The sequence below is a fragment of the Rhinatrema bivittatum genome, chromosome 7 (genome assembly GCF_901001135.1).
Source record: "Rhinatrema bivittatum chromosome 7, aRhiBiv1.1, whole genome shotgun sequence".
NCBI lineage: Eukaryota > Metazoa > Chordata > Amphibia > Gymnophiona > Rhinatrematidae > Rhinatrema > Rhinatrema bivittatum.
In genome coordinates this window covers 308,589,563-308,877,920 of record NC_042621.1, presented here as the reverse complement: position 1 = coordinate 308,877,920, position 288,358 = coordinate 308,589,563, and the positions used below count along the sequence as shown (strand labels likewise).

The 288,358-nt window shown below is 48.3% G+C and overlaps 3 protein-coding genes across 7 annotated transcripts in view; all 3 read right to left on the bottom strand.

Annotated features, from left to right (window-relative positions):
• Positions 1-84,216, bottom strand: part of HTRA1 (HtrA serine peptidase 1) — a 110,190-nt gene extending 25,974 nt beyond the window's left edge. Inside the window, exons 1-5 of the mRNA XM_029610570.1 lie at positions 83,747-84,216; positions 70,127-70,226; positions 66,945-67,149; positions 15,949-16,143; positions 15,818-15,850 (exon numbers count right to left, since the gene is read on the bottom strand). Of these exons, the coding sequence (XP_029466430.1) occupies positions 15,818-15,850; positions 15,949-16,143; positions 66,945-67,149; positions 70,127-70,226; positions 83,747-84,158 (945 nt within the window). The 5' untranslated portion in view covers positions 84,159-84,216. The remainder of the gene's footprint in view (positions 1-15,817; positions 15,851-15,948; positions 16,144-66,944; positions 67,150-70,126; positions 70,227-83,746) is intronic.
• Positions 84,217-117,231: 33,015 nt separating this feature from the next.
• On the bottom strand, positions 117,232-245,736 carry PLEKHA1 (pleckstrin homology domain containing A1). 5 transcript variants are annotated; one of them, XM_029610566.1, is made up of 13 exons: positions 245,487-245,728; positions 242,319-242,479; positions 234,008-234,064; positions 233,305-233,350; positions 204,714-204,811; positions 204,292-204,423; positions 192,943-193,083; positions 178,308-178,376; positions 154,057-154,121; positions 148,520-148,583; positions 148,232-148,321; positions 138,340-138,410; positions 117,232-117,866 (listed from the first exon to the last, which is right to left on the bottom strand). In XM_029610566.1, the coding sequence occupies exons 2-13, from the start codon at positions 242,457-242,459 to the stop codon at positions 117,677-117,679; spliced, it is 1,164 nt and encodes a 387-aa protein (XP_029466426.1). In that variant the 5' UTR covers positions 242,460-242,479; positions 245,487-245,728; the 3' UTR covers positions 117,232-117,676. The 5 variants fall into 5 exon arrangements, with proteins under 5 accessions (XP_029466426.1, XP_029466425.1, XP_029466427.1 ...); XM_029610568.1 differs by having other exon boundaries at positions 117,724-117,944; positions 245,487-245,724; XM_029610565.1 differs by lacking the exon at positions 138,340-138,410 and having other exon boundaries at positions 245,487-245,724.
• Positions 245,737-269,600: 23,864 nt separating this feature from the next.
• The window catches only part of LOC115096048 (BTB/POZ domain-containing protein 16-like), a 68,319-nt gene continuing 49,561 nt past the window's right edge, over positions 269,601-288,358 (bottom strand). Inside the window, exons 5-6 of the mRNA XM_029610564.1 lie at positions 280,264-280,452; positions 269,601-270,384 (exon numbers count right to left, since the gene is read on the bottom strand). Coding sequence (XP_029466424.1) covers positions 270,316-270,384; positions 280,264-280,452 — 258 coding nt within the window. The 3' untranslated portion in view covers positions 269,601-270,315. The remainder of the gene's footprint in view (positions 270,385-280,263; positions 280,453-288,358) is intronic.

Genomic DNA, 288,358 nt, shown 5'->3' with positions numbered 1-288,358 from the left:
GCACACATGCTCTCTCACTCTCCCATACACACATACATGCTCTCTCACTCTCCCATACACACATACATGCTCTCTCACTCTTCCACACACAAGCACACAAGCTTTCTCACTCTCCCACAAACAAGCACACATGCTAACTTTCACTCTCCCACACACAAGCACACATGCTCTCTCACTCTCCCACACACACACACGCTCTCTCACTCTCCCACAAACAAGCACACATGCTCTCTCACTCTCCCACATACACATACACACACACATGATATCTCACTTTCCCTCACACAAGCACACATGCTAACTTTCACTCTCCCACACACAAGCACACATTCTCTCACTCTCCCACACGCACGCATAAATGCTGTCTCACTTTCCCACACACAAGAATAAATGCTCTCTCTCACTCCCACTTTCCCACACACAAGCACATATGCTCTCTCAGTCTTCCACACACAAGCACACATGCTCTCTCACTCTCCCACATACGCACACACATGCTCTCTCACTTTCCCCACACACAAGCACATGCTCTCACTCACTTCCTCCTTTACTTAGCAGGCAGCAGTAGTCTCCTCCTTCAGTTCTGTGGTCAAGGGAACAACTTCCGGCCACAGGGCATCAGACTACGTCTGGTAGAGCACGCTCCTCTTCCTCCTCCTCAGCAGTGCGGCCCCGCCGAAATCGACGGCATCATAAGTTTTGCCTTAGTAAGTGGAAAAGCAGAGCAGCCCAACCAGAATCAGCAGTGTAGCCTGCGGGGTCACGCTGCTTTTCCACTTAGTAAAGCCGCATTGACCATACCATCAATTTTGATGGGGTTGCACTGCTTTTTCTTTTGCTGTGTACGCCCTGTCTGCACTGCTCTCCTCAGCACATGGCAGCAGTAGCGGTGCCTTACATTACCAATAAGAATCAGCCATAATAGGCCACTAGCAGAAGGCTCAGTTCAGTGGATGTATAGGGAGATAACTGAAGTTCTAGCCACTCAGCAAAACTATTTTTTAGATCATTTGACAGCATTGCATCAACAGTTTTAGAAAATGGATACAAGGTCTTATTCAAATGATATTCAACTACTCATAGATTACAAAAAATATACTCACAGGTGTCATAACTGTTGTAGATAAATACAGAAAAAAGAGACCATAAAGCATAAACAGAAACGATCAGACAAAAACTGAACTGGAAATCTCAACAAGCCAGACGCTGTATGCAGTGCAACATTACCATTCCTCAGAAAACATGAAAGAATAAATTAAAGAAATATAAATCATGAATCATGATAGAAAAACCATACTGATAAAAAGAATAAATATGAAAGTAATGTGTCTAGTGGAGAGATCCAAGATGGCGCCTTAATTTACTTTCCAAAATCCCCCATACAAGGCGCAAACGGAGGGCTAAACAGAGGATTCATCTTGCTGCCTCAATGGACACCTCTGGTTTTGGTCCAATGGATGCCCACATTGTCCACAGAATATTGTCGGATGAGCAACCTTTGGAGGAGGAGGCTGAAGAGGATGTGCTTGACTCACCCCTAGGTTTCTCCATTTTTTATCCCTGATAACAAGGATTCCAGTGGCGAACCTGGCTGTCTCCAGGGACCCGGCTGTGTGAGTGGGAGAGATGCAAACAATATTATGCTCAGGCTTGTGAACCCTTGGGCCGACGGGAGGATGGAATACCTTAGGAGGAAGATCCATAGGTTCTCCCATTGGGTGGCGAGGCAGGAACAGAAGACGTGACCAGCTGACCCTCGGCACTGGAGACAGAGGCGACTGTGGAGGCAGACGAAGAGTCGTGACGTCGAAGAAAGGAAGTGTGTCTTCGCCACTGGAAGTCCGCGGCCCCCCAGGAGGAGCCCGTAGGGACCCGGACCGCTGGGACTTAGGTGGACCTTTGAGAGGTCAAGAAGTTCGGTGCAAGGGCTGACTGGAGCTTCACCCCTGGAAGCCCGCGGTCCCCCCGGGAGGAGCCCTTAGGGACCCAGGCCACTGGGACTTAGGTGGGCCCTTGGAGACGATGGTCAAGAAGAAGTCTGGGGTCAAGTGCCAGAGGGTCGTCGCTTACCAGTCCAAGGTCATACACCGAGGGATCACCACTTGCCAGTCCAAAGTCACACACCAGAGAATCACCGCTTGCCAGTCCGAAGTCACACACCAGAGAATCACCGCTTGCCAATTCGAAGTCACACACCAGAGAATCACCGTAGCCAAGCCGAAGTCAGGAACCAGGAATCACCATAGCCAAGCCGAAGTCAGGAACCAGGAACACAAAGACGAACCAGAAACAAGGATTCAAGACACTAGAAGACTCACCGAAGCAAGCAGACTTAGTTGCCAAGTCAAGGAATGAGCAGAGGAAGCCTCCTTTTATCCTTCCTCTGCTCTGGCTCATAAGGAACAGCTGTGGATAGTTAAAGGGATCAGGTCCCTTTAAATCCATTGAGGGAGCGCGGCCTCGCACCTATGGCGGCCATCTTGGATCCAGTCCACGGAGGAAGTCATCCCGACTCTGCGAGGGGAGAACAAAGTGCTGCCCCTGCCAACAGCCACCATGGAGGCCCGCGCTGGCTCGATGACTAGCTGGCCCCGACTCTCTCGGCCTCTTCGATGCCACCAGTGGTGACCCGCCACCGCGGGTGAGTTAGGGGGCATGGCCGCAGTCGTCTGCGGCCGTGGGACACAACAAACAGAAGAAGCTGCTGCCCCGCGAATCCGAGCAGGGCCATTGCTGTCCGAGAGTAAAGGAGCAGAAACTGGAGAAGACTCCAAGACTGAGTTTGGGTATGCTGGCTCGCCGACATTGGGGATTTTCCATTGCGGGGGTTGAGGCATTTTCCACTCCTATTGTACAGCCTCAATAGTTTGCCTTTCGACCCTTCCTGGTAAGACCAAGGCATTTCACATTGCAAACTATATGGGAGGCTATTGAAACTCTCAGGATTTCATTTTCATCACAGTTAAATCCCCTAGTACTGAAAGTAAATGTAAATTTTTTACATTTTTTACATAAAGTTTTACGTTCTTTGTAACCGGTTTGATTTGTATCTAATGCAGGAAGATCGGTATATAAAAACAAAAAAATAAATAAATAAATAAATAAATAAATAAATGGGGAAAGAATATCAAATTTGGAAGCCACCAATGTTTCTTTTGAGCAAAAGAATGAAGAAGCTAAACTGGAAATTCAGGGACTCGTGAACTTTTAATGAAAGAGAACCAACTCTTGAAAAATAAAGTAGAAAATCTGGAAAATATCACTTCGCTTCATAAATGTTCCTAAATTACCACACGTTTCAACTAAAGATGCCTTCAGGAAATATCTTGTGGATATACTCGGATACCCCCGTATCTAAATCCTTTTATTTACCTTCATTCCGAAGGGGAAATGAAGTTGAAGAAATGGACCCTTTAGTAGCTAGAAACACGAATGCCTGGAAACCTCAGACCGCGCTCTGACGGAGGCCGCCACTATCGTCTGTCTCAGCCTGGCCGAGACCGCTCGGAATCTCTTCTCCAGTTCAACGTCATCACATATCCTGATGTGTCCAGAGAAACTCAGAAGTTTCTCTTAATGAGACCCAGAGTGCTCTAAACTGCAGCTTATTCCTTCTTAAAATTCCTCCGCAAATCTCCAGGGCAATTGTCTTCACTTCACCAAGCAGATGGGGCTCCCCTTAGCGGACAAGTGTGCTTAATAATTGTAAATGCCACTATTTCCACTGCTATTTCTTTTATTATTTTACCTGAGTAATTTTCCTGGAATTATGTGACGGGATCTCTCTTTCTGGACTTTAAGATATCTCATTATTTCCTTTTTTCAAACAAGTTTTTCTTCTTGTAATTCAATTAAATCTACATAAATAAAATATTCAAATCATCCGATAAATAAAAAATGTTATAAATTTCCAGAAATACCAAAAAATATTTCAAAACAGTAGAAATGTCAAATAACCTTTAAGAATTAAAACTAATAAAGATTTAAAAATCTCCCGCTCTCCATTCCTGAGATCGTTTGATTTCCAGTTATCTGAGATTATCGTGAAATGGAGGAGGTGGGGACTCCCTCAATGGATTTATCTTCTCTCTCTCACACACACACACTTATATGTTCATTCTCTCGCACACTCCCTATTGCGAGCCCCATCCGCGTCCGGCCCACGCACAGGCCTGCTCACCTCGCTAGCTCCTCTGCAAGTCATGGGTCGGCCTCCCCAGTGGCAGCCGCGAGCTCCTCCAGGCCTCGGCGTCCCGCGGCGGTGGTAGCCGGGCCTTCCACTGCGCACCAGACCTCACGCCAGAGTTCAGCATTTCCAGTGGCGTTGGTCACGCCCCTACAAGCGCACGGACCGCCAGGTCTCTTGTAGGGCCAGGGGCGGGTCCTAGCCCCATGGCACGCCCTGATTGAAGGAATGATATAAGGAAGTCCCTGCCTGCACTTCCTTGCCTTGACAATTGGGTCGGCATTTTATTGTCTGCTAGATTGTCTCTGCGTTCTCAGCCTTGTTCCAGTCTTGTTCCAGTTTGTTCCAGGATCCTACTGTTCCAGCGTCCTACTGTTCCAGCGTCTGTCTGTTCGTCCTCCCAGGTAGTACCCTCAGACTGTCTCTCTGGTATTGACCTCGGCTTGTTCCTTGACCTTCCTGTCTGCTGCCTGCATCCTGACCTCTGCCTGCCTTGTGACCTCGTTTGACCTCTGGAACCTGACCTCTGCCTTGTTGACTACTCCTTGGACTGACCCTTGGATTCTGACCTCAGCTTCCATTGACCACGTCTCCTGATTCTGGCTCTGTCCCTTGCCTTGTCGTCATCTCCGCTGTTTGGGTCTTCCTTGCCTCTCCAGATCAACAGCGCGAAGCCCGACCACGCTCCCTTGCTGATTGTGTGCATGCCTCTCTACTACCTCTCCGGGAGACCCTGCGAGGCCCACCTGTCCCAGCGGCCCGGGTCCCTACGGGCTCCATCTGGGGGGGACCTCGGGCTTCCAGTGGTGAAGCTCATCCTAGGCTCTGTCTCCTCCTGTGCTCCACCTCCTGGGGGCAGGTGCTTCCTGGTTCCTACCAGGGAGCCATTCTCCACTGCTCCAGGACAAGGGTCCACTTCCAAGCACAATACTCCCTCTCTCATACGCATGCCTGTACTCTCACATACACTCCCTCTCTCATATATAAGCAGGTTCTCTTACTCTCATATACACAGGCTTTCACACACACACACACACATCAGTCATAATAGTAAAACTATACTAATAGAAAAAATAAATCTTTCAAAACAGCTGACAAACAGGACGTCATTCAATAATTAAACAAAAAATTATTTAAAAAGTTCTCAAAACCCAATAAAATATTTCAAAATAGACAAATCAAATAACACCCAACAGTTAAATCTAATAAGAAAAAAATCTTCTACTCTCCATAACTAGGATCTTTTAATTTCCAGCCAAAATCCTGAGATTGTCATGGATTGGGGGAAGGGGCTGTACATACTTTATCCTCTCTCTCGCACATATATATACTTACACACTCCGTCTAACATACATATAGCCATGTCCTCATATACACAGGCTCTCTCTCCCTCACACACACACACATACATAGGCTGTCACACTCATCACACACATGCTCTCTCACAGCCACCATAAGTACAGGCTCTTGCTCTCTCACACAAACACACACACATGCACACACATGCATTCAGCCTCTCTGATAAATCCACACACTCACATGCATTTAGGCTCTTTTTTTCTCACGCACACACATAGGATGTGTCAGAAACATACATACAGGTTCTCTCATGCACTCACACAGTTACACATGTATTCAAGCTCTCTCAAGCATCCACAAACTCGTATATGCTCTCTTTTTCTCTCTCACTCACACACACATATGCTGTGTTACATACCATACACACACATGCATACAGACTCTCTCTTCCTCTCTCATACATACACACATAGGCTGTTTCATACACACACATACATGCATACAGGCTCTCACTCTCACACACATACACTTAGGCTCTCTCACCCACCGACACATGTATGCAGGTTCTCACTCTCACACAAATACACATGCATACAGGCTCTCACTCACACAGACATACACACTGCTCTCTCACACACTCACACATACACACAGGCTCTCTCTCCCACCGACACATGTATGCAGGTTCTCACTCTCACACAAGCAAACATGCATACAGGCTCTCACTCACACAGACATACACACTGCTCTCTCACACACTCACACATACATACAGGCTCTCACATTCTCTCACACACATGCACAAATACAGAGGCTCTTTCTCAGGCACATATACCATAAATACATTCTCAGGGCCTCCCCCTTCCTGGCCTTCTCTTTCTTCAGGCCATAATGGAATGGGCTCGGTTGTGGCTCCTCTTGCTTTGGGCCGTGGGCTTGCCAGGTTTCTTATTTCTTCAGGCTGCAGGGAGATGGACTACACTGCGGCCCCACCACCCTCCTCTTTCCTTGGACCCTGGTGAGATGTGCTAAACTCTGGTCCTGCTGGGCCTGCTGTTTCTTCAGGCTGTGGCGAGATGGGCCTCCTCTTTCCTTGGACCCTGGTGAGATGTGCTAAACTCTGGTCCTGCTGGGCCTGCTGAGATGGGCCTCCTCTTTCTTTGAGCCTCAGCGAGATGAGCTGTGCAGCAGCCCTGTGGGCTGCCAGGTTCGTGATGGAGAGGGGGCAGCATCACATGGCACCTCCACGGGGCCCCCTCACTCTATGCGCCCCACGCGATAGCACAAGAAGAACACCCCAAAAGCTGGAGGGCGGGGTGGGAAGAGGTCACGGAAAACGGGGGACCTGTGACTGAGAGTGGTAGGGGGATGGAAATCGATTCTGTAGGGGGATGTCTGTTTGATGTGAGTTTTAACTCTTTGCTGTTCACTGCCTTGAGCGAGTTTTTGTTAACTGATAAAGCAGCATAGAAGAAATGAAATGAAATAAGCCAATAACTGCCCCAGGATCAGAAATCAGACTTAGGAGCAGCTGGGGGAGGTCCGGGGAAACAGAATCAAGTTCCTGAGAACTTGTGCATGGATAGTTAGCAACACTACTGCCTTTTAGTGAAGATGATTTCCTTTAGAGAGACTAAACGCATATTCAGAGAAGCCGGGGCAAAACCCACAGTGCACGCCGGCCCAGACTGCAGCGTAGACGAGATCTAAGGAAACTGGAAGATTGGTCGAAGATATGGCAGCTGAGATTCAATGCCAAGAAGTGCAAAGTCATGCATATGGGGAGTGGAAATCCGAATGAACTGTACTCGATGGGGGGGGAAAGGCTGATGTGCACGGAGCAGGAGAGGGACCTTGGGGTGATAGTATCTAATGATGTGAAGACAGCGAAACAATGCGACAAGGCGATAGCAAAAGCCAGAAGAATGCTGGGCTGCATAGAGAGAGGAATATCGAGTAAGAAAAGGGAAGTGATTATTCCCTTGTACAGGTCCTTGGTGAGGCCTCACCTGGAGTACTGTGTTCAGTTCTGGAGACCGTATCTTCAAAAAGACAAAGACAAGAAGGAGGCGGTACAGAGAAGGGCGACCAAAAAGGTGGAGGATCTTCATCGGATGACGTACGAGGAGAGATTGAAGAATCTAAATATGTACACCCTGGAGGAAAGGAGGAGCAGAGGTGATATGATACAGACTTTCAGATACTTGAAAGGTGTTAATGATCAAAAGACAATGACAAACCTTTTCCGTTGCAAAAAAATCAGCAGAACCAGGGGTCACGATTTGAAGCTCCAGGGTGGAAGATTCAGAACCAATGTCAGGAAGTATTTCTTCACGGAGAGGGTGGTGGATGCCTGGAATGCCCTTCCTGAGGATGTGGTGAAGACCAGAACTGTGAAGGACTTCAAAGGGGCGTGGGATAAACACTGTGGATCCATAAAGTCAAGAGGCCGCCAATGAAGAGTGGGTGACTCGCCAGAATGAGGGCTACTGCCTGGAGTCAATACCCTTATTAAATAAACATACACATGGTTACTGTGACTCCAACATCGCTCTAAGCTTCAACAGCAAGAGGAAATGTGGAAAAAAGGATTCGCACTCGCAAAGAGGGGAGTAGCTGGCTTGTTACGGCGGTTACTACCCCAAATCAAATAAGTCTGATACTTCACTTTCAATGCATATACAGCATAGCTCTCTGCTTCAATGACAGGGGAGAAGAATAACTGATACTTCACACATCCAGCAGAGCTCTCTGCTTCAACGGCAGGGGAGAAGAAAAACTGATACTTCACACATCCAGCAGAGCTCTCTGCTTCAACGGCAGGGGAGAAGAAAAACTGATACTTCACACATCCAGCAGAGCTCTCTGCTTCAACGGCAGGGGAGAAAATGAGGGTTCGCACTCACAAAACGGGGAGTAGCTGGCTTGTTACGGCGGTTACTACCCCAAACCAAATGTGCCTGATACTTCACTTTCGATGCACATCCAGCATGGCTCTCTGCTTCAACAGCATGGGAGAAGACTGATACTTCACGTGTATCCAGCATAGCTCCCTGCTTCAACGGCAGGGGAGAAGAAAAACAACCAATAAGGGCTGTATAACATAGGCTGGGTAAAACAAATAAGCATGGGTGTAGCTTGCTTATTGCGGCGGCTACTACCCCGAACTAATCAAGCTAGACATTTCACTTGGATGCAGCTCCATCACTGCTCTCTACATTAAAACTGGGGGTGGAAGGGAAATAGAACCAAGAGCTAAGAGAAACAGATAAGTATGAGAGAAAAAATGTGTGAAGCTTGCTGGGCAGACTGGATGGGCCATTTGGTCTTCTTCTGCCGTCATTTCTATGTTTCTATGTTTCTATGTTTCTATGTTGTCACTGTTTGTGTTCGCCTGGCAGCGATCCTGTACCCTCCCAGGAGCGAGCAGGGAGTCGCCCTCACTGACACCCAGTTTCCTTGGCTGGGCTGCTGTAAAAGCTTTGTGCCACCTGCCAGAATTAGCAAACCGTCCGAGGCAGCACTTCCTGGATACACTGATCTGACAGTGGGTGGTGTCAGAGGTTAGGAAGTGTCCTGGGCAGCTCGGAGGCTGTAGCCAGGAGCTGTGGTGGGTGTGCAAGCAGAAGTATCTTCCCTTCTGCTGGGTGCCAGTACGCATGCCCGGGGTTGCCGACTCCTGCTCTAGGCCACTGGGTTCTCAGCCCTGTTCCGGAGGCACATGTAACCACTGGGTTATCAGCAGAGCCACAATGAATATGCATGAGATAGATCTACATATACTGACTCTCCAACGACTGGAGAACACGCTGATTGGATTCACCAAGAATCAATTCAATGTGAACATAAACCATTCAGTCATTGAGCTGGACAGTCTGAAGTGCTGAATAACTTTACTGCAGCAGAGAAGAGATCTGGGAAGACTGCTCTCCTCTTTGCACAATAACATATAAAGACTGCAGATTTCCTCTTAGCATCTAACGTCTTCCGATACTGCTTGAGAATCCACGTACAAGTCTGAAGTATTTTCTCCTACGTACGCAATACGTAGGAGAAATGTAAGCCTTCTGCCAGGATGGCTGTGATCCGGTGCCACATTTCTAACGTAAGCCACCAGCATTGCTAAGCATTGTCTGGTACCCAACACTTGCAGCATTGCTCTTATATACGCTACATACCTGGGAACCGTCGATTTACAGGTGCCCTGAGATTCCCATGGATTAGCAGCTGGGGGGGCAACGACGCACAGGTCAGGCCAGTATGCGCACAAGCTTTCTCCTCTTTCATGCACACACACACTAACACACTCAGTAACACACTCTCTATCACACATATGTGCTCATTTTCACATGCATGCTCACTCACTTCTCATTCTTGCATACACTCCTTTCTCCCACACGTCTCCTCACATATACTCCCTCCCCCCCACTAATGCCCTCTCACGTATACACATGAATTCTCACATATACTCCCTCTTCCCTCACACATATTCTTTCCACCCACACATGCCCTCTCACATACACTCCCTCCCTCACACATGCCTGCTCACATACACTCATGAACTCTCATATATACTCCCTCCTCCCTCACAAGCATTCCTTCCTCAAACATATGTGCCCTATCACATACATTCCCTCCCTCCTCACATACATTCCCTTTCCCCATCACATGCCCTCTCACATACAAACCCTCCCCCTCACATACATTCTCTGCCCCACACATACCCTCTCACATACATACATGAACTCTCACATACACTCCCTCCCCCTCACATACATTCTCTGCCCCACACATACCCTCTCACACTCCCTCCCCCTCACATATACTCCGTCCCCCACACATGCCCTCTGACATACATTCCCTCCCCCAACACATGCCCTCTCACATAAACTCCCTCCTTGCTCCCAGACATTCCCTCCCTTCACACGCCCTCTCACATACACTCCCTCCCCCTCATATACACTCTCTCCCCTACATATGCCCTCTCACATACACTCCCTCCCCCAACATACACTCTTCTCCCCCCTACACACATGACTCCCTCACATACACTCTCTCCCTCCTCATATACACTCCCTTCCCCCACACTCCCTTACTATATCTCCCTACGTCAATCCCACCAATAGCAGCAACCTCCAACTTAGGGCCTTCATGGCCGATGGGACTCCCCTTCTTCCTGCCCCTGCGGGCCAACTGAACCCCTTCCAGTCTGTGCAGGCCGCGCAGGTTGCTTCACTGGCAGCAGCAACACATCGACGTTTTCAGGTACGGGCAATTGTGTTAGAATTCCCGAGTCTCCTAGGAATGTTAAAAGCAGCTGCAATTGCACTGGATCACCCCCATCCCGGCAGAAGCCGAAATTTCTAAAGGTACCGGGCGGGTGGGAGGATACTTCAGAGTTGTTGGATGTTTAGTATCTGCCTGGATTCTCAAGCAATATCGGAAGAAATTAAATGTGAAGAGCAAATCTGCAATCTTCACTGCTTATTGTGAAGACAGGAAAGGACATCGCTTGTATGGGCCCCAAAATGAAAAAGGTGCCGACAAGCAGAGATCCAAAGTTTCTTGAGTTAAAAAAAAGGAGCAGAAATTCTAGAAAATGGAGGTGACATCTTGAGGAAATATGATCAGTTCACTAATTTCCCACATAAAAAGTACATTGGATATTATCATATTGATGAAATATCGAAAAGCAACAACACATTTTCAATTGAAAACATAAGGGGGTTCCCAAAATGTCCCTTACGAGTGACTTTGGTGTCTTCATGGACAAGGGTCAATGATATAAAACAGAGCAGGTGTGTAGAGGTGTGGGAAGGGGGGAGAGGCCGGCAGGGCCAACCTTAGCTTGACTTCAGCAAGGAGGAGGAGGAGGAGGATTTCGTAAGAGGCAGAGTCATAGTGGGCCTACGGCCAATATGGCCAGGGTCATAGGCGCAGCAAACAAAAGGCACCATAACGCTACCATGTGCCAGTGGGAGCAGTGCGGCCGATGGGTCCTCAGCAAACCAGCGTGGCCCTGTCGAAATCGACAGCATGGTCAGCGCAGCCTTAGTAAGTGGAGAAGCAGCAGGGCCCTGCTGGCAGCGCTGCTGATTCTGATGGGGCCGGATTGCTTTTCCACTTACCAAGGTCGCGCTTACCATGCCGTCAATTTCGGCGGGGCTGCACTACTTTGGAGGAGAAGGAGGAGTGCACGTGTTTGAGAAAGTGAGAGAGAACATGTGTGCATGTATGTGGGAAAGTGAGAGAACATAAGAACATAAGAACAGGCCATACTGGGTCACACCAAGGGTCCATCAAGCCCAGCATCCTGTTTCCAACAGTGGCCAAGCCAGGCCATAAGAACCTGACAAGTACCCAAACACTGAGAAGATCCCATGCTACTGATGCAATTAATAGCAGTGGCTATTCCCTAAGTATAATTGATTAATAGCCGTTAATTGACTTCTCCTCCAAGAACTTATCCAAACCTTTTTTAAACCCAGCTACACTAACTGCACTAACCACATCCTCTGGCAACAAATTCCAGAGCTTTATGTGTGCATGTGTATGGGAGAGTGAGAGAGCATGTGTGCATGTGAATGGGAGAATGAGAGAGAGCATGTGTGCATGTATGTGGGAGAGTGAGAGAGAGCATGTGTGCATGTGTGTGGGAGAGTGAGGGAGAACATGTGTGCGGGAGAGTGAGAGAGAACATGTGTGCTTGTGAATGGGAGAATGAGAGAGCATGTGTGCTTGTGTGTGGAAGAGTGAGAGAGAGCATGTGTACATGTGAATGAGAGAGCATGTGTGCTTGTGTGTGGAAGAGTGAGAGAGAGCATGTGTACATGTGAATGAGAGAGCATGTGTGCTTGTTTGTGGGAGAGTGAGAGAGAGCATGTGTACATGTGAATGAGAGAGCATGTGTGCTTGTGTGTGGAAGAGTGAGAGAGAGCATGTTTGAATGAGTTTTGGAGAGTGAGAGGGCGCATGTGTGTGCACAACTATCCCAGTTACTCTCTGCCTGCTAATCCATGACAATTTCAGGGCATATGGAAATCAAACGTTCCAAGGTATGGAGAACGGGGGATTTTTTAAAATCCTTATTTTAATTGTTGGGTGTTATTTGGTGTGTGTGTTTTGAACTAATTTATTGGTATTTGGAAGATTTTTAAGTGAGTTTTGTTATGGCCCGCGGCCGCCCTACCTCCGCCACTGCCGCAGCCCAACCCGATGTGCCCCGCTCCACGGCAGGCAGTGGCGCATGGCTGCCCACGTCGTCCTTCTCTCTACAGCGGGGCTCTCCCTAGGCACGCGGGAGGCCCCGCCCCTTAAAGGGACAGCACAGGAAACTTCCATCCAGTCCTAGTAAGTGACGTCAGCAAGGAGGGGTATTTAAACCCCGTTTAGACAACTGAACGTTGCTTTGCAACAGATTCCCTCTGTTGCTCTCGGGCTGCGCTGCTTCAGTCCTGTGCTGTGCTCTGATGCCTTCGTTCTCCTGTGTTCCTGTGCTCCTTCGTCCTTGTACCTCTGGGTTCCTTGCTTCCTAGTGCCTGACTCCGTCCCTGGTTCCTCTCCTCGGTTTCATCTCCTGGCTTGACCTCGGCTCGTCTCTTCGTCCTCGCTTGCCTACGCCACCTCCCGGAGACGAGTCCCCACCGAGAGGCCTCCTCGGCTCGTGTCTTCATCCTCACTTGCCTTCTGCCCGTCCTGACCTGTGGCCTGTATCTTCACTTCATCTCTTCCCTGCCTGCCTCAGATCTTCTGCCTGGACTTCCAGGCGCCTCTCGTGAAGGTCGGTTCCTATCTAGCTGGGTGAACGCTCCGAGAAACCGCTCCTCGGGGGCTCTACCACGTTCATAGGCCTCCCGCTCCTCGGGGGGGCCGTCTGGCCGGATTCCGCGAAACCAGTCCTAATGAGTCGTCCTCTTCGCCTACGAGTCCCCACCGAGAGGCCTCCTCAGCATTCGTCATTTATTTATTTATTTATTTATTTTTAGATTTTTATATACCGGTGTTCCTATATGAAATAAAGATCACATCGGTTTACATTGAAACAGAACATGAAAATTGCCAAAAGGCATTACATAGAACAAGGTTATGAAACTTGGAACAGTGTACATAAGTTCAAAATTTAACAATAACGTTGTAACATTGATGACCAAAAGATAAAGGAGAAAAAAAAAAAAAAAAAAAGACTTAAACAATTAAGTTGACAGGTCTTATTGAGCATAAAAATTATAACATATAAGTGAGAAAGTCTCAAGTGTCCTGCAGCAAGAGATTAGATACCGAAGTAGGTAGTCATCTCTTGCTCCGGCTCAAGGGTCCACTTCCTGAACAGTTTTTAATTATTGAATGTTATTCTATTCATTACTTGTTTTGAATTATTCTTTTTATTCGTTTGGTTTTACTAATTTTGTTTCATGAGGAATGGCAATGCTTCTGTTTTTCCATTGTTGCAGTGCATACAGAATTTGGCTTGTTGCGGTTTCCAATTCAGTTTTTGTCTGTACATTTCTATTTATGGTCTCTTTATTCCGTCTTTGAGGATCTATCTGTGTTTCGCATGTGAGACTGAAGTGAGTTATTCCATTAGCGCTGGATTTTAAGAGGTGCACACGGGTGTAGATTTGTGCGCACAACCCGGCGCGCAGCCGCGCGCATGTTATAAAATCTGGGGGCGGCACACACAAGGGGAAGCACACTTGTGCGTCGAGCCCTAGGGGAGCCTCAATGGCTTTCCCTGTTCCCTCCGAGACCGCTCCGAAATCGAAGCGGCCTTGGAGGGAACTTTCCTTCCGCCTCCCCCACCCCCCCACCTTCCCCTCCCTTCCCCTACCTAACCCGCCTCCCAGCCCTACCTAAATCCTCCCTCCATACCTTTGTTAAGCAAGTTGTGCCTGCCCTACGGAGGCCTCTGGACACCCCCCCGCCCCCACCTCTTTTTTCAAGCCCCGAGACATACGCGCGTTGCAGGGCCTATGCAAAATAGCCTCGGCGCGTGCAGGAGCAGTTACGCACGTAACCCTTTGAAAATCTGGCCCTTAGTGTGTAGTTTCTATGTGGGGATCTATAGCAGCTTGGCTTGTACTTTAGGCCTGGTGTAATATTCGCAGTATTAACTTTCATCATTAGGATCGTTGCTGCACGAGTGCTGGCAGTTAGTGTTGCTTTGATATGGAAATTCTCTTTTCTCGGGGCTCTCTGAGGCTCACGCCCATGCCCAAGACGCATTACAGCAGGCCTAATACCATAGAGGCTCCAACTATCGCTTGTTTCTTTGCAGGGTTTTCTGGCTGGCAGTGCATGTAAATATAATATACAGGTTATTTTAATGTATAAGTCTGTGTTTTCATGTACAACCTGTTATTATAAATGCATAATTTTTACTGCTCTGGCCATGGGCAGCATTGCTGTACAAACACTGAACAGAGTCTCCCAGCTCGTGGTGTCCTGGGTTGTGTAATTGGTGAGGGCGCAGTTCATCACTTGGTCATGGCTCTGGTCAGAAGACAGGTTCGGCTGTATTTGTAAGTTAAATCTAGCACTGCTTAGCCAGCTATATTCTTCCAAGATAAGTAGTTAAGTTCCCCGATAACCTTAACCCTCCTCAAGCACGCGTCTAGAGTTAGCCGAGTAACGTTTCTGGATCTGTCAACGCCGCCCTAAACACCATTCATCTGGATAAACAGCACTAATGTTCCAAAGTCGGCATTTGTCTGCATAAATGTCTTTAACACAAAATAAAATAAGACCAACCAAGAAAGAAATATAAATTGCAATCAAGCCAGAACCTCCAAATATCAAATTCGTAGGCCAATTTCTGTGCTGCAGCTAACCTCAGACTGGTGTGGTCAAAACTCAAACAAGAGATACTCAGAATAACAACGATTCAGCCCACGTTTGTAATAAAAGGCAATCAGACGGAGTCTGTGCTGAGACAGTGCTGGGCAATGCAGCTGAAGCCCTAGGGCAAGTACTGACCCGGTGTTTGGGTAATAAGGCACCCAGCGTGGACCTCGCTCCCTTAAAACCCTGCGCCAGCACCACCAGACAGACTCCAGCACTGGGTCTGAACATCTCCACTGGGCCGCAGTGCTCTCTCGGCACCTGGCACCCCGGGTCACTTCTGTACCAAGCAAAAACCCCACTGCAGTAATCCCGTGCCATCCAGGAATAGAGGGAGGGCTGCAGGGGTCCCGGGGATCCCCTCCCCCTCCCCTGGAGTCCAGAGGGGGAGCTAGGAATAGGCAAAAGGGCTTTTATTCTGGATTAACTGGAGATCAGAGAAGCGCGAGCAGCCATGCGAGCACAATCACGGGTAGGAAAAAGCAAACTTCTTACCAGATTTACCAAGGGTCCTCCAGAATTCCCGTACTGAAAAGAAAGGGGAAAGACAGGTGACTCATACAGTGACACCCCAGGGAGGAGGAGGGCAGAGCAGCAGGGGAGAGGGAGGGGAGGAGGGCACCCACGTTGATGATGGCATCCGTCTGGATGTAATCCATGTCAGAGTTGTGCAGGCCCAGCTCCTTGCCCCCTCGCTGGGTGGTGCTGACGATGCCGGTGGTCACCGTGTTCTGCAGTGAGAAGGGGCTCCCGATGGCCACCACAAACTCTCCCGGCCGCAGATCCCCCGAGCGCCCCAGCAGCAACACCGGCATCTTCCCCTGTGAAGAGAAGAGGTCATCACCAAGGGCAGAGGAGTCACCACTCGCCTCCCCAGGGCTTCAGTGCCTAAGGGGTCTCAGGGCATCTGCAACAGGCGGGACAGACAGATTTTAATGTCCTTCTTACCAAGGATTTATTCCCCTAACCTTCTCAATAGATCCCAATAAACCCTTTATTAAACCGTGCTGCTACTGGTGCTGCCTGCTACCTTCCCCTAATAAAGCACTGTGCTGCCTGCTACCTGTCCCCTAATACTCCCCAGTGCTGCCTGCTACCTGACCCCTAATACTGCACAGTGCTGCCTGCTACCTGACCCCTAATACTGCACAGTGCTGCCTGCTACCTGTCCCCTAATACTGCACAGTGCTGCCTGCTACCTGTCCCCTAATACTGCACAGTGCTGCCTGCTACCTACCCCTAATACTCCCCGGTGCTGCCTGCTACCTGACCCCTAATACTGCACAGTGCTGCCTGCTACCTGTCCCCTAATACTGCACAGTGCTGCCTGCTACCTGTCCCCTAATACTCCCCAGTGCTGCCTGCTATCTGACCCCTAATACTGCACAGTGCTGCCTGCTACCTGTCCCCTAATACTCCCCAGTGCTGCCTGCTACCTGACCCCTAATACAGCACAGTGCTGCCTGCTACCTGACCCCTAATACTGCACAGTGCTGCCTGCTACCTTCCCCTAATACTGCACAGTGCTGCCTGCTACTTGAACCTGATATTGCACAGTGCTGCCTGCCTCTTGCCCCGATGCTGTTCAGTGCTGTCTGTTACCTGCAAAATGCTGCCTGCTATCTACCCCTGGGCTGCAGTGCTGCCTGCTACCTACCCCTAATACAGCACAGTGCTGCCTGCTACCTGACCCCAATGCAGCACAGTGCTGCCTGCTACCTACCCCTATACTGCACAGTGCTGCCTGCTACCTTCCCCTAATACTGCACAGTGCTGCCTGCTACCTACCCCTAATACAGCACAATGCTGCCTGCTACCTGTCCCCTAATACTCCCCAGTGCTGTCTGCTACCTACCTCTAATACAGCACAGTGCTGCCTGCTACCTGTCCCCTAATACTCCCCAGGGCTGCCTGCTACCTTCCCCTATACTGCACAGTGCTGCCTGCTACTTGCCCCGATGCTGTTCAGTGCTGTCTGTTACCTGCAGAATGCTGCCTGCTATCTACCCCTGGGCTGCAGTGCTGCCTGCTACCTACCTCTAATACAGCACAGTGCTGCCTGCTACCTACCCCTAATACAGCACAGTGCTGCCTGCTACCTACCTCTAATACAGCACAGTGCTGCCTGCTACCTGACCCCTAATACAGCACAGTGCTGCCTGCTACCTGACCCCTAATACTCCCCAGTGCTGCCTGCTACCTGACCCCTAATACAGCACAGTGCTGCCTGCTACCTACCTCTAATACAGCACAGTGCTGCCTGCTACCTGACCCCTAATACTGCACAGTGCTGCCTGCTACCTACCCCTAATACAGCACAATGCTGCCTGCTACCTGTCCCCTAATACTCCCCAGTGCTGTCTGCTACCTACCTCTAATACAGCACAGTGCTGCCTGCTACCTGTCCCCTAATACTCCCCAGGGCTGCCTGCTACCTTCCCCTATACTGCACAGTGCTGCCTGCTACTTGCCCCGATGCTGTTCAGTGCTGTCTGTTACCTGCAGAATGCTGCCTGCTATCTACCCCTGGGCTGCAGTGCTGCCTGCTACCTACCCCTAATACAGCACAGTGCTGCCTGCTACCTACCTCTAATACAGCACAGTGCTGCCTGCTACCTACCCCTAATACAGCACAGTGCTGCCTGCTACCTGACCCCTAATACTCCCCAGTGCTGCCTGCTACCTGACCCCTAATACAGCACAGTGCTGCCTGCTACCTACCTCTAATACAGCACAGTGCTGCCTGCTACCTACCCCTAATACAGCACAGTGCTGCCTGCTACCTGACCCCTAATACTCCCCAGTGCTGCCTGCTACCTGACCCCTAATACTCCCCAGTGCTGCCTGCTACCTACCCCTAATACAGCACAGTGCTGCCTGCTACCTGACCCCTAATACTCCCCAGTGCTGCCTGCTACCTGACCCCTAATACTCCCCAGTGCTGCCTGCTACCTACCCCTAATACAGCACAGTGCTGCCTGCTACCTGACCCCTAATACTCCCCAGTGCTGCCTGCTACCTACCCCTAATACAGCACTGTGCTGCCTGCTACTTGCCCCGATGCTGTTCAGTGCTGATACCTATTATCTACCCCCTGGGCCGCAGTGCTGCCTGCTATGGGAGGGGCCAGCCATTCCATTTGACACCTATGATGGCTAAGTATAAAAGTGCCCCCTCACTCCGAAAACCACTTACAGCACCGCGAGGTGGGAGACTGGTAAATGCAAGGGCTTTCTTTTTCATTCTTATTCTGACCCAGCAGTTTCCTCCGGCTTCTTTGGGCTTCCAGTTCAATCAGAACCAGTACAGGGATCCTGGTGCCCTCATAAGCCTTCATTCAAAAGCTGAACTGGAAACCCCAAGAAGCCCAACTCTGCCTGCCCTGCAGCACCAGAGAAATAGAAAGAGATCATTGAGTTGCTCCTACCATCTCCAGCTTTCCAGCCTCCTTGTCTTACTCCTCAACAGTTGCATCCTTTCTTGTTCTCTTGAAATCGCCTCACCTCCAAATCCCCCTTCTCTCCATTTCCCCCTCGCTCATCTTCCAACCAATCATACCTTCCACTCTCCCTAGGCACCCCGTGTGAATTTTACAGCTGTGCCCTCCCCTCACACAATCACAAACTCTGCATTTATAATTTACTTTCACCGAAAGTCCTCTTTACATGAAAAAGGACTTTCTAGGCTAAAAATATCACCTACGGCTGTCACATGTGCAGATCACAGACAGACACTCAGTAAATACAGAATAAAGAGATTATAAAATAGAAATAGAAATGTGCAGACAAAATCTGAACTGGAAACTGCAACAAGACAGTCTCTGTATGCAGTGCAACAAGGGAAAAACAGAAACACCACCATTCTTCATAAAACATCAAACACTAAAATCAAGCAATATAAAGCATCAATCATAATAGTAAAATCATAATAATAAAAAGAAATAGTTCAAAACAGTTGACGAATAGAACTGCATCCAATAATTAAAAACTCATATAAATTTTTTTTCAAATGGCAATACAATATTTCAAAACATCACAAATATCAAATAACAACCAATAATTAAAACTAATAAGTATTAATAAATCCCACACTTTCCATACCTGTGAACTGTTTGATTTCCAGAAGCCCTGAGATTGTCATGGATTAGCAGGGAGAGGGGAAGGTTTGTTACAAACAAACTTTCTCTTCTCTGTCACACACACTCTCCTTCATACTCTCACTCTAACATGCTCACTCATACACACATATATGCTCATTCGCGCTCACTCGCGCATGCTCAATCATACACAAATATATACTCTCACTTGCTTTCATACATACACACACACACACACTTGTTTGCTTTCTCTCACATGCTCAATCACATGTGCAATCATACCCTCATAAAATCTCTCACATGCTCAATCATACACACGTACATACACGTTCGCGCTATCACATGCTCAGTCACACACACACACATGCTATCTCTTTCACATGCTCAATCACACACCCACGTTCATTTGCTTTCTCTCTTTCACATGCATAATCATACGCATACATGCTTGTTTGCTCTCACACACACACACATGCTCAATCACACACACAAACCAACAGAATAAACCAGATCTAATCACAATTTTCTTTTTAAAGCATACAAAACATGAGACATGATCTCATTTAGCACGGAGCATTAAACTGCACTCACAGTGCTACCCATCTCATCAGCCAATTATTTCTCTCTAATTTTAAATGCAAAATTCAAAAGTGAATCTGTAGCTTGTAAATATCTCTCTTCTTTTGAAGTGTCTCTCTTATGCAATTTTTTTCACTTATCTTATGTTTTTATGCGATCTCTAAAGCACAAAATTAAATATAAAGATCCTGACATGATTCACGTTTCACCACTATGGCTGCGTCAGGGTAAGCTCCTAAAACAAAATGATGTTATATATTAGGCACAAAATTCTTTCTTCATTATTGTAACTAATAATTCTGCATTCTCTTACCACTGAATACTGAATCGCAGAACCAAATTTTAAACAGCAAGGTGTCTGCCTCTTCAATAAACAAATATGACATCTTGGAGCAATACTCACTAATATAATTTCTTTTGCTTACCACTGATTGGTCAATAGAGATTCAAATGACCTTTCATGCAATGTTCGATACAATAAAAAATACAAGTGAGAAATAATAAAATTCTTAGAAACATCCTAGTAATATCTCAGAAGGTATATATTAGTGACCAATATATATATAGCTCCAAGGTACCAATGATGAAGAAAGAATTTTGTGACTAATATTTTATTGTTTTAGGTTTAATGCACTGTGCTTAAATGAGGTCATTTCTCTCTACAAAAAAATAAAGAGAAATTTTTGATTAGATCTGGATTATTCTGTTGGTTTATTATTGATATCAGATTACCTCCCAATATTTTGGGATCAATCAGATACACACAAGCTCCTTTGCTCTCACTTGCTCAATCACATACACAAAGGCTTGTTTGCTCTCTCATGTGCACAATCATGCACACACACATGCTCCTTTACTCTTTTTAACACTCAAATCATACACCCACGCATGCTCACTCATACACACACACACACTCATTTGCTCTCACCTGCTCATACACACACACACTCCTTTACTCTCACTCTCTCACACACACATGCTCCTTTACTCTCTTTAACATTCAAATCATACACCCATGCATGCTCACTCATACACACATACACACACTCCTTTACTCTCATTCTCTCACACACACATGCCCCTTTACTCTCTTTAAAACTCAAATCATACACCCACGCAAGTTCACTCAAACACACACGCACGCTCATTCGCTCTCACCTCCTCATACACACACACACACACTCCTTTACTCTCACTCTCTCTCACACACACATGCTAATTTACTGTCTTTAACCCACAAATCATACACATACACATGCTCAATCATACCCATTTTCGCTCATTAGCTCAAACATGTAAACTCATACACACACATATGCTCATTCAGTCTCACATGCTCACATACACACACACACACACACACTCTCTCTTTTACTCTCACTCTCTCACACATACATGCTCAATCATATACACACACATACACACACATACAGTCCTTTGCTCTCTCTCTCTCTGCAGACCAAGTTTCTTCTGACTGAAGGGGTAGAGTGAAAGGCCAATGTTACTTTTTTTGAACCACGGGCCATCCAATTCTGGAAGTCAGGTTAGGAAAAGGGTTGTTCTAAAATTGAGCGTCTGTTTTCCTAACCGGCTAACAGCCACCTCTCCCAGGTGCCCACTGCCAAGGAGGCACTAGGGGCATGCAATTTCCCCTAGTGCCTCCTTTATATACCACAGCAGCTCATTTGCATTTTGCACTGGGAGCACTGGAGAGGTGGATCGGCCCCTTTAACATACGTCGATATTGCATCGGCCTGTTTGTGTGCTAGAAATCTTTGAATACCAGACTCTTTGCTTCTTAGGGTTTCAGAGATATCTCAGATAGGGTCTCTTCACCCAGGAACAGTGCCTGGAGCCCTCCACAGGCCTCCGACCGGCCCCTGCTCCTACCTGCGTCCACGAGGCACCGACCCAAGGTCCATGAGCCCCCCCCCAGGCCTGCGATTGGGACCAGCTGCCCCTCCTTGCCTGCCGACCGCAGAAGCCTCCACCCACGGACCAGCGACATCACCCAGATGCGACAAGGGATTCAATTTATAAAACGCGCCTGTGAGCCGGAGGTGCCACCATGCGTCGCGCGCTGAAGGAGCACAATGAAGGGGCCTGCCCCTTAGTGTGCCCCTTTGTGCTGTACCCAGTGCAACAGAGAAACGTCACAGAGAAACGATGCGGAACAGCTCGTTTAAAGGCCTCCGTGGACCGACACGCTCTCCAATCAAGTATACAGACCGCTATACCACAATTGGCGACTCAACAGCCATCTAACTGTTCTTTGACCCAACCGGCGTACCGACCAGACCGACGGCCCGACCCAGACCACGAGGCGGCAACCCCGGACCCAGCATCTTGCACAACCGGCGCACACCTACCGGGGTAAGAGCCGCGGCCTTCCTAGGCCCAACCCATCGATGTGAACGAAGTGGCCTATCCCTGACCTCATCATTGGGGGAGGAGACCTCCGACCGGCGCTAATATCCTCATCAGGCTTCCTGTCTCCCAAACTACACCATTACCTAACATGCCCCTCACTCTATTCCCACACCCCTCGCCCTCACCCTCACAATGCTTCCTCCCCTACCCATCTCCATACTTAAATATCACCCATGCCACCATAGAACTCCCACTACAACCCTTACATCCCATTATCTTAGAACATTGATCCCCATCATGACGTCGCCCTTCACTCAATTCATGGGACTCACACTATTCTCCCTAATACTCTTCAATGACACCCTTTCCGACTCTAAGCCTGACATCTGGGCCATCACAGAAACATGGTTAAAACATTCTGACATTGCCCTGCTTAACCAATTTCTGTCACACAACTACGACATCTTTTCCATACCCAGACTCAAAAAAAGAGGAGGTGGTATACTCCTCGCTGCCAGAAGAGAACTCAAACTAACATCACAAATGGTAAACATATCCCCCAAATATGAAATTGGTTTCTTTAAATCATCTCAGCTTCAAAAATGCCTAATCTACACCCCTCCTGGACTGCTTGAAAGTAACGCTTCCCCCCTCATTGAATTCTTCATAGAAAACATAGAACTCAACCTGCCTACCATCTTACTTGGCAACTTCAATCTCCATGTAGACACGTGCCCACAATCACCCTCATGCGAAGCGTTCATCGCCTCCCTTGACGCTATGGGATTTAAACAAATCAGAAACCACCCCACCCATAAAGCTGACCATACACTAGATCTAATCTTCACAAATTCTAACATCATCACCACTGAAACCCCATCCTGCTCCCCAGTCCCCTGGTCTGACCACTCCCTTATAAACACCACCCTAGCTATAAAGAAAACATCACCTACCACACCTCCCCACAACCACATCTTCCAATTCCGTAAAACCTGTACCAGAGATGACCTCATCTCCACCTGCTCTGACATTACCCACAAAATTGACTTATCAAACTCCAAAACCGCATTTTTCTCCTGGTACAACGCCACTAGCGATAACGCCAGCAAAATCTTCCCACTCACCACTAAAACAATAAACCCATCCCACAACAACAAAAAACCATGGTACTCCCCTGAATTAAAAAAACTAAAAAACGTCCTACGAAATAAAGAAAGACAATGACGAAAACACCCACACTACGCGCCTCGTACAATACCGCCATGCATGCCTATAGGATCTCCATCCAAAAAACAAAACGTGACTTCTATTCCCTTAAAATAAACGGCTTCCAATACAATGCCAAGGCCCTCTTCTCTATTATATCTGACCTCACTAAAACCTCCCCTTCACACACATCTGACACTGACTCCAGAAGCAAGTGCAACAACCTTGCCCTTTTCTTCCATAACAAAATCTCCACTCTCACAGAAAACTTTCCCCAAGACACCTCCAACACCAATTTCTTCCCCACCAACATGACTGCCAGCCTCTACTCCTTTGAAACAACCTCTTCTTCCGAAATAGAAACACTATTAAAGAAAATCAAACCCTCCTCCCACCCATCTGACACCATTCCCACCAAACTCCTACTAACCATTCCCAACATAATAGCAAAACCTCTGTCTGAAATCATCACTTGCTCCCTCACACAAGGCTGGTACCTTCCTCCCTAAAGCAAACAGTTGTCAAACCCATACTCAAGAAACCCAACCTCGACCACACTGACCTCTCCAATTTTAGACCCATCTCAAACCTGCCTTTTCTAGCCAAAATCACAGAAAAATTAGTCAATCTCCACTTCTCCAAATACCTAGACACACACAAAATACTGTCTCCATTGCAATTTGGCTTCCGTAAATTCTACAGCACGGAAAATCTTCTAATATCACTTACTGACACCATACTTAAAGGTATGGACAATGGTCACTCCTACCTCCTAGCAATGCTCGACATCTCATCTGCCTTCGATACCATCAACCACAAAATACTATTAAAACTACTCGCTGACATCGGCATAACAGGAACAGCACTACTCTGGCTTAAATCCTACCTTGAAAACAGACATTTCAAGGTCAAACTGGGAAATAATGAATCTGATCCCATTATACTAAACCATGGGGTTCCCCAAGGTTCCGCATTATCCTCTACCCTCTTTAATATCTACATGTTACCACTTTGCAAACTCCTATCAAACCTAGGCATCACCCATTACTTAAGAACATAAGAACATAAGAAAATGCCATACTGGGTCAGACCAAGGGTCCATCAAGCCCAGCATCCTGTTTCCAACAGTGGCCAATCCAGGCCATAAGAACCTGGCAAGTACCCAGACACAGACGACATCCAAATTCTCATCCCCATTACTGACTCCCTACCTAAGGCCCTGAAGATATGGGACAACTGCCTCACCTCAATCAAACACCTCCTCGCAAACATGAACCTAGCACTAATCACCATCAAAACAGTAATCCTCATCATATTTCCCAATGCCCCCCCCTATTTCTCACACAAACTCCAACACTTCACCCTGCCACCCATATCCTTCGCAATACAAGCATGAAACCTAGGCGTTACATTCGACAACCAACTGAACTTAAAAACTTTCATTAAATCCACGTTAAAAGATTGCTACTTCAAACTCCATGTATTAAAGAAATTAAGACCCCTCCTATATGTCAATGATTTTCGAACTGTTCTGCAGACCATCATCTTCTCCAAAATTGACTATTGCAATGCCCTCCTCTTAGGCCTCCCAGCCTCCACCATCAAACTCCTACAATTGCTACAGAATGCTACAGCCAGAATACTCACCAACACACGAAAGAAAGACCATATCACCCCCGTTCTAAAAGATCTACACTGGCTCCCTGTCTCTTCGAGAATTCAATACAAAACCTTATCCCTTATACACAAGACAAAAGACATACACTGGCTACATGACTCTCTCTGTTTCCATATATCCAGCAGACCCACCAGATCTGCATACCAAGGAACCATCCACACATCCTCCCCCAAACTCACACACCTCTCCTCAACAAGAGATCGAACATTCTTGATAGAAGGACCATCAATCTGGAACGCCATGCCTCCCGACTTCCAAAGAGAATCATCCACACAGACTTTAAAAAAAAATTTAAAAACATGGCTTTTCAAACAAGCATTTGACTAACACCTAACACTGACCAAGTAATCTACCAAGGAGTCACTCACATAAACCCGTATCCTACCCCTTGCCTTCACCCCAGCCCCCCATTATCCTGCACTTAGCTTAATTCACATACGTTAACGCTATTCTCTTAACACTTTATCAGTACGTTCTGACTGAATTATTTAATTATCTTTCTGTTAATTATATATGCTACTAAATGTACATAGTTTAACTCACTTTTAACACTATTATCTTAACACTTTATCAGTACGTTCTGACTAACTTATTTAATTATTTTTCTGTTAACTATATATGCTACCTATTGTTCTATGTAAACATTATGCGACGATATATCATCATTGTTTCTTGTAAACCGATACGATGTGCAGTTATCAGTATATAAAAGCTCTTAAATAAATAAATAAATAAGAACCAGTTCCCTAGGACACTAAACACCATCAGTATAGCAACATGAAAGCGTCCGACCCTGTGTGCACATATTCTCCCTTCCTCTCTGCATCTCAATCAGATTTCATCCTCCAAAGATCTGTTACACATTCACTATTCACTCCCAAAAAAAGCTTAGATTTAGATTTACATATTGTTCCAATCAATGGCATGCCACGTCTCTGAAACATGGAAATACATCTCATCTTTTCCAGCCACAAGAGGCAAAATAAATAAAACCTAAAACTTTTTGTTAAAATGAATCATGCCGCTTGTGGAACAAATCTCTGCAGTATGAGCCAAGACCCCCCATAAGTCGAATAAGCCACTAGCCCATGACAACACAGGAAGGATAAGCCTCTATCTCTCTAGCCGAGGTCACTGCAGGATGGCTACGTTTCTGTCTCACTAGCTGAGACCCCCACAGGTTGGAGAAGGCTCTTTCTCACTTGTCTGACCCCCGCAGGATGGATAAGTTTCTGTCTCACTAGCTGAGACCCCCACAGGTTGGAGAAGGCTCTTTCTCACTTGTCTGACCCCCGCAGGATGGATAGTTTCTGTCTCACTAGCTGAGACCCCCACAGGTCGGAGAAGGCTCTTTCTCACTTGTCTGACCCCCACAGGATGGATAAGTTTCTGTCTCACTTATCTGACCCCCGCAGGATGGATAAGTTTCTGTCTCACTAGCTGAGACCCCCACAGGTCGGAGAAGGCTCTTTCTCACTTGTCTGACCCCCGCAGGATGGATAAGTTTCTGTCTCACTAGCTGAGACCCCCCACAGGTCGGAGAAGGCTCTTTCTCACTTGTCTGACCCCCGCAGGATGGATAAGTTTCTGTCTCACTAGCTGAGACCCCCACAGGTTGGAGAAGGCTCTTTCTCACTTGTCTGACCCCCGCAGGATGGATAAGTTTCTGTCTCACTAGCTGAGACCCCCACAGGTCGGAGAAGGCTCTTTCTCACTTGTCTGACCCCCACAGGATGGATAAGTTTCTGTCTCACTAGCTGAGACCCCCCACAGGTCGGAGAAGGCTCTTTCTCACTTGTCTGACCCCCGCAGGATGGATAAGTTTCTGTCTCACTAGCTGAGACCCCCACAGGTCGGAGAAGGCTCTTTCTCACTTGTCTGACCCCCGCAGGATGGATAAGTTTCTGTCTCACTAGCTGAGACCCCCACAGGTTGGAGAAGGCTCTTTCTCACTTGTCTGACCCCCGCAGGATGGATAAGTTTCTGTCTCACTAGCTGAGACCCCCACAGGTTGGAGAAGGCTCTTTCTCACTTGTCTGACCCCCACAGGATGGATAAGTTTCTGTCTCACTTATCTGACCCCCACAGGATGGATAAGTTTCTGTCTCACTAGCTGAGACCCCCACAGGTCGGAGAAGGCTCTTCTCACTTGTCTGACCCCCACAGGATGGATAAGTTCTGTCTCACTTATCTGACCCCCGCAGGATGGATAAGTTTCTGTCTCACTAGCTGAGACCCCCACAGGTCGGAGAAGGCTCTTTCTCACTTGTCTGACCCCCACAGGATGGATAAGTTTCTGTCTCACTAGCTGAGACCCCCACAGGTCGGAGAAGGCTCTTTCTCACTTGTCTGACCCCCACAGGATGGATAAGTTTCTGTCTCACTTATCTGACCCCGCAGGATGGATAAGTTTCTGTCTCACTAGCTGAGACCCCCACAGGTCGGAGAAGGCTCTTTCTCCACTTGTCTGACCCCCGCAGGATGGATAAGTTTCTGTCTCACTAGCTGAGACCCCCACAGGTCGGAGAAGGCTCTTTCTCACTTGTCTGACCCCCGCAGGATGGATAAGTTTCTGTCTCACTAGCTGAGACCCCCACAGGTCGGAGAAGGCTCTTTCTCACTTGTCTGACCCCCACAGGATGGATAAGTTTCTGTCTCACTAGCTGAGACCCCCACAGGTTGGAGAAGGCTCTTTCTCACTTGTCTGACCCCCACAGGATGGATAAGTTTCTGTCTCACTAGCTGAGACCCCCACAGGTCGGAGAAGGCTCTTTCTCACTTGTCTGACCCCCACAGGATGGATAAGTTTCTGTCTCACTTATCTGACCCCCGCCAGGATGGATAAGTTTCTGTCTCACTAGCTGAGACCCCCACAGGTGGAGAAGGCTCTTTCTCACTTGTCTGACCCCCACAGGATGGATAAGTTTCTGTCTCACTTATCTGACCCCCACAGGATGGATAAGTTTCTGTCTCACTAGCTGAGACCCCCACAGGTTGGAGAAGGCTCTTTCTCACTTGTCTGACCCCCCACAGGATGGATAAGTTTCTGTCTCACTTATCTGACCCCCGCAGGATGGATAAGTTTCTGTCTCACTAGCTGAGACCCCCACAGGTCGGAAGAAGGCTCTTTCTCACTTGTCTGACCCCCACAGGATGGATAAGTTTCTGTCTCACTAGCTGAGACCCCCACAGGTTGGAGAAGGCTCTTTCTCACTTGTCTGACCCCCACAGGATGGATAAGTTTCTGTCTCACTAGCTGAGACCCCCACAGGTTGGAGAAGGCTCTTTCTCACTTGTCTGACCCCCACAGGATGGATAAGTTTCTGTCTCACTTGTCTGACCCCCACAGGATGGATAGGTTTCTGTCTCACTTATCTGACCCCCGCAGGATGGATAAGTTTCTGTCTCACTAGCTGAGACCCCCACAGGTCGGAGAAGGCTCTTTCTCACTTGTCTGACCCCCACAGGATGGATAAGTTTCTGTCTCACTTATCTGACCCCCGCAGGATGGATAAGTTTCTGTCTCACTAGCTGAGACCCCCACAGGTTGGAGAAGGCTCTTTCTCACTTGTCTGACCCCCGCAGGATGGATAAGTTTCTGTCTCACTAGCTGAGACCTCCACAGGTCGGAGAAGGCTCTTTCTCACTTGTCTGACCCCCACAGGATGGATAAGTTTCTGTCTCACTAGCTGAGACCCCCACAGGTCGGAGAAGGCTCTTTCTCACTTGTCTGACCCCCGCAGGATGGATAAGTTTCTGTCTCACTTATCTGACCCCCGCAGGATGGATAAGTTTCTGTCTCACTTGTCTGACCCCAGCAGGATGGATAAGTTTCTGTCTCACTAGCTGAGACCCCCACAGGATGGATAAGTTTCTGTCTCACTTATCTGACCCCCGCAGGATGGATAAGTTTCTGTCTCACTAGCTGAGACCCCCACAGGTTGGAGAAGGCTCTTTCTCACTTGTCTGACCCCCACAGGATGGATAAGTTTCTGTCTCACTAGCTGAGACCCCCACAGGTCGGAGAAGGCTCTTTCTCACTTGTCTGACCCCCGCAGGATGGATAAGTTTCTGTCTCACTTATCTGACCCCCGCAGGATGGATAAGTTTCTGTCTCACTAGCTGAGACCCCCACAGGATGGATAAGTTTCTGTCTCACTTATCTGACCCCCGCAGGATGGATAAGTTTCTGTCTCACTTATCTGACCCCCGCAGGATGGATAAGTTTCTGTCTCACTAGCTGAGACCCCCACAGGTTGGAGAAGGCTCTTTCTCACTTGTCTGACCCCCGCAGGATGGATAAGTTTCTGTCTCACTAGCTGAGACCCCCACAGGTCGGAGAAGGCTCTTTCTCACTTGTCTGACCCCCACAGGATGGATAAGTTTCTGTCTCACTAGCTGAGACCCCCACAGGTTGGAGAAGGCTCTTTCTCACTTGTCTGACCCCCACAGGATGGATAAGTTTCTGTCTCACTAGCTGAGACCCCCGCAGGATGGATAAGTTTCTGTCTCACTTATCTGACCCCCGCAGGATGGATAAGTTTCTGTCTCACTTATCTGACCCCCGCAGGATGGATAAGTTTCTGTCTCACTAGCTGAGACCCCCACAGGTTGGAGAAGGCTCTTTCTCACTTGTCTGACCCCCACAGGATGGATAAGTTTCTGTCTCACTTATCTGACCCCCGCAGGATGGATAAGTTTCTGTCTCACTAGCTGAGACCCCCGCAGGATGGATAAGTTTCTGTCTCACTAGCTGAGACCCCCACAGGATGGATAAGTTTCTGTCTCACTAGCTGAGACCCCCACAGGATGGATAAGTTTCTGTCTCACTAGCTGAGACCCCCACAGGTTGGATAAGTTTCTGTCTCACTAGCTGAGACCCCCACAGGATGGATAAGTTTCTGTCTCACTAGCTGAGACCCCCTCAGGATGGATAAGTTTCTGTCTCACTTATCTGACCCCCGCAGGATGGATAAGTTTCTGTCTCACTAGCTGAGACCCCCACAGGTCGGAGAAGGCTCTTTCTCACTTATCTGACCCCCGCAGGATGGATAAGTTTCTGTCTCACTAGCTGAGACCCCCACAGGTCGGAGAAGGCTCTTTCTCACTTATCTGACCCCCGCAGGATGGATAAGTTTCTGTCTCACTAGCTGAGACCCCCGCAGGATGGATAAGTTTCTGTCTCACTAGCTGAGACCCCCACAAAGCAGACAGGTCTCTGCCACCCTAGCCAAGGTTCCAGCAAGGCAAATAAGTCTCTATCTCTAGCCAAGGTTCCCCACAGAGGAGATAAACCTCTTCCTCACTAGCAGAGATTCCCTATCAGGAAAATAAGCCTTTGTCTCACTACCCCCAGAGTGGAGAAGCCACAGAGGTCTCTGCCTCAATAGCCTAGGCTCCCTCTGAGTGATTAAGCCTCTATCTCACTAGCCAGGGTGCCCTACAATTGGACAAGCCTCTGCCTTGGTAGCTGAGACATTGCACATCCTCTGCTTAACCTTCTATTGCTGGTGCACCTATAAACTGTGAAATACATGCGTGGCCGGGCCATGCGCACGCTGTGGGGATTTTAGAACGCCCGCGGACAAGCGCGGAAGAGCCGGCTGTGAAAAACCGGGCGGGATGGGGGCAGGGTCTGGGTGGGACGGGGGCAGGGTGGGGCCAGTTGGGCGGCACTCAGGAAAGCAGGTAAGTTGAAAAATAAAAAAAATTAGGTTAGTTGGGGGGGGGGTTTAGGGGTCAGGATGGAGAAGGGAAAAGGGAGGAAGGTTAGCTAGGGGCTTAGGAAGTTCCCTCCCAGTCCACTTCTTTATTGGGGTGAAGCTGATGAACGTACGGGGAAGGCCCTGTAGGTCCTCACCACCCAACTGGTGGAGCAGACGGTGCAGAGACTGAGGGAGCTTCGCCTGTACCAACCCCTTTCCTCTCAGGTTGAGCCTTTCGGTTCCGGGGCCCACAGGTCTTAGGTGTCAGTCTCTGGGAAGCAGGCAGAAGGGTAGATCCGGGGTCAGGCTGAGGTCAGAGACAGGCAGCAGGCAAGGATAACTAGAGTCCGGGCTAATGTCAGTTACCAGTAATCTGTCCAAGGGTAGGAAAGAGGAAGCTGATGAAGCTGGAGAGGCAAAGCTGAGGCTGGATGAGTTTGAACAGGTGAAGGCAGGCTGACGAGACCAAGACCAGGCTGAAGAGGCAACAGCAGGCTGAGGAAATGAAGGCAAGACTGGAGGCTGAGAAGACAAAGTTGACCCGTTGTTGAGGCACCGCATGGCCAGGGTTTCAATACCCAGCCACGTGACGTCATCTGAGGGCGCCGGCGAGTGCTTGCCTTCTTTGGCTGGTGCATGCTGCGCGCGCACATCTGGAAGGAGGCCCCAGCAGAGTGTTTGCTGGCTCGTGGGCTGCCCCCACAGACCGGCTCACTTACCCAGTGCCACCAACCCCGCCGACGCCAGTCTCTCCGCAGCCAGACGCCGCAGCCATTGACTGCTGGGGCCTCCTTCCAGATGCACCAACCAAAGAAGGCAACCCAAGGGCTCAGCCCGAGAGGAAAGGGGTTCGTATAGGCGAAGCTCCAGTTCAGTCTCTGCACCGTCTGCTCCGCCAGTTGGTGGTGAGGACATTTAGGGCCTTCCCTGTAGGTTTCATGAGCTTCACCCAACACACGGGTCCACGGTCCTAACACTCTGTAGCTTTTGAAAGAGTAGATAACCGATTGTATTAGTGAGGGACAGGTTTGCACAAGATATCTCGATGTTAGCACGATATAGGAGACCGCTTTTAGCTACTACACGAGAAAACAAACCGGAGACGTCAGCAGGGTTTGTGACGTCTGTAGGGCTCGTGCAATAAGATGGGCGCTGGTACTGAGAGACTGTTTTCCTGACGTGCGCGAAGCCACCTCTCCTGGGCGCCCGATGCAATATTTTAATGAGCCACTGCATTAAAAAGGAGGCGCTAGGGACGGATTATGCGTCCCTGGCACTAAAATGCATTGGGCGCGCAGGAGACGAGGCTGGGTGACCTCCATTGCAACGGCGCTCAATACGAGCGTCCGTTTTATCCTGCTCCGGGTCGATTTCGCCCAATGTACACGCACAATGGCGAGGGGCGGAGTCGGCCTGGAACGTGTCTATCGCGTGTGTGTGTATCATGCGTCCAGAAGCCGTTACTTTATTCCTTTATCCTTAAACGGCACAAGCAGGAGGTGTTTAAGAATAAAGGTAGGAAGCGCACAGGACAATATTTTTTTAAATTTCTCCTGCGCCCTTGATTTGCGATTGATTTAATGCCAGCTCCACGGCCAGAGTTAAAAAGGTCAGCGATTTTCTGACTCGGGGTAATAGCTTACATGAACTTTACACGTGATGAGCGCTCTCAGCTATGTGTGTGCTTGGGGGTGCTAATCTCCTTACAGCTATGTGTGTGCTTGGGCGTGCTAATCTCCTTACAGCTATGTGTGTGCTTGGGGGTGCTAATCTCCTTACAGCTATGTGTGTGCTGGGGGTGCTAATCTCCTTACAGCTATGTGTGTGCTTGGGCGTGCTAATCTCCTTACAGCTATGTGTGTGCTTGGGGGTGCTAATCTCCTTACAGCTATGTGTGTGCTTGGGCGTGCTAATCTCCTTACAGCTATGTGTGTGCTTGGGGGTGCTAATCTCCTTACAGCTATGTGTGTGCTTGGGCGTGCTAATCTCCTTACAGCTATGTGTGTGCTTGGGCGTGCTAATCTCCTTACAGCTATGTGTGTGCTTGGGGGTGCTAATCTCCTTACAGCTATGTGTGTGCTTGGGCGTGCTAATCTCCTTACAGCTATGTGTGTGCTTGGGGGTGCTAATCTCCTTACAGCTATGTGTGTGTTTGGGGGTGCTAATCTCCTTACAGCTATGTGTGTGCTTGGGGGTGCTAATCTCCTTACAGCTATGTGTGTGTTTGGGGGTGCTAATCTCCTTACAGCTATGTGTGTGCTTGGGGGTGCTAATCTCCTTACAGCTATGTGTGTGCTTGGGCGTGCTAATCTCCTTACAGCTATGTGTGTGCTTGGGGGTGCTAATCTCCTTACAGCTATGTGTGTGCTTGGGGGTGCTAATCTCCTTACAGCTATGTGTGTGCTTGGGCGTGCTAATCTCCTTACAGCTATGTGTGTGCTTGGGGGTGCTAATCTCCTTACAGCTATGTGTGTGCTTGGGGGTGCTAATCTCCTTACAGCTATGTGTGTGCTTGGGCGTGCTAATCTCCTTATTGCATTGGGTGCTAATCTTACCCAGGGCTTCGGTAGTGGTGGTAGATAGAATAAGTGACAGCGCAGTGCTTTATTCTCTGAGGCTGGAGAGATCTGGCCTATGAAACGTACTCGAACACCTGCGTATCCTCAGGGACCACAAACCCGTCTGGCATCAGAATGCAAGCGAACAAAAGCTTTCTGTAAATCCTCACGGCATTAGAAAATATTATTCAGCTGAATTCTGCTGAGCTATCAGCTCAGGCCTGGCTAGGATGAAGGAAGCAGAGCGGGAGTGTGTGCCAGAGCCCTGCCTGTGATTCACCACACCATACGGAGTCAATTACCCCTTCCTCTCCTCTGCAGAGACTCAGCATTTACTGTTGCACTGTCGGCAGCTCCTCTCGTATTCTGCTGCTTCCAAAATCAACAGCACTGAAGTAAAATCCTCTACGTATGCCCAGAGCAGGCATGGCACCGGCAGCGCAAGCTTCACACGGGCACACGCACACAGACAGACACACACAGACAGATACACACAGCCCCACCATAGAACAGGTACCGCACAGGGAGCAAGAGCAGCAAGGCAAGCTTCCCTTACAGACACACAACACACACACACACACAGATACACACACACACACACATACACACAGATACACACACACACACATACACACACACACACACACACAGATACACACACACACACACACACACACACACACACAGATACACACACACACACACACACACACACACACACACACACACACATACACACACACACAGATACACACACACACACACACAGATACACACACACACACAGACACATACACACACACACACATACACACACACACATACACACACACATACACACACACACAGATACACACACACACACACACACAGATACACAGATACACACACACACAGATACACACACACACACACACACACACACACACACATACACACACACACACACATACACACACACACATACACACACTGCCCCAGCAGAGAAGAAATACCACCCAGGCAGCAGCAGCTCTGCAAGTTCCCACACTTGGTGTCCCAGCACACAGGAGGTAAAATAGGGGCCGCAGCAGTGCAGTCTCTCAGATCCACTAAGAAAGCTATTTTCAAATATTTATAGTCTGGGGTTATTTTTCCCATACATTCCCTGTCCCCCTGCAGGTAAATGCAACCTGCGGGCAGGGTGAACAAACCCCAGAAGGTCCCTGTAAATCCTTTCCACAATTCACTGCGTGCCACAAGATTTCTGCAATCCTGACATCTTCCATTGTCCTTAGGAAGACGACCCAATCAAGCTTTCTTTTCCCTAAGATGAAGGATTCCTGGAGAAATGGCCAAAGGAGACAAAATCGCTGCCTTCCTCGGGCCCTTCCAGGATCTTCCCTCCTCTCCGGAGGAATTGCAGGGGTCCAGCTGTCCCTAACCCCAGGCAGTGAGGCAGTGCTCATGCCCTCTCAGCATGTTGCTGTGATTTGGCCATTTAACACCTGGAATGTGAAGCAGAATAATCAAGCACTGGACCTGGATATCTGCTGCAGGAAGGCAGAGAACATTCTGACTTTTCTCCGCAGAAAGGAAAGGCTCTGCCGTACAGAGAGTTTTAATTCCTCCTCAGACCCAGGAGTAAGGAAATTGGTCCTGGATACATTGAAGGCTGGGGCTGTGCGTGGAGAAATAGAGGGTTATATGGTAAGGGTGGCAGAAAGAGGATGTTATGTGAAAAATTCACACCATACATTATCAGGCATTTAAACTAGGGAGTGGGGGTGGCAGGAGGTGTCACCCCCCCCAAGCAATACAGGAAGTGAGCAGAGAAAGTAGCAAAATCAATCAGCTCAAAATCCCCCCAGAAAAGGCGCTATGAAGAGCAGGTAGAAAGCTATGAGCACTAAAATCCCAGACCTGCAGGCCTTAATGGTGGAGGAGGACTTGGACATTGTTGCTGTCACGAAGACATGGTTCACAGAGTCTCATGATTGGGATACGGCAATACAGGGCTATAACTTGTTAAGGAAGGACAGAAAAGGGGGAGGAGCAGCTCTTTATCTCAAAAACAATATCCAAGCAATAGAGCTGCAAGAGGCGTGGGGGTAGGGAAGAAGCAGTATGGGCCGTCAAAAAAAAAGAAGATTATACTTCCATTGTTACTGGTGCGATCTACAGGGCAAACACACAAACAGAAGAACTAGACAGAGAACTCATTGAAGACATCCAAAAGTTGGGAAAGAAGAGAGAAGTGTTGCTTGTTGGAAATTTTAATCTTCTGGACGTGGATTGAGCATCCCAACTGCAGAATCTACAAGACGTAGAGAGATGGTGGATGCCCTGTAAGGGGCTGGGCTCAAACAAATGGTAATGGAAGCCACTGAGCTCACCTGAGCACCAGTGATCATCAGACGGGATGGTTCGATATCACAAATAGGATACAGAGAAGTCACACAACCCAAGTTTTGAATTTCACAACTACGGACTTTATCAAAATGGGGATATACCTGGAGGAAGAACTGGAAGACTGAGAGTAAATGGGTGAGGTGGAACAACAGTGGGTCAAATTAAAAAGAGCAACAAATCTGTATGTTAGAAAAGTAAACAAGAGTAAGAGAAAAATAATTCGAACTGGTTCTCAAAGGAGGTGGCTGAAAAATTAAGACAAAAACAACAGCGTTCAAGAAGTATAAAGGATCCCAAAAAAAGGAACACAAGGAAGAATATCTGGTGAAACTTAGAGAGACAAAGAAAGAAATCAGGAAAGCTAAAAGTCAAGTGGAAGAAAGAATTGCCAAAGAGATAGAGAGAGGAGACAAAACATTCCAGGCCAGGTTCTTATGGCCTGGATTGGCCACTGTTGGAAACAGGATGCTGGGCTTGATGGACCCTTGGTCTGTTCTTAGATACATCAGAGAAATAAGGGAAGCCAGGAGTGGTATAAGTGAAATTGAAAGCTCAAGAGGAGAACTGTATGGGGGGAGATGAAGAAATGGCAGAAATATTAAACAATACTTCAGTTTGGTGTTCACTAAAGAATACCCTGGAGAAGGCCCATTACTGGTTGACAAGACCGTAGATGGAGATGGAGTAGATGAAACTCTGTTTACAGAAGAGAATGTGTGGGAAGAGCTAGGAAAATTGAAAGTGGACAAGGCCGAGGGGCCTGATGAGGTTCATCCCAGGATACTGAGGGAGCTCAGAGATGTGCTGGTGGGTCTGCTGCGTGACCTATTGAATAGAAACGGAAGTGGTGCCGCAGGATTGGAAAAGAACAGTGATATAGCCTAAACTTTACAAGAGTGGTAACAGAGAGGAGGCCAGAAACTACAAACTGGTTAGCCTCACCTCTGTGGTGCAAAAATTAATGGCGACTCTGCTGAAGGAAAGAATAGTGAACTATCTACAGTCAGAAGGATTTCTGGACCCGAAGAAGCATGGATTCATCAGGGGAAGGTCCTGACAGACAAATCTGAGTGATTTTTTTTCATTGGATGACTAAAGAATTGGATTGTAGAAGAGCGCTGGATGTGATCTACTTGGATTTCAGCAGAGCTTTTGATACGGTCTCTCATAGGAGGCTTGTGAATAAAATGAGAAGCTTGGGAGTGAGCGCCAAGGTGGTGACATGGATTACAAACTGGTTGATGGACAGAAGATGACGTATGATGGTAAATGGAACCTACTCTGAAGAGAGAACAGTGTTAAGTGGAGTGCCACAAGGATTTGTATTGGGATCGGTTTGTGTTCAATATCTTTGTGTGTGTGACGTTGTAGAAAGGATAGAAGGTAAAATTTGTCTATTTGCAAATAATACTAATGTCTGGAACAGAGTGGACACCCTGGAAGGAATAGTGAGAATAAAATGCAATTTAAGAAAGTCTGGTTGAAGATATGGCAGCTGGGATTCGATGCCAAGAAGTGCAGAGTCCTGCATCTGGGTGTGGTAATCCAAATGAGCTGTATGTGATCAGGGGTGAAAGACTGTTGTGCAAGGACTAACAGAGAGATCTTGGGGTGATTGTGTCTGGTGATCTGAAGATGGCAAAGCAATGTGACATGAAGATAGCTGAAGCCAGAAGAATGCTGGGATGCATAGAGAGAAGAATAAAGAGTAAGAAAAAGGAGGGGATGATGCCCTTGACCAGGTCCTTGGTGAGGCCTCACCTGGAGTACTGTGCTCAGTTCTGGAGATCGTATCTCCGAAGGGACAGAGACAGGATGGAGGCGGGGCAGAGAAGGGCGACCAGAATAGTGTGGGGTCTGTAACAGAAGATTAATGAGGAGAGACTGAAGGACCTAAATATGTACAACCTGGAAGAGAGGAGGCGAAGGGGGGATATGATACAAACCTTCAGACACCTGAAAGGTTTTAATGATGCACAAAATTCAAACCTTTTCCAATGGAAAAGAAACAGTAGAACTAGGGGACAGAAAATGAAACTTCAAGGAGACAACTCAGAACCAATGTCAGGAAATATTTCTTCAGGCGCGAACAAAAGTACGCTGGATTTTATAAGATACGCGCGTAGCCGCGCGTATCTTATAAAATCCGGAGTCGGCGCGCGCAAGGGGTGCACATTTGTGCAACCTGTGCACACCAAGCCCAGCGCGCGCTGCCTGTTCCCTCCGAGGCCGCTCCGATTTCGGAGCGGCCTAGGAGGGAACTTTCCTTCCACCCCCACCCCCCCCCCCCGCACCTTCCCTTCCCTTACCTAACCCACCCCCCCACCCCGGCCCTATCTAAACCCCCCCCCCTACCTTTGTCGGCAAAGTTACGCCTGCTTGAATAAGCAGCCGTAACTTTGTGTGCACCGGCCGGCAGCCCTGCTCAGTGTTCTGGTCCCGGGGGCTGGTCCAGAGGCCTCGGCCACGCCCCCGGGACACCTCCGGGCCGAAACCACGCCCGCGTCGCCGCCCCCGAAAAGCCGCGTCACTCCGGGCACGCCCCCAACACGCCCCTTTTACAAAGCCCCGGGACTTACGTGCGTCCTGGGGCTCTGCGCGCGCCGGCAGCCTATGCAAAATAGGCACGCCGGCGCACGAGGGCCCTGCGTGCATAAATCCGGCCGGATTTACGCGCGCAGGGCATTTAAAATCCGCCCCTGTGGATCCTTAAACGCGAGAGGACAGAAATGAAGGAAAGAGTGCATGGGGGAAACCCACTTGGTGTAGCAGTTACTACCCTTAGCAGAAGCACGGGGATTACTACCCTCAACCAATAAAGCTTGATACTTTTGACGCAACTGCAACATCAGTCTCCACTTTGACGGGGGAGGGAGGAGGGAAGGGGAATTGGATTCAGACGGCAGCCAACATGGGTCCTGACTTTTATAGTCTGGGGTTTTTTTTCTATTTTCCTCATTTTATCAAAGTTTCCCTTTTGAAAGTTTAGTGTTAGAGCTGCAGATTTACTTATTGTCCCCCTTCCAGTTATTAGTTTAAATTTGATCATGTTATGATCACTGTTGCCAAGTGGCCCCACCACCGTTACCTCTCTCCCCAAATCCTGTGTTCCACTAAGAATTAAATCTAAAATAGCTCCCTCTCTTGTTGGTTCCTGAACCAATTGCTCCATGAAGCAATCATGTATTACATCCAGGAACTTTATATCTCTAGCAAGTCCTGATGTTACATTTACCCAGTCAATATTGGGGTAATTGAAATCTCCCATTATTATTGCACTGCCAAATTGGTTTGCTTCCCTGATTTCTCTTAGCATTTCATCATCTGTCTGACCATTTTGTCCAGGTGGATGGTAGTATACTCCTATCACTATACTCTTACCCAACACACATGGGGTTTCTACCCATATAGATTCTACTGAGCATTTAGTATCTTGTATGATCTTTATCCTATTGGACTCTATACCCTCCCGGACATAAAGTGCCACACCCCCACCAAGTTGATCCTCCCTATCATTGTGATATAATTTGTACCCTGATATAGCACTGTCCCATTGGTTATCCTCCTTCCACCAAGTCTCTGTGATGCCAATTATGTCAATCTCATCATTCACTGCTATACACTCTAACTCTCCCATCTTACTTCTAACTCTCCCATCTTACTTCTTAGACTTCTGGCATTGGCATACAGACATTTCAAAGTGTGTTTTTTGTTTGTTTGTATTGTAATTCAGTTTACTCCTGGCTTTCTGAGTTCCAAGCCCACATGTAACTCGTGTTACAAGAGGCCTAATACCGTATGGGTTTTAAGTGTCCTTTTTGCCTTTCAGCAGGGTTTTCTGTTTGGCACACAGCAATGCACGTAAATATAAAATACATATTGTAAATGATAGTTTTACCTCAGAGAACTGTACGTTGAATCTCCTTCTTCATGTAAAATTTGCTGTTAGAAATGCATCATTTTTAATTGTGTGTGGGTTGGGCTGGGGGGGGGGGGAGGATGAGGTCCGGGGGTGGGGGGTGGGGGGCGGCACGACTGAAGGTTCGCCTAGGGCGCCTTATGCCATTGGCCTGGATGGTGAATCCCGGGTTGGAGCCTGATTCCCCGGGGGGTCCTCAGTAATCTGACAAGTAAGGACAGGAGTTAACGAAACGTCCTCGGGCGGCCCCTAACGGGCAGACACAGGACAACCTTTGTTCTTCCTAGCACACCAGTGTTTGTCTTGCACTGTGGGTGCTATTACGTTCCCCGCCACAAACCTTTGCTTAATGCGTGCAGGCTCTAAAGTCTTTTACATAAATACATTTCAACGGCGGAGGCTGAGGGAGTGAAATCCTCGCTTTGTCCCCCTGATGTTTGCCGCTTTTGGGTCTTATCTGGTTGAAAGGATATTTTTCTGCCACAAGATTTCTAAACCTCTCATTCCCTGAACTTTTGAAGCAAGCTTTGGTGCGGGAAGTTAGCAATGGGGAAAGTTTCTGGCTCTAGGCTCATTTGAGAGCTGATTCTGCAGAGGTTTCTGTTCCACCGTCCCTTTCAGGATCCACAGTGTTTGCCCCGTGTCCTTCTGGCTTCACTGCCTCTTCCAGGAGGTCACTCCAGGCATCCATCACCCTCTCTGTGAAGAAACATTTCCTGATGTTGGTTCTGAGTCTTCCCCCTCTGGAGTTTAATTTCGTGACCCCTAGTTCTACTCTTTCCTTTCCAGTGGAAAAGGTTTGAAGTTTGTGCATCACTGATACCTGTCAGGTATCAGAAGGTCTGTATCACGTCTCCCCTGCCCCTCCTCTCCTTCAAGGTGTATACATCCAGATCCTTCAGCCTCTCCTCGTAGGTCTTCTGAAACAGACCCCACACCATTTTAGTCGCACTCCTCTGGACAGTTTCCATCCTCTCTCTATCCTTTTTGAGATACGGACTCCAGAACTGAACAGAGCTCTCCAGCTCAGGCATTATCACCTTCCTTTTCCTTACTGGTTCTTCCTCTCTCTATGCAGCCCAGCATCTTTCTGGCTTTAGCTATCGCCTTGTCACATTGCTTCACCGCCTTCAGATCCCCAGACACAATCACCCCAAGGTCTCTCTCCTGCTCCGTGCACATCAGTCTTTCACCCCCCATCACACACAGCTCTTTTGGATTACCGCACCCCAGATGCAGGACTCTGCACTTCTTGGCATTGAATGTCAGCTGCCAAATCTTCAGCAACTCTTCAAGATTCCTCAAATCACTTTTCATTCTCTCTACTCCTTCAGGCGTATCCACTCTGCTGCAGATCTTAGTATCATCCACAAGTAGACAAACTTTACCTTCTAACCCCTCTGCTGTGTCGCTCATGAAATTACTGAACAGAACCAGTCCCAAAACTGATCCTTGAGGCGCTCCACTTAACACCGTTCTCTCATCAGGCTGGGCTCCATTTATCATTCCACATTATTTCTTGTCAGTCAATCAGTTTGTAATCCAGGCCACCACTCTGGCGCCCACTCCCAAGCTTCTCATTTTATTCACCAGTCTCCTGTGCGGTACCGTATCAAAAGCTTTGCTGAAATCCAAGTAAATCACATTGACCGCTCTTCCTTGATCCAATCCTCCTGACTGGAGATAGTTCACTCTCCTTTCCTTCAGCAGAGTCTCCATTACTTTTCCCACCACCGAGGTGAGGGTAACCGGTCTGTAGTTTCCAACCTCTTCTCTCTGCTCCCACTCTTGTGAAGCGGGACCACCACCGCTCTTCTCCAATCACTCGGCACCACTCCCGTTTCCAGGGATCTATTGAACAGGTCACTCAGTGGACCCGCCAGCACATCTCTGAGCTCCCTCGGTATCCTGCAATGTACCTCATCCAGCCCCATGGTCTTTTCCATTTCAGTTTCCCCAGCTCTTCCCATACATCCTCTTCTGTAAACGGGGTTGCATCTACTCCACTCCCATCCACAGTTTTGCTGGCTCCCTGCACTCTGCACTTGGCATGCAATTCCTTGTTCCCCAGATACAGGGTATGGTGCTCTGAGCACTGACGACCTACACCAGTGGTGTTCAGTTCCAGTCCTTGAGGTCCACTGATGGGTTGGGTTTTCAGGATATCTCTAATGAATATGCATGAGATAATCTATAGACACACTGCCTCAATTGTATGGAAATATGATGTGTATTCATTAGGAATAACCTGAGCTGTCTGCAGCCCTCAAGGACTGACCTACACCTCTCTCAGTCCCTAACAATTCCTTGGATGCTTTTAGTTGGCCACAGTTGTAATTATTTTACCTTATTTATAACATTTCCTACTTGACGACTCTCAGAACAATATTGTAAATCCCCCTTTGAGCTTGCAGTATATTGCTGGTGATGTATGTTTGGGTTGCTTTATGATTTTGTCTTGTTTTCAGAAAATCTGGATTATGTGTTTTAAGGAACTGTATAGGTAGCTCTGTAATCCGCTGAGCTCCGTGCTATAAAAAAAAAGAAAATAAGGTAAGCAGGGCCTTTCTAGGCATCTCCTCATTTTGAGTTTGCATTTTTCAGCCGATGTTTTGGGCACTGACCTGACTTCTCATTTTTTCAGGAAAGTGTGAGGATCAGTCCTTGATGCACCAAACTCACACAGTAAATCAGATGTGCACTATTCCCATCCTTATTTAGAGTCCACTAGTGCAATCCAGTTGGTTCTGGTTTTCAGCGCGTTTACTGATGGGAATAGTAAAGTTTTTCCCTCCTCCTCCAAGGCTCTGTGAAAACTCACGATACTGTGAAGCACACAGACCACATTCCTCATTACACAGACACAAGTCTCAGCCAAGCTACATGACTCATTCTCAGGCAACGAGAACCCAAGCTAATGATGTATTTTTGGTAAATATCCACAAAACATGCTCGCCAAGTGATTCATGCCATCACACGGGCCAATACCCTCTTACGTTCTTTGATAGCCTCAGTCCCTAGGCTCTGGAGCTCTTCTGAGAGCCCTTAACACCAGTACAACAAAGCTTTTTACAGGCTATAATATTAACATTTCATTCAACTTTACTTCTCTAAGCTTGGGAGTAAATTCTACGTCCACTCCACAGGGTACTGAAGCCTTCTGTATCCAGTCACTACCATTTCTCTATTGCCTCGGACATCTCGATGGGGAGACTGCTCACCTGAAGGTGACACTCCAAACCTCCCTCTCCCTTACTCAAGTGCTGACCTGTACCCCCTCTGAGTGACACCTGCAACTTCCCCCAAGTAACACCCTCCATTCCCATACTCAAGTAAATGACCTATTCCCCTTCTCAGTCACACTTTGTACCTCCCTCCACCAAGTAACATCCTCCATGCCCATACTCAAGTGATGCAACATATGCCCTTCCCAGAACATCCTATATTCCTTTTCCCCAAGTGAACTCCATGCTCAGAGATTGACAGCAAACACAAGCACAACAGCAGTCAAGTCACTCTCTCTCTCTCTCAGAGAGAGAGAGAGAGTGAAAGTGAGAGTAAAACACAAGAACAGCTAGAGACAACTCACAGGCTCAGAGAGAGAGAGAGTAAAACACAAGAGCAGCAAGAGTCAACTCATAGGGCTCAGAGAGAGAGTGAGAGTAAAACACAAGAGCAACAAGGGTCAACTCACAGGCTCAGAGAGAGAGCGCGAGAGTAAAACACAAGAGCAACAAGGGTCAACTCACAGGCTCAGAGAGAGAGCGAGAGTAAAACATAAGAACAGCAAAAGACAACTCACAGGCTCAGAGAGAGAGAGAACGAGGGTAAAACACAAGAACAGCTAGAGACAATTCACAGGCTCAGAGAGAGAGAGAGAGTAAAACACAAGAGCAGCAAGAGTCAACTCATAGGGCTCAGAGAGAGAGTGAGAGTAAAACACAAGAGCAACAAGGGTCAACTCACAGGCTCAGAGAGAGAGCGAGAGTAAAACATAAGAACAGCAAGAAACAACTCACAGGCTCAGAGAGAGAGAGAGAGCGAGGGTAAAACACAAGAACAGCTAGAGACAACTCACAGGCTCAGAGAGAGAGAGAGAGAGAGTAAAACACAAGAGCAGCAAGAGTCAACTCATAGGGCTCAGAGAGAGAGTAAGAGTAAAACAGAAGAGCAACAAGGGTCAACTCACAGGCTCAGAGAGAGAGCGAGAGTAAAACAAAAGAGCAGCTGGAGACAACTCACAGGACCTGAGAGACAGCGAGAGTAAAAAACAAGAGCAGCAAGAGTCAACTCATAGGGCTCAGAGAGAGAGCAAGAGTAAAACACAAGGGCAGCTGGAGACAACTCACAGTGTAGCCCGAACTATTACAACAGGGCCAGAGAGAGAGAGAGAGAGTAAAACACAAGAGGAGCTGGAGACAACTCACAGGGCCAGAGAGAGAGAGAGAGAGTAAAACACAAGAGGAGCTGGAGACAACTCACAGGGCCAGAGAGAGAGAGAGAGAGAGAGAGAGAGTAAAACACAAGAGCAGCTGGAGACAACTCACAGGGCCAGAGAGAGAGAGAGAGTAAAACACAAGAGGAGCTGGAGACAACTCACAGGGCCAGAGAGAGAGAGAGAGTAAAACACAAGAGGAGCTGGAGACAACTCACAGGGCCAGAGAGAGAGAGAGAGAGAAACACAAGAGGAGCTGGAGACAACTCACAGGGCCAGAGAGAGAGAGAGAGCGAGAGTAAAACACAAGAGGAGCTGGAGACAACTCACAGGGCCAGAGAGAGAGAGAGAGTAAAACACAAGAGGAGCTGGAGACAACTCACAGGGCCAGAGAGAGAGAGAGAGAGAGTAAAACACAAGAGGAGCTGGAGACAACTCACAGGGCCAGAGAGAGAGAGAGAGAGAGAGTAAAACACAAGAGGAGCTGGAGACAACTCACAGGGCCAGAGAGAGAGAGAGAGAGCAAACAAAACAGCAGTGATAGAAATCTCCCAGAAACAGACCAAGCAAACATAAAAACATCAACAGACAGCTCCCAGGACAAGAAAATACACCCAGGAGAAGCTAGAGACCGCTCCAAGGGCCAGAGACATGCAGGAGCATCTCCAGGGCCAGTGCCTGCAGGGGCTACAAATAATCCTGGTGTCCTAGAAAAGTAGCCAGAGAGCCGATGACAGCGGCCCTGGCTTTTATGCCGCAGACGTGTGTGCGTTCCTGGTGCCACTGCAGACTCCTGTCCCAAGGAGCCGGGGAATAATACTGCGTGCCGCTCGCTTTCTCTGACTTCCCAAAATCCCGACATGACTAATGCATCCTGGAGCTATAATGGCTGAGGAAGCAGACAATCAGTTCCACTTTCCACCCCCTCCCATCCCATGCACACCAGCCCTCAGCAGCCATGCGGCTGCTGTCTGACTCCCAGTTACAAATTCAGACTCTATAAATCCCCGCCAGCGCAGCAGCTGAAGCCCGGGCGCTGCTTCTTCCTGAATACCTGTGCCCAGAAATGCTCATCCTTCTGTTTTGTCCTTAGCAGGGGGATTATCTGCTGCAGGCTGTGGTATCCTGCTGGAATAAAGCAGAGAGCTAGGCAGAGGCGAGGCAGTCAGCACAGTGCTGAGCTCCAGGTCTGGAGCCAGCGCTCGTCACAGCCTCCCCTCTGCGCAGCTCTTACGTTGCCCTGATGATGTAATCAAGACTCCAGCAGAAGCAGAGGAGGCATGGGCAGAAGAGACAGCAGCCGGCCCTCTCACTACTGCTGCCTCCTGGGCTGTGTCAGATCCTCCTCCATCTGTGCTCTCCTCCATGCCTTGCACGCCTGACTCTGCCGCTGCTTTAACTCCTATAAGCCCTGCTGGGGAGTCACCCTCCTCTCACCTTTCAGCTCCCCTCCCGATAGTACTCTGTGCCACCCCATGAAAGACATGGCCATACCTGGCAACCTTTCATTTGCAGTCATCCTGAGATTGTTGCACCGTTAGCAGCGTGCACACAAACGTTCTCCCATGCAGCCGCACACTCGCACGCTCACTCTCCTCCTCTCTTTCACGCACTCGCATGCACACTGTCCTCCTCTCTTTCACACACACGCACGCTCACTCTCCTCCTCTCTTTCACACACTCGCACGCTCACTCTCCTACTCTTTCACACACACACACGCTCACTCGCCTCCTCTCTTTCACACACTCGCATGCACACTGTCCTCCTCTCTTTCACAAACACGCACGCTCACTCTCCTCCTCTCTTTCACACACTCGCACGCTCACTCTCCTCCTCTCTTTCACACACACGCACGCTCACTCTCCTACTCTCTTTCACAAACTCGCACGCTCACTCTCCTCCTCTCTTTCACACACTCGCACGCTCACTCTCCTACTCTTTCACACACACAATCACGCTCAATCTCCTACTCTTTCACACACACGCACGCTCAATCTCCTACTCTCTTTCACACACTCGCATGCTCACTCTCCTCCTCTCTTTCACGCACGCTCATTCTCCCCTAGGCTCTCACACATGTAATGATGCTACGGTCACGTTACCTTTTCCAGCTAAAAACAGTGAGCATAGTAACAAATCGGGAGTGAAATGAAGCCCCTCCCTTGGAGATTGCTGGAATGGCCCTCCCCTCTCTCCTGAGAGCTGGGGGGGGGGGGCAGTGTGAGAGGTTCTTTAGTTTGGAGGAAGTGTATAGGAGTTTACCAGAGTTTGGATTTCCAGGCCTTCCGGGAGCCTGCGAGTCAGGTCAGGGGTCTGTCCTGCTGATCCACTCCCTGGTGACTAGGGTCAATATCCAGGGAATTAAGAACATAAGAACATAAGATCATAAGAACAGGCTATGCTGGGTCAGACCAAGGGTCCATCAAGCCCAGCATCCTGTTTCCAACAGTGGCCAATCCAGGCCATAAGAACCTGGCAAGTACCCAAAAACTAAGTCTATTCCATGTAACCATTGCTAATGGCAGTGGCTATTCTCTAAGTGAACTTAATAGCAGGTAATGGACTTCTCCTCCAATAACTTATCCAATCCTTTTTTAAACACAGCTATACTAACTGCACTAACCACATTCTCTGGCAACAAATTCCAGAGTTTAATTGTGCGTTGAGTAAAAAAGAACTTTCTCCGATTAGTTTTAAATGTGCCCCATGCTAACTTCATGGAGTGCCCCCTAGTCTTTCTATTATCCGAAAGAGTAAATAACCGATTCACATCTACCCGTTCTAGACCTCTCATGATTTTAAACATCTCTATCATATCCCCCCTCAGCAGTCTCTTCTCCAAGCTGAACAGTCCTAACCTCTTTAGTCTTTCCTCATAGGGGAGTTGTTCCATTCCCCTTATCATTTTGGTAGCCCTTCTCTGTACCTTCTCCATCGCAACTATATCTTTTTTCAGATGCGGTGACCAGAATTGTACACAGTATTCAAGGTGCGGTCTCACCATGGAGCGATACAGAGGCATTATGACATTTTCCGTTTTATTCACCATTCCCTTTCTAATAATTCCCAGCATTCTGTTTGCTTTTTTGACTGCCGCAGCACACTGCACCGACGATTTCAATGTGTTATCCACTATGACACCTAGATCTCTTTCTTGGGTTGTAGCACCTAATATGGAACCTAACATCATGTAACTACAGCATGGGTTATTTTTCCCTATATGCAACACCTTGCACTTATCCACATTAAATTTCATCTGCCATTTGGATGCCCAATCTTTCAGTCTTGCAAGGTCCTCCTGCAATTTATCACAATCTGCTTGTGATTTAACTACTCTGAACAATTTTGTATCATCTGCAAATCTGATTATCTCACTCGTCGTATTTCTTTCCAGATCATTTATAAATATATTGAACAGTAAGGGTCCCAATACAGATCCCTGAGGCACTCCACTGTCCACTCCCTTCCACTGAGAAAATTGCCCATGTAATCCTACTCTCTGTTTCCTGCCTTTTAACCAGTTTGCAATCCATGAAAGGACATCGCCACCTATCCCATGACTTTTTACTTTTCCTAGAAGCCTCTCATGAGGAACTTTGTCAAACGCCTTCTGAAAATCCAATTACACAACATCTACCGGTTCACCTTTATTAACCCTTTCAAAAAAAAATGTGGTAGGAAGCCGCCTGGCCTCAGGGAATGAGGAACTTTGTTTCTGAGGCTGCTTAGGTTATGGAGGACCTGCCCACTCTACACCCTCAGCAAGGTCCTTCCCGTGTGGAAGAGGAAACTTGTCTGCCCCTCTTCCTACTCATCAGCAGTGTCCAAAGACCCAACCAAGTGTGAGGAAGGAGACTGAACACCCCCTCTGAAGGTTTGGACAGTGAATGCCCATTGGTTTGCCAGTGTTTGGAAAGGATCTCCTGCCCACCTGCAGGGTAGAAGTGAAAGCGAGGAGCGAGACCTCTGAGGAATCACTGTCTGCACATGTACACTAATAACTCGCCTCCAGTGTTGTATTAACTCCACAGCACACAGTGAAGGAAAGAGAAAAGTAGCTCCCTCTCCCAGAGAGTAAAGTCACCCTTAGGACTCTGGGCCCTGAAAGGATAAACTCCCTCCCCCCCCCATCAAGGATCCAGACTGAGGGGGAAGAGCAAGGGTTCCAGCCCCCAAGAGTACAAAATACTTTTATGGCCCCATCGGAGTGCCACTCACCTCCCGGGACGGGGGTTACACACAAATGCACACTCCCTCAATTCTCCTCTTCTACACACACACACTCATCTCAGTAACAGCAAACCGAATACCCCCACTGCCAAACAGTAACACAAAGCCCTGCAAAAAAAAAGACCATCTAGAACCTTTCCATACCATGCAGTCACAGCTCTTACTCTCAGGTCTCAAACAGCAGCAGCCAGATCTATGACACAGCAGCAATGCAAGTATTAGACCAGGCCCTAGAACACTAATACACCACCTACTGGGGAAACAGAACAAACCGTACTGCTGCAAATCCCTACAGAGACACCACACGCTAGCAGCAATACTGCACCTCAGTCACACACAGGCAGAACACAGACCGACCCTTATCTAGTACAGAAATAAAGGACTAGAAATCAGAAGCAGAAACACACAGCAAAAATAAAATGGAAAGCCCCAGAAACCAGACTCTAAACATTGGAATACTGACGAATGAACAAAATACAAATATATAATGCCAATTCCCAAAGATACCATATGCCAATCACTAAAAACTAAAATATATATTTTTTTTACCTTTGCTGTCTAAGCTTATTTTTCTAATCAGTTGGTCCCAGACTCTTTTTTTTCCACAATCCTTTTCTTGGTCTTTTTCTAATTCCTTTTTCAGGGTCTCTTTTTTTCTATTTCTTTTCTCTCTTCCTTTCTTCTACTCTTCCTCCCTCAAACACATGTTGTCTCTCTCTCACACACACACACAGGCTCTCAGTCTCACATGCTCTCACACACAGGCTCTCACTCACTGTCTCACTCACACATACACACACACAAGCTCTTACTCTCACATACTGTTTCTTACATACACTCTCATACACATACACAAACACAGTCTCTCACTCTCACTCTCACATACTTGGTCTCTCTCTCATAAACACACACACATACACATACATATGCTCTCTGACATGCTGCCTCTCACTCACACGCACATTCACACACACATACAGGCTCTCATTCTGACATGCTGTCTCTCATTTTCATTTATTTCATTTCATTTATTAAAAGTTTATATCCTGCCTATAAAAGCATGTTATCCAGGCAGTGAAACAGTTAAAAAAACATGCAGTAAAAAACATGCATAAAAATTAAAGTAAAAATGAATACAATCAAATAATTACAAACAATTAGTAAATAAGCTAAATTACTAAAACACCAAATAAAATAAAATTACACACAAAGTGCCTTTTAAAATAATCAAATAGGTAAACCAGCAGCATGCTAGAGTAAAACCACAAAAAAAATGCATTCAAAATTAACAGCTCAGTACAAATACAAATAAGCCAGAAAGTAACATACTATAATGTTATGTTGTTAATCAGTAATCTAAAAATAAACTAAACCTTCATGAAAATGCTGAATTTTAAATAATCAGTTTGCAGTGGAATATCTGGGAGAAGGAAGTTCCAGGGATGATGAAGCTTCTCTAGTAGATTCCAAACAAATGAGAGATGGAGGTGGAATGTAAAGTGCAGACCGCCACATATGGCATGAATAATTTAGCCAGATAAATGGGAAAATCAGAAGAGAGCCCAAAAGGTTGAACACCAGCTCTCGTCTCTCATACCCACACACATCCCTCCCTAGATATCTGGCCATTCCCGCTTCGGGACTGGTCAGGCTCCCCCTATAAATATTGGTGAGAACCTGTTTCAGTTCCGTTCTCTGTCTGGATGTGCATAGGTTTGAGAGACGCAGTTTGGAGATTGCCCCAGTAGGCTTCACAGTTCACAAAAAAGGGACCCATCAAGGAGAATATCTTAAGGAGCCCTCAGGGACCCAACATTGCTGTCTTGACAGAAGAAGAAGTGTAGTTTTCCTGATTGAGTGAGTTGGGTGGATGTTTTGGAGAATATTTGGCCAACAGTTGGATAGCCCCCACCTGCTGTAAGGGACTGAATTGCAGCTGCTTGGTCTATGCCCAGTTACAGTGGGACTACGCACCTGGGATTTTGTGAGAAGTTGGATCGCCCTTGTTCTACAGAAAAGGGGTCTCCTCTGGGGGGGGGGGGGTGTCTCGTAGCCTATACCAGTTGATGAGGAGGATTTCCCTTCCCTCTTTGCTTCAGAGCCAAAGAGAAGAGCAGTGGAGAATGAAACACAGCACTGGGGACTATCATTCTTCCATTGATGATGATGATGATGATGGGGTTTGCCATTTTGGCAAAGATTCTTTTCTGTAAGTTAATGTATTTTTGTTGAACACCTTCCACTGCTGCTGTGTGAGGTTTTCCCTATGCTTCCTGGCTATCCATGAGTACTGACCGGAGCATGGCTGGGAGTGATTCCCCATACCACCTAGAGCCCTGGACCCTGGCACCCAGGGGGTGCTTTGAGTGGTGTGAAAAATCTGAGAGAGAAACCGTGCCCTGGGACTTTGCTGAAGCCCCTGCATTAGGGACGTCCAAACCAAAAGGAGGTTATGCATGGACTGGACACCATCCAGAAATGGCCTATGCTGGCTTCAAGGGTTACTGCCAGGGCGGTTGCAAGGGTTGGGCAAGCAGGTTGACTGCTCTGGGCACCAAACTGAGGGGAGGTGAGTGCCATGCTGCCCTTTTGACGTCAACACAAAAGGGAAGGGGGTCAGTGAAAGCAACCTTGCAGTGGGCACCAGTTGGCCCAGTGACTTCCTTGGATTCTACTGGTAGACAGAAGGTCCCTGCGAGGCTGAGCCCATGCAAGGGCAGCTGTGATCAGGAGCCCACAGCAGATGACCGGCCGCACTTGCGTTTTCATGGTAAGAGGGATTGTCCCATATTAGGAGGGGGAACAGAAGTGGTGATTTGGTTGGGTTTAGCACCCCCATGTGGGAGGCTGCAATGGTGAAGTCCACAGAGTACAAAAGCCTGAGCCACCATTTCTCTGTGTGGATTTTTTGTTATCCCTTGACGGGACAGGATGCTGCTGATTCTGTCTCTCAATATCTTTTGGGTATTGGGAAAGGAGCCTTGGGTCTGCAGGAATGAGGCCTGGGAAAGGAGAGCCAAGTTTTATCCATATTGATGTGGAATAGCCACCCTTCCTTCCTGAATTTGGGTTTTCCTTTTATTTTTATTTTCCATCTGCCTGAGTAGCTTTGGATTCAGGAACTCAAGGAGGCGACATCTGTGAGCAGTTTGCAGTCTCGCCCGGAGAGTTTGACTCTCTGTTCATTTCTGGGAGGAGGAGGAGGCAGGGCCCCCATGCAGGGTTAGTCACTCACCACACCGCCTCCTGGATAGTGAGGAGGCCCCTCCAGGCATCAGGACAAAAGCATGACAAATGGGACTTTCATTTACGCCATCTAAATTGCCTTTAAGAACCGTACCCTATACACCAAGTTAAGGGAGGGAGCTCTACGATGACCCCTAAAATTGGAAAGGATCCAAATACAAAAGGAAATTAACTTAAGCTATAACATCACAGATATATTGGAAAGTCCAACAGTGTAATGGTCTGTGTTGAATTAGGAATTGTAAAGGAATACTGTTATTAAATTTCACTCAGTTATCAGTAAAGCTGGACACTTCCAGCGTAAGACTGTACTGGGTGCAATATGGATATAACAACGCTCAGGGCCTTGGAGATAAGCGGGGATTCTGGACTCAGAGGGGCTTGGTGCTAAGAAGGTCACATTGGACCCATAGGGAGCCTCGCATTATTATGATGCAGTCTCTCAGGGAGCTTTTGAATCAAGGACTGGATTTATTCCACGGAGCTACTGCTCAGGACAGCAGGAAGTGTATGTGTCTTGCCCAAATAATACACAAGGTGAGATTTCTCCAGGTGACACCTGGAATGAGCATGAATCACAGGCACTAGTAAAAGGTTTCTCCTCTGATCACTAGATAAGCTTTCCCTACAGGAGCGCACACACTTATAGCTCCATGCAATCAAACTGAATTCTGATCAAGAATCAAAAGCCTTAAAAAAATGGAGTCATTCAGCATGTGCATGGAGGTAGGGAGAAGCTTTTATGTATCCTAACCTTTTCTCAGTGGGTTTACACTCCGATAAGCAGTGGGAAGGTACTGAATGCTTGGTATGAAGATTAAATCCCTTCAGGGCCGATGTAATAAGCTGTGCTGACCACAGTGCGGCTTTAGTGCAAGTTTTTCCATGCATGCAATAGGGGGTTTAGCATCCAAAAAACGGGTGAAGGAAAAGTTAAACCCCCGTAGCAGGATTGGTGCAGGTGCACGCTAATTCCATGTAAATGATGGCATTAGCTATTGCCGGGTAATGCCAGGAGGCACTTAAGGGGGGAGCCAAGTTACCTCGAGGGTCAGGGCCAGAGTGAAACTCAACTTGCATTTAGTCTATTGATAGAGCCCAGCATCCTGCCTCCGACAGTGGCCAGTCCGGGTCACAGTTACCCGTCAGATCCCCAGTAGTTGCTCTGTTTCCTGTATCTCACTCCCAGGGATAAGCGCGGGCTTTCCCATGTCTACGTAGCTAATAACTGTTTATGGGTTTTTCCTTCAGGGATTTGTCCGATCCAATTCTGAACCCCGCTGTGTTACTCGCCTCGGCCCCGTCCTCTGGCAGCAGATTCCACGCTTGATTGTGCGCTGAGTGAAAAAATCCTTCTCACGATTTGTTTTAAATCTGCCGGCTGCCGGTTTCATGGAGCGTCCCCTAGTCCTAGTGTTGTGTTAATAACCGTTCCCTATTTCCCCGTTCCTCCTCACTCATGATTTTATAAATCTCAATCAGATCCCCTCTCAGTCGTCCCTTCTCCAAGCTAAGGAGCCCTGACCTGTTTAACCTTTCTCCATAAGGGAGCTTTGCCTGAGGTCCTTTTCCTGGGTGGTGACTCCTAACACAGACCCCAGCCTCGTGCACCTGCAGGTGGGATGATTTTCCCTACGTGCATCACTTTGCCCTTCTCCATATTAAATTGCATCTCCATATTAAATTGCATCGGCCATTTACAAGCCGGACTCGGAGGCGCTGCGCGCCGGCGTCACACACCGAAGGGGCACAACAAAGGGGCATGCAGCTTTGTTCGCCCCTTCGTTCACCACCTGAGAAACCCCACAACAAATAACGGACTAACAACAAATCCAGAGCTGACAACACTGATCATGGACAAGGAAAGAACTGTACCAGGAATACAAGCTATCAAAACCTGCCTAAACAAAGGTAAATATGGAAATACCTACTCACATAAACACAGAAATAGACACATAGCAAACAAAACTAAGAAAACTCAATCCACTAATCTCATACAAAGAAATGGACCAAAACCACAAACAATGCTATTGCAAGTAATTTAGTAATGATAACCTTCCTACTAGTAAATGCACAATCAATCAAAGAAAGTCCCTATAATTACGGACCTACTATACGACACAAAACCAAGCTTCATAGCAGTTACTGAATCATGTCTTAAAAAATCAAATAGCACATAAAACTATGAGGTCTTCTCAATCCCCAGAATAAATAAAAGAGGTGGGGGATTACTCCTAATAATAGAAAAAAGATTTAAATGTAAACTAATCCCGACAACACCTCCAAGAAACCATGAAATCGCTCTTTTTGAAACTAACAACTTACAAATGTGCCTTATATACTGCGTCTACCCTACTAGAATTAAACATCTCCTCACTAATTGAATTCCTAACAACACACCTCAACACCTCCAAACCCACAATTGTACCTACACATGGACACACGCCCCTTATCTAACACCTGTTAAACACTAAGAGATGTCATGACGGCACTAGGATTCATCCTAACTACTGATGAGCCCACCCACAAAGCAGGACACTCTCTTGATTTATCATTTATCAACCACAGCCACCTAGAACACATTAAATCGGAATATACACCGATCCCGTGGTCAGACCACTTCCTAATGGAATCCTCTATCAAACATACCGAACAACAAGTGACTCAAAAAAGAGAACCCACTGAATTTAAATATCGCCCACCGTATAACATAGACACCCTGAAAGACAAACTAGAAGAAACACTAGCTGAAATAGATTGCACCGACTGCGACTCTGCCACGACAGCATGGATGCAAACAACCAAAAACTTAGCCAACGAGATAAACCAAATTAAATATATGAGCATCAGGGAACCCAAAGAAACAAACCCCTGGCATAACGAAAAGATAAAGGTAGTCAAAAGAACCCTGAGAAAAAAAGAAAAAGAATGGAAAAAAAATAAAACAGAAAACCTGACTAAATACAGGAAACACCTGGCCTACTATAAACAAATAATACTCAATGCAAAGAAACAATATTACAGCACTAAGGGGGTCATTTATCAAAATGCGCTAAGGCTTTTTCGCATGCGTTAAGGGCTTAGCACATGCGAAAAGCCCCATTAACGCATGCGATAGGCCCTTACAGCATGCGAAAACTTGTTTAATGCATGTGAGAGCACCATATCGTATGGTGCGATGCAAATATGGAAAATAGGAGGAGTTAGGGGCAGAGAGTGGGCTGGGTTTGCCTGTCTGCAAAGAGCTATTGCACAGACTTTAACACCTTTTTGAATTGCGTTAGGCTGTGTGATAGCTGCCATGACTGGGTGGTAAGGGTTTACTGCCTTGCATGATGTCTCCCACAAGGCCTATTTAGATGAATTGAAGCTCCCAGAGCATCCAGCTAGCCATGAGAGAGAGAGAGCGCGAGAGAGACTAGCCATAGTGTCATCTCCCTAGGTAGGTATTTGTATCCCTATGGTAGGCCCACCTAGTCACTCGAGGTGAGGATTAGGTATCAGTGTAGGGGGTTAGGGGTCCCTTTGACATTCAATGTTAGATGTACGAACAGAACAGTGGTCTCTTGTGAACATTTGATTACCCTCGGAGTGAGGAAACTCACTCCAAGATGAGATTTGGGCAATGTTCTCTCAACCTAGCTTGATGGACTCTCTACCTGGCCCCTAACCCCCTACACTGATACCTAATCCTCACCTCGAGTTACTAGGTGGGCCTACCATAGGGATACAAATACCTATCTAGGGAGAGGACATTTTGGCTAGTCTCTCTCTCTCTCTCTCGTGTCCCCCAGTGGTTGAATGCAGGAAATACAACAGGTCTGGCTCCTATCACAAAGTCTGATAATGTTATTGCAATTTGCACTAACTTAGCTCTTCGCATAGGTAATTAGTGCAAATTGCAATAAAATGAATATTTGCATAAACCACACCCCTTTTGCTATCGCATGCGATACTTACCGCATTTTGGTAAATCCAGGCCTAAAATAGAGACATTCGCAAATAACCCAAGAGCCCTGTTTACCATAGTAAAAAACCTCACAAATGACAAATCTGACTCTTCACAGAACCTACCAGTAAATAAATGTAATGAAAAAGCTACTTTCTTTAACGACAAAATTACGAATCTAAAAAAAAGATTCCAAAAATAACTAAACAAAACATCAAAATGCAAAAAAGAGACGTTAAACAATGGGAGACATTCAATGAAATATCTGAAATAGAAGTTGAATCGATGCTAAAAAACTAAACCCTGCCCCACATGCACATGACAATTCCAACCATAGACTTAAAAAAAATTAGCCAATTTCGACTTTAACAAAAATCATTAACCTAAAAGGAAACATGCCAGATTCACTAAAAGGAGCAATAGTAAAACCAATTTTAAAGAAAAAGAACAGCAAAAACCATACAAAATCAATTAGCAGAACACTTAGGGGCGGATTTTAAGAGCCCTGCTCGCCGGTGCGCCTATGTTCAATAGACCTACTGGCGTGCGCAGACCCCGGGACTCGCGTAAGTCCCGGGGTTTTCCGAGGGGGGCGTGTCGGGGGCGGGCCCGATCCGCGCGGCGTTTTCGGGGCGGGACGTAGCGTTTGGGGGCGGGCCCGGGGGCGTGGTTACGGCCCCGGGGCGGTCTGGGGGCATGGCCGCGCCCTCCGGACCCGCCCCCAGGTCGCGTCCCGGCACGCTAGCGGCCCGCTGGCGCGCGGGGATTTACGTCTCCCTCCGGGAGGCGTAAATCCCCCGACAAAGGTAAGGGGGGGGTTTAGACAGGGTGGGTTAGGTAGGGGAAGGCAAAAGAAAGTTCCCTCCGAGGCCGCTCCGATTTCGGAGCGGCCTCGGAGGGAACGGAGGTAGGCTGCGCGGCTCGGCAGCCTTGCGCACGCCGATCCAGGATTTTAGCGGTTACGCGCATATCTACTATAATCCAGCGTACTTTTGTTGGCGCCTGATGCGCCAACAAAAGTACGCCAAATCACGCTGTTTGAAAATCTACCCGTTAGAGAGCAATAATATCTTGTACCCATCACAACATGGCTTTTGCACACTACTGCTTGCATTAACAGACAACATCATGAGAGGGTTTGACAACAGTAAACATTACATTTTAGTGATGCTAGACCTATCAGCGGTATTCGATACAGTAAATCATGACATCCTTTTAAATAGATTAGAAGAAATAGGATTAAGGAACAAAACAATCAAATGGTTCAAATCTTACCTAAATAACAGATACTTTCAAGTACAAATCAAGGATGTAATGTCAGAGAAAATAAACCTTCAAACGGGAGTTCCACAGGGATCAGCCCTATCTGCCACACTATTCAACATATATATGCTGCCTTTATGTCACCTGCTAGCTGGTTTAGGCATCTTTACTACATATACGCTGATGATATTCAATTAATACTTCCAATTAATGACTCAATTGAGAAAACATTAAACATATTCAACATGTATCTAGATATAATAAAACAGCTTCTGAACCAAATGGAATTAGTTATTAATATAGAGAAAACAGAATTCTTACATCTAGAATGAAAAAACATAGCAATCATTCAAAACCCAATCACACTCAATAACAACCAAAAAATACAACTAGCTGAGAAAGTACGAAACCTTGGAGTGATAATCGATATGGAACTCAGTATGAAACAACATATATCTCCAAAAGTAAGGGAAGGATACGCCAAACTTATGACACTTAGAAGACTAAAACCACTACTAACGCCTACCGATTTCCGATCAGTATTACAAGCCTTAATTTTTGCCAGTACAGACTACTGTAATGCCCTTCTACTGGGTTTACCGTACACTACAATAAGACCACTACAAATATTACAAAACACAGCTGCAAGAATTCTAACTGGTAAAAGTAAAAGAGAACATGTCACCAATACCCTAATTGAACTACACTGGTTACCCATTGAGCACAGAATACAATACAAAACTCTATGTACGATACATAAATTAATATATGACAAAAAAGCAGAATGGCTGAACACGGCCCTTCGCGTACACGTCCCCCACAGAAACCTAAGATCAGCAAACAAAGCATTGCTAACTATTCCCTCAGTTAAAACAGCGAGACTAACTCAAGTAAGGGATAGGCCTCTATCCCTAGCAGGACCTATAATATGGAACACCATGCCTTTAGAAATCAGATTGCAAAGAGACATCAGAACCTTCAGAAAAAGTCTAAAAACCTGGCTATTTAAGCAGGCCTACCACAAAGAGAATGGAGAGTAGAACCCAGGGAAATGTAGGATGCGGTCAGCACAACTCCCACACACACACTTTGTTTTGTGTGTTTCTCATTATTTATTTATTTTCTTTCTTTCTTTTTTTCTTTCAACAACAAAGGACTAGAGTTAAGTATTAATTTATCTTATAGCTGATATAGATAGAATTGGACATGACTTATAACACACACCAATTAATATTTACTATGAAACTATGTTGCAGTACTTTGATGGCAACTGTTTAATTGATATAACTTAAGACATTTTATGCAACATGATGTTGTGTGCCTTATTGTGAACCGTTGTGAAGGCGTCTGGCTTAACGATGGTATAGAAAAGATTCTAAATAAATAAATAAATAAATAAATAAATAAATAAATAAATAAATAAGGTCTCACAAGGTCCTTCTGCAGTTCTTCACAACCCGCTGTCATTTTAACAACTCAAAACAATTTTGTGTTCCTTTCTCCAGATCATTTATGAATATGCTAAATAGCACAGGTCCCAATGCAGACCCCCTGGGGCGCTCCATCAACAACTCTACTAACCAGTACCTTGCATTTACTTACATAAGAACATAAGAAAATGCTATACTGGGTCAGACCAAGGGTCCATCAAGCCCAGCATCCTGTTTCCAACAGAGGCCAAACCAGGCCACAAGAACCTGGCAAGTACCCAAAAACTAAGAAGATCCCATCCTACTGATGCAATTAATAGCAGTGGATATTCCCTAAGTAAACTTAATTAATAGCAGGTAATGGACTTCTCCTCCAAGAACTTAGCCAATCCTTTTTTAAACACAGCTACACGAACTGCACTAACCACATCCTCTGGCAACATATTCCAGAGCTTTATTGTGCATTGAGTGAAAAAGAACTTTCTCCGATTAGTCTTAAATGTGCCCCATGCTAACTTCATGGAGTGTCCCCTAGTCCTTCTATTATCTGAAAGAGTAAATAACCGATTCACATCTACCCGTTCTAGACCTCTCATGATCTTAAACACCTCTATCATATCCCCCCTCAGTCGTCTCTTCTCCAAGCTGAGAAGTCCTAACCTCTTTAGTCTTTCCTCATAGGGGAGCTGTTCCATTCCCCTTATCATTTTGGTCGCCCACTGGCTCTTTCCAGAACACAGAGGCTGTAGTGGCAGCTATGGACCAGTCGGGTACTGAGAGCCAGGATGAAATGGATCAGGGGCTACACTGCATATCCACAGCTGCTTACAGTGGCTGGAGATGAAGCGTGCTTTTTTTTTATATTGCTGGCCTGCAGAATGTTATGCGTATGATCAATTGCACCCATGTTGCTCTCATTCCATCCCACACAGGAAGCATTTCCACTCTCTGAATATTCATCTTGTGTGCAATGCACACATGAAGCTCCTCAGTGTTATCTCCAAGTTTTCAGGATGCAGCCATGACTCCTTCATCCTTTTGCAGTCAGTGCTGGCTCAGACTTTCACTAACGTGATATACGGTGAAGGCTGGCTGCTGGCTACGTTTGAAACAGAAGTCAAAACAAACTGTAAGCTCTCTGGGATGGGCACCCCTGCTTGGACCCAGTATCATAAGTGAGGCCTTTTTGCCAAGGCATGCCAAGTAACTCAAAGTGTAAGGTCTCTGGGGCAGAATAGTGTGCACTTTTGTGGGACTCGCAGTGCTAAAGAGCAAACTATTCTGCTGCCAGTATCCATTCACTCCCCACGGCAAAAGAACAAAGCAAACTTTCTGGGGTGGGCACCAACAGCTCGACAGCACGGACCTTTGGCATTGCGCATCAGCTGACGGGCACACTCCTTCACTCTCTCACTCACACCCCTTCTGTCGCACTTCAATCTCTCCTCAGCCACGATCACTAAAACACAAAAATGGCTAATACCATGGACCGACAAGTATGGCCGAACTATCACTGTCACTTGACAGATTCACTCAAAGATTCATTCAAGAACACAAAGGGAAGACAAAGGGGATGGGAGAAGAGCAAAGTAACACAAGCAGGAGTCGCAAAGACCAACCAACTGCACCCTCCACAAGCTCCCAACAACGGCGAGCACCAGCCAGCACTGACAACACGCCTGGCAGAGGCTTTTATCTCCCAGCAAGGAGGCGTGGCCAGGAAACCTGACAGACACCAATCAAACCCAAGCAGGCCTTAGCTTACATTTCACAACCAATTGGGAGCACCGCAGCTTTTTCCAGCTTCTGCCATTTTCACCACAGTTTTCTGCACGTTAACGCATTTTTTTTACATATACACAGACACACCCCCAGGCAGACTCCCATTCAAACACAGACACACCCCCAGGCAGGCACCCATGCATTCACACACATACACCCTCAGGCAGACTCCCATTCAAACACAGACACACCCCCAGGCAGGCACCCATGCATTCACACACATACACCCTCAGGCAGACTCCCATTCAAACACAGACACACCCTCAGGCAGACTCCCATTCAAACACAGACACACCCCCAGGCAGACTCCCATTCAAACACAGACACACCCCCAGGCAGACTCCCATTCAAACACAGACACACCCCCCAGGCAGACTCCCATTCAAACACAGACACACCCCCAGGCAGACTCCCATTCAAACACAGACACACCCCCAGGCAGACTCCCATTCAAACACAGACACACCCCCAGGCAGGCACCCATGCATTCACACACATACACCCTCAGGCAGACTCCCATTCAAACACAGACACACCCTCAGGCAGACTCCCATTCAAACACAGACACACCCCCAGGCAGACTCCCATTCAAACACAGACACACCCCCAGGCAGACTCCCATTCAAACACAGACACACCCTCAGGCAGACTCCCATTCAAACACAGACACACCCCCAGGCAGACTCCCATTCAAACACAGACACACCCCCAGGCAGACTCCCATTCAAACACAGACACACCCCCAGGCAGGCACCCATGCATTCACACACATACACCCTCAGGCAGACTCCCATTCAAACACAGACACACCCTCAGGCAGACTCCCATTCAAACACAGACACACCCCCAGGCAGACTCCCATGCATTCACACACATACACCCTCAGGCAGACTCCCATTCAAACACAGACACACCCTCAGGCAGACTCCCATTCAAACACAGACACACCCTCAGGCAGACTCCCATTCACACACAGACACACCCTCAGGCAGACTCCCATTCAAACACAGACACACCCTCAGGCAGACTCCCATTCAAACACAGACACACCCCCAGGCAGACTCCCATTCAAACACAGACACACCCCCAGGCAGGCACCCATGCATTCACACACATACACCCCCAGGCAGACTCCCACTCATACACATGCACACCCTCAGGCAGGCACCCATGCATTCACACACATACATCCCCCAGGCAGAGTCCCATTCAAACACAGACACACCCTCAGGCAGACTCCCATTCAAACACAGACACACCCCAGGCAGGCACCCATGCATTCACACACATACACCCCCAGGCAGACTCCCACTCATACACATGCACACCCTCAGGCAGGCACCCATGCATTCACACACACACACCCCCCAGGCAGAGTCCCATTCAAACACAGACACACCCTCAGGCAGACTCCCATTCAAACACAGACACACCCCAGGCAGGCACCCATGCATTCACACACATACACCCCCAGGCAGACTCCCACTCATACACATGCACACCCTCAGGCAGGCACCCATGCATTCACACACATACACCCTCAGGCAGAGTCCCATTCATACACAGACAAAACCCCAGGCAGACTCCCATTCAAACACAGACACACCCTCAGGCAGACTCCCATTCAAACACAGACACACCCCCAGGCAGGCACCCATGCATTCACACACATACACCCCCAGGCAGACTCCCACTCATACACAGACACACCCTCAGGCAGACTCCCATGCATTCACACACATACATTCCCAGGCAGAGTCCCATTCATACACAGACACACCCTCAGGCAGGTTCCCATGCATTCACACACATACACCCTCAGGCAGACTCCCATTCATACACAGACACACCCTCAGGCAGACTCCCATGCATTCACACACATACATTCCCAGGCAGAGTCCCATTCATACACAGACACACCCTCAGGCAGGTTCCCATGCATTCACACACATACACCCTCAGGCAGACTCCCATTCATACACAGACACACCCTCAGGCAGGCACCCATGCATTCACACACATACACCCTCAGGCAGACTCCCATTCATACACAGACACACTCTCAGGCAGGCACCCATGCATTCACACACACACACCCTCAGGCAGACTCCCATTCATACACAGACACACCCTCAGGCAGACTCCCATGCATTCACACACATACATTCCCAGGCAGAGTCCCATTCATACACAGACACACCCTCAGGCAGGTTCCCATGCATTCACACACATACACCCTCAGGCAGACTCCCATTCATACACAGACACACCCTCAGGCAGGCACCCATGCATTCACACACATACACCCTCAGGCAGACTCCCATTCATACACAGACACACTCTCAGGCAGGCACCCATGCATTCACACACACACACCCTCAGGCAGGCACCCATGCATTCACACACATACACTCTCAGGCAGGCACCCATGCATTCACACACATACACCCCCAGGCAGGCACCCATGCATTCACACACACACACCCCCAGGCAGAGTCCCATTCATACACAGACACACCCTCAGGCAGGCACCCATGCATTCACACACATACACCCTCAGGCAGGCACCCATGCATTCACACACATACACCCTCAGGCAGAGTCCCATTCATACACAGACAAACCCTCAGGCAGGCTCCCATTCATACAGACACACCCTCAGGCAGGTTCCCATGCATTCACACACATACACCCTCAGGCAGACTCCCATTCATACACAGACACACCCCCAGGCAGGCACCCATGCATTCACACACATACACCCCCAGGCAGACTCCCACTCATACACATGCACACCCTCAGGCAGGCACCCATGCATTCACACACATACATCCCCAGGCAGAGTCCCATTCATACACACACATACACCCCCAGGCAGGCACCCATGCATTCACACACACACACCCCCCCAGGCAGAGTCCCATTCATACACAGACAAACCCTCAGGCAGGCTCCCATTCATACAGACACACCCTCAGGCAGGTTCCCATGCATTCACACACATACACCCTCAGGCAGGCACCCATGCATTCACACACATACACCCTCAGGCAGGCACCCATGCATTCACACACATACACCCTCAGGCAGAGTCCCATTCATACACAGACAAACCCTCAGGCAGGCTCCCATTCATACAGACACACCCTCAGGCAGGTTCCCATGCATTCACACACATACACCCTCAGGCAGGCACCCATGCATTCACACACATACACCCTCAGGCAGGCACCCATGCATTCACACACATACACCCCCAGGCAGGCTCCCTTTCATACACAGACACACCCTCAGGCAGGCACCCATGCATTCACACACATACACCCTCAGGCAGAGTCCCATTCATACACAGACAAACCCTCAGGCAGGCTCCCATTCATACAGACACACCCTCAGGCAGGTTCCCATGCATTCACACACATACACCCTCAGGCAGACTCCCATTCATACACAGACACACCCTCAGGCAGGCTCCCATGCATTCACACACATACATTCCCAGGCAGAGTCCCATTCATACACAGACACACCCTCAGGCAGGTTCCCATGCATTCACACACATACACCCTCAGGCAGACTCCCATTCATACACAGACACACCCTCAGGCAGGCACCCATGCATTCACACACATACACCCTCAGACAGACTCCCATTCATACACAGACACACTCTCAGGCAGGTACCCATGCATTCACACACACACACCCTCAGGCAGGCACCCATGCATTCACACACATACACCCCCAGGCAGACTCCCATTCATACACAGACAGACCCTCAGGCAGGCACCCATGCATTCACACACATACACCCTCAGGCAGACTCGCATTCATACACAGACAGACCCCCTGGCAGGCTCCCATGCATTCACACACATACACCCCCAGGCAGGCACCCATGCATTCACACACATATACCCCCAGGCAGGCACCCATGCATTCACACACATACACCCTCAGGCAGAGTCCCATTCATACACAGACACACCCTCAGGCAGGCTCCCATTCATACACACACATTCACCCTCAGGCAGAGTCCCATTCATACACAGACACACCCTCAGGCAGGTTCCCATGCATTCACACACATACACCCTCAGGCAGACTCCCATTCATACACAGACACACCCTCAGGCAGGCACCCATGCATTCACACACATACACCCTCAGGCAGACTCCCATTCATACACAGACACACTCTCAGGCAGGCACCCATGCATTCACACACACACACCCTCAGGCAGGCACCCATGCATTCACACACATACACCCCCAGGCAGACTCCCATTCATACACAGACAGACCCTCAGGCAGGCACCCATGCATTCACACACATACACCCTCAGGCAGACTCGCATTCATACACAGACAGACCCCCTGGCAGGCTCCCATGCATTCACACACATACACCCCCAGGCAGGCACCCATGCATTCACACACATATACCCCCAGGCAGGCACCCATGCATTCACACACATACACCCTCAGGCAGAGTCCCATTCATACACAGACACACCCTCAGGCAGGCTCCCATTCATACACACACATTCACCCTCAGGCAGAGTCCCATTCATACACAGATACACCCTCAGGCAAGCACCCATGCATTCACACACATACACCCCCAGGCAGGCTTCCTTTCATACACAGACACACCCTCAGGCAGGCACCCATGCATTCACACACATACACTCCCAGGCAGAGTCCCATTCATACACAGACACACTCTCAGGCAGGCACCCATGCATTCACACACATACACCCCCAGGCAGAGTCCCATTCATACACAGACATACCCCCAGGCAGGCTCCCATGCATTCACACACATACACCCTCAGGCAGAGTCCCATTCATACACAGACAAACCCTCAGGCAGGCACCCATGCATTCACACACATACACCCTCAGGCAGAGTCCCATTCATACACAGACAAACCCTCAGGCAGGCTCCCATTCATACACAGACACACCCTCAGGCAGGCACCCATGCATTCACACACATACACCCTCAGGCAGAGTCCCATTCATACACAGACAAACCCTCAGGCAGGCACCCATGCATTCACACACACACACCCTCAGGCAGACTCCCATTCATACACATGCACACACTAAAGGCAGACCCCCTTTCTTTCTTTTGCCAGCAACCTCAGAGCCTCTCTTATTCCTCTGCTGCCACTGTCACTGCTGCCACATGGCTATTGGGGAGGCGCTGATTGCTGCTATTGGCACTGAAGCCCATTCTGCTGCCTCCTCTGGGCAGGCCCCGTGGGCTTCCACTTCCTCCATGTTGATCTCGTACATTGTGAGATCCGTAGAGAAAGTGCTATTCTTGCACATTCCCAAAGATTACATGTGCCAATCAGTAAAAAGTAATTTTTTTTTCTTTACCTTTGCTGTCTGATCTTTGTTTTCTAATCGGTTGGTCACAGGCTTTTTTGTTCCACCTTCCTTTTCTTATTTTGTTTTGCCAATTCCTTTTATGGTGTCTTTTTTCCTATTTCTTTTCTCTCCATCTATCTTCTTCTCTCACACACACACACAGGCTCTCACTGTCACATGCTGTCTGACTCACACACACACAGGCTCTCTCTCACTCCCACATGCTGTCTTGCTCAAGCACAGGTTCTCACTATCACATGCTCTCTCTCATACAATCATTCATACACAGAGGCTCTCACTGTCACATTCCCTCTCTCTCATACAATCATTCATACACACAGTGTCTCACTGGCACAGGCTGTCTGAGTCTCACACACCCAGGCTCTCTCTCACTCCCACATGCTGTCTTGCTCAAGCACAGGTTCTCACTGTCACATGCTCTCTCTCATACAATCATTCATACACACAGTCTCTCACTGTCACATGCTGACTCTCTCACACACACAGAGGCTCTCACATGCTGTCTCTGAAAACATTCAGTTCCTCACTCCCACACACAATCTCTCAACTCATCTCATACACACACACACACACACACACACTCTACAGGCCCTCAGCCTCTCTCTTGCCTCTGGGTCTCCTCTTCATGGGTTGCCGCAGAATGGGCTATGCAGCGGCCCTGATCTTCTCGGGCCACCTGCAATGTGGGATCCGCGGCAGTGGCCCTGCTACTGGGCCCGCTGCGACTTGAGATTCACTGCTCCTCTTCTGCACACGGCTGATGCTCCTCCTCCTTCCAGCCCGCGCAGCTCCAGCAATGTTTTCTTCCGGGGCCGCACGGGCAGGAAGGAGGAGGAGCACCTGCAGGTTTGGAAGCGACCTTTTTCTTCGGGCCGTGGTGACATGAGCTCCACCACGGCCCTGCCGATCTTCCTGCTGTGTGTGTCCGGCACACAGCACAGCACAGCCGTAGTTCACTGCTCAGCCGCCAGTGGGATGAGGTCCACCAGCGGCCACATTGGCTCCCGCTGACCTCCCCTCGGTATACCACTGCTCGGCGCCCCTAATGCTCGGCGCCCTAGGCCCAGCCCTAGTTCACCTTGTGCTTCCACCGGCCCTGCATCTTGTAGCCTAAGAGACTCTAACCCCATTTCTGCTCGGGGAGAGATAAAGCTTCACTCTGATAGTCGTCTAAGGACCAGAAGATGAATTTGAATCCCAACTGTGCTACAGACAGTGTGAGGTGATCCTGGACAAGTCACTTTATTTCCCTGTGCCATAGGTTACCGAAATGTAATAAGATAATATAATTAATAACAATGTGCAATAATAATTATAGAGGACGACATCGTATTGGCCTCCTGCTCCATCAGAGACTTCACCACCTTAGGCCCGAGCTCACCTGAGAGTCAATTTTAATAAGTGCTATATCCGCCTTCTCGTCCACGTCGATAATCTTCGCCTCATATGTGGCACCGTCCTTCACTTCCACCTTCACCCGGTGCCTATTGGTGACAACATGAGCATTGGTGACAATCAGGCCGTCCTCAGACACGATGAACCCGGAGCCGCTGGCAGCCTGAATCTCCCTTTTGGAATAAGGCAGCCTGCAAGAAACAGGAAAGGAATAGCTCAGCAAGTGCCCTTCACATGCCTCCTCCTCAGATCAGTGACAAGATGAGCAGCACAGGAGAATTCACAGATTTGTAGGAATCTGACAGGGGCTACTCCGCATACCTGGATACCTCTGATTTATAGTCACCCTGAGGTTTTTATCGATCAGCAGCAGGGCGTGAGGGGGCACGCTCTTTCATGCACACACTAACACACTCACATGTTCACTCTCTCCCACACACATACATGCTCATTTACACACACATACTCACTCACATACACTCTCTATCGCAACTCATGCCTCCTCACATACACTCTCTACCCCCAACACATACCCCTCACATACACTCTCTACCCCCAACACATGCCCCCTCACATACACTCTCTATCCCCAACACATGCCCCCTCATATACACTCTCTATCGCAACTCATGCCTCCTCACATACACTCTCTACCCCCAACACATACCCCTCACATACACTCTCTAGCCCCAACACATGCCTCCTCACATACACTCTCTAACCCCAACACATGCCCCTTCACATATACTCTAACCCCCAACACATGCCCCCTCATATACACTCTAACCCCAACACATGCCCCCTCATATACACTCTAACCCCCAACACATGCCTCCTCACATACACTCTAACCCCCAACACATGCCCCCTCACATATACTCTAACCCCCAACACATGCCCTCTCATATACACTCTAACCCCCAACACATGCCCTCTCATATACACTCTAACCCCCAACACATGCCTCCTCACATACACTCTAACCCCCAACACATGCCTCCTCACATACACTCTCTAACCCCAACACATGCCCCCTCACATACACTCTACCCCCAACACATGCCTCCTCACATTCACTCTCTACCCCCAAAACATATCCCCACATACACTCTCTACCCCCAATACATGCCCCTCACATACACTCTCTACCCCCAAAACATGCCCACTCACACTCTCTACCTCCAAAACATACCCCTCACATACACTCTCTAGCCCCAATACATGCCCCTCACACACAATCTCTATCGCAATACATTCCTCCTCACATACACTCTCTAGCCCCAATACATGCCCCTCACATACATTGTCCACCCCAAAACATACCCCTCACATACACTCTCTATCGCAATACATTCCTCCTCACACTCTCTAGCCCCAATACATGCCCCTCACATACATTGTCCACCCCAAAACATACCCCTCACATACACTCTCTACCCCCAATATATGCCCCTCTCATAGACTCTCTACCCCCAAAACATACCCCTCATATACACTCTAGCCCCAAAACATATCCCTCACATAGACTCTCTAGCCCAAATACATGCTCCTCACATACACTCTCTACCCCCAACACGTCCCTCACATACACTCTCTACCCCAATACATGCCCCTCACATACACCCTCTATCCTCAACTCATGCCCCTCACATACACCCTCTACCCTCAACACATACACTCTCTATTGCAACACATGCCTCCTCCATACACTCTCTGTCGCAACACATGCCTCCTCACATACATTCTCTACCTCCAATACATGCCCCTCACACACACTCTCTACCCCCAAAACATACCCCTCACATACACACTCTAACTCCTAACACATGCCCCCTCAATGGCACTCTCTAACCTCCAACACATGCCCCCTCACATACACTATGTACCCCAACACATGTCCACACACATACACTCTCTACCTCAACACGTCCTTCTCATATACACTCTCTAACCCCCAACAGATGCCCCCTCACATACACTATGTACCCCAACACATGTCACACACATACACTCTCTACCTCAACACATGTCCTTCTCATATACACTTTCTAACCCCCCAACAGATGCCCCCTCATAAATATTCTCTAATCTCCAACACATGCCCCCTCATATACACTCTCTATCGCAACACATAGCTCCTCACATACACTCTCTACCTCCAAAACATACCCCTCACATACACTCTCTACCCCCAACACATGCCCCCTCACATACACTCTCTAACCCTCAACACATGTATCTTCATATACACTCTCTACCCCAACACATGCCCCTCACATACACTCTCTAACCCCCAACACATGCCCCCTCACATACACTCTGTAACCCCCAACACATGCCCCTCACATACATTCCCTCCTTCCACACCTACTCATTCACTTTCACTCCCCACCCCAAACCCACCAGCAGCAGTAACCTCCTCCTTAGGGCCCCAACAACCAATAGGAGTCCTCCTTCATCTAGTCAATGCAAATCCTGCTTGTGCCCTGGGCCTATAGGACTTCCCCTTCTTCCTGCCCTGGGGCCTCTTCCCTTCTTCCTGCCAGCAAGAGCCAATCAGAGTCCTCCTCCCTTCTTCCTATCTGTGAGGACAGGAGAAAATGAGGAAGCATCTGATTGGTCTACACAGGCCACAGCAGCTCAAAATCTATCCGGCTAAATGGCAACGTTTAAAATATTGGGTCGCTTACCTGGCTACATTATAGCCAAATAAATCCTTATCCGGCTACAGTTTAACCAGATAAAACAGAGGCGTTCTTCTGGGGCGATCCTAAATTATCAATTTCTGCTGTAAGCAACTGACTTAGCAGGATAAGTTTAGACCTGCTCTGGCCCAGCCGTGTAAGAATAACTGTGCGGGACGTCCGGCCGCATTAATAATTCTTAATGTTTGACGTTTGCCATCCCCCCCATGTCGGCTTACAACCTCTCTGCCCATTTTCCAGATTTCGCTCTGTGAGACCGAGGCGTTGCCAGCTGGTGCCAGGGCGCAGGCCCGTTCTCCGCGGGAACGCAGGTGCCCGGATCGGAGGGGGGAGGGGCGGAAGCATTTTAACTCCCCCCCGCTCCAGGTCAGCGGTGAGTGATGAGCACCCACGGCACCACCAGGCCTCGCATTTTTACCAAACTAAACCCGGAGCTGTGTGGCTGACGGAAGGGATTGCTTACACGCGGAAGAGCTCGATGTGAACCACAGCCGGCGCAATCTTCTCCACCACATCGGCGATGAAGTTGTATCTATGGCGTGGGCTACTGGGATCGTCCTGGCCTGGGAATGGAAAGAGAAAGCACGGGACGTGAGTATTCACACATAGGCACCACCGTTCCAGCAATCCATCTGCTCTCAGCAGCAGGACCCTGGGTGTAGAGAGACGTCAGGAATCCGGATTAAACACGGCATGGTCTAGAACCCTTCCTGGGAACCCCTCTCGCCACCACTCCCGTCGCTACCTGTAACCTGCTGAGAACGAATGGAATACCCCGATTCCTAGTCCCAGCTCTGCCGCGGACATCCTCTGTCACCCTATGCTTCATGTCCAATCCCAGCTCTGCCTCTCTCAGACCTCCAGCGAGTCACTGCATTACCCTGTGCTTCAGTTCTAATCCCGATTCTGCCACTGCCTCTCTGTGAGAGCTCCGGTGAGTCACTGCATTACCCTGTGCTTCAGTTCTAATCCCTGGCTCTGCCTCTGCCTCTCTGTGAGAGCTCTGGCGAGTTAATACACTACCTTGTGCCTCAGTTCTAATCCCGGCTCTGACACTGACTCTCTGTGAAATTTCTGATGAGTCATTGCATTACTCTATGCCTCAGTTCTAATCCTGGCTCTGCCTCTGCCTCTCTGTGAGAGCTCCGGTAAGTCACTGCATTACCCTGTGCCTCAGTTCTAATCCCGGCTCTGCCACTGACTCTCTGTGAGAGCTCCGGTAAGTCACTGCATTACCCTGTGCCTCAGTTCTAATCCCGGCTCTGCCACTGACTCTCTGTGAGAGCTCCGGTGAGTTACTGCATTACCATGTACTTCAGTTCTAATCCCAGCTCTGCCACTGACTGTGAGAGCTCCGGTGAGTCACTGCATTACTCTGTGCTTCAGTTCTAATCCCTGCTCTGCCACTGACTGTGAGAGCTCCGGTGAGTTACTGCATTACCCTGTGCTTCAGTTCTAATCCCTGCTCTGCCACCGACTCTCTGTGAGAGCTCCGGTGAGTTACTGCATTGCCATGTACTTCAGTTCTAATCCCGGCTCTGCCACTGGCTGTGAGAGCTCCGGTGAGTTACTGCATTACCCTGTGCTTCAGTTCTAATCCCTGCTCTGCCACTGACTCTCTGTGAGAGCTCCGGTGAGTTACTGCATTGCCATGTACTTCAGTTCTAATCCCAGCTCTGCCACTGACTGTGAGAGCTCCGGCGAGTCACTGCATTACTCTGTGCTTCAGTTCTAATCCCTGCTCTGCCACTGACTGTGAGAGCTCCGGTGAGTTACTGCATTACCCTGTGCTTCAGTTCTAATCCCTGCTCTGCCACTGACTCTCTGTGAGAGCTCCGGTGAGTCATTGCATTACCCTGTGCTTCAGTTCTAATCCCGGCTCTGCCACTGACTGTGAGAGCTCTGGTGAGTCACTGCATTACCCTGTGCTTCAGTTCTAATCCTGGCTCTGTCATTGACTGACTGTGTGATGTTAGACGAGTCACTGCATTACCCTATGCCTCAGTTCTAATCCCGGCTCTGCCACTGACTGTGAGAGCTCTGGTGAGTCACTGCATTACTCTGTGCCTCAGTTCTAATCCCAGCTCTGTCACTGACTCTCTGTGAGAGCTCCGGTGAGTTACTGCATTACTCTATGCCTCAGTTCTAATCCCGGCTCTGCCACTGACTCTCTGTGAGAGCTCCGGTGAGTTACTGCATTACCATGTACTTCAGTTCTAATCCCAGCTCTGCCACTGACTGTGAGAGCTCCGGTGAGTTACTGCATTACCATGTACTTCAGTTCTAATCCCGGCTCTGCCACTGACTGTGAGAGCTCTGGTGAGTCACTGCATTACTCTGTGCCTCAGTTCTAATCCCAGCTCTGTCACTGACTCTCTGTGAGAGCTCCGGTGAGTTACTGCATTACCCTGTGCTTCAGTTCTAATCCCGGCTCTGTCATTGACTGACTGTGTGATGTTAGACGAGTCACTGCATTACCCTATGCCTCAGTTCTAATCCCGGCTCTGTCATTCACTGACTGTGTGACCTTAGGCGAGACATTGCATCTCCCTGTATCTCGTTTTGTGTAACAAAGTCTCCCTGATTCTCCTCTCTGCACCAGGGGTGGATTTGTAGCATTTCTGATGCATCTGCCAGCATTAGCTTTGGTGATACCCACTTCAGTGGTGGCTGCAGAGATTTATTTATTTATTTATTTACTTACTTACTTACTTATTTTTTATTTTTATATACAGATATTCCTGTCTAGAATACATATCGCACCGGTTTACAAGGAACTGAACAGTCGCCTCAGGGACGGAATACATTAACACAGGAATACATTAACACAGGAATACATTAACAGTCATTAACACAGGTGGGCAGGAAAACTTTTAGGGAGACATTCATAAACTCGGTGGATTTGCACACTGTTCCTCTTCCAGTCATTAAATCAAATTTGATCATGTTATGATCACTATTGCCAAGCGGCCCCACCACCGTTACCTCTCTCACCAAGTCCTGTGCTCCACTGAGAATTAGATCTAAAATTGCTCCCTCTCTCGTCGGTTCCTGAACCAATTGCTCCATAAAGCTATCATTTATTCCATCCAGGAACGTTATCTCTCTAGCGTGACCCGATGATATATTTACCCAGTCAATATTGGGGTAATTGAAGTCTCCCATTATTACTGCACTACCAATTTGGTTAGCTTCCCTAATTTCTCTTAGCATTTCACTGTCCATCTCACCATCTTGACCAGGTGGACAGTAGTATACCCCTATCACTATAGTCTTCCCCGACACACAAGGGATTTCTACCCATAAAGATTCAATTTTGTATTTAGTCTCATACAGTGCCACTCTCTCCAAAACTCAATGCACCTACAGCCTCTCATGCCATTCGTAAGACATAAATATCCAAACCTCTGAAAGATCTGGAATATTCTGAGTTTCCTGAGGCCTGGGGCAGGATGTTTAATCTGCAATTAATGAGAGATTCTGGAGACTTCTGGCAGTACTCAGAAAACGTACAACCCTCATTTGCTCTCCTATGCATTTCACATATGACTAGCTTACATAAGGAGAGTGCAACAGCTGTTATAAACATCTGCATCGTGTGTGCCTGAACAGGAAACAGCACAGATTAGAAAAACAAAATCTTAAACTCCTTAAATCAGATGAGGCTACATCCATGGGCAAAAGGCCAGTTTATAAAACGTTTCCTGGAATGAAAACATGAGCAGCAGCAAACAAAAGAGGGAACGAAAAGAAGAGCAGGAATATGGAGACTTCCAAAGTATGAACTAAAGCCAACAGAAGAGGTCCAAGGGCGATCCCCTGCTTACTGCCTCTCCTGAGTATCTGCATCACTTTCCACTATCAAAGCAATCTGTGCCACTGCGATCCCCTGCTTACTGTCTCTCCTGAGTATCTGCATCACTTTCCACTATCAAAGCAATCTGTGCCACTGCGATCCCCTGCTTACTGTTTCTCCTGAGTATCTGCATCACTTTCCACTATCAATGTAATCTGTGCCACTGCGATCCCCTGCTTACTGCCTCTCCTGAGTATCTGCATCACTTTCCACCATCAATGTAATCTGTGCCACTGCAAAGCCCTGCTTACTGCCTCTCCTGAGTATCTGCATCACTTTCCACTATCAAAGCAATCTGTGCCATTGCGATCCCCTGCTTACTGTCTCTCCTGAGTATCTGCATCACTTTCCACTATCAAAGTAATCTGTGCCACTGCGATCCCCTGCTTACTGTCTCTCCTGAGTATCTGCATCACTTTCCACTATCAATGTAATCTGTGCCACTGCGATCCCCTGCCTACTGTCTCTCCTGAGTATCAGCATCACTTTCCACTATCAATGTAATCTGTGCCACTGCGATCCCCTGCTTACTGTCTCTCCTGAGTATCTGCATCACTTTCCACTATCAAAGCAATCTGTGCCACTGCGATCCCCTGCTTACTGTCTCTCCTGAGTATCTGCATCACTTTCCACTATCAAAGTAATCTGTGCCACTCCTATCCCCTGCTTACTGTCTCTCCTGAGTATCTGCATCACTTTCCACTATCAAAGTAATCTGTGCCACTGCGATCCCCTGTTTACTGTCTCTCCTGAGTATCTGCATCACTTTCCACTATCAAAGTAATCTGTGCCACTGCGATCCCCTGCTTACTGTCTCTCCTGAGTATCTGCATCACTTTCCACTATCAAAGCAATCTGTGCCACTGCGATCCCCCTGCTTACTGTCACTCCTGAGTATCTGCATCACTTTCCACTATCAAAGTAATCTGTGCCACTGCGATCCCCTGCTTACTGTCTCTCCTGAGTATCTGCATCACTTTCCACTATCAAAGAGAGATTTTTATGCCCACAAAATTCACAATTTTTCCTTTGATCCCAAAGCGCTGTTCACATATGTCTCAGAGCTCACAAAACCCACCTCACCAACTATCCCAGATGATCAAGCACAATCAAGATGCACAGAACTTGCTCAATTTTTTGAAAACAAAATTCTCAAGCTAATGGCCCCTCTGGCAACCAGTAACACAGTACCTCCTTCTATCATCACTCCTTCACGCAACCAGAACATAAACCTAGATTCATTCGAACCTATCTCCTCACTTGAAATAGAAATGACTCTCAAAAGATGAAACCCTCCACTCACCCGACAGATTCCATCCCTTCTAAACTCCTACTCACCATTCCGAACATCATAGCGAAGCCCTTAGCAGAGATAATTAATAGCTCGCTAACCCAAGGACTAGTACCAGACATCCTGAAACTAGCCACCCTCAAACCTCTCCTCAAAAAACCCAACTTGGACCCTACAGACCCAGCTAATTTTCGCCCCATAGCTAACCTTCCATTTGTAGCCAAACTTATGGAAAGGATAGTCAACAAACAGTTATCTGAATACCTAGAAGAGCATAAAATACTCACAACAGCCCAATTCGGATTCCGCAAATCCCTTAGTACGGAATCCCTCCTAACCTCTCTAACTGACAGAGTCCTCGTAGGTCTGGAGAAAAAGACCCCATACTAGGGATGTGAATCGTTTTCCATATCGTCTTAACGATAGAAATCGTGTGGCAGGGCAAGAAAATCGTCTTAGGCACGATTTTTTAGTTAAAAAATCGTTAAAAATCGTTTTTTCCGATTAGTGCGCACTAACTGGGAGTTAGTGCGCACTAACTGAAAATGATACAATTTCACACTTTTCAGGTCAGTTAAGGTCAGTTTAGGAATGAATATGTATTCCTATTGACTGCCCTCTTATTTATTCATGTTACCAAGTTTCCTACTGACAGTATATGGGGGATGGGAAATGGAAACAGTTGGTAGCTTGACAAAACAAGTAATGTGATCAGTCAATGTGACTAGAACTTGTGCCCTAACCCTGATACCAGGGGTATTGTGATCTTCCTGCACACAGTGCCCTATCCCTATTAATACCAGGAGTGTTGTGATCTTCCTGCACACCGTGCCCTATCCCTAATACCAGGGGTGTTGTGATCTTCCTGCACACAGTGCCCTATTCCTGATACTGGGGGTGTTGTGATCTTCCTGCACACAGTGCCCTATTCCTGATACCGGGGGTGTTGTGATCTTCTTGCACACATCCCGGTATCAGGGATAGGGCACTGCATGCAGGAAGATCACAACACTCCTGGTATTAATAGGGATAGGGCACTGCATGCAGGAAGATCACAACACTCCTGGTATTAATAGGGATAGGGCACTGCATGCAGGAAGATCACAACACCCCTGGTATCAGGGATAGGGCACTGTGTGCAGGAAGATCACAATACCCCGGAGGAGTGAGGGTCAGGCAGCTCCCCCCTGTCTGTGAAGCCAGCCTCTCACTAGTAATGCAGGGAGGGAGCTGTCTCAGACTTCACCATCCTCCCCCCCCCCTCACCCACACACCATTCACTAGCTGGGACATGGGGGAAGTCAGGAGTGAGGGTCAGGCAGCTCCCCCCTGTCTGTGAAGCCAGCCTCTCACTAGTAATGCAGGGAGGGAGCTGTCTCAGACTTCACCATCCTCCCCCCCCCCCCTCACCCCACACACCATTCACTAGCTGGGACATGGGGGAAGTCAGGAGTGAGGGTCAGGCAGCTCCCCCCTGTCTGTGAAGCCAGCCTCTCACTAGTAATGCAGGGAGGGAGCTGTCTCAGACTTCACCATCCTCCCCCCCCCCCCCCCTCACCCACACACCATTCACTAGCTGGGACATGGGGGAAGTCAGGAGTGAGGGTCAGGCAGCTCCCCCCTGTCTGTGAAGCCAGCCTCTCACTAGTAATGCAGGGAGGGAGCTGTCTCAGACTTCACCATCCTCCCCCCCCCCCCCTCACCCACACACCATTCACTAGCTGGGACATGGGGGAAGTCAGGAGTGAGGGTCAGGCAGCTCCCCCCTGTCTGTGAAGCCAGCCTCTCACTAGTAATGCAGGGAGGGAGCTGTCTCAGACTGGTATCAGGGTTAGGGCACTGTGTGCAGGAAGATCACAACACTCCTGGTATTAATAGGGATAGGGCACTGTAAGAGATGACTGTAGTAGATTGAATAAAGATCTGATGTTTCTGCTCTCCTCACACCAAACAAAAACAACACACAAGCAGAGAAGCCCTTCTTACAAAGCTGAGCTAGTGAGTTAAGTAGGAGGAAAAGTAAACATACTTGTGCAGTGTGGCTACTTAAAAAATACACTTACCAACAATCAATTACATATATTTGAACTGTGTACAGTTCCAGCCAGGACCACCTTTCTAAAATGCACAGTGATTGGCAAATTCAACATGCACTAGCATTTCAGGTGCCTGCTAACAAAAATAATAAACAAACAAGTTCTAGTCACGTGAGTGCTGATCATTACATTACTTTTTTTGTCAAGCTTCCAACTGTTTCCATTTCACATCCCCCCAACCATTACCTCAGTATTAGCCTTGGTAACATCAATAGATAAGAGCACAGCCAGCCAATAGGAATACATACATACATATTCATTCCTAAGTGACCTTTACTGACCTGGGAAGTGTGAACACTTTGTTTCATTTTCTGTTGGTGTTCGTTAGTTTCCAGTTCCATTTCCCATCCCCCCAACCATCACCTCAGTGGTAACCTTGGTAACATCAATAGATAAGAGGGCAGCCAGCCAATAGGAACACATATTCATTCCTAACTGACCTTCAGTGACCTGGAAAGTGTTTATTTGTATCATTTTCAGTTAGTGCGCACTAAATCGAGTTAGTGCGCACTAACGGGGAGTTAGTGCGCACTAACTCGAGTTAGTGCGCACTAACACGATTTAACGATTTTTAACGATAAATCGTTAGAATTTCTATTGTATCGTGTTCTATAACGATTTAAGACGATATAAACATTATCGGACGATAATTTTAATCGTTGAAAAACGATTCACATCCCTACCCCATACCTCCTGATTCTCCTCGACCTATCAGCTGCGTTTGATACCGTAAAACACTCTATCCTGATCGACCGGCTCTCAGACATAGGCATCTCAGGATCAGCCCTGGAATGGTTCAGATCCTTCCTACACAATAGGACTTTCAAGGTCAGAATCAGCAACAAGGATTCCCTCCCGGTCAAATCCTCTTTCGGAGTTCCCCAAGGATCCTCTCTCTCCCCCACCCTCTTTAACATCTATCTTCTCCCCCTATGTCATCTACTCTCAAGTCTTAAGGTCACACACTTCATATACGCAGACGATGTTCAGATTCTGCTGCCAATCACTGACTCCATCTCCAGCACCATCAACTTCTGGAACAATTGTCTACAGTCCATAAACTCACTCCTATCTAGCCTTAACCTAGTACTTAATACGTCAAAAACAGAACTTTTGCTTATCACTCCAGATGAGAACCTTCAGCCTACCAACAACCTAACCTCACCACCAATGATCAATTCCACTCAAGTAAGAGACCTTGGGGTCACCTTAGACAAAAGGCTGAACCTCAAAGAATTTGTCAAGAACACAACGAAAGAATGCTATTATAAACTACATATTCTGAAAAAGCTGAAACCTCTCCTGCATTTTCAGGACTTCAGAACAGTCCTCCAAACAATACTATTTTCCAAAATCGATTACTGCAACTCTCTGCTTATAGACCTTCCAACCATAACCACAAAACCTCTACAAATGTTGCAGAACTCCGCCGCAAGGATTCTTACTAACACCAGCAGAAGTGAACACATAACACCCATACTAAAACACTTACACTGGCTCCCCATCAGATCCAGAATCATTTTCAAAGTGCTAACTATAACACACAAGAACATCCATTCACAAACGTCGCTAGATCTAAGCCTTCCACTTCGCCTACACGAGTCTTCACGACCAATCAGAAACAGATACTTAGGCACCTTACACGTACCTTCAGCCAAGTCCTCACTCAAGAAACGTGCATTCTCGACTGCCAGCCCCCTTCATTGGAATGCCCTCCCCATGGACATTCGCCTCGAAACGTGTACTCGAACATTCAAAAAGAAACTCAAGACCTGGCTCTTTACAAAAGCCTACACTTAAAGGTCTAGCTCAGAACCACATCCCAGAACTTGAATCATTCTCGCTTTTATAATCATATCAAACAACTCCTAATTTTATCCTTGGTCTCACAATTCCAAATCATTAAATATTTGAACATGCTACACCAATACCTCTTAATCCAGATGTAACCTTAGTTTTTGAAGTCTTCACTCCTATAGAAATAACCGCCAGTTCTTATTTACTTAACCCTATTCTGTAGACGTAAACTTTTCTTGAAGACTGTAATCTGTAAACACCTGTATTTATTATAAGAACTTGTATTTACTATTTATATTTATTATTTAGCTATTAACATTGTTCTATTACCACTTGGTACTATTTCTCTCCTTCACCTCTAACTCTAAGTTCCTACTAAGTTAGCCATGTTATTTATACCCAATTGTTGGATGTAATTGTATATTTGTTTAATTGTTCAATCTGTTTGATGTAATTTTCTGTTCCTTGTTCCGTGTAAACCGAAGTGGTATGCACTAGTGCATGAACTCCGGTATATAAAAGCCTTTAAATAAAATAAATAAATAAATCAAAGTAATCTGTGCCACTGCGATCCCCTGCTTACTGTCTCTCCTGAGTATCTGCATCACTTTCCACTATCAATGTAATCTGTGCCACTGCGAAGCCCTGCTTACTGTCTCTCCTGAGTATCTGCATCACTTTCCACTATCAAAGTAATCTGTGCCACTGCGAAGCCCTGCTTACTGCCTCTCCTGAGTATCTGCATCACTTTCCACTATCAATGTAATCTGTGCCACTGCGATCCCCTGCTTACTGTCTCTCCTGAGTATCTGCATCACTTTCCACTATCAATGTAATCTGTGCCACTCCGATCCCCTGCTTACTGTCTCTCCTGAGTATCTGCATCACTTTCCACCATCAATGTAATCTGTGCCACTGCAAAGCCCTGCTTACTGTCTCTCCTGAGTATCTGCATCACTTTCCAATATCAATGTAATCTGTGCCACTGCGATCCCCTGCTTACTGTCTCTCCTGAGTATCTGCATCACTTTCCACTATCAATGTAATCTGTGCCACTGCGATCCCCTGCTTACTGTCTCTCCTGAGTATCTGCACTTTCCACTATCAATGTAATCTGTGCCACTCCGATCCCCTGCTTACTGTGTCTCCTGAGTATCTGTATCACTTTCCACTATCACTGTGCCACTGCAAAGCCCTGCTTACTGTCTCTCCTTAGTATCTGCATCACTTTCCACTATCAAAGTAATCTGTGCCACTGCGAAGCCCTGCTTACTGTCTCTCATATCTGCATCACTTTCCATTATCAAAGTAATCTGTGCCACTGCGATCCCCTGCTTACTGTCTCTCATGAGTATCTGCATCACTTTCCACTATCAAAGTAATCTGTGCCACTGCGAAGCCCTGCTTACTGTCTCTCGGAGTATCTGCATCACTTTCCACTATCAAAGTAATCTGTGCCACTGCGATCCCCTGCTTACTGCCTCTCCTGAGTATCTGCATCACTTTCCACTATCAATGTAATCTGTGCCACTGCGAAGCCCTGCTTACTGTCTCTCGGAGTATCTGCATCACTTTCCACTATCAAAGTAATCTGTGCCACTGCGATCCCCTGCTTACTGTCTCTCCTGAGTATCTGCATCACTTTCCACTATCAAAGTAATCTGTGCCACTGCGAAGCCCTGCTTACTGTCTCTCCTATCTGCATCACTTTCCATTATCAAAGTAATCTGTGCCACTGCGATCCCCTGCTTACTGTCTCTCATGAGTATCTGCATCACTTTCCACTATCAAAGTGATCTGTGCCACTCCAATCCCCTGCTTACTGTCACTCCTGAGTATCTGCATCACTTTCCACTATCAAAGTAATCTGTGCCACTGTGCCATCTGCATCACTTTCCATTATCAAAGTAATCTGTGCCACTGCGGTCCCCTCCTTACTGTCTCTCCTAAGTATCTGCATCACTTTCCAATATCGAAGTAATCTGTGCCACTGCGATCCCCTGCTTACTGTCTCTCCTGAGTATCTGCATCACTTTCCACTATCAAAGTAATGTGCCACTGCGATACCCTGCTTAGCTTCTCCATCACCCTCCACTATCAAACTGCTCAGAGTCTCTCATGAGTATCTCCATCACCCTCCACTATGAAATTGCTTAGCATCTCTCACGAGTATGTGCGTCTCTCCCTCTTACCCTGGTCGCAGGCTCCCTGCTGGATGCAGTTTGGTGTGTGTATGAGACTCTCTCCCTCTCACCCCCCTTTGCCTCTCTCCTTCTCTTACCCTGGCTGCAGGCTCCCTGCTGGTGTGTGTGGCTCTCTCGTTCTCTTACCCTGGCCGCAGGCTCCCTCCTGTTGTGTGTGACTCTCCCCCCACCCCCGTGCCCCTCTCCTTCTCTTACCCTGGCCGCAGGCTCCCTGCTGGTGTGTGTGGCTCTTTCCCTCTCCCCCGTGCCCCTCTTGTTCTCTTACCCTGGCCGCAGGCTCCCTCCTGTTGTGTGTGACTCTCCCCCCACCCCCATGCTCCTCTCCTTCTCTTACCCTGGCCGCAGGCTCCCTGCTGGTGTGTGTGGCTCTCTCCCTCTCCTCCCCCCTCTGTGCCCCACTCCTTCTCTTACCCTGGCCACAGGCTCCCTGCTGGATGAGGGTTGGTGTGTGTGACTCTCCCCCCCTCTCCTTCTCTTACCCTGGCCGCAGGCTCCCTGCTGGTGTATGTGACTCTCTCTCCCCCCCCTCCCCCCCTCTCCTTCTCTTACCCTGGCCGCAGGCTCCCTGCTGGTGTGTGTGACTCTCTCCCTCTCTCCCTCTCTTCCTCTTACCCTGGCCGCAGGCTCCCTCCGGTTGTGTGTGACTCTCTCCCTCTCTCCTTCTCTTACCCTGGCCGCAGGCTCCCTCCTGTTGTGTGTGACTCTCTCCCTCTCCTTCTCTTACTCTGGCCGCAGGCTCCCTCCTGTTGTGTGTGACTCTCTCCCTCTCCTTCTCTTACCCTGGCCGCAGGCTCCCCTCCGGTTGTGTGTGACTCTCTCCCTCTCCTTCTCTTACCCTGGCCGCAGGCTCCCTCCGGTTGTGTGTGACTCTCTCCCTCTCCCCCTCTTACCCTGGCCGCAGGCTCCCTCCGGTTGTGTGTGCCTCTCTCCCTCTTACCCTGGCCGCAGGCTCCCTCCTGTTGTGTGTGACTCTCTCCCTCTCCCCCTCTTACCCTGGGCGCAGGCTCCCTGCTGGTGTGTGTGACTCTCTCCTTCTCTTACCCTGGCCGCAGGCTCCCTCCGGTTGTGTGTGACTCTCTCTCTCTCCCCCTCTTACTCTGGCCGCAGGCTCCCTCCGGTTGTGTGTGCCTCTCCCCCTCTTACCCTGGCCGCAGGCTCCCTGCTGGAGTGTGTCACTCTCTCTCTCTCCCCCCCACCCCGTGCCCCTCTCCTTCTCTTACCCTGGCCGCAGGCTCCCTGCTGGTGTGTGTGACTCTCTCCCTCTTCCCCTCTTACCTTGGCCGCAGGCTCCCTCCGGTTGTGTGTGACTCTCTCCCTCTCTCCCTCTTACCCTGGCCACAGGCTCCCTCCTGTTGTGTGTGACTCTCTTCCTCTCTTACCCTGGCCGCAGGCTCCCTGCTGGTGTGTGTGCCTCTCTCCCTCTCCCCCTCTTACCCTGGCCGCAGGCTCCCTCCTGTTGTGTGTGACTCTCTCCCTCTCTTACCCTGGCCGCAGGCTCCCTGCTGGTGTGTGTGCCTCTCTCCCTCTCCCTCTCCCCCTCTTACCCTGGCCGCAGGCTCCCTCCGGTTGTGTGTGCCTCTCTCCCTCTCCCCCTCTTACCCTGGCCGCAGGCTCCCTGCTGGAGTGTGTCACTCTCTCTCTCTCCCCCCACCCCGTGCCCCTCTCCTTCTCTTACCCTGGCCGCAGGCTCCCTGCTGGTGTGTGTGCCTCTCTCCCTCTCCCTCTCCCCCTCTTACCCTGGCCGCAGGCTCCCTCCTGTTGTGTGTGACTCTCTCCCTCTCCCCCTCTTACCCTGGGCGCAGGCTCCCTGCTGGTGTGTGTGACTCTCTCCTTCTCTTACCCTGGCCGCAGGCTCCCTCCGGTTGTGTGTGACTCTCTCTCTCTCCCCCTCTTACCCTGGCCGCAGGCTCCCTCCGGTTGTGTGTGCCTCTCTCCCTCTCCCTCTCCCCCTCTTACCCTGGCCGCAGGCTCCCTGCTGGAGTGTGTCACTCTCTCTCTCTCCCCCCACCCCGTGCCCCTCTCCTTCTCTTACCCTGGCCGCAGGCTCCCTGCTGGTGTGTGTGACTCTCTCCCTCTTCCCCTCTTACCTTGGCCGCAGGCTCCCTCCGGTTGTGTGTGACTCTCTCCCTCTCTCCCTCTTACCCTGGCCGCAGGCTCCCTCCTGTTGTGTGTGACTCTCTTCCTCTCTTACCCTGGCCGCAGGCTCCCTGCTGGTGTGTGTGCCTCTCTCCCTCTCCCCCTCTTACCCTGGCAGCAGGCTCCCTCCTGTTGTGTGTGACTCTCTCCCTCTCTTACCCTGGCCGCAGGCTCCCTGCTGGTGTGTGTGCCTCTCTCCCTCTCCCCCTCTTACCCTGGCCGCAGGCTCCCTCCGGTTGTGTGTGCCTCTCTCCCTCTCCCCCTCTTACCCTGGCCGCAGGCTCCCTGCTGGAGTGTGTCACTCTCTCTCTCTCCCCCCCACCCCGTGCCCCTCTCCTTCTCTTACCCTGGCCGCAGGCTCCCTGCTGGTGTGTGTGCCTCTCTCCCTCTCCCTCTCCCCCTCTTACCCTGGCCGCAGGCTCCCTCCTGTTGTGTGTGACTCTCTCCCTCTCCCCCTCTTACCCTGGCCGCAGGCTCCCTGCTGGAGTGTGTCACTCTCTCTCTCTCCCCCCACCCCGTGCCCCTCTCCTTCTCTTACCCTGGCCGCAGGCTCCCTGCTGGTGTGTGTGACTCTCTCCCTCTCCCCCTCTTACCCTGGCCGCAGGCTCCCTCCGGTTGTGTGTGACTCTCTCCCTCTCCCCCTCTTACCCTGGCCGCAGGCTCCCTCCGGTTGTGTGTGCCTCTCTCCCTCTCCCTCTCTTACCCTGGCCGCAGGCTCCCTGCTGGATGGCGCGGATCGGCGGCTCCCTCCTGCTCTCGGCCGCCCGGCTCGCCTCCTGCAGCAGGCAGAGGTCCCCGTAGGTCTTGCCGTCGCTGCCGCAGACGGGCCGCTGGGAGGCGCACACGCAGGTCCCCGGGGCCGGGAGGCTGCAGAGGAGGCCGGCGGCGCAGGGCCGCTCCCCGCAGGGCTCTCCGGCGCCGGCCGCGCACACCGGGCAGCAGCCGCAGCTCAGCACCGTCTCCCCGGAGGGGCAGCGGGCGGGCGCCGGGGGGCAGCGCTCGGGCTGGCAGCGGGGCGGGCAGGCGGGGAGCGGGGCCGGGTTGCCGCCGGCGGCGGCGGGGAGCAGCAGCAGGAGGAGCGGCGGCAGCAGCATCCCGACACCGCGTCCCTGCATCCCGGGGCCGTGCGCGAGGCTGAGGGCTGGGCGGAGGGAGGAGGGAGGCGGGGGGAGCCCCGTGCATGCAGGGAGGAGAGCAGGCGTCACTCTGTGCGGAGGGGCAGGAAGGGACAGAGAAGGAGAAGTGCAAGAGACTCAGAGAGGAGACTGCAAACTGCCGAGTGGCTGCCCTGTGCCTCTCTCCCAGTTCCTAGATGCATAACAATAATTCTGGTCTCTCCTGGCCCCAGTAGGACTTCCTGCTGCTGCTGCTGCTGGCCAGCTTGGACATGTGCTTTGGCTTCCACCCTGCGGGTACCCTGGCAAAATGTATAAGGGGAATGGTCCGCCTGCCCCCTGGCAGTGGTATCAGAGTTCGGACATGAAGTTTAAAGTTTTTGAAACTTTCTGCGCCTACCATTATGAATCTAACTAAATGGAAGTACTGATCGCTATCTGCACCCAGCACTGACCACAGCTCACACAGAGCGACTGGAGGAGCTCCCTGTGCACTGATCCCTATCTGCACCCAGCAGGGACCACAGCTCACACAGAGTGACTGGAGGAGCTCCCTGTACAGTGATCCCTATCTGCACCCAACAGTGACCACAGCTCACACAGAGCGACTGGAGGAGCTCCCTGTACACTGATCCCTATCTGCACCCAGCAGTGACCACAGCTCACACAGAGCGACTGGAGGAGCTCCCTGTACACTGATCCCTATCTGCACCCAACAGTGACCACAGCTCACACAGAGCGACTGGAGGAGCTCTCTATAGCCTGATGAACTACTGATCCCTATCTTCACCCAGCAGGGACCACAGCTCACACAGAGCGACTGGAGGAGCTCCCTGTGCAATGATCCCTATCTGCACCCAGCAGTGACCACAGCTCACACAGAGCGACTGGAGGAGCTCCCTGTGCACTGATCCCTACCTGCACCCAGCAGTGACCACAGCTCACACAGAGCGACTGGAGGAGCTCCCTGTACACTGATCCCTATCTGCACCCAGCAGTCACCACAGCTCACACAGAGCGACTGGAGGAGCTCCCTGTACAGTGATCCCTATCTGCACCCAACAGTGACCACAGCTCACACAGAGCGACTGGAGGAGCTCCCTGTACACTGATCCCTATCTGCACCCAACAGTGACCACAGCTCACACAGAGCGACTGGAGGAGCTCTCTATAGCCTGATGAACTACTGATCCCTATCTTCACCCAGCAGGGACCACAGCTCACACAGAGCGACTGGAGGAGCTCCCTGTGCAATGATCCCTATCTGCACCCAGCAGTGACCACAGCTCACACAGAGCGACTGGAGGAGCTCCCTGTGCACTGATCCCTATCTGCACCCAGCAGTGACCACAGCTCACACAGAGCGACTGGAGGAGCTCCCTGTACACTGATCCCTATCTGCACCCAGCAGTCACCACAGCTCACACAGAGCGACTGGAGGAGCTCCCTGTGCACTGATCCCTATCTGCACCCAGCAGTGACCACAGCTCACACAGAGCGACTGGAGGAGCTCCCTGTGCACTGATCCCTATCTGCACCCAGCAGTGACCACAGCTCACACAGAGCGACTGGAGGAGCTCCCTGCGCACTGATCCCTATCTGCACCCAGCAGTGACCACAGATCACACAGAGCGACTGGAGGAGCTCCCTGCGCACTGATCCCTATCTGCACCCAGCAGGGACCACAGCTCACACAGAGCGACTGGAGGAGCTCCCTGCGCACTGATCCCTATCTGCACCCAGCAGTGACCACAGCTCACACAGAGCGACTGGAGGAGCTCCCTGTGCACTGATCCCTATCTGCACCCAGCAGTGACCACAGATCACACAGAGCGACTGGAGGAGCTCCCTGCGCACTGATCCCTATCTGCACCCAGCAGGGACCACAGCTCACACAGAGCGACTGGAGGAGCTCCCTGCGCACTGATCCCTATCTGCACCCAGCAGTGACCACAGCTCACACAGAGCGACTGGAGGAGCTCCCTGTACACTGATCCCTATCTGCACCCAGCAGGGACCACAGCTCACACAGAGCGACTGGAGGAGCTCCCTGTACACTGATCCCTATCTGCACCCAGCAGTGACCACAGCTCACACAGAGCGACTGGAGGAGCTCCCTGTACACTGATCCCTATCTGCACCCAGCAGTGACCACAGCTCACACAGAGCGACTGGAGGAGCTCCCTGTACACTGATCCCTATCTGCACCCAACAGTGACCACAGCTCACACAGAGCGACTGGAGGAGCTCTCTATAGACTGATGAAGTACTGATCCCTATCTGCACCCAGCAGTGACCACAGCTCACACAGAGCGACTGGAGGAGCTCTCTATAGCCTGATGAACTACTGATCCCTATCTTCACCCAGCAGGGACCACAGCTCACACAGAGCGACTGGAGGAGCTCCATGTGCAATGATCCCTATCTGCACCCAGCAGTGACCACAGCTCACACAGAGCGACTGGAGGAGCTCCCTGTGCACTGATCCCTATCTGCACCCAGCAGTGACCACAGCTCACACAGAGCGACTGGAGGAGCTCCCTGTACACTGATCCCTATCTGCACCCAGCAGTCACCACAGCTCACACAGAGCGACTGGAGGAGCTCCCTGTGCACTGATCCCTATCTGCACCCAGCAGTGACCACAGCTCACACAGAGCGACTGGAGGAGCTCCCTGTGCACTGATCCCTATCTGCACCCAGCAGTGACCACAGATCACACAGAGCGACTGGAGGAGCTCCCTGCGCACTGATCCCTATCTGCACCCAGCAGGGACCACAGCTCACACAGAGCGACTGGAGGAGCTCCCTGCGCACTGATCCCTATCTGCACCCAGCAGTGACCAAAGCTCACACAGAGCGACTGGAGGAGCTCCCTGTACACTGATCCCTATCTGCACCCAGCAGTGACCACAGCTCACACAGAGCGACTGGAGGAGCTCCCTGTACACTGATCCCTATCTGCACCCAACAGTGACCACAGCTCACACAGAGCCACTGGAGGAGCTCTCTATAGACTGATGAAGTACTGATCCCTATCTGCACCCAGCAGTGACCACAGCTCACACAGAGCGACTGGAGGAGCTCTCTATAGCCTGATGAACTACTGATCCCTATCTTCACCCAGCAGGGACCACAGCTCACACAGAGCGACTGGAGGAGCTCCCTGTGCAATGATCCCTATCTGCACCCAGCAGGGACCACAGCTCACACAGAGCGACTGGAGGAGCTCCCTGTGCAATGATCCCTATCTGCACCCAGCAGTGACCACAGCTCACACAGAGCGACTGGAGGAGCTCCCTGTGCACTGATCCCTATCTGCACCCAGCAGTGACCACAGCTCACACAGAGCGACTGGAGGAGCTCCCTGTACACTGATCCCTATCTGCACCCAGCAGTCACCACAGCTCACACAGAGCGACTGGAGGAGCTCCCTGTGCACTGATCCCTATCTGCACCCAGCAGTGACCACAGCTCACACAGAGCGACTGGAGGAGCTCCCTGTGCACTGATCCCTATCTGCACCCAGCAGTGACCACAGCTCACACAGAGCGACTGGAGGAGCTCCCTGTGCACTGATCCCTATCTGCACCCAGCAGTGACCACAGATCACACAGAGCGACTGGAGGAGCTCCCTGCGCACTGATCCCTATCTGCACCCAGCAGTGACCACAGCTCACACAGAGCGACTGGAGGAGCTCCCTGCGCACTGATCCCTATCTGCACCCAGCAGTGACCACAGCTCACACAGAGCGACTGGAGGAGCTCCCTGTGCACTGATCCCTATCTGCACCCAGCAGTGACCACAGATCACACAGAGCGACTGGAGGAGCTCCCTGTGCACTGATCCCTATCTGCACCCAGCAGTGACCACAGCTCACACAGAGCGACTGGAGGAGCTCCCTGTGCACTGATCCCTATCTGCACCCAGCAGTGACCACAGATCACACAGAGCGACTGGAGGAGCTCCCTGCGCACTGATCCCTATCTGCACCCAGCAGGGACCACAGCTCACACAGAGCGACTGGAGGAGCTCCCTGCGCACTGATCCCTATCTGCACCCAGCAGTGACCACAGCTCACACAGAGCGACTGGAGGAGCTCCCTGTACACTGATCCCTATCTGCACCCAGCAGGGACCACAGCTCACACAGAGCGACTGGAGGAGCTCCCTGTACACTGATCCCTATCTGCACCCAGCAGTGACCACAGCTCACACAGAGCGACTGGAGGAGCTCCCTGTACACTGATCCCTATCTGCACCCAACAGTGACCACAGCTCACACAGAGCCACTGGAGGAGCTCTCTATAGACTGATGAAGTACTGATCCCTATCTGCACCCAGCAGTGACCACAGCTCACACAGAGCGACTGGAGGAGCTCTCTATAGCCTGATGAACTACTGATCCCTATCTTCACCCAGCAGGGACCACAGCTCACACAGAGCGACTGGAGGAGCTCCCTGTGCAATGATCCCTATCTGCACCCAGCAGTGACCACAGCTCACACAGAGCGACTGGAGGAGCTCCCTGTGCACTGATCCCTATCTGCACCCAGCAGTGACCACAGCTCACACAGAGCGACTGGAGGAGCTCCCTGTACACTGATCCCTATCTGCACCCAGCAGTCACCACAGCTCACACAGAGCGACTGGAGGAGCTCCCTGTGCACTGATCCCTATCTGCACCCAGCAGTCACCACAGCTCACACAGAGCGACTGGAGGAGCTCCCTGTGCACTGATCCCTATCTGCACCCAGCAGTGACCACAGATCACACAGAGCGACTGGAGGAGCTCCCTGTGCACTGATCCCTATCTGCACCCAGCAGGGACCACAGCTCACACAGAGCGACTGGAGGAGCTCCCTGCACACTGATCCCTATCTGCACCCAGCAGTGACCACAGCTCACACAGAGCGACTGGAGGAGCTCCCTGCGCACTGATCCGTATCTGCACCCAGCAGTGACCACAGATCACACAGAGCGACTGGAGGAGCTCCCTGTGCACTGATCCCTATCTGCACCCAGCAGGGACCACAGCTCACACAGAGCGACTGGAGGAGCTCCCTGTGCACTGATCCCTATCTGCACCCAGCAGTGACCACAGCTCACACAGAGCGACTGGAGGAGCTCCCTGTGCACTGATCCCTATCTGCACCCAGCAGTGACCACAGATCACACAGAGCGACTGGAGGAGCTCCCTGCGCACTGATCCCTATCTGCACCCAGCAGGGACCACAGCTCACACTGAGCAACTGGAGGAGCTCCCTGCGCACTGATCCCTATCTGCACCCAGCAGTGACCACAGATCACACAGAGCGACTGGAGGAGCTCCCTGTGCACTGATCCCTATCTGCACCCAGCAGTGACCACAGATCACACAGAGCGACTGGAGGAGCTCCCTGTGCACTGATCCCTATCTGCACCCAGCAGGGACCACAGCTCACACAGAGCGACTGGAGGAGCTCCCTGTGCACTGATCCCTATCTGCACCCAGCAGTGACCACAGATCACACAGAGCGACTGAGGAGCTCCCTGTGCACTGATCCCTATCTGCACCCAGCAGGGACCACAGCTCACACAGAGCGACTGGAGGAGCTCCCTTTGCACTGATCCCTATCTGCACCCAGCAGTGACCACAGCTCACACAGAGCGACTGGAGGAGCTCCCTGTACACTGATCCCTATCTGCACCCAGCAGGGACCACAGCTCACACAGAGCGACTGGAGGAGCTCCCTCTCCACTGATGATTTCTGCATCATGGAACAAGAGATACACGTACAACAGTACCTGACAAATAAGCCCATTGGCTCATCCAGTCTGCCTGGTTATTCCTGCCCACATGGCTAAGGAGATGTTTCTACAGGAGGAATCTGAAATAGAGACTCCTTGCCCTCTACAGGAAGAGGATAGAGCTTGCTTATGAAATCTCCATCAGGAGCCTCCATTCTGCCAGAACCCTGCCACTGACTGCCTTGTGGAGCGGAAGAGCCTTAGACAGCATCCTCTTAAAATACGGTGACCCTAGGAGCTTCCTCCACCTCGGCCATGAATGAATCAAGCTCTTGCTTTCTGAAGAGCCTAATGGTGGAGGACTGCTCCTCGCCAGAGGATAATTCTTCCTCCGCAGTCCTCTTGCTGCTTCAGCTTGCTCTTCCCTTCAACAATCCACAGGAGAACCCAGAGCAAATGAACCCCCGCCTCCTGTGCAAGATTTCCTTGGACATCCTAGGGCACCCGGGTCGCTGAACCAGCTCAAGGCAAAACACCAGGCAGAGACAGTGGCAGAGGAGCCAGGCTGCTGCCTCGTGCAGAAAACCTCATGGAGGACTAGGACTAATTCCACTGAACTGTATCACTGGGATTAGGAAGGCCCTGAAAAGTCTCCTGCGATGCTTCTACCGCCAGATAGTATCCAGGGACCCAGGCAAAGAGAAATCTGGGTCTGCAGCCTAACCGCATGGCAGCCTCAAAATGCCACTGCAGTCCACTATGGATGCAGATGCGTCCCTGCTCCTGAGGCGGTGCAGCTTTCCCACCAGAGAGCTGCCGGGGGCTCCTCACTCGTGGAATCGTAAACAAGGCGATAGGAGTTGGCTACCACTCCAGTCATGGTTGGATAAGCCCTAGGAACACCAACCGTCACTGTACTGTCCCCCCGAAAGAGTCCCTTCCATCCGCAGACATAGCTGCCTCCGAGGCCCTCGACAGCCTGCTACAGCATGAAGCAGGGCTGCCCCACTCTCCAGAAGACAAATGGCCAGGGCCTAAAATAGCCCTCACAGCCAGGGGAAGAGCTGTGGCAGAACTTCGCACTGAGGGAAAGATTCCTGCCCCGATAAAGCCTTCCCAGAACCGATCCACGGGGCTGCCAATGCAACCGGCCAGGCCCTCGCAGCCACATGTAAACTGGGCTAGACTTGTCCCTTATTGCAATGGCCAGAGGGACAGGAGAATTAAAGGCCAGAAGAAGACCACTCTTTGGAGCACCACCATACACAGCCTTTGCCGATCAATAATATTAGCAGAGAGCTCTTCTTAGAGAGCTTCCACATGCATAGAGCTCTCAGCTGCTGTCATAGTTCAAGAGTGGAACAGGGAAGGAATGAGGGTCCGCAGAGAACACGTACTCCCAAACAGCACTAATCACGGCCTTGCTTCACCACCAAATTAACCGTCCTTACGGCAAGAAAAAAGCATCTACCAAGATACTGGCTAAAAACGGCCCCCACACTTGCCCGAAATAAATACAACCAATGCCCAGCAGTGTACAACTCTGTTGTCATCCTCACAAAAAATAACTTTTTCCTCAAATGCCAAGAACAGAACAAAGGAGCTATTCCAGATTTTTTTTTTTTTAATAATATATTCCACCTTTTCATAACCAAAATGGATTACATGCAGGTACTATAGATATTTATTTCCCTATTCCCAGCGGGCTCACAATCTAAGGGACTGATTTACTAAGCTTTTTTCTCATAGACAGAGAATGGGAGAAAAGCTTTAGCAAATCAGGCCTCAGTTTTTACCTGAGGCAATGGAGGGCGAAGTGACTTGCTTCAGAGCACAAGGAACGGCAGCAGAAATTCAAGCTTGGCTTCCTTGATTCGCAGTCTGCTGCTCTAATCACAAGACTATTCCTCCATAAAGAGACCAAGTGCCCCACTACTCGCCGATGATGGATACAAAGACTTTGCATGCCCCTTCATCAACAAAACCCTGAAGCTTCATTCAGAGCTACACAATGCAAACACCAAGGCAGAACCGGCTAACATTTCCCTATCCTACCCCTCTAATCATCTACATTACAATATTTACATTGGCTTCCGCTATCGTATCGTACGACATATAAAATCATAATTTACTATATAACTCCAACTCCATCTGGTTATGTTCATTACTGAGAATATACAGGCCCACCAGGCAGCTCCGTTCTCTAGACAAATGTACCTTGGAGATTCCTTCAATAAAATCTGTCAGCTTAGCACTAACCTGAAAATGAGCTTTTTCAGGAGCCAGTCCGTTACGGAACTCTCTTCCAGATCATATTCGACTAACAGCAAATCATAGAAAATTCAAGAAATTGCTAAAAACTCACCTCTTCACAGGTGCATATAATTTATAATAACGAACTATGTACTCTGAACTCTAAATCTGCTAGCACAACTCAGCACTGTAATGTAAATGTGTTGTATTTTAATTGATGTAAGTTACAATATTGTGTATGTTTTATCTTGTAAACCGCCTAGACGGATAGACTTCTACCCCACTGTGCGGTATATAAAAACTTTTACATAAATAAAATAAAAATAAAAAACTAGTCTACATTCTGTAATTTTCAAGAAGTCTCCAGTGACCAAATCATAAAGATTCTCTTCGATCTCAACCCATAATCTAGCCCACTCGACCCCTGCCCTGTCAAATTAGTGAAAGCTGCCAAAATTGGCCTCTCCACCTGGATCACCCAACTAGTAAAGCACTCTATAACAGATGGTATTATGCCAACTTTACTAAAGAAATCTGCTGTCCACCCACTCCTCTAAAAAAACTTTCCTAAACCCCAAGACCCTGGTCAATTGTAGGCCCATCTCAAACACCCCATTACTAGCCAAAACCATCATCTCCAGAGCCTGCTGGAAAAAAGACATTCTTTAGACAACGTCCAACGTGGCTTCAGGAAAGAGACAGTCCTCCTGCTATTACTTTCTTTCTTTCTCAGAGAATCTAATGCTAAGAAGCTCTCAATCCTAACCCTAATGGATTTCTCAGCTGACATCCTAACCAGCAGAGGTCAGGCTCAGAACTGCTTTCAATTGTTTCATCACTCAAAGCCTCGTCACTTGGCGTCCCATGAGATCCACCCTTTCACCGTTCCTCTTCAGCGTCTACCTCAGACCTCTCATTGATGAAATCAGGCAGTCTGAATGTCAGTGCTTCATTTATATAGACAACATTCAGGTCTTCCTGGCTCTGGCCTCTGACAAAGATACTGCCATAAAAAAAACAGCCGCTTCTCAAAAATATGGAGTTGGACAGCCATCAACAAACTTAAGCTAAACCACAGCAAACCCTAGCTATTACTGTGTTCCTAGAGGTTCGTCTTTTGGTTATCAGGCCCCTTTATTATAAGACTCTCTCTCAAGATATTTGCTCAGAATCTGAGGTTCAGGAGGGCAGTTAAGGCCTGGTTCTTTTCTGAAACCTTTGGCAGTTCAATGTAGAGCCTTGATATGAGTTTATTATTAGATCTACTATTGTTGAATTATGTGGCACCTATGACTTATCAGATCCCACTCCAGAACTATTTAGCGCAGGTGAATGGGTTGTTGGCCAATTTCGTCTTTTGAGGTTAATCTTTTTTGTTTATGTATGTCTACTGTTTTATGTTTTTATATTGATTTTATGTAAATCTGTACTATTTTATTTTGACTTATTTATTTGTATTTTTGTCCATACTCTCCCATAATTTTATTTATGATTACTATTCGTTTTGCTTAATATTTTAATATATGAGTATTATATATGTTTAAATTTGTGTAACTGCTTGGTTAACATGTGTTTCAAGTGGTATATAAATTCTAAATAAAGGAAATTAAATATTAGCCCTATACACCCCCTCTGTCTCCCATGATAACTTAAAACTGATGCTCAATGGCACTCCCCTTGCAATAACATTACAAGTTAGTAGTATGGGCATCCTCCCAGACTCCATATTAAACATGGAATCACAAATCTCCATAGTTGCCATGAATGCCTTCCACCACCTTCAACAACCACGCCTGGAGAAAGGCAGCTGGTCACTCTGACCTAGGCATTTGTCCTATTGCGGTTGGATGACTACAATGCTCTAAATGTGGGTATCCCACAGAAATTCTTATACCACTTACAAGTAGCAGGATATAGTCTGACCACAGCTATAGACCATATCATCCCAGTTCTATGGACCAATTCCATTCCAAGCCCAGTTCACGGCCCTCTATACTGGCTTCAGGTCACTGAAAGGAAAAGGGCTAACTTATCTGAGAGACTGCCTATCCCCCAAAAACCCTCCACGTAGACCGAGACCCGAGACGGGGCTCTCATTACCTACCACTCCCAAAGATTCCCAACTATAGCCTGCAGTAGTGACGCACCTTCTCCCACTCCATTCTCCCACTCTGCAATTCTCTTTCAGTAAATACCAATACTTGCAGGGGGGGTTTTACATTTCCGGTGCGCAGAAATCTGGGGGGGGCGCCACACACGTATCTCCTGGACCGTGCGGAAGTGTCAGGCATTTAAAAAGGGGCGGGCCGGAGGCAGGATCTGGGCGGGACAGGTGACGTGCGTGCCAGCAGCCGGCCGGCACGCGCAACTTACTTCTCAGAGAAGCAGGTACTTCTCAGAGAAGCAGGTACCCCTAAATGCACCCTGCTTCTCAGAGAAGCAGGGTGCATTTAGGGGTCAGGGTGGAGAGGAAAAGGAAGGAAGGGTAGGGGGACGGGGAACTGGGAAAAGGCCCAATTGCATCGCCGTTTTTTGGGGTTTTTTTACAAAATAACCCCCCCCCCTTGCACATGCGAGTTGGAACCCACGTGCATGTGCGTATCGTATTTTATGAGATGCGCGCAGCGAGACGCCTATGTTATAAAATTGGAGTGTCCCGTGTGCACGCCGGTAACGTCCGCGGCCCGCATTTAAAATTCACCCCTTAATGTTTTACATCAAAAATATGAAAAATGAGTTTTCCAGACATTTAAAAATTAGCATGGAGGTTTATCATTTATGATGGTGCTTTTCCCACATCAATGGCCTGTGTTGCCGAGATTGTGCATCTGAAGTTTTCCTCCAAGTAAATTGATTTGTGTGTTAACATTTACAAGTTTGGGTGCAATTTATTTGCCTTTTGCATCCAGTTCTCCCTTCTTTATTGAGATTTGACATTCTGCCTGTCCTGCACCCCGTAACTTGGATTTGCAGTGAAAGTGTAAATGTTCTGCATCTAGGTCGATACCCAGCTGACCCTGTGCCCGTCATTTCCATGGGTACAGCACCCTATTAAGGCTGACCATGGCAACACTGGGGGGAGGGGAGAGAAACTCTTAAAGGACCAATCTGACACTCTCTCTGTATCCCAATGTAAGAGGGGCACTTTCAACACAGGGTGGGGCTGGGGTAGGAGGGTTACATTGGTCTGCAGACCCTTGTAACACTGCACCCCCCCTCACCCCGAGTTGAAAGTGCCCCTCTTACAGTGGGAGCTATATAAAGTGTCAGACTGGCCCTTTAAAAGAGATTCTCGCTGGGTTACTTGTCAGTACCTGTGTAAAGGCTCCAACACCTACGCCCAGTAGGGACAATTTAAATGATACACGAGTACTTGCACACAATATAAAACTGAGCGCATTGATGCTCATGTGCCCAATACATGCGTTTATGGGCACACGCACACTCCTCTTAAAATGTACTTGTATGGGAGCAATTTTATAACAGGCCACATGAATTTACAGGCAGATATGTGCCCAATTTATACTAAATGTCAAAGCCAGTTAAGCAAGTTCGCTCTGAAAATTATCCCAACAAAACTATGCACACATAATTATATCTATTTGATGCTGATAGCTTTGCCAAGAAAATTTACTAAAATACTTTTTAAAATCATAAGTATGCAGGTAAGGTCCAAGCCCACCCTGACTGCACCCTGTGAAAAGCCTCTCCCCATACATGTAAAAGGGCACACGTCCTGCGCGCATGCACATCGTTTCATGCACGCATGCACATCGTTTCATGCACACGTCCTGCGTGCATGCACATCGTTTCATGCACACGTCCTGCGCGCATGCACATCGTTTCATGCACTCGTCCTGCGCGCATGCACATAGTTTCATGCACTCGTCCCGCGCGCATGCACATCGTTTCATGCACACGTCCCGCGGGCATGCACATCGTTTCATGCACACGTCCTGCGGGCATGCACAGCGTTTCATGCACTCGTCCTGCGCGCATGCACATCGTTTCATGCACACGTCCTGCGCGCATGCACATCATTTCATGCACACGTCCTGCACATCGTTTCATGCACTCGTCCTGCGCGCATGCACATCGTTTCATGCACACGTCCTGCGCGCATGCACATCGTTTCATGCACACGTCCTGCACGCATGCACATCGTTTCATGCACACGTCCTGCGGGCATGCACATCGTTTCATGCACTCGTCCTGCGGGCATGCACATCGTTTCATGCACTCGTACTGCGCGCATGCACATCGTTTCATGCACACGTCCTGCGCGCATGCACATCGTTTCATGCACTCGTACTGCGGGCATACACATCGTTTCATGCACACGTCCTGCGCGCATGCACATCGTTTCATGCACCCATCCTGCGCGCATGCACTTCGTTTTATGCACACACATTTATTTTTCTATACCGACATTCGATTTGACATATCACATGTCAATTTCATTGGCCATCTCCTGCCACCCTCATTCTTTAGTTTAAATGTCTGATAATATATTATCTGAATTTCACAGTTAGCATTATAAGAACATAAGAAAACGCCATACTGGGTCAGACCAAAGGTCCATCAAGCCCAGTATCCGGTTTCCAACAGTGGCCAATCCAAGTCACAAATACCCAAACATTAGATACATCACAAGCTACTACTGCTTTTTAATTACCATAAAAGTTTATGGATTTTTCCTCTAGGAACTTATCCAAATGTTTTTAAAACCCAGTTATACTAACTTCTCTAACCACATCCTCTGGAAATGAATTCCAGAGCTTAACTATGCGCTGAGTGAAAAAAGAAAATTGGTTCTTACCTAATAATTTTCGTCCTTGTAGTACCACGGATCGGTCCAGACTCCTGGGTTTTGCCCCCCCTCGAGCAGATGGAGACAGAAGTTTATCAACAAAACTCCGCCTTTTATAGGATGGTGCCACCTACAGTCTGGCAGTATTACTTAATGTCAAAGCAGAATGGATCCAAAACAACCCAAACTATATACAGTAACCTAACAACCTGAAACCGGCTCATGAACCCCCATATGAGTACAGAACCCGAGCTAGTCAGAAAAAAACTCGAATGAACTGTCGAGACGAGAAAGAAAAAACAGTGCAGACTCTCCATTACCTTCAAGTGTCAAATGGGCGGGACTCTGGACTGATCTGTGGTACTACAGGAACGAAAATTATCAGGTAAGAACCAATTTTCTTTTCCCTGTACATACCCAGATCAATCCTGACTCCTGGGATGTACCAGAGCTGTAGTTACTTGGGATGGGATCCGGAGAGGCCCACTCTGAGCACCCCTTCTCCAAAACCAGCTGTCCTGGAATCCCAGACATCCTGGCGATGCCTGGCAAAAGTATGTAATGACTTCCAAGTAGCCGCTCTATAAATTTCCTCAGGTGAAATCAGTTGACATTCCGCCCAGGAGGCAGCTTGGGCACGAGTCGAATGAGCCCGAAGACCCTCTGGCAAAGACCGACTGCTCAAAACATAGGCCGAATTTATGGCCTCCTTTAGCCACCGAGCAATGGTAGTCTTAGATGCCATGTTGCCCCTTCTTGGCCCACTCCAGAGCACAAAGAGGTGATCTGAAACTCGAAAACCATTGGTAATCTCCAGGTAGCATATCAAAGCCTTACGAACATCCAACTTCCATAAATCCTCAGATAAGGGATCCCCCCATCCAAGTCGGAAAAGGAAGGCAGCTCCACCGACTGATTGAGATGAAAGGAAGACATCACCTTGGGATGAAAGGAAAGCACCGTACACAGAGAAACACCAGAGTATGAAATTCTCAAAAAGGGCTCTCTACATGACAAGGTCTGAATCTCCGACAGCCGGCGCGCAGAGGCAATCGCTACCAGGAGCACCACTTTCAAAGTGAGGTCCTTCAAGGTCGCTCTACAGAGAGGTTCAAAAGAAGCCGCACACAAAGCTTTAAGAACTCCAGCCAAGACTACCAGACACATCACGCTCAGAGATCGGGCATTCTCCACAGCCGGTCCAACATTATGGAACTCCATTCCCCCGGATCTTAGAATGGAACCCAACATCTCAACATTCAAGAAAAGACTCAAGATGTGGCTGTTCACGCAGGCCTTTCCTAACTCCAATTCCATCTAACTTCCTTCTTTCAACACGCTCCGCTAGCATTAGCGTTAATAGCCACCTCTTACAATGTTATTTATACTTATATATAACTATCTGATCTTCATTTCCCTTCTCATTCCAAGTTATTGTTTTCCTTGTTATATGTAACTGCTTTTCTGCACTATTGTTTAAATGGTAATTGTTTAAATGTTTAAATGGTAAAGTTTATTATAATTACACCCCTGTTTCTTGTGAACCAGCATGATGGGACCACCGTCTTGAATGTTGGTATATAAAAAAGTTAAATAAAAATAAAATAAATAAGAACTACATTTAGATTCCAAGATAGACACGGCTGCCTCACCGGAGGATGCAAATGCTTTGCCCCTCGCAGACGAGCAACATCAGGATGTGCCGCTAAACCCGCTCCTTAAATATTACCTCGTAAAGAGCCGAGAGCGGCCACCTGCACCCGCAAAGAACTACACGACAAGCCCTTTGCCAGACCAGCCTGAAGGAAACTCAAAATTTCTAGTATCCCCGCCTGAGTAGGTAGGATACCCGGTCAAGACACCATGCCTCAAAGACCTTCCACACTCGTACATAAGATAAAGACACAGAAGTCTTCCGTGAGAGCAATAACGTAGTCACAACGGCATCATAGTACCCCCTGGACTTCAGCCGCTTCCTCTCAAAAGCCATGCTGCTAGACAAAAGTCCTCAAACTGGTCTAAACAAACAGGACCCTGATGAAGCAGATTCAGCCAGTCTTGAAACCGTAAGGGGCCGTCTATGGTCAGATTGATCAGATCTGCAAACCAAGGGCGTCTCAGCCACTCTGGAGCTATCAGAACCACCATTGACGAATGTAATTCTATGCAGCGAAGGATCCGGCCTTTGAGAGGCCAAGGTGGAAACACATACAGAAGAATATCGGTTGGCCAGGGAAGAACCAGAGCGTCCACTCCCTCTGCTCCTGTGTCCCACCGATGAGTGAAGAAGTGAGGAGCCTTGGAATTCTTGAACTTCGCCATCAGATCCATACTTGGCGTGCCCTACCGAGTGCAGAGAATCTGAAAGGCATCCTCCAAGAGCTCCCATTCTCTGGGATCTAGAGAATGTCGACTGAGAAAATCCGCGTGGAAGTTTTCCACTCCGGCTATGTGAGATGCTGCTATGCTGACTAAGTTCTGTTCCGCCCACGAGATCAACAGACGAGCTTCCAACGCCACCGGTTGACTCCGGGTTCCAGCCTGGCGATTGATGTAAGCCACTGTGGTCGCATTGTCTGAGAGAACTCTGACTTGCCGAGGAGAATCAGAAGAAACGCCTTAGTGCCAATCGCACCGCCCTGGTCTCCAAGCGATTGATGAACCATTGCGCTTCCTCTTGGGACCACAGTTCCTGAACCGACTTTCTCAGGCACACCGCTCCCCAACCGTGCAGGCTGGCATCCGTAGTGACTACAGTTCAGTCGGGAACCACTAAAGAAACCCCCCGCTTCAAATTGTCCGGAAGCAGCCACCAATCCAGGCTGGCCCGTGCAGTCTCAGTCAGCGGTAAAGGGAGATGAAATTGCTCCGAAACCAGGCTCCATTGGGAAAGCAATGCGGATTGCAAAGGCCACATATGCGCAAATGCCCATGGGACTAATTCCAAAGTCGAAGTCATGGAACCTAGAACTAGATCAGTGGGTTCTCTCAGTAATAAAACACGGTTACACGTTAGATTTTGCATGCCGGCCCTGTCAGCATTTTCTTGTCTCTCCATGCAGTCATGCAACCAAGCATTGAGCTGTAAAGGACATCCCATACCATCAGAATTTGCTTGGTCAACAAGGCTCGCACATGACCTTGAAGCTTGAGCATCCGTTCCTTCGTGAGGGACACCCGACCCTGACGAGTGTCGAACAGAGCTCCCAAAAACTCCGACTGAGACAGTACGAGACGACTCTTGGACATGTTGACTATCCAGCCGAGGGCTTGCAATAACTGAAGTATTCGGTGTATCGTCTCCTGGCAAAGCACCTCCGACTTCACCCGAATTAACCAATCGTCCAGGTACGGGTGCACCAGAAACTCCTCCTTCCGGAGCTGCGCTGCCACAACCACCATAATCTTGGTAAAAGTCCGAGGTGCTGTGGCCAGACCAAACGAAAGGGCTTGAAATTAGTTGTGCTGTCCCAAAACGGAAAACCTCAGAAACCTCTGATGATTGGCCCGAATCCCTATGTGCAAATACGCTTCCTTTACATCCAGAGATGCAAGGAATTCCCCTTGCTGAACCGACGCAATGAAGGACCTTAATGTTTCCATTCGGAAGCAAGGAATTTGAAGACACCTGTTGACCAGCTTGAGGTCGAGGATGGGCCGAAAGGTTCCTTCTTTCTTTGGCACCACGAAATAAATGGAATAACGACCCCTTCGAAGCTCCAACTGAGGAACTGGAACAACGGCGCCGAGGTCGAGCAGGCGCCGCAGGGTGTCCTTTACAGCTCAATGCTTGGTTGCATGACTGCATGGAGAGACAAGAAAATGCTGACAGGGCCGGCATGCAAAATCTAACGTGTAACCGTGTTTTATCACTGAGAGAACCCACTGATCCGACGTGATCTTGACTCACTCCTCGTAAAACAGAGACAATCTGCCTCTCACCACAGGAGCCAAGGAATGGGCCGGCTGCACATCATTGTGAAGGCTTTCCGCCCGAAGCGGTCGGACCGGAGCCAGGTCTACCAAAACGCCGCCCCCGAAAGGACTGATAGTACGTCTGCTGTCTGGTGGCGTTGTGACGAAAGGAAGAAACTGACCTCCGGGAACTCCTAGACCTCCGGCCTCCACGAAAATGAGCCCTGGAAGTGAAGGAACCTCTCGACTTCAGTCTATCCTCCAGGATGCGATGCACCTTATTCTCGCCCAAGGACTGAATTAGGTCTTCCAGCTCCTTCCCAAAGAGCAGCTTTCCTTTAAACAGTAAGGAAGCCAGCTGAGATTTACAAGACACATCCGCCGCCCAGTTGCATAACCACAGCAGAAGCCTTGCGGATACAGCCGACACCATGGCTCTGTCCGACGTGTTAAGCAAATCGTAGAAGGCATCAGCACTAAAGGTTATCACCGCCTCTAAACGCCCTGCTTGGAGAGATTCCTCTTGAGATAGTGATTTGTTAGCCAAGAGCTGTGGTACCCAACGCAGGCCCGCCCTCAAGGAAAAATTACTACACATCGCCGCACGGGTTCCCAGTGTGGAAACCTCAAAAATCTTCTTAAGTTGAACCTCCAGCTTGCAGAATGGCTGAATACAGCCCTTCACGTACACGTCCCTCACAGAAAACTGAGGTCAGCAAACAAAGCACTACTAACTATTCCTTCAGTCAAAACAGCAAGACTAACCCAAGTAAGGGAAAGGGCGCTGCCCTTAGCAGGACCTATACTATGGAACACCATGCCTTTAGAAATCAGATTAAAAGAGACATCAAAACCTTCAGGAAAAGTTTAAAAACATGGCAATTTAAACAAGTGTATCACAAAGAGAATGGAGAGTAGAATCCAGGGTAGTATAGGATGTGGTCAGTAGAACACCCACACGCATCACCTTAATCAAGATGTGTGTTTTTATTTTTATTTTTTATTTTCACTTATCACCAAAGAATAAGATACAATTATTAATCTATTTTAAATCTGATACAGATAGGAATGGACATGATTTATCATACCCACCAATTAGTATTTTTTTTTTTACGCAATTATGTTACCATAACTTAATGGCACCTGTCTAATTGAACCGTTGTGACGGTATCTAGCTTAACGACAGTATAGAAAAGATTTTAAATAAATAAATAAATCCTGTAGATCCTTGAGGGCCATCCCCCCAGTGACCGAAATGGTGGTCTTCATGACCACAGCCACCACTGCATCCACCTTAGGCACTCTTAAAAGTTCTAACTCCTCTTCAGGCAGCAGATAGAGTTTATCTGTGGCCTTAGCCACTTTAAGGCCCAAGTCCGGAGTGTCCCATTCCTTGAAATGTAAATCCGTAGCCAAGAAATGAAACGGGAAAGAGGACGGAGGACCCTGTAGGCCCAATACCACGGGATCCATAGCTCCCAACCGGGACTCTTCCTGAGGGAGTGGAATGCCCAACTCCCCTAAAATAGCTAGAATGAGCGGACCTAACTCATCCTTATGAAACAGATGGACAACCTTCGGGTCATCGCCGTCCGCCCCATGAGACCCCCGGACACCGCTCTGAAATGGCTCTGTCTCCTCCTCCACCCCCCTCGGGGGGCTGGGCAAGGAACTTCTGGTCATCCGAATCCGTGGAGGTATCCGGATCCGCCAGTGGGGTTCTCAAGTTGAGGGGACTCTGGCCTGGTGGAGGGCCTGGGTCCTGAACAGTCTTGGCCCGCTTCGGGGCCCCGGGTTGGGGTTCCAGACCAAGGGGTCTCTTTTTGCTCACCTTCTGGGTCTTAAAGGCCTTATGCATCAAAAGAACAAAATCTGAAGAAAAGGATGAGTCCGAGGATGCAGTATCCTCATCCTCTGTAGGGACGTCCCCAGCGTCCTGGCTGTCGGGACCTTCGGGCCTATCCCCCTCAGGGACCCTCTGCTGTGGCGAGGCTCGGTGGGAGATGCTCCCCTGCCTGTGCTGTATGCGCTGCCGATGCCGCTGACAGCAACGGGCCCAAAATGGCGCCCATTCTGGAGGCCATGGACCTGAGAGGATCCAAAATGGCAGCCGTTCTCGCGTTTCATGGGAATGGGCCCAAAATAGACAGGGGCAGCTCCCCGAACGCTCCAGTCACGGACTGTACCCTAACCACAACCCTCCCTCTCCTCTGAAAGGCAATTCGAACAGAGCCCATCCCACGACAATCATGCTCGCGCGGCACCACAAGCCCGACGCAGCATGAGGGAGAAACAAAAAAAAAAATTACCCCCCCCCCCCCCGAAACACGGCACGAAAACACCCCCCGCGATCGGAGGGGAAGGGAGAGCGGAGCCGCAAAGAAAAACTGACAGTCTGATTTTTTTTTTTTTTAAACCAAATACTTGCCGCTAGCCCTCCGGGTCCTGGCCCTACTTGGGGGAGTGAGCCGGGCTCCCCGGTATCACCCCCAGTAGTGGATGAGCTGGAAAGAACAAAGGGCTTCCACCCAGTACCTCAGCTGCCGCGTACAACCAGGGAGGATGGTCCCCTCACGACCTCACAACCCCCTGGGATGCGGGAGACTCCAACCTGCAGACAGTCACTGGGGTCCCAGTCTATTTGCTATTATTTCCTTTTTTAAATTAACTAACCCCGTCACTAAAGCCCAAACTTATCTTAGGCCCTAACACAGACTGTTGGTTTTGCACCCCTTCCATCTGCTGGAGACAGAAGAATACCGCCAGACTGTAGGTGGCACCCTCCTACATAAGGCAGAGTTTTGTTGATAAACTTCTGTCCCCATCTGCTAGAGGGGGGCAAAACCCAGGAGTCTGGACTGATCCACGTACATACAGGGAAAGAATGTTCATTTGTTTTAAATGAGCTACTTGCTAACTTCATGCTAGCTGCATCCTCCTTCCTGCTACAGATAAATGTAGGCCATCCTTATCATATAATCGTTTACTGCTCCATACATGACCCCAACCTCCAATGGATCTAAAACCATTTCTGTTCACCAGGTTTTGAGCCACAAATTGAAATTCTTTATATGGTATAGCTTCTCATTTCTCTTTACCTGAAAAGGTAATAGTCTTTGCAGTGTGTCTTATCTTGCCTAGTTTTTGGAAATCTTTTTTGTACTTCATGGATACTATTTTCTGTTGAGGTCATTGGTCTCCAGTTGGATGATAACACTGATATCGAAGTTCCTACTTTCTTCTTCAATGACTTGGACTATCTGGTTTACATTTCTACTAGCTGAGGATCCTGAAAGGCATTTAACTGCTGTGTCACCATCAATAATTACTCCCAAATTGGTTCCTTTGATGAGAGTCTCCCAGCAGAAGCAGCTTTCTTTTATGACATTTGATTCTGTTGCAGGGCATTGGGTGACTTCACATTTAGAAATCACTTCAATATCTATTGCTGAAGGTTCTTCATTCTCCAATGCGGAAAAAGCACTCTGAAGGAGTAACATTGGGAAAATTGGGTGTCTCTTCATCACAGGCCTTATTCTGCCAGTGCCCACTGTTATACAATTGTTCCTGGATCTTTGAATTCTGGATATCTGTCATCTGTGTGGGTTGATGCACAGGATGCTGTAAAGTTGGGGAAGGTGGGGACTTAGAACAAGACATGTTTCAATCAGAGCCCACTGTAAACCAATTTTTCCTTGCTTTCTGTAGGAGATGGGTGTGAGATAGTGAGTGGGTCAAGGAAGAAGATTTTTTGAAACCTAGACAATTCCTCCCTTAGCTGAACGAGCTCCATTTTAATTGCCGACAGCTGAAGGCAAAAGGGACAACCTTTGATTCTCCAAATGATAGGCCTTGGATCATAAGCTCCAGCATTGTTGCATTGAATGAAAAACATTTTGTTAATTTTTCACTAATTCCTTAAATCATAGAGATAAAGTAATGGAAAATTTTGGCTCTAGCAAGGGGTTTTAGTAGGTATTTGAAGTAAAGACTAAACGTATTAGTGTTAATCAGTAAAGATTAATAGGTAGGATTTGAAAACCCTTTTTTAAAAGCAATGTGAGAGTTTAAGTTCTTACTATCTGAGCTGTAAGGAACTACTATGTAATGGCAGAGTAAGTAATTGAAGCTAATTAACTAGGAGTAGAGGGAAGACTATATAAGAAAAGTAAACTGAGGGGTGGGTAAGGAGGGAACTTTGAGATTAGTAACAGAAAATTTTAGGGACTTTTCACCATAGCAGAAGCAGGACTCAGGTAAGATGCTCACTGCGCAGCAGGACGGAGGTATAATCTACTCATTGATCAGCCATATAGGACATATGCCTGGAGATACTGGTGATCTCCAGCTGTGCGATAATTTCAAAACAGTTTCAAAGCACCCCCAAAGCTCCAGTAGAAACTAGTGCTCTCAGTTCCCCACTTAAATAACAGACTTGGAAATTAGAATAACAGCTAGAAAATATAATTCTACCTAAATGCAAGTGTAAGAATTCCAGCAACCCCAAAACAAAACAACCCAGCAGAAAACAGTAAAGCTACTGGGATAACCTGGGACTATGTGTGCTTAAGCCAAGCTCACCAACTGGGCTGAGGACTTGAACCCAGAGCTGTGGCTCTCTGGAAGGAACAGGGTAAAGTATAGGCAGTAGAGACTAGAGTACCTGGTCTGGGGAGCCTCCTGGGGTGGAACTGAGGAAGCTGCACGGCTCAGTTTCCAGACAGATTGCGACTGAGAGAGTATCCGGTGGCATGAGCTTGTGACAGTACCCAAATAGTGAGAATCTGGGCTGGGCAGTGTGCATGGACCAATTTGAGCTTTATCTGCTCTCATCTACACTGTTACTACCGTAGGAACAGCAGCCACCACACCCAATAATGTTTGCAGCTGAGCCTGTGGTCAAACGCTTGGGCCCTCTGCTGCCATGTCTGTAATATAGGTATAAGCAGGAACATAGCTTTGAATCCTGGCATGGTTTAAGCAGTATATAAAATCACAGTTGTGCAATACCAATGGTGCATTGTGTCAGTGCAGTGCTTAAGGTAAGGTAGTAAGTGTGGATAACAAAGCTGAATGGATACGGAGGGAGCTCATGGTGCACGCTCCCTGCAGTGAAAAGCTGGAAGACCGCACTAATATTCTGTACCATAACCCTCACCCTTCTTGTCCTGAAACAAACTATCCCCCCCACTCCCTTTATATTTTTAGAATTTAAAATTAAACTATTCCCTGTCACAATATGCTGAATCCATTGGGTCTAGCAGGTTTACTGTGGAGGAGTAGCCTAGTGATTAGAGCAGTGGCTATGAACCAGGAGACCAGGGTTCAAGTCCTGCTGTCGCTCCTTGTGACCTTGGGCAAGTCACTTTACCCTCCATTGCCTCAGGTACAAACTTAGATTGTGAGCCCTCTGGGGATAGGGAAATACCTACAGTACCTGAATGTAAATCAAATGTTGATATATATAAAAAAAAAATAAGCCTTCTGAGGACAGGGAAATACTTGACTGTAACTTGCTTGAGCTAACTGTAAAATAAAATGGTGGTGCTCAGTGCGGTGCAGCTATCTTGGAGGCTTGACACTAGTTTATTAGAATTTTTGAAGCAGCTTAGCTATAAATCAGGTTGAAAATCCTGCTGGTCACCAGCTGGGGGCATCCATCTTGCATCCAGCACTAGGAGTGTTCTTCCCTCGTCTCTGGCAGCCCAAAAGCTCACCGGTAAGCAGCTGCCCCAGGCTGTAGGACACTGCTGGGCTTGCTCTCAGAGTGACAGCCTCGGGACGGCACTGCAGTACCTGGGCCTCTGTATAGAACGGCACATAACAGGGCATGCACAAGATGGCATTCGCATCAGACACAAAATGGAGCAGCGTGCAGAAACAGAAAAACATTACATTAGCAAATTTAAAACACATTTTATTGACACATTTAAAAGTAAGATAAACAGTATTTACAAGAAAGGCTGAGGACCTAAAATAATTTAACATTTCTTGCAGACTTACAAAATTATCAGTAAAAACAAGGAAGTCCAGACAAGTCATCAGTCTACATTTTCACCCACCACGGCAGACCTGGAGCAGAGTGAGCCTCAGCATCTGGCAAGTTAAAACCACGAGAGCAAAATCTAGTCACAGTGGATGTGCAGGGCACATCCACATGCAAGGCACTGAGGACAATCGGGGAAGATTTCAAGCCTGTGCTGCACCCATGTCCTTTTTAGAAAAAGATCTGAGGATAAAGTGCTGCAGAAGGCGTCTCTGGGACACATCCCTTCCACCCACACAGCTGCCCCCAGTAGACAGAAAGCCTAAGCCATCTGTCGTGGAGGAGCAGCCTGGTGGTTACAGGGGCAGGTCAGGGTCAAATGCCACCTCTGCTCTTTGTGGCCTTCCTTGCCTCAAGGACAAACGTAAATTGTGAGCCCCCTGCAGAATGCAATCTGGTTTGAAGTGGCTGAAAGGAGGATGTTAAATGTTGGCTGCAATCTGAAACGTTTTCCTGAGCTGGCCCTGCCTAGAAAAGGTTTATGCATTGATGAAGTCCCACTCGGCTGGCACGTGAAGTCCTTCCACGCAGAAGCCAGATGCCAAGGTAAAAATCAGGCTGCATGTGCTTAAGAAACCTTACGGCACGATTTTAAAATACATGTGGTTCTAGTTTTCTTTTCCTTAAAGATTGTCAGATTTCCAACTTTTTAAATAAGGTCTCTGTTCATTCTCTTCCAGCAAAAATATAATGGAGTCTTCAGCTTAGCCTGTGTTTCAGCTACTGAGGGCCCAGCTGGTCAGGGGCGAGTGCTTCTTAAGTAGGAAGGGGAAAGCGAGAGCAGACATCAAGTAAGGTCAGCAGGAGAGAAATGCTTCAGAGAGGAGGAGGAGACCCCTTCCTGCAGGCTGGGAAGAACGGCACGCCAGCATTAGGTAACCCCAGGGCAGGACTAGTCACAGTGCAACGACTCTACCCCACTAGCATCCTGGCATCCCAAAGGTAGAGGATGCAAAGTATCCCAGCCCTGGGAAGCTGAAGTTACACAGTGATGACACCTGAATGAGCGATTCCACGGTCCCAAACCTAACTGCTCAGTAACTTATTAAAAAGATAAAATTGACACTCTGAAGAAGAGTCCAGAGGTTGGCAGCTAAAATTTAATGTTGAAAAATGCCCAGCCTTTGGCAGTCCTGCTATAGTAGGGTATCCCAGTTTCCTATTTCCCACATCTGTAAATAGCTATGATTGTATCTGATAGGCTTCCTCCTGTTCCAGCAGTGCATTATAATTCATGTTTTCATATAGGGGACGTAAAACAGCACATGGATTTGGGTTGCAAAAACTCTAGGGAGCAGTACCATATATGAGGTGACGTCCTGATAAGCACAAACACAAGCGCAGGATCTGGGGCTGATGATCAAGTGGCCAAACAGCTTGATAGGGTGAGGGCAAAAACCAAAAGGATGCTGGGATGCATGGAGAGAGGAAGAGATCAGGCTTCTCTGTGATTCTGGAGAGCAGAATGTAACCAGGCCGGAGGGCAGCTGCTACAAGGGTCAGCAGTCTTCATCATGAAGCAGAAGGGAACAACGTGTGGACCTGGGGATGTAAGTTATTCACTTACAGGCTCTAAACTTGCTCTTCTCAAATAGTCCTATGGTCGTGTGAAGGAACCACTCGCCCCTGTATGTCATGATCACGTATTTTTATTTGGCAAGGAGCGGGGAAATGCAATACATTTAAATAGCTCCAAGGAATAAATGCACAGGAGGTGATCCTCTAGAACCAGGATCATGGGAGGAAAGGTTTCTTTATGGAGGGTGGAGGAGAGAATAGTGCATGAGGCAAGCAGAGGGGATCTCGGAGGAGGATGGACAGTAGAGCTGAGGAGGAAGTGAGGATGAGAACACGAGGTGGGGTCTTATTTCATGAGACTATCCCACAGGCACAGAGCTCTCCATCCTGCAAAAATAGGAATATCCCTCAAGCCAGCCTCAAAAATCTTCTTTGTAACTAGAGTGCGCCTGGTTTGGCTCCACTGCATGTACGTTTTAGGATGATCAATGGGGAAGGGTGGAGATGGGAATAAGATAACGGGTAAGGAAGCAGCTCAAGGAGCATGCAGAGGGGAGAGCAAGGGCCGGTTAGCAGGGAACAGGTCTTCCCTGGCCCTCTCTCTTCCCTAAATAAAGCAATTTTGCAGGTGAATTTGGCACAAAAAGCAAGTGTGTCCTGCTCAGCCCAGCGCAGCTGCCACTCTGAAGCGCTCCACGTTTCACTGAACGGGGGAACGGCCCCGCTCACATTTAAACAGTAATAAGTGAAGGTGGCCCAAGCTTCTCTCGTGCTGCTGCAGGGAGCGTTGGAAGAGCTGGGGGGGGTGAGAATAGCCGATGGTAACAATTTGAACTGCTGCCTCGCCATTGGTTGCTCGGTGGAATTAAGGGGTTTTGGGAAGGGGCTGTACCAGCGAGGCAAGCAGCAGATTCCCTGCGTTTGCTTCACTGCTAATTCAGATTTTTTCTGTGGTTTTGATTAGGTTCCGTGCCCATTTTGGCATGAAGCATTCCAAGGCCCACTCGGCTCTGATGCGATCCGATTTGCCTGCTGGCCTCCCCTCGTAGGCCGCCCATGGTATGTGGCCCACGCCCTGTGGCCCCCCCCCCCCCAGTCTACTTGGGAGCCCCCCCTTCTTCGGATTCGGGGGAAAGCGGCCCAGAGTCAGCTGACCCTCGATTTTGCACCGGCCACCTCCTCCAGTTCTCCGTCCCCCCCATTTCCTCCTCACCCTGCTCGGCGGCTGAAATTTCCCTCTACTCCTCCTGCAGCGATTTCCTTCCCCTGCCCGTCCCACCCATCAGCCCCACGGTGCACGCGATATCCCGGCGCCCCATTACCCCCCCCCCCCCCCCAAGACTCCATCCTCATACCTGCCAGTGAGGGGAAAACGAGGGGGCACTCCCTACCGCTTGTAGCCGTCCAGCATTCAGGTTGCTGTCCCGGGCGAGGCAGGTAAAGGCTGGGAAGCAACTGCTGGTGGGCGGGGCAGGCTGAAACGGGGCGGAGAGACGTCCATATACAGAGAGGCCTCAGGCCCTATGCCTTCTCCCCATACGATGGGCCCTAGTAGGGGCAAGAAAGTTAGCAGTGGGGGTTGTAGGGGCAAACAACCTGTTAAAAGGAAGGCTAAGGCAGCAGGTAAGCCCAGGGGCCCAGCCGACGTGCCCTGTGGGTGGCCCCCGCCCCCAGTTCATACCTTAGCAGCTTGCAGGCCTGGGTTCTTAGGGGAGCCATCAGCTGCATTAATGGCGGATATTATAGGTCAATACTTGGATACACGCTTCGGGACAAGCCCCCAGACCCAGGGGGGAGAAAGTAGGGGGTTGGCCGTTGGAGTTTGGGGGCGAGCAGAGTGGCAGGGTCTTTCAGCCCAGCAGAAGGCACCCAACGGGGCACGGGGAAGATATTTGGGCAAAGGGACTGGATGGCCATTCCATGGTTTTGGGTAAGAAGGGTAAGGGGCTGGGGAGAATAGGTGCAGCAGGCAGGAGGGGTGGCAGCTTCTTTTACAGATCTGGCGAAGGTGTTCCCAGGAACATCACGTCAGGAGGCGTGGAGAGAGCAGGTGTTCCCGCAGGGTCAGGAGGCCCATCTTCCACAACGGGCGGCAGAAGGAGTGTAGGCAGCAGAGGTTTCGGATTATGCCATGTGAGCAGGGGCAGGTAGGACAGTGGGAAGAGAGGAGCAAGATTCTCGGGGGGCAGCAAAGAAGAAACAGCGGACGAGGGCCAGTACTTCTAGTTCGTCTTCGTCATCGTCGAGCTCGGAAGACGCAGGGCCATTCCTGCGTGCGGTGTTAGACGAGGGTCCGAAACACGACAAGGGGCATCCAGCGTTGGCATCATTAACTGAATTGTGGGAGGAGGTGCCGAAGCGACTAGTCAGGAGGATTCGCAAATCTGTGAATATTTTTAAATTACTGGAGGGCAGAAAAGGGGGAAGAAAAGATAAAAAGAAGGCCAAGAAAAAGAACAAACAGGAGGTTGCAGGGCCTAATATTTCTAAAAATATTGTTAATTGGGTGAAGGGATTCTTAAGGCTAGTGTGGTAGGGCACTTTGACCTGACCCAGTATGGGGCGTTACTGTCTTATGTGGACAGCATTCTGGGTGCACTGAAGGACTATGAAGGTTGGACTTTGCTCAACTACGATGAAAAGTTTCACCACAAAATGGCAGGGAATAGGTTCATGTCCTGGGGAACTCAGGATATTCATCTGTGGTTAACCCAGATAACCAATAAGGGAGTTAGCTCAGTCAAGAGCTTAGGAGCAATGGGAGGGGCCAGTGGTAACCTAAGTGGTATTCAAGCAGGGTCTGGGGCAAGCAATGGTAAGAGTGGTTCCTTTCGTGGGACGGGGGTGGTCGGACAGATAATAAGGTATCCGGGGGAGGGTCGGACATTTGTTGGCGCTTTAACAAGCTCACCTGTCTTTTTCCAGAGTGCAAGTTCAGGCACGCTTGCGCCTCCTGTGGAGGAGCGCATCCCGTAACCAAGTGTTTTCAGGGACAGAATGCCGCCCTTACTAAAGGTGGTAAATATAAGGTCTCGAACAGAAGGTGGATGTGCCTGTAGTCGTCTCCGTGTTGAAGGAGAGGTTGCAGTGTTATCCAGATGTGGTGGTTGCAAAGTTTTTGAGTCTTGGTTTCAGTTTGGTTTTAGTATTCCCTATGAGGGTCTAGGTTGTGGTGGTTGAGCGCATAACGCGAGGTCGGCTTACCAGTTGGCCGATGTGGCCAGGGAGAAGTTGCATTCAGAGATACAGTTGGGGCGGATAGTTGGGCCATTCAATCGGCCACCTTTCCCTAGGACGCATTTGTCTCCGCTGGCAGTTATACCTAAAAAGGCAGTGGGAAAGTTCAGGTTGATCCTGAATTTATCTTCTCCAGAAGGGTCATCCGTCAATGATTTTATTCTGCGCCGGGAGTGTACGGTGAAATACGCTTCTTTCAATGATGCAGTTAGTTTAGTGAGAGGCATGGGACATGGGCCGTTATTAGCCAAGGCGGCTATAGAATTGGCTTTCCGGTTGTTACCGATTCATCCGAGCAGCTTTCCTTTGTTAGATTTTGTCTTTGAGGGGGGGCTATTTCGTCGATCGTTGTTTGCCTATAGGTTGCGCAATTTCTTGTGCATTCGAGGTGTTTAGTACCTTCATAAATGGGTGGTTATGCAGCATACAGGGTGTGAAGCGGGTTTGCATTATTTAGATGATTTTTTGTTTGTGGGACCGAGTCACACAAGTGTGTGTCAGGATCAGTTAGAAGGTTTCCTCAAAGTAACTAGTGCATTAGGAGTGCCAATTGCACGGGAGAAGACTGAGGGCCCCGTGACCAGGCTAAGTGTCTTAGGCATTGAATTGGATTCCGTCGGGATAGTGTTGCAACTCCCCTTGAAAAAAGTAGTCAGGCTGAAGGAATTGGTAAGGTTGGTTAGAGGGTCGGTGAAGGTGACGTTAAAGCAGATACAGTCACTAACTGATGCCCTTAACTTCGCGTGCCGTGTGATTCCTATGGGTCGTGCTTTCATTGCGAACCGTAGGCGTTAAGGCGGGACATCATTTTATCTGGGTTACACGTGCAGTGAAGGAGGAGTTGGGAATATGGGAAAGGTTTTTAGACTCATTTAATGGAGTGTGCATGATGCAAGAGCCGGAAGTAACTAACCAGGATTTGGAAATGTATTCAGATGCAGCAGGGGTAGCTGGTTTCGGGGTATATTTTCAGGGGCAATGGTGTGCGGAATCATGGCCAGTGGATTGGGAGGCAGCCAGGATCACTAGGAATATCACGTTCTTAGAGCTGTTCCCAATAGTAGTTGCATTGGTCATATGGGGGAATAGGCTGCAGAACAAAAAAGTGGTTTTCTGGTGTGACAACTTGGGGGTTGTTCAAGTGATCAACAGTCTGCCAGATGTTCACGTGTCTCGGAGTTGCTGAGGGAATTGGTATTCTTGTGTTTTATGTGGAATGTAACTATTAAGGCTAGACATGTCCCTGGTAACTTGAACCTGATTGCCGATGCTCTCATTTCAAGTGGGACATCTTCAGGGTATTGGCGCCGCAGGCGAGTTTGATGGGAGACACGTTCCCGGAGCATCTCTGGCACTTTGGCATGCGGACACTTGGAGATTGATTCAGCAATCCCTGGCACCAGCCACTTGGAAATCGTATTTGGAGGGCAGAGGAGTAGAGTCCCATTTCTTGCAGAGTTTGGGATGGAAAGGAGGGGTTGTTCGGGAATGCGACGTGGTGCAGTTTATCATGTGGGCCAGGTGGACTGGTTATTCGCTAGCGACCGTGCATTCTCAATTGGCGGGTTTTGCCTTTTTTCAAAAATTGGGTGGTTGGGGACATTCGGCGTGTAGCTTTTTGGTGAAGAGGGTGTGGTTGGATGGGGGAGGGGTCGCGAGAGGGAAGGGGACAAAAGGCGACCCATCAGGACACAGATTTGGTGAGGATAGCCAAGCTAGTTTGCTGGTCTTGGTACGAAGTGTTGCTGTTTAGAGTGGCATTTTCACTGGCATTTTTTTGGAGCCATGAGGGTTAGCAAGCTAGTGGCCAGATACAAAGGGAATGCCTCGGGAGTCGGTCTGTTGGCTCAGCATGTGTGGGTTTACAGCATACAGTTACACTGTGCATTCGCAAATCCAAGACGGACCAGAAGGGTAAGGGGCAGTGGCTTCCGTTGGTGCCAGCATGCAATGAGGTGGCCTGCTCTGTCCGTTGCACCCAAGCGTTCGTAAGGGTGAGGCCAGGAGTCCTGAGTTCGTTCTTGGTGCGAAGGTGGCGGACCTGGTGCGAAGGTGGCGAACCTCACGCATCACCTAAATAGGATTTTAGGCAGTGCTAGGGAGGAGCCGGCTGTCGTGGTACATGTGGTACAATTTTCTCAGTGGAAGGGAGTGGGCAGTGGAGTGCCTCAGCGATCTGTATTGGGTCCCTTTCTTTTCAATATATTTCTAAATGATCTTGAAAGAAATATGACGAGTGAGGTAATCAAATTTGCAGATGATACAAAATTGTTCAGAGTAGTTAAATCACAAGCAGATTGTGATAAATTGCAGGAAGACCTTGTGAGACTGGAAAATTGGGCATCCAAATGGCAGATGAAATTTAATGTGGATAAGTGCAAGGTGATGCATATAGGGAAAAATAACCCATGCTATAGTTACACAATGTTAGGTTCCATATTAGGAGCTACCACCCAGGAAAAAGATCTAGGCATCGTAGTGGATAATACTTTAAAATAGTCTGCTCAGTGTGCTGCGGCAGTCAAAAAAGCAAACAAAATGTTAGGAATTAGGAAGGGAATGGTTAATAAAACGGAAAATGTCATAATGCCTCTATATCGCTCCATGGTGAGACCACTCCTTGAATACTGTGTACAATTCTGGTCGCCACATCTCAAAAAAGATATAATTGCGATGGAGAAGGTACAGAGAAGGGCTACCAAAATGATAAAGGAGATGGAACAGGTCCCCTATGAAGAAAGGCTGAAGAGGTTAGGGCTGTTCAGCTTGGAGAAGAGAAGGCTGAGGGGGGATATGATAGAGGTCTTTAAGATCATGAGAGGTCTTGAATGAGTAGATGTGACTCGGTTATTTACACTTTTGAATAACAGAAAGACTAGGGGGCATTCTATGAAGTTAGCAAGTAGCACATTTAAGACTAATCGGAGAAAATTCTTTTTCACTCAATGCACAATAAAGCTCTGGAATTTGTTGCCAGAGGATGTGGTTAGTGCAGTTAGTGTAGCTGGGTTCAAAAAAGGATTGGATAAGTGCTTGGAGGAGAGGTCCATTAATGGCTATTAATCAATTATACTTAGGGAATAGCCACTGCTATTAATTGCATCAGTAGCATGGGATCTTCTTAGTGTTTGGGTACTTGCCAGGTTCTTATGGCCTGGATTGGCCTCTGTTGGAAACAGGATGCTGGGCTTGATGGACCCTTGGTCTGACCCAGCATGGCAAGTTCTTATGTTCTTAAGAGATGGGAGAATGCAGACAGAGCCTTACCATTGGGACGCAGTGGTAAGTGAAGAGTGGCAAATATTTTGGTTATTGGGCATATGTTTTGGTTATTGTGTATAATAAGTTGAGGGGCTCAGGTTATGTTGCGTAATAAACTGTGGCCTTGCTTTAAAGCCATACAGATGTTTCGGTGTTGTCCATATGGGGGTGTGGGGTTTGGAGGGAGCGAGCGGAGGGTCTTGCTTCCCTGTGTTATTAAAGCTTACAGACAGTTCCACCATCTCTCCAATCCTCCCTCAATCTGTTCTAGACATCCTATAAAAGTTACGTAGTTCTGTAAAACTCAAGAAGCCTTTTAAACAAGCCCAGAACAGGAATCTGTAAGGGACAGGTATTTTCTGTTAATAAAACTGAATTAACTCAATGGCCCTGAATGGACTTCTGCCATTTCAGGCCCTGCAGCCTCCCTCTGCATCTGTTACAGCTTGCAATGTACTCACAGCATCCCAGCAAGAGCCCAGCGGCAGTGTAAAGGAGGAGGAGTTTACAAACATTTGCTTGGGACCCACATGAATATCCACAGTGAATATGCACGAGTGCAATGTACATGCAAAATGGATCCCTGCCTATTCATCATGGACGTCTTGAAACACTACTGGTTGTGCGGTCACAAGGATAGGCTGAGAAAGCCCCTTATCCTCTCCTGGGACTGGATCAGGGGACACTCTCACTGGTGGAGAAAAACACATCTGAAACCACTGTTCCCAACAAAAAGAGGAAAATGTATCATGGACGAGGTTTCTGTTATATCAAATTAGATTTTGTAATGTGCACGTGCCACATCGGATCAGTTTTGCATTGCTAAAAAATTAAAAGTGTGCACTTAAAGCAAAAATTGCATCAGCCCCCGGGAAAGCTACACAGCACCTGCTGGGTTTGTGCTGGTGGAAGAGCAGGGTGCAGACTGGCCCTGGATGTCCAGCATGGATTAGAGCAGGAGCAGCACTGCTTGCCGAGTGCCACCCTGCACCGGAGCTTCTCCTCTCCACTGCTCACCAACTCCAGCCGTCCATCATCTGTGCTCATACTGTCCAACTCAACGCAATTACCATTTAGCACAATCTATGCCGCTGTACCGCTTACCAAGAAGAGAGAGGCCCAACCCCCCCCCTCGGAGAAGCAACTAATGCATCAAACAGGGTGCCCGGCTCACAAGGTGGGGGTGGCTTCCACACAGTACAAAATCCAAACCGCATTCAAAACACCACTGGCAGAAGCCACCTTTCCAAGCTTGCATGTCTTTTCAGGAGGGAATACAGGACCCTTTGCTTTTCTTGGGGTGGGGGTTTGATAATTATAGAGGTACCAACTGGATCTGAAAAGCTATTAACTTTACAAAGCAGGCTGCTTTTGCTACTGGTATAAGCTAACATATGCGTTGTACCGAAGGCAAATTCCTGTTTCCCAGCCCAGCACAGGGGGCACACTAAGCACCAGACCATGCACCAGAGGGATTTGCCTCTACCATATGCAGATCTCTCAAATGCTGCAAAATCCAAGGGCCCCTTTATCCTCCTTCAGGAAGAAGTGGTGGCAGATGAGACACGTTGCTCGCCTTCACAGGTACTCTGCTTTAAGAGTGCAACACCGGTTGGTCCCTGTGGATAAAAGCACACGTATCCCACCGCTGTTTGGAGGGAAGAAATGACAGAGGCTGGTGGCATCTTATAGCCAAACCGATCTACTGAGGCACGTGACTATGTGGGCAGATGCATCTTGTCAGGCTGGAGAGAACAGGAAGTAGGACCGAACCAGCTAAGAAAAGTAGGTCCCCTATGGCAGGCTCTGATGTGATACTTAAGAGAAATCATTTTCTAAATTTCCCCCAAAATTTTTTTATTTACTTAAGAAGGCTTTGAGTTTGTTGTTAAAAATTTTAATTGTACTGAAGAATTTTTATTTATACATGTTAGAAATAGATATTTAGTTTTGGTTTTTTTTAATTTTGCCCAATAAAAGTAGGCCCCTTGAACATTGTAGGCCCCTGGCAGATGGCCATGCTGGCACCCCCTCTGCCCTGGAGTGCATCCTGTCCTCAAAAGCTCATGCCTCAATAAAACCAGTTCAATTCTAGAGAGCCACGAGCCTGTGTCATGTCTGCTGCGCGTGCTCTGGGAGTTTTCCTGCTCATGCCTGTGAGGATTAGGGGGTGCACCCTCACTGCAGTAACTCTAGATGAATGCAAGGCTTACAGTGTGCTCCTGCACGGGGTGCGCTTACACTCCATGCCTGGCTACACTCTGCTCCTGCACCAAGCTAGGAAAATACAGGTGGAGCTTCAGTGGCCATTTTTACACAGCAAAGCAGCTCATTTAAGTGAAAGGAAGACAAGAGCTTGATTTTTTTTTTTTTAACTTTCTGAACTTACGGCGCTGTCTGCTACTCTTCCTGCGTCCTGTGTCTATTTAGTGCCCCACCCACCGTGCAAACCAACAGCATTAAACTAACTCATCGAATCAGGAAAGTCAAAACCATTAGAAAGCAGAATACTACACCCAGAGAAAAAAAAAACACAGGGAAGTGGTTAGAAATGGACAGCAAGATTTCCCATCAGTTTCAAGTTAAGGATCATGAAAAGGAAGACAGCCACTACGCACATGTCCTTCCCAGGTCGCGCAGGCATCCAGCAGCCCGAGCAGGCTGGCAGTTACACATCGCTGACTGGAAGGCTGTCATCATCCAGATCCAGCGGGAGACAGGCCAGGTCCTGGTCCAGGCTCTGCTCAGTCACTGGGCAAACCTTTGCTCCCGACGAGGCAGCTGGGATCCCGACTCGGCTTGACTGGTGAAATCCTCGCTGCTCCAAGGCCAGCTGGCGTGGGTCCAGGCCTGAGACTTGGGTGCTACCGGCGGTACCGGGTGGAGGTCTGGCGGGACGGAAAGCTGAGTGGAGCTCGCAGGGAGAGCCAGAGTGCTCCTGTAAAGAGGAGTGCTGGTCAGAGACACACGCAAGTCATTAATGGCATGTTAGTAAGTCGGGATCAGTCTTTACTCTCTGAAAGACAAAAAGCCAGAGAGAGGGGGGGGAAAAAGCAGAGCATCAGCCAAAAGCAGCTCCTTATCCTTCATAGCGCACACAGGCAATAAGCAGCTCCCTGCCCTGGCAGCAATGTTACATTTACCCTTACCTGTTAATTTCCTTTCCGTAAATCCTGCTAGACCAGTGTGAACGAGTGGGATTTCCTGTCCACATGTGCCAGAGACAGGGGACACACCTAAGGGCAGTATGGTCTTAGGCAGTTGGCAGTAGCCTTTTGTGAGAGCAATGAGACAATCACCAAAACAAACAATTTTAAGAACCGTGACCAAGAAACTAAAGAGGGGATATTCCCCAATTCTCTGCACTTTTACCTTTTTTTTTGCCCCCGTGCTTATGGAGGGAGCTTAAAGTTCCAACCCCTTACTCCAAGGTGGGGGCAGGAGGAGAAAAGAAAAAGAAAAAATATGGCTTCGCTGGCAGGCCAGTCACTTCCTGGCAAGCCCTGGACTGGTCTAGCAGGACTCAAGAAAAGGAAATGTATTTATTTGTCTTTATATAACAAGTAAGGGTACATTTTACATTCCTGTTCTTCCTGCTAGACCAGTCTAAAGTAGGGGGAGGTACCTAGACCGTATGGGAAGAAGACAGACAGTTACTACCTTGAAAACCCTTGCCCCCAAAGGCCGAATCTGCCTTGGCTGTCACATCTAGCCTGTAAAACCTCAAAGAAATGGAAGGACAGTCAAGCAGTCACCCTACAACTTTCATCTAGGGGTAGAGAGGATGCTTCTGCCCATAATGATGCCTGAGCCCTTGTTGAATGCAACTTGAGCATTGCGGGTGCTTTTGAACTGTTGAGAAGGTAAGTAGAGGAGATTGCTTCCTTAATCCATCTGAATAGAGTAGTCCTGGAGGCTGCTTCCCCTTTCCGGAGGCCTCCAAATCCAAATAGAACAAACAAGTATTTGTTTTCTTGAAAGGATTAGTGACCTTCAGGTATCGTGATAGTATACGCCTTACATCCAGGTTGCAGAGGCTTCTGTCACCCCTCTGATCCTTGCCAACTCTGAACACTGGGAGATAAATCAGTCCATCTAAGTGAAAAGGAGAAACCATCTTAGGGAGAAAGGAAGGGACCAGCCCCAGTGGTGACCGCATCTGTAGAAAACCCCACATAAGGTTCCCTATGTAAAAAAAATAGTATGTATAATATCATCTTAATTTATGTTATTGTTTAATGTTGAGAACTGTACTCCCTTTAGCATGATTTATTACAAGTGGAATATTTAACATTTAAAATAAATAAAAAAGGCCCATAGTGCCACGATACGTCTAGCAGAACAGACAGCTACAAGAAAGGCCGTCTTTAGGGAGAGATCCTTCAGAGCTGACTATAGTATAGGTTCGAAGGGAGGGTCTACCAGGGCTTCCAACACAAAGTTAAGATCCCACTGAGGGACAAGAGATCTGAATGGGGGAAAGATACGCTTTACCACTAGGAAATAATGAACTACATGCTGGTGCCAACTAGCTGCAGGCCTTAAATTTTACCCCTGTAAAAGGATATGACTGCCACTTGAACCTTCAAAGAGTTGAGGGCTAAGCTTTTTATCCAGCTCTTTTTGAAGAAAGCTCAAGATACTTACAATGTCCTCCTTCCAAAATGATGTTTTGAGGTCAAGACAGAAATCCTCAAAATGTGCACCAGATCCAGATGTAGGTTAGGGATGTAGAGATTCTACATGCCTTCAGCATGGTCGATATAAACTACTGAGGAGCAGCCTTTTCTATGCAGTCGCTCCCTTTCAAGGGCCAGGCCATAAGTGAGAACTGAGTAGGGTCTTCCATCATGATTGGGCCTTGAAGCAGTAGTCCATAGCCCCCGGGGAGGGCCTTCCAAGATCTTTATTAGGTCTGCATACCATGATCATTTTAGCCAATTGCTGGCTACCAGAATTACCTGTTGGGGGACCTCATTGGTCCCCCCATCTTGCTCAGCTCCTATTCCTTTGGATCTAGCCTATTTTTGCTGAGAAAGTCTGCTTGGATGTTCTTGCTGCTTGCAATGTGGTCTGCTGAGAGGTGCAATAAGTTTTGTTCTACCCAGGTAAGGAGTAGCTTACTTCTTCCACCAGTAGTGTGCTACAAAGTACCTTCCTGTTTGTTCATGTATCCCACTGTTGGACAATGCTACAACAGGACCCTGCATGCCCTTTTTATTATAAGGAAGAAGGTTTCTAGGTCCAATCTGATAGCCTTTAGTTCTAATCTGTTTATGGACCACAATGAACCAGGCTGATTCTTCTATTGACCAGCGGCCTTCAACCATCTGGCCCCAATAGTGAGCTCCCCCTCTGAAAGTGCTGGCCTCCAAGGTTATGATGATCCATTCAGGCGGCTCTAGCTCTACCCCCTTTTGCAGATTCATGGGGTTAGCTGCCAATCCAGGCTTTTCTTCATTCATTGAGAAAGCAGAAGATGGGGTTCATAGTCCTGTGAAGCAGGAAACCAGTGAGAGAGGAGAGACCATTGTCATGAGCATCCCAAGGAACTAAATCCAAGACTGAAATTGAAGATAATTCCACACTCTGGGTGCTTCTTCTCAGAAGACAAACAAGTATTCAGTGTTGAGATCCTCTTCTGTATCAGAGTCACTCATCCATCCCTGGTATCAAGACGAGAGGTAATTACGAGTGCTTTTTGCATAATTCACCACTCACCCTAGATGCTGCAAGGGATCGATAACTGCAGCTGATGCTTGCTGGTTTTCCTGAAAGGATCTGATCCTGATGAGGTAATTGGTCAAATAAGGTGATACCATTATCCCCTCCTTTTATCAGGCTGCTACCACCACTACCATTACCTTGGTGAATGCCCTTGGGGCAGTTATAAGCCCGAAGTGTAGTGCCTGAAACTGAAAATGTCTGCCTAGGACATAGAAGCAGAGAAACTTCTATTGGGCCTTCCAGATAGGAATATGAAAATAAGCCTCTGACTGATCTAAGGAAGCAAGAAAGTCCTTTCCTTAACACAAAAATGATTGAGCAGAGCATTTCCATCAGAAAATAAGGTACATGCAAGAATTTGTTGATCCTTTTTATATCCAGGACAGTTCGAAAGGAATCATCCTTTAAAACTACAAAATATATTCAATCTCTTTTGATCTCGTTTGAGGGGATGGCACTGGGATTATGGCTTGTAGGCTCTGTAGCCTTGCTAGGGTGGTGTTTATAGCTCTCTTGGACAGGGACAAATCATGAAGGTGTCTGGAATTGACATAGCCAGTTCTAGGCAGTAACCTCTCTGTACAATATCCAGCATCCCACTTGTCTTTGATGATTTGGGCCCATTCCTGGTGAGATTGTAAAAGACAGGCCCACTGATAGTCACTGGGGTTGGCATCCGGTAGCTGCTGCTATTAAGGAATCTCCTTTAGCTTTTCTGGCCCCTCAAAAAGGAGTAAGCTTTGGACCTGGCTGCCTGAAGGGAGAATCTTTTAGCTAGTTTGAATCTACCAAAGTCCCAAGCTTACTGCTGCTCCCATCTTTGTGGCACAGGGCAGGCTTTATCTTCCAAAAGACTCTGGGGTTTGGATGCACCTAAATCCTTAACTAGTTTATCCAAGTTCTCCCTAAAGAGCAGATCTCCCTTTAAAGGGGAGGTTGCAGAGTTGAGCATTAGACACAGAGTCTGCCACCAAGTTACACAGCCAGAGAAGCCTACTAGCTACTACCCACAAGATTACTGCTCAGGTAGACATCCTGACCATATCCTACAAGGCTTCCACCAGAAACGCAGCCCCCAATTCCAATGTGCTGTTTCTACATTTTCTGGGTGCTGGAGGCCTGTATTTCTATAGCATTTGTTATAAAGTCTTGGTTCAGGATTGCTTTGATCTTCCTATCCTGTGAGTTCTTGCAGGCCATCCTGCTCTCTACCGGAATGGTCATCTTACAAGCTACTGCTGATACTAGGGCATCCACGCTGGGGATTCTTAATGATTTCATCATCCAGCAGTAGGGAATATAATCTGCTTTGGACTCTGCCGCCCTTAAACCCGCCTTAAGGAATGTCCCATTTGGTCAATAGCATGGTCGTAAGTGAAGGCGTTCTGTGGCTTATGAATGCTCAACAGAATAAAGTCTCCATCTGAAGGGGCATTTGTTTTAACGCTTGGTATCCTGAGGGTGTTTAAGACGTCAACAATGAGGGTTGACAGCTATTCCTTACGGAACAGCCTTATGACCGCACAGGCCTCCTCTTCGAAAGAGTATTCTTCCCCTTTTCAGAATTAGCAGGCATTGTTTGGAGGGAATCCTCTCCTGCCTCAGGAATGGCTTTGAAGGTCAAGAAACCAGCAGCCTTTGGGCCGATTTTGAATCGCTTAATCCTCAGCTCCCTATAGACCACTGGGTATATTTATCCTGAAGCAAATGAGGAGACTCTCCACTCTGGTTCCACATGGCGCAATAAGCTTGATGAATAATCAAAACAAAATCTGGAGAAAGTCCTTGCACATCTGGGAGAGCTTCCATGCACTATTTCGGTGCCCCTGCTCCCAGTGGGGAGAGCCTTACAGCTTCTTTTCCTTCAAGCAAGGGGACTGGTTGGGGCAGGGTGGTGGGCAGGGCCTTATGTCTTCTTGGAGCTACTCTGCTTCTGCCCCATCCAGGGCCTGCACCACAGGGGCTCCTGCTTGTTCTGTGACCTCTGGGAGGGTACAGACAACACTGCTGCCTGGCAAAGCCAGCTCTGGGGCCCAGTCACACAACAGACATAAAGAGCCAGCAAGGCTGGGCAGCTCTTTGAGGCCACAGGCTGCACACACCCATGACACCGCATCATTTCCTCCCGTTTGTAGAGTCTTTTCCTTTTTACTAGCACACAAATCTGCTCTAGCAGTGGTTCCACTGTATGTGACAGCACTGCAATCTGCTCGTTCCTCTTCTGCAACGAACCCATAGATAACACAATCACCAGGGTCAGCAGCGAAGCTTTCTTGGTTTTGGGGTTCAGTCCTGTCTGGCAGTACCTCAGCCGTATGAGACATGCTCCACCTAGCTTTGGTTTTTTTTATTTTTTTATTTTAAACAAACTTTAGAGAGCCAGGAATAGAGGGGAGAGTAGAGAAGACAGGGAAAGGAGACTTGAGCCCCCTACCCCAAAACACCAGCAGGTTCCCTAGATGCAAATATCCAGGAACCTCCCTCTAACGGTGATCAACCAGACCCCTAGAGGACTGGGATTGACCCTGAAGTTGCCCAAACCAGGATCCCCTGGGAAACTAGCTCAACTAGGAAAATTTGCCCCTTAGGTCTGTTGTCCCAAGAACAAGGGTTGTTCCCCCCTAACCTTGACTCTGGGAGTTGCTTTTTGTAGTAAGACTTCTCATGTCACAACTGCTGGCGACAGAGACTACTGGCAACTGCCAAAGACACCACCTCCCTTATAGCCAGTGATGTCTCATAGGGAGAAAAAAAGGCATGTCCTCTGTCTCCAGCAGCTGTGGAACTGGCAATCCCATAGTTCAGACTGGTCTAGCAGGAAGAAAACAAATAGTTCCTGTCCACAGTAAAAATACAGGCAATGGGAAATTCCCTGTTGTCAGCAGACAGGTAGTGACAAGCAGCAACTTACCCGCAGCAGCATACATGAGCAGTAACAAGTGGCACCTTGTTAACAGCACCGCTCACATGCACCTCCCTGTCCACAGCACCACACATGGGCAGTGAAAAGCAGCTCCCTATAATGCGCAAAGGCAAGGATATGCACCACACATGCATAATGTAGAGGTAATGAGAAATGTATGCTGTCCCCAAAATATCACATGAGCAGTGAGGAGCATTGTGCACATGCCAGCCTGCATTAGAACTATAGATGCCTCACAGACACACATATGCCTGTTAATGCCTGTGCTATCCCAGCTGCTGGCAATTCTTGCAGGTCACCCCTTCCCTCTCACTTGTGTCTCACAGGAGATAAAATCTGAAACCCCATCCTAACAAACCCAAATGCTATTAAAGCAAAACTATCACCAACTTGGATGGATAAAGCTGTATTTACTTCAATCGCTTGTTTTTATTTTATTTCTTTTTTTGAAGCAGTATTAATGTTTAGAGCTTTTGAAAACTTCACCTTAGAATCAGATTGCAGAAAGTGATTAAGTAAACTTATGGTGCTGATTATCATGAGTCCTATGCAGACATCACATACTGCATAGGACTGCACTGCATACTGAAGCACGGATCTTGAGTCCCATACTATTTATTTTATTTAGCTTTTTTATATACCGGCATTCATGAGCAAGTCACATCATGCCGGTTCACATAGAACAAGGGGTGCAGTGAACAGTATAACTAAACTTGTGCAGGGGGGGAAGCAGTTACAAAAAACAGGGGAAAATAACATGGAATGAGCAGAAAGGGGGAGAGTGGGGTGTAACAGGAACTGTAAGGGAAGTATAAATAAATTTAATAATTATTTACAGTACTATATAGAGACATTGTTATATGAACTGGAGGGGGTTATGAGCTGTCCGGGAAGGCTTGTTTAAAAAGCCAAGTCTTTAGTCTCTTGCGAAAGGTTGGAAGGCAAGGTTCTAGGCGGAGATTAGTAGGAATTGAGTTCCAAAGTGCGGGTCCAGCTGTCGAGAGTGCCCGGTCTCTTGCCGTTGTGTGACGGGTTGATTTTGTGTTCGGAACCTAGAGGGATCCTCGGTGTGCTTCTCTGATTGGTCTTTGAGAGGTATGAAGGCTGAGTGGGTATTGAAGGTCCAGGGATGAAAGGTGGTGGATTGACTTGTATATGATTGTAATAGATTTGTAGAGGATTCTGGCCTGGATGGGGAGCCAATGAAGATTTTTTAAGATGGGTGAGATATGGTCTCTTCTAGAGCTGTGCACTCATTTTTCATGAAGGAGATAATTTCAACAAAATTGTCTAATTCGTCATGGTTCGTGGGCAGCGATAAACTAACGGAATTTTTCCAAAATTTTGGAAAAATCAGTTCCTGTTAGTGCGCGCGAAAATCAGGACCCACGAAAAAGAAAACTAACCGCAGGAAAAACAAAATTTCCTGCGGGGGCCCGAAAATGAAGCCCAAACCGATAGAGGTAAACAATGCACATCTCTATCCCATACAGGCATCGCACTGACTTTTAAAGCATAAGTACAGCATGGACAGCTAAAGAGCAGATCTTCAGAGCCCTGTGCAGGCATACAGATACACAGATTAGGACTATAGCATAACTGCTGAATGGCAGAGCCTAATGCAAACATGACTGATACATATAGCATAATTCAGCATGGATAGATGAAAAGGGGACCAAGATATAAGCTGTTCAACTTTTATTCCAAAAAAGAAAAGATACGAGAAAATACATGCAGGTAAAAGAGAAACGAGACCGTATAACACCAAACTGGGAAGTAGCAAAGCTAACAGCTAGGAAATAGCTGAAGGATTTCTTGCAGAATACAGGAGCTGCAAGTTTCAAACATTTTCCAAAAATGTTTGCTACTGGATTACCTGCATGATAGCAAAGGTTTTTCCTGTGAATTTTTGTCCAAAATTCAAAACCTAGCTTGCAGTAAGTAGGCATTACAGTGATACAGCTCCATCATACAGCAACAAGGCTTGTCAACAACCTAGCTCGGGGTCAAGGGCTGCAAAGTATGTACTGCAAGCTCCATCCTATAGAGCATGCAGACGCTGAAGGTGTATTGATGGCTCCACTCCCGAGTGCCATGATTATAGCTAACTCTGCCTTCAAAAGCATACACCAAAAGGGCACTGCTAGCTCCGTGCCCTGAGCGCAAACTGAATAGCTGTGCACTAGCTCTAGCCCCAAGATTGCACAAGGTAGCTGTGTACTGAGAGTTCCACCCCGAGAGCAAGTTTTGACACCTACATTCAAAGCATGCACACAATGGCTGTCACTAGCTTTTGTTTCAATTTGATTTATAGCTTAGCCAATGGCTTTAAGCATCGTACAGATTTCCAAAATTAACACAATATTGCTTGCATTTTATTTTTAACATCATAAACTAATAAATCATTTAAACATAAAATTTATAAAACAAAAACAAGCCAATTAGTTTAAAACCATCATTAAAGATAACAGAGCTTTTTACCTGTAACAGGTGTTCGATGACAGGAAGATGTCAGTCCTCACACATGGGTAACACCATCATATGGAGCCCAGCACAGAAGTTTGATTTCAAAGTTTCTACAAACTTTTGAGCATGCCCTACTGAGCATGTACCACAAACTATACTGCCTGCATCCACATGGGGCCCCTCTGGTTCATAATTTAACTTAGACCTGCAGAACCAACTCCAAGGGAAGATGGGCAGGTTTTGTAAGGACTGACCATCCTGCTGTTGTCAGAGAACACCTGTTACAGGTAAGCAGCTCTGCTTGACTGGATGCTTCAAGTGAAGCAGGCTCCACAAAAATCGGACAAAGGCTATAACAGAGAGGGTCGTGGTAAGTGCAAACTGCACTGTGGTGAAACCTGCCTCAGAAAGATGTAGAAGTTAATCAAGCAATTTGTGTGTGGTGTAGGAGAATGGATCTAGGGCCTCTCTGTCCCACAACGAGAGCAAACCTCCCCCACTTTAAACTGTAGGACTCTCTCATAAAATCCTTCCTAGAAGCCAGAAGAAAGATATCCTCAGGGAGATCCAGAGGTTGCTGAGCTACCCTCTCAACAGCCAGTCTGAAGGCCAGGGAAACAAAGATGGGATGGCGCAACAGCCTCCAATCTGGAGTAATGAGATCTGGGGAATTCCCTAGCCTGATGGACATCTCCCATAGGAGAGGAAACCAAATCTGTTTCGGTCGATAGGGAGTTATAAGAATCAGTCTCCAGTCTCGTCTGAGTTTCAATAAGTTTTTTGCCACTAGAGAAATTATAGATTACATAAACAGACTTGACTCCAATTTAGGGCAAAGGTGTTCAAGCCTACTATGGCTCAAGTCTTCTCTTTCTGGTGTAGAAGAGTTTGGCCTTTCTGTTCAGAGGGGATGTAAACAAGTCTACCACGGATGCACCTCACTCCTGGAATATCTGGTTTGTCATCACTGCCCCTCCTCCCCCAATCAAGGGGTAACTGTATGCTTCCAGGACCTGACAGTCTATCTGCCAAGACACACTTCTCACCCTCCAGGCAGGCTCTCTGAGAAACAGCCCAGTCTCAGATATGGATAAGTCTTCTGACACAGGAGGTAGAATCCCTTCCCTCCCTGCTTCTTGATGCAGAACAGTTATTTGATTGTTTCTGGACCAGGATAACTTTGTAAGCTAACCAATTTCTCCCTTTAGGAGTGAACTGAACCGCCTTTAACTCTAGGAAGTTTATCTGATGAAGTTTTTCCTGATCAGAACAAAGGCCCCGAGTGCAGAGTCCCTCTATGTGGGCCCAGCTCAGGTTGGACACATCCACGGTTAGGACAATTTCCACTGGAAGAAAATGGAAGGGTACCCCCAGGCCAGATTAGAATGAATCTGCCACCACAGAGTCCTTCGAAGGATGGGTGATCCAGATGCTCTCCCTAAAGATCTTGAGTCGCTCAATTCCACTGCGATCTGAAGGTCCATTGGGCTCTTCTCAATGTGAAGACATACCAAGGGAGCAAAAAATGACCACTGATGCCATAAGATCCAAAAACTTCAACATGTCCTATGCAGATACCTGCTAACTCATTCTTATCCTCTCCAGGCAAGTCTGCAGGTCCCAGTACCTTCTGTAGAGACTCGCAATGGCGTCTTGAAAACAAAGGTTTAATGGATCATACCTTTTCTACACTTCATATCTTTGTTCACTAATGACTAAGGTGTTGCACTGTTTGAGGAAGTTACTCTGCGGCTTCTTTTAAGCTTTTCAGTATGGCCCATGTATACTGGCCCACAAAGAGCTGGTAGTATACTATGCAAGCATTGAGCATAATACCAGGATATGAGAATCCTTTCCCAGGGCCACAGAAGAGTGGGTTCTAGACCACTTGAGGGCAAATTTAAACAATTTTGATTGGTGTGGCAGCTGCTGCTTCTCGAATCTGGGAATGTGTCGCATTTGCCTTCTTAACAGGCATCAAAGAGAAGGGGGTTCTCCCACATTCTTATCTGTGCCTCCTGAATGATCTCATGGATGGGCAGAGCGACAATATTTGGGGGGATTCCACAGCTAGAGAATGTCAAACATCTTTGCCCTAACTCTTCCTCTATTTGCAATATAATGGAATGGTGACCTTTTAACAAAATTGGTGAATACAAAGCCATTCAGGGAAGATCTCCTTTCCTGTGGAGGAGTGTTCTGAGAGGAAACCTGCAGACCCATCCTTAGAACCATAGCCATACCACCAGGAATATTCAGAATCTAATCCTGACTGGACCTAGATCTTACCAGGCTAGCAGCAAGGGCTCAGAGAGTTCCACTTGTCTGATGGGGCTAGATCCAGATGAATTACTGCTTTCTCCCTTGAAAAGCTGTAGATTAATATTGGTGTGACCGTTCCCAAAGTTGATTCCTCTCAATGGACCAGCATTATGGTCCTTATGCCGGGTGCCAAGAGGGATTTCAGAAGGGGTTGGACATCCATCTGCAGACACACTGATAAGATCAATGCTGGTGTACAGACGCTCTGCATTTTACGATTCAGGGCATCCTGGATCTTCCTATCCACGTTCTCTTCAAAAACTGCAGATACCAACATGGCCGGGAGGCAAGAGGAAAGGCCACATTTCCCTGAGACACCAGAGATGTATCAGTGCTGGCATATGGTCCCTCAGAGACTGACAATTCCCAGGACTGAATGAAGGATGTGCTCTCCTTCCCAAGCAAATGCTTTGGGAGATTAAAGGTTGCCACAAGAATGTCCCCACTCCTGGCATTGTGCATCAATGAAGTGGGATGCCAATGCTTCTTGGCCTTTATCTGACACATCAGAGCTCCACAATGCGCTTATCGAAGAGGCCAAACCCTTCATTCTCTTCGAATAGGAGGAGCCAGACAATAGCCTGGCTCCCTGCTCCTGTCTGTGCTCACTGTCGAAAGGGATTGATACACCTCCCCACCCCCCTGATGTTTGTCCATGGCCAGCAGTTGGTACAACTCCTGGGTCCCTCAGTGCCTCTGATGAAGGCAGGCCAGACATTTGATACCCAAAGGTATTTTCCAGGAGGTCAAGCCAAGAACGACACCCTCTAGGTATCAATCATCTCAGAGGTAAGAACATAAGACCATAAGAAAATGCCATACTGGGTCAGACCAAGGGTCCATCAAGCCCAGCATCCTGTTTCCAACAGTGGCCAATCCAGGCCATAAGAACCTGGCAAGTACCCAAAAACTAAATCTATTCCATGTTACCATTGCTAATGGCAGTGGCTATTCTCTAAGTGAACTTAATAGCAGGTAATGGACTTCTCCTCCAAGAACTTATCCAATCCTTTTTTAAACACAGCTGTACTAACTGCACTAACCACATCCTCTGGCAACAAATTCCAGAGTTTAATGGTGCGTTGAGTAAAAAAGAACTTTCTCCGATTAGTTTTAAATGAGCCCCATGACAACTTCATGGAGTGCCCCCTAGTCTTTCTATTATCCGAAAGAGTAAATAACCGATTCACATCTACCCGTTCTAGACCTCTCATGATTTTAAACATCTCTATCATATCCCCCCCTCAGCCGTCTCTTCTCCAAGCTGAAAAGTCCTAACCTCTTTAGTCTTTCCTCATAGGGGAGCTGTTCCATTCCCCTTATCATTTTGGTAGCCCTCTGCTCATCATGGCTGGCCCCCAAGTAATAAACAACTATCATGGGAGTCTGTGATTGATATGATTCTTATATAGGGGCATTTTACAAAGTCGCTGGCTTGCTTCTCCTTCCAGGGCAGTGATGAAAAATGAATGCAGTGGAATCAAATGACTCAATATTGGAAAAACGCCAACTATGCTGCCTCAATCCACCTGGCACACCACATGGCAGACAAAAGATTAAAAAAACCCAAAAAGCTTAGACTGTAAAGCTCCATGGAGTAGTTAAATCTCAAGCTGATTGTGATGAATTGCAGGAGGAGACTGAACAGAAACTGTAGAGCAGTGTCGGGACTCGGCACCCAGTTCCATCTATGATCCAGCAAGGATTCCAGGTGGACGCTAGACAAACCAAATCCAAGTCCAGGCAGAAGCAGAGGCAGACACTGAGAGGCTCAAGACAGCGAAGCACCAGCACAAGCAAGCCTGTTGCCGGGGCAGGGAAGTGCAGCAGAGGCGGCGTTTAAATCTCTAATGTTCCCGCTTTCACCATGGGAACTTCCAGCAAGGACCCTCAGTGTGATGGGAGGGGGAGGGGGAAGGAGCCACAATGGAGCACGCATCCCGCACTCCTCTCAGGGGAAGCCGCCGCCAGCCACTCTGCGGGATCGCTGGAGACAGGTACGGTCTGGCTTGCTTCTTAACAGTACCTGCCCTGCAAGGTCCCCCCCTTCTGCCTTTTTGGCCTAGTATCTTAAGAACTCTTAAAACCGATTATCCAATTAAAAAATAAGAAAATTATTCCTTACCTGCTAATTTTCGTTCCTGTAGTACCATGGATCAGTCCAGACGGTGGGTTATGTCCCCCGTCCAGCAGATGGAGTCAGAACAGACTTTGAGGGGCGAAACCAACATAAACCAGTACACCCTCTGCTGGAGCTCAGTATAACGTATAGCAAAGCCCGATTAGACCAAGAACAGTCTGGATCAAGTTACTTAACCATGAATTTACCATGAAATAACCGGAGATAACAATAAACAGCCAACTAGCGGCAAAATGGCCAACTTGTAGGGAGCTGTGAACATTGATAAGAAAATTGAGAGATACAGGAGACATTTACAGTGAGCAAACCCGAGCAGAAGCAGAAATCCCAGAGTGGTGGGCGTCTGGACTGATCCATGGTACTACAGGAACGAAAATTAGCAGGTAAGGAATAATTTTCTTTTCCCTGTACGTACCAGGATCAGTCCAGACGGTGGGATGTACCAAAGCTTCCCTAAACCGGGTGGGCCCCTGAACCTGGAAGTGCCCAGTGGCTGACTATGCCAGGTGTAGTCGATAATGTCTCGGAAAGTGTGCAGCGACTTCCATGTTGCTGCCCGGCAAATTTCCTGAGAGGAAACGGAGCGAACTTCTGCCCAGGACGCAGCCTGTGAGCGGGTGGAGTGAGCTATGACGCCGCGGGGCGGAATCCGCCCTGCACCAATGTAAGATGCGGCAATGGCGTCCTTTAACCATCGCGCGATCGTCATCTTCGAGGCCTGTGACCCCTTCTTCGGACCCGACCAGAGCACGAACAGATGATCGGAGACCCGGAAGTCATTAGTAACCTCCAAGTAGCGGAGCAAAGCGCGCTTGACATCCAAATGACGAAGGGACCTTGGTTTGTCAGGACCAAAGGCCGGAAGTTCCACAGTCTGATTCAAGTGGAAAGACGAGACCACCTTCGGGAGAAACGAAGGAACGGTGCGAAGGGAAACTCCCGAATCCGTGAATCGGAGATAAGGTTCCCTGCAGGACAATGCTTGAAGCTCCGAGATGCGCCGTGCTGAACAGATGGCTACGAGGAAGACCGTCTTGAGAGTGAGGTCCTTAAGAGTCACTCCACGGATCGGTTCGAAAGGCGAACCTGACAAGGCACGAAGCACAAGGTTGAGACTCCAGGAGGGACAGGGATTCCTTACCGGGGGTCGTATGTGCTCGACACCCTTGAGGAAACATGCGATGTCCGGTTGAAGAAGAGATCTGTCCCTTTGCACGAGGGAATTCAGGGCCGCCACCTGGACCCGAAGGGAATTATATGCGAGCCCCTTATCCAGGCCATCTTGAAGGAACTGGAGAATCAATGGTACCGACGCCTCCGTGGACCGAACCCCTTGATTAGAGCACCAGATCTCGAAGACCCTCCAGACTCGGACGTAAGCAACCGACGTGAAGGACTTGCGGGCCCGCAGCATAGTCGAAACTACCGCCTCCGGGTAGCCTCTGCGGAGGCGACGCCTTTCAAAAGCCATGCCGCAAGACAGAAGAGTTCGGCCTGCTCGAAATATACCGGGCCCTGGTGTAACAGACGAGGGAGATGTCCCAGTCGTACCGGACCGTCCACTGCCAACTGTAGGAGGTCTGCGAACCAAGGCAGACGTGGCCACTCCGGGGCGACGAGAATCACGGGTCCCTGATGACTTTCTTTCTGCGAAGAATCTTGCCCACCAAGGGCCAGGGAGGGAAGACGTAGAGCAGACGGTGTGCCGGCCACGGGAGAACTAGGGCATCTACTCCTTCCAAGCTGCGCTCTCTCCTGCAACTGAAGAAGCGGGGGGCCTTGGAGTTGAGGGAGGTCACCATCAGATCCAAGTGCGGCGCGCCCCATCGGCGGACCAGCAGACGCATCGCTTCGTCTGAGAGAGACCATTCGCCGGGATCCAGTTGACGACGACTCAGGTAGTCCGCCTGAATGTTGTCCACCCCGGCGATGTGTGAGGCCGCGATCCGGACAAGATGGATCTCTGCCCACTCCATCAGGAGTGTCGACTCGAGCGAGACATGCTTGCTCCTTGTCCCTCCTTGCTGATTGATGTAGGCCACGGTGGTGGCGTTGTCTGAGAGAATCCGTACTTCTGCACCAACGGAAGGAAACGGTGGAGCGCGAGACGTACTGCCCTGGTTTCCAGGCGGTTGATCGGCCACGTTGCTTCTACCGGGGACCACGTCCCCTGTGTGGCGCTTCGATCGCAGACGGCGACCCATCCCATGAGGCTGGCATCGGTGGTGACTACCACCCAATTGGGCACCTCGAGGGAGACGCCGCGAGCCAGGTTCGCCGGAGCCAGCCACCAATCCAGACTGTCCCTGGCGATTGGTGGAAGTGGTAGGATCATTTGATAATCCTGAGATACTGGTTTCCATCTGGAGAGGAGAGCCACCTGCAGGGGACGCAGATGCGCAAATGCCCAGGGCACCATATCGATGGTGGAGGCCATCATGCCCAACAGCTGAAGATAATCCCAGGAGGTGGGTTCCGGCAACGCAGAAAACCGATATACATGTTCCCACAATGATTGAGCCTTGTCCGGGCGCAAGAACACCTTGCCCTGATGCGTGTCGAAGCTGGCCCCCAAGAAGTCCAAGCGTTGCGAGGGCACAAGGGAGCTCTTGGAGAAGTTCACCACCCAGCCCAGGGAGCGGAGAACCTGGACAACTCTGGATACCGAGGCCTGCCCGTGGCTGAAGGACTTCGCACGAATCAGCCAGTCGTCCAGAACCCACTGGTCTGCGGAGATACGCACCCACTCCTCGTAGAAATCCGCCAGCCGACCCCCGATCCTGGGAGTGGGGGAGTGGGCGACTGGCATCATTGGGTAGACTTTGGCGGAGGGTTGCCCTGCCCCGATCCGTCACGCGTGGATCTACGCCCACGAAAGGACCACGGCCAGGACTGGGATCTGGAGGAGGCTGTCCGAGACCCAGACTGCCTGTAAGCCCTGTAGCGCCGCTGCGCCCTGGCAGAGGCAAAAGACCGTGAAGGACGATGTCGATCCTCAGGAAGCCGGTGGAGCACAGGACTTTGTGAGAGAGGTAACGGTGGTGGGGCCGCTTGGCAATAGTGATCATAATATGATCAAATTTGATTTAATGACTGGAAAAGGAACAGTGTGCAAATCCAAGGCTCTCGTGCTAAACTTTCAAAAGGGAAACTTTGATAAAATGAGAAAAATTGTTAGAATAAAACTGAAAGGAGCAGCTACAAAAGTAAAAAATGTCCAAGAGGCGTGGTCATTGTAAAAAATACCATTTTAGAAGCACAGTCCAGATGTATTCCACACATTAAGAAAGGTGGAAAGAAGGCAAAACGATTACCGGCATGGTTAAAAGGGGAGGTGAAAGAAGCTATTTTAGCCAAAAGATCTTCATTCAAAAATTGGAAGAAGGATCCAACAGAAGAAAATAGGATAAAGCATAAACATTGGCAAGTTAAATGTAAGACATTGATAAGACAGGCTAAGAGAGAATTTGAAAAGAAGTTGGCTGTAGAGGCAAAAACTCACAGTAAAAACTTTTTAAAATATATCCGAAGCAGAAAGCCTGTGAGGGAGTCAGTTGGACCGTTAGATGATCGAGGGGTTAAAGGGGCACTTAGAGAAGATAAGGCCATCGCGGAAAGATTAAATGATTTCTTTGCTTCGGTGTTTACTGAAGAGGATGTTGGGGAGGTACCCGTAATGGAGGTTTTCATGGGTAATGATTCAGATGGACAATCAAATCACGGTGAACCTAGAAGATGTGGTAGGCCTGATTGACAAACTGAAGAGTAGTAAATCACCTGGACCGGATGGTATACACCCCAGAGTTCTGAAGGAACTAAAAAATGAAATTTCAGACCTATTAGTAAAAATTTGTAACTTATCATTAAAATCATCCATTGTACCTGAAGACTGGAGGATAGCAAATGTAACCCCAATATTTAAAAAGGGCTCCAGGGGCGATCCGGGAAACTACAGACCGGTTAGCCTGACTTCAGTGCCAGGAAAAATAGTGGAAAGTGTTCTAAACATCAAAATCACAGAACATATAGAAAGACATGGTTTAATGGAACAAAGTCAGCATGGCTTTACCCAGGGCAAGTCTTGCCTCACAAATCTGCTTCACTTTTTTGAAGGAGTTAATAAACATGTGGATAAAGGTGAACCGGTAGATATAGTATACTTGGATTTTCAGAAGGCGTTTGACAAAGTTCCTCATGAGAGGCTTCTAGGAAAAGTAAAAAGTCATGGGATAGGTGGCGATGTCCTTTCGTGGATTGCAAACTGGCTAAAAGACAGGAAACAGAGAGTAGGATTAAATGGGCAATTTTCTCAGTGGAAGGGAGTGGACAGTGGAGTGCCTCAGGGCTCTGTATTGGGACCCTTACTGTTCAATATATTTATAAATGATCTGGAAAGAAATACAACGAGTGAGATAATCAAATTTGCAGATGACACGAAATTGTTCAGAGTAGTTAAATCACAAGCAGATTGTGATAAATTGCAGGAAGACCTTGTGAGACTGGAAAATTGGGCATCCAAATGGCAGATGAAATTTAATGTGGATAAGTGCAAGGTGATGCATATAGGGAAAAATAACCCATGCTATAATTACACGATGTTGGGTTCCATATTAGGTGCTACAACCCAAGAAAGAGATCTAGGTGTCATAGTGGATAACACATTGAAATCGTCGGTTCAGTGTGCTGCGGCAGTCAAAAAAGCAAACAGAATGTTGGGAATTATTAGAAAAGGAATGATGAATAAAACGGAAAATGTCATAATGTCTCTGTATCACTCCATGGTGAGACCGCACCTTGAATACTGTGTACAATTCTGGTCGCCGCATCTCAAAAAAGATATAATTGCGATGGAGAAGGTACAGAGAAGGGCTACCAAAATGATAAGGGGAATGGAACAACTCCCCTATGAGGAAAGACTAAAGAGGTTAGGACTTTTCAGCTTGGAGAAGAGACGACTGAGGGGGGATATGATAGAGGTGTTTAAAATCATGAGAGGTCTAGAACGGGTAGATGTGAATCGGTTATTTACTCTTTCGGATAGTAGAAAGACTAGGGGACACTCCATGAAGTTAGCATGGGGCACATTTAAAACTAATCGGAGAAAGTTCTTTTTTACTCAACGCACAATTAAACTCTGGAATTTGTTGCCAGAGAATGTGGTTCGTGCAGTTAGTATAGCTGTGTTTAAAAAAGGATTGGATAAGTTCTTGGAGGAGAAGTCCATTACCTGCTATTAAGTTCACTTAGAGAATAGCCACTGCCATTAGCAATGGTTACATGGAATAGACTTAGTTTTTGGGTACTTGCCAGGTTCTTATGGCCTGGATTGGCCACTGTTGGAAACAGGATGCTGGGCTCGATGGACCCTTGGTCTGACCCAGTATGGCATTTTCTTATGTTCTTATGTTCTCCCCCAGGGACTTGAGTTGATCCAAGCCCTCTCCAAAAAGAAACTTGCCCCGGAAAGGCAAAGAGCCCAGGCTCGACTTGGAGGAGGCATCTGCCGCCCAGTTGCGCAGCCACAGTAGCCGTCGAGCCGCTACCACCGATACCTCGGAAGAGGTCGTACAGAGCATCAGCCCCATAGGCTATGGCGGATTCCAGGCGATCCGCCTGGGCGGTCTCTTCGGGTGGCAGATTCTGGGAAGTGAGGAGTTGCTGAACCCAACGAAGACTGGCCCTTTGCGTAAGCGAGGTACACATGACAGCCCGCATTCCCAGGGTGGAGACTTCAAAAACCCTTTTGAGGAAGATTTCCAGCTTACGGTCCTGGGTATCCCGCAGGGCCGTGCCGCCCGTGACCGGGATCGTCGTCCTCTTGGTAACAGCCGATACAGCCGAGTCCACCTTGGGAACCTTAATGAGGTCCAGGAGGTCTTCAGGCAGGGGATACAATTTTTCCATGGCACGTGTGACTTTCAAAGATGCTTCAGGAGCTTCCCACTCCCTGGTGAGGAGCTTCAGAAAGGAATCATGGATGGGGAAAGCCCGAGGTCTAGGGCGGAGGGCGGCGAGGACCGGATCCCCCTTCTTGGATGAGGTGGCGACGGCGGGAGCAACTGGAGCCGGTGGATCCGGTGGAGGATCAAGATCCAGTTCCAAAAGGATCTGAGGAATAAGGTCATTCAGCTCATCTCTCTGGAAAATTCTGAGCGTGAGTGGGTCGTCCCCCTCGGACGGAAGGTCCGACTGCGCAGGATCCGGTGGATCCGGGGAGACACCCTCCCCCACTCCGATGGTGCAGCCGCTCCCGTACCCCCCAGGGTAGTCCGTATTCGAGGCAGCAATCCAGGGGCCCCTGACACCGAACCCACCAGGTCGGGGGCGAGACATGAGGAGCCGTGGAGACCCTAGGGGTCTTGGACGGCGGGGGGCCCCCAGATCCTGCAAATACGCGCTATGCATCAGGAGAATAAACTCCGGCGAGAAATGCGGCATGCTGGGAGGGGGCCCTGAGGGAACCTCTGGGGGGCTCCTGGTCGGGCAATCCCCCCTCCGGGGATACATTTTTTTAAACATTTTTGCTGTATATATGTTGTAGTTTGACTTATGATTATTTATGTTGTCTTATGTAAACCACTTAGACGCGCGCCCCCCAGTCCTTGTATTATCTGAAAGAGTAAACAACCAATTCACATTTACCCGTTCTAGTCCTCTCATGATTTATTCTGCTTATCAGTGCAATTGGAAGGTCAACTGCTCTAACAAGATCTAGTGAGAGGCACAAATAGACTAACACCAGAGCCTAACTTATCCCCTCTGTGGTAACCTGCAATCCAAGTTAAGAGAAGACAACCTGGTCTTTCAAAATGCAATGAGTTGTGCTCTTTAGGAAATGTCTCATCATGAAACTGCAAAGGCAGCTGTGAGATACAGAAAATTACATATCTCAGATCATTCAACACTGCTCCAGCCTCATGTGCACAGTGAATGTTGACAGCTCCACCCCCAAAAGTGCACAAAGTGAGTGCAGACAGGTCTACCCTTGACTGCATTCATGAGCTCCAGGTGCTGACAGAACAGAATATTTGGTAACTCTGCTCATGAGGATGCAGACACATGCACACCAATGTCCCAACAGCACGTGTACCAAGAGCTCCACCCTCACCAGTGATAAATATGCACACCTCAATTTTAGGAGCAAGTGACGGCTTCAACTTGGAAATGTGACTTATGCTGTAAAAAGGAGCAATGCAGCTACTGAAACATGGATCAGGATCAGCAAGTGCTTACATCAGATCCTGGAACACATGCAGTCAGCATGGAAATGAAGGTGCAGAGCAGCAGACACCCTGGCTCTGGGAAATGGGTATAAATAGACCAAAATCTTAAAGTGTACTTATCTGAGAAGGAGCCAGTCTAGTAGCAAGATGTCCATGCTTTGTTTTGCAGAAGTCCCGAGCTGGGCCCCATTTCTAGCTGAAGCGCCTATTCTTGGGATAGGAAAGGCACACGGTACATACTGTCCTAACATCACCACTTGCTAAGTACTTTCCTAGAGCCCAACAGGCCAGCAGCACCATGCTAGCTCAGTCTCCAAAGCACATACTTCAATCTGCCCCAAACATGGACTGTAATCCAGGAAACATGCTGGGGGAGGGGGAGGGGGCGGGCTATGCATGATAGCTTCCTGATGAAAGCCAGAAGTGAAAGAGATGTTGCAGGGGATGCTAAACAGAATAACCACATTTGTACGAGTTCTGAGGATTCCATGAGCAAGTTGAGATGCAGTTGCAGGATTGAGTTAGCGCTCAATGATTGCCCAAGGCAGTGAGGTTAACTGTAATGAGCTAGAATTGGCAGTGGGTAGCGCTGCAGAGAGACCTCACGTACGTGCTGCACTCGCCAGTCCTGGCTGTATATGGCTGTACACAGGGATTGGGCAGTTGCTGGGCCTGACGCATCTGTAACACAGGACAGAATCAGGATTAGCCACAGATGCTGGGGGCTAGGGCAGAAAGAGAAGGGAAGAACAGCAGTCACTGGGCTCACAGGAGATAGTGAGAAAAACAGAAGAATGACTAAGACATCAGTTTCATCCACCTTTTGCCCATTCTTCCTTCCACAGGTTACGCCAGATTTCCAGTTTTGTGCCCAAAATCCCTCCAAACTTATCCCAGGCTCTCTTAATTGTTTCTATTTTGGCCTCCCCTGGGAATCTGTTCCTCGCATCTATCACTCTGGGGGAAGATGTTTCAAATTTTACACCTAAATGCCCCTTTGACCTTCATCTCGTGACCCTGCTGAAATCGGTCGAATGCCCATGGGTATACATATTTAGCTTCTTAAATGACATTTTATGCAGATACTACATCATTTGCTAGCCTCTCTTTAGACTGTCCTGTCCCATGGGGAGGGAGGGATGGGAGTAAAGTAGAAAGGGTTTATAGTGACTATAAGGGGGATGCTTGTACTAATTGTAAAAATATTTTGTGATTTACTAATCCAGTGCACTCTAATTCCCTGGTAAGAGTAGGGAGAGTAGCAAATCTGGATAATATGGACTAGCTTTGTTTAGAATTAAGTTTAAAAATGTACTGTTTTATTTATTGAGCGTCAATTAACCTTATCTTTTGCTTACTGACTCTGTGAACCACCTTAGGTAACCAACGGTGCTGATAAGGCAGGGTATAAATGTAAATGCATATCTTATGGAAGAACGGCCTGCAGAAGTGACCACCATACTCCATATGGGTACTCATTAGCGATCTGCATGGAGGAATTATCACTTCCTTTCTTCTACTCTCCTTATCTACCCTATCATTAAAACAGTCTATTGAACCTTAAGATTAGAGGGTGGCTAATGTAATGCTGATCTTTAAAAAGAGCTCCAGAGTGATCCAGGAAACTACAGACCAGACCAGAGATGAAACATTGTATAAGCTTTTCTAAAGAACAAAATTACAGAACAAAGAGACATGGTTTAATGGGACACAGCCACCATGGATTTACTCAAGGGAAGTCCTGCCTCACCAGTCAGCTACATATTTTTTGAAAGGGTTAATAAATATGTGAGCTGGTAGATGTAGTGCATGCGGATTTCCAGAAACAGGCCCATTCTGTAAAAACTGCGGGAGAGCCGGTGCTCTTGTGTTGAGCGCCTGCTCTCCCAACGCGTCCAGTCACTTCTCCTGGGCGCGCGATTCTGTATTTAAATTAGGTGGTGCGCTAATAAGGAGGCATTAGGGACAATAGCACCTCCTTATTAGCGGTAGAGATGGCTGTCAACGGGTCCGACAACAGACGCTCAATTTTACCGGCGTCTATTTTCAAACCCACTGACAGCCATGGGTTAGGAAACACGCAGGCAAAATTGAGCATCCGTTTTTCTAACTGCTGACTGGCAGATTTTTTTTTTAATTTTAAATTTTTGGTTCCTCTGACTTAATATCGCTAGGATATTACGTCGGAGGATGTACAGAAAGGCAGTATTTTCTGCTTTTCTGTACACTTTTCCGGGTTGCTTAGATCTTAATGACTGCCCTTTGGCAGTCGTTAATTTCTGACAGTAAAATGTGCGCCTTTACTTTCAGTAGCCTGGGCGACTAACTAATAGGCTCATCAACATGCATTTGCATGTGATGAGTGCTATTAGTTTTCATGAGGTTGGCCACATGTTTTCTAGGCGCTATTACCCCTTACAGTATAAGGGGTAAGAGACGCACATTGAAAACGCACAGCTAAATGGGTGCTAAACGGTGCACCGTACTGTATTGGCCTGAAACTATTTGACAAAGTCCCTCATGAGAGACTCCACAGAAAGTTAAAAGGTCACAGGATAGGGGGTGATGTCCTACTGTGACTTGCAAACTGGTTAAAAGACAGGAAACCAGCTTTCTCATTGGAGGAAGGTAAATAGTGGCGTGCCCTAGGGATGTGTACTGGGACCAGGGCTTTTTAATATTTATAAATGATCTGGAAAGGGGAATAACGAGTGAGGAGATCACATTTATTCCAAGTTGTTAAATCACAAGTAGATTGTGAGAAGTTAGAGGAGGACCTTATGAGACTGGGCATCCAAATGGGAGATGAAATTTAATGTGAACAAATGCAACATGATGCACACACAGGGAGAAGTAATCCAAAGTGCAGTTACACGATGTTAGGTTCCATACTAGGAGCCATCACCCAGGAAAAGGATCCAAGCAACATCGTGGACAATACGTTCAAATCCTCTTCTGCACACTGAGCAAACAATGTCAGGAATAAGAACGTGCCATACTGGGTCAGACCAAGGGTCCATCAAGCCCAGCATCCTGTCTCCAACAGTGACCAATCCAGGCCATAAGAACCTGGCAAGTACCAGGTTCTTATGGCCTGGTACTTGCCAGGACGGGACACGTAAGCCGAATGACCGTAACAATCTACTTCGGTTCAATAGCTTTCAGCCAACTAACTTTAAAACTAACCCTCCCAGTAGGACAATTCTTGAGACTGAGGAGATTGTGTACAGACTGCACTGAATTTAAAAATCAAGCCAGACACATGGCAGATCGATTCTTACAGCGGAGATATCCAGTCCATTGTGTAAAGTCAGCATATTGTAGAGCCCTTTATTCCAGAGAATATTTATTCTTGAAAAAAAACAGAGGAATCGAACCCACAGACCCTGGTGCTTAAACACACACTGGCGTCCTTTGCTATCAGCAGAGCCATTTCAAAACATTGGGAGATCCTCCAGGAAATTCATCCTTCATTTCAAGAACCCATTCGAATTGCATTCTCTAGGGGCTGTAACATTGAAGACCACATTGTTCACTCAAGCGTTCATAATCCCCCAGTAGTGATGGAGAACATGAAAGCTTGTACAAAATGCCCATTCCCCCTTGCTCGTTGATGTACCACATCGCTACCTGGTTGTCTGTTTGAATCAGGATGGTCTTGTTTGAGAGGCAATCCTGAAAGACTGAGGGCATATCTGATCGCTCGAAGTTCCAAGAAATTTATCTGTTTGGCTGCCTCTGGAGACCAGGGACCCAGAGTCTGTAGGTCGTTGACATGAGCACCCCAACCTAGATTGGAGGCATCTGTCGTTAGGACAATTTGAGCCTCTGGAACCTGAAAGGGAAGGCCTTGAAGGAGGTTGGAGAGCTGCATCCACCAGGCCAGCAAAAGGAGAAGCTGCTTGGTAACGTGTACAATGCTGGACATTGGCTGGTAAGCCTGAGTCCACTGGGACTTTAGAGTCCACTGCATGACTCATGGTGAGGCGTGTCATTGGAGTGACATGTACAGTGGGCGCCATGTGGCCCAGCAAAATGAGAAAATGCCGAGCTGTCGAATAATGTTGATTCTGAAGGCATTGTGCGAGGGATATGAGAGTATGAGCTCAATCCTGAGGGAGGAATGCTTTTGCCTGCATGGTGTCCAGGTCGGCTCCTATGAAGGATAGGGCTTGAGATGGAACTAGGCTGGACTTGAGGTAGTTGATCAAAAACCCTAGAGACAGCAACGTATGGATTGTTAGACTAAGGAGACTAATGCATCCCTCTGATTCGGAGCCCTTATCAGCCAATTGCCAAGATAAGGGAAGACATGGATGCCCTAACATCTCAGGTAAGCCACGACCACTACGAGGCACTTGGTGAAGACTCGAGGAGCAGATGATAGGCCGAACGGCAGTACCCGGTACTGAAAATGCCAGGGGCAGACCAGGAAACGAAGGAATTTGCGGGGGGTGGAGTGATCGAGATGTGTGTATACGCGTCTTGTGGATCTAGAGATAAAGACAAATCTCCTCTTTGTAGAAGAAGCAGTAGAGAACCCAAGATCACCATCCTGAACTTCTCCCTCTGAAGATATTTAAGGCACGCAGGTCCAGTATTGGACGAATGCCGCCTGACTTTTTTGGGATGAGGAAATACCTGGAATAGAACCCCTGCCCCTGCTGAGTGAGGGGCACAGGCTCTATTGCCCGGGATTTTAGGAAGGTTGATACCTCCTCTGCCAGAAGAGAGGAGTGGTCTGATGAACCCCACGTCAGCCGAGGTGGGGAGTCTGCTGGTACCGACAGGAAGTTGAGGTGGTAGCCTTGGGTCAGTACAGCAAGTACCCACTGGTCTGAAGTGTCCGTGTGCCATATGTTGGTAAAATGGCAGTGTCGACCACCGACTGGTACGGACGGTAGAGGAGGTTGGCTTATGCTCTCCAGCGAGGAGTCAAAATCCAGCATCTGGGCCCGGTTGAGGGGCTAGCTGGGTCTTCTGAGGTCGGGCTTGCCTGGACTGACCCTTCTGGTAAGGTCTGGAAGGACGACCTTGAGCAGCAGGAGGATCTCATCTCCTTGGCTTGAAAGACTGTCGCTTAGAGTCCCTTCAGAATGTCCTCTTAGAAGTGGACAGGAAATCAGAAGGTACTGAGGAAAGCTGGCGCAGCGTTTCATGGTAGTCCTTTAGCTGTGCCACTGTTTCCTGGATTTTGTCCCCGAAGAAATTATCTCCAGTGCAAGGTAGGTCTGCTAACCGGTCCTGCACCTCTGGTCGTAGGTCTGAGGACTTCAGCCAGGCCCACCTTCTTGCACTAATTCCCGCTGCAGACACTCTGGAGGCAGTGTCAAAAATATCATAGGCAGCGCAGACCTCATGCTTGCCAGCATCTAGGCCTTTCTGAGCCAGAGCATTGAGTGGATTTATTTATTTTATTTATAATTTTTTATATACCGCCGCTCAAAGATATCACGTCAGTGTACAGTGAACAGGAACTTACGCCGGAGCGTTATACATTTAACAGGGTTATATAATCGTTATACATTTAACAATAGTAAAAATATAAATATTTGAACATAAAGCAAGTAGAGTCTTTTAAAAAACAGAACTATAATTTAGGAGTAACTTAACAGAGCTGAGTTAAACAGAACTGGAGAAGAAAGGGATTCTAGTAAATTGGGTATGAGGTAAGGGAGAGCGTTAGGATGAGATGGAGTTCTAAATTAGAGGTAGTAAGAGGGGGGAGAAAGCACTTCGAGTGCAATTAAGAGCAATTGTAAGGAGAGGTATTTACAGTAAGCAGAATTTGGGGAAATTAGAGATGGTGTCTAGACCGGGGGAGAAGGGTAGTTAATGCAGGGCATATAAAGGAGAGGAAAAACATGAATATTTCAAGTATAGGCATGTGTGAATAACCATGTCTTGAGTTTTTGCTTGAATGTTTTGGGAGATGGCTCGAGGCGCAGTTCAGTGGGCATGGTATTCCATAACAAAGGGGCAGCAAAAGAAAGCACTCGTGCTTTGGTGGAAGCATGGTTATATAGTTTGGGCGAAGGGGTTTGTAATGTGGCGAGGTATTGATTTCTAGTAGGTTTAATAGAAGTTTGAAATTGTAGTGAATTATTAAACCATTTCATTTCAGGATTGTGGAGGGCTTTATGGATAAGTGTTAGTGTCTTGTAGTGTATGCGAGATTGAATGGGGAGCCAGTGTAGTTCCTTCAAAACTGGCGTAATATGTTCCTTTGAGTTTGTGTTAGTAAGTATACGGGGGCTGCAGTATTTTGCAGGATTTGTAGGGGGCGGATGGCATTTTTAGGTAGGCCTAGGAGGAGTGAATTGCAATAATCTGTTTTGGAAAACAGCATGGCTTGTAGAACTGTCCGGAAATCAGATGCGTGAAGCAATGGTTTCAATTTTTTGAGTGTATGTAATTTGAAAAAACACTCTTTAAGGATTGCACTGATAAATTTTTTGAGGGTCATTTGGTCGTCAATAATGACTCCTAGGTCTCGGACTTGGTGGGAGAATTGTATGTGCGTTGATGTTATAAGTGAGGTAGGAGAAGCATGTAATGGGGTGGGAGGAGATATGATCATGAGTTCAGTTTTTGTGGAGTTGAGGGCAAGTTGTAAGGAAGTTAAAAGATTATTGATAGAAGCAAGAGTAGTGTCCCAGATTTCAAGGGCTTTGGATATGGATTCCGTTACTGGGATAAGAATTTGTACATCATCAACGTACAAAAAGTGTGGAAGCTTAAGATTGGCGAGGAGATGGCAAAGCGGTAGAAGATAGATGTTAAAAAGGGTAGATGAAAGTGAAGAGCCTTGCGGGACTCCTTGCTTTAAAGGGATTTCTTTAGATAGGTGGTTGCCAATTTTGACTTTATAATTACGGTTAGACAGGTAGGAAGTAAACCAGTTATGAGAGCAGTACCAGTTATTCCAATCTCGTGTAGGCGTTGGAGGAGAATTTGGTGGTTAACGGTATCAAAAGCCGCTGAGATATCCAGAATTACTAGAAGATGAAGTTGATTTCTATCAAGGCTTTTGAGAATGTAATCAGACAGGGATAAGAGAAGAGTTTCAGTACTGTGTAATTTGCGAAATCCATATTGTGAGGAAGAGAGGATATGGTGTTCTTCTAAATAGTCACTAAGTTGACGGTTGATAGTTTTTTCTAGGATTTTAGCAATAAATGGGAGGTTAGAAATAGGGCGGTAATTAGCAAGGTCTAATGTGTCGAGCTTAGGTTTTTTTAAAGTGGGTTTAAGAATAGCAAATTTGAGAGAGTTGGGCACTTGCCCAAATTCAATGGATGCATTGATAATGTTAGAGATAGGGCTGGCTATTAGATCAGGGACAGTGAGGAGGAGTTTTGTGGGGATGGTATCAGAAGGGTGAGAGGAGGGTCTGGCTTTTTTGAGTAGGGATACAATTTCAGTTGTTGCTGTGTTTTCAAAGATTGTTAGCTGAGGTGCAGATTCTTTTGTGTGACATAAGTTATTGAGTTGGGGCATGTGGGAATTGTGGGGGAAGCGTGACATAATTTTGTTAATTTTGTCCTGAAAATAGGAGGAGAGTTGTTCGCATTTTATTTATGGATTATTTATTTATGGATTTATTTATTTATGGATCCTGGAATTGTTCTGGTAAAGATTCAGAGAAATCTTGGATCTTCTTGAACAGGTCCCTGTTATACTGGGTCATGTATAACTGGTAGGAAGCAATGAGAGAAATGAGCATTGAGCCATGGAAGACACACCTACCAAAAGAATCCAGGGACCTCTGTTCTTTCCCTGGATGTATGGAGGAATGAGGTCATGCCTTCTTCTGGGCCGACTCCACAACCACAGAATGGTGATCCAGCTGTGTTCCTTGAAAGCCAGGGGCTGTCTGGACAAGGTAGGTGGCATCTGTCTTTTGGTTGACAGGTGGTACCGAGCCTGGGTGCTCCCAATTCCTTTTCAGCAGGTCAATTAGGATTTCATGAATAGGAATAGACATGATTTCCTTTGGGGCATCAAGAAACTGGAGTACGTCCAGCATCTTGTGCCTCGAGTCCTCTATCTGAAGCTGAATCGTTTCAGATGACATTTCCTTTATGAAATTAATAAAGGGGAGATTCTCTGGAGGAGAACGTCGTCTTTCCTCAGGGGGAGAAGGCTCTGAAGGCAAATCATTAGAATCCTGGGAATAGTCATCGGTCTAAGGATCGTAAGGTTGATCCCCAGAGGGAAGAGATAGTGTTAGTCCTGAAGGATCAGGCCTAGGCACAGACGGCATCGATGGAGGACGATGCGGTACCAATGGCAGTAAAGGTACCAATGGAACCGGCGACATAGACGGGTGAGTCTGTGGCAAGATTCCAGACGGCAGTATGGGTATCTGTGTTTCCTCATCTTCCGATGACAAAGGTATCAGCGTAGAAGGCGGTGGACATACCGGTACTCTCGGTTCCACCGGTGGAAGAGCACCGATCAGCACACCCAGTCTGCCTAGAAGCGGTGCAAGCACCGTGGGCATCGGGTCGATGACTGGGGCTGGCATCGGTGGAGGTTGGAAGCCTTGAAGTGCCTTACCGATGGCCTCTTGGATCATCCGATCCAGTTGCTCGCGGAAGCCTGGGGCATGTAACCCCAGCTCCTGAGTAGGAGGCAATAGAGGCGTAGCTGGATGGTCCACCTGTAAAAGTGGAGTCGCAGCTCCCTGCTCCGATGAAGGTGGGGGAATGCCTTGGTGACCCGGTCGCAGAGGAGGATGGGGCCTTCTCTAGATGGGATTTGTCGGTGGATGTGTCGACACTGATACAGAGGGCTTGTCTGGATCAGCGGACTGAGCCTTTCGATGCCAGTGTCAACGCTTTTCACGATGTTCTTCCTCATCGCCTCAGGAAAAGGACAGAGGAGAAGTAGACACCTTTGGAGTAGTCTATACCGGTTGAGTAGCACCAGTGTCCCGCTGCTAGCGAGAGGTCAATGGCACCGGCTCAGACGAAGTCAAAGCGGTCGATGGAGTTGGGGGTTTTGAATGAAAAAGAAACTCCATCTTCTATAAGCTGGCCTTTCGGCCCTTCGGCGTCATTTGGGCACATTTGGTGCAAGTTAGGGTGTCATGGTCGGACCCAAAGCACAATACACAAACTATGCGGGTCTGTGATGGACATTGTCCAAGGACAATCGGGGCACTGACGAAAACATAATGCCATGGCTTCGACAAAAATTTAGCCGTGGTGCAGTCGATGGCCAGTAGGCCCCCGAAGGGAAAACTCGACGGGAATCGACCGCAAACAAGGATAAAGCCTTACCTTTTGACCATGGAGTACGGATATCGAAAGGGGGACCCCTATGGGGTAGAATTTTTTGAAAATTTTGAAAAGTTCTGTGAGGAAAATTCCTGTCAGGAATCTCTAGAGAGCTCCTTAACCCGCGTGGTTACTGCTGCACGGAAAAAAAAAAAAAAAGAGACTGAAGGGGGACCCTTGCTGGATGCAGGGGTAGTGCCCTGCTGAGCATGCCCAGTAGGTGCCAGTCAAAGTTCTAGAAACTTTCACAAAAGTGTTCCGTGATTGGGCTCCATCCTGATGATGTCACCCATATGTGAGGACTACCATCCCTGCTTGTTCTGTGAGAAAATGTACTTTCATTTCATTTATCGCAAAACCACCTCTGTTCTTTTTATTTTTGTGATTTACACCTTGCCTTCTGTTTTTTGCTTTAATTCTAAGCCACACCCAGCCCTCAGCCCTAATTACTACTCAGTGACTTTTATCCAGCTTTTTTTTTCCCTGCTCCTCTGTACTCCCAGCTCAGACTCAACCACGCTCAGGATATGGCACCAGGGGCCCTTATTCACAACTGTTTGAGGATGTTCCCCTATTTTATATTACACTCATCCCTAGCATACTCATCTTATTGAAATGATGGTCCTGGGCCAGCGGCCACATACCAAAGCTCCTTCTGAAACCCTGCAATCATGACCCTGAATCCAGCCACAAGGCATCACCACGCTCCCTCCACAGTGATTGTAACACCCCTCCATCCTAATGCTACCTAATGGCTTTAACCACCACCTCAGAGTCATCTTTAATACCACCTGGCAATTCTATCATTCAACCTGCTCTCACCATCTCCCAGGGCTCACCCTTAATATTGCCCAGCAACAAACTCCTCCCCCTCCCTCAAAACAATTCTAATATCCACCCAGTCCTCCCCTCTAACACAGTCCAGGGCTCACCCCTCAGAACCCCAAGCAGTTTCTTAAATCAAAGCAAAGCTCCTTCTGAACAGGTCTTTCATTGAACTGTATCACACACCTTACCTGCATCCCCACCACACGTGGCATAACAGGCAATGGGCGCACAGAATATAGCACAAGACAAGACACTGGGGCAGATACAGAAAAGGCTTCCCTTTCACCCCAATTCAGCGCTGCAACCAGGGATGCAGTGTTAAGAGGATTACAAGCACTGGGGCCTACACTCCCAAGCAGCATGGCAGGAAATCAGCAAAGGAACACCTACAGAAGCTGCTGACCGTCCTGGTCCTCGTTGGGCCACAATGGCTCCAGAAATCGCCTTGATCCAGCAGTGCATATCCTCAGGACTGTCTGCCTGCAGAGGGAAGCATGGGAGAAAGTCACTGACCAGGGTTTAACCATTTCGATAGTGATAACACAGAAGCTGCTAGACCTACAGCAAGTTTTAAGGCTTCCATTATCTGCAAGTCTTTCACGAGCCACAAATCCAAGCCAACCACTCTCACCCCCCGAGCAGCAGAAGAGGCAGCAGTAAGAATAAACAAAAGCATACCTGAACATAGAAGGTTCGAGAGGTTGTTACAATTTCAAACAGATTGTCTCTCAACATGTTATCACTGCAAAAAGATCAAAGAGCCACAGTCAGCACAAGTCACAACCAACAGCACGAGTAGGAGCATTCATTTTATTTTGCCTATTTAGTTCACCAATCCAAATGCCTTGCTCTTGTTGGATTAGCATCAGAAGCCACTTAATCCAAATCAATTAAGATGAAGAAAGGAAGAATCTGGAAGACTGACCATAAATCAGATCCTCTTTGGAAGAGGGGGGACTTTTCCTTCTTAAGAACACAAGAAACTGTCATACTGGGTCAGACCAAGGGTCCATCAAGCCCAGCATCCTGTTTCCAACAGTGGCCAATACAGGCCATAAGAACCTGGCAAGTTCCCAAAAACTAAGTCTATTCCATGTTACCATTGCTAGTAATAGCAGTGGCTATTCTCTAAGTAAACTTGATGAATAGCAGGTAATGGACTTCTCCACCAAGAACTTATCCAATCTTTTTTTTAAACCCAGCCACACTAACTGCACTAACCACATCCTCTGGCAACAAATTCCAGAGTTTAATTGTGCGTTGAGTAAAAAAGAACTTTCTCCGATTAGTTTTAAATGTGCCCCATGCTAACTTCATGGAGTGCCCCCTAGTCTTTCTATTATCCAAAAGAGTAAATAACCGATTCACATCTACCCGTTCTAGACCTCTCATGATTTTAAACACCTCTATCATATCCCCCCTCAGCCGTCTCTTCTCCAAGCTGAACAGCCCTAACCTCTTTAGTCTTTCCTCATAGGGGAGCTTTTCCATTCCCTTTATCATTTTGGTTGCCCTTCTCTGTACCTTCTCCATTGCAATTATATCTTTTTTGAGATGCAGTGACCAGAATTGTACACAGTACTCAAGGTGTGGTCTCACCATGGAGTGATACAGAGGCATTATGACATTTTCCATTTTATTAACCTTTCCCTTCCTAATAATTCCTAACATTCTGTTTGCTTTTTTGACTGCTGCAGCACACTGAGCAGACGATGTTAAAGTATTATCCACTATGATGCCTAGATCTCTTTCCTGGGTGGTAGCTCCTAATATGGAACCTAGCATCGTGTAACTACAGCAAGGGTTATTTTTCCCTATATGCAACACCTTGCACATTAAATTTCATCTGCCATTTGGATGCCCAATCTTCCAGTCTCGCAAGTTCCTCATGCAATTTATCACAATCCGCTAGTGATCTAACCATTCTGAATAATTTTGTATCTGCAAATTTGATAACCTCACTCATTGTATTCCTTTCCAGATCATTTAAAATTTTTTGAAAACCACTGGTCCAAGTACAGATCCCTGAGGAACTGCACTGTTTACCCTTTTCCACTGAGAAAAGAGATTTAATCCTACTCTGTTTCCTGTCTTTTAACCAGTTTGTAATCCACGAAAGGACATCGCCTCCTATCCCATGATTTTTTAGTTTTCTTAGAAGCCTCTCATGAGGGACTTTGTCAAACCCTTCTGAAAACCCAAATACGCTACATCTACCGGTTCACCTTTAGCCACATGTTTATTAACCTCTTAAAAAAAAATGAAGCAGATTTGTGAGGCAAGACTTGCCCTGGGTAAAGCCATGCTGACTTTGTTCCATTAAACCATGTCTTTCTATATGCTCTGATTTTGATGTTTAGAACACTTTCCACTATTTTTCCTGGCACTGAAGTTAGGCTAACCGGTCTGTAGTTTCCCGGATCGCCCCTAGAGCACTTTTTAAATATTGGGGTTACATTGGCCACCCTGCAATCTTTAGGTACAATGGATGATTTTAATGATAGGTTACAAATTTTAACTAATAGATCAGAGATGTCATTTTTGAGTTCCTTCAGTATCCTAGGATGCATACCATCCAGTCCAGGTGATTTGCTACTCTTTAGTTTGTCAATCTGGCCTACTACATCTTCCTTAAAAGAACTCCTGGGAAATAAAAGCCCAGTGTAAAGAAGAAATCTCCAGCACACAAGAAGCAGGCAGAGCTGCAGTAGGAATGGCAGCTGCCTGAGAAGCCACTCTACTTACACAGCCTGTTCAGGGCTAAGAGGTGGAAGGCCACAATTCCCTTCAGTGCTCTGTGGCTGCAATATGGCCACTCAAGCCTCTAAATCAGGGGGGTCCCTTGGGTAGTCTCTGGTTCACAGCTCGGACCCCACCCCGCCACCAGCATAAAATTGTGGCTACAGAGCTCCTCCAAACCGTTGCATACTCCCTGCAGAGTTTGGAAGCACTTCCTGCCTGTGTCTTCCAAAGATTACAGGCTGGGTAGAGCATCTTTTTTTTTTACTGCACTCTTGTTGCCGGCACCATCTTGCTCATGCTAAGGGAGGAAAACTCCATCCCAACAGAAAAATCCCCAATTTCATGGAACTCATCGAAGTTTTAATTTAGGCAGTTCCCCATAAAACTCAAAATAGCTGTTCTCCCCAGGCCCATCCCGACCGGGAGTGCATACCGTGCATTTATTTATTTATTTTAATATATTTCTATACCGGACTTCATGAATGGGATTCATATCAGGCCGGTTTACATGGAACTTAGGGGATTAACAAGTGTAACCAAACAAGAAGGCGGAAACAAGCAAAGTTACATATAACAAGGGGATTGAACTTGGGGGCTATAGTAGCCAGGAAGTAGACAGAGAGGAATTAACTAAATATAAATAATATATGATGGGTTAAGAGATTAGTAAACATTAGTAAACATTTGCACGAAGAGGCAAACCCGGGGAGGTGGCAGCAAGAGAGGCTGTGGGCCACCGGTTGAGCCTAACCAGTCAGTGGCCAAAGAAGGAGAAAGAACCAGCGACAGAAGGAGAGGCCCGACATTCGGGTATGGGCATGCACGTGCGCACATCTTCCGCTCCCTCCCCCCCAAAGCAGAAAAATCGGTGGGTCGTATGGCCCAAAGACAGCAAAAGGCCCATGGGGCTGTGGTGGAGCTCATCCCGCCATGGCCCAATAGGTGGTGTGTGTGTGTGTGTGTGTGTGTGTATGTGTGAATGTATCTGTGAGGGTGAGGCAGCCTGTTTATGTTAGAGAGAGGAAATATGTGAGAGTGAGTTATTGTGCATGCGAGAAGATAAAATTTGTGCGGCCCTACCTCCCCCAATCCACGACAATCTCAGGGTGACTGAAAATCAGATCCCAGGTATGGAGAGCAGATTAGTTTTAATAATTAGGTGTAATTTCATGATTCAGGAAATTTTCGATATTCTATTAACTGGTTTGAAATATTTTATGAATATGACTTTATGATTGTATTATATTTCTTGATTTTATTATTTGTCTTATGAAGAATGGTAATGTTTCTGTTTTTCCATTGTTGTGGGCTCCAGCGGAGCACAGTAATTTTTCGCACAAGGCAGCCAAAAAAATAGTGCCAACCCTGGTTCTCTCGCTGCCGCAGTCTGCAGCTGCAGAAACAGCTTAGGCTTTACCTTTTTTTTTTGAACCTTGTAGCAGAGTTGCCCGACCAGCAGAAAAATTTAAAGGCATAGCTACAAATAGTACAGGACAGCCTAGAAATAGGAGGAGAAAGAAGGAAAAGTCGAAGGAACAAAACATGGGAGAGGGGGCGGGAGAAAGAGGAGAAGGAAGAGAGATCCCAAGCAAAGCCCCCCCCACTGCTCTTGATTTGGTTAACACAGGGAGGGAGGGAGCTAGTTTTTCAGCCTATCACCTCCTGGAGAGAGAATACTGGCAGGCTGGTGCAAGCACCGATGCACAGGAGGGGGGTCTCTGCCACTATCTGCTGGTCAGTGAGCATTACCCACTTATCTGCATTGATCTAACTGCATGAATAAGAATGTGGACAAAAAATGCTTTCAAAAGAACTGAGAGGAATCCTTTTTAATGAGGCCTTTACTGTACTACAGGCTCAAGGGAACAACAAGAATCTGAGGGCTTAAGCAAGGTGGTTCAGAAAGGATGGATTCATCAGTAATTACTGTATGTTTATAGGCTTTGCATGGTGCTTGTAATTTGCCCAGAATTTAAGATGGTGTGACTAATAAGCGACTAATCGTCATTCCCATTCACAACTCTCTCTCAGATGCCCTTGCCTTCTGGAACACATGTCTTGCCAACATAAATGACTTCCTCACCAACATCCACCTCGCTCTAAACTCCTCCAAAACAGAGCTGCTCCTTATCTCTCCTCACCTCCCTCCCAAACCACCGATCTCCAACGATCCAGCTTTCAACGTCATAACACCCCAACCCACAGTAAGAGACCTTGGGGTTATCATAGATCAACAACTCAATCTCAAAAAACAGATCAACTCCATCCTCAAAGAAGGTTTCTTCAAGCTTCACATCCTGAAGAAACTCAGACCCCTCCTCCACTATCATGACTTCCGCACCGTCGTCCAAGCCACCCTTTCCTCAAAGCTGGACTACTGTAATGCCCTCTTCCTCGGCCTACCCTCCTCCACCACCAAGTCCTTACAAATGCTCCAGAATGCCATCGCCAGGGTCATCACCAACTCAAGGAAAGCTGATCACATTACCCCTATACTCAAAGAACTCCACTGGCTCCCCATCGCATCCCGAATTCTCTTCAAAATTCTAACCATAGTGCACAAGTCCATCCACTCGCACAATTCCAATTGGTTGGATGAACCCTTTCGTCCTATACGCACTGAATGACCCACTCGCACTGTCAAAGGCACCCTCTCCATTCCCCCTTTGAAAAAAGCCCACCTCTCCTCTACTAGGGACCGTGCACTATCCATTGCAGGCCCTAAACAATGGAACGCCCTCCCTACCACTCTCAGGCTAGAGCCATGTTACGCCAAGTTCAGAAAAAAAACTTAAAACATGGCTCTTCCGACAAGCCTACCCTGATTAAGTACACCGACTTCCGCAAGTATCTTGCCTACGCCTTGTATATTCCTGTAAATAGTCCGTTGCAGTTTTATTTATTGCTTTAATTCCTCCACCTCCTGCTCTTTCTATACTCCTCCTTGTTTGCCCTCCCTGTTCATTGTAATTTCTGCCTTTAAAGTTACATTGTAAACCGGTATGATGTATGCATACTAATACCGGTATATAAAAGTTTTTAAATAAATAAATAAGTATTTTTAAACTTAAAAAGTAGCACACAGCATTGGCCAAGAAGGAAGAGCTGCAGTGTAGGACTGCTCCTCCCCAGCACAGAAAAGACGCTGCATGAAGGGAAAAAAAATACAAATTAAAAAAAAAATGAATAGACAACACACAACCAAGCAAAAAGGTTTAAAACCAAAAATGTGACAGAATCCAGGGGAAAACAACATTTTACTAACATTTTCAGTAGATACTGAGGTTTTCCAACCCTACACATGATCATGTAAAGAGCTAGCCAGGCTGAAAAGCAAAACACACTCTGGAATTTGAAGTTGCCACCTGAAGAGCAGGTGCTGCTGGAGTGGTGAGCGGCAGTGCCGAGCACAGCGCCCAGAGCAGGTCACCAGCTTCATGGGAAAGTAAGGCTGCCAAAAACTTTCCCCTCACCTCTGCTTACACTCCTGCACCTTATGGACATCTTTCAGGGGAATCATCCGAAGGGGATCCTTCTCCTGCAAAAGAGCACAGAAATACATTTACTCCAGCACGGTGCTTCACAGGCGGCCCTTTAACTAGGGAGCTGCTTATTATAAGCTCAGCCACCAGCTTCCTCTGGCAAGTCAGAACAGATTTTGTGGCAGTTTCTGAAACTAAGGCAATTATACAGAACATTTGCAAAAATTGGAATTATTTTGCATATTAAATCATGTTAGTTTATTTTACATAAAAATAGTTTACCAATCCCTCTATGTCTGAATAATTGTTTTTCATTCTTTTGGTAGTTTTATGGATGGGGAATGGCGAGAGGAGGCTAAGGGAAGCAGGAAGAGAGGAAAACAAGACTATAGTCTCTCCATGTACTTGTCCCATTTGGGTCCTCCCCCCCCCCGTGCTTGTCCCATACTCTCTTGAATTCCCCATTACTATTCCTTGTCTCCACGACTTCCAAGGGGAGGCTGTTTTGTGTATCCACCGCCCTTCCCTTAAAGAAACATTTACTTAATTACACTCTTGAGTGTATCCTTTCCACCCTTATCCCATGGGAAGGAGGTGGTGGCACTGGAGGTGTGGGGGAGGAGAGGGGAAGAGAGGTCCGTGGGAAGCTGGAGCAGGTGAGAACAGTAGGGATAAAGCCCAGACTGCTACCTCAGTGCTCCGTAATGGCTGTTATCTTATTTAATCTTTATTGCATTCTTGTTTGCTGATATTCACCTGGCTGCTTATGTTCATCATTCAAATGCTAATGACCTAAGGGTCTTAAAGGATTGTCTTGACCAGATTTCCTTATGGATATCTGTACATACGTTTACGGTAAATCCTATAAAATCTGAAACCTAATGGGTGAAAAGGAGGGGAGATGACCCTAGGACTCACTGTTCCAGCTTCCCAACTGTTACTTCCCGTGTCTCTGGAGTTGGCCTTTGTGGATTTGGGTTCTGGAAAGAACTTTATCCTGAAAGAAATTGAACAACTTCTGATTCTCAGACTCAGTATCACCTCAAAGGGTATTCAGCCAACAGATGGCCCCAGTCAGCACATTATAAGCAAAAGCCCTGAGCCTCTCCTCTGGGGCCAAACAGCTACGACCCAATTGCATGGGCTCTTCGGAAAGAGTAGAGGTCAAGGGAGCAGGAGGCAAAAGTGGACATCAGAACCGGGGTGCCAATGTGATGTTCCTTCATTTAAGGCCCTTTCTGATCAGATCTGATCTTATATTAGCTCACATTTTGGTTCTTAGTCTTATTGACTATTATTTATTTATTTATTTATTTTTAGTTTTTATATACCGATGTTCCTGTATAATATACATATCACACCGGTTTACATGGAAATAAAACTGATGCCTCGGAGAGGCAGTTTACATCGAAACATTTTTAACATTTTTAACAGCATAACCAAAGGGGCAGGGGAAAAGGAGGAGGTTACAGTGGTTAAAAACTTATCTAGTTACATAGTGATATGGAATAAATTATTATTTATTTAATTCTTTTATATACCGACCTTGTAACGCAGTTTATCAGGGCCACCCAGTAAGTTCTTTGAAGAAGCTACAACTTTTGCAGAATACTGAGTTTAAGAAGTTTGACCTCATGGGTACCTTATTAGTTGAGCTTCCAAGTCCTTTGGAGGATAAGGCTTAAAATCTAGGCATTTAAAGTGATTCATACAAGTCATCCAAGGTATCAGGTTAGTTTAACCGCATCTAATACAGGAGGGGCATTGTGTTCTTCTCATGTGGAATGTTTGAGGTTACCCTCAAGTCAACCACACCCTTCCCTTTAGCTACCAGGCTCTAGCTCAAAGGAATTCTTTACCTACTTTTAAAATTCAAGAAGGGCATCCTTCCTTCAAGCTTGTCATCACATCTTAATGATTGTTGTAGTACCCTTGATATTAGCCTTTTCTTTTTTAGGCTCTATGTTTTTCTTAGTTTTAATTTTATTTCTTTTGCTTGGATTTTTTATGCTGTTATTAAATTTGAGAATGTTCTTTTTTGAGGCATTTTATGCTTTTATATGTTTTTGTAATGGGTTGTAACATTATTGAAATATAGATTTTTAATTTTTGTATCTTAACCGCTTTGATATTTGTGCTGAAAGGCAATATATCAAAGTTAACTAATGGCCCTCCCCTCCCTTGGCTCCAAGTCCTACTTCCTCTTTCGTCCCCATCCCAGATGTCCTCTCTCGTAACAAGTGCCCCACTCTTCCTCTAGCTTCTGTTTATCCTGTCTTTTACACCTTCCCACCTACTAGCTCTTCATTCACCTGACCATCCCTTTCCCGTGCTGCTCGGCCTGGCAGGAGGAGACAAGCAGCAGCACCACAAGTCACATTCTCCATCACTCAAGGCCCGACTGCTGTTTTGAAGTGTGCAGGCCACCGTACTGCAGTGCATTCAAAGCAGCAGTCAGGCTTCAGGTGTCAGAGGAGAATGACGCCTGAGGTGCTGCCCTAGCAGGTAGTGTGGGGGGGGGGGGGGGGGGGGCTGAGAGAGAGTTAAAAATGCACCACTAGATAGCCTCCACCTTCCTGCTTGGCCCTTGATCTCAGACAACTTCACATGAACCAGAAAATTCTATGGGAAGGGTTGAATTTTCAAGCCCTTCCTGCTGCCCATGGCATCACAGAATACCAGTGGGGCCAGCTAAACGCCTCAATACTGTTGATGCAACTCCATCATTGCTCTACTTCAACGGCAGGGGAAAAAGGGAAAAGGAGAACTGGATTCGTACAGGGACGGAGGGCCTCAATTTCTACGGTCTGGGGAAACAAGTATGGGGGTAACTTGCTGATGCGGCACTTACTGCCCTTAACCAATAAGCCTGATACTTTGATGCAACAGCAAGGCATAGCAGGGAATTGGATTCAAACAGCCATCAACAAGGGCCCTGACTTTTATGGTGTGGGAAATTGATAAGCCTGGGGTGACCTACACGCACAGCAGATACTTCCATAAGCTTGCTGGGCAGATTGGATGGACCATTTGGTCCTTTTTTGCCATCATTTCTATGAAACCTCTTCCATCAATGGCACAATGTGAAATTTATTTCAACTTGATTGCCACTTCAGTTACACCCTCAAAGCACATACAATTAGAAAGTAAAAAAAGGGGGAAGGATATAAAATGGACCTAAAAATGTATAAAGCATCTCTCCTGCTAGGTCTGCAGTTGTAACCACAAGACAAGATCTCCTCCTGGGCATTATTCCGTATTTATACTCTGAAGACTATTCCAGCCTGCATCATTTCCTAGGCAACCCTACAAGACAAACCAAATTAAATACAACCACATCTCCCTAAAGCAACTGGTTTAGAACAGTCTGCAAAACACCTTATATGGGATGGGGGCCAATGTGCATTCATGGATCAGCAAGCAAGGATGAATGGCCAGTTCTCATACACAGACTACCCCAAGGATGAGTACTAGGCCCAGTACTATTCAATTTCTTTATAAATGATCTAGAAGACAAAGGAATGATGTGGTTGCAAACATCACACAATACTAAACTGTACAGGGTAGTTAAAACACAAGCTAATTGTATAAAACTGCAGGAGGATCTAGAAAGCCTGAGAATGTGAGCATTCAGCTGGCAAATGGAATTTAATACAGTCTGCCAGAGCACGCTGCTGGAAATTTGCTATCTAGAGGTGTACCTCGGAATTATTATGGTCCATCCTGAAACCATCAGCACAATGTGCAGTACTGGCTAAAAAATCCAACCACATAAGGATAATTTGGAAAGGCATCTATGACAAATCTCAAGACATTATTATGCCCCTGTACACAGCTCTGATGCAACCACACCTGGAGTACTGGTGGGGCATCCCATCTTACAAAGGATCTAGCTGAGCTGAAAAAGGTAAGAGAAGGGCATCCCAAATTGAGACAGAATTGGGGCATCTGGGAAATAGAAGATTGAGAGAGGAGATGATAGAGGTCTGCCAAGACCATGAGTGGAAAGGATAAACCACAAGCAAGCGATTGTTTGCCCTGTCCTGTCCAAAAATACTAGCAACATAGGACATCTAATGAAAGTGCATGTTAGCAGTTTCAAGATGAACACATGAAACTTTCTTTAGTCAGCGGGTAGTTGAATTGTGTAAGCTGCTGCTGCCAGATATAAGAAGAATCTGGCTGCATTCCTGGAAGTTATGAGAGCTTGGTTAAAGGCCTAGTAGCCTCACACAGACATGTACAGGGAGATGAACTCTGGCTTTCACCTACTGGCTGAAACTAGTGATTGTGGGACGACCATGGTTGGATTTGGGATGCTTAGCTAGATGGACAGTTGGTCTGACCAAGCTTGGCCATTTTTATGTTCTAAAGAGCTACAAATGGATCTCACAAAACTGCAGGACTGAGCAATCAAGTGGCAGATGAGTTTCTGAAGCAAAGTAATGTATACGGGAAAATAAGTCAACCTTCTCACTCACAGTAACAAGGTCTAGTATGGCCCTTATCTTAAGATCTTGGATAATTATTTTAAAGCATAAGAACAAGTGTGCAGCGGGGACCAAAAAGAGAACATTAGGAATTAGAATTAAAGAACAATACTTTGGTTTTCTTGGTAAATCCTGCCACATCCTGAAGGGGAACCTATAAAATCCCAAGTAGCTATAGCAACCTTGTACTTTCTAACATTATGAGGTTGAGAATGTGCTGAAAGTTGTACATGCAACGTGGTTGTGTTTTCCCCAGAGCGCTCATTTCCTTTGTAGTGTTTGACCCTAACGACACAGTGATTCAAACTGTGGCTTGGACAGCATAACCTTCCAGTATCCTTAGGTCAAAAAGCTTTGGCTAGTACTTTGTGTGATTGGAACTCTCTAGTCTTGGCTGGGAGAATACAGAGACCCTGTTCCAGCTCATGTAGACAGCCCTTTCCTGACCTAGTCAATATTTGCTGAAAGAAACCTGATTTTACCTAAGACTGTTTGCAGTCAGTCTTTACATTCACTCTTCCTTTTTGTTAATAAAAACTTTTGTTTGTTACAAGCTCCTCAGCCAGCCAGCATGGGGACCAAAACACAAGCTCTCTTCACCCAAGACAGTCTGTGAGACCTCCAGCCCAGAGTGAAACAGAAGGTAATTTCCTAAAATTGGGGGGCTAGCTAGATACATTTATTAATGTACCCGAAACAAGGACTTTAAGAGATCTGGCTGGTTTATTTTATTGTCTGACAAAAGTGATTCTGTGGATAAGCCCAGAGGTCTTCGGAGCTATTCGGATTGTACAGATAATTATCTATAGAACTGCTGGTCCCGATAGGCGTGGGAAGAAGTCACAGTATCAGCAGCGTACAGAACACCTTCATACTGCTTACATATCCATCAGCTGCAAGGCAGACAGACAGTGCGATGGTGATGTAGCTTGAGTCCCACCTCATTAATATGTACCAGAGAGACCTCAGAGGCCCAAGACAAGCTTAAGGACTTGGAGACCAACTGCATGTTATAGGCAGAAAGTCTGGATATTTTATCCACTATAGGAAAAGTGGTGGAATCCCACACATCAGTCCAAACTCTAGGGTTTTTGCCTCCCTGCCAGTGAACTGAGAAAGAAGAAAAGCTTTACTGATACTGCTCTTTAACCTAGCGTGCCACCTGCAGACGATCAGTATAACCAAGCCAAGATGAGAATAACCATCTTGGCTTGGTTATACACCAATGAGCAGGAGGAAGGCTAAGATTTAGATCATTTACATAGATGAAAAATCCATAAACTGCTATTAATAAGCAATAGTAGCTTGACATTTATTTAATGTTTGAGTATTTGCCAGGTTCTTGTGGCCTGGATTGGCCACTGTTGGAAACAGGATGCTGGGCTTGATGGACCCTTGGGCTGACCCAGTATGGCAATTTCTTATGTTTTGAATATGAGCGGACTTTCCTAACCGGGTGGGGCACTGGACTGATCTGGGGTATTCCAGAAACAAAAATTAACAGATAAGAACCAATTTTCCTTTCCTGTTCATATCCCAGACTAGTCCAGACTCCTGGGATGTACCCAAACTCCCCTAAACTGAGTGGGATCGTGTTTGCCCCACTTGCAATACACTCTCTCTCCAAACCCCATGGATTCCGGTGCCCAGACATCCAACCAGTAATGTCTGGTGAAAGTGTGTAACGACTTCCAAGTAGCTGCCCAACAGATTTCTTGCGGAGATACCTGTTGACACTTGGCCCAGGATGTTTCCTGCGCCCAAACTGAGTGAGCCATTAGACCCTCTAGCACCAGTTGGCCCCTGCAAATGTATGCCGACCCACCTGTCTCCTTCAGCCAACGCACAAATGTAGCCTTGGACACCTTGCACCCATTCCTTGGCCCATTCCAAAGCTCGAAGAGATGATCCAATTTCTGGAAACTATTAGTCACCTTGAGATACCTCAATACCCACTCTACATCCAACACACAAAGTTCCTTTGCACGTGGCATGGATGAAACCAAATTCGGAAATGTGGGAAGTTCCATTGTCTGACTAAGATGAAGGGCAGAAACAACCTTTGAGAGAAAAGAGGGCACCAGCACCCCTGTTTTATTGTAACTTCTGCTTCTCTTCGCTATGTGAATATTTAAAGTTCATTGTACCCCTGTTGCACATTGATGACCCACCCGAGTGACTGTAAGGTGACTATCACCATGTGGACGGACCGTTCGGAATCCTTCAGAGACTTGGTGCGAATCAACCAGTCATCCAGATAAGGATGGACCAGAATACCCTCCTTGCGAAGGACAGCCGCTACCACCACCATAACCTTGGTGAAAGTCCGAGGAGCTGTGGCGAGGCCAAACGGAAGGGCTCAAAACTGGAAGTGCTGACCCAAGACCTTGAAGCGCAGGAACCGCAGAGGATTCATCCGGATCGGAATATGAAGATACGCCTCCGTGAGATCCAGGGACACTAGAAACTCTCCCTTTCGAATCGCTACCACCACAGTCCGTAGGGTTTCCTTACGAAAACGAGGGACCCTGAGACAATGGTTGAGTTTCTGCAGATCGAGGATGGGATGAAAAGTGCTCTTTTTTTTTTGGACCAAGAAGTAAATTGAGTACCGTCCCCATCCCTACTGCGCTTATGGCACCGGGACAATGGCTCTGAGGTCAAGCAGCCCCTGCAGGGTATCCTGTACCGCCTCGCGTTTGGCGCAAGAGAGCACAAGGGACTCCACGAACACTTCCCAGACCGGACGTGCAAAGTCCAGGGCGTAACTGTTCCTGATCACCTCCAAGACCTAGCAATCCGAGGTTATTCTTGCTCATTCCGCGTAAAAGCTGGATAATCTGCCTCAGACAGCTTCTACGACGGAATGGGTGCTCGTGGCTTCATTGGGCGGGTTTATTATTACCCACCTCGAGGTGTCCAGAGTCCCTCCCGGAGCGGTGGCCACCGCAAAAGGACTGTTGGCAACCCGGTGTCGACTTAGGACCCGCTGGAGTGGAATATCTGCCAGATCGAAAATGGCGAGAGTCCCGAAAACGAGCCCGAGAGGGAAAAACTTTCTTGGTCGCTCTATCCTCTGGCAACCTATGGACCTTGGACTCCCCGAGGAGCTTGACCAACTGATCCAACTCCTCCCCCAAGAGAAGCTTGCCCTTGAAGGGAAGGTTACAAAGTTGGGATTTTGAGGAGAGGTGTGCTGCCCAATTTCGTAACCAGAGAAGGCGATGAGCTGCCACCACGGACACCATGGATCGAGCCGAGGTCTGAACAAGGTCGTATAGTGCATCTGCTCCATACGCAATTCCGGCTTCCAAACGGGCCAGCTGCAAAGCTCCACCGTCTGTGTCTGCCGCATTAGTACTCACCTCTTGGACCCAGCACAGGCACGCTCGTTGCATAAGACTAGCACAGACTGCCACTCGAAGGCTCAAAACGGCCACTTCAAAAACCCGCTTCAACTGGATTCTCCAGCTTTCAGTCCTGCATGTCCTTTAAGGCGGCAGATCCCGCCACGGGTATCGTGGTCTTCTTTGTGACCGACGAGACGGCCGCGTCCAATTTCGGAATCTTCAGCAGGTCCAGCACCTCTGACGACAGCGGGTAGAGCTTTCCCATCACCTTACCCACCTTTAAGCCTGCATCCGGAGTATCCCACTCGCAGGTCACCAGCTTTCGGACTTTCTTAGGCAGTGGAAAAGCTGTTTATGGTCCCCGAATATCATCCAGAACTGGATTAACCCCTTCATTATCGGAATCCTCTTGAGTAACCTTAAGACCGAGGACATCCAGTACCTGGGGAATAAGTGGACGAAGCTCATCTCGCTTAAACAGGCGGACAACAGTAGGATCATCACCCTCCACCAGAGGGAGGTCATCCCCATCAGGATCATCCATGTCCGTGTCCACCGGATCAGGATTCTGGTCCGGATCCTAACCCGGTAGCTGCACAGATCCGACCCCCAGACTCTGAACAGGCGCTGCCCCTGCCCCAAAACCTGGGTCATGGGGATCCCCTCGACCATCCTCCCCGGGATGAGAGCGGACCACCAGGCGCTTTTGCCTACCTTCACTATCAACCCGGAGCCCCGGAAGAGGAAGGAAACGAATCTGCGACGGCTCAAAGCTGTCCCCACAGCCTGCTGCACAGCAGGCTCCCTCAATGCAGACTCCTTACCTCAGACTGAAGAGACATTTTTTGTTTTTTTTAAACTAACTTTAAACAACTAAACTACTGAAGCCTGCACTAACAGGGGTCGAGGGAGCAGCTTTGGTGGTAGGAAGACCAGGAGCCCCCGGTCTGTACATCCCGGGACAGAGCAGGCGAAACACAGTCAGGGGTGTCTAACCCCCCGGACACCCGGCTTCCACTGAGGGATGGCCCATGAAGGTGCCTAACACCTCAGGAAGCAAATGAGAAGGAAAAATAAAATAAATTTCCTAACTACCCTGAAAAAACCTAAGACTGCAGGAGATGCACCCTACCACCTGCTGGAGTCAGAGAAATACTGAGGGACCGCAGGTGGCCCTCTCCTTATGTAGCAGTGCCCAAAGTTCTAATTGTTGTCTGACTCCACCTGCTGGTAGGGATACAAAACCCACTTTTCTGGACTGATCTGGGTATGTTCAGGAATAACTGATTCCAAAAGGAGAGGAGCGTTCTCTGTAGAGGCCGCATATCTGCAAATGCCATGGAACCTAGGACATGCAAATAGTCCTAAACTCTGGTAACTGAGAGCCACAACAGGCAGCAAACCTGACTGCAGTTTTACCACCCTCTACTCCGTGAGAAACACCTTGCCAATCTGGGTGCTGAAATGAGCTCCCAGGTAATCCAGGGTTAGGGATGGCATTAGATGGCTCTTCGCTATGTTCACCACCCAGCCCAGAGGCCTCAACCTCTCCATGACCCACTGTACCACTTGTTGACAGAGGTCCACCAAACTTTGCCCGAATGAGCCAGTAGTCCAGATATGGGTGCACTAGTATTCCTTTCCTTCTAAGTGCTGCTGCCACCACTGCTTTGGTGAACATACACAGAGCTATTGCTAACCTGAAAGGAAGGGCGCAAAACTGAAAATGGTCCCCCAGAATCATAAGCCTCAAACTTCTGGTGCTCCAGTCTCATTTGGGATATGCAGATACACCTCTGTGAGGTTTAGTGATCCCAGGAACTCTCCTTTGATCGCTATGATCAAACACAGGGTCTCTATATGAAACTGTAGCTTCCTGAGGGCCACATTCACCTTCTTTAAGTCCAAAATCAGCCTGAATGTTCCCTCCGTTTTCAGTATCACAAAATAAATGGAACTCCTTCCTTTTCTCTGTTCTTCTCGGGGAACTGACACTATAGCCCCCAGGTGCCGCAAACAGTCCACTATGTTGCGAACTGTTATCTGCTTGGCGTGGGGAGCGCAAGAGGACACAATGCAGGCCTCTTAGCATTTCCTTGGCCAATACAATACACAGCCATCTCATCACTTCTAGGACCCATCATTCAGTTGTGATTCTGCCCTCTGACAGCCAGAAAAGAAGAGTGGACCAGCCTCGTTTCATTGTGAAGACTTAGCTCCCCCGGATCCCTAGCCAGAGTTGTCTCGGGTTGGCTTCCACCAACCCCAAAAGGGCTGGACCTTACCTGAGCCTCGCCTCTGTGCTGCCAAATGGCCTCTGTTCTGCCAAAATCTTCTATTGTCCCTAAAACGCAACCAGGCCAGAAAGAACCTCTTTCCCCCTCTTTGGTTTGTCCTCTGCCCTTTGGAGTCTCCCAGATTTCACCAGCTGCTCTAAATCCTCCCAGAACAAGAGCTCTCTCTTGAACGGCAGGGCCCCGGAGACTTTGACCAAACATCTGCAGACCAGTTTCTCAACCACAGCAGTCGCTTGGCCAAAACTGCTGCCATCATTACCCTAGAAGACCTAATTAAGACATACAAAGCATCCGCCACACAGACCACAGCTGCCTCCAAGCTCTCAGCCTGCCTAGCGGAGGATGAAGTACTCCTCCCTCACCTGCAAGCGCTGAACCTAGCACAAACATGCTACCTGCATAAAAGTGCTGCTTACCACAGCCTGGATGCCCAAAGCAGAGATCTCAAAAAATTCTCTTGAAGTGAACTTCCAATTTTCAGTCCTGCACATCTTTCGGCACGGCAGATCCTACCACTGGAATGGTGTTTTTTGGTCACAACAGAGACCGAAGCATCTACCTTTAGAAGCATCAAAAGCTCAAGAGTCTCTTCCAGTAATGGATACAACTTAGCCATTGCCCTTCCAACCGGTCATGAGTTTCCCACTCCCTGACCAATTTCTTTACTGACTTGTGTAAAGGAAAAAGCCTTTGTTGGACCTCTCAAACTGTCCATGATGGGGTCCACACCTTTCTAGTTGGACTCGATCTGTGGAAGTTTGATGCCTAGCTCCTTATGCACACCTTAGGATTGCCCCCTTTGGCCACCGCACCTTTTCTGGATCAAATATATCCTGAGTGGACTCTGCTCCCAGAGATACCTTTGCCAGACCATCCATGTCCTCAGAGTCCTCAGCCTCCCCATGGAGCTGCTTGGCTACCCAGCCAAGCTGAATACCCTCCGGATGCTCACAGACCCCCCTTCTTGTCCACCTTGCAAGCTGCAGGCAACCTTATGGTTGACCCTGGGGGCGAGGGCACTTCTCCCCTGCTGTCTTTCTGGCCAGATTTGCCCCACAGAGAAGCAATACAAAATCCAAAGAAAAAGGGAATCTTCAGAATCCTCCTCCAACATGGCCGCCTCCTCTTCAAAAGCTTCCTGCACCTCTGCGGGACTTTGCATGGCCGGAGATAAGGTAGGAGGGGAATCCCCTGCCTCCCCAGGAGTCTCTCTTGCCAGTGTCACTGAAGCCAAGATGGCTGCTGCTCCTGCACTTACAGGGGAAGCATCTGCAGCAGCCTCCAATGCTCATTGTCCTCTTTTCTGCCAACTCGGATCCCCTAGAGACACAGCAGGCAGATAATCTTGCCTTAGTCAGCTGCGCACGTGGTTCCCTACACGAGCAGCAGCTCCCGACGTGATCCTTCCCCAGTGCCACCTGCCTGCTCAATGCTGGGAACCCCCTTATTGCCAGATACCTTCATGCTTTCCATGCAATCCCCCATCACGTCTAGGGGCAGCCAGAGCCCAGATCCACTGCAACCTAGTCAGATGCCACCACTCCTGTGATCTGCTTTTTTTTTCACCCTAAACTTAATGCCTAGAACAAAAAAAAAAGTACTTTCCTGTATGCTGCAGCGTAGACTGCTGGATCCAAAGGGCTCTCCAAGGGAACTGAACCACCAGAATTAAAAAACAAACAAACCCCAGGGTCCAGGGACGAGCCTTCACCAAGGGTCCATCACCAACCCCCTCTAATCTGCCTCAACCAGGGGGAGTGGCCTCACCAGGCATCTACTAACCCCCTGGCAGGACTACACCTATACATTTTTTACAATTCTCCAAATTGCAGGTTTTACACCTCTACCACCTGCTAGAGGCAGAGAAATAGTGAAGGATTACAGGAGGCACACTAGGTTAAGTAACAATTTCAGTAAAGCTTTTCTCTGTCTCCACCTGCTGGCAGGGAGGCAAAACCCAGGAGTCTGGATTGATCCTCGGTATGAACAGGAACCCAGGTTTGCAAATAAATAAATAAATAGAAATAAACCTGCAAGATACCTACTCTAAATCATGGCCCTATAGCTGAATCTGGAAGACAAAAATTATGATTTTCCAGAAACACCCCCCCCCCCCCCCCCAAAAAAACCCAAATACAAATCAAGCAGAAGTACAAATACCTTGGCGTGACACTAAATGCATCAAGAAGCATATTTAATAAAAAGCCCTATTTACTAACAACTCCTAGGTAAACACGAGCATATTTACAAAAATGCACTGAAGTAGGCTAAAAAAATGTTACTAGAAAAAGTTCTAAGGGCACTATATGCAATAAACCAACCTCTGGTCAGTTTCAACCCTCCACAAACCCATTACAAAATGATTTAAAAGCAATAATCAAGTCCCATCTGCGAGTGAAGATGGGGTTCACCAACCCACAATGATAGAGAAAGGGACAAAACCCCTGTAGAAAACCTACAGCCAAACACTGCAGGGAGATTGAAAAACCCCACAAAATTGGTAACATTTATCTGGTTCTCTCTAGCCACATATTCAGCCACACTTACCAGGCTGAAAGCTAACTGGCCAGATTTAATGGACTTAACTGAATAAAGCTGATTTCAACACTAATTCAGTTAAGTTATCTCAGACTTGTCCGAGATAAAAATTTAGTTACTGTGATCCCATTCTAACCTAAGTTTTAGAAGATTAGGGATACACAAGGGGGCAGCCAGATCCTCCCACCCCCTGGAATAAAAATGTCTGATGGCATCCCCCTCCAAGTACCCTCACCCTGTCATGAACCCCCACCTACACAAAGTTCTGCAGCTGAGCCAGGAGCACAAAGAATTATAGTCCTGCAGAAACCAAGATGTTAATGACTATTGGCCTACAACAGTGCTGTTCTGTGCCAGCTGTGAATGTCACCGCTGCGATAGCAGCAGTCTGACAGCGGTTTTGAGCACAGCAGGCCGTCATTTAGCTGACATTCACCGTAGCCTAAAGGATTAACTTGTGGAAAAGCCACGGAAGATAAGTGCTTTTAATTGCAAAGTTAAAAATAAGTTATGTAAGGTAAGTGTTTTTAAATAGAAAGATAAAAATGTCTTTAATGCATTTTCAAGAGTGGACTTGATAAGAAAATCTGTGGATAACACCATCCAGACCACGCTATGTGATTATAATTTGGTGCCCTGTAGCAGAGTCTGCCAGTCTTCAAGAGGCTTAGAAGATTTATCATACAATAAGTGCTCAGTTTCTGTTTCCGAGGGTTTTTCATTTAGATGTTGAAAAAAGGTGTTGGGCTTTTTTTGTGTTTTGGTAGTTTATACGCAGAAGACAAGTTTACTGCTCTGTGGGTGTTCATCATGAGAAAAGGAATCAATACCTAAATTAAACTGTTGTCTGCAATGGTTGACTGAGTAAATAGACTCAAGTACAACAAAATTATTGTGGCTTAAATACCCTCATTTATGTCTTGACATCCCTGAATCCCAACTGGGACTCCTCCTTCCAAGTTCTGAAGTTAAAATTTGAGGAGTTTGATTAGATTTCTCCCTCTCAGTGCAGGAACTCCTCAGCGTTACAGTAAGAGCATGCTTTTACCATCTCTGGAATATGTACCCGACGCCGACCTGCGTACCTTAGCTCAAGCTTGAAAATCAACTTGCATTGGGGCTCTCCAAATATCACCTGCATAGGCTTGAGTATGGAGGTTAGGCTCCATGAACATATTCAGCCAGTGCTGCCCACGGTACAAAGAATCGATTTTAAATTATATCTAATGCACCAAATTCTGCATTAGAATCACGCTCCCTTGTATCTTTGATAGCATTCATTTGTGCAACAAATTCTGTTTAGGATTCCCAATATTAAACTGGCAGAAATTAAGCAGAGCTGCTCCTTGGACTGCATCACCTTCTTATTTTTCAGTATTTCAGAAAGGGTGCAAAGCCTGGCTATTTTCTAAACCTTCAAAAAGAAGCATTTTGTGTGTATTGATTTTTGAAATGTTGTGTTCCTCTCTACACCACTGTGGGAGAGGTAGTTTATAAGTTTGAAAATAACATTTTAAAATCTATTATGATTTAGCAACAGCCTTTTCAAAGATTCACCAAGGCTAACTGGAAATATGCAAATTAAGTTAAAATAAAACATAATGCTCGTAATATCAGCACAGAGGAATAACATCGTATTCACAGATTCAGAAAGGACATGGAAGTAGAACATATAGACAGAGAAAACCTTGTAACCGAGGACGTAGGATGAATATACGATCACACAGGGTGCATTGCAGTTGAACTCAAATCAGGGTGCATGTGGCTAGTCAGTCAGATCACCTCCTCATCCCAACCTCTCCCACGCCTCCCCGGGGAAGGGCAGTATGGCGGATGTACACAGCCCGACCCAGGTGCAGCCTCCTCACAGTCCTTTTCTCCTCCCCTCCCAGATCTCAGTGGGGACTGAAGACAGTTCCTCTCCTTCTCCTAGTGCACAAAAATGCTTCCTCCTCTTCCAGCTCTATTTAGGGCAAACAACTTCCCTCCTAGTCTGGCAGTGAAGAAAATCCACAAACTTCAGGGCAAGCAGGATTTTGAAGTCTGGTTCTACATTTTCTCAAAGCAAAGAAAAATGTTTTCACACAAAAGAATGAGCAAGAACAATTCTGTATAGTCCTGGGAGAAGAGGAGAAATAGCAGGTTTGAGCAGCAGGCTGGAAATGTAACGTGGTCAGGGACAATGCAGATCAGCGCCAGAACCCTGTGCCTTACAATCTTTTCCTCTCACTACACACGCATCAGGTTAAGGAAGTTTCTTGAATCACAGCGTAAATGTGTTGGACGTTTACTCTGGAAAGCTGTACTATTTACCATTTCTTAAGCAGTCTTGCACTGCTAAAAGGCCTCTGGTAGGCTTCTGACTCCGAATCTGCAAGGACTAGAAATGAAAGCCTAGCTTTACACTGGCAAAGTGACGCAAAGAGAAGAGGCTGTACCAATCCATCTCTTGGGGCTCCGTTTATTCTGGCTGGCTGCTGGATTTGCTGTTTTATTATTAGCACTCCCTGCTTCTTCTTAAAGAGGCCCCTTCCCAGTGCTCTGCTCACAGGTCCAAACGGGACAAGTAATTAGATTGCAGGCAAAGTGCCGATCACGAGACTGAGCGTGACTGCCATATGTGGGGGCAGAAGACATGGTTTTCACAGCTGCAGCCTTGGCTAAACACAGAATATTTCAAACCACCCAGAGATGTAGCCTCTGAGGGAAACCCCTCCTCCCAAACTTTGCTTCCCCTCAGACACGCACTTTCTAAGCAGACTCTTCTTGCCCTTATAGGCTGGAGCAGCAAACTGCTTAGCCGGTACATTGTCTGAAGGCCCTGTCTGCCAGCCTGCTGATGGACCCTGAGCCCTCCTAACCCCGACAATGCTGCATCACCCACTGAGGAAGTTCTAGACTCAATCTCCTCAGCAAGTTCAGTGGCACTGACCCACATTCCCAGACCTTGGGAAAAGACGACAAAGACTGAGGGGAGCAGTGAGAGATGGGGAAGACAGCAGGGGACATATACGGGCCACGTCCCACCAAATCTAAGGAGGCTCCCAGGAGCCCTCTGAGCAAGAAATTCCTGACTCACATTGGAACCACTCTTTCCTGAATCCAACAGGTCTGGCCTGCTTTGGCATCAAAGAGATCCCAAATATTCTGGAGACTACGAAGAAACAGCTTGCTCTTAGCAAAGTCGATTACTTAGCCCAAGTCTTCTAAAACTTGCACAACCTCTGTTGGACACCATAAAAGCCTTCCTGGTGGGACCTGGTCCATGAAGCAATCGCTGCGATATGGACGAACCATAATCCATTCCTTTCGAGAGAAAGCTGCCACCACTGCTATTACCTTGGAAAGGTTTCTGTAGCTGTGGCAAGATCAAAATGGGAGTGCCAGGAACTGAGCATACTTTTTCAGGATAACAAAAAAAAAAAAATGGAGGAACCTGATGATCTTCCCAGACGGGAATATGGAAGTAACATTCGGAAAGATTCTGAAGAGAGAGAAACTCACCCTGCTGCACAGTCATTCATATGGACTGGAAGGCTTCCATACTGAAATGGAAAAGTCAAAGACTGCTGTTTACCCCTTTCAAATCAAGGATGGGTCTGCAGAAACCGGCCTCCTTTAGCACCACAAAATAAATGGAGGGCTAACCATGCCCCTGTGTCTTCACATGGAACTGGAACCATTGCTTGCAAGCGTGGAAGCTACTGACGAGAGCAGAGTTGCTTACCTGTAACAGGTGTTCTCCCAGGACAGCAGGATGTTAGTCCTCACATGTGGGTGGCATCATCGATGGAGCCCAATCACGGAAAACTTTTGTCAAAGCTTTTAGAACTTTGACTGGCACACTGAGCATGCCCAGCATAGCACCAACCCTGCATCCAGCAGGGGTCCCTCCTTCAGTCTCATTTGTGGCAAAAGTATGAGCGAAAAATAAAATAATAAAATGTAAGCGAACCCAACTCTGGGGTGGTGGGCAGGTTTCGTGAGGACTAACATCCTGCTATCCTGGGAGAACACCTGTTACAGGTAAGCAACTCTTTCTCCCAGGACAAGCAGGATGGTAGTCCTCACATGTCAGTGAATAGCGAGCTACAGGGTGCCCAATAGAATGAACCAAACACACCCGACGTGCAATAGGCACAACTGGGGTGGTTTTGGGTAGGAGGGCAGCCTGAGTTTCTCAGTGGGTCGCAGGAAGGAAGTTGGGTTATTAAACTGGAAACAGATTGGCCAAAGATGGAATCCTGCCTGCCAGCCTTGTCGAGACAATAATGAGCTGCAAATGTGTGGAGGGAACTCCATGTGGCAGCTCTGCAGATGTCAGCAAGATGTACAGAACGGAGGTGCACTACTGACATTGCCAAGGCTCTTACTGAATGCGCTTTTACGTGTTTCTGTAGCGGAAAGCCTGCTTGCTGGTAGCAGAAGGAAATGAAGTCCGCCAGCCAGGTGGGACAGGGTCTGCTTGCCCACTGGAACTCCCAATTTGGTTTTATTGAAGGAGAGAAACAGTTGAGTGGACTTCCTATGGGCTGCAGTGCGGTCCAAATAAAAGGCAAGCGTATGTTTACAGTCCAAGGAATGCAGAGCCCACTCACCTGGTTGTGAGTGAGGCCTTGGAAAAAAAGTTAGGAAGTATAATGGACCGATTTAAGTGGAAATCAGAAACTACCTTGGGTAGGAATTTAGGGTGAGTGAGGAGTACCACACGATCGTGAAGAAATTTGGTATACGGTGGGTATGTTACTAACGCATGTAGCTCACTGACTCTGCGAGCTGATGTTATAGCAACTAGAAAGATCACCTTCCAAGTGAGATGTCGAAGCTCGCAGGAGTGCAGGGGCTCGAACAGATGTCACATGAGCCGTGCTAGCACAATATTAAGGTCCCATGCCGGAACCGGAGAACGCAGTGGAGGCTTCAGCTGGAGTAAACCTCTTATAATGCGCCCTACAAGGGGTTGCGCCGAGATCGGGGCATCTCCTACACCTTTGTGGTAAGCGGCTATGGCGCTGACATGCACTCGGATCAAGGAAGTTTGTAGGCCAGACTCAGAGGTGCCAGAGATAGTCCAGGAACCTTGTTGTGGGGCAGGAAAAGGGATCTGTTTCTTTTGTGGTGCACCACGAGGAGAATCTTTTCCATTTGGAATGATAAGATCTTCTAGTAGAAGGCTTTCGTGAAGCTACGAGGACCTGGGACACACTGTCAGAGATTAAGAGATTGTAGAAAATTAAAAAAAAAAAAATTAAAGAGATTGTAGTATCAACCTTTCAACAACAAGGAGTGAAGGTTCGGATGATGCAACAGCCCGTTCTGTGTTATCAGAGTTGGATCTTTGCCCAGGCAAATTAGTTGCTGGACAGAGGTCACGCAGGATGGGAAACCAAGCCTGACACAGCCAGTGAGGAGCTATGAGGATCACTGCCGTAACTTCACGAGAGTCTTGCTGATGAGTGGTAGTGGAGGGCAGGCATATAGAAGACCCATTGCCCATGAGTGGGCGAAGGTGTCTCGTGGCGGTGTGTCATGGCTGCAGTGTAGAGAGCAGAAGTTGTCCACTTTGCGGTTGTGAACTGACGCAATGAGGTCTATGTGTGGGTGGCCCCACTGGTGAAAAATTTGGTTTGCTACAGTCTGATCGAGGGACCATTCGTGGGAATGAAAGGTCCGGCTGAGGTTGTCCACCATCACATCATCCACGCCTGCCAGGTAGGTTGCGCTCAGTAGCATGGAATGGGAGAGAGCCCAGGCCCAGATCTGTGCCTTCTGGCATAGCAGGTAAGAGCCTGTGCTCCCTTGCTTGTGAGGTACCACATTGCTACCGGTTGTCTGTTTGAATTAGGATTACCTTGTTGGAGAGGCAGTCCCGAAAAGCGAAAAGGGCATATCAGATTGCCCGGAGCTCCAGGAAATTTATCTGGTACTTTGCTTCCGCTATGGTCCAGGTTCCCTGGGTTTGGAGGTAGTTGACATGGGCCCCCCAACCCAGGTTGGATGCATCTGTTGTCAGAGTAATTTGAGGTTGCGGAGGTTGGAAGGGTAGCCTGTCTGAAGACTAGACTCCAATATCCACCAAGCTAGTGAGAGACGAAGCTGGTTGGTGATGTGGACAATGTGGGACATGTGTTGATTTGATTGGGACCACTGAGACTTTAAAGTCCATTGTGTTACTCTCATGGCTAGTCGAGCCATTGGGGTTACATGAACTGTGGATGTCATGTGACCTAGCAAGGTTAGTAGATGACTAGCTGTAATGGTTTGGCGAGTCTGCACTGCTTTGGCCAAAGGTTGATAATGTGCGTGCTCGGTCCTTTGGGAGAAACACTTTGGCCTGGGTAGTGTTTAGATCTGCTCCGATGAACGAGAGGGTGCATGATGGAGTCAGATGTGACTTGGAACAGTTTATTAGAAACCCCAAGGATTGCAGTAGGCTGATGGTGAAATGGAGGGAGTGGAGTACTACCCTCTTGGGATGGACCTCTGAGGAGCCAATCGTCTAGATACGGATAGACTTGGATGTTGTGTTGTCGCAAGTGAGCTGCGACTACTGCCAGGCATTTCGTAAATACATGGGGTGCTGATGCTAGGCCGAATGGCAGCACTCTGTATTGGAAATGACTGTGGCCTACTATAAACCTGAGGTATTTTCGATGAGGAGGGTATATGGCAATGTGGGCATAAGCCTCCTGAAGATCTAGAGAGCAGAGCCAATCTCCCCATTGCAGAAGAGGAAGCATTGTGCCCAAGGTTACCATTCTGAACTTTTCTTTGTAGAGATGTTTGTTTAGGGCACGTAGGTCCAAAATAGGACGAATGCCACCTGACTTCTTTGGAATTAGAAAATTTCGAGAGTAGAACCCTTGACCCCACTGCAGTCGAAGTACCGGTTCGATGGCATTGGACTGCAGGAGGGTCACAAGCTCTGCCTCTAGAAGTGGAGAGTGGCTGGTTAGATCCCACACCGGACATGGTGAAGTGTTCGGTGGTAACATGAGGAGGTTCAGAAGGAAAGGACCCATTGGTCTGTAGTAATTGTGTGCCATATGCTGGCAAAATGGCACAAGCGGCCTCCCACAGGAATGGGTGTGGCAGGCGGGGGTTGATTTCTGCCCTCTAGAAAGGAGTCAAAACCCCGATGCTGAACCAGTCTGCGGGTCTGATTGGGCTTTTGGGGCCCTATGCTGTTGAGGTTGACCTCTTTGAGAAGGTCCTGTCGAGTACGGGATGGAGGCGGGTAATACCTACATGGCTTATAGGATAGCCTAGAGTCTCGTCGAAAAGACCTCTTGGTGGTAGATGGGAAGTCAGAGGGGAGAGTGGACAGCTGACGTAAAGTGTCATGGTGATCTTTTAGCTGCGCCACTGTTTCCTGAATTTTGTCGCCAAATAAACTGTCCCCTATACAGGGGAGGTCTGCCAACCTTTCTTGGATTTCCTGGCATAGGTAAGAAGACTTGAGCCATACCCAGCATCTAGTACTTATGCCTGCTGCTGATACTCGAGGCAGTTTCAAAGATGTCGTATTTGGCCCTCACTTCATCCTTTCCAGGATAGAGTCCTTTTTGAAGAATTGCAGTGAGTCCTTCTTGATATTCCTCCGGTAGGGTCTCATGGAATTCTTGGACTTTCTTCCAAAGATTCCTCGAGTACTGAGCCATGATTAGCTGGTAGGCTGCTATACGTGCCATCAGCCTAGAACCGTGGAATACTCTTCGTCCAAAGGCGTCCAAGGATTTCTGTTCTTTACCTGGAGGGGCAGAAGAATGAGGCCAGGACCTCTTGGCTTTCTTCTGGGCAGACTCAACGACTATAGATTGATGGGGTAGTTGGCTTTTGTGAAACCCCGGAGCTGACTGGACCAGATAGGTGGCATCAGTTTTTCTGTTCACTGGTGGAACTGTGCCAGGGTGCTCCCAGGTGCGTTGTAACAAATCAAGGAGCACTTCATGCACTGGGATTGCCATCACTTCCTTAGGGGCATCAACAAATTGCAATACTTCAAGCATCTTGTGCCTAGCATCCTCCTCCGTTTGTAGTTTAAAAGGGATGGTTTCAGACATCTCTAATGAAATTGGCAAATGTGAGGTCTTCAGGAGGGGAGTGGTGGCATTCTTCTGGGGGTGAAGGTTCTGACAGGAGTTCATCAGAGTCCTGAGTGTCAGAAGAATCATCACCCCAGAGATCATATGGTGTATCTCCAGCACTATGTGGGCCTTCAGATGGAGGTAAGGGTCCAAATCCAGCCGGATCTGGAGGTGGCACCGATGGGAAGGATGAAGGCACAGAGGACGGTGATGACATCGGCACTTTTGATGGACTTTAGGTGGCAATAAACCCGATAGTCCTGGAACCAGCATCGGTAAAATTTGTTCCTCATCCAAGGACAATGGAATAGGAATCTATGTCTGTGTTCTTGGAAGTGCCGATGGCATAGAAGGAACAGGCATCAATGAATCGTTGTTCCACTTTGCGCAATGCTGCAGATAAATCACCGCCATTCCTAAGATACTTCTTTATTACGAAGAACTTAATGCATCTTAAGAATGGCGGTGATTTATCTGCAGCATTGCGCAAAGTGGAACAACGATTCATTTTCAATTGGTCTACGTCTGCCCCGAAGGGACTTAATGGTCCCGTTGAACGGAGCACATTTATGTGAATGGGGAGCGGTCATTGTTTATGGATTGGATTGTTGGTTAGGTTCATCCAATTTCTTGTTGACATCTACAATGGTTCTCATATGGTTACTCATTAAGTAGACTAATTAATTTGATATACTTTAATTGCATGATTACTTCTTTGTTGAATGTGGTATAAGAGACAACATTTGGCGACACATTATGCTTTTATGAATCCATGGGAGTACTTCAGCTCCGGGTAGGTGCATGTTTGATCAGTTGGAAGACAGTGTTGGTAAGATTTTCATGGTGTTTAGTTACTCGCTCGTTTCATTTTTGGCATATTTGTGCATTACAGATGATGAATTAACATTGGGACACTGGAATACATGAGATACTTGTGAAGTCTGAATTAGCCGCAATTTCTGTAAAATATTTTTTGCAGCTTTTTCAATGTTCATGCAATATGCCGGTATTTATGGACACCCGGTGAGTTAAACATCTATAAACCTATGAGTGACGGGTTTTTCTTTTGTGTTTAAGTTTTATTTTCTAATTGCCTATTATGTCCGCTTCTTTATATGCAGATAACTGAGTGATAGCGATATAGGAGATTCTATGAGTACCATTTGCTATCTCATGCGGTGTTCGTGCATTCCAATTTGTGAAGGAATTCATGAGGCATACTCTTATTACCCGGTGGGTTGAAGTATTTATATAGCCGCAGTGATTCAGATATAAATTACAGTGAAAAATAGTACATATCCTTACTGATTCAATAAGATATTAATATCTTTCATTCAGAATCAGGGTGCAGCATCCGGTCGCTTGCTGAAATTGATAATTAAGAACATCTACATTTCAGTGGTTGGAGAAGTTAAAATGATGAATATAAGTAGTATGATCAATTTGATCTTGTAGAAGTGAATTACTGAAGATTCTGATTGAAGATTATTCCATCTTGAGTCAGTCCCTGAGGAAGCCCTCAGGACAAGAGGGTGAAACAAAGATCTTTGTCGGTCTTGTCTTTTGAATATTTCTCGAGCTTTTCGCGATAAGGTTTTGAATATCATGTGCTTCTTGGAGAAATTTATACAGGTTTCGTTTCATGGATGACTCATTTGAACTGATTATGAATTATTAACTCATATTGCTTTAAATGTTATAAAAATTATGATGAGTCTGAAATGTGTATCTACATGGTTTTATGGGAAATGTGTGCTGAATGTACGAGGGGGTGTGTGTGAGCTAGATAGATTTTAATTGTCTAGACAGGTGTCTAATATGCAGCGGCATAAATAAAATGTTGAAAAAACTATTATAAAAAATAAGCTCTTCTTTTGTGTGTGATTGATCTACTGTGTTAAAGAAGATTTGGTGAATTTTTCCCTTTGTGTTATACCGAAGGATGCAGGGTTGGTGACATGCTGGGCATGCTCAGTGTGCCAGTCAAAGTTCTAGAAACTTTGACAAAAGTGTTCCGTGTTAGGGCTCCATCGATGATGTCACCCACATGTGAGGACTAACATCCTGCCTGTCCTGGGAGAATACTATGAACAGCCACCCTCCTGGCGGCTGAAGTGTTTGGCGGGACCATACAAGCACCGGGAACTGAAGTGACAAGAACCAGAGTGCAGCCATGAAGATACGTAGCACCACTCATGGTAAAATTGGTGAAGGCGAGTGCCCAAAAGCACTCCCTAGAGGGGAAACACCGACCTTCAAGGATATCACCACTTGAGATACTGAGAGATTATTATTATTTTTTTTTTTTTTTTTTACACAAATAGGATGAAGAATCTCTCTCACTCTGATGCTACCTGTCCTTCCTTTAAGTTCTGACTTCATCCACATTATCCTTCAGGACAAAATGGGGATACTCTCCCACAAAGTCCCCTGCTCCAGACACCACTGTGGATAATTAGGACCTTACTGCCACCCCATATCTAGTGGACAAAACAGAGTAAAGTCCTAACTCATGGCAGCTGCAGTCCCCCCTCTTCACCAGGACTCTGTAGCCTGGCATAACTTCAGCACAGGTACCCCCCACATGAAAGAAGACCACAGGCCTCAGTAATTGCAACTCTTCTATTTACCTCCTCAGCTTACATTAGGATGTGGGGGGGGGGGGGTCTTTGAGGCATGGGGTTAAAGGGTTATTTTTCCTAAGAAGGCATTGATCCTGGAGATTTTGCCCTTCAAGGTACAGCTGGAAGCTGTACCTTGAAGATCCCATGGGGATCTTCCTTGGTTTCTCATCTGGATGTTACTCTGAAGGAGGAGGTGGTGGGGGAGAGGGGGGGGTGCAGCTAGAAGATGAGAGGGAGGGGTAACCACCTGGAATCAGGATGCTGCCGGCTAGGGAGAAGAGGGGTCTGGCTGGTGAATGACTGGGTGGGCACTGGCTGGCTGGCTGGCAGCGAGAGGGGGGAGTTGAGAGTGGTATGAATGAGAGGGGGTTGAGAAATTGGTGAGAAGGGGGATGAGGGGGTAATAGCAAGAAAATTGTGAGGGCAAGAAGGTTAGAAAGAGAAAATGGTGGGAACCCAGATTAAATTAAAATTAAGGGTTTAATGTACTTAAAAAAAAAAAAAAAGTCCCCCTAAAGAGAGAATGGGAAAAGACGCTTAGTAATCAGATGCCTAAGAGCTGCAGCAGGCACCAGAGAGATTCCTCCTCTTTACTCCCAGCCACTGGCTCCTAACTTTATCAGCTGACTCCTAGGTGCACAGAAAATCTGTCCAGGCAAAGCTGTGAGAGAAAGTAAACGTGCTTGGAGGGGCTTGGATTTACTCACTCACGTGAAAAGTTAGCAGGCCAGAGAGAGGAGAATACAAGCAGATGGCCTCCCAGAACACCTGCCACCTACAAGCCCATTTACCCAAAGTAGCACAGAAGCAGAGAGGTCCTTGCTATGTTACTGTATTTAACAGAAATGTACTTTACCATATTGGATTTGAAATAGCCTATCGTATTCTCATCCAGCTGAAAGTATCTTCGCTTCCAGTTCCTCATCTGCAACAAAAGAAATGAAATATAATTTAAACACCTAGAGACTCCTGTATCTGACCAGAGAAGCACAGAAGTGACAGCAGAATAACCCAGGAGCTCAGCACCTACTGAAGGTCACACCACAGATGCATTAACCCCTAACCCAGAATTGCACCCTCTCAGAGCTATCAGCTACACACCCACAATTCATACAGCAGGAAACAGCCCTTGCCCCTGCACTAGGGTTGCCAAAGGGCTCCAGATTTTCAGGACAGGTTGAGCCAGTCCTGCTTTTACCGCAGTGCATGCAGGGACATGTAGTTCTTTCTTCGCTATTTCAGTTCTTTATAGAGAAGCAAGTCCACAAATCTCTGCATGCAACGGCGTAAAAGCAGGATTGGATCAACCTGTCCTAAACATCTGGAGCCAGCTGGCAACCCTACCCTGCACGTGACAGTCACAAGGCAACTTTCAGCAGAGCAGAGTTCATGTGCATTGGCAGTGTGTGTCAGGGCCAGACCTCAGAGGGGGAGATATTTACGCTACTTACTAAAACTTTATTACTTGCTAATAAAATCAAACACTGCACTCTGAGAAGGTGTGGCATAAAAGATAAAGCTGCTTACCTGCAATGGGTGTGCTCCGTGGAAAGCACCCAAGGGACAAAGTCTTTCAGAGCTCTCTGGGAAGAGAAAGCCTAACAGTAACTCCCTCAGCTGTTCCCTATAAAAGCTTTGCTAGGGGTGGAGGGGGGGGGTCTTAATGGGACTAATAGACTGCAGCCCGCAGAGAACAATTGTTACAGGGAAGTAACATCACTTTCTTTGAAGGCATGCAGTTCACCGTGATCACAGAATTAAGAGTCCCTAACTTAAGGGAAGAACAAGATCCAATGCTGGGTTCCTTTCATAAGCGGGCCGATACAGTAAACCTCGCGGGAGAGCAGAGGGCCCACTCTCCTGGGGGCGCGATTCAGTAAGCCAAGGTATGCAAGTTAGGGCCCGCGATAAAAAGGAGGCGCTAGGGACACTAGTGCGTCCCTAGCGCCTCCTTATTTACAGAAGCGGAGGCTGTCAGCGGGTTTGACAGCCGACGCTTAATTTTACCGGCATCGGTTATCAAACCCGCTGACAGCCACGGGTTCGGAAAACGGATGCCGGCAAAATTGAGCATCCGTTTTCCAACCTGCGGGCCGTGGGCAGATTTTTATTCTTTTAAGATTTATTTATTGATTTATTTATTATTTATTTTTAATCTTTGGAGCCTCCGACTTAATATTTCTATGATATTAAGTCAGAGGGTGCACAGAAAAGCAGTTTTTTCTGCTTTTCTGTGCACTTTCCCGGTGCCGGTCAAAATGAAAATGTACGGCTTGGCTGCACATTTTACTTTCTGCGTCACGCGGGACTCACTATTAGGCTCATCAGCATGCATTTGCATGTTGCGGACACTATTTGTTTCGGGGGGGGGGGGGGGGGGGGGGGTTGGCTGCGCGTTCTCCACGCGCTATTACCCCCTCAAAGAGCCTCTGTAAGGTTGCAGCTGGTGTCCTCCTTGCAAGAAAAAACCAGCAGAGTCAATGAGCCTGAAGACTCCCCCGTGGTGATTAGGCAAAAGATAGATTTCCTCAAGAGATGACTACATAACCTAAACCAATGCAATGATCTCAGGACCAGCAGCGTCCCACAAAAAGTATAGCCACTGCTATTAATTGCATCAGTACCAAGGGATCTTCTTAGTGTTTGGGTACTTGTCAGGTTCTTGTGGCCTGGTTTGGCCTCTGTTGGAAACAGGATGCTGGGCTTCATGGACCCTTGGTCTGACCCAGCATGGCATGTTCTTATGTTCTTAAAGTAGAGGTGCCAGACTCAAAAATTACTTCGAGTGGATATCAGAAATATTGCTAAAAATAAATGTATCACACTTGACTCGTCTCCCGTACCCAGTAATAGTGGTTGACCAGACGTTACAACTGTGAGGGTGCACAACTTCGCGGATAAGATGCATGTCCTGGAAGCGGCAAAGTTTTTTTGGGGTTTTTTTTTTTTTTTTTACACTTATCCGATTCCATCTTTTCCAGCTTCTCTGCTAAACTGCAAAAATCAAGAATCTGATGTAACTGAGCTTGAGTTTAAGATGGATGGATAAAATTATGCCTCCCTATTACCAGCCAAGCATAAGATTACCAAGAATGATAACATTTTCTTCCCAAAATGTTGTTATAAGCAAGTCTCCAGCTGACCTCATGCATTTCAATGCCTGGTCTGGCTCAGTGCAGCTTTCCATGTTCTGGGAAATTACAGAAGGTGGTTGATTTTTTTTTTTTTTTGAGAAGTTTCATCAGCTTTGAGTTTTTGGTAGTGAAATTTTGTGAAATGCTCATCTGGGCCCTGCATATTTGCAGTTTATTTGGTACAGACTACTATTGCATCTTGCTGGGTGGGGTTTTGTTTATTTTTTTTTTGTTGATTCTTCTTCTTGCATTAGTCCATGAATTGAGGGTCAGCAAATGAAAAACTGTTTGTTTTCCTTCTGCGTTTAGGCTCTCCTGTTCCCTGTTCTAAATGTACGTCCTTTTTTAACGTTTATATTAACATGTCTGACGGGGCACTTGCTTTTTGCTGGTTAACAGACAGACTTGGTTGGATTGGAGGATTCAGAAAGTCAATGGCTTTCCTTCCAAGTAGACTGTTTTGCTGGCAGAGGAGCTGAAAGTGCAGCATTACAGGTGAAGAGGGAAATGGGCAGGCTCTGTATGTTTAAACTCACTTCAATCCTCATATTCCTCTGGCAAGTGGACTCTTGCCCCATGCCATGTTTTATTTATAAACATTTATATATGAATGTGTGTGGGGAAGCATTTGGTTATTAAATATGTATGTTTAATATGCATCCTGTTATACTTTTTGCTTAATTGTTAAATGTATTGCAAGTTGAACCTTGTAAACTGTTATGATGGCTTTACTGAATGACGGTATATAAAACTCAACAAATAAATAAATAAAGAGGCACAGACTCGGCCCTCAGCGATATGTGGTACCTACATCAACATTCCCTCTTTATTACACCTTTCTTATCATGCACAATGAACACAAGATTATCTCCCTTAACATGAGCTATTTCATTACTTCTAAAACGGAAGGACAACGCTAAAAGCAGAGGTGTGTATATATATACTGCTTCCCAAAACTGCCTTTTACATTCAAGAAATCCATTTTGTTATCCTTCGGGGCTCTCCGTATACAAATTATTGACTCTGGTGAATATTTATGCACCCGATAATGGTTAGCTGGCATCTTTTCCCCACCTCTCCCATACTTCTCTTATGTTGATTGCAGGTTTCTTGAAGGTTTGCCTTAACCCATTATGTCCCAAATGTTTTAAGAAGCTGTCCTCTAAATAAGATACTGGGTCATCATGGGTTAATTCCAAACTAGACAGGTTCTTTTGGATGTCCTCTCAACATCGGCCACTTTATAAGTCTGGAGAGAGTGATATATCTAAAATAGTCTTACAGCTACCTAGAGAATATAAATATTTATAAGTAGAGAATATATGTTTTATACTCTCAGATATAAACTATAGATATATATATATATATCTATCAACTATAAATTTACTACTTTGTGGTAAATCTTACCAGGATTTTATCAGTTGATACATTCATGTGATATAAGACACCCATCTGGCGGAGCAAATGGAAACCAGGAATACAGTCTTGAGCGTGGAACGGCGAAGGGGCTCAAAGGGAGCCTGACAGAGCGCCCGAAGGACCAAGTTCAAACTCCACGAGGGACAAGTAGGATGCAGCGGTGGCTTCAAATGTTTGACCCCTTTGAGAAAATGGATTATATCCGGATGAGACGCAACTGCGTGACAGTCTAGGCTGCCCAAGAGAGAACCGAGGGCAGACACCTGAACACGGAGTGAGCCAAAGGAGAGACCCTTAGAGAGACCTCGCTGTAGGAACGAGGACGACGAGCGAGACCAGGGCTGATCGTGTCGTAACGCCCGCTTCCACGCAGGCCAGCTTGAAAACCTTCCAGACCCGGACATAGGCAAGGGAAGTAGAAGTTTTGCGGACCCGCAAAATAGTGGAGATGTCCTCAGCATATCCCCTCCGCCTTAGCCTGCGCCATTCAAAAGCCAAGCCGCAAGGCAGAAGCGATCCGGCTGGTCGAAAGATACAGGACCTTGACTGGGAAGATGTTGGATGGTCCCTCTTCGCCTGGGCCATCTTCGACACCAGGTTGACTAGATCCGTGAACCACGGTCTGCGAGGCCACTCGGGAGCTACAAGAATGACCGGGCCTCTGAAGCTCTATCCGTCTGAGCACTTTCCCTATGAGGGGCCACGGAGGGAACACATACAGCAAAACGTCTCTCGGCCACGGAAGGGCTAGGGCATCCACCCCTTCCATGCAGTGTTCCCGCCAGCGGCTGAAGAACCGGGGAGCCTTGGCATTGTTCAGAGCTGCCATCAAGTCCAGGTGTGGAGGACCCCACCTGTCGATGAGAGACATGGACAGCTCCCACTTGCCTGGGTCCAGGCGCTGACGACTCAAGAAGTCGGCTTGCACGTTCTCGTTGCCCGCTATGTGGGAGGCCATGAGGCAGTCCAGGTGCTGCTCCGCTCACGCGGGAAGGCGACTTGCTTCGAGGGCCACCAGTAGACTCCTGGTGCCCCCTTGGCGATTAATGTACGCCACGGTGGCAGAATTGCCCAGAGCACCCGGACCGCCCATCACTGAAGTAGGGGGAGAAAGTCCTTGAGTGCTAGATGAACCCCAGGCGGTTGATGTGCCAGCGAGACTGGGCTAGGGACCAGTGCCCCTGCGTGGTCTGAGACTGGCAACCCCTCCCCAACCGGACAGGCTGGCATCCATCGTGACTACCATCCACTGCAGGGTCTGAAGGGACCTTCCACGGAGAAGGTGCTTGAGAGAAAGCCACCACTTTAATTCGCTGATGATAGAGTCAGAAAGTGGATGCTGCATCTGAAACTGCTCAGATACCAGCTGCCAATGTGCCAGCAAGGCTCTCTGTAACGGTCGCATATTTATAGACTTTTCTTTGCCGACATTATGTGCAAACGCCAAGGGGACCAGGTCGATTGTGGAAGCCATGGTCCCCAAGACCTGCAGATAATCCCACGCAGTGGGGAGAGGCATGGAGAAGCAGCCCTGGAGCTGATCCATCAACTTGAAAGCTCTCGAGTCCAATAGAAAGACCTTGCCGATGCGGGTATCGAAGCGAGCCCCCAGGAACTCCAAGACCTGAGACGGATGGAGATTGCTCTTGGAGAAGTTAACTACCCAATCTAGGGACGAGAGGAAAGCGAGAACGCTGTCCACCACCTGGCGGCATAGGGTCTCCGATTTGGCCCGGATTAAACAAATCGTCCAAGTACGGTTGGACCAGGACACCGTCCTTCCGAAGGGCGGCCGCCACCACCACCACCACCTTGGTAAATGTGCGCGGTGCCGTGGCAAGACTGAAGGGCAGGGCCCTGAACTGGAAGTGCTGACCCAAGATGTGAAACCAGAGGAACCGCTGATGTTCGGGACGGATCGGAATATGCAGGTAGGCCTCCGTCAGATCGAGTGAGGCCAAGAATTCTCTGGGACATACCACTGCTATCACCGCCCGAAGGGTTTCCATCCGGAAATGGGGCACTTTGAGGGCCCAGTTGACCCTCTTGAGATCCAGGATGGGACAGGAGTCGTCGTCCTTCGGGACCACAAAGTAGATTAAGTATTGGCCGGTGCCGCGCTCCGCCACTGGAACTGGGCAGATGGTCACCAGCCTCTGGAGTCTGAGAAGAGTCTGGGTGACCGCGGGCCACCTCTGGTGGCCGCACGGAGAAACCATGTACAAGTCCGGGATGTCGCGAGCAAACTCTAAAGCGTAGCCTTTGTCGATGGTTTCGAGGACCCACTGGTTCGACGTGATCTTGGTCCATTCCTCCTCGAACAGGGACAAACGACCACCTAAATTGGGAACGGAGGGATGGGCCAGCGAATTCTCATTGGGAGGCGGGCTTGGGCGCAGGACGGTGGGTAGCTGCATCTCGAAAGGGCTGGGGCCAAGACTGGGCCCGAGAAGAATTTCCCCTGGGGAAGCCGTCCCTTGGTCTAGGGTTATAGCGGCGTTGACCCCGGAAGCGGGTACGTGTAGGGAAGAAGGATCTAGCCTGTTTCGGGCGGTCCTCAGGCAACTTATGGACCTTGTTCTCCCCCAAGGATTTAATAAGCTGGTCCAGATCTTCGCTGAAAAGCAACTTACCCTTAAAGTGGAGAGTTCCCAGCTGTGCCTTAGAAGACGAATCAGCCACCCAGTGTCGGAGCCAGAGGAGCCGTCTGGCCGATACCGCCGAAGCCATCGCCTTCAACAAGTCATATAGGGCATCCGCCTCATACGCTATGGCACCTTCCAACCTGTCAGCCCTCTCTGCCTCTGCAGACAGGTCTTGGGTGCTGAGTAATTGTTGGACCCACCTAAGGCTTGCCCGCTGCATGGGACTGCTGCAGATGGACGCCTGAACACCCAAGGCCAGGACTTCAAAAATGCGCTTGAGATGGAATTCCAGCTTGAGGTCTTGGACATCCCGTAAGGCCGTAGCCCCCCCCCACGACCGGTATAATGGTATGCTTGTTTATTTAAAACTTTTCTATACCGACATTCATGGGGATATCACATCACTTTACAAAGAATAGGGGAAAACCATTAACTTTAAGGAGTTGGAGTTTAGAAGCTACATGTAACGAAAGGGAGCTAGAACTGGGAATAAGAGCTAGAGGAGCTGCTTCAGTTGCGTGAAAGGTTTGATAGCAAAGTTAGAGTTACAGTAACAGTTATTTACACTAGAACTTTAACAATTAATTACAATAGCATTAATGATTGTTTATAATGTAGCCAATCAGGAGGGTATTAACACGAGTTTTAAGAATTATTTTTAAAAAAATAGTGCATTAACAATTATTTACAATGTAAAGTAATCAATCCATCAGTATTACAATTTGTAGGGTCAGAAAATGCAGGAGGTAATGAACTTGGAGGGTATTGGAGCAAAATTTATGGGGGGGGGGGGAAGGGTAAGGCTACTAGCGTGGCAGGTTACGCAGGTATGGGGGGGGGGGGAAGGCGAGGAGCATTTAGTTCAACTGAAGTGACTTTAGAGTGAAGGGAGCAGAGCACATCTATTTAGGGATGATTTAGGATTCAGAGGAGTCCACCTTAGGCATTCTTAATAATTCTAAACACTCCTCCGGGAGGGGATAAAGTTTTTCCATGGCCCTCCCGACCGGGAGGCCTGCCATGGGGGCCTACATTCCCTTAGAAACATTAATCTGTGCATGGGATGGAAGGGAAAAGAGCACGGGAGGGCCCTGAGCCCCGCCAGGATGGTGTCAGAGGAAGCTGGCATCGCTGCCGAGGGACAGTCAATCCCCAATTCCTGTGAGATGAAGGGGAGAAGCGGCTCCAGTTCCTCCCTGCGGAAGAGACTGGGTTTTTTGTTTTGTTTTTTTTACATGGAACCCTCTCAGCAGCTACAAAACCATGGATCCCACTGAAGGGAGAGCAGTACAGAAGAAGAGAGAGGGAGCTGAACAGGGGGAGTAACTGGCACCACCAATTTTCACCCCTGCAGCAGAGGATCACCGGGAAAAGGGAGTCTAGGCTATATATTTAAGGTTTTTATATACCGGCATTCATGAAGCGATCACATCATGCTGGTTTACATATAAACAGGGGTGCAATAAATACATTTAAAACATAAATAATGTGTCAAAGAAGAGCAGTTACAATTAACAAGGGCTATTGAACTGGGAGAGGAGGAAATATAGTTTAGTAGAGAACTGAATTATATACAAGGAGAAGAAGTACAGCTGCTGTGTTGGATATGTTGATGGCGAGGCGCATTAATTTAAGTCCGGGAAAGCTTGCATAAACTGCCAAGTCTTGAGTCTTTTTCTAAAGGTTAGGAGGCAAGGCTCATTTCTGAGATCGGGAGGGATAGAGTTCCATAATGGTGGGCCAGCTGTGGAGAGGGCTCGATCTCTTAAGGTAATGTGACTAGTGATTTTAATAGGGGGTACATGGAGGGATCCTCTGTATGCGTCTCTGGTAGGTCTTGTGGAGTTGTGTAAGCAGAGAGGAAATTGTAGGTCAATTGTGGTGTGTTGATGGAGAATTTTGTATATCAAGGAGATGGATTTGTAGATGATTCTGAAGTGAATTGGTAACCAATGAAGGTCCTTTAGAATTGGGAAATATGGTCTCTTTTCCTGGTGTTTGTTAGTAGACTGGCTGCTGCGTTTTGTACCATTTGGAGCGGTTTGGTGTATGAGGAAGGGAGACCAAGTAGGATAGCGTTACAGTAATCTGAGAAAATAATTGCTTGGAGGATCGTTCTGAAATCTTGGGCATGGAAGAGAGGTCTTATCCTTTTTAAAACTTGGAGTTTGTGGAAGCAGTCTTTGGTCATTCTGTTGATGGAGGCTTTGAAGTTCAACCTGTTGTCAATTATCACTCCTAGATCTCTTACTTGAGTGGTTTGTGGGTTTGTTAGATGAGAGGCGGTGAGATTACTGTTCTCTGGAGCTATGAGTAGTAGTTCAGTCTTCGAGGAGTTTAGTACTAGATTTAGGCTATTGAGGAGATGTTTGATTTCTTGGTGGCAGGATTTCCAGTAGTCGAGGGTTTTCAAGTATGAGTCTTTGATGGGGATCAGGATATGGATATCATCTGCGTAGAGAAAAGTGTTTTAGGTTGAGGTTGGTAAGGAGTTGGCAAAGTGGTAGAAGGTAGATGTTAAAGAGTGTCGGGGATAGAGAGGAGCCTTGTGGGACTCCTACGGATGAGTCATGGCGTGGAGATTCTTTGTTCTGGATTTTGACCTTGTAACCTCTGTTGCTGAGAAACGATATGAACCAGGATACAGCAGAGCCGGAAATTCCTATGGCAGCTAACTGGTTGATGAGGATGGAGTGGTTGACGGTATCAAAGGCTGCTGAAAGGTCAAGAAGGACCAGCAGAAAAGATTGACCTTTGTCGAGACCCAGGATGAGGAAGTCTGTTAGGGAAGTAAGGAGGGATTCCGTGCCTAGATTTTTACGGAATCCATATTGCGAGGCGGATAGGAGTTTATTATCTTCAATGTAGTCCGATAGTTGAGAGTTCACAAGCCTTTCCATAATCTTAGCAATGAAGGGGAGATTGGCTATCTGGCGGTAGTTGTCGGGATCTGTTGGCTCCAAATTCGTTTTTTTTTAGGAGTGGTTTGAGTGAAGCCAGTTTGAGGTCGCCTGGGAAGGAACTGTGGGAGAGAGAACAGTTGATGATGTCCGCCAGTGTTTTGGAGACAGAGTCTGGGATTGTGAGAAGAAGTTTAGTGGGGATATGGTCTGTCGGGTGAGAGGAGGGTTTCATTCTTCTTAGAACAACTTGAATTTCAGAGGAGGAAATAGGTTCGTAAAGCTTCGAGGTGAATATTTTTGATGGGAGGTTGCAGAGCTGTCTGCAGAGGTCCTTCAACTTCGCTCAAATGAGCCAATCGTCCAGATATGGATGCACCAGCACCCCCCCACCCCCTTCTTTTCTGAGGGCAGCCGCTACCACCACCATTACCTTGGTGAAAGTCCTTGGAGCAGTGGCTAGGCCAAACAGGAAATCACAAAACTGAAAATGCTTCCTGAAGATCATGAACCTGAGGTATCTCTGATGATCCCGGCAAATCCCAATGTGCAAACATGCCTCTGTGAGATCCAGGGAAGCCAAAAACTCCGCACTTCGCACCGCCGCTATGACAGACCTGACAGTCTCCATCCTGAAACAGGGGACCTTGAGGGCTACGTTCACCTTCAAGTCTAGGATTGGACGAAATATCCTCTCTTTCTTCGGCACCATAAAATAGAGTACCTTCTCGTGGCTTAGAACCTACTGGTCAGACGTGATCTTGACCCACTGCTCTTAAAAAAGAGAGTCAACCGAACCCTGATGGCCGGGATTGAGGAGCGAGTCTGCTTCGCTTCATTGTACAGATTTGGCCCAGCTAAGCCCTCGGCCAGAGCCTTCTCAGTTTGCTCTGTGTCTACGAAAAGACTGGGACCAGGACTGAAACCTCCCTGAGGTCTGCCTCTGGCCTGTGCCAGGAGCCCTGCTCTGACTGAAATGCCTTTGGCCTCGAAAGCGAACCGGCAGAAAACCTTTTGGCCCTTTAGGCTTGTCCTCCAGTAGCTTGTGCACCTTATCTCTGAACTGCTTTATCAATTGTTTCAAGTCCTCTCCAAAAAAGGAGCCTGCCCTTAAAAGGGGATGCTCCAAGCTGAGCCTTCAACGAAACGTCCACTGACCAGTTTTGCAACCACAAGAGCCTCCTAGCCAATACCACAGAGACCACTGTCCTAGAAGAGGTGCGAATAAGATCATATAAGGTGTCAGCTCTGTAAGCTGCCGCTGCTTCTAAGCACTCTGCTTGTTCAGATTCCTGGCACTCTGTAGCTGCTGCACTCATCTCCAGCTTGCCTGAAGCATAAAACTACTACACCCTGCAGCAACGATGCCCAGAGCAGAGACTTCAACCATCATTTTGAGGTGCACCTCTAGCTTCCTATCCTGCAGATCTTTCAGAGCAGCCGCACCAGCTACTAAAATAGTGGTTCTCTCAACAAGGAAGCATCCATCTTCAGCACCTTCAAGAGCTCCAGGGTCTCCTCAGGCAAGGGATAAAGCTTATCCATAGACCTACTAACCTTAAGACCAGTTTCCGGAGTTTTCCACTCCCTGATCATCAATTGCCTGACCATCCTATTTTCTAGAAAGGAAAAGTCCTGCCGGGCCCCTTAAACCAGCCATTACCAGATTGCCATGTCCTGGTCTGGCTCCTCCTGCAGAACCGCTATTCCCAATTCCGCCGGGACATGCGGAATCATAGGACCCAGCTCTTCCCTCTGAAACAGGTGAATGACCTTAGGACTGTCCCCCTCCATGGCTGGAATCTTTCCAGGCTCTCCCTTCTGATCCGGACTACTGCTGGGAAGAGACATACAGAGGAGACCATTCTCCTAGGACAACCCCTGGTCAGACGCCAAGGAAAAACCATCTGCAGTCCCCTGCATCGCCAGACCTCTAATCTTCCGGATCCTTGTGGCCCCCGGCATCTCCAACAACCTGGACACCTTTTGGGGTGGACCTTCCGGGGCCTGCGCCTGAAGGAGCAGCTCTGTTTGGTCTGGCTTGCCAAATATGCTTTGTGCAATAAAAGAAAATCTGGCAAAAATTGGGAAGGACCACACAAATCCCTCTTCAGGAGATCAGGACCTCCCCAGACTGCCCTCCAGGCCTCCTTGGGGCCAGAACTGGCTGGTGAGAGTGCTGGCGGGAGATCCCCTCCCCCCAGCCGCTCTGTCCTCTGCAGCCGTGAAAGTCTTCAAATTGGCCATCGTTCCGATCGGGAATGGATCGGCCACTTCCTCCTTAGCAGCCAGCAAACTGCCAGGGCTGTGCTGCTTAGGTGATGCAGTCATGGAACCCTGCGAAGAGCCCTCCCCACCAGAGAGGAAGCGGGAGCACTGGCCGTCCATGGAGAGCCGCGAGCAGTGCACCCTCACACAGAGCAGCGGCTCGCACATGGCATGGCTCGGCGCGCCTAACCACACAGCGGACGCCAAGAACAGCAAAACGGGATCGGGAGCCATGGGACCGATTCAGCCTAAGCACCCTTTCACCTGCCCCCAGCACCGGGGCGAACGCTGGAACAAAACAAGCACTATTTTTTTTTTTTTTTTAATATAAACTTTGCTGACAAGAAAGAAAAACAAAAAAAGTTTACTTCCCTGAAGAAGGGTGGCAGAGGCTTCCCACGATCCTCGCTGAGGGGGGAGGGAGCTGGATCACCGACTGTCACCCCCGGCATATCCTAAAGAGCAAAATTGGGGTTCCCAACCCCTACTTGTCCTTAACCTACTACCAAGAGGGATGGTCCCCACCAGGACCTGCCAACCTCCTGGGAGGAAATCTGATTAACACACATTTATTAAATTTATAGATCGCCTAACACAAAATAGGTCTAGGCGATTAAAAAACAAGCATAAAAACAATTGCAAACTAGATAAAATAAAATGATGTAACAGCACAAGACATAAAAGGATTAAAAATAAGCAAGTTTAAACAAAATGTTTTAAGGAGACATCTGAAATTTTTGCCAGAGTTACATTTTTGTATCTCAAGAGGGAGCGAGTTCCAGAACAGGTCCTACAATGGAGAAGGAACAGTCACGTGTGACTTTTGGTGAGGGAACTTCCAAGAGGAAATGCTGTGATGAGCGTAGGGAGCAAGAAGGTTGGTAGAATTTGAATAGGGAATTGGTCCAAGGACAGGAGTCATCATACCGAGTTTGTATTCGATGCGCTCAGTTATGGAAAGCCAAATGTAGGTGAATTAAAGTGGGTGTGATATGGTCTGAGCATCTTATTTCAGACAAATGTCGTGCAGCCAAGTTGATAAGTAGTTGGATGGGTCGTAAAGTAGTAAAAAGAAGACCAATGTAGAGAGCACTGCAATAATCAATAGCAGGAAATTCAGAAGCCTGGAGTACTGTACGAAATTCAGAAGCCTAATACTACTCTCCCCCCCCCCCCAAGACTCTGGTACAGAACCACAGGTTTTGTACCACCTCCATCTGCTGGAGACAGAGAAATACTGAGGAGATGCAGGTGGCACACCAGGTTAAGAGACTGTGCCTGTGAAACTCTATCAGTCTCCATCTGCTGGAAGGGAGGCAAAACCAGGCGTGTGGACTGATCCGGGTAGGTACAGAGAATGCAAATTCAACATTCACACCCCAAGGGCCAGCACTGAGAGGTTTAGGTGACAAAAGCTTGCCATCCTGTGTGATAAGCATCAGAAAGGTTTCCAATAGAACAGACTTGACAGAAAGACAAGATATGAATACCGAATTTGCCATGGCCTGGCTGGTTCTATGAGGATTATCCTTATCTTGTCCTGAAGGGCCTTATGGACCATCCTGGCAACGAGAAGAATCAGCCAGTACATGCATGTAACGTAGACAGATGCTTCAGGAACTGATTTGTACTTGCTCAGATGCACAAAGTAGAACTTTGACCTTTCTGTTTAAAGTTGATCACTAGCTTTCCTCAGCATAAAGTTAGCAAGTAGCACATTTAAAACTAATCAGAGAACATTCTTTTTCACTCAATGCACAATTAAACTCTAGAATTTGCCGCCAGGGGATGTGGTTAGTGCAGATAGTGTAGCTGGATTTTAAAAAAAAGGTCTGGATAAGTTCTTGGAGGAGAAGTCCATTACCTGCTGACTTGGAAAATAGCCACTGCTATTACTAACATCAGTAGCATGGAATATACTCAGTTTTTGGGTACTTGAAGCCTGGACTGGCCACTGTTGGAAACAGGATCCTGGGCTTGATGGCCCCTTGGTCTGACCCTGTATGGCCTGTTCTTCTGTTCTTAACAATTGGACAATCTGTCTGGGATCTTATGATCCAAGGACCATTGATGCAAGAACACTCTGCTGAGGTTGACCACCAATGTATTGTGGATTCCTGGAAGGCATGCTGCCTGTAGATGGACCTTGTACTGCCCTGTCCACGACCAGATCCGGAGAGCTTCCCGACAGAGGGCATATATAGAACATAGCCACTTGGTTGCCTATATATAGATCAAGATTTCCTTTCCTGACAGAAGGTAAGAGAAAGCCCTTAGAGCACAGTAGATGGGCTTGCAGTTCTAGATGGTTGACCTGCAGATGACTGTCCCCAGGGACCAGGAACCTTGGTTCCATGCTACCCAGAGGTGGGAAGCTCCTGGTAGAAGCTTTCCCCCTCTGGGTAGAGGGGTTGGTAGACAGACACCGGATGCAAAGGGATGCGAATTGAGAGACCCACCTCAAGCACTTTCATATTTATCCACCACCAAAAGGACACCTGCATCTCAGAGATCACAAAGATCTGGTGGGATAGTTAGACCTGAAAAGTTCTGTTGAAAGGCTCCTGAGACAGCAGTACAAAAGATGAAATTAGGCAAACCAGACCAAAAACAAAGCCCAAAACTGAAAAATATACAAAGAGACTGGAACATCTGTGCAGTAGCTCAGGACAAAAAGATGTGCAGGTAGGGTACTCCTGCACACGCTCAGTAAGCTTTACTGAATTCTGAGCGGTCGGACGACATCACCCATGTGTTATAGCTAATTCATGCCTGCCTGTCAAGAAAGACCACAGTATTTTTCTCTCTCTCTCTCTCCCCATTACCTGATTGCACCACAGCTTACAGAAAATAAACCATCGAGTCAAGGTGCAGCTAGCAAGTTCCAGAGTGAGTGTAACTTACTGATTTTTACTCTCCCTGGACAACAGGTCCCCAACCAGAATTCAGCTCTGGAAGTCTGGGGAGACCATGGCCCTTAAATAATGGGCAGTGCCTTGGGGCCGCTCGATGGTACCTTGTGCTGGTTTACACCAGAATGGCCAAGAACAGCTCAAACGCCTTGTGAAACTTCAAACGCAATTTAAAAGCATTCATTTCTCTTTAAAGAAAAAAAGATCACTCACCACCGCGCCCTGCTTCACACAATAGCCTGCCTTTATCACTGCGTTATCAGGGATGAGTTTGGCAGGCAAGTTTGAAGTTTGGCTCTGGGACCATTTCAAATTACTTCTCTCATTTCCATCTGTGCATTCGTTTAGTTCTTGCTAAACAAATGAAAAGAAAACAAAGAATAAAAAAAATATTAAAACCCAAGGCAGGAGTCACCAGATCAGAGACAGAAAGCCCCAGGAGGGAAGTTGTCACCCTACACCCAGATCTAAGAACGCCCCTCTCCCCCGAGAGAGAAGCCAGCACCCCATGCACAGATCTGAGAAAGCCACTGTCCCACATGCAGATCAGTGCCCAAGAAACTCAGGACACCTTCCACAACTTCAGGCCGGACACTTAACTTGTGCAAGGATAATTGTGGGAATCCTTCCCTCCCACAATACCAGCTGTAACACAGGAGTCAGGGTCTCCAAAAGGATTTGTTTTGTGCATGCTGCTATGATGGGAATTAGCCTACTTATAAAGCCAGGTTACATTAGGAATGATCTCATTCTCTCACATTTACTCTGCTGGTGCTCTTAATATCTGCAATGTGCCAGTTTCCTTCTGGAGCTCATAGGGCATAATACACACACACAAACATATCAAGGTGCAGTAGGAAATGTGATGGTGCTGAAGGCTACTTGTGTATCTTTCTGCCACATTTCCCTGGTTTCTGACTGCATCTCTCTCTCACCATACAATCCACAGAACTCCGTTCCTGTTTTTCTCCTTTACTACTCCATCTGGTTTTTAGCCATTGAGCTGATTAATCAGTTGGCATGGGAACATCCAACGTGGTCACAAATTCTTCATTCTCCGCTACTCTGTCAGGGTCACAATGTTAAAGTGCCTATTATTGTGCCTTGCTATATACAGGCCTTCCAACATCCTCCACAATGCCAGCAATGAGTGGGAAACAGTCTGTGTCTCTTTCCTCCTTGTGAGGAGTCCACTATCCCGTGCTATAGTTACCCAGCTCTTTAGGGGTAGGTTTACCTGTCTTTGGCCATGCTTTTGCCACTTGCTTGCTGGTCTAACTCTCTAAAGAGTTTTGTTGGTTTTGCAAATTCTGTTGTTCATTTCCCCTTGTGTGCTAATGGATTCTCACTCATTCCTTGGGACACTTCCCCGAGTTTGAGGATGGAAATTGCTTGTGACTATCACTTTCTGAGCATGTTTGCTTGGAAGGCCTGCTACAGTACTTCTTGAAGACCCACACCTCCCGCAGTCTCAAGCTGACACAGATTTGTACAGATTAATTCAGTGATTCCTGACTTTTTTGTCACAGTAGATTGAATTTTTTGCAGCATACCATCCTCCCTCTCCTTCCTCATCACACCCCATCATTGTCACCCTGTCACCCCTCTGGATGGCCTCCAGCAAGCAGCGCTTCTTACCTGTCGCTGCCTCCTCTGAAGACGTAACACTGTGGGGCCACCGGGTCCTGTGCATGTCAGGCTTGGAAAGACAGCAGACAGAGGCTGCCCCAGGTAAGGGCCCGGGGGAGGAGGAGGAGACGAGAAAGCAAGACTTTGCTGCTGGCAACAGCAACTATGACCTCTCCCCATCTTAGCTCTGCAGGCAGACAACGTTTCACAGCACAGCAGAGGTTTTCCCACAGCATAGCAGATGGGAAACCCATGGGCATGGAAATGTTTTCTTGTTCTAACATCCAACTGATCTGGATCCTTCTAGGGCCAGTCTGATTTCAATTTGTAGGAAAGTGCACTGATTTATTTCACAATATACTGCCCCCTCAGATACCAGACCCGACTGGTGTGGTAAACCACCACGAAATACAACTATTTAAAATAAAATAAAAAATATGTAAACATGAAACCCCCAAATCAACCCCTCCCCACTGTTTCAAGCCTAAAAAATGCTTTCCAAACCATAGCCTGTCGTGATTCATTGCTCTAATTGGATAAAAGCCATGACTTCATTTTTCTGAATAGCAAATGTGTTTCCTTCCGCCCTCCAAGGCAGCAGAACTCACTCCCTCTGGGCTCATTGCAGAAAAGATCCTGTCTGAAATGTAAGGTTATCAAGCTGTTGAACTGAACCCCCCCCCCCCCCCCCCGCCGTGCAGATCGTAAATTAAGAGTAGGGGGCACACATTTTGACCAGATTCTGCAAATATTTAGTTAGCTCCTTGCCCATGTACTACCTTAAATATGAGCATCCTCCTCAAAAACAGAGCTCAGCGGCATTGCCAGTGTAATGGGTGCGGAAGAGGCATTGCACTGACCCTCTGCCCACACCCAAAAGTGAGCCTCGCCACCCTATTCTGAACTGTTAAAGCACTTCATTATTCGGTTTTGGTCTCTCTGCTGTTCTTTACACCTGTATCTCCTCTTAGATATTTCACATGCACAGCCCTGCTCAGGTGCTTTCCTATTATAGTCTGCAGTCAAGGAGATGTCAGGTTTGGTTAATTTTCCTCTGATGAAGGTCACCTTGGCATCTGAGAAGTTCTTCACTACTTGAAGTCATTCTGCCAAGTGAGCATCACAGGAGCTGGAGTTCTCCAAATCTATAAATAGGCAATAGTCACACAAATGAGCCACAGGTAACAGCACCCAAGATCGAGCCTGAATCTGAAGCCCAATAAGTTACTCCTACTATTTATCACGTCTAAAGTTGTGATTTCTTATTTTGCATTTTCTTTAAGCAGGCCTGCAGGTGGCTTCACCTTTATAACAGCGTAGCCTAAGCTGAGGCGAGGGATGCTTGTTCTGCTCAGAGTGGGGCTTTATTAGGAAATCGGTATACACAAACAGATATTCAGACCACGGTCTGTAAGAGTGTTTCCCAAACCTCTCCTGAGGGCTGCCACCATGAGATAAGACTTGCATACCCTAGGTCTCCGTATCCCGAACACCCGACTAATTAGATGTGCCTCCAGGAGAGGGATAGTAAAAGCCTAAGTCTGTATCTGAGGACGTGCAGGATGGAGGGATGAAGTGACCTACCCCAGGAGTATCCGTAGCATCTGAACCCTAACTTAACAGTATAATCTCCCACTATCCTTAGAGAGCTGGTTTCCTTCTTTAATCACAGGGGCATCACCCCTCCTCCTCCTATTCATTCCCAGCCCAAAGTGAGCAAAAGGAGAAAGTGTCGGGACTCTTGCTACCCAGGTTGCCTGCTGCCTCAGACGCATCCTTGCTTTAAAGGTCCCTCCCCTTTAGCCTCCAGCACTGCCTGAGTTATCAGTTTCCCCGCCATGGCCTTGCTTCCTTGCAATCAGCAATCTCTAGCCAAATGACCTCTCTTTCCACAGTTGAAATAAGCTGAGCTGTCCTGCTCCGGGGACGATGGCTGGGGGCCTGTAGTGTCACTGCCACAACAGGGAGCCTGTGGGGGTGTCTTTATTTACTTAAAAGAATTTATTGACCACACCCTTCAATGTTTGGGGTGGTTTATAAATAAAACAAGAATAAGGTAAAATGAGTACATTATATACAATTATTGAAATAAAATCAAAATATCAGCAGATAAACATAAGACTATAACATTTACACGAAATCTTTGAAAGCCTGTTTAAACAGATTTTCTTTCCAGCTTCCATGCACCTTCCAGTGCTTTCTCCAAGTTGAGCCTTGGGTGGTACCTGTTCAGGAACTGCCCTAGGAGGAGCAAACTGGCCACGCTGAGGCCTGCCTTTGCCTCTGGCTTTAGCCACATCCATCCGGCATCTTTTAACAATGAAAGAGGTTACCTAGCATTTCCCCGGTTGTATGATACTCTTTTGGAGCTGTTGCCATTAAGTTTCAGTCGTGTAAACCGCTCTTTGCAGGGTGGCAGCTTTGACATCGGAATAGTTGGTGCTCCCATCGGGATTAGCAGCTTGAAAAGCCGGGTGGCTTTTGCAAGTAAGTTTGCCAGATATGCAGCCCAGGTGACTACTGGCCAGCCAGTCGTGCAGGTGGTTCTTTCACCATTTTTTAAGACTACATCCAGATCGTCAGCAGCCTTCATTTTAAACATCACCTCTTTCCTTTTTAGTTTCCATCACCATCTGACAGATGAGAGCCCATTGAAGGGGGTCCATGATCTTTCCACTTCTGCAGTTCAGACACAGAATACTCCAGTTCACATCTGTCAGATTAAAATCTCCACCCAAGAGCAGCTCCTCTCTTCCTTACCATCTTATAGATGTCTACATGTAGATATGTCTAGCTCCCCTACCTGAATCAGAGGTCTGTGGACCATCCTTCTATAGATGTAGTGCCATCGGCCCCTTTCAACATGACCTACACTGCCTCCTTTCCCTATACTCCCAAACAGATAGCAGCCTAGTATGGCCATAGCCCGTTCATGGGATTCATTGAACCACATCTCTCTGATATCAGTATCCAGATTCACCTCCAGCCAGAGGGCTTGTATATCTAAAATTGTATTACCTAGACAGCAGTCCTCAGAACATATGTAAACAGTCAGGTTTTCAGGATATCTACAATAAATATGGATGAGATTGCATACACTGCCTCTACTGTATGCAAATTTCATCTCATGTACACCAGTTGAAGCATTTGCCAGTGCTGCTTCCCTGCACTTGGATATTTCATCAGCCTCAACCCAGAGTGTGAGATTTCCTGCTTTGCCTACACTCCCTAGCAAAAAGAAAAAAAAAACAAAAAAAAAACCCCCCTCTTGTCCCACCACCTGCATGCCAGATGTATGCGTGCACGAAGCAGCTCCTGGTTCATACTAGGCTACTCCTCCACTCCATAAGAACAGGCCATACTGGGTCAGACCAAGGGTCCATCAAGCCCAGCATCCTGCTTCCAACAGTGACCAATCCAGGCCACAAGAACCTGGCAAGTACCCAAAAAATAAGTCTATTCCATGTTACCGTTGCTAATGGCAGTGGCTCTTCTCTAAGTGAACTTAATAGCAGGTAATGGACTTCTCCTCCAAGAACTTATCCAATCCTTTTTTAAACACAGCTACACTAACTGCACTAACCACATCCTCTGGCAACAAATTCCAGAGTTTAATTGTGCGTTGAGTAAAAAAGAACTTTCTCCGATTAGTTTTAAATGTGCCCCATGCTAATTTCATGGAGTGCCCCCTAGTCTTTCTATTATCTGAAAGAGTAAATAACCGATTCACATCTACCCGTTCTAGTCCTCTCATGATTTTAAACACCTCTATCATATCCCCCCTCAGTCGTCTCTTCTCCAAGCTGAAAAGTCCAATTATATAGCTCACATAACTGCTATGATAGTTAATCATTACAGGAAGGTGTACTATCTTCATTGCTTAAATAAGTATAAATTTACCTATCCTTTAAAAAAAAATTTTTTTTAATTTAGACCCTTACAATTTTAGCAATTATCGCCTAATCACTTTTTAGCGAAAATAGTTGAGACAACAATTCTAGATGAACACCACTGCCTTGATATTCTACAGTACGGATTTCACAAAAATGAGAACGGAAATTTTGCCTTTAACAATGGTTGACACAGTATGTTATGGGTTTGAAGATGGCATCAGTCACTTTCTTTTTTTGTTACATATTTCCGCAGCATTTGATGCACTTAATCATGTCGCTCTGAATCGGCTTCATGATATTGGCATTGGTGGCATAGTTATCAATGGTTTCAATCTTATTTAAGTGGTTGCACACAGCAAGTTCGGGTAAGGGAGAAAACAGCTGCTTGGGGCAAGATGATCAAAGGGGTTTCTCAGAGGCTGCTTTCAGCTGTACTTTTTAATATCTACCTCCTCTTTGCATAATATTGTCAGGCTTGGGTGTCTCCTTCAAAATCTGTGTGGACGACATTCAATTTTTCAACCCAGTACACTCATCGTGGAAAAATATATGGTGAATTTGCTAAATCTGTCTAAATACAATTAAACAAGAGTTATTTTACAATAGATTATCTTTAAATATTAGCAAAACTGAATGGCGTAGAACTCCCATGCTTGACCCACTTCTTTAATGTTGGTGGTAACAAGTTAACACTTCTTCAGCAAATCCGAGATCTCTGTATCATACTAGAGGGTGCTTTAAGTATGAAGACCCAGATGAGAAATGTGGCTCGTTTCATCTTATGTAAGATTTCTATGTTCAGACATCTTAAACCATTGTTATCACTGGAGAAATTACTTACCTGAGAATTTCATTTTCCTTAGTGTAGACAGATGGACTCAGGACTAATGGAGTATGTTCCCCTGCTAGCAGATGGAGTCAGGACTCAAAAGCTGACGTCACCCTAGATACACCCATGCAGTGACCTTAGCCCTTCAGTATTCTCCTCAAAAGCCAGCCTAAAAAAAAATAAGTGCTGAATCCCAGCAATATTATAGAAGCCCAGAGCTAGGGATAGCGAGATGGCTTACCTGTAATCCCTTTGGGAACAAGATTCATGTGCGATTCCTTGGGCAGCAATGGATGGCTGCTGAGTCCATCTGTCTACTCTAAGGAAAACGAAATTATCAGGTAAGTTATTTCTCCATTTCCTGGCGTGTAGCCAGATGGACTCAGGACCAATGGGATGTACAAAAGCTACTCCCAGATAATTAGCAATGACCTCGCAAAGGCTGCGTCCTCTCGGGCTTGGACGTCCAGGTGATAGAACCTGCAGTAGGTGTGCAAAGACGACCACATCGCTGCTCGGCAATGTCGACAGGAGATAGCATTTTAGCTTCTGCCCAGGATATTTCCTGGGCCCTAGTGGAATGAACCTTAACCTGGAGGGGTAAAGGCTTCCCTGCCTCTCCATAAGCTCCTGTGATCACTTCCTTGATCCAGCAAGCTATGGTAGCTCACGAAGCTGCTTCGCCTTGTTTCCTTCCACCGTGAAGAACAAACAAGTGGTCTGTCTTGCGCACCGGTTCTGTATGTTCTAGGTACCGTACTACTGACGTTTAAGTGGCGTAGGAGACGGTAGTCTCCTAAGTCCTTGCATCTATCTAGAGATGGTAAGGAAGTGGACTGGTTCAGGTAAAACTCAGATACTACCTTTGGCAAGAAGGAAGGGACGGTGCGAAGCTGTACCGTTCCTTGAGTCAGAGGAACAGCTCCAGACATGACAGTGCTTGTAGTTCAGAGATGTGATGAGTCGAGCATATCGCCACCAAGAAAAAACAGTCTTCAGCGTTAGCAGGCGTAGAGACAGAGTATGCAGAGGCTGAAAAGAAGGCAGGGCATGCAGCCCTGAGAGTACTGGTTTCCCCTTAACTGGCTCCGAACCGGGGACTGATGCCTCCACTTCCAGTTCCTCCAGGACATAGGGGATCAAGGGATCCAACTCCTCCCGGCGAAACAGCCGAGAAACCTGGGAGTTGTCCTCCTCTAATGGAGCGGACTCATCAACACCCCCATCTAGGTTTTGGAAGAGAGGATCCAGAAAAGATCGTGGTAAAATGGGCCCAAAATCGCCCCCAGACGAGCCCTCCCCCCCAGGGAGGAAGCCGACACAAACACCATCCCGCGAGAGGTGCAACCCCGCCTCCCCACATGCTGAGCATGATAGCCCTCGTGGCATCCCGGGGGTTTTTTTTCCAAACAGCACGGTAGGAAAGAAAAAAGAAGAACTGAAAATCCCCTGCCGACTCGCGGCCTTCCGGAGCTCTGGGAACGCTGCAGCTCCCGAGGAAACTCGTCTCGGGGCGCGGAGGGGGGGACCAGCCCAGCGGTTAATCCCCCTCCAGGAACAAGGCTTTTAGAGCTGCCAGCCCCCGCCTTACCTCTACCTGCCGAGTGAAAAGCCTGGGGAAATAAAATCGCACCAAGTTTGTTTTTTTTTGTCTGGACTGATCCTGGTACGTACAGGGAACTGGGGAGCTGCTTTGTATTTCTCTTGTTGCTTGCCCCCTTTCAGTGCCTGCCTTGCCTATTCTCGGCCATCGTTTCCAATTTGTTCTCCCTTCATGCTGCCTTAGGATGTTGGTGCCACCCAAGATGCCATCAAGGGTTCATGGTACGTACAGGGAACTTCCCGCTTCTGTTGTGGTTTTGCTGCTCTTTGGAGAACTCCTGCTAAGGTTGCTAGCCCTTTACCCCTTTACAGAGTCTTAGGTTATTCCTACCAATTCTGCTGCCACTATCCAGTATCCACAGTCTTTCCAGGTACCTTGGAGTTCATTTCCTCTTCTGATTTCTTCCCACAATTTTAAAGAATTGATTAGAAAACCAATTCTGTAGCCCAACATAGGCTGCAATGCTTCCCTCATTGACTTTAATGGCAAATGAATAAAAATCAAATAAAAAATGTTTTTTCATTTTGAAAAAATTGAGATCCCCACAAAGGGGCAGATTTTAAAAAGCATACAGACGAAAATCCATTGGATTTACGCGCGCCGGGCCTATTTTAGAAACGCGTGTTGCCGGGCCTCTGTCCCAGGGCTTCGAAAAAGGGGCAGGGCCAGAGGCCTCCAGCAAAGCGGCCATTTGCCGCTGTGTCAGAGAATCACGTGCCAGCAGGCTGCTGGGGTGCGCAACCTGCGCCTGCACAGGTTAAAAAGGTCAGGGGGCTTAGGATAGGGGAAGTGAGGGTAAGGTTAGGGGGTTGGGAAGTTCCCTCCAAGGCCACTCCAAACTCTCAGCGGCCTGGAAGGGAACGGCCGCGGGCGTCGGCGCGGGCAAGTTGCACAATTGTGCACCCCCTTGCGCGTGCCGACCCCCGATTTTATAACATGCGCGCACCTGCGGGAGGCACGCGCACCACCTTTTAAACTCTACCCCAAAATAAGTTTTGAAATGAAATGTTTTGCTCCTGTACATCTCTAGCTCATATTTATGTCTCCAGAACTCTTCTGTTTTGGCGTTGGTGATGTTTCAACTGCACGAACACTTTTCTAATTCTACAGAAAATGGCTTTGAGGTCTTTTTAAACTTATTTTTGATTTATCCCTTCTGCTATCGTCTCTGTAGGATTTCGAGTTTCTTTAAGCATTCAAGTTTGAGATTTTCTTCAGCTTGTTTTGGAGCTCTCTTGGAATTTTTGGCGTCTTCCATCACAGCTAACGCTGTATACTGTAATCTCAAAAGCTGCTATTTGTATGCTGATTATGGCCTTGATGCTATTATCCACACATTTCATTTTTGGTTTGGTTTTTTTCCATCTTAGTCCATCTTTATAGAGGTCCAAGAGCTCTAATATAAGTTCTTATCCTTCCTGGTTCCATGCTCATGTTTCTCCTTGGGCTTATGTCTTACAATCGCACTCTGCTTCCTGTGCATCCACCAGTGTGATCGCACATTCAGTTACCGTATTTGCCGGCGTATAGGACGCACTTTTTTCCCCTCAAAATAGGGGAAAAATATGGCGTGCATCCTATGCACCTGTAACCAAAATTAACAGCGTCCGGTGGGGGGGGGGGTGACGCGGTGGCGTCGGGGAGCGAGGGCGTGCCACCCGATTGGCCGGTGCTGGGCAAAAGAAGTTTGCTGAAGCGCGACTTCCCCAATCAAAAGTTAACAGCCCCTTTTGCCCAGCACGGGCCAATCGGGCAGCACACCCTCGCTCCCCGATGCCACCGCGTCACTCCCCCCCCAATCGGACGCTGTTAATTTTGATCACCGGCGCATAGGACCTGCAGAATACTAGAGCATTCCCTGCCTTGTATATCATCTCCCAATAATTAAAGCACGCAAACCAATCTTTCAACCAAAGAGGCTTCTGCGACAATTAGCAGCTTTAATCCTCCTATGCTGGCAATGGGGAAGCCAATATAGAAAATTATTTTTTTCCTTAAAAAAGTGTATAAAGAAGGGGGTGCGTCTTATACGCCACTGCGCCCTATACGCCGGCAAATACGGTACCTTCTCTGATTGCTCTGCCATCAGTCTGGGTCTCCTTTCTGCAGTATCACTCAGTTGTTTTAAGGTACTAATTACTTACATACTTTGTTTTATTTGTCCAGTTAACATAACAGTAATGATGGCAGAAAAAGAAGGAAATGGTCCATCCAGTCTGCCCAGCAAGCTTCTTATGGAAGTAACTGCTGCGCCGTGCAGGATACCCCACACCTCTCATAAGGGTAGCAACTGACACTCTGTGCAGTTATTTGTTGAGCCGCCTTCTTGAAAATTCAGACAGTGCTGGTGTGTTTTGCTTACAGACTTGGCCATAGAAACAGTCCTGTGCTTTTTCCCTTATGTCTGCGTATCAGTTTACCCCAACTTCCTCCCCTGTAGCCACAACTTGCTGTTTTCAATTCCAGTGTTTTCTGTAAAGCAAATTCTGCTATTGTTATGTTTTAGTGTAAACTGATATGATGTATCTACGAATGTCTGTATCCCAGACCATAAAAGTCAGGGCCCATTTTGGTCGTCATCTGAATGCAGTTCCTCTTCCGCCCGCCCTCACAACATCGAAGTGGAGAGTGATGTTCTAGCTCCATCAAAAGCATCAAGGGTTATTGGTTAAGAGCAACACTCCCTTGCCTTCTGTTAAGGGGAGTAATTGCTGTTCCATGTACGTTACGCCCATGCTTCTCAGTTTCCTACACCACAAAAGTCCGGACACTCGCTCTTTGTCTGAATCCAAATCCCTTTTTCCCTCTGCCGTTGAAGCGGAAAGCAACGTTGCAGTTGATTCAAAAGTATCAAGCGCAGTGGTTATTTAGCCGCCACCCCAGCAGGTTACTCCCATGCACTCCTTTCTTCCTCCAGCCTTTAGGGATCCAGTGTGGATCCCATGCCCCTTTGAATTCTTTTTAGTCTTAACCTCCTCTGAAAGGGCATTGCAGGCATCCACCACCTTCTCTGTGAAGACATTTCTGATGCTGGTTCTAAGATGTCCCTGGAGTGTCATTTCGGGACCCCTAGTTCTACTGGTTTCTTTCAAGGAGAACAGATTTGAAGTTCGTGCATCATTAAAGCCTTTCAGGTACCTGAAGGTCTGTTCTCTTTCCCCTGATGGTCTTACATTTCCATTTGTTATTTTTGCAGCTTTTCCCAGATACCATTGCTTTTCCAGTTTGTCTGGCTCTCGTTATGTACTCTAGATTTAAATATTGGCAGCAGCTCATTACCTGTTTTATCTTCAGGTACCACGTGACTTCATTCCTCTTAATTATTCCATCCGCTCTTGTGGTCTGTTTCCTGCTGCAGGGGTCTACAAGGTTCCCCATGGTCTACAATTATACTAAGGTTATCGTCTTCACCTGAAATCTGCACTGTTGCTACACCATCACCAGGCCTACTGCTCAGGCTAAGGGCTTTTATCCTGGCTGGCATACATGCCTTGCTAAGATTTGGTATAAATATTGTACAAAAAGGTCACTGTGCAATAGTCAAGCCTTTAATAAGAGAACTATTTATTTATTTGCAATGATTCATACCAATACCAGTGCACACTCACCTGCGTGGGAGTAATAATGGGAACGCCTCCTACAATCTCCGTCCTGTATGATACTTGCTTCTTGCTCCCCGAGCTCTCCAGCAGTCGGGTATGGTTGTCAGACAGGGACTGCTGGTCACTTGGCTTTGGTACCTGAAATTAATGCATTTTGATTTGGGTTTCATTCTCTGTCTAGATGCTGCTTCTCTACAGACAATGAAGTACTTTCCATTCCATTTCTTGCAGGAAGCCATCACCCACAGAAATAGGAAGCCTTACTGGAAAGTCTCCGTGTGATACGCCGAGCTGAAGTGCCAAACCCCGTCATATCCAGGCAATCAACGGATACCACAAGTCTGGGGGCATAGCCAGGGCCAGCCTCATCATCAGATTAAGAACATAAGATCTCTGGGCAGTGCTAGCCCTGTTGTGCTGTTACTCACTGTGATTTTGGTTGCTTTGTTGAGTACATTTATCCATTCCACCAAGTCCTGCTGGTCGTTGGCCTGCAGGAAGTACTTCCTCATGCCAGCATTCATAACTGTAAGGTAAGGAAGGAGCCATAACAGCACAGTTAAATATCCACAGATACGAATCATTTGGAAAAGACAAGTTTTGATCTTGTTTCGTGTGATTGAGTATACAGGGTTCAATAACTAGTCCAGCACTCACACAGGTCTGTTCTCCCAGCTTCCCTTACCACCACACTACATCTGTCCAAAACAAGTTTAAATTCAGTCACAATGTCAGCTGCTCTCTGCTGATAGGTTATTTTAAGAATCCACTATCCTCTCAGTAAAGAAGTATTTCCTTGTAGTTCCCGCTCCTCTCTCATTCATATCATGAACCCTGGTCCTTCAATTTCTATTTCTATAGGGGGAAAAAAGTATTTTAGCCTTCAAGCTATTTGAATTTTTCTTCCCTTCGTTGGGTTTAATGTCTTGATATTCTGCCTTTGAACGAAAATATCAAAGTAGCTTCTCTCACTGTACATAAAATAGAAATAGCAGCAGGATGCCACCACCTGTGCAGGGTTTGTATCTTGTCCCATCCTGTCAATGTCCATGTAGGCAGGACCCCTAGGAGGGAACCCATTGCTCCCTGCAGTTGTATGGAGACTGAGGGAGGCACAGAATGGGGTCACTATACCCCCAGACTGCTGCAGCAAGGCCTGTTAGGGGCTACAGGAGCAGAATGTGTTACCTCCTACCAGAAGGCTCTGAGAATGATCGCAGAAGGCATGTAATGCAGATTGCAGACTCACCATGAACTAAATATTCCTTCTGCCCTACTGTTTGCAGAGGACAGTAGGAGTACAACATTTTTAGGAGCCATGGAAAACAAATGTTTCCCCCCTTTTACTTACATGTTTGTTTGTTTCTTTATTTTTAAAGTACTGAGGAATTACTATTCGTCTGATAATTTCCTTTTCCTTAAGGTGGATAAGGCAGATTCAGAACCAGTGGGTTATGCACCTCTACCAGCAGATGGATATGGAGCAAACTGACGTCACAGTATCTATACCCCTGCAGTGACATCAGCTCACCAGTATCCTCTTTAAAAGCAGCTGTGGACAGACTAACAAAACTTGATTAAAAACAGACAACTATTTCTGTACTCAACCAAGAATGTATGCATTACGAGTCTAGGGACCAGATGAACACTTACCAGTAATCCCCTGGACCATCACATAATCAGCAGCCTCCCGGGCTTGCACATTCAGACAATACTACCTGGAAGTGTGTAAGGAGGACCACGTCACAGCTCAGCAAATGGTTACCTCCACCCATGACACTACCTGAACCCGAGTGGAATGAGCCCTAACCAGAGTAAGCAAAGGTAATTCAGCAGCCACATACATGGCCGTGACCACCTCCTTCAACCAGTGAGCTATTGTAGCCCACGAATCTGGTACACCCCATTTTCCTCCACCATGGCTATCTGTTTCAGAAAGGTTTAGAAACCTCCAGATACTTCATGACATGTCTCTTGACAGGCGATATTCTTCCACATATCTTTCCTTATCCAAAGATGGCAAGAAAATGGACTGATTCAAGTGAAGATCAGAGACCACTTTAGGCAAGAAGTAACAGTATGCAGCTGTATAGTTCCTGGAGTCACCTAAAGGAATGGCTCCTGGCAAGACAAGGCCTGCAGCTCAAACTCGAGAGACAGAACAAATTGCCACCAGAAACACAGTTTAAGGTCAGTAATCGCAAGGAAAGTCTATGCAGCGGTCGAAAAGTAGGACCTACCAAGAAATCCACCACCAGGTTAAGACTCCACAAAGAAACCGGTACCCGCAAGGGAGAACAAAGATGTTTCACTCCCCTCAAGAAACCGGCCACATCAGGATGAGACAATAAGGATTCACCATTCACCTGGCCCCTGAAACAGGCAAGAGCAGATACCTGCACCTTCAAGGAATTAAGGCCAACCATTTAACCCATCCTGCAACAATTCCAAAATGAGTGGGATCTTAACTGAACAAGGAAGAATACCTCAATCTTCACACCAAGCCCGCACACAGGCTAAGGAAGTGGAAAACCTTTGAGCTCATAGCAAAGTGGCCTTTATATTCGACTGCAATAATAGCCACTTTGCTACGAGCTCAAAGGTTTTCCACTTCCTTAGCCTGTGTGCGGGCTTGGTGTGAAGATTGAGGTATTCTTCCTTGTTCAACAAGCGAGCCCTCTCAAGGGCCATAGTATAAAACAAAACAGTCGGATCTTTGTGAAGGACAGGGACCTGCTGCAACATATTCCTGTGCCGCGGAAGACAAAGAGGGGTTTCTACCAGGAGTCTTCACAGACCTGCATACCATGGTCTTCTATGCCAATCCAGTGTCACCAGGAACACCATCCCCGTGGCCTTCGATCCTTCAAATTATTCTGCCCAACATGGGCCGGGGGGTAAAGGCTTACAGCAACTCGTCTTCTGGCCAGACCTGCATGACAGCATCAATACCTAAGGACTTTGGATCTCTCCTGCAACTGAAGAATCGAACTTCTGCATCACGAGAAGTTGTCAGGTCTATAAAACAGAAGGCCCTAGCGATCCACTATCAGCTGGAATGCCTTGTCTGACAATACCCATTCTCCTGGATCCAGACTCTCCCTGCTGAGAAAGTCTGCTCTTACATTGCCTTCTCCTGTAATGTGCGATGCCGAAATCTCCTGAAGATGCATTTCTGCCATTCCATAAGTTGGTCTATCTCCTGCGATACATGCTGGCTTTTGGTTCCTCCCTGCCGAATGATATAAGCCACTGTCATTGCATTGTCAGACATTATTTGGACCGTTCGACCTTGCAGTCTGCTGCTGAACTGCAAGCATACCAACTGGACTGCCTGGGCTTCCAGCTGATTGATGTTTCAGAGAGACTTCTCTGTATTCCAACGCCCTTGTGCCGTTAGTTCCCGACAGTGAGCTCCCCCAACCTTGGAGGCTCGCATCTGTCGTGAGTACCAACCAGTCCGGCAATGTCAGGGAAACTCCCTCTCTGATGATCTCCTTGCAACCACTACTGGAAGTGAGAGCAGACTTCCATTGGCAGGTGGAGCTGAATCGAATAGTCTTAAGACTGCGGGTTCCAACAACACAGCATGGAGTGCTTAAGTGAACACATATGCAACCTCACCTACGGCACCACTTCCAGGGTTGTTGCCATCAACCCGAGTACCTATATATAGGACTAAACTTTCAGGCATATAATGCTCACCAAGAGACACACCTGAGACGTGAAATTTTAAATACGAGCTTCTGGCAGAAAATCTTTGCCCTGCATGGTGTCAAATCGCACACCCAGATACTCCAACAGATGGCTGAAGACTGCTCTTGGCTAGGTTCACCACCCAACCGAGCTCCTGTAACAGATCACCTTGCAGGCCACCAGACAACTCTCTTCCAAAGACTTGGCCGAATCAGTCGTCTAAATATGGGTGTACTATGATCCCATCCTCTCAGTTCTGCTGCCACCAGCACCATAATCTTTGAAAAAGTTCTGGGAGCGGTGGCTAGACCAAAAGCAGCGCCCAAAACAAATAATGGCACCCCAACACCGCAAAATGCAGAAAAACACTGGTGCTCCAATCGGATAGGAATATGGAGGCAAGCCTCAGAAAGATCCCAGGAAGTCAGAAATTCCCGACTGCACAACCATTATCATGGAGGTTAATGTTTCCATTTGAAAACGAGTCACCTGCAAATGACAGTTGACCCCTTTGAGATCCAGGATGGGACGAAAGGAGCCTTCTTGAGATGTACCTCGAGCTTCCTGTCCTGAAAATCCTTGAGAGCTGCTGCACCAGCTACTGGAAGGTGGTCCTTTTGTAAAAGGCGAGACAGAAGCGTCCACCTTTGGCACCCTCAAGTGCTCTAGAGTGTCTTCGGGCAAAGGATAAAGCTTATCCATAGTCCTGCTAACCTTAAGGCCAGTTTCCAGAGGATCCCACTCCCTGACCACCAACTCTTAACAGACATGTGAAAAGGAAAAGTCTTGGCTGGACCCCTGAAGCCAGTCATAACTGGATTCTTCCTCCAGGTCAGCCTAGTCCTGCGGAACAGTTATTCCCAATTCCACCTGGTCTGGCAGGATCAGGGGCCAGAGATCCTCCCTTTGAAACAGGCGAACCACCTCTGGATTGTCGCCTTCCATCATTAAGACTTTTCTTGCATCCTCTTCCGGATCCTGTGGGCATTGAGAAGCATCAGCATTGGGAAAACCATCCCCGATCAGAGTCCTCTGAGGAATGCTCCTCAGTGGCCCCTGACCTGGAAGGACCAAGGACACACTGAATCCTAGCAGCCCCTGAAAATCTGACTTCTTCTTGTGGGGGAGGTTCTGTCATCCTCCACTTAGGAAAGGACTGCTCCGCGGCCTTGCGGACTAAAAATGCTTTGTGCATCAATAGGACAAACTCAGGTGAAAAAGGAGAGGCACCATCAGAATCCTCTTCCAGAGGATCAATCTCCTCCAACTGCTCCCCCGGGCCTCCTCTGAGCTGAACTCCACTGGAAAAAACTTGGGCGGGAGATCCTTAGTGGCAAGCATATCCAAGATGGCAGTCATTCCCGCACTCAGCAGGAACAGCTCGCCGGCCACTCGCATTGTAGCCTTCAGCCCACCAGAGTTACGCTGCTTCCGAACTGCTGCTGCAGTCCCTCCCAATGTGCCCTCTCCACCAGAGGCAACAGGAACAGCGGCCAGAACGAGAAAGGCGGGCGGAGCTGTCACCACATGTGGTGCATTGGCATCCCTTTGGCATGATCAGGCCCGGCTACGTGGCAGACGCCTGAGGGAGGAAAGGTTGCACCACTGAAACTGTCTCCCTCTACCACTGGCGACAGGAGATTAAAGCAAAGTAAACACACCTGCTTCCCTTGATTTCGTTACTATTTTTTTTTTTAACTTTATAAAAAGACAAAAGAAAATCTTATCTGAAGTACGGCAGAGGCTTCTCCCAATCCTCCCAAAGGCGAGGGAACTGGACCACCAGCCTTCATCTGATGCAAAATCCAGAGAGCAATCTAGGGTCCCCAGTCCCTGTTCGTCCACCTCTGCAACCAGGAGGGATGGTCCCACTAAGACCTGCCAACCTCCTGTGAGAAATCTTCGTTCGATCAAAACCTCATTTTATTTAATTTATTCCCAGGTACAGATCTGCAGGTTTTGCACCACCTCCATCTGCTGGAGACAGAAATACTGAGGAGCTGCAGGTGGCACACCGGGTTAAGAAGCAGTGTCTGTGAAACTGTCTCCATCTGCTGGAAAGGAGCAAAACCCAGGAGTCTGGACTGATCTAGGAACATACAGGAACATTTGTTCCCAGATAAAGGAGAGTTGCTTACCTGTAACAGGTATTCTCCCAGGACAGCAGGATGTTCGTCCTCACATATGGGTGACATCAGATGGAGCCCTGTCACGGAACACTTTTGTCAAAGTTTCTAGAACTTTGACTGGCCACTGAGCATGCCCAGCATGGCACTAACCCTGTGGCCACACGGGGATCCCCCTTCAGTCTCTTTTTCCATGCAGCAAGTTGCCTCGCGTTTAGGAGCTCTGTAAGAAATTTCCTCAACTTTTCTTTTCACCCTCACCAGGGTCCCCCATCGCGTTCCGTTCCCTCCAACGCTCGGTAAGTGCATTTCCCACGGTTTGTGGTCAGGTCCCGACGGTCACAGACCGCGAGCGCCACTTTTTTCCGGCATGGCGAATGGGTTTAGAAAATGCCCCAAGTGTCTGAGGACCATGTCCATAACGGACCCGCACAATGTCTGTGTTTTGTGCTTAGGTCCCTCAAGACGTCCGTCGCTGCCTCAGTTGTGCACAAATGACCCTCAAAGTCCGGCGTGCTCGATTGGACAAGATGAAGCATTTGTTTGCGTCAAAACATTCTGCTCTAATCGACTTCAGGTCAAGTGGCACCAACCGGAGAGGGTCCATCCACGGAGATGCTCCACCAGGAACATCGTGGAGCAGGTGACTGTCCATCACCGACCCCTTCAAAGGCATCGGTGGAGTCATCCTCTGTGCCGGAGAAAGACCGGACCAAGCTCTGAGGGAAACACTGCCGGCACCAATGTGCGTCCCCGCCTGGTGCCGGCAGATACCGCAGTGGCATAGACTTCCACAGAGCCGCCTGCGAAGAGGGCCTGGGGAGAGGAGCCCCCATCCTCCTCTGGACTCGAGACCTTTAAGTGTTCCCCATCGATATAAGTGACACTCACAGACCCCTGTGGAGCCTCCAGTAATGCTTAGCCTGCCTCCTACCCCAGGCACAGTGTTGTCTACACCAGCCTTCAGGGAGGAGTTGGACAGAGTAGTCCAACAGGCAGTACTGAATGCCCTTCGGGGCTTCCAGTCACCACCGGAACCGGAGCCCTCCATGTTCTCACTGCTACTAGAGCGCTTGGACACCCTCATCGGTGCCCTGCTGACTCAGCCCATGCCATCGGGCTCACTGGCACCGAGTCGACCATCGAGGCCTCCACAGATCCCGATTCCTATACAGGGTTCCTTGGAGAAGGAGGCGGCGACTTCCAGCCCGATCCCGGCATGGGATCCACAGATTCCAGAACCCGTTCCAGGGCCATCGGACTGTCTGTGCCTAAGTGCACCTCATCTGCCTCGGTGCCATCTATGCAGCCTCCATCAATGCCTTCTCGCCCTCTTGGCTTTGGTATCCAAAGCAAGAAACCTGTGAGGGAGTCGGTTGGACCATTAGATGACCGAGGGGTTAAAGGGGCTCTTAGGGAAGATAAGGCCATTGCAGAAAGACTAAATGAATTCTTTGCTTCCGTGTTTACTAGTGAGGATGTTGGGGAGATACCAGTTCCGGAGTTGGTTTTCAGGGGTGATGAGTCAGACGAACTGAACGAAATCACTGTCAACCTGGAAGATGTAGTAGGCCAGATTGACAAACTAAAGAGTAGCAAGGCACCTGGACCGGATGGTATGCATCCCAGGGTACTAAAGGAACTCAAAAATGAAATTTCTGACCTATTAGTTAAAATTTGTAACCTATCATTAAAATCATCCATTGTACCTGAAGACTGGAGGGTGGCCAATGTAACCCCAATATTTAAAAAAGGCTCCAGGGGTGATCCGGGTAACTATAGACCAGTGAGCCTAACTTCAGTGCCGGGAAAAATAGTGGAAACTATCCTCAAGATCAAAATTGTAGAGCATATAGAAAGACATGATTTAATGGGACACAGTCAACATGGATTTACCCAAGGGAAGTCTTGCCTAACAAACCTGCTTCATTTTTTTGAAGGGGTTAATAAACATGTGGATAAAGGTGAACCGGTAGATGTAGTGTATTTGGATTTTCAGAAGGCGTTTGACAAAGTCCCTCATGAGAGGCTTCTACGAAAACTAAAAAGTCATGGGATAGGAGGCGATGTCCTTTCGTGGATTACAAACTGGTTAAAAGACAGGAAACAGAGAGTAGGACTAAATGGTCAATTTTCTCAGTGGAAAAGGGTAAACAGTGGAGTGCCTCAGGGATCTGTACTTGGACCGGTGCTTTTCAATATATATCAATGATCTGGAAAGGAATACGATGAGTGACGTTATCAAATTTGCGGATGATACAAAATTATTCAGAGTAGTTAAATCACAAGCAGACTGTGATACATTACAGGAGGACCTTGCAAGACTGGAAGATTGGGCATCCAAATGGCAGATGAAATTTAATGTGGACAAGTGCAAGGTGTTGCATATAGGGAAAAATAACCCTAGCTGTAGTTACACGATGTTAGGTTCAATATTAGGAGCTACCACCCAAGAAAGAGATCTAGGCGTCATAGTAGATAATACATTGAAATCGTCAGCTCAGTGTGCTGCAGCAGTCAAAAAAGCAAATAAAATGTTAGGAATTATTAGGAAGGGAATGGTTAATAAAACGGAAAATGTCATAATGCCTCTATATCGCTCCATGGTGAGACCACACCTTGAATACTGTGTACAATTCTGGTCGCCGTATCTCAAAAAAGATATAGTTGCAATGGAGAAGGTACAGAGAAGGGCAACCAAAATGATAAAGGGGATGGAACAGCTCCCCTATGAGGAAAGGCTGAAGAGGTTAGGGCTGTTCAGCTTGGAGAAGAGACGGCTGAGGGGGGATATCATAGAGGTCTTTAAGATCATGAGAGGTCTTGAACGAGTAGATGTGACTCGGTTATTTACACTTTCGAATAATAGAAGGACTAGGGGGCATTCCATGAAGTTAGCAAGTAGCACATTTAAGACTAATCGGAGAAAATTCTTTTTCACTCAACGCACAATAAATCTCTGGAATTTGTTGCCAGAGGATGTGGTTAGTGCAGTTAGTGTAGCTGGGTTCAAAAAAGGTTTGGATAAGTTCTTGGAAGAGAAGTCCATTAACTGCTATTAATCAAGTTTACTTAGGGAATAGTCACTGCTATTAATTGCATCAGTAGCATGGGAACTTCTAGGTGTTTGGGTAATTGCCAGGTTCTTGTGGCCTGGTTTGGCCTCTGTTGGAAACAGGATGCTGGGCTTGATGGACCCTTGGTCTGACCCAGCATGGCAATTTCTTATGTTCTTATGTTCCTCCTCAGGAAGTCCACCGGGAGAAGGAAAAACTCCCTATGATCCATGGGAGGATGCATCCTCGGACCATTCCTCACAAGCTTCCAAGGAGATACTCAGTGCCTTCACCCCGGAAAAAAAGGTGTCTTATCTCCTCCTGAAGACCTCTCCTTCACCAGCTTTGTCAAGGAGATGTCTGAAACTATCCCATTTCCATTGGTGACTGAGGAAGATGCTCGCCACAAAATGTTGGCGGTCTTATAGTTTGTAGACGCTCTGCAAGAGGTAATGGTAATACTAGTGCATGAAGAAGTTCTTGACCTTTTGCACCGCCTGTGGGACCATCCAGGTACCGTACCTCCAGTCAACAGAAAGATGGATGCTATATACCTGGTCCAGCAAGCCCCAGGATTTCAAAAAAGCCAATTGCCCCACCATTGTGTACTGCTGGAATCAGTCCAAAAGAAGGCTAAAAGATCCCATCCTCATTCCTCTGCTCCTCTTGGTAAAGAACATAAGACTTTGGATGCATTGGGGCGCAGAGTATTTCAAGGGTCCATGTTAATAGCACAAATAGCTGCGTACCAATTATACGTGACCCAATATAACAGGAATCTCTGGAAACAAGTCTAGGAATTCGCAGACACCCTACCTCAACATCCTCCTACAAAAGGGTTGAAGCAGGTAAACATGAGGTTAGAGCTGCTTAAGATTCTTTTGAAAAGCACCCAGAGTCTCGACAGCAGGCATCAGTGCTAGACGCTGGGCCTGGCTCAACGTTTTAGATCTATGCTCCAAGGTACAGGACAAACTTGCTGATCTCCCATATACAGGAGAAAACCTGTTCGGAGACAAAATTCAAGACACAGTGGCCCAGTTAAAGGACCATCATGAAACCCTGCATCAGCTGTCATCTCAGAGTTACCCTCCATAGCCCGCAGGGTCACACGTAGGGACACCAGGAAGCAATTCTATAGACCACGCAGGTATTATCCCGTGCTCGACCTGCTTGGGCCCCTCAGAAAGGACATGCACGCCAAGCGAGAACTTCTAGAGCGCAACCAGCTCCACAAGCTGGTCCTGTGACTGGATTTTGACACCTTTCCAGAGAGCAGCAGCCACCACCCCCCCAATCCAATTTACCAGTGGGAGGCCGCCTCTGCCACTTCGTAACCAAGTGGCACCCAATTACAACGGACAAATGGGTACTTTCCATCATAACCCACAGTTACCATCTAAATTTTTCAGCTGTGCCCCCGGACTCCCCACCCACTCCAGCGTGAAGCCGGGACGATCACACAATACTTGGAGTCAGAGCTCTCAATCCTTCTGTATGCCAGGGCCGTAGAACCGGTTCCCTTGACTCAGCAGGGGAGAGGGTTCTATTCCTGCTATTTTCTAATCCCAAAAAAGACCGGCGGCCTCCGGCCTATCCTGATCTCCGTGCCTTAAACACATTTCTTCACAAGGAACGGTTCAGAATGGTGTCCCTAGGCATGTGGCTCTGCTCTCTGGACCTTCAAGACGCTTTCACCCATATTGCCATCTTCCCTCCTCATTGCAAATTCCTGTGATTTGTTATGGGTCTTGGGCCCTATCAATACAGGATACTGCCATTCGGCCTGGCCTCGGCACCCCAAGTGTTCATGAAGTGCCTGGCAGTCATGGTTGCACTTACACTGCAAGGGCATCCGCGTCTTTCCATATCTTGATGACTGGCTCATAAAAAGCCAGTCCAGACAAGGAGCCCTCGACTCCCTCGTTCTCACTATATGACTTCTACACTCATTGGGGTTTCTGATCAACTACCCAAAATCCCACTTGACACTGTCTCACCATCTCTCCTTTATAGGAGCAGACCTAGACACCAGAGTGGCCAAAGGGTTCTTACCCAACGACATGCAACCACGCTGCCCAGCCTTGCCAGCTCTATCCACAGTCGACAAACAGCCTTGGTTCGCCAACTGCTTACGTTACTCAGCCACATGACATCAACAGTCCACGTCACCCCAATGGCATGCCTAGCCATGAGACTGACACAATGGACTCAAATCTCAGTGGCACCAAGCCACTCAGCCACTTTTGTCCCTTGTCCACATAACCAGCCGGCTTAGTCTATCCCTTACTTGGTGGACGCACAAAGCCAACTTACAAACAGGTCTGCCCTTCAAGCAACCAGCTCCTCAGGTGACCTTAACCACGGGCGCCTCCAACCTAGGTTGGAGAGCCCATGTCGAAGGCCTTCAAACCCAAGGGACTTGGACAACCATCCTGCTTGTCCTGGGAGAAATTTACCCTTCTCGACCGCCGGAGAGTGGTGTGAATGACAGAATGCCTGAACGACCACTAAGGGGTGCAGGTGAAGCCAGGAGGGTCCTGCTTTCAGTACAGCCGCCTCCAGGGGGGTGGGCTTCCTAACCTTGCTTTGCTATTTACCTTGGTTTGATATTTACCACAGAATGCTATTTACCTTGGTTTGATATTTACCACAGAATTCTTGTTTCAGAGCCCCTGTGACTCTGCCGCTAGAACCCCTGGTGCTGAACACCTGAGGTCAAGGGTTTGAATTCTGTCGACCCCAACACCAGGCAAAGGAAGTAACTTAAAAAATCTGAATTTTTTTTTTTGCTCCCAAAAGGACAACAGGAGAGATGGGGGAGGGGAGAAACTAAGCACTAGCCCACTAACAGCCATCTGCCCAAGATTTGCACTCTTGAAGTTGATACTTTTATCTCAGGAGCAGCCCCCCAATCCGGGCATCTGCTCAACTGAGGAAGAGAGCAGAGGCAGTCACCTCAGGAGCTGTACATTAGTAGCCAATTTCATGCAGGGCTATATGCGACTGAGGGAGAACTAACCTTTCACCTCAGGAGCTGCCCACTAACCTCCTGATCAACTGGCCTTTGCAGACCTTATTCCATAGCACGGGATGCTCGTCCACCATCTGCTGGAGACAGAATACTGGCAGGCTGAGGTCAGCATGGAGGCCTATCAGGGGTGAAGTCAGCAAACCTGAGGATCTGGTCTGAGTGGATGGAGGAAAGGAATTCTTTTAAAACAGCGCAGAGAGGGGGTTCCTAAAAATGTGGGCTTGCACCCAAGTCTTCCAAAAGGTTTTCCACCTGATTTATGAAGAAGAAACTGCAGGGATGGGAGAAATGAGAGATGGAAAAGATGCAGAGGGGGTAAGAATGTGATGGCAAGTAGTAAGAGGAAGAAAGTGAGAAATGGCAGGCAGAAAAAAGTAAAAGGGAGAAGATGTCCAACGATAAACCAGAGCAGTGAGGAAAATAAATGTTTTCTGTTTTCAAGCTGCTATAATCCACCTTCTCTAATTATGATAAAGATGGAAACTAACCTAAAAGGCCCAAAAAAAGTCCAATGTGTTTGATTGAGACCTTTGAATGTTAACTAATCGTTTATTATAAGTACTTTTAGTTTCTTTGATAACTGTATAGTTAGAAACATGCAATACCTCTCTACTCTGCAACACTTTCTCCTGTGACCTGAATTTGAGGCTGGACTTTTGGGGGGAAGAAAGGTGGCATTTTGGCATGGCTACCCCCTAACTGCACACCAGGCAGCTGGTTGAGTTGCCTTAGATGCTACTTGTGATAGTAACCGCCGATTCTCACCCCTCCAACCCCCGACGACAGACTGTTCCTAGAGTAAGAAAAAGGCCATGACACTCATGCAGAGGACACTTACTTTATGTTCTCACAGCCAGCATAGTAAGTGCCAGCAGTGGGGTTTGGTGCTGAGCAAAGGGATGAGCGTGATTGGACAGGAGGGTGAAGGACCTCTTCAGCAGCCAGTCCTCTTCCACCTTCCAATATCCTTTGCAGCATCTAAATTCCCCAGTCCTGCTCTGCATTTCCAGTCCTCAAGGGCCACCAACTGCTCAGGTTTTCAGGATGTCCATAATGAAGATACGAGACATACGTGCATATAAAAGAGCGTGCAAATCTCTCATGCATATTCATTAGGGGTATCCTGTAACTTGACTGGGTGCCTTCAAGGACCAGAACTGCCCACCCTGTAATAGTAAAGCCTCAATGTACAACTGCCTACAGCATCCAGATGCCCATCACTGCTATACAAGGACCTACAGCCCTCGATTCCTTTTCACTGACGTGCATCCAGCTGTTGCCTCACTGCTGTGTTAGGGCTCCTGAAGGAACAAGAGTGGAAATAGCCCTAGAAAACATTTTTCCTTACTTTTTCTCATTTTTACTCTTGTTGCTGCTGCTTTGCTTTTTGTCTGGTCAATGTTTTAGCTTAATGTTCTCTCTTTTCCTTTAGTTTTATTTTTGAAGCTTAGGTGAGCCAGGATTTTTCCAGCCCGCTGAAGGCCCTTGCTGCCGCAGGAGACAGTGTCTGATTAATCCCAGCAAGCAGCGATGCTGCTCCCCTCTGCAGGGCAGGTCCTGGCAGGCTTACGCAGAATTCCTAGCATTTCTCTCTGGGAGATCTTTATCTCGCTGCCGACAGTTATCACAAGTACTGCGTGCTCCTGCAGCTCATGCTACCATACGTTCAGCATATTAAACGTTCACTGTTGGAATTTGTGACTGCTACAGAGCCCCAACAGGGAATGATAGGGTGCAGTGAGGAGAGAGATGGTGGCTTAAAGCCAAGCACGAGTACCCTGGACCCACACTGCAAACTCCACCCTTAGAAATCTGTATCATAAAACAAACAGTCCCATGTTCTTAACACACATCCCAGGTCCCATCCTCAAGTCGGCCAACCCTGATGGTTAGAAACATTCTGCGGGGATTACCCTCGAGTGAACGTCTCTAGCATTACCCCAGCCTTTCCTCTCCTTTAGGGGATATCTCTCTATATATCTAAGACGGTACTTGCACCATTTTGGCAGCCCTTCTCTGGACCACCTCCAGCCTATGCCTTTTTAGACTTATGGCCCCAGAATTGGCCATAATTTTGTAGGTTCAGATCTTCAGAGGGATCGCTGTGTTAGTCTGGTGTAGCAAATGACGACAAGAGGTAAGTGGCACCTTATAGATTACCCAATACCTCAATAAGTCACTTAGTCTATATATAATGCCTCAATAGATTAGTCTATAAAGTGCCACCTGCCTCATCAATTCATAAACAGGTGCCATCGCCTCCTATTACTGCTGGTTGTTTCCCTCCCTATGCAGCCACGCATCCCTCTGGCTCTTGCCACTGCTTGCTCTTATTGATCCATTACCTTGAGATCAGATGATCACACAGAGGTTTCTCTTGGTGACCTGCTTCCACCCCCACACCACTGGATTTCTGCATCCTTAATGCAGAATTCTGAACTCAACTGCCAAGCACTCAACTACTTAAGATTTCTTAGATCACTTCATTTTGTCTTCTCCCTCTGGAGCTTCCACTCTATTGCAGATCCTAGTGTCATCATTCTAACCCCTCATAATATTGTTAAAGATACTGAGCAGAACTGGCCCCAGGCAGTCCACTAATCCTATTTCTTTCCTCAAAGTAAGTTCCATGCACCACTACCCTCTGTCTATCACTCAACCAGTTTCTAATCCAGTCCACCACCTTGGAACCCACCCCCAGGCTGCTCAGTTTAACAACTCTCCTATGTGAGACAGGATCAAAAAGCTTTGCTGAAATCCAAGTAAACCACATCCACCCAAAGAAACTGAGCAGAATTGTTTGACAATCTCCCTGTGCTAAAAGCCATGCTGCCTTGCATCCTGCAGCTTACAGAATTCTAGACACATACATACCCTTTCTTCTTCAGCAGAGGGTTTTAGTCTTACATATGATTATCCCCCAAAATGGGAACCCCCAAAGTAGTTTACATTAAAAAAACACGGATATATTAATGCATCATAATATAAATACAATTTAATGTGGATAAGTGCAAGGTGATGCATATAGGGAAAAATAACCCATGCTATAATTACACAATGTTGGGTTCCATATTAGGTGCTACAACCCAAGAAAGAGATCTAGGCGTCATAGTGGATAATACATTAAAATCGTCGGCTCAGTGTGCTGCGGCAGTCAAAAAAGCAAACAGAATGTTAGGAATTATTAGAAAAGGAATGATGAATAAAACGGAAAATGTCATAATGCCTCTGTATCGCTCCATGGTGAGACCGCACCTTGAATACTGTGTACAATTCTGGTCGCCGCATCTCAAAAAAGATATAATTGCGATGGAGAAGGTACAGAGAAGGGCAACCAAAATGATAAGGGGAATGGAACAGGTACCCTATGAGGAAAGACTAAAGAGGTTAGGACCTTTTCAGCTTGAGAAGAGACGACTGAGGGGGGATATGTCAGAAGTCTTTAAACCATGAGAGAAGTAAAACAGGTAAATGTGGATCAGTTATTTACTCCTTTCAGATATACAAGGACTAGGGGGCACTCTAAGAAGTCAGCAAAACAGACCAATTCTTTTTCATCTGAATGCACAATTAAACTCTAGAATTCATTACCTGAGGATGTGGTTAAGGTAATTAGAGTGGCTAGGTTTAAAAAAAAAAAAAGGTTTGGAAGAAGTTCATGGAGGATGACAACAATAAATTAACCAAGTAGACTCAAGGAACACCCACTGCTTATCACTGTGCAATAGCAGCATGGGGTCTGTTTGCATTTTGGGATCCTGCCAGGTACTTGTAACCTGGATTGGCCACTGTTGGTAACAGGATAAGGAGCTTGATGGACCTTCGGTCTGACCCCGTATGGCAAGTAAGAAAATTATTACTTACCTGCTAATTTTCGTTCCTGTAGTACCATGGATCAGTCCAGACCATGGGTTATGTCCCCAATCCAGCAGATGGAGTCAGCACAAGCTTCGAGGGGGCGTCACCATATATACTACTACCCCCTCTGCAGGAGTTCAGTATCGAGTATATCAAAGCCCGAGTAGAAATAGAACCCCTTTAGTGGATCAAGTTTATAAGAACCGGCAACAATAAACATTGTAACCGTAATAGAAAAACTGGAACCGTCCTACCAACGGGTAGGACGCTGCGCAAACAGCACGCCAACATGAAGGGGGCTGTGAGAAACAGTGCGACTGAGGAGCCGGGAAAGCCCTATCACACTACAGTCCCATAGAGAAGAGTCGAGCAGGAAGGAAAGACCCAAGTGCGGTGGGCGTCTGGACTGATCCATGGTACTACAGGAACGAAAATTAGCAGGTAAGTAATAATTTTCTTTTCCCTGTACGTACCTGGATCAGTCCAGACCATGGGATGTACCCAAGCTTCCCTAAATCGGGTGGGGTCCTGCGAGGCCTGCTCGGAGAACCTGTTCGCCAAAATGTCCCGTGACTGAGGAGGCGAGGTGCAGACGATAGTGCCTCGAGAACGTGTGTAACGATTTCCAGGTAGCTGCTCTGCAGATTTCCTGAGTAGAGACCGAGCGAGCCTCCGCCCAGGAAGCCGCTTGAGAACGAGTAGAATGAGCTACAATGCCGGGCGGGGGAGACCGCCCCGCCCCAATGTATGAAGCAGCAATGCCCGCCTTCAACCACCTCGCAATGGTCGCTTTCGAGGCCTGAGACCCCTTCCTGGGACCAGACCAAAGCACGAAGAGATGATCCGAAATCCGGAACTCATTGGTAGCCTCCAGATAGAGACGCAGCGTGCGCCTGACATCCAATAGTCGGAGAAGCCTTCGGCTCGGAGGAAGAAAAGGACGGCAGTTCCACCGTCTGGTTCACATGGAATGCAGACACCACTTTTGGTAGGAAGGAAGGCACTGTGCGAAGCGACACTCCAGAGTCGGAGAAACGCAGGTAAGGCTCTCTACACGACAGAGCCTGCAGCTCCGAGATGCGGCGAGCGGAACAGATGGCCACCAGGAATACCGCTTTGAGGGTGAGATCCTTGATCGTAGCAAGTGCTCAGCGGCTCGAACGGTGGTCCCGACAGGGAGCGAAGCACCAGGTTGGAGACTCCGCTACCTGCGGGCTGCGCGTGCCGCCTTGGCGGTTTGATGTAGGCCACGGTGGTAGCATTGTCTGATAGGATTCTGACCTCCCGGTTCCGAAGGAGCGGCAGAAAGTGTCGCAGAGCTAGCCTGACCGCTCTGGTTTCCAGACGGTTGATGGACCACTTCGCCTCCACCGCGGACCACGTCCCCTGCGTGGCGCTTCGATCGCAGACCGCACCCCAGCCCAGCAGACTGGCATCGGTGGTTACTATCACCCAATTGGGCAAGTCGAGAGACACTCCGTGGGCCAGACTCGACGGCTCCAGCCACCAGCCCAGACTGTCCCTGGCCTTTTGCGGAAGTGGGAGAATCATCTGGTATAGTCCTGCGAAACCGGCTTCCAACGGGAGAGGAGCGCCCACTGCAAGGGCCTGAGATGCGCAAACGCCCAGGGGACCATGTCGATGGTGGAACCCATCACCCCAGGAGTTGGAGGTAGTCCCAGGAGGTGGGATCTTGCAAGGCAGAGAACCGCAGTACATGCTCCCGCAACGATTTGCGCCTTGTCCTGACGCAGGAAGACTTTGCCCAGCCGGGTGTCGAAGGACGCTCCCAAAAAATCCAAGCGCTGCGAGGGTACGAGGGAGCTCTTGGAGAAGTTCACCACCCAGCCCAGGGACTGTAGAAACTGGACCACCCTGCGCACCGCTGCTTGCCCCTGGCTGAAGGACTTCGCCCGAATGAGCCAATCGTCCAGGTAGGGATGGATCAGCACGCCCTCCTTTCGAAGGGCTGCCGCCACAACGACCATGATCTTGGTAAAGGTACGCGGTGCCGTCACCAATCCGAACGGGAGCGCTATGAACTGAAAGTGCTGGTCCAGGATCTTGAACCGGAGGAGACGGTGATGGTCCCGGCGGATGGGAATGTGCAGGTAGGCCTCCGTGAGGTCCAGAGAGGCGAGGAACTCCCCCCGATGTACCGCCGCAATCACGGACCGCAGCGTTTCCATGCGAAACCGGACCACTCGGAGGGACTTGTTGATTTCCTTGAGATCCAGGATGGGCCGGAAGGACCCGTCCTTCTTTGGCACGACGAAGTAGATGGAATAGTGGCCCGAGCCCACCTCTCCGGAGGGCACAGGGGCGATAGCCCCTATTTCCCGAAGTCTGTCCAACGTCGCCTGCACCGCCCGTCTCTTGAGCACCGACCCGCAGGGGGAGAAAATGAACCTTGCCTGTGGAGGACGGACAAATTCCAATGCATAGCCGTGCTCTATGGTGTCCAGGACCCACTGGTCCGAGGTGATCTGCGCCCACTCCTGGTAGAAAAACGCCAGCCGTCCCCCAATTCTGGGACTGCGGAGTGGGCGAGCCTGACATCATTGCGAAGGCTTAGGAGAGGGTTACCTGCTTCCGGGGGTGGTGCGGGTGGGCCTCCGTCCACGAAAGGAACGTGACCAGGTCTGTGGCCTGGAGGCGGCGGGCCTAGAGCCCGATGGCCTGTAGCTCCTGTAGCGCCGTTGCGCCCTGGCTCTGGTCCGGGAAGAGGCATATGCTCGCGAAGGCCGATATCTGTCCTCCGGCAGCCGATGAACCGCGTTGTCCCCCAGAGACTTGATGATCTGATCCAGGTCCTCCCCGAAGAGGAACTTACCTCTGAATGGAAGGGAGCCAGACTCGACTTGGAGGACGTATCCGCCGCCAGTTGCGAAGCCACAGGAGGCGCCGTGCCGCCACTACCGACACCATGGATCTTGCTAGGATCCGAAACAAGGTCGTACGAGGCATCCGCCCATACGCCACCGCCGCTTCTAGCCTGTCTGCCTGGGCGGCCTCCTCCAGCGGGCAGTTCCTGCAACGTGAGCAGCTGTTGTACCCAGAGAAGACTCGCCCTCTGGGCCAGGGAACTGCACATTGCTGCCCGCATACCCAGAGCGGAGACCTCGAAGACCCTCTTCAGGAAAACCTCCAATTTGCGATCTTGCGTATCCCGCAAGGCCGCACCTCCTGTCACCGGTATCGTCGTCCTCTTCGTGACCGCCGACACCGCGGAGTCCACCTTCGGAGCCTTAATGAGGTCCAGGAAATCCTCCGGCAGGGGGGTAGAGCTTTTTCCATGGCCCGGCTGCCCTTCAGAGAAGCCTCCGGGGTAATCCCCTTCCCCAGTGGAGGAGCTGCAGGAACGATTCGTGAATGGGAAAAGCCCGAGCCTGGGCCGCAGGGCCGCCAGGACCGGGTCCCCCTTCTTTGAGAGAAATGACGACTGCCGGCGCCACTGGAGCAGGGCGGGTCCGGCGGTGGGTCCAGATCCAATTCCTGAATTATAAGTGGAATGAGGTCATCCAACTCGTCCCTCTGGAAGAGGCGCAGCTGTGCGCGGGTCGTCCCCCTCAGGGCATGGAGTCTCCTTGTCCGCCATCCGGAGGATCAGACCCCGGATCCGCTGGTCCTGACACCACTCCCAACAGCCGCAGCCGAAAAGCGGGCCCGAGCTGGAGGGTGAACATGAGGGGCCCCCGCGCCCGCCGGGGCGGGGGGGGCCTGTGCCGGGGGGGGAACGTCCGTGGGATCTTGGGAGGGGAGGCCCCGCAGGAGCCTCCAACCCCTGGAGGTAGGCTGTGTGCAATCAGCAAAACAAACTCCGGGGGAAAACCCCGGCCTGCCCGAGGGGGGCTCCGGGGGGGGGACCCCCGTTGGACCCTTGCCCCTGCGGGCCTTGCTCCGGCAATAAGATCGGCGGCAAAAACGGCGGAGAAAACCGCATCGCAATCCCCCTCCTCCAGCGCTTCTGGATCCTCCTCAGGGCGCTGTGCCTGCAAAATGGCTGCCGTTCCCGCAGGAATGGGGGAGGGGCCGGCCCGCGCCTCCCGGGCATCGCAGAGAGCAACACCAAATCGGCGATGGACCGCGAGGTGCCTTCCCACCCGGGAAGGCACCGAGCGCAGATGCCCTCGCGGGAGATCCTGGATCCCGGATCGCCGCAGGCCGAGCAACGCGACGGCCGCGGCATCGGAGGAGCACCCCGCAAGAGCAAACGCCGGCTGAAAGAAAGAATAAATGAGGCTCGGGAGGGTGGCCGCGCGAAAAACCGCCGCTGCGGGGGGGCCAGAAAGCCTGCACTGCCCGCTGAAGAAGAATCGGCGCGGGGGGGGGCTTCCTGGCCTCACAACCCGGCAGAAGAAAAACTTTTCTGTGTTGCCCCAGCAGCCCACGAGGCTGCCCCCAGACACAAGCGCTGAAAGACCGTCACCACCGGCAGCCGCGAGGCCCAGGGGTTGGGGAGAGCTGCAAAGAAAAACGAACAACAAAATATATATCACTACCCCCGTCCTAACTACTAGGATTCAGCACCGGGAGGGGAAACAAACACAGGGGGTAAGCCAACGCCTCCCCACAGCCTGCCTTTGAATAAGAGTTTTTTTTTTGTTTTTTTTTTTTTTTTTAAAGAGAAAAACTTGATCCACCAGACAAACTAGGCAGAAGCCCAGAAAAGGAGGAAGCAAAAAAGGGAAAAGATTAATTTACAACAACCAGGGAGAGAAACCCTGAGTCCCCTACTCGCATCTGCTGGAGTCAGAAGATACTGAAACTCCTGCAAGAGGGGGTAGTAGTACTTATGGTGACGCCCCCTCAAAGCTTGTGCTGACTCCATCTGCTGGATTGGGGACATAACCCATGGTCTGGACTGATCCAGGTACGTACAGGGAACTTATGTTCTTACAAGAATCAAAGTCACTAATGCAGGATTCACTAGGGAACTAAGTCCATCACAAAACTAAACAGCCCCCCTCCCCCAATCAATACAATAAAAGCTCTACCTCATCAAAACTATAGAACATAATATGGCATCAAATATAAAAACAGCAATTACAGCATAAACAAAAGCATTAAATAAAATTAATTTAACACAAAATATAAACTGAGTCTTCATTACTTTGCTCAACACGAAGGTAAAACTATTTGGCCTGTTTCTAAGCTCATTTGTTACACATTTATGAAAAGGGACAATATCTGCCCTTCTCCAGTCCTGCAGGCCCAATCCTGCCTCCAAAGACCTATTGGGCAGATCCTTCAAGCAGAGCTGCCAGAACCTCTCCATCTGACCCCATGGTTTTGGTCATTTTCAATTCTAAACAAACCCTTTCTATAAAGTGTAGCATTTACCTCGCTACCATATATACTGTAACTCTGCCAAAAAATAAGCCATCCTTCTCCAATCAATACTGAACAGAGGTGTTCAACATTCCCGCTTTATGGCTCATCAACCTCCAAAACTTTCCTCTTAGTCTTACAATCCACCTCCTCACTTCCTCTGTTGTGCCACTCATCTTGTTATCTTGCTCTCCGCACCAGACCCTGAATGAAGATGCAAAAAACCTTGGGGACTACTGCAGTACATGGGGGCTCAGGCTGAGTACGGGGTATTCCACCTTCACAAGGCCAGTGCCAATGAATACTGTAACATGTACGTAGATGATCAGAGACCAAGGCAGATCTGAACCTTGACTTTCTGAGACCACCTGAAAAGCTCAAATCCTGAAACTAACCACTAGCCAAGCTTGTTGGACAAATGTGGCTACAACACATTACATCTTAGCACCTGTCTGGTAAAGATCACCCAGCTAGGCACAACTGTACGAATTACAACTGGAATTCCATAGGCAACTCCCCTCCCTGACTTCCAGTTCTTGCCAATATAACTCCCCCCTCACCATTCCAGAATGACCTGTCTAATCCATCCCAGTCCCACTTGTCCTCATGTCACCCTCTATGGAGACCCTTCAGATCAAGGAATCGGAATCCAGGAAATTAAACACAAGCTGTTGGCTTTGAACATGATGAGAATAGTCCCTGCTAAACAGGTACAGCACAGGCAAAAGCCACTGTGCAATAACCTATATATTTGTGCAGAGAGACAAGCTGTTGCACGTTATACAGACAGACAATGTCCCCTCTACAAACTAAGAGGTGGATTAATAATGCTGACCTCAAATAGGAAGCTATTACCTGGCTTCATACATTTACATTCACAAAATAACATCCTCCTTTCATTCCAGCAGTGAAAGACCGAGCAAAGCAAGGGTCCCCGACCCCCTGCTCATTCTCAATACCAGCAGGGCCTAACAACCTCCTGGGAGGAAGACTGCAGGGCTTGCACCTCTACAGTCTGCTGGAGACAGAAATATTAAGGGACTGCAGGTGGCACAGTAGGTTATGCCAGTACAACTTTCTCTGTTGCCATCTGCTGGAAGGGAGGCAAAACCTAGGACTCTGAACAGGAGACAATTTAAACAATAACCACACAATGCATCATAAAAAATGCCAATACTTCCAACCCCATACATAAAGAACCCCACCCATCCCAGGGATCATATACAATCCAACATTCGCGACAAACCTCATCCTTCTCCCACCTCAACCTCCTACCCATTTCCCTAACCTCCACATCTATAGACTGCCCAGAGCCTTGTAAGGGCAGTACATTACATCAAAACAAACATTTAATTCCCCCTAGCTCTAACACCCCCCCCCCCCCCCCATATACCTAAAACTCTTAGATGTCAAACCAAAAGGTTTGCTCTGGCCAATCTAACCAAATGGCATCTGAAATAAGCAGATTTTTACCCTCTTCCGAAAGTGGAAAGTAGTTGAGAAAGGCTGGTCAGCTCACTCTACGGCACTAGCTCTTTCCTTTCACTCATCTCTTCCTGGAGTGGCTCTCAGATCCTTTTTGCCTTCTTTTCTTTCATAAACATTCCCATCTCTTATTTCCAATTAGGTTTAGTTACTTTCCTAACCTGGAGATTTGTTTCCCTTATAATAGCTCCTTTTAGTTTGGCCCACTCTACATAGACTTAACAAAACGTCCTACTTTGCCAGTCACTCCTTAAGGTACACCCCATTTTAACAAAAGCTGGTACCCCCGAAGGTCAGTATGACATTCCTATGCTTTGTCTAAAATTAAAACCAAAAGAGATGGTAATATGATATCCTAAACAGCTGTCATATAATGGAGAAGTTACTTCCCTGATCATTTCGTTTTCCTTAGTGTAACGAGATGGACTCGGGACCAGAGGGTTTATGCTCCCACGCCAGCAGATGGAGACGGAGCAAGCTGACGTCACAGTATATATAACCCTGCAGTGACCCCAGCCTGCCAGTATTCCCTTCAAAAACAACCGTGGACAGACTAGCAAAAAGCTTGATTAAAAACTGGAGAACAGATAACCAGAAAACAAATTTATCAGGTAAGTAACTTCTCCATTTCCTCGCGTGTAGCCAGATGGACTCAGGACCAATGGGATGTACCAAAACTACTCCTCAGAGTGGGAGGCTGCCCGCAGTCCAGTCAACATTGCACGTGCATCCTGCCAGATGATAAAACCTGGAAAAAGTAAGTAAGGAGGACCACGTCACAGCTTGCCAGATAGCGATGGGAAACAGACTAACCTCCGCCCATGACACTGCCTGCGCCCTAGTGGAATGAGTAACCACATACATGGACTTATCTCCTTAATCCACCCACCTATGGTAACCCGCGACGCCGGAGCGCCCGGCATACTCCCTCCTTTCAAAAGGACTCAAACCTCCAGATATCACACGATAAGACTTAGCTTCCAAGGAGCGCAAAAGGCGAAACTCTTCTGCATCCCTGACCTTATCCAGAGATAGCAAGGAGAGGGACTGATTCAAATGAAAGTGAGACTGCCTTGGGCAAGAAAAATGGAACCACATATGCAGCCGTAATGCCCCTGGTGTCACCCAAAGGAATGGCTCTGACATTCAAATGACAGAAGCAGTATTCCTCCGCATCCCTTGTACTTATCTAGGGATGGAAACAAAATGGACTGATACCAATGAAAGACTACCTTGGGCAAGAAGGATGGAAGGGTATGAAGCTGTAACGCTCCTGGAGTCATCTGGAAGTACTGTTCCCGACAATGACTACAGTTCAGAGATGCTGAGCATACAGCAACCAGGAACACCGATTTCAAAGGTAAATAAATGCAACAAAAAAAAGAAGAGACTGCACAGCGGCCAAAAGGAGGGTCCTGCCAAAAATTCCAATACTAGATTAAGATTCCACCGTAGGGGTGGCTGGCGGTGTTTCACCCCTTTCAGAAAACAGGCCATGTCCAGATGAGTCGACAGGCAGGTTCTGTTCACCTTGCCCCTGAAACAGGAGAGAGATGCTACCTTGACCTTCAAGGAGTTAAGGGTCAAAGCTTTATTCAAGTAGACCTGCAAAAATTCCAGAATTAGTGGGATTTTGACCATCTGAGAGGGAGACACCACATTCCTTGCACCTACCTCAAATACTCTCCAGACCCAAACATAAGCTGTGGGAGGCTGAGATCATCTGTAGATGTATTTCCGCCCATTCCATAATTAGTCCTGTGACTCTTGCTGGCTTTTGGTTCCACCCTGGCTGTTAATGTAGGCTACAGTTGTTGCATTGCCTGATATTTCGTGGACCACTTGACCCTGGCGTATGTGGTTGAATTGTAGACACGCCAATCTGACTGCCCGGGCTTCCAGGAGGTTTATGTTCCAGAGGGCTTCTTCCTTGGTTCAACGTCCCTGGGCAGTCAGTTCCTGACAATGAGCTCCCCAGCCCCAGAAGCTCACATCTGTCATGAGGTCCAGCCAGTTCAGAGGGGACAGGGGTACACCTCTGCCCAGATGAACTTCCTGCAGTCATCAATGGAGGCGAATCAAATAGTCTTAAGACAGTGTTTTCCAACGTGACAACAAGGAGCGCTGAAGTGGTCACGTGTGCCCTCACCCACGGCACTACTTCCAGGATTGCCGCCATTAAACCAAGGACTTTAAGATAGCTCCACAGTGTCGGGCGTATCGTGTTCATCAACAGATGCACTTGGGACATCAACTTACTTATCCGTGTGGTCGGGAGGAAGACCTTGCCCTGCTTGGTGTCGATCCAGACTCCCAGATATTCCAAGGACTGGGAGGATTTGAGACTGCTTTTGTCCAGGTTTACAACCCAACAGAGTTCCTGAAGCAAGGAGCACCCTGTTGCTCAGCCCGAGACTCTTCCACAGACTTTGCCCGGAACAACCAGTCGTCCAAGTACGGGTGCACCAGGATTCCCTCTTCTCTCAATGCTGCCACTACAACCACCATAATCTTGGAAAATGTTCTGGGCATGCTGGCCAGGCCAAAGGGTAGTGCCCGGAACTGATAATGGCAACCCTGTACCGCAAAGCACAGGAAACTATGTTCTTGCTGGATTGGAATATGTAGATAAACCTCAGATAGGTCCAGGGAGATTAAGAACCCTTCTGATTGTATGGCCATTATCACGGAGCGTAGGGTTTCCATGTGGAAATCACTCGTAGATGTCAGTTGACCCTCTTGAGATCCAGAATGGGCAAAAGGAACCTTCCCCTTCTTGGGTACAATGAAATGGAATAACACCCCGTATTTTCCTGGGGCACAGGTACTGGGATTATAGCTCTCATTCTGAGAAGCCTTAACAGGGTAGTATCCACTGCCTGCTTCTTGTGCTGGGAGTGGCAAGGAGATAACATTAATATGTTGAGAATAAGATAAAGATGCAGTTCAAAGGTCTCAGGAAATAGCCTGTATGCAAAGCCTTTGAAACTACAGTATTTCCCATCATATGTAATCTCATTTAATAACTGTGGCGCCCGTTGGCTCTACAGTAAAGTTGTCACCTTTTAACTTTCTATCCTTCCTCCATCTATCATTGTAATTTCCTTTCTCAGTTGTCTGTAAACCGACATGATGTTTTTTTTTTTACGAATGCCGGTATATAAAAGTTATAAATAAATAAATTTCCTATACATGGGTCTAGGACCTTTTAATCCTAATCACATCAAGATATTCTATGTAGATATGCTAAGTAACACACAGATATCAAGCACTGATAAGCGTGCCTCAGGAAACAGGAATATAGAACAAAGAAAGAACAGGAAGTAATACCATACAAGGAGGGAATACTGGTGTGAGAAAGATCAGAACTGTATAAAGCTGTGCTCTGCAGCGAAACATCTGGCTGGCATCTTTTTTCTACTACTTTGCTGGCAGCAGGCAGAGACTAGAATCCAGTACCTACAGAACTCTTTGTACTATATTTGCTTTTAAACAAGGCTTCTGTAGTTTTTCCTTTTACTCTTCTCCATAATAAAAATGTTTTAATTGTAAGAAGACTGCCTAAGTTGCTCATTTAAGAAAAGCCAGATTAACAATGTCCCGAGAAGTGCTGTGAACTTTCAGCACATACGCTTCTCGTATGACCTCCAGTACCCATTTGTCCGACGTGATCTCGACCCACCATTGGTAGGAGAGGGACAGTCGACCCCCTATCTCCTTGTTCCAAGGGTGGGGAGTTCGAGACGAACCTGAACCTCTCTTGGGCTGCCGACTCTGAAAGGACAGACACCTCTGAAGTGTTGAGTTTCTTTAGGGGCGAAAGCGTTGGGAGCTCCTGGATCTTCCCCTCATGGGCGAGGGGGCACTGTAACTGCTCTCTCTTATCTTCTGGTAGCCGGGGTACTGGAGATTTGCCCCATTTGCTGGCCAGCTTTTCCAATTCGCTTCTGAAGAGGCATGATCCTTTAAAGAGCATCTTTGTGAGATTTGCTTTGGAGGTTGTGTCTGCTGACCAATTCCGCAGCTATTGCTGTCTTCTGGCCGCCACCATGGAGATCACTCTTCTGGCCAAGGTACAGACTAGGTCCGAGCCCACGTCAGCTACAAAGGCAGCAGCAGGTTCCATAACTGCTCTGGAATTCACCCGAGTCATCCGCCTCCCAAGAGGTGCAGGCACGAACGAGCTACCAGGGCACAACAAGAAGCAATTTGTAAGATAATTGCTATTGCGTCAAAGGCCTGTTTAAGGATGGACTCCATCCGCCTATCGTGCGCATCCTTTAAGACCGCTCCTCCCTCCACTGGGATAGTTGTTCGCTCAGAGACTGCACAGACCAGCGCATCCACTTTAGGGAATCACAAACGTTCTCCCACTGCTGGATCCAGTGGGTACAGAGCTTCTAACGCTTGTCCACCTTTAAAACTTGCTTCTGGGGCATCCCATTCCAGGTCAATCAACTCCTGGATGGCTTCCAGTACTGGAAGGTAGCAAGAGGCTTTCCATAGGGAAATCAGAATGGGATTCTTCTTTGGTTCCCTCCAAGTCCGCCCCAGGAACTCCCAGCATCTTCAGGGTCTGGGAAACCAGGGCCGGCAGTTTGTCTCTATGGAAAAACCATAACATGGTCCGATACAGTTCTAAACCAGGGGGAGGGGGGGATTTCCCCATCTTCCAAGGAATCTGGATCCTCCTCTTCGTCAGTGCCATCCAGGTCTCTAGGTCTGATAGGACTGGGAGAGGGAGGGCTTACCAGTTGAGGTCCCGTCCGGAAAGGGGCAAGTGAGGAAGCAGACTGCGCCTGCACAAAACCTTGAAGACCTTAAAAGAATTCCACCCAAGAGAAGGGGGCTGGGTCCATGCCTAGTCCAGGAGGTACTGGGGAAGGTGCTGCTAAATTTCCCTCTCCCATGGATGACCCAGTCCTGGGGTTACTCTGATCAGGACACTTCTGGTTAAGGCTGTGGCAGACCCATCCTCTGAATGGGAGGAGCCGGGCTTAGCAAAGTCCGGGGAATCTCCCTGGGCTTCCTCACAGTGCTGACATAAGCAAGAAGCCAGGAGAGACTGTGCAGCCCTAATATGACAAGCAGCGCAGAGAGAAAGGCGCTTATGTTGCTTTGCTGCCAGAGTCACTGGTGACGGTAACTGCGTGTTCAGATGGCTCACGCTTAAAACTTATTGTTCACAGATTTCGGGCACCTACGCAGGCCGCAGCGAGGCACATGCAGCTCACGCACTCAGCTTTAGTTGTATCCTGTGCCTAAGTCGTGCACTTATGCACGCGTGCAGCCTCATGTGCACAGTGTGTGTGCAGAACAGACACGCACTGCGTGTACCGAAGCTCTATGGTGAGCAATACAGGCACAAAAACGTGCCCAAGATGGCGATGGCTCCACCGCGGCCTACCACACGGTGTGCTGACCAAGTCTAAAGCGGGGTCTAGCTCAACCCGCTCGGAAGCCCACTTCCCCTTACCCCAACGGGAACAATGTGGGTACGGCGTGCTGAGCATGGAGACTGGAGGAAGTCTTACTGAAACCCCTCCAACGTCTCAATCAGGAGGAATTTTTTTTTTTTTTTTAACCTGAGGTCAGCACTTACTGACAGAGTACAAACACGGTCTCCGGCTGCGGGGGGGCGGAAGAGAGCTTTGGCCGTCACCACCACGCTCTGCTTCTTGCGGCCGCTGCCTTTCAGCTTCTTCAGCAGCAAAGTCCATGCCAGGAACCGGCTATTGGATCAAGGCACATCTCTGAGGGATCTCGGAAGTCACTTCAGGAATTCTCAAGTGGGGGGAGGGACCTTTAGGTATAACCGCAGTAGAACGGGGCTCAACCTTTACTCCAATTTAAAAGTAGAATTTCTTCTTCGAAAAGGTACAGCGATCCCCATAGGGAAAGCAGGTCTGCATCTGCTGGAGCCGGAGAAATACTGAAGGGCTGAGGTCACTGCAGACGTGCATGTAGCGTGCTGTCAGCTTTGAAATTATTCTGTCTCCATCTACTGGCAGAACATCATAACCCACTGGTCCTGAGTCCATCTGGCTGCACGCTAGGACATGACTGGATTAAATTAAGTTGGGAGGAAATACAGAAGAGGAAAAATCCCTAGGTAACTGCAAATGGAGTCTCCAGGCCCCAGCCCAACAGAGCTGGAAGCAAAAGGAGCAGGAAAAAACTGCAGATCAAAAAAGAAAGAAAGATTCATTGGCGGGCCTCCATAACACCCCCAAAGAATTCAGCAGCTTTCATAGTGGCAGCTGGTAGAAGTCTACACCAGAGCCATCCAGTGGCTGAAGCTCACCCAACCACTTACAACTTTCCAAGGGCCGGGAGGGACGAGAACCACACTGGGATCTTATCAGGAACAGTCCCTGCATCTGTACTGTGAAAGAAGTGCCCAATGAGATGAACAAGATACATCAGTACTCACCAAAGCAGAACTCTGCCTTTGGCCTGAGCTTCGTCGCATCACTGACCTAAAAAAAAAAAAAAAAAAAAAAAAGAGTTAGGTTCATGTATTTTAATTGCTGGGTTCCTCTTAACCAGGACTCCTCGCTCCTTTTTTGCTCTGTGTCCCCTTGTGCCCATCTCCCTTTCATCCTTAATTTTCTTTACAGTCCCTCCTCACCGGTAATGTTGAGCCTCTGACTGTTGCTCTATGGATGCTTGTGCTGGATAGCACAGATACAGGCACTACTAAACTAGGGATGTGCTTCGGCCTTCGTTATCGGCCTGCCGTGGGAAATCTCAGTTTCCCGCGGTTCAGGCTTTTTTTTTTTTCCGGCAACTAACTAACCCCGAAAAACTAATTTTCCTGAAATTTCGGGAAAATTTGCTTCATTTTTCGGGGTTGCTGAAATTGTCTAATTTGTCCCAGGTGAATGCACATCTCTACACAGATGGACAAAATGAACCAGAAGAATCAGCCATGTGATCTAACAGATGTGAAAACTGCAGAGAGTCAATGATCATCAGAAAGGGTGATCAGGGCCTAAAACCAGCAGCTTGCCAAGGCTCACACCTCACAGGACGCACTACTTATGCCTCTGCATTCATCTGCTCACTCTCCTATGACAGAGCTGTGACTTTAAACCCTCTGTGTCATAAGAGTGTGAAATGGTTTGTTACTGTACCTTGGAAATGTAGGAAAGTTTCAATGACCCAACAGGTGGAGACCCAGCAGGCAGGTTCTAGAACATGAGCAAGAAAAGGGCTATTATAAAAGTAGGTAACTCATTCTATTACAGCCTTACATGCAACAGAAACACCCACAGACTGCAAACTGGATCCATCCCCATACCAAGACCCAAAAGCTACAAAGAAAAACGTCCACTCCAGAAAAGTGAGAGCGCATTACAAAAAAAGGTGCATCTGTTACAACCTCCCCACTGAGTGCAAAACTCATAACTCCCTCCCACAGACAATGCCTGGTCATTTTATTCCCTATCCCAGAAGATCTGCAAGAGATCTATTGCAAATCATGGGACCCACAGGTTAATATGGAAAAGAGAAAATTGTGGTATTTCAAAAAGCCAAAAATCAACAAATATTCAAATTTTACCTAAACAAACAAGGAGTATACCCTAGACCATGGGTTCTCATAATGAGAAACTGCGACTTACCTGATCATTTCCTTTTCTTTAGTATAGATGAGTGGATCCAGAACCAGTGGGTTATGCACCTCTACCAGCAGATGGAGACGGAGCAAAGCTGACATCACGGTATAGAGATACCCCTGCAGTGACAGCAGCTCGCCAGTATTCTCTGCAAAAGACAACTGTGGACAGACTAGCAAAACTTGACTAAAAGATAACCATTCTAGCACTCAGCCAAGAGGAAGACACCGAGCTCAGACAAAGAATGTATGAACATTAGTTTAGGGACTGGACTAACACTAACCAGTAACCCTTGGAACACGTAGCCAAGCAGGAGGACTATAGCACAGTCAGCAGCAAAGGCAGGAAGATGGATCCACCAGTCTATACTAAAGAAAAGAAAATCAGGTAAGGAGTAATTTCTCATGTCTTAGCATTTAGACAGCTAGATGAAGAACAAGTGGGATTTTATTTATTTAGATTTATATTCCACTGTACCCAAGCTACTCCAGACAGGGGTGGGGTGGGTTCCAGTCAAAACCACAATTACAAAGGCTGCGTCCTCCCGGGCCTGGACATCCAGAAAAGGTATACAAGGAGGCAGCTTGGCAAATGTTGACGGGAAACAACAATCTAACCCCGACCCATGACACTGCCTGAGGCCTAGTGGAACGAGCCCTAACCTGACTAGGCAACAGTTGACCAGCACAGACATACATGGCCTTGATTACCTCCTTAATCTAGCAGGCTACTGTAGCCCACGACGCCAGTTTGCCTGTTTACTTCCGCCGTGAAGAACAAACAGGCCAGGCAACCCATCTTCCCAAGACGTTCAGAAACCTCCAAATACCTCACAACATGCCTCGACTTCCAAGGGTCGTAACAGGCAACATTCCTCATCTCTTTCCCTGTCCAGGGACAGCTGTATCAGCCCTGGAGTCACTCGAAGGAACGGCTTCCAGCAAGACAAAGCCAGCAGTGCGGATACTCTACGTGCCGAACAAACTGTCACAACCACAAGGAGAGGGAGCACATTGGTTGAAAACTAGGGCCTGCTAAACAAATCCAAAACCAGATTAAGACTCCACAAGGACAACTGTAACCACAAGGGTGGATGAAGATGTTTCACTCCTTTCAAGAAATGGGCCACATCTGGATGAGCCGACAAAGGTTCACCATTCATCTGACCCCTGAAACAGGCAAGAGCCGTCATCTGTACCGTCAATGAATTAAGGGCCAAACCTTCATTCAATGCATCCTGCAAAAATTCCAAAATGAGAAGGATCTTAACCAAATGAGGAAGAACCTCTCAATCTTCACACCAAGCCTCAAGCACCCACCAAACCCATATGTAGGCTAAGAAAGTGAAGAACTTTCTCACTCATAACAAAGGTGGCAATCACCGCAGTATAATATCCACATTTCAGAAAGCGAGTCCTCTCAATTTTGACTTAAGATTTGTCCTTTAAGTCGGATCTTCATGAAGAACAGGCCCCTGCTGCAGCACATCTGTGTCCTAGAAACCTAGGGGGGGGGGGTGGTGTCCAACAGGAGCATCTGCAGATCTGCATCTCCTGGGTCAATCCAGTGCCACCAAAAGCACAATGCCCCTGTGACTCTCGATCTTCTGAATCATCCTGCTCAACATGGGCCATGGGGCTGGAATGTATACAGCAGCTTGCCCTCCAGCTACTCTTGCACAAAGGCATCAATGCCCAGGGACTTTGGATCTCTCCTGCGACTGAAGAAACAAGGAACCTGTGCAGTGTGAGAAGTCGCCAGCAGATCCAGAAACGGAAGGCTCCAGCGCTCCACTGTCAGCTGAAACGCCCATTCCCCTGGGTCCAGACTGTCTGCTGAGAGAGTCTGCTCTTACATTGTCTTTTCCTGCAATGTGCGAGGCTGAGACCTGCAGAAGATGTACTTACGTCCATCCATAAGCTGAGCTATTTCCTGCGCAACTTGCTGGCTCTTGGTTCCTCTCTGCTGACTGTTGTTGCATTGTCTGACATTCAGACTGCTCGACCCTGGAATCGGTAGACAACCACCAGCATGCCAACCAGGCCACACAGGCTTCCAGCCGACTGATACTCCAGAGATACTCTTCTGCACTCCAGCGCCTTTGAACTCTCAGCTCCTGACAGTGAGCCCCCAAACCCTTGATGCTCGCATCCTTCATAAGTACCAGCCAGTCCTGTGAGCTTAAGGAAATCCCCTCTCTTAGATGATCCACTTTTAACCACCACTGCAGATGAGTGACGATCTCCATTGGCAGGTGAAGCCCAATCAAATAGTCTTGAGACTGTGAGCTCCAACGAGACAGCAGGAAGCAATGAAGAGGACACACATGCACCCTCGCCCATGGCACCACTTGCAGGGTCGCAGTCATCAATCCGAGCACCTGCAGATAAGACTACACTGTCTGGTGTATTGTGTTCGTCAATAGACACCGTGCCATCAACTTCTAAATACGACCCTCCGGCAGGAATACGCTGCCCTGCTTCGTGTCAAATCAAACCCCAAGATAGTCAAGCGATTTGAGATGGCTGAAGACTGCTCTTGGCCAGGTTCACCACCTAACCAAGCTCCTGTAACAGATCACCTTGCGTGTCACCAGGAGTCTCTCTTGCAAAGCCTTGGCCCGAATCAGCCACTCGTCTACGTACAGGTGGACTAGAATCCCATCCTCTCTCAACTCTGCTGCCACCACCCCCACAATCTTGGAAATAGCTCTGGATGCGGTGGCCAAACCAAAAGACCACGCTCGAAACTAATGTTACAAAATTATGAATTGCAGAAAATAAATCAATGCTCTAGCTGGATGGGAATATGCAGGTACACCTCAGACAGATCCAAGGACATCAGAAACTATCCCCTGCACAAATATTATTGAGCACAAGGTTTCCATGCGAAAATGAGTCTCCCTCAAATGATGACTAACCACTCAGATCCAGGATGGGACAAAAAAAAAAGAGCCCTCCTTCATGGGCACAATGAAAAAATGGAATATCAGCTCGCATTTTCTTGAGACGTGGGCACTGAAACCACAGCAGTCAGACTGAGGAGCCTCAACAATGTACCTTCCACTGCCTGCCTCTTCTGAGGGGAGCGGCAGTAGACATCATGAACACATCCTGAGGAACACTGCGAAGCTCCAGTGCATATCCATCTCGTATCACACCTCCATGCCCCACTGGTCTCCCCTCTGATAAAAGAGAGGTGACTCCCTATCTCCTATTCCCGGGGGTGGGTTTGCAAACCTTCACTGGGAGGCTTGGAGGGTTCTACTACCTAAGCCTGCGGCCCATCTGGGACCTACCCAAAGGTCGGGTCCTCTGAAAGTCCACTCCTTTGTAGGGTTGAAAACATTTGGATCCCATCGCATGACCTCTCATGCTAAAGGAGCACAGCATCTGCTTCTTTTCCTACAGCAACCGGGGAACCTGGGACTCACCCCACTTATTGGCCATTTTCTCCAACTTGCTCCCAAACAAGAGCAAGCCTTTAAAGGGTAACCTCATAAGGTTAAACTTGGAGGTCGCAGCAGCCGACCAATCTCTCGGCCCTAACCAATACCTGGCCACTATTACCAAAGCCACCCCTCTGGCTGAGGTGCGGGCAAAATCACAGCCTGCAGCTGCAAAAAAAGGTGGCTCCATCACTGCCCTGACGTTTACCCCAGACTCATCGACTTCCTGAGAGAGAAGTGAGGACGAGCGAGTCACCAGGGAACAAGAAGAAGCTGTCTGCAGAGTCATTACCACTGCGTCAAATGCCTGCTTAAGGATGGCCTCCATTCTCCTAACATGCTCAGCCTTCAAGGCCGCTCCTCCTTCTACGGAGACAGTCGTGCGCTTGGTGAGTGCAGACACAAGTGCATCCACTTTGGGAAGACATAAGTGCTCTCTTGCAGCCGGATCCAGGGGTACAGTCCTGCCAAGACGTGTACCCCTTTAAAATCAGCTTCCGGGGCACCCCACTCAAGATCAATTACTTCTTGAATGGCCTCCTTAATAGGCAAAAAACAAGAGACTTTACACAAAGAAATCAAAATAGGATCTTTCTTTGACTCAGACATGGATTCAGCCCCAGACACGCCCAGCATCTTTAATGTCCAAGAAATCAGATCCGGAACTCATCTCTATGAAAGAACCACAACATAGTTCTATACGTTTCCAATCCCAGAAGAATTCCCCCATCCTCCAGGCAGTAAGGATCTGCATCGTCCGTGCCATCCGGATCTCTATCAGAAGACCAGCTGCCCACCTAGGTGCAATTTGATGCTTAGCTGCAGCACCAGACCTGCAACTCTGACCTGACAAACCTGTGCCTCGAGCACCCTCAATGTCGCTCAGATTGTGCATATAGGTAAGCACGTGCCTCAGATAAACACCACTACCAGCTGGACGCCCAAGCAGGCGCCCAACTAAGCATACAACTGGACGCACTCGCACGAACTGACAGTCCTGAAGAGGGCAGCCCAATGCACAGGAAAACGCATGAAAACGCTGCCACAGCCTACCTCGCGGCACACAATGATAAGCCTAAGAGGGAGGCCTAGCCCAAAAAGGCTGCAGGCCCCATAAACTCCCTCAGATCGGCGTGGCAAGCATGGAGACCAGAGGAATCCCTACAAAAAGCTCCCCCTTCTCTGCTTTAACCGAGTTCAGTCCAACCCGGCTGAGTACAGAATCAGTCTCTGGCTGCAGGGTGAGGGGCACATACTGTCACCGCCACGCTTGGCTTCCTGCACCCACTTGCCCTTCAGCTGTCTTTCACAGTTAAATCCACACCGGCTGAAAATCAGCTACCAGTCCAAGGCAGTCATTTGAGGGAAAATCCAATACATCACCTCAGGAATTCTCAGCTGAGGGAGGGATCATATGGTATCACCCTTCCCTCTGGAACTCCATGCCTCTTGACTTACGCTCTGAAACCTCCACACCCACCTTCAAAAAGAAACTCAAAACCTGGCTTTTCCTCCAAGCATGCCCCCAATCATCATCATCATCACCTACTAACACTCTAATCCTACCACCCTCTCGTACTAACACCCCCTCCACAGGACCTACACCCACACCTTCTAAGGAAATACAAACCCCACACCTTACCTCCAGCACATAATTTTTGTCACTTAACGCAACCACACACACCTCCTCACCTCAAGTACTGAGCCTCTACGCGCTTAAACAATCTTGTATATAGCATAATGTATATATCAATAATCACCCGACCCTTGTACATATTTTCTCCTTATGTACCAGTTTCTCCCTCCCCTGCCCCCTCCTCTGTCTCCATCACCCCACCCCCTCCTTCCACAAGTTATCTAGTTTTCTGCTCTGTTTTCTGAGCTTATGTTTTACACTGTTTCTTGTAAAGGCTTTGCCTATATCCCTGGTTGTAAGTTATCTGTAAACCGGCACGATGTGCAAACGGTTGCCGGTATACAAAATTAAATAAATAAATAAATAAAAAATAAAATAAAATATCACCACAGGAGAGTGGAGTGAATTCATTCTCTTTTCTCCTTTAAAATAAAAACCAAAACCTTTTAAGCAATCCCCAGTAGGGAGACTGAGAATACTGGGGGGCTGATGTCACTGCAGGGTATAGATACTGTGATGTCATCTGCTGGCAGGGGCGCATAATGCACTTCTTCTGTACCCACCCCTCTAAATGCTAAGAAACGTTAGCCTTAGGGCCAGATTTTAAAACATGTGCGCGCGCTACCTGGCGCACGCACATGTACACCTGATTTTATAACATACCCGCGCATGTTATAAAATCCAGGGTCGGCGTGCTGCCTTCCCCTGTTCCCTCCCAGGGAACAGGCCTCGGCGGGAACTTCCTTACCCCCCACCCCGACTTCCCTTCCCCTACCTCCCTCGCCCTTTCCTCCCTACCTTTGATGCTTTTTTTTTTTTTATTTCAAAACTTACCTCAGCCCTGGGGCTGAGGTAAGTTGCACGCGCTGGCCGACTGCCAGTGCATGATCCCCAGCCCAGCGGCCATGCAGAGGCCTCAGGCCACGCCCCCACCCCGCCCCCTTGTGTAAAGCCCCGGGACTTAAACACGCCCAGGGCTCTATGTGCGCCGCCGGGCCTTTTAAAATATGTCCGGCGCGCATAACTTTTTGAAAATCTGGCCCTTAGAGCACGGCCATCAACTCTTTCCTGCAGATGACCACATTAGCTAACTCCATCATCCGTTGGTGTACGCCTTTGAGAATCACCACCCTAGACTGTGCACACCTTGACCTAACGCCAGCGCACATGGAAGACAAGCAGACAAAGCTCTAAGGGCCTTATATGCAAGAAAGCAAGCCCTGGCCAGATTCAACACTCCAGTACAAACTTCTGTTAAGACTGATAGCATTCAACCAATCCTCTTACATGAAAGTAAAAACAGAGCTCTATAATAAATCAAAGACTATACAGAATGGGGCACAACCTCAAAAAGAAAGACTACAACTCCAATTTTGCAAATACTGTTTCCACAGAAACTCATTTCCTAACGGGTGCATGCAGAGCAGAACTAGGACACTTCCCCTTACTACTCCCTTGGCACATTTAAAACTAATCGGAGAAATTTCTTTCACTCAGCGCACAATTAAACTCTGGAATTTGTTGCCAGAGGATGTGGTTAGTGCAGTTAGTGTAGCTGTGTTTAAAAAAGGATTGGATAAGTTCTTGGAGGAGAAGTCCATTACCTGCTATTAAGTTCACTTAGAGAATAGCCACTGCCATTAGCAATGGTTACATGGAATAGACTTAGTTTTTGGGTACTTGCCAGGTTCTTGTGGCCTGGATTGGCCTCTGTTGGAAACAGGATGCTGGGCTTGATGGACCCTTGGTCTGACCCAGTATGGCATGTTCTTATGTACTCACTATACAAGAAAAAAGTATTCCAATTCTGTTGCCATCTCAGTAACAGTAACACACTCCCCTTCACTACCAGGCACTCTGTGACACTACACAAAATCCTATAACACACTCGGCAGTAACTCCCAGGGCACAAACAGTAAAAATTCTACTTATGAAAAAGGCAGCACTGCAAATATTACACCAGGCCCTAAAATACCAACGCACTTCCAGTTGGGAGGTGCAGATTGGAAAACAGAACAAGATGGACTGCTACAGATCCCTACACAACAGAATAAATACCTCACCTCAGTCACACTTGCAGAGCACAGACACTCACCAAATATTTGATTTATATTACAAAGTGCTACTGTAGGTAATTCCCTATCCTCAGAGGGCCTGATTTACTAAAGGCTTTCCACCCATTCTGTCTCTATGGGGAAAATGTTTAATAAAGGAGTCCCTAAGATTGTATAGAATTAAGTGACATCAAGTTAGAAAGAGAAACATGCAAACTGAACTGGAGCTTTCAAAAAGCCCAGCTTTGCATGCAGTGCAACACCAGAGAATTAGAAACAGAAATGCACTTCCTGTAATGTGCAAACACAAAAGCTAAGAGATTATATTTTGCACAGTACAGGAGGAAATGCATTTCTGTTTCTATTCCTCTGGTGTTGCACTGCAGGAAGAGTCTGGCTTCTTGGGGATTTCAGTTCACATTTCCCAAAGCAGAGCAAGAAAATCAAAAGCTTCCTACAAAAGAATGGAGCAGGAAAACTTGTCTAAATCCTGGGGGGAAACAGAACAAAAACTGCAGCAAAATACGTTGCATCCTGTAACCAAGCCAGAAACAATCTGACCAGAGACAATACTGACCAGCATCAGAACCTGAGAGTCGTCTTATTTCCCAACCGTGCAACACATAGACAAGCTGTCAGACCTGAATGAGGAGGCAGAGAGAGCGCAAAGATGCCCTGGTGAGAGCTTACCTGGGGATTGTCCATGTACCAGAGCAGGCTATCCTCCTGCGTGTCCAGAATAAAGTACCTGCGCAGAAACTTGCCACTCTGCTCGTGCTCCTCAATGTCCAGAAAGCCACAGATGCGATTCTGCCGATCCACGTAAGGCATGTCTAGGCCGGAACATCACCCTGTGAAACAGAGGACAAAGTGAGGACCCCATCCCTGGGAGGAAGAAACAGCCAAGAAGAGATGTGAATTTTCCAGAAATTATTCCTATGCTACTCTTTCTTCGTTTGTATAAAGTCTGTCAAAACTATGGTAAAACTCACAACTCGCTGTTTTGTCTTTAAATGTGGGAATCAACAGCCTCTGAAGCTCTCTCCTAGCACCTGCTCTAAACTCCAAGGGAACGTCCAATCCTTCCAAATGACCTTCCTATCATCCCCTCTTCTAGTTTTGGCCAGATTAACTTGCAGCAGACTTTATGCATTCAGCTACTACAGCTGAAAAATATGGACCAAAATTTGCTGACCCCCATGCGTTGAGATTTCCTACCACACCTTCCCGAAAAAAAAACACAAAAAAATCCAGTTTCCCTAAATCCCCCAGACACTCCTTTCCACTACATGAATGCCAGAACTTCCTAATCATGAGCCCACAAGCTCCTCAGCCACTACTTAATTTCTTCTCACTACCTTTGCACTAAATGCTCACCTTATTACATAAACTCGTGTCCATCTTTATAGTCTTGCTAAAATATTAATTACTGCATCTTCTGTTAGAACATCTACAATCTACCTCAAGTACTTAAAGAGTAACTGGGTAACCATACATCTGATGCTTTCCAATGTGAAATGGGGGTCCTTCGAGGCTCTCACTGTGTAAATTACTGACAAATCTTCCTGTATGCCGACAACTTACAGTTGTACATCCCACTCTCCAGATCATTTGAACATACAGCTTCAATACTCTCGACCTATATGAAAGCAATACAACACAAACTATCGCAGCGTAAACTGACATTAAACCCCAGAAAGACTGAAATCATTTGGCCGAGTAGAAACTCAGTTACACCACCTGCCCTTGCCAATTTTCAAATTAATCCCTCAAATCAAGTACAGGATTTAGATGTCCAGCTCGATGAGAACCTCACAATGAAAATGCACATCAATAAAATTAAGACAGGTTGCACTAAGTTGTGTATACTACATCGACTGAAACCATTAACGTTTGCAAACTCTAATCTTCTCAAACCTTGACTACTGTAACTCCTTACGACTGTCTTCCAGCAAGTCACTTAAAACCATTACAACTATTACAAAATGCTGCAGCAAGATTATTATTAGGATCTAGGAAATATGATCACATTATTCCCCCGTTGTCACTGCATTGGTTACCTGTACAAACCAAACTCTACTATAAAGTATCATCATTAATATTTGTCATTCATTCCAACACCGGCTTTTTAGGAGCGACACTACAACCTTACAATCCTCAGCGAACACTAAGATCTCAAAATAAAGGACTACTGACTATTCCCACAGTACAGAGCACACATCTGATGCAAAAACGTATATAATTTAACTTAAACATCAGAATATACAGAACCACAAATAATCAAGTCATGAATAAAATAAATGAGAGTGCAAGATTCTCCATACAGCTCACTCAGAGGTGAGAACTATCATTTTGTTTTATCTGTTCTCTTTGCCTTATGTACTAGCTCGATTTTAATATGTACTAGAAAATTTCTCTTGATATCAAATCCAGACTATGAATACCTCCTCTGTAACCAATCTTTGTATATTTGTTTTGTCAAAGTATAATTATGAATGTTACTCTGTAAACCGTTGTGGTGGGGGGGGGGGAAGGAGAGAGCACCCACACTGCGAGACGGGGGGGGGGGGGGGGAGAAGGAGAAGGGAGCACCCACACTGCGAGACGGGGGGGGGGGGGGGGGGGAAGGAGGAGAAGGGAGCACCCACACTGCGAGACGGGGGGGGGGGGGGGAGGAGAAGGGAGCACCCATACTGCGAGACGGGGGGGGGGGGAGGAGAAGGGAGCACCCACACTGCGAGACGGGGGGGGGGGGGGAGAAGGGAGCACCCACACTGCGAGACGGGGGGGGGGGAAGGAGAAGGGAGCACCCACACTGCGAGACGGGGGGGGGAAGGAGAAGGGAGCACCCACACTGCGAGACGGGGGGGGGGGAAGGAGAAGGGAGCACCCACACTGCGAGACGGGGGGGGGGGGGGGAAGGAGAAGGGAGCACCCACACTGCGAGACGGGGGGGGGGGAAGGAGAAGGGAGCACCCACACTGCGAGACGGGGGGGGGGGAGGGAGAGAGCACCCGCGAGACGGGGGGGAGAGAGCACCCACACTGCGAGACGGGGGGGGGGAGGAGAGAGCACCCACACTGCGAGACGGGGGGGGGGGAGGAGAGAGCACCCACACTGCGAGACGGGGGGGGGGGAGGAGAGAGCACCCACACTGCGAGACGGGGGGGGGGGAGGAGAGAGCACCCACACTGCGAGACGGGGGGGGGGAGGAGAGAGCACCCACACTGCGAGACGGGGGGGGGGGAGGAGAGAGCACCCACACTGCGAGACGGGGGGGGATGAGAGCCCCCTGCGAGGACGGGGGGGGGGGAGGAGAGAGCACCCACACTGCGAGACGGGGGGGGGGGGAGGAGAGAGCACCCACACTGCGAGACGGGGGGGGGGAGGAGGAGAGCACCCACACTGCGAGACGGGGGGGGGGGGGGGGGAGGAGGAGAGCACCCACACTGCGAGAGGGGGGGGGGGGGGAGGAGAGAGCACCCACACTGCGAGACGGGGGGGGGGGGAGGAAGAGAGCACCCACACTGCGAGACGGGGGGGGGGGGAGGAGAGAGCACCCACACTGCGAGAGACGGGGGGGGGGGGGAGGAGAGAGCACCCACACTGCGAGACGGGGGGGGGGGGGGAGGAGAGAGCACCCACACTGCGAGACGGGGGGGGGGGAGGAGAGAGCACCCACACTGCGAGACGGGGGGGGGGGGAGGAGAGAGCACCCACACTGCGAGACGGTGGGAGGGGAGAGCGACCTCACTGAAACGGAGGAAGGGAGTGGGCAGCCGGACGGTCTCGTTTGGAAGTTTAGTTTAATGTCCTGCCAAGGCTGCTCGGGAAGAGAGAAGCGTCGGCCGGGCTCACCTGGCCCGAAGGAGCAGGGACGGCAGCAGCACCGACGGCGTCGCGCAGGCCCTCGCGGCCGAGGAGAGGAGCGCAGCGCCGCTCACGCACGCCCTAAGTCGCTTCCTAATGTGTCGGGCAATGCGCATGTGCGGCCAGGAGGGGGCGGAGGGCAGCTGGTGGTCCGCGCGGCGTTGGGGGATGCGCATGCGCGGCCAGGAAGGCGCGCTTGCCGCCCGGTGCCCCGCAGACGGGAGCGACGCTCACTCGGTGCCTAATGCGGCGGGTAGCGCGCATGCGTGGCCAGGAGGGGGGGAGGGGTGCCAAGGAAAGCCGGGTGTCCGCGTGGAGGTGCGCGGCACGCATGCGCGGGGACTGATGCCGGCCGATGTGGCTGTGAGTAGTCCCGGTAACGCCTGTTCTCCGTCTCCGGTCCACGCCGGCAGTAGGAAGGGCGAGCGCTCCCTTGCCCCGTTGGGCTCATGAGTGGAGCCCCTAGGGAAGAACCGGGCCTGGCACCGGGCAGTGCCCTGTGGTCGCGACCTGAGTCGCGGGTTTGTTTGATTTTTTGGCTCCAGCCCGCAGGACTCGGGTATCGCAAGGGCTCCCCGGGGATGACAGCAGTGCTGCGGGCCCTGGGGGTAAGGACGATCTGCAGCCCCGCGGGCCGTAAAGCCGATTCCGAGGAATAATTAAAATAAAGGTGTAGGAAAAGAGAGGCAACATGGCAATAAGTAAGGGCGCAGCCTCGGGAACCGGTCTGAGGGGTCGGTGCTGAGCTGAGCTGTCCTGCCCCTGGTCTGCTGGCAGGAGTCTGCTGTGAGAAGGCTTGGATTATCTGTCAGGTCTGAGAAATGTGCAGCCCAGGAGGAAATGCCTTCTGTTTCTCTTGCATTACATTGCATGCAGCCCGTATTCTTTCTAGACTGGAATCGCGTCTGTATTTGGTGAGGGTCTGCCTGTTTGTGCATTTGTGACTGATGTGACTTGTGTTGCTAGCCTATAGTTTCTGTGGCCTGAGCTGTAGCAGTCCAGCTTTAAATGTTTGCCAAATTGCTCCTCCCAAAAAGAGTTGTATTAATGTTCAAGGATGCAATATTTTTTCATATGCCAGGTTCTAGTTGTTTGAGTTCCAGGTGTTAGTGCTGGTTTGCTATGGCAAGTTTGCTATATAGGTGCTTAGTGAGATTTTTGGTTTTGTTTACATGGCTTTGTAATTACTTCACATAGATCTTTGTGGTAGTGGAGGGAGTTTGTGTCACCAGAATTTGAATATTCTTTTTTGCCCGATGAATAGATGGGGGAAGAGTCCTAATTCAGCTGCATCCAGTGGGGGCCGATGCAATAAATGTGCATAGAAAGCAGGCCGGGGAAAACCGACGCCGGGGGTTCAGGAAACGGACACTTGTTAGTTGAGCGTCCGTTTCCTGCACCCGACTGTCAAGTCTTTTTGGTTTTTTTAAACTTGTTTCTTAAAGGTTTTCCTCCTACTTAATATTGCAACAATATTAAGTAGGAAGAAATACAGAAAAGCAGTTTTTTCTGCTTTTCTGTATTTGTTTTAAATGCACTCAGCTTGATCGCTAAATGTGCATCCGAGACGCACATTTTTTTTTGCATCGGAGTGAATGCTTAATAGCCTCATTTACATGCATTTGCATGTGATGAGCGCTATTAGATTCACTCCAGGTGGGATGCGCGTTGAATAGGTGCTAATCCCCTAAGGGGTAGATTTTCAGACAAGCGCGAACAGCCTACTTTTGTTTGCGCTCCAGGCGCAAACAAAAGTACGCTGGATTTTAGCCGATACGCGCGTAGTCGCGCGTATCGGCTAAATCCTGGATCGGCGCGCGCAAGGCTATCGATTTTGTATAGCCTGCGCGCGCCGAGCCGCGCTGCCTCCCCCCGTTCCCTCCAAGGCCGCTCCGAAATCGGAGCGGCCTTAGAGGGAACTTTCCTTTGCCCTCCCCTCACCTTCCCCTCCCTTCCCCTACCTAACCCACCCGCCCGGCCCTGTCTACACCCCCCCTTACCTTTGTCGGGGGATTTACGCCTCCCGGAGGGAGACGTAAATCCCCGCGCGCCAGCGGGCCTGCTGCGCGCCGGGCCGCGACCTGGGGGCGGGTACGGAGGGCGCGGCCACGCCCCCGGGCCGTAGCCACGCCCCGTACCCGCCCCCAAAACGCTGCCGACACGCCCCCGGAACGCCGCGACGACCGGGCCCGCCCCCGACACGCCCCCCTCCGAGAACCCCGGGACTTACGCGAGTCCCGGGGCTCTGCGCGCGCCGGGAGGCCTATGTAAAATAGGCTTCCCGGCGCGCAGGGCCCTGCTCGCCTAAATCCGCCCGGTTTTGGGCGGATTTAGGCGAGCAGGGCTCTGAAATCTACCCCTTATTGCATTAGGGGATTGATTAGCGCCTATTCAACCTGTATCTGACTGCGGGTTATACAGTGTGCCTGGCTGAGCGCACTGTATTGCATTAGCCCCATTATTAGGGGTGCCTGTATGGTCACAGAATGTTTTTGCAGAACTGGAGATTTAGGATGTCAGTTGGGGTTTTGTCCCATTCTGTATAGTTTGGAGTTAATGACGGACCCTGCTGAAACTGTTGGTAGTATCTGTAATATATGTGGAAGCTGACCCAGACTGGATTGATTGTCAGCACTGTGAAAATACTGTACATGGTTATGTTCAAGTTAATGAAGGCAATGTCATGAAGAAAACCACTAAGAGAAGATATTGATATTTTACAGCCTGTGGCTAGCAACCTGACAAGGCTTCAGAAAAGGAACAGCACACAGCAGGTCAAATGCAGGAGAAAATGAGGTGCAAGTTGCTGAAACATCCCTCCCCCTTTCCAACTCATTTGCCATCTTACTGGCAGTAGGAAAGCAATAGAAGTGCTTCTTCTCTGTTTTAGAAAGAAAGATAGAGTGGAGAGAGGAGAAGGAAGAACAGGAAAAGAGAATGGGGGATACAAAAGTACAAACTGAGACTGGAGAAACAAATAATGAATTGGGGATGAGAACAAGGGGAGCTGGGGAGTGAGATGGGGGAAGCAAGAGGACATAGGGGTAAAAGCAAGGATTCTTCAGGAGGTGAGAGTTAGTAAGGGGGGAATAAGTGGGGAGAGCAGGAGGGGTGAGAGTGAACATAAGAACATGCCATACTGGGTCAGACCAAGGGTCCATCAAGCCCAGCATCCTGTTTCCAACAGTGGCCAATCCAGGCCATAAGAACCTGGCAATTACCCAAAAACTAAGTCTATTCCATGTAACCATTGCTAATGGCAGTGGCTATTCTCTAAGTGAACTTAATAGCAGGTAATGGACTTCTCCTCCAAGAACTTATCCAATCCTTTTTTAAACACAGCTATACTAACTGCACTGACCACATCCTCTGGCAACAAATTCCAGAGTTTAATTGTGCGTTGAGTAAAAAAGAACTTTCTCCGATTAGTTTTAAATGTGCCCCATGCTAACTTCATGGAGTACCCCCTAGTCTTTCTATTATCCGAAAGTGTAAATACCCGATTCACATCTACCCATTCTAGACCTCTCATGATTTTAAACATCTCTATCATATCAATGAAGTCAGGGTGACAGAAAGAGGACAGGGGAAGGTATGAGGTGGCCTGAATTGATGGATGAGAGAGGCTGTAGATGGAGAGTGAGTATTTAAGAAGAGAGAGGAAGAAAGTGACAGAAGAACATACCAGATATAGAGAGCTTGGCATCATTTGATTCAGATTGGAAGATCGGGAACAGGCAGGTCCACCCATCCATCACATTAAATGGAAGTGAAACAATCAGATCTTGTTTTAAAATCATATTTAATTCAGCTTTTTCAAACAATATTCAGTGCAGCTTATGGCCTTTTTTTGGTGTTTGAATTCAGGCACAATAAGTCCTTGCCTCAGAGAGCAAATTAAGCAGGTACCTTAGGCAAAGGGATATAAAGGGAGTTGCCCAAAGTCCGTGGAGTAAGAGGATTCAAACTCCGGTTCCTTGATTTCAGCTCATTGCTGTAACCTCTAGTCCTGTCTTGTAAGCGGTTTATACATAACATGAATGTTGTGTTTAGAAGAAGAATCACCACTTTATTGCCAGCTTTAGTAGCATGGGATCTTCTTGGTGTTTGGGTAATTGCCAGGTTCTTGTGGCCTGGTTTTGGCCTCTGTTGGAAACAGGATGCTGGGCTTGATGGACCCTTGGTCTGACCCAGCATGGCAATTTCTTATGTGATTCTTCAGTGTAATTTTCAAAATGGGAGAGAGGAAGGCGAGAAAGGACCTTTGGGCCTGTGCTCTTGATCTCTTAAGTACCTAGCAGTGCCTCTGGCTAAGATTAACTGCTTCTGACCAGTCAGTGACGGGACTCTGTGAGCACTTCCATGATGCATAAATGCAGAATTGTATATTTTGGTTGTCCTGGATTGTTCACCTTTGTAACAGGAGTACTTCTGAAATTCCTGTAAAGCTCAAATAAATCGGTGCTGAATTAATCTGCTTTTAAATGTCAAATGGTTACATTTAACTGCTTATAAAAAGCAAAAAACTGTTTAAATATAATTGTAACGTGGCCTTTAATAACCCCATGCACCAGTAGAACCACTTATTTATCTCACTTATCAGGTAGTATCGCTCTTCAGTCTGACTTTTGCTCCTTCTTACTCACTCATGGAAAAACTTTGTCCTCCTCTTTCTTTAACATTCTCTCTTCTGCTGAATGAATCTATTTTTAAAATCTCAATTAAAAATTGATTTTTGTACCTGCTTTGTTTCTTCTTTAATACTTTAATTAAAACCTTTTGTTCAGGCTGTTTGAAGGCCTCAATCAACTTCACTTTATATATCTTTTGATTATTTTTCCACACTCCCTGGCTTTTTTAATATCATTTATTAGATGTCCCACCCTGACTATAACAATGTCAAATGAATGAACAGAGCTGGATTACTAAATGATTTGCAGAAAATTACGTTTATAATTGAGACCAGATGGTGAGCAAAGGCCATGATAGAAATGGTCTTCTGATAAGAGAGGAAGCAGTTTCTTAACAGGATAGAACTAGGTGAACAAGCAGCAGTAAAATCAGAAGTTCCTTTAGTGGTGGAGGCTAGAGGTCATCCTTACATTTACCTTTGCACTCCACATTCAAGGTCTACATTCCCTCCATGTTCTACGGTCTGAAAATAAGAATCTCTTGGAGATTGCCTCTGGCCATACATGGCATCTGTATGATAGAAGGGAACTTTTAATGAGCTTGGAGAAGAGACGACTGAGGAGGGGGATATGATAGAGGTCTACGAAATCATGAAGGGGCTTAAACGTAAATGTGAAACAGTTATTTACTTTTTTGGATAATACAAGGACAAGGGGGCACTCCATGAAGTTAGCAAGTAGCACTTTCTCAGTCTTCAGACAGGTAATCCATAACCAGTGGGTTATGCATCTCTATCAGCAGATGTAGACGGAGCAAAGCTGACGTCACGGTATTTCAAGGGCTGCAGTCCCTTCTACAGGCAGATTCGGCGGAGCCGGCCAAATCTGGAAGAACAGAGTCGCAGGCTGTGGAATCCCGCACGTCTAGTGCTGCGGATAATCGTCGGAGTATGACTCTGCCTGCTACGGGTTCCACTGATGGGGACCCCCGGTGGCTTGAATGTTAAGGACGCTCCTTACTCTCTGGAGGATGGGGAAATCCTTCTGGGTTGGAGCCATAGAGATGTGTTGCCGGCTCTCGTCTCCCAAACACTGACGATGCTGGGAGTGCTGGGTGTTGGTTCAATGTCTGAGCCAAAAAAGAATCCCATTTTAGTTACCTTGATTGGCTTTGAATTTTAAAGGGGGGGGGGGGGATGAGCCTTGAAAGGGCTGTACCCCCTGGATCCAGCAGTGAGAGAACAGTTGAGTTTTCCTAAATTGGATGCGCTGGTGTGTGCAGTCTCCAAGCAGACACGCTCTCCTGAAGAAGGGGGAGCGACGTTGAGGGATCCACAGGATAGGCCTCCTTTCGCAGGCCTGTCAGGCGGTGGTAAGGAATTGCACTTAGTGTTGCGGCTCCGGGTCGGCCCCGGCCGCTTCACTTACAGTTGCGCGGTTCCGCTCCGCTCCAGCCCTCCCCGGGCCTCCGAGGACCCGTGCCGCCACGTTTCCGGCGTCCCCACGCGGCGCCCAGGCCTGCCTCCGCTTCCCCTGTGCTGCTGCCGCGCCGCCGAAGCAGCCGGCGTCTTGCCGCGGCTGGCTCCGCCCCCTAGGGGCACGCGCGCGTCTCGGCCCGGGATTTAAAGGGCCAGGCGCGGGGAACCTGCCTCCACCCTCCAGTGACGTCAGACGCGACTGGGCTACTTAAGCCCTGCAGCTCCTCTCCTCAGAGCCTTGCAACGAGGTTCCCAGGTTCGTCCTGCTCCCAGTTGCTGTGTTCCTGCTCGTCGCTTGATCTCCTGGTTTTCGACTTCGGATTGGCTTGTGGTTCTTCCTGGCTCCTGACTCTGGTTTGGCTTCGGTGACTTCTGGCTCTCGACTCGGCTTGGCTTTCGGTACTTCTCTGGCTCTTGACTTGGACTGGCTGACGACGATCCCCTGGCTCTAGACGCGGACTGGCTGACGGCGATTCTCCGGCACCTGACCCTGGCCTGGTGAGCAACGACTCCGTCGGTAGAGATCTCCTAAGTCCCAGCGGCCGGGTTCCTACGGGCTCCTCCCGGGGGGACACCGGCTTCCAGGGTGAATCGCCTAAGTCCCAGCGGCCGGACTCGTACGAGCTCCTCTCGGGGGAGTACCAGCTTCCAGGGCGAAGATCCTCTTCCACCGGGTCAGCCTCTCCTCCTGGCCCTTGGTCGCATAGGGCCCTTCGTGTCTTCCTCTCAGCTGTCCGCGAGCCTGTCTTCGCCGCCTCCCGGTTGGAACCGGTGTCTCTACCTCTCTAAGGTATTCCATCTCCTGGTTCCGATCGGCCCAAGGGTCCACGAAGCTTACACTTAGCCTCTTGCTGCTCTCTGGTTGCTTCTGTTTCAGGAAGTCGATGAGACTTGTTTGAATACCAGGACAATGCTGGAACCGGCAGCCGTCTTTTTGGCGAATGCAGGCAGCGTCTTGGTCCACCCCTCAGGCATCGGCTGTGGCTGAGAATTTGGTCAGCTGATACAATTTCAAAGCCTACTCATGAACTTGCCCTTTAAAGAATCGCTCTTGTACTGGAGGTGAGTTGGAGTAAATGGCCAGTTTAGTGGGGAGAGTCCCAGGTTCCTCGATTGCCGGAGGATAAAAAGCAGGCGCCGTGCTCTTTTGGCGCGAGGGTCCGTGCTAGGTGTTTCAGACATTGTCGATTCTACGGAGGAGCGACTTCTCAGCTCAACTTCTGAGAAGGTCTCAGTCCTTTCAGCCCAGATGGGGTGATGCCTCCTGATCCCCTCAGTGAAGGGTGCCGACCTACCTCCTAGAACAGGAGCTAGGGGTTCACCTGTAATGAGTGGCCATGCTCTGGAGTTTCTACGTTCCTCGGGACATCTTCAAGGCGTCACCCTGCGACTCTCCAGAAAAGAGGCTGACAGTGGAGGTTGCACTGTCGAGGCCCCTGAGCTGGTGGGCTGTGATTCCACTGCTTAAGTCACAAGAAAGTACAGGTGGTTGTTCTATTTATTTCATTGCTGACTGCTACTTGTTAAAGTCTTACAGACAGATCTGTCCAGCTAAATCGCTCTGTGAGAATGGCATGCAGGTCGGTCCATGCAGCCCCATACCCAGTGTAACCCACAGTAGCATGCAAGTAATGCTGACACAGCCAGTTCTGCTGGTGGATGTTTCTGCTTTTAACAGACCACAATCCCAACCCCAGCCTAATACAAAGGAACTCTCACCACCCAACCCACAACTGTTAACCAGCAACCCCCAACCGTGATCCCCTCTGGTGGGACTGACATCAGAACCACAAGGGTAGGTCCCCCACCCCCCAATCCCATCACCCACAACCAGCCCATAGAACCCCAATACTGCCCCGAACTCCCAGCACCTAAATATGATACCATTTATTTATTTAGAATCTTTTCTTTTCTATACCATCGCAGCGGTTTACATGTAGGCACATAAATGAATGTAGGTGGATGCGCACTATAGTACATTCTAACAGGCGCCACAAAAGGATCAGTTACAATAAATCGTTAAAGACAATCAATTGTTTAGTGAAGTGGGTCATGACCAGGCGTACCTGTAAGGTACTGTTCATGGGTAAAAATCATATTCATAGTGTTTACAATTACGTTTATTGTGAGGTAGAGTTCACAGACTGTTATAATGCACATTCTTAGAATAGTGCAGTGTGCTGGTGCTCTTCTGCCTATTACTGTATTTTTTTCTATTCTCCGGTCTCTTTATAAAATGCTTGTTTAAACTTTTCTTAAAGGATTTGAGATCTCTTTGCAATCTGATCTCTGTAGGCATTGTGTTCCAAAGTGTGGGGCCTGCTAAAGATAAGGCCCTTTCTCTCACTTGGGTTAGTCTCGCTGTCTTTACTGAAGGAATGGTTAGGAGTGCTTTATTTGCCGATCGAAGGTTTCTTTTTGGGACATGCACTCTTAGTGCTGTGTTTAGCCAGCCTGATTTCTCATCATGTATTTGTGTATCGTACATAAGGCTTTGTATTTTATTCTTTGTTCAATGGGTAACCAATGTAATTCCGCTAGGGTTTCAGTTATATGGTCCCTCCTCCTTTCTCCGGATAGTATTCTAGCTGCTGTGTTTTGAAGTATTTGAAGTGGTCTTAATGTTGTATTCAGCAGTCCTAGTAAAAGTGCATTACAGTAGTCAGTACTGGAGAAAACCAGCACCTGAAGTACTGTTCTGAAATTAGTTGGTGCTAGTAGTGGTTTTAGTTTTCTGAGTACCATGAGGTTTTGCATATCCTCCTTTTACTTTTAGCGATTATGAGCTGTTTTAGATTGATCTCTGGGTCCATTATTATTCCAAGGTTCCGTGCTTTTCCTGCTAGTCACATTTTATACACAAACAGAACAGGATAAAGCAGCATACAAAGAGGTACATTAAGCTGAGAGACGTGCAGCTGCATGGCCTGAAACAGAATGAGAGCGAGGTAACAAGATGACTTGTTGATATATAAATCATGGTAAGATCAATCAGCAGCTTGTGGAAAGGCCACACCTTTCTCCCTCCCTGAAATTGGAGCTTCACTGTAGCTTCTGGGTAAAAGCAAAGCAGACACATCGAGTGCAGAATTGGCACAACGATGATCAAATTAATCCGTTCCGTTTCCTGCCCATTGGGCCAATGTATCCGCCCCGACATTTGTTGAAATGCTCCGAGAGCTCTGCCGGATATTCCATCACTTAAATGCACGCGCCTTTCAGAGACACCAGACTGCCTTCACGCTCACCACCCCAATTTTGTGGAACTCTTTTTCAGAGGAGATGCATCTATGCGAATGCCTTAAATCATTCAAAGTCCTTCTAAAACTTTCCATTTTATAAAAAGGCCTATTCTTATTTCAAGACCTTGCTAAAATCATGTCTGGTGTGTCACTGTATGTATTAAGTTTGAAGTGATTTTTGTGTGTTTTAACATATTGAAGTATATTATTGCATGTACATCACTTAGTCCTTTGTGTTAAGCGATGAACATGTTTTAATGAAGATAAATCAATGGATATGATTCATCAGGTATGCTCTTGTGGGAAATGCTACAGGTGGTCTTAAAAGAGAGAATTATAGGTTATGCCAGCCCTCCTAATTGTCAGTGGACAAGGCACGAGGCATAGCTCTTGTAGAGAAATCCTTTAGGTTCCTAAAACAAAAATGTTACGAGCATGGCAACAAACTGGTGCCTTCATGGCCAGGATGTTGTGGAAAACGTGGGCAGGCAACGTGATAAATGGATTCATACCAGCTCCAGGGTAATGATTTTCCAAATGCAGAGTATCAATTGCACATTGGCTGCCTTCTTCACTCCACTGTACTCTGAGGGAAGGGTGTCCCTTCACTAAATAAGAGTATCTGGCTGGTATACGACTTTCCCAGGTGACGGATACACAAAATAGAAAGTTCCCTGTACGTACCGGATCAGTCCAGACTCCTGGGTTTTGCCTCCGCACCAGCAGATGGAGACAGAGCCAGACTTGTCAGGCTCTGCACAGCCTGTCAGTATAGCTCTGTCTCCAGCAGGTGCCGGGTGCTTAACCCACAGTCTCTACTGATCTAGATTGTTTTTTAGTTAGGAAAGGAAGGGATTTGGTAGCTGAGTGCTTCCTTCCATCCTGTTGGTAAAGTTTAAAAAAAAAAAAGAACTGAGTTGTTTTTTTTCCTACAGCACAAGTCTTCGTGGACGGCTCTGAGCCTCCCAGGGGGTTGTCAGGTCCCGAGGGGACCATCCCCCCTGGTTGTCAGGCGGCTGAGGCTTGCACAGAATGACGGATGCAACCACTGTGGTACTCCTCAAAAAGGGTAAGGATTCTCAGGACCCTCGGTGCTGTCAACTTATATCGCTGCTCAATGTAGACATCAAAATCCTGGCCAAGGTCCTGCAGCTGCGCCTGGAAAATATCCTGCTTGATATTCCACATCCGCACCAAACAGGCTTTGTGAAGGGCAGAGAGTGCGCAGCCAACTCTCGATGAGTCTGTAATCTAATGGCATTGGCTGGGAGAGAGGCACGAGCAGGGGCCATTGCAGCCCTAGATGTGGAAAAGGCATTTGATCGCTTACGGTGGCCTTTCCTTTTTCCTGTCCTATGGCAGTTTGGGTTTCATCCTTCATTTGTAGCGTGGGTGGGGCACTATATGCACACCCAGAATCCAGGGTCCTGAACAAGGATGACTTGTCAGAGGCACACGGCAGGGGTGCCCCCCTCTCACCCTTGTTATTTGATCTGGCTGTCGAAGCTCTGGGCAGACTTTATAAGACAGGATCCCTTCATAACCAGGTTCACATTTATGGGCAGAATGCACAAAATATTTTATGCAGATGTTTTATTTATTCCTTACTGGCCTAGACTGTACCATCCCTAGATTTCTTAAGGTGCTGGCCGAGTATGACAGAGCCTCTAGTTATAAGGTAAATTCCAGAGGTTTTTCTGCTAAATCCAAGTGCGATTGGGGCAGTGGTGGTATCTGTTACTCTTCAAACGAGCACCGGATGGGTTTCACTACCTGGGAATATTTATACCGTGCCAATGGGGGGCACATATATAAACCTAACTGTGCCCCAGTGGTCAGCAGAATACAAATCACCCTCCTGGAATAGAAAGACCTGCTGTCCTGGGCAGGCAGGAGAGGGGTTCTGCTGCGACTGATCTATATATTTCAACGTGCGCCGTGCTCACTTCCTAAGAGCGTCTTTGCACTCCTAGATAGCTGTATTTCCAGCTGTATCTGGAAGAGTAGAGCTCCCTAGGATTAAATTGGCAATGCTACGGCAGTCGGAGGGTGGGATGGCGCTTCCCAGCCTCCGGAGTTGTATTGAGGAAGGTTGAACCGAGACTCTTGGATAGAACGGGCCCAGCCCCATTACTCTTCTTTTGGGGCATGGAAGGTGCCCAGGTGCAGACTTTTGGGGTTTTGGAGGGTGGTGCGTCTACGTTTACAGTGAAGATTGTCCGTTTCCTTGCTTTGGGGTAACCCGTCCTTTTCCATATACGTGCGGGAATGGTGGGAGTTAGGACATCACCACTTGGGGCAATTGTGTGATGAAGGACTGGTTCCCTTTGCTTAGCGTAGAGAGAGGACTTAGTCCTACATCCAATGCTTTATACATAAATATGACAAATGATCTTCTCACATTAGAAAGGACTGCTCTCGAACTGGCATTAGTGACACAGACCTATCCAAAAAGAGGGTTATGGGGTTCCACAGAGCTGTACAATCTCAGGGGGTAACGCCTTTTGTGGTGACAGGTAAATGGACTCTGACCTAGGTTTACCACCAGACGTGAAAGACAAGGGCCACTAAGAGATCCATCTGCAGTCGTAGAGCTGAGCTAATGTACAAATTGCTTCCTAGGGTTTATAGGGAGCAGGTGTTTGTTTTACTACTGTGTGTGTGCTGGTGGGGCTGTGTACAGGCAGATATTTATATGCATATATGGTGGTCCTGCCTATATACAGGTATTTTGGAGGAGGAAATTTCCAAGGTCTAGTCCTGGGGGGATTCTGCAGAGCGCAGAACTCCCCCCAGCAGAGGAGACCCCGGCATGCTGTGGAGCGTGTGCCACCGGATGTGTTCTGTTCGTGGTGAAGGTGAAGGCCCGGGTGTGCCGTTTGCGGCGAAAATGGAAGGCCCCCGTGTGCTGTGGAGTGTGCTCCACTCGCGGCGAAGATAAAAGCCCCGGTGAGAGAGAAAGTGTGTGTGAGAGAGGGGAGGGGGTGTGGGGGAGGGGAGGGTGAGAGCATGGGAGATAAGAGGTGGATGCTTGAGTGTGGGTTTCAAGGAGCCTATATGAGGGGAGCATGGGAGGTAAGAGAGCGGGAGGGGGGATGCTTCAGTGTGGGTTTCAGAGAGAGGGAGCCTATATGAGAAGATTGTGAAGGGAGTGTGTATGTGTGTGAGAGATTGGGAGCTGGTGTGTATGTGAGGGTGTTTGCCTGTGTGAAGGGATTGTGTGTATGTGAGACAGCCTGTGTGAAGGAGTGTGTGAGAGAGAGACATAGGTAGCCTGTGTGAGGATGTATGTGTGAGAGAGAAAGGGAGCTTGTGTGTATGTGAGGGTGCTAGCCTGTGTGAAGGGATTGTGTATGTGTGAGACAGAGCCTGTGTGAAGGGGTGTGTGAGAGAGAGACATAGGTAGCCTGTGTGAGGATGTATGTGTGAGAGAGAAAGGGAGCTTGTGTTATGTGAGGGTGCTAGCCTGTGTGAAGGGATTGTGTATGTGTGAGACAGAGCCTGTGTGAAGGGGTGTGTGAGAGAGAGACATAGGTAGCCTGTGTGAGGATGTATGTGTGAGAGAGAAAGGGAGCTTGTGTGTATGTGAGGGTGCTAGCCTGTGTGAAGGGATTGTGTATGTGTGAGACAGAGCCTGTGTGAAGGGGTGTGTGAGAGAGAGACATAGGTAGTCTGTTTGAGGATGTATGTGTGAGAGAGAAAGGGAGCTTGTGTGTATGTGAGGGTGCTAGCCTGTGTGAAGGGATTGTGTATGTGTGAGACAGAGCCTGTGTGAAGGAGTGTGTGAGAGAGAGACATAGGTAGCCTGTGTGAGGATGTATGTGTGAGAGAGAAAGGGAGCTTGTATGGGTGTGTATGCAAGAGAGAGGGCCCTGTATGAGGGGATGTGTGTGAGGGAGCCTGTATGAGGGTGTGTGTATGTGCACTAGAGAGAGGGAGCATGTGTGTGAGAGAGGGAGGGACAGAGGGAGTCTGTGTGAGGGTGTATGTGTGAGAGAGAAAGGGAGCTTGTATGGGTGTGTATGCAAGAGGAGAGGGACCCTGTATGAGGGTGTGTGTCTGTGTAATAGAGAAAGGGAACATGCGTGTGAGAGAGGAATCCTGTACGAGGGGATGTGTGTGTGTGTGCGAGAGAGTGAGGGACCCTGTATGAGGGTGTGTGTCTGTGTAATAGAGAGAGGGAGCATGTGTGTGAGAGAGGGATCCCGTATGAGGGGGATGTGTGTGTGAGAGGGAGCCTGTACGAGGGGATGTGTGTGTGTGCGAGAGAGTGAGGGACCCTGTATGAGGGTGTGTGTCTGTGTATTAGAGAGAGGGAGCCTGTGTGAGGGCAGTACTGAGAATGGGGTCAAACTCTGGGACTGGTGATAGAGTGGAAGGGGTTGAGCCTAGAGGTGGAGGGGAGAGATACTGGCAGGTGGAGGGGTTGGGGCCTGAGAGGGCAAAGTGGCCAGGGGAGTAGGGAGAGCGAGTGGAAGGGACACTTAAAGTGAATTTCTAGGGAAATTCTGCTCAAAATATTTACAGTTCTGCATCTCTAAGTAATAACTTTTTTCTGTATTAATTTAAAATGTAATTAATTAAAGACTGTCATGTAAATTGTGTTATTTTGTCCAATATAAAGTTTGCAGAATTTTAAATATTTTTGTGCAGAATTCCCCCAGGAGTAAAGGTCCTGGGGCCTAAGGAACAGCAAAAGTTGGTGCACATAATTCATGCAGCCCGCTTCACCATTGCTATTAATTTGAAATCAATTTCTTTATTGGCACAAACCGTTAAAAGAAGTCAAATAGCTCACTTGCACTGCAGCCCAAAGCTTCACCTGTACTGAGCTGCCAGCTTATTATAAGGGATTTGATAAAGAGCTAACGGTGGTTTATGTAATTTGTTAGATATTTGTTTATTGTACCCAGGGGTACGGAGTTATGTTACTGGTACAAACTCAGAGTGTGAGCCCTCTGGGGACAGGAAATACCCACAGTACCTGAATGTGATCCCCTCTGAAGTGCTGAAAAGTGGATAAATACTGCTCATCTCAATTTGCAAGGTGTATTTATTGAACTTGTTACTGTTTGCTCTTTGAAAAAATACAAAGTTAAAAAAAATAAATCCAAGGGAGCAGAATGCAGCAGGTGGAGCAGAGCTGATGTACACTGACCAGGAGAGGGACCTTGGTGTGAAAATATCAAATGATCTCAAGCTAGCGAAACAGTGTGACAAGGCGGTAACCAGAACCGACAGGACGAATGCATAGGGAAAAGCATAATCAGGAAAAAAAACAAAACAGAGGGGATAATGCCACTCCTGGAGTGCTGTGCTCAGTTCTGCAGGCCGTACCTCAGAAAGGACAGAGAAATGCAACCGACATGGTGCAGGATTTGAACCAAACCCTAGAAGAGAGAAGGGCTACGATGCAGACATTTAATGCACAGGAAGCTCGGCGTCATCAGTGGAAAGGGGCTCACAATAGGAAGCTCCAAGGGGAGCAATATCAGGAAGTGTTTTTTTCAGAGAAGGTGATGGGTGCCTGACGTGTCCCTCCTGGAGGAGGTGGCAGAGACAACAACAGTTAAAGGCTTAAAAGCACAAAAGCATGGGATAAACACAGAGGGCCGGATTTTAAAAGGGTTACGGGTGCCGGGCCTCTTTTAAAAAGCCCGGGGTAAGTCTCGGGGCGGGGGCAGTCCTGGGTAAGTCCCGGGGCGGGGACAGTCGGCCGGCGCACACAATTTACTTCAGCCCCCCCCCAAAAAAGAAAAAGGTAGGGGGGGTAGGGAACGGGGGAAGGCAGCGCACGCAAGGTGCACAATTGTGCATCCCCTTGCATGCGCCGACCCCCGATTTTATAACTTGCACGTGTACGCCGCGTGCGCTCCTTTTAAAATCTACCCCAGAGAATCCCTTGGGGCAAGAGAGTGCTAGTGAAGAAGTGGGCAACCTTGGCTGAGCACGCGGTGGCCGGAGCAGATCAGTGCTCGCACACAGCGTCCCCTGTCAGAGAGATGCATACAATTGCTGTTGGAATCCGGGATTGTCCAATTTGGTATTTACCTTCCATCATTTACTACGTAACTGTCGTTTCTATAGTGGGGTTTTTTTTTAACATAGGCAGAGCTGTGGAAATACCATAAGAGACAGTGCCTATTGCGTGGATGTAATACTTTACCTGCTCTCTCAGCTCTCTTCCACCACTGCCCTTCATCTCTATCCCAGGAATGCCCAAAATGCATCACAGTGATGGGCCCCACCACCTCCACTAACTGCCTAGGCAGCAGATTTAAAACCAATTGGAGAAAGAATTTTTTCACTCCACTCACAAGCCAACTGTGGAGTCTGTTGCTAGATAGCATGGAGGATGCCACCAGCTGAGTTAGGTATTAAGGGGGTGACTCGGAGAGACTCACAAGCCAACTGAGGAATCTGTTGCTAGATAGTGTGGAGGATGCCACCAGCTGAGTTAGGTATTAAGCGGGTGACTCGGAGAGACTCACAAGCCAACTGAGGAATCTGTTGCTAGATAGTGTGGAGGATGCCACCAGCTGAGTTAGGTATTAAGGGGGTGACTCGGAGAGACTCACAAGCCAACTGAGGAATCTGTTGCCAGATAGCGTGGTGGATGCCACCAGCTGAGTTAGGTATTAAGCGGGTGCCTCGGAGAGACTCACAAGCCAACTCTGGAATCTGTTGCCAGATAGCGTGGTGGATGCCACCAGCTGACTTAGGTATTAAGCGGGTGCCTCGGAGAGAGCCACCACTTTTCCTAGAGAGTGAGCAGCTTGCAGTGCTGCTACCTCCTGGTTTTGTAGCTGTAGGAATACAAAAATGCATAATTAGCTTCTTGCCACGGAATCAGAATTCCTGAAAGCTGTCACATCTGTCAAATCAGTCTTTTGAATTGAACTGCAACGTGCCTGCCAGCCTTCAGTCTCGGCTTTCTCTCTGACAAACACCTTGCATGGAAGCTTTCTCAGTTGTTCCCCTCCATCCTCTGTCTTCATATCCCAAAGTGAAAGAGCAGAAGGTGGAGTTGACGTGGACAGAGAAAGCAGTCAGAATGTTCGATCCCTTAGCGATATCTTAAATCCTTCTCAAACCAAAGATGATTTTGATATAACTTCTGGATGATGTCCCTATGGAAGAATGTCTTCTTTATGCAAAGGGTCTTGCACCTGCTAATGTGATTTAAAAAGACCTGGATGGGTTTTGGCAGTCTGCAATTGCTGGTCACAGCAGACAGAGAAGGCATTCATTTTAATTCAAAGAAACCTCGATGAGTGCCGACAAGTTTCAGTTTTTGCTAATTCAACCCCTTTTTGTGTCTCTTGCCATATGTCCAATATATGTGCAGATATCTTTCTGGGTAATTAACAATATGACAAGCTGCTGATGCTGAGGGCCTTTTTGTTGTCATACAGAATCATATATTTGGAAAGATGACGGGACTTTCTCAAGAAAATATAAAAAGGATGCTTGGCACCCACTTCCAGTTCAAAGATTCTGTATGAAGCCGAGGGGTCCAACTTGATCCTAAGTTCACTCTGGAAGCCCACATCTCTATAGTAGTGAGAATCTTTTAAAAACCTCTGCCAGATCCGGTAACTACGCTACTCCTTCAGTCACTACAACCTGCATGGGTTATCCATGCACTAATCACTGGTTATTTAGATTGGGGATGCTCAAACCGGTCCAGTCAGGTGTTCAGGACATCTTTAATCAATATGCATTAGAAATATTTGCATACATAAGTAGTGAATGCAAATAAAGCTCATGCATATTCATTAGATATATCCTGAACCCCCGACTGACTGGGGGACCCCAAAGACCAGTTTGAGCATCCCTGGTTTAGATTACTGTAACTCTCTTGTGAACGGTATTTCCCAGGCCTGCTTGAACGACTCCAACTTATGCAAAACATGGCAGCCAAAATCTTGTAGGGGCCAAACTGTTGGACCATATAGCACCCAGCTTGTCTACTGATTGAAACCAGGATTAAATTCAAAATCTTCTGCTTCATCCTGAAATGATATGAACAAACAGGCCCCAGAGTATCTCACCCATCTCCTTTCCTTCTACACTCTGGCTAGAGAGCTCTGCTCCTCACAAAAGGTCCAGCTCAGCTTCTGCCAAACTGAACTGCACAAAAAGCTTAACCCTGCTCCACATCCCTTAGATAGCATTTCCATCTCTGCACTAAAACCAATTGCTCACATTATTTCAGCCCCTATAATTAATCTCTGTCTCAAAGAAGGAAATGTTCCTGATCTCCTAAAATGCCCAATAATAAAACCAATACTTAAGAAACATAGCCTTGATCCAACAGATCTAAATAACTACAGACCAATCTCAAATCTCCCATTCATTGCTACAGAAACAACTTACCGAACACCTGGAGAATAACAGCATCCTATATCCAGCACAATACGGTTTCAGAAAACACTTAAGCACTGACATTTTATTACTAAGAATATCCGATACAATACTCAGAGGTTTTGACAATGGCTTGTTTTACTAGACCTATCAGCAGCATTTAATATGGTCGACCATAACAATTTGATCGACAGACTTGCAGAAATTGGTCTAGCAGACACTACCCTGCAATGGTTCTCATCTTATCTAAGCAACAGAGTTTTTGAAGTCAAAATTCAACCTCAAAGAAAATAAATTTGGAATCCAGTGTGCCAAAGGGTTATCTCTGTCCGCTACGGTATTTAACATTTATATATTACCAAATTGTCACCTGTTGGCTGGCATGGGCCTGACTTTATTTATGTGGACGATATACAATTTTTAGTCCTGATCCATTGAAAAAGCATTTAAGACAACATCCATGTACTTAGCTGTAATAAAAACTCTTCTAAACCACATGAAACTTATCCTCAATATAAAAAAAGACGGAAATGTTACTATTGGATAGAAAAATGCCCACTACCAAACTCCCATCTTTTAAAGCAGATGATTTCAATTCCGTAATTGAATTAGCAACCTACACCCATGACCTAGGTGTATTCCTGGACACCGAACTTAAACTTAAAAAACACATCACATTAAAAGTGAAAGATGGCTACAATAAATTATTAACTGTGAGACATCTAAAACCAGAACTAACTGTGAATGATTTCAGAACAGTACTACAATGATTAATCTTTTCCAACACTGATTACTGTAACTCTGTTACTTGGCCTTCCCACCTCAACACTGCCTCCCCTACAAGTACTACAAACGTCAGCGGCAAGAATACTAACAGGAAAAAAGAAATCCTATCATATCACTCCTGTACTGGTTTCCCGATAAAACAGCGAATTGAATTTAAAGCCCTATGTCTATCACATAAAATAATTTACGGAGAGAAAATAGATTGGCTAAACGCAGCGATTCGTCTACGTGTCCAGGAAGAAAGCTTAGATCAGCCAGTAAGAGGCTATTAACCATCCCTTCTATAAGAACTGCCCGCCTCAGAGATGTTCGAGCCAGAGCCATTTCTCTAGCAGGTCCATTACGCACACAATCAAATCTGAAATCATTTCGATCAGGCTGGAAAACCTGGCTATTTGCCAAAGCATTCGAGGAATCAAACTAGCTGATAACTAGATGTATTGTAAAGGATATTTCTTTTTACTTATTTAAGCTTTGTTTATAAGTTTAAATGTATTACTGTTATTTTGAACTTATTGTATTTTTAACTGCTGTACTCAGTTGTAAACCGTTATGATGGTTCTACCGAATGATGGTATATAAAACCAATAAATAAAAATAATACGCTTTCCGGAAAAAAGCCTGGGAATTCAACCAGGCCTTTCCCCAGCCGGCTTCTAAGGAATATTAAAGTTTTCCCACTCTTCATCCTTATGTCATACAATGGTGCACTCTGTTAAATACCTGCTTAAATCTGTTGCGTTCGGCTTCGCCCCGCTTGTTGCACCCCTATCTCGGCTCCTCCCGCTTACCTGGGCAAGATGGCTACCGCAGCGTCGTCAAGCCGACCTCTCTGGCGTCCCCGGAACGGCTATGGTGCAGCCGTACGCCATTGCTCCTCCCAGGTACCTGCTAGGGTGCACGCACGCAACCAACGTCTAAGTATGCCCAGTGGCGCGAACCTCGAGGGCGTTCCCTCAGCTGACGTCATGCCCATCCGGGTATATCTACTTCTCAAGATTGTAGCTCACTGAGTTGGCAAAGACTCGAATGGACATGAAGTGTTCCTGTCTGCGCTACTCTGCCGCTTGCCTGCAGGAAGCTCTCCTTCTGCCCTTCGGGGTGTAATTACTAACTTGGGTACCCATTCCTCAGGGGCCCTCTGTTTTCTTTCAGGTGCCATTCAGGGAACAGGCACTCGCTCCTCGAGGGTCTGCTCTCCCCACCTCAGTGCCTGTACCTACGACAACTATCTGGTGGAATCGCATCCATAACAGCTACACCTAGTGAGTACCCTAATATCTCATCTGTCTCATCCACAGTAACTCCATGCTGCGGAACCTCCTGACATCTTCTGGGAGAGAAGGGCTCCCTCTGCCGAGGTCCCTGAGACTACAACTCACCACTGCCACCCGGTGGCTATCTTCAAGCTGTACAATAAAAGAGTTCAATTCTGGTGTTTTGTGTATAGAGTCTAGCCCAGTGCTGTGGCTCCTCACGGGGCTCCTCCCTGTGGGCATGGTCATCTCCACAGCACCCAAGGATCCACTAAAACACACGTAATAATAACAAAATCTGAGTTTCTGTAGTCTGCTTTGAGACCAAACCTGGCAGAAAGCAGAATATCCATCATTTATAAATTAAAACAAAAGTAACGTTTCACAGTTAAAAGTTTGTAATATATGTCTTGATAAATTATTGATTTTTGTACTTGGTAGATTTATATTCTATATAGTTTAAAAACAATGTGAATGTTTTTCAATTTAAATCATTTTTGGCGTAGTGCGAGGTGTGAATCTTTATGCAGATTTGGCACAGGAGCTTGGAAATTCGGCTGCAGGATACCAGGGACTCTGACAGCATGCAGGATAGCAGGGGCTCTGGCAGGATACCAGGGACTCTGGCAGCATGCAGGATACCAGGGACTCTGGCAGGATACCAGGGACTCTGGCAGCATGCAGGATAGCAGGGGCTCTGGCAGTATCCAGGATACCAGGGACTCTGACAGCATGCAGGATAGCAGGGGCTCTGGCAGGATACCAGGGACTCTGGCAGCATGCAGGATATCAGGGACTCTGGCAGGATACCAGGGACTCTGGCAGCATGCAGGATACCAGGGACTCTGACAGCATGCAGGATAGCAGGGGCTCTGGCAGGATACCAGGGACTCTGGCAGCATGCAGGATATCAGGGACTCTGGCAGGATACCAGGGACTCTGGCAGCATGCAGGATACCAGGGGGTCTGGCAGCATGCAGGATAGCAGGGGCTCTGGCAGTATCCAGGATACCAGGGACTCTGGCAGGATAGCAGGGGGTCTGGCAGCATGCAGGATAGCAGGGGCTCTGGCAGGATAGCAGGGGCTCTGGCAGCATGCAGGATACCAGGGGCTCTGGCAGGATAGCAGGGGCTCTGGCAGCATGCAGGATACCAGGGACTCTGACAGCATGCAGGATAGCAGGGGCTCTGGCAGCATGCAGGATAGCAGGGGGCTGGCAGCATGCAGGATAGCAGGGGCTCTGGCAGCATGCAGGATAGCAGGGACTCTGACAGCATGCATTTGGATACTGGCCACTGTCAGAGACCGAACGCTGGACTCCATACACCTTTCATCTGACCCAGCATGTCACCTCTTATGTGCTTGACCCCTCTGGCTAGGTCACCCTGTTGTACCACTGCAGTTTAAGGTTGAAACCACCACTCTTTGCAGGTTAACCCATTGCCTTCTTGGAAACACAAAGCAGTTAAGCACTGCTGCTTCAGCCTGAAGCCCGCTCTTTGCATATTTCTCCACTATTGGTTACCATCCCCTTGCCACATTTGTCACCATCTGAGAGGAAAAGGAGAATACAAACTGGCGTTTGACTTAGATTCCTCGTGGTGGTGTTATTGTTTAACTTGAGGCAGATCTATATAACCTCATCCCAGGAATTAGGAGTTGCAGATTAGGTCTGTGGAATGTAATTAGTTAAGAACATAAGAATTGCCATGCTGGGACAGATCAAGGTCCTGTTTCCAACAGTGGTCAATCCAGGTTACAAGTACCTGGCAGGATCCCAAGGGGTAGATGGAAAGATCCATCTGAAGAAAATAGGATAAAACATAAGCATTGTCAAGTTAAGTGTAAAACATTGATAAAACAAGCGAAGAGAGAATTTGAAATGAAGTTGGCCATAGAGGCAAAAACTCATAATAAAAACTTTTTAAAATATATCCAAAGCAAGAAACCTGTGAGGGAGTCGGTTGGACCATTAGATGACCGAGGGGTTAAAGGGGCTCTTAGGGAAGATAAGGCCATTGCAGAAAGACTAAATGAATTCTTTGCTTCCGTGTTTACTAGTGAGGATGTTGGGGAGATACCAGTTCCGGAGTTGGTTTTCAGGGGTGATGAGTCAGACGAACTGAACGAAATCACTGTCAACCTGTCAACGAAGATGTAGTAGGCCAGATTGACAAACTAAAGAGTAGCAAGGCACCTGGACCGGATGGTATGCATCCCAGGGTACTAAAGGAACTCAAAAATGAAATTTCTGACCTATTAGTTAAAATTTGTAACCTATCATTAAAATCATCCATTGTACCTGAAGACTGGAGGGTGGCCAATGTAACCCCAATATTTAAAAAAGGCTCCAGGGGTGATCTGGGTAACTATAGACCAGTGAGCCTAACTTCAGTGCCGGGAAAAATAGTGGAAACTATCCTCAAGATCAAAATTGTAGAGCATATAGAAAGACATGATTTAATGGGACACAGTCAACATGGATTTATCCAAGGGAAGTCTAGCCTAACAAACCTGCTTCATTTTTTTGAAGGGGTTAATAAACATGTGGATAAAGGTGAACCGGTAGATGTAGTGTATTTGGATTTTCAGAAGGCGTTTGACAAAGTCCCTCATGAGAGGCTTCTACGAAAACTAAAAAGTCATGGGATAGGAGGCGATGTCCTTTCGTGGATTACAAACTGGTTAAAAGACAGGAAACAGAGAGTTGGACTAAATGGTCAATTTTCTCAGTGGAAAAGGGTATACAGTGGAGTGTCTCAGTGATCTGTACTTGGACCGGTGCTTTTCAATATATATATATCAATGATCTGGAAAGGAATACGATGAGTGACGTTATCAAATTTGCGGATGATACAAAATTATTCAGAGTAGTTAAATCACAAGCAGACTGTGATACATTACAGGAGGACCTTGCAAGACTGGAAGATTGGGCATCCAAATGGCAGATGAAATTTAATGTGGACAAGTGCAAGGTGTTGCATATAGGGAAAAATAACCCTAACTGTAGTTACACGAAGTTAGGTTCCATATTAGGAGCTACCACCCAAGAAAGAGATCTAGGCGTCATAGTAGATAATACATTGAAATCGTCAGCTCAGTGTGCTGCAGCAGTCAAAAAAGCAAATAAAATGTTAGGAATTATTAGGAAGGGAATGGTTAATAAAACGGAAAATGTCATAATGCCTCTATATCGCTCCATGGTGAGACCATACCTTGAATACTGTGTACAATTCTGGTCGCCGTATCTCAAAAAAGATATAATTGCGATGGAGAAGGTACAGAGAAGGGCTACCAAAATGATAAAGGGGATGGAACAGCTCCCCTATGAGGAAAGGCTGAAGAGGTTAGGGCTGTTCAGCTTGGAGAAGAGACGGCTGAGGGGGGATATCATAGAGGTCTTTAAGATCATGAGAGGTCTTGAACGAGTAGATGTGACTCGGTTATTTACACTTTCGAATAATAGAAGGACTAGGGGGCATTCCATGAAGTTAGCAAGTAGCACATTTAAGACTAATCGGAGAAAATTCTTTTTCACTCAACGCACAATAAATCTCTGGAATTTGTTGCCAGAGGATGTGGTTAGTGCAGTTAGTGTAGCTGGGTTCAAAAAAGGTTTGGATAAGTTCTTGGAAGAGAAGTCCATTAACTGCTATTAATCAAGTTTACTTAGGGAATAGTCACTGCTATTAATTGCATCAGTAGCATGGGAACTTCTAGGTGTTTGGGTAATTGCCAGGTTCTTGTGGCCTGGTTTGGCCTCTGTTGGAAACAGGATGCTGGGCTTGATGGACCCTTGGTCTGACCCAGCATGGCAATTTCTTATGTTCTTATGCTTATCCTGAGACAGCCGTGGATTTCTGCAGCTCCACCTTAATAATGTTTACTGACTTCCTCATCACATCCTCCAGAAACAAATTCCAGAGTCTAATTATGCATTGAATAAAGAAATATCTTCTCCTATTTGTATCCCCTAGAAACTTTGTCCCCTAGTCTTTGTACTTTTTGAAAGAATAAACAACTGATCTGTGTTTACCCATTTTCCTTTGAATGTACCTGGAAAAGTTTTTGAGTTTTTTTCTTCTTTTCCAATTCTGCCTTTGTCTTCCTTTCAATGCTTTGCATCTAACTTGCCAGTGCTTATGCCTAGAACCAGCCTGTCTCTTGTGCCCTCTGCATCCCTATGCCCTCCAGACCTAGAGGTGGCAGGCTCTGTATCCCTATGCCCTCCAGACCTAGAGGTGGCAGGCTCTGCATTCCCTATGCCCTCCAGTCCTAAAGATGACAGGCTCTGTATCCCTATGCCCTCCAGACCTAGAGGTGGCAGGCTCTGCATCCCTATGCCCTCCAGACCTAGAAGTGGCAGGCTCTGCCTCCCTATGCCCTCCAGACCTAGAGGTGACAGGCTCTGCCTCCCTATGCCCTCCAGACCTAGAGGTGACAGGCTCTGCATCCCTATGCCCTCCAGACCTAGAGGTGGCAGGCTCTGCATCCCTATGCCCTCCAGACCTAGAGGTGGCAGGCTCTGTATCCTTCTGCACATCTTCTTGAGCTATCCAGTCCTAAAGATGACAAGCTCTGTATCCGTGAGCCCTCCAGTCCTAGAAGTGACAGGCTCTGTATTCTCTGTGAAATCCAGTTTTAGAGGTGACAGGCTCTGGCTCTGTGTCCGACCCCTGAGCCCGCCAGTCCTAAAGGTTACTCCCTCTGTATCTTTGTGCCTGGCCCCGTGCCCTTCAGGCCTAGAGATGATGGGCTCTGTACCCCTGTGAACATCCCCTGCACCTGCCACTCCTAGGGCTGACCGACTCTGTAACTATCCCATGAGCCACAGCAAAATAAGCAGTAAGAGATGGTGCAGTTAGTCAGAGCTGTTAGCGTGAAGTGGTGCACTTTATTAATTCAGATTCTCAGTTCTCTGTTGTGTACCAGAATTTGTGCCTTGTACTGCAGCGCGCCCTCTCGCGGAGGCCTCCTGTCAGAAACAGACAATGGTGCTTGGCTAAGGAATGTGTGGGGTTGTGTTTAGTTGTAGCAGGTTCTCCTTTTTACTTTCTCAAGATGGCGGAAAGAGAATGGCAAAGGTCACATAGATTGGAGCGGCCGTTATTTGTGCTTTCAGGATCTGAAAAGCACAAAGGAAAACAAAGCGGTATGTCACAGTGCTCCATGTAACCAAGCTTGACCAACTGTCCCCTCACTGCAATGGCTATCTCTGTCTTGTTAAAGGACCATCATACGGGATAGTCACAGCTGATTTGCAAACAGCTTTTAATTTTCTGTCCATTCTTGTATAGGTAATGGTCCATTTTGCATTTAATGCAATTTGAAAATAGGGCAAAAGAGCAATACTGTGCAGTTAAAGTCAGATATGCAAAGGCAATAAGGGAACTATTAACAAATGCTTGGTTGAAATGATTCCCCCGAGGCAGAATATTTTATGAATCAAGGACCCATGTTAGGGACAAGGAAAGGGGCAGATTATAAGATAAGACAAGTTTATTGAAATTATTTTAATTGCATTAAAAAAAAAAGACAAAATGCAAAAGTGACTCTCTCTATGTAAATGGACTAATGAATATACATGGAGGACAAACTGAAAGCTGTTGACAAATCAGCTGTTAATGCCCAGTGATTGCATATTCATCAAGCTTCCTTCCATTGTAGTAAGCCCCCTCTGAAGATACAGTGATCCATGTGCCTTTCATCGCAGAGCAGAGCCTGCAGTCCTTATGCAGAGAAGGGATGTGTGTGAGACACTGTCTCCCTCTCGTGGAAGACTGTATTCTGCAGTAATGCAGCACGCTCCCTTTTGTCCTCTAAGGACAAGCAGGATGGTAGTCCTCACGTGTGGATGACATTATCCGATGGAGCCCGGCACAGAAAACTTTTGTCAAAGTTTCTAGAAGCTTTGACCAGCACACTGAGCATGCCCAGCCTGCTGCTATCTGCACGGCCACACGAGGTCCCCCTTCAGTCTCTTCTTTTCCGCGGTGCAGTTGCCTCACGGTTTGTGGAGCTCTTCCTTTTTTTTCTTATTTTTCTCCACAGTATCAGGTTTTTCCTGGTTGTCCTTGGGTCCCCCTTCGCGGTCAGTGCCTCCTCGGTGTGGTAGGTTATTGCCTTTTTTCCAGCTTTGCGGTTGATCCCCAACTCCTCGGCTCACGGTGACTGCTCGTCATTGACCGCACGCCGGGTGTTTTTTTCATAGCACCCAGTTTTCGTCGGTACCCCCAATGTCCGCGGACCATGTCTATCACGAATCCGCATGAGGTTTGCATCCTCTGCTTGGGGGCCTCGCACGACATCCATGGGTGTCGTCTGTGTTACCAAACTTTTCGGGGTCCCAAAGTCTGCTCCTTCAATGCCTGCGTCGGCTCCATTGACGCCGAGATGATGCAGGGAGTCTCTCGACATACTTCCCCTCGCTGTTCCTATCGCCAGTACTTCTAAGGATCACGGGAATGGTGATAGATCCTCGGTGATTAAACTGCTCTCTTGGTCATCGCGATCCTCTGCTTCCTCAGCACCGGGGAAAGACTGGGCTGAGCACCGAGGAAGATCCCACAAGCATCGCCACTGGTCGCCGTCGACACACGGCTCCAGTCCCAGTGCAGCATTGGCGGCTGCCAAGCGGCCACCAAAGCGACACCAGCTATTGGAGGCCCCATCCTCCGATGCCCCCGGTAGCCCTAGGCATTCCCCACCGATATCGGTGCCAGGCACTGTGCCACCTCGGAGACCCAAGGAAGAGCCGGTGACTCCTCATCCCCCTCCATCAGTCCTGGTCACTACGGACTTTCAGGAGGAGTTGGACCGCAGGGTGCAGTCCAAGCAGTCCACAGTGCTCAAAGCGATCCAAAACATTGAGCTGCTGGTGTCACTGCCCCCATACCAGTGCCCAAGCCTCCGCCATCGATGCTAACAACCCTGCTAGAGCGTCTGGACGTCCTCTTGGGCACACTTCTGATGCAGCTGGTGTCCAAGGGGCTCTCGGTTCCCCAACGGCCACCAATGCCCTCCTACGGGGCGATCCCAGTTCTCGGGTCCTCTGAGGAGGAAGATGTGGCCAGTACCATATTCCCCAGGCCACAGTTCACCGAACCTTTTTCAGGCTCTTGCGGCTTCCGATCCCCTCAATCCCAGGGGAACTGTCTGTTCCCACGGTGCCCTCGAGGCCTCCAAAACTGTCAGAGCCCAGGACTGATACCCCTCACAGATGACCCCCTCTCGGAGCCCTCTCCACTGGAGGAACAGCGCAGGTCACCCCAGAGGACTTGTCTTTTGCAGGGTTTGTCAGGGCCATTGCTGAAGCCATCCCCTTTCAGCTGCTTACAGAAGAGGACGTGTGACATAAGATGCTGGAAGTACTCCAGTTCGTCGACGCTCCTAAGGAGATTGTGGTGGTTCTGATCCACAACATCTTCAAGGAGCTCCTTCTCCAAATGTGGGAACACCCAATTTCTATCTCCCCCGTCAACAGACATACTGATGGCACCTATTTGATGCAACAAGCTGTGGGGTTTGAGAAAAGGCACCTCCTCCACCAGTCGGTGGTCGTGGAGTCCGCTCTAACAAAGGACTAATGCTTCCGTACCTATGCCTCCGCCTCCCCCCCCCCCCCCCCCCCGGGGTGAGAGCACAGTGAGCTTGATACTTTGGGCAGGAAGGTTTTCCAAGGCGCCATGTTGGTGGCCAGTATTGCCGCCTATCAGCTATACATGACCCAGTACAACAGGAAACTCTGAAAATGGGTCCAGGACTTCGCAGAGGGCCTGCCTCAACAACAGCAAGAGGCACTCTTGGCCATTGACTTACTGGGTCTAGAGGCTGGCAAGCATGAGGTGCATTCCACCTACGATGTCTTCGAGACAGCGGCCCGCATAGCCTTGGTGGGCATTGGCTCAGAGCCTCTGACCTCCACCCGGAGGTCCAAGAAAGGCTAACCGACCTCCCCTGCACAGGTGAAAACCTCTTCGGGGATAAAGTCCAGAATGTGGTAGCACAATTTAAGGACCATCATGACACCCTTCAACAGCTTTTCGCTAGCACCTCTGACGCCCCACCTCGGCCAGGAAGTCCCCCAGGCCAGGATCTCAAAAGCCTTTTTACAGGAGAGGAAATATCCTCCGGCCTCCAAGGCTCGCACACCTCCAGGGGCCGCCCTCGCCAACAGCGAGTGCCTAGACCCCAGCCGGCGCCCCAGCAAGCCCTGGCCATGGGCTTTTGACTGGCGGTGAGGGAGGGGAAATCAATTGACCATACCCCTGAAGCTGGATCCCCCACAATAGGAGGCAGGCTCCTTGGCTTCACCCATCGCTGGGAAGAGATCACGTCGGACGGCTGGGTCCTTACTGTCATCCTTCAGGGGTACCGTCTAAACTTCAGTCTGCTCCCAGAGGCCTCTCCCATGTCCATCGTGGGGTTCGTCCGTCTAGCAGGTTGTACTTCAGATGGAACTCGCTCCCCTCCTTGTAGCGGGCGCAGTAGAACCAGTCCCTCACCATTAGTAGAGCCGAGGGTTCTATTCGAGATATTTCCTCATTCCGAAAAGGAATGGTGGCTTATACCCCATCCTATAAGCTTTACAAGGAACATTTTATGTTTTGAAGTTTAAATGTTCCTTGTAAAGCTTTTACGCTGCTTTTCCTGTTCCTTGTAAACCGATATGATGTTCCCAATGAATGTCGGTCTAGAAAAGCCCTAAATAAATAATAAATAAATAAATCCTCAACCTCAGGACGTTGAAAAAGTTTCTCGCAAGAGAAAAGTTCAAGATGGTCTCTCTCTGGGCATGCTGATTCCACTCCTCAGAAGAGGAGACTGGCTCTGCTCCCTCAATCTCAAAGAGGCTTACTCTCACATAGCCATTTTCCCCAGTCACCGAAAGTACCTCCGCTTTGTGGTGGGGAAGGCCCATTACCATTACAGGGTACTGCCCTTCGGGCTGGCTTCAGCCCCCTGCATTTTCACCAAATGCCTAGCGATCTTGGCCGCCTCGCTCAGTTGGTGCATGTCTTCCCATACCTAGACGACTGATTGGTCAAGAGTGATTCATGCGCAGGGGCCTTGAGTGCGCTGACCCTGACTGTGCAGACACTACAGACTTTAGGATTTGTTATCAACTACCCCAAGTCTCATCTCTGTCCGTCTACCTAGCTGGACTTTATAGGAGTCAGAGTGTTTTATATTGATTAATTTTCAAAATGTGTTATATTGTAATATAATATAGGTTTTTATATAATTGTGTACACCGTTAAGATTGTTTCAGATTGATGGTATATAAAACAAATAAATAAATAAATACGGTGCAGGCAAAAGTATGTTTGCTCAGGGATCGGGCTCATGCCCTTGCCTCGCTGGTCACTCTTGTCCGGAACAGCCAGCAGTTATCCGCTTGCCTTCTGCTCCATCCGTTAGGCCATATGGCGGCCTCCATCCATGTGACCCCTCTCGCCCACCTGTGCATGCAGAGCGCTCAAGGGAGCTTGTGGTCCCAATGGCGACAGGCCTCCCAAGACCTCAAGGCTCACGTCGCAGTCACAGATCCTTTCTGCAAGTGTCTCTTCCCTGGTGGGAAGATCTCTCCAACTTGGAAAGGGGACTTTCCTTCCAAGTTGCTCCACCTCAGGTGATCCTCACCACCGATATTACGATTCTGCCCATGGCTAGGCCGCGAGCAGTCTCTCACCTTCAGCCAGCCAGCCCCCAATGCTGTCTTCATGGCCTGGAACCGCCGTCATCATCCTGCCTCCGATGCGGCAGGAGCCGCCGACGCCTTCTCTCCATCCCGCAGCCTGGAGGCCACAGACACCATCCCCACGTGGCCCGGAGGCCGCCCTGAAGCGTCCCTCTTTGCAGTTGGTGTGGCCGACATCCTCCTTCTTTGGCGCTAGCGGGATTGCTGCCTCCACCTTCTGTGGCCAGGAGGCTGCCCCTGAGCTTCTCTTCGCAGCCCGGAGGCCACCACCGGTGTTCTTCAGTGGCTGGAGCCACCCCCAGCTTCTCTTCAGTGGCAGGAGCCGCATCTGATGCTTCGGGCCTGCTTTCTCCTTCCTGCTTCCAGCATGGCTGCTGTCCCTAGTCCTGCCTCCTTAGGCGTGGGGCCGCACCTCTCTTCTCATGTTTTAAAGGGCCAGTCCTCCTGGCTCCCTCTCATGATGTCATCTTGAGTGTTCCTCTTCAGCCCTACGAAAAGGCTCAGCCTTCAGTTCCTTGTCGCCTTTGCAAAGAGTCAGTTCTGGAGTTGGACTGCTCCTGGATCCTTCGTTCCAGCTCTTCGGTCCAGGAGTCTCAGACGATGTCCTCCTCCACTTTTTCAAGGCACTCTGTTCTTTGTGGGAATTCCTTTGTCTTCCTTTGTGGTTCCTGATCCTTCGTCTCATCTTTGTTCCATGTTTGGTCTCTTGCCGGATCCTAGTCCTTGTCTTTAGACGTCTTCGTCGTTCGGCTCTCCTGATATCTTCACCTTCACATCTTCCTGAAGTCCTCATCTTCTGATGTCCTGTCCTTCCTGAAGTCAGTCATCCTGTTGTTCTGCCTCTCAGAACCTCCTTGCTGCTCTTGGTTGGATGACCTGGGGGTCTGAGGTCCAGATGTCTCAGATGTCTTGTTCTCCAGTTCACTTGACACCTCCTTGATGCTCTTGACTGAGTGCCCTGGGGGGTTAAAGTCCAGATGTCCTGACGTGCCAGACCTCTTTGTGTCAAGTTGTCTTCATCCTCAGAATCATTTTGTCTTCGGTCCTTTTCGCCGTCAAGTATTCAGAACCATTGGGCTCCTTCGTCAAGGAAGCCTTCTGACTCTTTGGTGCCCTTGCCAGGGTAGCCTCCTTCTCGGATGTTGTGGTTCCAGAGCTACCTCCTAGTGGGCCGTCCTCGCTTCATCTTTGGCTGACCTTCTGATTCGTCTTCTGTGTTGGGTCGGAAGCCGCCACTTCCCTTGGTTGACCACGCCAATCACGCCGGGTCCTCGAAGCCTCAGTTTAGGATGGGTGCTGCTATGCGTCATGGCCGGATACCTTCATACTGAGTTTTAACTCATCTTTCCACTCAGCAAGTGTCTTCATCAATGTCCTTGATGTTCTTCTCTTCAGCCTTGCCTCATCCTTATCCTGTATCATCTGACCTTGTCTTCAAGTCCTCGTCTGATCCTTGTCTTCAAGTATCGACTGATCGTCTTCAGTGTTCAAGTCTCATCTTGTTCCAGTTACATCATCTGCCTTCAACCTCTGTCCGTCCTGGCACATTTGCCGTTCCCAAAAGGCAGGTCCAAAAGGGCTATCGAGTGGTCGGAGGGCTACCCCAGAGACCAGCATTGCGTTGTTGGGTCTCTATTGATGCGTCAGGTTCAGCGGAGGTCTGAGTCCCTGGTCTTCAGCCTGTCCGCCTGTGCCAGGATACGTCTCACCTGCCTCGGCGCTTCCACGGAACTCCTCTCTGCAGTTGCATCATGGTCCAAGGGCACACCACTGTCCCCGAAAGCGGAATCGCTCCCTAGCAATCCCGCAACAACCAATTCCTCTCTTCAGGGCTGGGGAACCCATGTGAATGGTATGAACATGCAGGGTCTCTGGACCACGTCCGAAGCCCACTGTCAAAATTCCTGGAACTTTGAGCGATCTGTTATGCTTTGTGGGCGTTCAGAGACCAGTTGTTTTATTTATTTATTTAAATAAATAAGTTGTCGTACAAGGAAGTCCTGATTCAAATGGACAACCAAGTAGCGATTGTGGTACATCAACAAACAGGGCAACACGGGCTCATTCTTGCTCTGTCTGGAGGCGATCCACCTGTGGACCTGGGCCCTGTCACAGGGGATGTCCCTGCGAGAATACGTACCTGCCAGGGCATCTGAACGTACTGGCAGACCGCTTAAGCCGTTCCTTCCAACCTCACGAATGGTCCCTCAACCCGGAGGTAGCAGCCGAGCTGTTTGGCCAGTGGGGTATGCTGGATGTGGACCTTTTTGCCTCCCCTCACAACCACAAAGTGAGAAAATTCTGCTCACTGCTGTTGGGGGGTGGGGGGGGCAGGTATCCGACCTGCGATGCCATATCCCTCCACTGGGGGAGAGGCCTGCTATATGTGTACCTTCCTCTACCTCTCCTCTTGAAGACATTGCTGAAGCTTCAACAGGACAGAGGCACCATGTCCTTGTGGCGCCCTTTTTGGCCCTGACAGATATAGTTCTTGTTTCTGGAGGACCTGTTGGTGCGGGCCCCCATTCGGCTGGGGATGGTGCCTGATCTCATCGCGCAGAATCAGGGTGCCCTGCGCCATCCAAAACTCCAAGCATTGGCTCTGATGACTTGGATGTTGAGCACATAGTCCTTCAGCCCTTGGCTCTCTCGGACTGACTCCCAGGTACTGGTGGCATCTCAGAAGCCTTCCACCAGGAAGTCCTACAGCTTAAAGTGGAAAAGATTTTCCATCTAGTGTGTGGGGCATGACTTGGATCCATTCTCATATACCCTCCCCCAGCTGTTGGACTACCTGTGGCATCTTTCCGAGTCCGGACTTCAAACCAGCTTGGTTAGGGTTCACCTTAGCGCTGTAAAGGTTATCATCGGGGTGTCGCTGGCACGCCCGTTTTGGTGCAGCCTTTAGTAGGCCGTTTCATACGGGGCTTCCTCCAGCTGAAGCCCCCTCTTTGGCCTCCTATTGCGTCCTGGAAGCTCAACATTGTCCTGGCACAGCTCATGCAGCCTCTCTTTGAGCCACTGCAATCCTGTGATCTGAAGTTCCTCACCTAGAAAATTATATTCCTGCTGGCGATTACTTCGGCTCATAGAGTCAGTGAGCTTCAGGCCCTGGTTACGTATCTGCCATACACGAGGTTCTTCCATGGTCATGTGGTCTTGCGTATGCACCCTAAGTTTCTGTCCGAGGTTGTGACTGATTTCCACCTCAAACAGTCCATCGCTTTACCCACCTTCTTTCCGAGGCCTCATTCCCACCCTGGGGAATGGGCTCTTCAGACCTCGAACTGCAAGAGGGCCTTGGCTTTCTATTTAGATTGCACAGCCAGTCATAGGCTCACTCAGCTCTTTGTGTCCTTTGATACCAACAGACTGGGAGCGGCAGTGGGTAAACAGACCTGGTCTAACTGCTGGCAGACTGTAACGTCTTCTTATATGCGCAGGCAGGCCTTCTGCTAGCCGGCAGACTATGGCGGGCTATGGCGACGTTGGTGGCTCATTTGCATGCAATCCCTGTCGTCAAAATTTGCCAAGCCGCAACCTTGAGTTCTCTTCACGCCTTTGCGGCTCATTACTGCTTGGACAAAGATGAGCGTCAGGACAGTACCTTCAGTCAATCTGTCCTGTGCAACCTGTTCCAGACCTGAACCCAACTCTTCCTGTTCATGCCTCTTATGGGAACTAGACAGTCCCCTACCGACCCCAGCACCGCAGTTGTTGTTGTGCCCGTTGGCACTTTAGTCGCTGTTGGTCTCTCCTGTTAACAGGGACAGCCTGGAGCTTGGTACTCACCCACATGTGAGGACTACCATCCTGCTTGTCCTAGGAGAAAGTGCAGTTGCTTACCTGTAACAGGTGTTCTAAGACCGCAGGAGGGTAGACCTCAGGAATCCTGCCCGCCTCCCCACAGAGTTGGGTTCTCCTTCCGGTTTGTTGTTTTATTTTTTGCTCGTATTTTTATCTATGTTACAAGACTGAAGGGGGACCTCGCGTGGACACGTGGATAGCAGTAGGCCGAGCATGCTCAGTGTGCTGGTCAAAGCTTCTAGAAACTTTGAGAAAAGCTTTCCATGCCGGGCTCCATTGGATGATGTCACCCACATGTGAGGACTAACATCTTGCTGTCCTAGGAGAATACCTGTTACAGGTAAGCGACTGCACTTTCCATCGAGGTAAGTATTTTCCATTGATGGGCACTGCTGGTACCTGGAACATCACATGGTCCCGCAGCTACAAGGCTGAAAGAAGCCCGGATGTACATGGAACCCCGATCGTCTTGGCAGATCTCTGCAGAGTAATCCAGGGGAAGGGGAAAAAGAGAACGCTCCAAATATAGCAATGAGCTCAGAAGCGCTGTGTCTGTGCTTTCCTCCCAGCATGGAACGGGATTCTTACCCCCACCACTCTTTTTTTTTCCTCTAAAACTTGTCCAATTTACATCTCATTTTGTGCTGTAGCAATGACTACTTCTGTCGACCAAATATTCTGTAGTATCACCCCCTCAGGATAAAGAAATTATCCTTCAAAGATAGTAAAAGTGGTTACTCCTTGATCATAAAAGGTGCCTTTAGTAAAACAATGGTCTGGGAGATCCCTGTGCAGACCTTCCATCTTTTTGTATAGTGTCATCTTTGATTGGGCCTATCTTGAGGATCAGATGTCAGTTTTGTTTTATGTACTGTGTACGTTTTTATTATAACCTGCCTAGGATAGTGTGGGATAGAAATATTTTAAATATATAAATATGGCTGTGCTTCCTTGTTTAGGGCCTGTGTACTAATAAATGCACTATCGTTGGCACTTTGTATGTATACTGGCGCTGTAAAGGTGACATAAAAGTGAGCGCACCCTTCATACCCATGCCCTGCATAGATTTTGGGTCTCTCTCTCTTTGCTGCACTCTCCAGGGGATCCTTCTTGTGAGCCCTCAGAACCATAGCAGAAGAGACTGAAAGGATGCAGACTGAGCACAAAGTGTGTGTGTGTGTGTGACAAAAGCCACAGCTTAGGGGGGACATAGACCCTGACTGTTACTCCGAGAATCTCAGGAGCTGAAAGGTTGCCGATGATCCCTTACTGCGTGGCCAGGGACTGAAGGGAACAAGTCCTGGGAGGAAGAGAGCTGGCAGGTGGGAGTACATAGAGAGCAGCGGGTGAATGAGCACAACAGCAACCTGAGCTCCAGGGAAGCGTCTGCAAGCTCCTGGCCCCATAAGGGAAGGAAACAGCAAAGCAAGATGTTTCCACGCATGCCCTCATCCCTTGCACCTCCAAATTAAAATAAGTAAAGACATAAGGGCAGACCTTGCTTTTGCAGGTTCTGCTTGTAACTCCAAAGTTTTGTGTTATAAGGCCAGTGTTATACTCCTGCCACGTCCCATCTTCTTGCACTAACACTTGGATTTCATATGAGACTTCCCGCTCTCGTCGTAGATTGCAACAGCTTCGGTTATTGGTGCAACATGACAAATTTGGACCTGTCGGATTCAGCCTCTGAAAAGCCAGAACACACCAGTCAGTTATGAATCTCAGAAAGGCCAAAGAGAGGCAAAGAGATGCAAAATACACTCACAGTACAGCAGAGAGCAAGGAGTGGGAAAAGCACACAGTCAGGCTTAGTACAGGCAGAGAGCGATGTGAGGGGATAACACAGTCACAGTACAGGCAGAGAGTGATAAATAAGAATAACAGTGTTAGACAGAACGAGGAGCAGAAACAACACACAATGACACAGTACAGGCAGAGAGCGATGTGAGGGAATAACACAGTCACAGTACAGGCAGAGAGTGATAAATAAGAATAACAGTGTTAGAACAGACAGAACGATGAGCAGAAACAACACACAATGACACTTAATACAGGCAGAAAGCGATGTGAGGGAATAACAGTCACAGTACAGGCAGAGAGTGATAAATAAGAATAAGAGTGTTAGAACAGACAGAACGATGAGCAGAAACAACACACAATGACACTTAGTACAGGCAGAGAGTGATGTGAGGGAATAACACAGTCACAGTACAGGCAGAGAGAGATAAATAAGAATAACAGTGTTAGAATGAGGAGCAGAAACAACACACAATGACACAGTACAGGCAGAGAGCAATGTGAGGGAATAACACAGTCACAGTACAGGCAGAGAGTGATAAATAAGAATAACAGTGTTAGAACAGACAGAACGAGGAGCAGAAACAATACACAATGACACTTAGTACAGGCAGAGAGCGATGTGAGGGAATAACACAGTACAGGCAGAGAGTGATAAATAAGAATAACAGTGTTAGAACAGACAGAACGAGGAGCAGAAACAACACACAATGACAATACAGGCAGAGAGCAATGTGAGGGAATAACACAGTCACAGTACAGGCAGAGAGTGATAAATAAGAATAACAGTGTTAGAACAGACAGAACAATGAGCAGAAACAACACACAATGACACAATACAGGCAGAGAGCGATGTGAGGGAATAACACAGTCACAGTACAGGCAGAGAGTGATAAATAAGAATAACAGTGTTAGAACAGACAGAACGATGAGCAGAAACAACACACAATGACACTTAGTACAGGCAGAGAGCGATGTGAGGGAATAACACAGTCACAGTACAGGCAGAGAGTGATAAATAAGAGTAACACTGTTGGAACAGACAGAACGATGAGCAGAAACAACACACAATGACACTTAATACAGGCAGAGAGCGATGTGAGGGAATAACACAGTCACAGTACAGGCAGAGAGTGATAAATAAGAATAACAGTGTTAGAACAGACAGAACGAGGAGCAGAAACAACACACAATGACACTTAGTACAGGCAGAGAGCGATGTGAGGGAATAACACAGTCACAGTACAGGCAGAGAGTGATAAATAAGAATAACAGTGTTAGAACAGACAGAACGATGAGCAGAAACAACACACAATGACACTTAGTACAGGCAGAAAGCAATGAGCAGGATGGCTAATCCCACTAATCCTTTCTATAGCCTCACTAGATGTACACAACGCTGTACAGATCCAAATAAGAGACAGTTCCTGCTTTGTGGAGTCGCAGTCTAATTAAGACAAAAGAAAGGTACTATAGAAAATATCATTAAAATCAATAAGGTTTGAGATTTAAAAGCAGCCTCGTGTCGCTGGGGTTTTAGGCGTGTTCCCTGTACGTACCTGGATCAGTCCAGACAGTGGGTTATGTCCCCAATCCAGCAGATGGAGTCAGCACAAGCTTTGAGGGGGCGTATCCATATATACTACTACCCCCTCTGCAGGAGTTCAGTATCTTCTGACTCCAGCAGATGCGAGTAGGGTATCCTGGGATTCTCCCATTGCTATAGGTTTTTCCCTGTGTTTTTCTTTCTGATTTTCGCTTTGGCTTCTGCCTACTTGTCTTGTTTTGGATCAAGTTGTTGTATTTAAAAAAAAAAAAAAAAAAAAAGTTTCTCTTTTAGAGAGCTGTTTTTCTCTTACCCTCTGTGTCCTCTCTCTTGCCTGTGCTGCGTTTTGGACGGGGTAAGTTTTGGATTTGCTGTGTTTCTCTTCCTTTGCAGCTCTCCAACCTCCGGTGCCTCGCGGATGCCGGTGGAGCCGGCCTCCCCTCGCTGAATTTCTTGCCGGCGGCCATTTTGCAGCTCCTTAGGGGCTGCTGTGGCAGGCAGGAAGGACGGTTTCGGCGGGTTGTGCGGCCAGGAGGGCCCCCCCGCGGCACTTGGAGCTTCATCCGGCGGGCAGTGCAGGCCGACCGGGCCCCCCCGCGGCGCCGTTTTTCAGGCAGGGAGCACGTTTTCGGCGGGTTGTGCGGCCAGGAGGGCCCCCCCGCGGCACTTGGAGATTCATCCGGCGGGCAGTGCAGGCCGACCGGGCCCCCCCGCGGTGCCGTTTTTCGCTCTCTCGTGGCCCCCCCGAGGCTCAAGGCTTAATTGAGGCTGTTTTTCGATGACGTTTCTGCTGCCACGCGCTTCCGATGCCGCGGCCGTCGCGCTGCTCAGCCTGCGGGGACACTCGGTGCCTTCCCGGGAGGAGGGCACCTCGCAGTCCCTCGCCGATTTTGCCTTCCTTTCCAGTTTGCCCGGGCAGCGTAGGCCGGCCCCTCCCCCATTCCTGGCGGGAACGGCGGCCATCTTACACACACAGCGCCCTGAGGGAACTCAGGGAGCGCTGGAGGATAGGGATGCGGTTACGGCTTCCCACCGACCCTGGTACCGGAACCGGGTCCGCCGGGGCAGGGTACCACGGCCTCTCCTTCGTCCGGGGCCCCCTCGGGCAGGCCGGGGTTTTCCCCGGAATTTATTCTGCGGCATATTTGCAGGGGCTGGACGCACCTGCGGGGCCTCCCCCGGCTACGGCTCCTCGGATGGCGACTGCTTCTCAGGCCCCCCCCGTCTTGGCGGGCGTGGGGGCCCCCACCCCCGTCCGGGCGCGACCTCCCCCCCGGGGCCGGGGGGAGCGGTGCCAGGCCCGGCGGCTTCTGACCCTGATGTTGCGGCCATGGACCAGGCGGACTCCACGCCGGAAGGGAATGACCCGCGCCCGCTTCGCCTCTTCCGGACGGAAGAGCTAGACGACCTTATCCCGCTGATTATCCAGGAGCTGGATCTGGGTCCGCCGCCGGATCCGCCCGCGCCTGTAGCGCCTGCGGTTGTCACCTCGTCAAAGAAGGGGGATCCGGTCCTGGCGGCTCCTCGGCCGAGGGCCCGGGCTTTCCCATCCTCGACCGGCCCATGGAAAAGTTGTATCCACTGCCGGAAGTTTCCTGGATCTAGGCACTAAAGGTGGACTCCGCGGTGTCGGCGGTCACGAAGAGGACGACGATCCCAGTGACGGGAGGCGCGGCCCTGCGGGATACGCACGATCGCAAGTTGGAAGTTTTACTCAAAAGGGTCTTCGAGGTCTCCACGCTGGGTATGCAAGCAGTGATGTGCAGTTCCCTTGCCCAGCGGGCAAGCCTCCTCTGGGTGCAGCAACTCCTCACCTCCCAGGCCCTTCCTCCCGAGGAGGCCGCCCCGGCGGATAGGCTGGAAGCAGCGGTGTCGTACGGGGTAGATGCCTCGTACGACCTGTTTCGGGTGCTGGCACGATCCATGGCTTCGGTGGTAGCGGCCAGATGTTTGCTGTGGCTTCGCAACTGGGCGGCGGATACGTCCTCCAAGTCAAGTCGAGGCTCCCTGCCTGTCAGGGGTAAGTCCCTCTTTGGGGAGGATTTGGATCAGATCATCAAGTCCCTGGGGGGAAAGGCGGTTCATCGTCTGCCAGAGGACAGATACCGGTCTTCTAGGACGTTTTTTCTTCGTCCCGGACCAGAGCCAGGGCTCAACGACGCTACAGGAACTACAGTCCGGCGGCCTCCAGGCCCTCCGCCCCCAGGTCTCAGCCCTGGTCGCGCTCCTTTCGCGGGCGCCGGCCCGCCCGCTCCAGCCCCGGGACGGGACCTCCCTTTCCCAAGTCCTCGCAATGATGTCAGGCTCGCCCACTCCGCCGTTCCCAGACTTGGGGGTCGGCTGGCGTTGTTCGACAAGGAGTGGGCGCACATCGCCTCATACCAGTGGGTCCTGGACACCATAGGACGCGGCTACGCTTTGGAGTTTGTCCGCGCTCCGCAGGGACGGTTCATCTTCTCCCCCTGCGGATCGGGTCCCAAGCGATGGGCGGTGCAGTTAAGGCTGGACAGGCGTCAGGAGATAGGCGCTATTGCGCCCGTGCCCTTCTGAGAGGTGGACTTGGGCCATTATTCAATTTACTTTGTGGTGCCAAAGAAGGACGGTTCCTACCGGCCCATCCTGGATCTCAGGGAGGCCAACAAGTCCCTCCGGGTGGTCCGGTTCCGCATGGAAACACTGCGGTCTGTGATCGCGGCGGTGCACCGGGGGGAGTTCCTAGCCTCCTTGGATCTGACGGAGGGCTACCTGCACATTCCCGTCCACCGGGAACATCAGCGTACTCTCAGGGTCAAGATTCTGGACCAGCATTTCCAATTCATAGCCCTCCCGTTCGGGTTGGCGACGGCTCCGCGCACTTTTGCCAGGATCACGGTAGGGGTGGCGGCTGCCCTTCGGAAGGAAGGCATTCTAGTCCATCCTTATCTGGACGATTGGCTCGTTCGAGCGAAGTCTTTCCGCCACGGACAGGCAGCGGTGGCCAGGGTAGTACAGTTCCTGCAGTCCCTGGAATGGGTGGTGAATTTTCTCCATGAGCTCCCTCGTGCCCTCGCAGCGCTTGGACTTTTGGGGGCGACCTTCGACACCCGTCTCAGCTCCTGGGGGTGATGGGCTCCACCATCGACATGGTCCCTTGGGCGTTTGCGCGCCTCCTACCTCTACAGAGAGCTCTTCTCTCCTGTTGCAAACCGCTCTCGCAGGACTACCAGGTGATTCCCCCTCTGCCGCAAGCGGCCAGGAACAGTCTGAGCTGGTGGTTGGATCCGGCGAATCTGGCTCGCGGCGTGTCCCTCGATCTCCCAAATTGGGTGGTAGATACCACCGACGCCAGTCTCGGCGGCTGGGGAACCGTGTGCGACCGCAGCTCCACGCAGGGGACGTGGTCCGAGGTGGAGTCGAAATGGTCCATCAATCGTCTGGAGACCAGAGCGGTCAGACTGGCTCTACGACACTTCCTGCCACTTCCTCGGCACCGGGAGGCCAGGATATTATCCGACAACGCAACCACCGTGGCCTATATCAACCGACGAGGAGGCACTCGCAGCCCGCAGGTCGCGCTCGAGGCAGCGATGTTGATGCTGTGGCCAGAGCGGCTTCTGGTCCGCCTGGCGGCCTCGCACATCGCAAGGGTAGACAACGTCCAGGCGGATTTCCTCGGTCGTCAACTACTGGATCCCGGGGAATGGTCACTATCCGATGATGCGATGCAACTGCTTGTCCATCGGTGGGGGACCCCCCACCTGGATCTGATGGGGTCCACGCAAAACGCCAAGGCTCCCAATTTCTTCAGTCGCCGCAGAGAGCGAGGTGCGGAGGGAGTCGATGCCCTAGTGCTCCCGGGGCCGCCCCATCTCCTTCTCTACGCATTCCCATCGTGGCCACTGGTGGGCAGAACACTCCGCAGAATAGAGGCTCTTCAGGGGGCTGTGGTTTTCGTCGCACCAGAATGGCCCAGGCGTCCCTGGGTTGCGGACCTGCTACAGCTGGTCCTCGATGGACCCATACGACTAGGACGTTTCTCCCGCCTCTTGCATCAGGGTCCAGTATTTTTCGAGCAGGCAGAATCCTTCTGCCTGGCGGCTTGGCTTTTGAGAGGCGCCGCCTCTGGCCCCGAGGCTACCAGGAGGCAGTAGTGTCCACGTTGTTGAGTGCGCGAAAGACGTCGACGTCGGTAGCCTATGTTCGAGTCTGGAAGGTGTTCGAGGCGTGGTGTTCCAGCCAGAACACGGGCCCAACTAAGGCTTCTGTTCCTTACATCCTTCAATTCCGACATGCGGGGGTGGACAAGGGGCTCGCCTATAATCCCCTACGGGTCCAGGTGGCCGCCCTTGGTTCGCTATTGCGCGATGGGGGCTCTCTGCGGCAGCCCCCGGACATTGTTCGGTTTTCCTCAAGGGTGTCCCACACCTGCGGCCTCCGTTGCGGGATCCTTGGCCCTCCTGGAGTCTCAACCTCGAGCCACTGAGGAGTGCAACGCTTAAGGATCTCACCCTTCAGACAGTGTTTTCTGGTGACAATCTGTTCCGCTCGTCGCATATCGGAACTGTAGGCACTCTCGTGTAGAGAACCTTATCTGCGTTTCTCCGACTTTGGAGTTTTCCTTCACGCCATTCCATCATTTCTCCCGAAGGGGGTGTCTGCGTTTCATGTGAATCAGACGGTGGAACTGCCGTCCTTCTCGTCTTCCGAGCCGAAGTCTCTACGACTCTTGGATGTCAAGCGCACTCTGCGTCTCTATCTGGCAGCTACGAATGATTTCTGGACGTCTGACCATCTCTTCGTCCTTAGGGCTGGCCCAAGAAGGGGTCCCGGGCCTCCAAGACGACGATTGCCGGATGGCTGACGGCTGGCATTGCGGCTTCCTACATTGGGGTGGGGCGGTCTCCCTCACCCGGCATTGTCGCGCACTCTACGTGTTCTCAGGCGGCCTCCTGGGCGGAGGCTCGCTAGGTCTCTTCTCGAGAAATCTGTTGCGCAGCCACCTGGAAATCGTTATATACGTTCTCGAGGCACTATCGCCTACCTCTCGCCTCTCCAGTCTCTGGGCCTTTTGGCGAGCAGGTTCTCCGAGCAGGCCTCGCAGGACCCCACCCGATTTAGGGAAGCTTGGGTACATCCCACTGTCTGGACTGATCCAGGTACGTACAGGGAAAAGAAAATTATTATTTACCTGCTAATTTTCGTTCCTGTAGTACCATGGATCAGTCCAGACGCCCACCGCGTCTGGGTTCTCTGCCTGCTCGGCTCCTTTTCTGTGGCTGTCCTTTCTAACGTCTTCAGCTTTTACTGCTTCTCGCAGTTCCCCACAGGTTGTCTTACTGTGTAGGTTGTCTTCCTGTGTTTATAAAGCTTCCTACCCGTTGGTAGGATCTTTGCAGTTCTAGTTATTATAGTTGCACGGCTTCGTTGCCGGTTCCTTTTTCTACTTGATCCATTAAGGGGTTCGGTTTTTCTACTCGGGCTTTGATATACTCGATACTGAACTCCTGCAGAGGGGGTAGTAGTATATATGGATACGCCCCCTCAAAGCTTGTGCTGACTCCATCTGCTGGATTGGGGACATAACCCACTGTCTGGACTGATCCATGGTACTACAGGAACGAAAATTAGCAGGTAAATAATAATTTTCTTATAAGTGCATAGAATTATCCGCATCATTCTTCAAAATGTATTTTGGCCTTAACGGATGCCATAAGCACCGTAACACATGGTGAATGTACATTTTTAAAAGGGGAGGGATTTCTGCAAAAGTGCTGGCTTTGTAAAGCCATAACACACAATCTTAATGATATTTTATCAATAGTGTTGGGTATTTTTAGGCTGGGGAAAGGCCTGTGATGTGAGTGAGTGAGAGAGACTATCTATAAGGCCCTTGTAGTAGTTACTTATCTATAAATCTATAGGAGGCCCACCTAGTAACTGGAGGTGAGGTTTAGGTAGTAGTGTAGGGGTTAGGGACCACTTTGACATGTAGAGTAAGATGTACAAACAGAACAGTGCCTTCTTGTGAAGAGTTGGTGTCCTTTGGAGTGAGGTAGAGAGTCCATCAAGCTCGGTTGAGAAAACATTCTACAAATCTCATCTTTGTGTGAGTTTTCTCACTCCGAAGGACATCAGATCTTCACAAAAGAGCACTGTTCTGTTCGTACGTCTCACTCTGCATGTCAAAGTGGCCCCTAACCCCTACACTACTACACAAACCTCACCTCGCTTACTGGGTGGACCTCCTAGAGCAGCTCTCCAGTGCACTCA

Bases quoted from the DNA above. Each gene is read 5' to 3' on its own strand.
- PLEKHA1 (XM_029610565.1), bottom strand. From the start codon at position 242,459: ATGCCTTACGTGGATCGGCAGAATCGCATCTGTGGCTTTCTGGACATT. The intron at 204,424-204,713 runs GTGAGTAACAGC...CATTAATTTCAG, and splicing joins ACAAAGCAACCAAAATCACA to GTACCAAAGCCAAGTGACCA. The intron at 148,584-154,056 runs GTGAGGGGAAAG...ATCTTTTTGCAG, and splicing joins GTGCAGGAGTGTAAGCAGAG to TGATAACATGTTGAGAGACA.